Source organism: Akebia trifoliata, chromosome 5 (genome assembly GCF_017979445.1).
Source record: "Akebia trifoliata isolate Shusen 1 chromosome 5, ASM1797944v1, whole genome shotgun sequence".
NCBI classification, from domain to species: Eukaryota; Viridiplantae; Streptophyta; class Magnoliopsida; order Ranunculales; family Lardizabalaceae; genus Akebia; species Akebia trifoliata.
Genome location: NC_141379.1, coordinates 3,250,439 through 3,487,468, shown reverse-complemented (window position 1 = coordinate 3,487,468; position 237,030 = coordinate 3,250,439). Strand labels below are relative to the sequence as shown.

Genomic DNA, 237,030 nt, shown 5'->3' with positions numbered 1-237,030 from the left:
TTATCATTGTAGCAGAATCACTCGGGAAGATATTGGAAAGAGGGGTGGCGATTGGGCATTTCTCAGGTTTTGCTGCAGGAGCAGGTAATATAACTGTTTCACACCTTCAATTCGCAGATGATATACTAGTCTTCTTAGATGATTCCATTGAGCAAACAAGAAGATTGGGTGGATTGCTTTGTTGTTTCGAAGCAGCGTCAGGCATCCCAGTTAATATGAAGAAAAGCAAGGTGTTTTCGGTTGGCTTGGTTAGATGTGTTCCTTTACTTGCTGCATCGTTGGGGTGGCAAGTGGGTAGTTTGCCTTCCTCCTACTTGGGGATTCCGCTGGGAGCTCCATATAGGAGAGTGGCGATTTGGGATCCGATAATAGAAAGAATTGGAAGAAAGCTCGCAAATTGGCAAGCAAATTACCTTTCTAAGGGGGGTAAGCTGACTTTGATTAAAAGCGTCTTATCGAGCATTCCAGTATACTTTCTTTCAGTACTTTCATTACCTTGTAGCGTGAAACTAAGGTTAGATAAGTTATTCCGGAATTTTCTTTGGCATGACAGGAATGGGGGTAGAAAACATCATCTAGTTAACTGAAACAAGTTTGCTCAGATAAGAAGAAGGATGGCCTCGGGGTTAAGAGGCTCGGAATAATGAACATGGCCTTGAGGGGGAAGTGGTTATGGAGATTCAGATCCGAGGAGAACAGTTTGTGGAGAAAAGTCATTCAAGGAAAATATGGAGTAAGGCGAACGGGGTGGGAAAGTGGTCCAGTTAGACATGCTCATGGTTGTGGGATGTGGAAAGGCATCATGAAAGTCATCCCTACACTCAAATCGAGAATCAAATTCAAAGTAGGGCAAGGGAACAAAGTAAGATTTTGGGAGGATATTTGGTGCAACAATCAACCTCTTATGGAAGTATTCCCTTCCTTGTATTCCATATCCTTAAAAAAAGGGTTCCCAATCGCATCCTTCCGACGAGATGTAGGCAGAAAACGAGCTTGGGACTTTGGGTTTCGAAGAGGTATTGATGGCTTGGAGTTGGTAGAAGTTGGCAGATTAATTGATGTAGCTTCGAGTATCGACCTTCGCTTGGGTAGGGAAGACGAGAGAGCGTGGATGGCAAGCAAAGACGGCAAGTTTTCGGTACGTTCCTTCTACCATTCCTTTTGTAATAATGGTGATAATACATTCCCTTGTGTTCCAATTTGGGGACCAAAGGTGCCAAGCAAAGTTGCTTTCTTCACTTGGACGGCATCGTTAGGAAGGATACAAACGGTGGACTTTTTGATGCGGCGTGGGTGGTATGGGACAAGTTGTTGTGTCTTATGCATGGAAAATGGAGAATCCTCGGATCATCTTCTCCTTCATTGCAAATTTTCTCATGGTATTTGGGCACAATTCTTTAAGTTGTATGGAATCCTAACTTGTCTTCCAAAAATAATAAATGACCTTTTCACGTGTTGGCCGTCAATCGGGTATTCCTTTAGAGGCACAAGGAGACTTCTGTGGAATATTACACCATTCGCAATTTGTTGGGGGGTGTGGCTGGAGAGGAATAGACGCATTTTTGAAGGGAAACAAATGGATTGCACAGACATGTTTGTATCTATTTTAGGTCTTTTGTTTTGTTGGTCTAAAGTTTATAAGGAGTTTAGGGGGTTGTTTTTCGAGGAATTTCTTTACAACTGGGATGGGATTCATTGTATTTCTCATGAGTAGTTCCTTATGTAAGGTTCTGTTAGGTTGGTCATTTCGACCGATCTAGTTTTGTTTTCATGAATATAATGATACTTATCAAAAAAAAAAAAATTATTCAATCAACATTCCTGATATGACAAGTTTGGGAATCATAGATCTATACGCATCGGGATATAAACCTGCACTTCCCCATTAAAATGTGTATCCCGAGACATACATATCTATGGTTCACAAACTTGTCATGTCAGAAAAGTTGATTGAGTGTGCCACATAGGGTAGTCCGATTATCAAGGACTCAAATTTTAATTTTATCAACCTGGGAGGAGAAAATCACTTTGGATAGGAAAATAGGTTTTAAAGAAAATATGCAATCTTACAATGGAAAGTTGCATTTTTTTTCTTGAAAATCAATTTTTGGGTCTATTTTTCATCAATAATCACACAGACCTTAAAAATAAGAAATGAGAAGCAAAATGAGAGAAGACTGAGGTCAAGGAGTATAAAAACATGTTAAATACTCATCAAAACCAAGAGGGGTGTTTCTAAAGAGAGACTCTGTATCCACACCAACTTTTGCTAAGACTAGCCCATTTCATATATGAAAATATCACCAACTAGAACGCATCTTGGAGTGCTCTTAGTAAAAGCTGGTGTCGCAATAGAAGTTCTCTTTCTAAATCTCCCTCATACTCGTCACCTATTATTTAAATTTTATTTATTATTTCTCATTTATAGATCTTCAAACGAGAAAGAGAGAATCTACCCATCAAAAAGCTCTCTCTCATTCTTTTGTTTTTTCTCCAAACTACTCATCATAAGGCCTCTTGCCATGCTTTTCTTCAACAATCAAACATTTCTTGAGATTAAAAGCAAAAGAGAAGAGAATGAGAATGAGAAAGAGATACAATAGATTACTGCTCTTAGTTTATCTTCTTTCACTTGTTTTGGAGTTGAAGTTGCTCTTTGTATCAGCCAAGACAACAGAATCTTCGCATTCAGAAGAAATTTCAGTAAATATATGGCAAAATAACAACAATTGCTCTACCACCAACAACAGCTTCAACTACAGAAGATTCAGCAAACATGGTTTTAGAAGAAATGGTGATGCTTATGCTTGTGAACAGAAGAGAAGAACACCTATTGGCGCAAACCCACTTCATAATCGATGAGTTTTTAAAGAATTTCAACCTCTCCATGATTGAATTTTGAGTGGGTACATTTGTTTCTGTTGAGTGTTCTTACGCCTAGTTATTTACGTGGTGAAAGAAGTGCTTGTGAGTTCTTTTTAAGTCTTTTTGATGCTTTGATATTTGATATTAATGCTCGTTTGATTTGTTATAGATGAACCTAACAACTCATCCTGATTGAATTTGATTGTAATAATTTTCAGCTTATATGTTGTTCTTTTAGTTTTCCATATGGACTTGGTTGTGGTCCAATACAAAAATACAAACATCGATATGATTTTGCAATAGTTCGATTATTAATTGGTAGTTTAATAAATAATAACGTACAAGATGAAGATTCTAAAAAAATTGAAAAATGATTTAAAAGAATGTTTATTGTATCAGGGAAAACGGATATGGTCTTACTTATTACAATAGAAAATAGGGATATTTACGAAAAAGTGATCACTATTGACGGATTTAAGATTTCGACTCATTGTTCATTTTAATTACTAAAACATGAATGATAACGAATTCGGGGGTTTTTTAAATGACTATTTCGAGGTTTAAAGTGAGAATTTTAAAATCGTTGAATTCATTATCATTCTGTATTATTTTTTAACAAAAACATGATCGTTCGCGTTTTTGATAATTAAAATGAACAATTAGGGGGAATCGTAAATAACTCATTTTCAACTCATGATACAGTAATTCACACTAGAAAATATAGTTTTAGACGAAATTGAATAGAAGAATAAACATTTGTTCAATCAACCCTAAATTTTTTAAATAATGATTTTATAATAAGAACAGTGCAAACGTTGGTCTGTATGGGAATTTATTGGGTGGATTTGGGAGTTGTGATTCAATTATGGGCCATATTGTTGGTTAATCCACCCGACCCAACTCCCATTTCTCATTGCATGCCAAGTGGCACTCTTTCTTGGTGTTGTGTACAAAAAAATCATACTGATCGACAATATCCAGCCATTGGATTTTGTAAGTTTTACAATGGGTTTAGAATCCATAGGTAGGCTAGTTCGTACAACCCTCTAGAAATCAAAATCGGGCTTACATCCGTCCGATTCTTATCCGTTTGCGTTTCACCAGATAAAATCTAATTTGATATGCAAAATCTAAATAAATTTCGTATAATTAAATAAAATAGATTATATAATTTCTCATATTGGATCCCTATTAGATTGACTTGAGGTTGATCCAGATCTGTTATCGTATCGGATCTTAATCTCGATTAAGATCCAAAGTTATCGAATTGGAACGAACTGTATTTCGGGTCTGATCCAATCTTTGACAGCTATAATTCTTGCTACAGTTATCCTTAACATGGAGTCTGAAAAAGATTAGGCCTCGTGATTCGTGTCTATGATTGATTGATAGATTATGTACTATTTAGTTTGGTAGTAAGAAGAAAGCGACAAGAAAGAAACAATATAAAAGAGTCTCTTTTTCCACTTGAAGACAAAAGTTTGCAAACTGTATTTTTCAGAGCATAATATAATCACAGAGCAGCTCTCTTTTACTGTTCAATTAAGTGCAAAGATACCTCTGTTGCCTCTGTACTTAAAGAAACAAAATGATTCCCTCCCAAAATTTGTTTTGTTAGAAACAAAAATCAATGTTAGAGGCTGAAGTTGAGGGTATTTCGGTCAATTTATTTTATTAGTCAAAGGGTACAACAAGGTGTAAACAAATAAAAAATAAAAAACAAAAATTTGAAAGAGAGCTTCTATTGCCACACCAACTTTTATTAAGAGAACCCAAAGACTTGTGCATATTAATTAGGGTTTCTCTTTGTAAAAATTGGTGTGGCAATCGAATCTCTCAAATTGAAAACATAGATATCTCTAATGTTCACCAAAACTTGGAGGGGGAATGTTTTAATCACGGATGATTAAATTATGTGTTAACATATATAATAAGAATATGGAAGGCAAGGCAACTATGCAAGATGGTCAATGTGAATTGTCCATAACATTGATTCATCCAAATATTTCAGCAAAATTATATGAAAACTCAATCAAACCAGCTCAGTTTCGTGTTTTTGAGAGAAATGATCAGTTGTCCAAAGTCGCTTGAACAACGAGTTCAACTTAGGCCGATAGCTTTGATTTTGAAGTCGTAGGTCCTATATCTTGCTCTGGTTTTGCCAACTTAGAGAGAGTTTTGTATTGTCAAATTGAGTTATGTATGAGTTGATCAAACCAATATTTGGTGATTCAATTTTTTGTAGCCTGGTATAAAAATAAGATTTTCTAATATTCACTGATCCATCCAACAATGGGTATATATAATTATAGTTATCTAAAAAAGTTTGTTTGATTTATAGTCCATAGTCTATGGACTAGACAACCCCAGATACGACTCCGTCCACAATTTACAAGGATACCCAGCTATCAAATTTTTTTTTTTTTTGACTCATCTGATAAGATGGCTTGGGTGGAGGATGACACAAAATCATATAAAGGGTTTGAAAATCATGGTTTTGAAACTTGGCCTAGATCGAGATGTCTTAGAATAGTCATTCCTATCTCAAAGGCTATGGGGGTGGTGTCAAATTTGTGATGGGCAAAATACATCAGTTAAATTAATGAAAACTTGGTTTTGTTTCTTTTATGTAAAATAATTATTAGGGACTAACTAATTGCACACCACCAACTACTAATTGCACTCCATTAATTATAAAAAAAAATTACCTTTTGGATGATTGCACTCAAAATTTAAATAATAATATTGCACTCCATTATTTTATTTTTTCTCTTCTTCAATCATATTCACATAAATTATTGTTGATTCAATGATTTTTGTAAGAAATACTTGGTTATATAACAAGCATGTTTTCAATGTACTCAAGTAGAGAAGACGAAGTCAGAAGAAGGTGAATAACCATACTAGTGGTATGCAATTAGTCGGTAAAATAATATATATTTTTAGTGATTTAAATTATTTTTATTTATTACAAATATTATTTTGTGTTTGAGCAACTACCAATCTACATTATAATAATAATTAAAAGAGTTGTAATTACTTAAAGATAAATCTATATAATAAAACATAATTGTTAGATTCACAGTTGCTATGATTATAGGGATAAATACCTCATCCATCCTTTTTGTGTAGACCCTACTTTATTGCATTATCTGTTCACTCTTTCAATACCAAAGATTTTTTAATAACACCCCTCCAATTTTATTAAATTTTCATTTTTACTCTCTTAACCCTCAAAGAAGATGAGACAACTCTTTTTATAATAAAACAAAAATGTGTACTCCACTCAACTACAATTTTGTGGGATATAAAAATTAAGACAAATGAGTAGAGTACACACAACTCCATTTTATTGCATTTCTTCTTACCCCGTTTAAATTTATCATCTTTTCTCTCCACCCTCGCTTTTTGAATAATACCCTTAGTGATCTCACTCTATTTAAACCCCACAAAACTATAAGATTAAAGTTGAACTATAATTTCGTGGATATAAAAAGAGTGGTGGCCTCACAATCCATTTTATTGTCTTTTCTCTCTTCTCACCCTTCTTTTCAATAATATCCTTCTAATTTTACTATCTTTCCTCTTTTACCCTTTTACAAGTAAAATCTAGTGCACAATCCGAAAGATATAAAAAGTTTGACTTATTCGATTTTTGATGAGACGACCCAATGTAAACATGATTTTAAAACTCGATTTCGCTTCTCGTCTCGTCCATGCCAAATACCAAGTCTTCTCGGACGAGTTTTCCGATACGTTCCAAAATTTGAAAAATGAACGTAAGGTCTTAAATCTTGTTTGAAAAATTGACTTGTTTGTCTCGTCCATGCTTGATACCGAGACGATTTGAGTGATATGACTCAGTCTCGGACAAGTTTTGAAACCATGGTAAGTTGGGGACAGACGAGATACTGGGTTTGAAAACCATGGTTACAGCCTCTCCAATTAGCTTTCACAGAAGCGCAGAGAAGTAAAAGAGAAATGATGAAACAAGAACGTGATGAGAGAAAGCAAAAGAGATGAAAAAGGGGATTGATTCAAAACTCTAGAAAACGGAACAGAAGAATGTGACAGAATCTATCTTGGTGTTGGTTTTGGTTATGGTAGAAGAACAAAGACAAAGAGTTGCAGCACATAAATGGGCCTTTTTTCTTGTTTTCGTTTAGACTTAGGCCTTGGGGTACGTAAAACAGTTCATCTGTCTTCCATTTCCATGTTTTGTTCTTCTCAATCTCAATCTCGGATACACTTTGTTTTTGTTTTTGTTCTTTTGTTGTTTTTAATTTTAAAAGTTGATTCGTTATCTACGTTGATGCTGACATAGCAACTGGCCAACAGATATAGTAATGGGTCGGGTCAACCCGACGAACACAACCAGACCAAGTAGTTATTTAATCAACCAACCACCAGTGGGTTCATATGGAGCTTTAGTGCTCCTAAACTTCATTTATAGAGCCAATACTTCTGAAAGAATTGTAAGAATTGGAAAGCTTCGAACTTCAAACAATTTCTAGAGGGTTTATTACACCTCAAATAATTTTCGGGCTTTTTTACTCAATTTCTGCTTGTTCTCGATAAGTTGACCACCATTACAACATGTAATAGTTGGCAAAATCATGTAAACCTAAGTGGGAAAGCTATATGCACACATAAACACACACACACACACACACACACACATTCTTACACATTCTTACGATTACAAGATTCATTTGAATATGAAATCCAATACCCAAGGCTTCGATACATTTGAGACTCTAATCTTGCAAGAAATAAATACTGTGACTTCTGTCTTTTTCAATAAAATCATGATGTAGTAAATCAACAAAGTCCAAGGTGATGTCTGTTTCCCCTTCCAGTTTACCTACTACAGTACCAGTGTGAATATGATCTCCCCCAAACATACGTAACGCTTTAGCTAGTACACAGATATGGATACCATGATTCTTCTGTCTATCAGTAACTGCATGCATTAATGGTGGATGTGAAAACACACACACACACACACACTCAGAAAAATCATGAACATTGAATTTTACATTTATTTTTACACTGATATGCACCTTTAATCCTATATGCTCGAAAAAAAAATATCCAAAGGACCGGCCTTTCTACCTTGATATATCTGAATAACCAAAAGATCGTATGATAGCCCATATATAATACAGATGCCAATCATCGCGGGGCTACTACAGCTCTTTCAACCAGTAAGACTCGCATGGGGGTTATTTTTATTGGTATATTGGTTAATTTCCAAATCTACCCATCTGAGATCACCTGGGATAGAACGAGCTGTAAGAGGCCGTGGCAATTGACGGAGAAGAAGAGGCATTGAGCGGTTGGTGTGAGTCTTCACACTTGTCATTGAGTTCCATGGTCTTCTCGTCGATAAAAGGTGGATTAGTGGGAACGGGGAGTTGTTCATCCTTATTTAAAAGCAGATGCAAGGCCTTCGACATTGATGGTCGTAGCGATGGGACCTCTTGTGCACATAGAAGTCCCACGTGCACCACCCTCAAAATCTCCTCCTTAATGTTGTTGTTATGATAGTTACACAACATTAAACTTGGGTCGAAAAGTTCCTCCACTGTCCCCACTTCGAAATGCCTCCAAGCCTGTCTCACCCATTTTTTACGTTAAATTAGAGCATTATGGGATGAATGGAAAGACAATCAAAACTAAGCACACCGAAAAAAACTAAACATAAGCCCAATAGGAATATAATAAAAGAAGTTGATTGAGATGGTTTGGTTACGTATAACAAATACAAATGATGTTACAAGTGTGAGAAGAACTTTGGTGCAGGGCATTGTAAATGATGTCGATGAAATATAAGTGTAGAATTTACATCTGTTAAGAGACTGTCCGAGTAATTAGAGGTTTTGTTCCTGTTGTTCTGCCTCCCGGCTACAATCTCTATCAAAAGTACCCCAAAGCTGTACACATCTGCCTTTTCTGTTAGCTGACCGTGGGCTAGATATTCGGGAGCCATATATCCACTGTAAATTAAATAAATAAAAAACCATATAGTCATCATCAACATAGTCCATTATATACACACATCAGAGCTAAACACCTTCATGTAGATAGATTAGTCGTGGGCAGTTCTTGTCTAGGGGCATAAATATGTTATACGTGCGTGTGTGTGCACATAGAACAAATGTTTGTGGAGAAAGTAATTTATCATCCCCCTAAGAGGTTGCATAGTTGCATGAGGCTGTCTATGGAAGATGAATCACAAGGATGTTAAAGTTAGGAGTAGTTATAGAGATCAAATCATTCTAACCACGGAAGTTCACTTTACGACTATTCTAAAGGTATACATACTTACAGTGTTCCTGCAATTACAGTGCTGATGTGGCTTTTATCATCTTGGAAAGACCTTGCCAACCCAAAATCAGAAATTTTAGCTCGAAACTTTGAATCCAATAGGATGTTACTAGATTTTATATCTCTATGAATGATTCTGATCTTTGAGTTCTCGTGCAGGTAGACCAAACCTTCTGTTGTGCCAATAATTATCTCAAATCTCTTCTCCCAGTTCAGTACTCTTCTTTTGTTTGGATCTATTGTAATTATGATAAAAAATTGAAAAGTCTCATTAGTCCTTCCATGCAAGAAACATTAATAATATTTTTTATTTACTTAAGAATCTAGCATAATAAGTAGACTCAGAGATGGGAAACGATAATCGTCCTTGTAGACTAGTTGAAGTTGGAGGAAACAAGTGAAATTATAAAAATTACCGAAGAGGAAGCGATCGAGACTCTTATTTGGGAGGAACTCATAGACCAGAAGGCTTTCTGGACCCGAACAGCTGCAACCAAGCAACCTAACAAGATTCTTGTGCTCTACACTGCTTATCATGTTAATTTCATTGTAGAAATCTGCAGCTCTATGTCTGTTGTTAGAGAATAGCCTCTTCACCGCAACCTCCCTTCCGTCCACCAAAACTCCCTATGTTGAAAGGTTAGGAATTCAACTCAGATGACACTAATATATGATAATAAAAGAGAGACCCAAATTTTGAATGTTATAAGTTTTGGAAACTTAAGGTGAAACACAAAAAATTCTGACTTTCACATGTTAGAACTAAGTTACCTTATAAACTGTCCCGAATCCTCCTTGCCCAAGCTTCTTGGCATCGTCAAAAGATGCAGTAGCCTTTTCAAGTGTTGAGTACTTGAAGTGCAGATTACTGTTAAAAAGGGTCTTCGCCATTTTCTTTGAATCACTTGAACCTTGCAAAGCAGAAAATAATGAAAAAATATTTTAGAGATTGTCATCCATGTTTTACATATAATTATGTTCCCCATTTTCATTAAAACTATCCATTACTGAAAGCTTGAAAACTCTTGGACAATGGCCTTTTCTTTTCTTCTTTTTCTCACATCAGGGGAATAATAATGCCATTTTTAAGTATTCAAACATCACATAACCCGTAACTTTAAAGCTTAGAAATCTATAGCTTAGAAGTAAGGGTTTATTTACTGGAAGCTATATACCTCTTCTTTTCTTTTGTATTTTTCTATTCTTCCAAATATAGACTCCAATAGCTGTCCCAACCACCACAACAGCCACGGAACTCACAATTGCGATGATCATCACTATTATGCTCGCTGAAACCCATTATTGCAAATCCATAATCAGCCATATGAAGTAAAGTTGTGGATATCCAAAACATTTGATAACGAATCATAATGGGTTGGAAGTCACTAAACAATGTGTGATGTGGTAATTGAGTTGCATTACATTACATTTTGTACGTCTACTGCACTGCTCTTCATTCAGGAAATTTTGATCTGAATACCTCATGAAGCACCCCGTGTTCAAAGCTCGTCCTTCCGACCATGGCAAGCATCCCATAACTGAGGCTGATGCATTCTCCAAGCACGCTTTACAAGAGCTAGCATTCAAAATTTTCCAACAATCTGCCAACACATAAGCCGACTCATTTGCCGACCCCGACACCAGCACTTTGGCTCGTGCATAGCCTCTGTTGCCTGGTGCCGCCGCAACAACATCCAACAAAGCTCGCCTTGCCGATTCCTGAAACCTTGGACTCTTTCGGGTTGCATTCCCACATAAGGCCTTATCGTCAGGTCCCGTAAATTCTTGAAAAAAGCTATAATTCTCCGCGCGCATGAAGCAACCGTCAAGGAAGATTCGACCTCCATTAAATGGGAAGCATTGGGGGAGGACAGTACGTGCCTCGGCATAGCATAGTACACAGTCAAGCAATGAGAGGTCTCCATAACATTGGGCAAAGCCATAGTTTCTGTTGGGTCCAGAACCAACAATGGCCTGTCCAGAACCAACGGTTCGCATCTGATCACTGATGTTTTCCATCGTAGCAACGAAGTTGGGGACGAAGATAGTGGAATTTTGCTCTAGTTGGTTTCCACACTTGATTTCAACTGTTTCGGCTCTTGCCTCACCTAATGTTGTTTCTACCAGTATGGATAAGATTAGAAGGAAGAGAAGACAGAGATGTATGAGTGTTTTCTTCATGCTTGATGATTTGTAGGCGTTATGCAATCTGGGTCTTGGATGGTAAGCCTGCTTGAGATAGAATTGGGCAGAGAGCACAGATATCATACACTAATACTGTATTCTAACATGGAAAAAATAATAATAGAAAAAAATTAGATTAAGGAATTATGGACACTATAAGGTTATGTTAATTCTAAATTTCTTATATAATCAATTTTTTATTATGATAGCTTTTGTTTGCTTATTTCCAATTTTTGAAGTCTATCATGCATACATTGGAGGGGATGCTAGAGTTGTAATTAACATTAAACAATAGTGTCATGCATACATGTGAGAGGATGATAGAGTTGTAATTAACATTAGACAATAGTGACGAACGATGGAGTTCTTAGTGACAAACGTTAAATATGTGTATGCTAGAGTCAACTTCTGAGGGAATTTTCATATTTAAAAGAAAACATGTTTTGCCTTAAGATGTCACATATATTCCAAGTTAAGAAATCCTAAAAATTGTATTGTATTTTCACAATTCTCATTCATAAAGAATTTTCACTACCCACCCCCTCTCACCCCCAATAGATGTAAGTAATTTTGTCGAATTATATAATCTTCGTAATTTATCAATCTTGATCGGTCAAAGGATCTTTTTTCACACGACAATTAGAATCAATTAGTTAAAAAGTAAAATCATCCAACAGGTGATGGTGTAATACAGACATTTAGATGGTCTGGAACCTGCATGATTGATGGGATCCAGGGCAAAAGAAATGTTTGACTTTTTTCATCTTTCTTAAGTCAACCTTTTGGATGTTGTGAAATCTTGTGAGCCGTTCATGATGAAGATTTTGGGTATGTGGCCTATCAACAGTTGGACAACCGACATTCTTCTCTGTCAAATCTAGTGGTCGTGGTGACAGTTAGTCAAACAGCATCAAATGGGAGTCCAAAAAAAAAAAAAGTCCCAAAGCAGATCAATGAGACGTCATTTCCTAATGACACGTGGACAGTTAGAAGATTGTGAAAATGTCAGATAACTAAAAATAGAGTAGGGTTATAGCCTTGCTAACTTAATAAGATTCCAAAAACATCCCACAAACATGATCCGATCCTGTGCCACATGGATGTACAGACAATTCTGTGAATTTTTCTTTAAGAAACAACAACTTTAAAAAAGATTATTTTTCATCATTAAAATTGAGTGTTATGTGAGAGTTTAATAACCGCTCATTTTCAAAATCTTGGACCAAAGTCCAAAAAAAATTACTTTATTTTATCTAAATTTTCCATGAGATCTAGAGAGCTATAGTGTTGGGTTGTAAATTTAGTAATCACTTTGAGTTGAATGACCCTTACTAAGATTTGAAATATTACTAAGCTAGTAAATAAAATATTTCTCTTGAAATATTAAAATTATTAGAAAGATGGAAGATATTATTTGAGAGTTTCTATTGCAACATCAACTTTTACTAAGAACACCCCAATATCTATTCCAATTCTTTGGTGATTACTATGAATTGAGGAGCTCTTAGCAAAAGTGACAATAGAATCTCTCTATTTTAAGAAGAAAAATTTATGAAAATATAATTTATATTTATTTAATTATTTTTCTTTTATGTAAGTTTTTTTTTTTCAAACAAATACATTGTGTCTTTGAATTTTGGTATATCACATCCAATATATGGACTGTACCACATAATTTCACTATAATTATTTTATTTCAGACATGTTCAAGTGCGCCAATATCAATTGTGATTATTTTAAGTGTGGACCAATATAATTATTTTGGAGAGATTCTATCGCCACTCTAACTTTTTATTAAGAGCACACCAATTCATATGTAAGAATAACACACTTTTGGTGTGCTCTCAGTAAAAGTTGGTGTGGCAATAGAAGCTCACGTATTTTATCAACATCGAACATCTTACTGAAATGCAAAGGAAAATATGGTTTCCTAGAGATCAGTGCAGTTTTTACATTATCTTACGATTCCCTAGGAATAACTAATAAGCATTAAATGTCCATAAATAGAAATTTGTGTAATTAAAGGAATAACAATTACGAAATACAAATATGGAAACAAATTTTATTAAAAAAGAAAAATAATCAATTAAATTATTCCAAAAGATAAAAGGTTTTGATTCACTCCCGTAAAAGAATTACTAAATTAACTATTAAGAATTTAAGATCTCTCTTCAATCGAAGATCACAAATCTTTTCCTATCTATCAAATCCATAGCTGTAATGTCTTTTTTCTTCAAATTTAATCATAAAAATAAAGCTAAAAATCGAAAGGAATCCTACGTATATAGAAGATTAAAAATCACATTTGAAAACTTAATTATCGAATTCTCGTAAAAAGTTCGAACTAGATCGGATAATACTTGCCTGTTTCGACTCTAAATCAGAGATCCTCAAGCACTGCCTACAGTTTACCTCTCTTCTTCATCAAAAGCTGAAATTTTTGCTGTTTAAAAGATGAAATCTCTTGAAAGTAACTGTAAATTATTCAAAATCAAATCAAATAGAGAGAGACACAGAGAGAGAGAGAGAGAGAGGTCGTTGGGACGAAAGGTTTCTAGAAACGAAATAGAAGTCTAATGGAACTCTCATAGTTAACATATATGGCAAGGAAGTTAACGAGTTTACTGTTGTACCCTTCATTTAAGTGGATAATTACATTGCTGTATACATTAAGTCAGTTCGTGGCAATGGGTGTAGTTGAGTGGGCACATGCGATAGGTATATGTTTGTAATTACTATGAAAGTGGGAGACATTTAATTTAAGTGATGGACTATACTGTTCGCACCAATTCTGAGTGCGACTTTGTTGACGGGCATATTGTTGACACATATTGACCGCGCAATCCTATTGTTGGAAGATTGCTTGAAATTTTTTTTATGGCAGTCCCCCATCTTAATTTGTTTTATGATTCTTATATTTTTTATTAATTAAATAGAAATTCAAATACAGTTGTTTTTCATTAAATAGCAAAACACTTGTCTTACTAATGTGATAAGATTTTAATCCTTACTAAGGGTCATTTTACTCACACAGATAATCACATCACCAGTCAAACACTACCACAGCCCTCTAAGTTTCATTGAAAACTCAGGTCAAAAAAATAAAATTCAAGAAATAATTTTTTTTTTTTTTGAGCTTGATCCAAGTTTTTTAAAATTGATGGCTACTGAACTTTCAAATTACTCCCAAACTTAAAATTAAAATATAACGGTGAAAAATAACTATTTTTTTAGAATTTGTATTTTCAAAGTTCATATATTTTTGTCCACTACAATATTGAAGCATCCGATCATGTTTTTTGGATGCCACAAGGTAAGTTCAAAGTTACTGGGACACAATAAAGTATTTTAGAGAAGCACTTTTCCTACTAACTTAGTAAAATTTGAAATCTTACTAAGGCTTGTTGAAGTCAAATGAATTACCAAATTGGCAAATCCAATACCAAGATTTTCGATTATGCCAAAAAAGTAATTTATGTAAAACAAATTATGTTTTTTTGAATGAAAATGATTTCCTTGAAAATTTAGATTAAAAAAATGAAAAAAATAATAATAATAAATGAAAAATATTTTTCTAATTAACCTGCAAAAATAAAAGGAGGTGTTTCTACTTTTTTCTATGAGAGACATTTTAAGAAAAGTGTTATTAACACCCTAACTTTTGCTTATTACACCCCAATTAAAATAAAGAAAACAATGGAATGGTTGAGAATAAGCAAAAGTTGAGGTGCTAATAGAAAGTTACATTTTTTTTTCTTTCTTTTTGTTTTGGATTTAGGATTTTATATGAACCTTTTTTTAATAGTAAAATATTACTAAAATTATTTAAATGAATGCTATAATATTTTATTATGTTGATATTTTAATTTGAGACAAATCCTAGTAATAAAGAAAATAGGTGAATGATTGAGAATAAGTAAAAGTTGGAGGGCCAATAGAAACTCTCATTTTTTTTTCTTAGATACTTTTGTTTTAGGTTTAAGATTTTATATGAATCTTTTTTTTAGTTGTAAAAAAATACTGAAATTGTTTGAATGAGTGGTATAGTATTTTATTATATTAAGATTGTAATTAGAGGCAAGCCTTTGTTATAAATAAAGAAAATAGGTGAATGATTGAGAATAAGTAAAAGTTGGGGTGTTAATAGAAACTCTTATTTATTTATTTTTAGATTATTTTGTTATAAGTTTAAGATTTTATATGAATCTTTTTTAATTCTAAAAAGTTACTAAAATTGTTTGAATGACTGCTATAATATTTTATTATGATGAGATTGTAATTTGAGACAAACCTTAGTAATATTTGAAAAGTGCATTTTGATCTTTAATTGGGGTGTGATAATTAATTTAAGTAATTGGGATGTAATAAGTAAAAATTGAAGTGTCAATAGCCCCTCTCTTAAAATATCGCTCATAGTAAAAAGTTGAAACACCTCCTTTAATTTTTGCAGGTTAATTAGAAAAAAAATTTTCATTCATTATTATTATTTTTATCTGAATTTTTCGAGAAAATAATTTTCATTCAAAAAAATATAATTTTTTTTTCATAAATTTTTTTTTTCAGGATCAAAAACCTTAGTTTTGGATTGTCACTTGGGTAATCCATTTGAGCTTAATGATCCTTAATAAAATTTCAAATCTTACTAAGTTAGTAGGAAAAATGCTTCTCTAAAATATTTTATTGTTTTCGTTTAACCTTGAACTCACCTTGTGGCATCCAAAAACATGATTAGATGTTTCAATATTGTTGAGGACAAAAGTATATGAACTTTAGAAAAATAAATCCTCAAAATAATTATTTTACACCATTGTATTCCAATATTAAGTTTGGAAGTTATTTAGAAGTTCGGTAATTTTCAAAAACTTACATCAAGCTCAAAAAAAATTATTTCTTGAATTTTATTTTTTTGACCTGAGACTTTCGATGTAATTTAGAGAGGGTTGTAGTAGTATTGGACTGGTGATGTGATTATCCATATGAGTAAAAAGACCCTTAGTAAGGATTAAAATCTTATTATGTTAGTAAGACAAGTGTTTTGCTATTTCAATTGAAAATGTCAGTGTTTGGATTTGAATTTAATTAATAAAGAGTACAAGGATTGTGAGTAAAATTAAGATGGAGGGACTATTGCAAAAATATTCCAAGCAATCCTCCAACAGGATTGCGTGGTCACTATGCATCAATAATATGCCCTGTCAACAAAATGGCACTCACCAATTCTTGGTAGGCTTTCTCCATTATTTGAATGAGTTTTTTTTTTTTTTTTTTGACTTCTAAAGTCAACTTAAAAACTCCATTAAAATACAATTTGCCCGACTATATAGAACTTTGGGAAGATTACTTAAAGACCTTGTGGGAGGGTGTTTTTTTTTTTTTATTCTTTATAATAATCCTTAAGTTAAAATTTTCTTTTCTTAATAGTCCATGATCTTCTTCATATAGTTAGGTTTTCCAACAGGGATTGCAATCATTTTTTATAATGTTTTTATCGTGAACAACTAATGGAGAATAATATACTCTTAATTTTGAATATTTAGATTTTTTTTTTTATATTTATTTTGATGATTTATTAAAAAAAATGAAAAGTGAAGTTGAGATTCTAAATTTTTTTAATTGTTACGTCGATTTGTAACCATGATATATGCATTTTGGATATTCTAAGGAGATTTACACAAATCGAAGTGAAAAAATGATAAAATGAAAATAAAAACAAAAATCTTGGATCACATTTGTAGTGTCAGGTTCACTAATTATTATCATCTAGTTCAATATATTTATTGTCGAACTCATCACTTAGTATCGAGTTCACCATTTTTTATTATCTACTTCAACATTTTTATTATCAAGTTCGGCAACTTTTTATGAAAATATTGCCGAGCTAATGTTGCCAAACTTGACAATAATTAAATATGTAATAAAAGCGTCTAGTTAGTCATAATTGTCATCGAATTCAAAATATTAATATTATTGAACTCAAGGATATAAGTTATATTATTGTTGAACTTGACGCTTTTAAGTCATGTTTAATTACTTTCAGGTTTGACAATATTTTCATATAAAAAAAAGTCAAACTCGATAATAAAAAGTGATGAGCTCAACAATAAAAATGTTGAACTAGATAATAATAAGTGGTGAATTAGACAATAAAAATGCTGATTTTTTATTTATTTATTTTTTTCATTTTCTTCGATCTCAATATTGGTAAAAATCCTCAAATACCCAAAATCCATGTATCATAGTTGCGAAATAGACATTCTAATCAAAAGCTACGGTATAATTAATAAAAAAAAAAAAGAAGTAGAATCTCAACTTTGTTATTCATTTTTTAAATAAATAGTCGAGATAAATTTAAAAAAATACATCTAAATGTTCAAAATTAAGAATATATCATTCTTCGTTTCTCATTCACGATAAAAAATCATCGGAAATAATTATATTTGACGTTGATAAACCTAATTATGTGAAGAAGAAAAGAAAATGATAGTTTGGATATTTCAAAAGTATTTTCACATGAGATATGAGTTTTAGGGAGTATTAAGAAAAGTAAAACTTACTAAATGGACTATTAAGATACCATCCAAAACTTAGAGATAGAAACTATTTAGAAAGAAATCCGGTGGATCGCTTTAAGTAATTTCATAGGATATAACTTTGAATTTGAAGTGGGGAAATTAATAACATTTTGATTTAGAAGTTGGGATGTAAGTTAATATATAATACTACATAAATCATCATCGAAAACTTCACACGTCATGTACCTTCACATGTCTGATGTCATTATTCAAACTGGGGGGATTTTATTTTATAATATATTATGTATTAATGTGTCACAACAGGTGGAATGGATCTCAAAAAAACCTTTTAAAAAGGGAGAATTATAGTGTCAGGCATGTCTTATATTAGCAAGCCTGACCAATGGTTTTGAGCTTGTCGAGATCATTAAAACAGTGAGATCTTCATCATAACGAGGCTTTTAATTGGAAGAAGAACGGAAAAAGCTAAGGAGGGTAGAAGTGTAGGTTTCCCAGAAATCAGTTTTCAGGAATCACTAGGAGTATATCTTCCCATCACAGCCCTTTGTTGGAAACAAAATTTTTTCTATATGAAATGCCCATCCTAATTCATATTTATTATGTCTGATAGTATAAAAATGAGTTGAACTATAATCTCGGAAAATATCAGCTAACTTAGTTGGTAGATCATGCAGAGTTTTTTGTTTTTTTTTTCTTTAGCGGGTCGCATGTGCCATCCTACGCGGCACGTGTACAACATTAAACAATCACCTTTTAATGGAAGGGCATATAAACAAGGCGGAGTGAGGATTTTGCTCATGTGAAGGCAACCAAGAGTAGAAAAAAATTTGTGGGAACAATTAAGAATGAAAAAAATAGTTGTGGGGGCAAATGAGAGTGGAAATTTTTTTTTGTGGGGGCAATAGTGACTGATTGCTTTATCTGTCGTTAAAACCTGTCACAATAACACATTAATCCATAGAATTTGAAAACTCTTGTGGGGAAAATGTTCCCACAGCCCTTACTCTAAATCTGCCCTTGCATATAAAGTTTCGAAGGCATGACCTGGGAAGCAAACCCAAGATTCTGAGGAGTTAATATAATGGATTTTGACTAAAAACTCACATTCATTTGAGTTACTAGGCTCATTAAAAATAGGTTTATCTAGATGATTTAATTGTCGACTTTGTATCTCTTCTTGTAAATGACTGATTTTGGATGTGATGTGAATTTTTTGTCATATCTACATGATGGAAACACCAAAATTTTGAAGGTGTAAGCAACTTATTTGTTGCAACAAGTTATAGGTAATATATTTGTGAAGTCAGTGTGTTGAGACCATCCGTCGGGGTGGATTTACAATGGGGACAATTGCCCCCACAATAACTTTCAAAGTTTATAAAGAATTATGAGCTATTGCGACAGTTGATAGTGGCGAATAAAAAGATTTGTCACTATCGTCCTCATAAAAAAATCCACTCCTTTTTGTCCTACAATTTTTTTTCCACATTTAATTGCCCCCATATGGGAAAAGTGCTGACTCCATCCCTAACCGTACGTCTTGTTTCAAAACTTGCTTTCACTTGAGTTATTGATCACATTAAAAACAAGGTTTTATATCTGGCAACACCAAAATCTTGGATTGAATAATAACGTGTATTTATATTTATGGATTAAATAAAGATCATTTGTCCTACCTCCAATTGGCCCAATTCACTTCACACATTGATTAATAAAGATATTTCCATGCCAACATGTTTTTAATAGCATGACAATTGGAGGGACTTTAAAAAAAAAGAGGAGGAAGGATGCAGTTATACGATTACAACGATAATCTAATTGCAGAACCTTCAATTTTTTCCTCAATCTGATGGAATTGGTTTTTTTCTTTTTTTCTTTAAGTAGGGTTAGAAATCAAAGAACTTTTTTTTTTTTTTTTTTTTGGGGGGAGGTTTTTTTTTTTTTTGTGGTGGGGGGGGGGGGGGGGGGGGGGGGGGAGGGGGAGAGATGAAAAGAGGGTGGTGCCATTATTAAAAATAAAATTGAACAATTTACACCCCAAACATCATACATAGTTTTATGAAGAAAAACACTAGCCCTCTCCATCAGATGCTAAGGATTCTCAAGAAAAATGTATCTATAGGAATTTTTTTCCCCTCTTTTCTTAATCGTATGTTCGATGGAAAACCTCAACCATGGATTCAAGCTAAACAAGTTGATGTGGTAATATAAGCTCTCGAAAGAAATTATTGGAGCGTGGCGCATGCCAAGCCTAGCAAATGCGGCTTCAATCGACATGTCTTGTATTCCTATGATGCCATAAAAGGCCATGCTATTAAAGCTGGATATATGCATCATATGGTACTCTCATTATGATTTTTATTACAACCTGAAATCATATTCTGTTCAAAGTACATATTAAATGTCAATCATGTTTATAATGTAATGTTTCTCAATCTAATAATCCTCCTTTGTTTCTTTACTTTTTCTAAATATTTCAATAAATATGATATTCTATAAGTGCTTTTGTAAAATTTACATTCCTAATTATGCTTTTAATTATGAGAACTTCTATTGGCACACTAATTTTTTATTTGCAACACACCAATTCATGAAATAACATAACACAACCCAATATGGTTGAAAAGGCACCACATGTCTCTTTCTATTAGAAATGTTTTTGAAACTCTGAAATCTGAGGGGCGGGGGAAGAAATGGGTACCCCTCTAAAATAATTAATAAATAAATAAATAGGGTTGTAAGAGCATCTCCAACACAGAACTCTTTACCCATATCCATAAATTTGTCTTTTAGATATTGTGGGAAGTAATTATGGTTATCCATGTGATATGCACTCCAATCTTGTTACCCTTAAATTGTTTACTTCAATTTAGAGTTAAAATTTTCTGAATTTAACATTTTTTTTAAAACATAACTGCCTGAATTTTTTCCCCTCCAAAAAGGATGGATTACCATGTGGGAGTACCTTTTTTTTTTTTTATCGAAAATGTCTAGACCCAAAAAATAGTGAGAGATGAGTCTTGCGTTGGAGTTGAAATTTTTTGACTCCATTACCCATATCAACAGTTGGGAGCTGATTGGTAGAGAGAAAGGTAATGCGTTGGAGTTTCTCTAATGGTTTAAAATAAAGCATGGCTATCTATGTCTTGTGTAAGCTTTGATTTGGAAGATAGGTGTTTTATAAGTAGAAAAATGGAGTGATTACTTATGGAATAATTATTGAAGGGTAATTGATACTTCTACCATCACTAGGGTTGTTGAAGGATTGAATTATACCTAAAATCCTCTTCATTCTGATTTGATAACTTAGGATTGGATCAAGTATTTGGATTTTGATAAAGATACAATCCCATTTGTTTACATATAAGCCTGGTTTTAAAATTCAGTTCCGTGTCTCTCTCGTCCATGCCAGATAACCAAGTCGTCTCAGACGAGTTTTCCGATACGTTTAAGACTTCTCGTTCAAAAAAATGAAAAATGAACATGGAGTTTTATATCTCGTCCAAAAATTTGACTTGTCTGTTCATCTCGTCCATGCTAGATGCCAAGATGACTCGAGCAATACCTCTCGATCTTTTGACGAGTTTTGAAACCATGCATATAAGAGGCTTATTTATATTTTTGTGTGTTAAATTGGATTTGATTTGATCCAATCCGGATCCTATCCAATGTTATCAGATTGGATTGGGATCATAATATTGAGATCCATTGAAAAAACCCAAAAATTGTTTCATTTATGGGTCTGATCCTGTTCTAATTGGATCGGACTCTGATCGACTCCCATCCATGCAAACCCGATCCATCGACAGCCCTAATTTTCATGTCTTGGATCCTTGCTACCTACAAAAGACCATTAAAGCAGGGGGCATCATATGGTACTCTGGATATGATTTTGTCGAGAACCTCAAATCATATTCTTGTCTAAAGTACATTCTAAATCTTAATCTTTTTTCTCACTTTAACACTTCTGTTTATTATTATTTTTCTTTTTCTAACAATTTCTAAAAACATAATCTTTTATAAAGTAAAAAAAAAAAAAGAAGGCATAATCATGTCCACATTTAATTATAGAGTAATAATTAAAGAGGGTAATTTACTCTTTTATTATTGATAATTACGAAAGTAAATGATTGCAGGGAGTTGCTTTGGGGGAAATGGAGAGATTAAGAATATTTCTTTGAAAATTGAATTTTGATGTTTGATCTTAATTAAGAAAGTATCATTAGAAGGGAGAAAAATCATTTCCATAGGAGGTGGGGGTGAGAAAACATATTCTCATCCAAGGTAAAAATTGATATGGATAAAAAAAAAAAGAATTTTCAAGGAAAATGTCCAAACATGCACCTGAGATTTGCAATTTTCAAGAAAAATAAATTTGCATCCATTTTCGATGCATAATCCTAGACTTTCAAATAAAAATTTATGAGATAAATCTTGGGTGAATTCCCAAATAATTATCAAAGTTTTCAAAAATGTCGAAAATATTGCCTGTGTTGACACAACTACCACATAATGTTGACAAAATGTTATCAAATTGTCAACATTACATGGTAATTTTGTTAACATTAACAATATTTTTGAAATACTGGAAACTTTTGTAATTATTTGAGAATTTACTTATAAATCTTAAGTCTTTCCTAAAATAGGGTTAGGGCATCTAGTTATATGCACTCATCATTTGTGCTCACTGCACCCACCTAAAAGCACATTTAGAGGTGAGATGCATAGAAGAAAGTGAGTGCACTGAGGATGAAAGTGGGTGCAAATAGAGTAGAACTCGAGAACTCAACCTAACTTGATTGAGTTGAACTCAAGAACTCAACTGGATCAATGATCACTCGACTCAACTTCCTAGTTTAGATATATATAATTTTTTAAAGACAATATTTTAAAGGAATATGCTAAAGTAACATTGAAATTGTGGGGGACATTTCTAACGTGGATGTATGTTAAAACCATAGAGGCTTCTCACTTGTAACTCGATGAAAAACATCGATGGTTTTGACACACATCCACGTCAGAAATGTCCCCCACGATGTCAATTTCAATGTTGCTCCAGCATGACTCTATTTTAAAACTCATTGACACAACTTGATACTTAAACAAGTCAACTTGAATCGATTGGATTTTGAAAATAACTGAGTTACAGACTATTCTTAATATTTTTACAACAAATAAAAAGTAAATATCATCATTTATTTTAAATATTTATAAATTAAATTAAGAGTCATGATGATTTGACTCCCTTTTTGTATGCTCCCCTTCATAGAATCGTAGATCCTTTGCTTTGAATACACAAGTAAAAAGATTTATGATCTTATGAACTATTAGTTTAAGGAGCATACAAAAAAGGGAGTTAGATTATCATTAGTCTTTAATTAATTTGTATTTGATTCATTAGAGTTGAGAGTACTCGCAATTATCCCTCACCAGGTAATGGATTCAATTCATATTAAATTAATATTTTATTAAAAATTATGAAAATATGCTTTAGATAAATCAATTAATGTATTTAAAAATAATTTAATTATATTTAAAATATATATTTTTTCTTTTAAAATTCTTTTAACAAATACTAAAGAAGTCATAGTTTCGCACACATCCAAAAAAATAACTCACAATTTCAAGGAGTCCTTACCTTAATAACACATGCATAATTATACTATGAGCCATGTTACACGAGTGGCTTTTTGCTGACAGACTCTTCAGTGCCTGTCACGTCAAGCATGCAAGGGTAGTTTTGTAACTAGCAAGAGTAATTTTGTAAATTAGGGATGTCATGCAATACACACAGTTTCATGTGATTTGTGGAGCCCAAATCTTTAAAAGTAAAAAAAAAAAATTGGTGTTACACTGACTTCAACATCACACTATTGACATTATGTGCACAGAGCCGAAGTTGTTTTTCACTTATATCTCTAGGAAAAGCATATATGGTTCTATGCACATCCTTGGTTAGTGCGGTATTGTAGCAAGTTAGTTTAGCATTTTTTTTTAGAATTGTGATAATTTGATTTTTTTTTTTTTTTTTTTTCGATTTTTAACTAAGTCATTTTCTAGATGGCACACACCCCGGTGTATTTAATCTCCAATTTAAAATGTATCAAGTAGACATCATATGTTGCGTGACACCATCATGATCAAGCTTTAAAAATAAATAAATAAATAAAAACCCAACATTATACATGAGTGGGCCTAAAAAGTGCATCTCATAATAACATGCAAAAAGGGGAAGGAATATGAGAGGTGAGTTGCAACTTGCATTCGATCTAGATATATCTCTTCTTGTCTTATTTATGAATGATATCTAAGATGATGAGAATTTTTTTTTTTTTTGTTTTTGGGTTAACAAATCAATTGAAGATCTTGGTGATGGTATCTCCTCTCGTTCATTGAACAACTCCGAGAAACAACTAATTAATCATCTCGGTCTCCTCGGGCCATTTTTAAAAGAGAAATCCTTTCCTTATCATAATAGTGAGGAAAATCGCCTTACTAACTCTCATCCATGGTTAAAAGATCCCGAGATGTATAAGATTTTGATGTTTGTTATGAATCTCGACATGTTTTTGACAGTGGACGAGACTTAAGTAAGAACTCCTTTTACAAAAAAAAAAAAAATTTTACTCCTCCTCCACTGCAAGGCTAGTCTAGTCGGCCTCTTTGTAAAATCATGGTTGTAAACCTACTCTTAGGTAGAGACAGAGAAGGTTTCTTGTAATGATGTTTACACTTTCATGGTTTAACGACAGCCAAGACAACCTCATATACGCGCCAAAGAGTGTTTTAGGTATTAAATTTTATTCAAAAACGTCGGCTTAAGTAAAGCAGATGCACTCCACTGTATTTCAAAGTAAACTCTTTCTATTTGTCTGTTTGTAGCCTACGTACTGTACAAGAATTATGGATGAACCCTTGATCTCAAGGAAAAAAAAAACAATAATAAAGTAAACTTCTTCCATTAAAATAAAAACTTAATCATCAAGAAACAAAGATAGATGGTTACATTTAAATTATAAATTATGTTGCTTATGAAAAGTGTGATAGAATTTTTGTTGAAAATTGATCCACCTAAATATTTGTCAAAAGAGGACAACTTCATATTGTACAAAACAAATGATATTTTTTAATATTTCTCTAGAGTGGATTTCAATTCATTGCTCCTCTTTATCTAATTATTGAATCAAGATCCAGAACGAACAGTGTCCCATTCCTATGGCTTAGGAATTGTGTTTACGTGACATATTTTGATAGGAATTTAAGACACATTGACTCTTAATTAAGTTTTTTTTTTTCTAATGACACCCAGCCCATCACATTTATTCTCTAATAAACACGTGTCACGTAAACACCTTTTTTTATTATACGAATAAAACACCATTTTGGATCACGACACGTAATTATTTTAATAGTATACATATGTGAACCTAAATAATTGCTTTACTTGCGAAGTTAAAATCAGCCTTCGTTATGTTGCATTTTCTTCCACTATGGGAGGATTTTGAGAGAGCTTTCTTTTCAAAGCATTATAAGTCAAATGGAGAAGTGAGAAAGTAATCATATGTAGTGTGTGTTAGGTCATAATTAATAATCATAAATCGACCTCTTGATTGTAGTAAGTGGGCCCACCCCCTCACTAGGCGCTACTTACTTGGTCAAGGCCTGTATAGTCTTCCACCCAACCCCATCACCACCACCGCCACCCCACACCACCAACATTCATCATGACTATTGGTGCAGATGTGTGCTTCAAAAGATTGATACATCAATCCCCTAAACTGCCACGTAACATAGATATACTTGGGCTATTGACTAATGGTTTAAATCAAATCATGATTGAACATGTGTCAAATTGTTCGGTCAGATCAAGGTATTACATTTACCAAAAATCTTAAAATATGCATTCAATTTTTAAAAAAATATTTTTGTTTATATTTAGTCCAACAGTAAATTCTAAACTAATTATAAAAGTTTTTGGTATTTATGAAATGCTGCTAATGTTGATAAAGTCATCACAAAATATTGACAATTTGATAATAATTTGTCAACAATAGATAGTAGTTATGTCAGCACATGTAGCACTTTCGGTATTTTTGAAAAGTTCAATAATTATTTGAGCATTTACCCTTAGTCGAATCGATTTTATTATAAAATCTTGCTAAGTCTAGTCGGTTCATTAGGTTAGTTTGATTTTAAAGATATTGCTAATGATCCATCAAATTTTTAATTTGAAAAATGCTAAATGACTTGAAACAACATTGAAAGTAGCACACTAAGAGTATGCTTGAGTATGTAGAGAGCCTTAAATGTTTTTTCTCGAAATATGAGTGTTATACACTTAAGGAAAATGATCGATTGTTCTCTACACATGATCAATAACACTTCAAGTGTTATTTGAATCTAATAAAAGAGTTGTTCTAAACTGACTTTCTTTGATACATTGCGGTCAACATTGTGATGATGTGGCAGTGTAGAAAGAACCATTTTTCAAGTATATTGCAATATAAGAAATTTTTTTTTATGATTCTAAGCATATCGCGATGTAAATACAATATCGAAGGAAGTCAATTCAGCATTTTCCCTAATAAAATTCAGGTCCATTACAGATTGTGAAACCCTTTCGTTACAAGCATTGAACTTCCACGTAATTCCCAAACTTAAAAATGAAATTTAATGGTGAAAATTTTAATAGTGAAAAATTCTATTAATTTTTTTTTTCAAAATTAATAGATTTTGTCCACTACAACTTTGAAACATGAGATCATGTTTTGGATGCTAAGAGGTGAGCCCAAGGACAACTAGGGGGACTCTTAAAGATAAGAAAACGGATAAGTCGATCTATAAATATACATAGAGACTGTCCCACATCAATTAAGGATTCAAGATTTCTGTGGGTTAAATATATGTTAGGTCACTCTACTTGATATTAATTGATTTTAGGTTAAAATCTGACATGATATCAAAATCCATGGGTCATTTGTCGTTTGTATGCATGTTTGTTCACGTGTCAGATCTTTATTATGTTTCAGTTCAACTTCGAAGAATGGTGAATGTTAAGTCTCACATCGATTAATAACTCAGAATTTTTGTGGGTTAAACATCTGGTCGACCACTCCATTTTGATGCGAATTGATTTTAGGTTGGTTGGAATCTTACAGAGAGTTCTTAAATCTCTTACCATCAAAGTAAAATGGCCAACTTCACAGCAAAGATCAGCGTCGGCTCGACCGAAAGGTCTTTTTTGTTGTAAAAATAAACGTATGAACGGATCACCCGGCGCATGTTAGCCTATGATGGGAACACCTCATTAAATGCGCCTACCTCTCTACCTGTAAAAGATTCTCTCTCTACCTCTCCTCTCTGTTCTAACAACAGAAGACGTTTAAATAACAGAAAGTCAAAATTTTAGATTTTCATTCACACGTCTTCACAAACCAAATCTTCTCCTAACTTAGAAATTAAAAAATCTAAAAATTTCGAAAAAAAATCTAAAAATTTGAGAAACAGAGAGACCTATCTCTTTCTCTCTCTCCAAATCTCAAGAAGAAGAAACCCATTCATCTGTATTACAATCTACTTCTCTCTCCCTCAAGAAAACACCCAAAAAACCACAAACCCATAAAGAAAATCAAGAGCTTTAATAAACCCAATTTGAAATTCAATGTCTTTCTTCCTCCCAAACTCCAACTCTCACACATGGGTTTTCTTCTTTTTCTTCAATTTCACCTTTTTTTTCTCTCACACCTTCTCTGACCCAAGAATCTCTGAAGCTCACCTCCATTGTGGCACTGTCCAATCTCCCAGCAACCAATTCATCCCAACTTTTGTCAAAGAAATGGAAGAAATCGTCCAACTTGTCGATAAACAAGGTTGGGGAACCTATTCTTATGGTTCCAATCCAACCATATATAGCTTAGCTCAATGTATGAATGACCTCTCACATACAGATTGTCTACTCTGTTTCACCCAAAGCCGCACGAAGATTCCTCGCTGCATTCCCTATGTTTCAGCTCGAATATATCTCGATGGGTGCTTCCTTCGATACGACAATTACAGCTTTTACGAAGAGTCCATCGACAATAATCTTGATACGGTGGTGTGTAATTCATCGACTGTTAGCGTTCCCAAGGAGAATTATACGAGATTGGAGTTTGAGAATAAGTTCAATGAGGTGATCATGAAAGTTACGGAGACTGCAGTGAGTAATGGAGGGTTCGGCGTGGCCGAGATGAGAGGAGTAACTAGTGTGTATGCATTGGCGCAGTGTTGGAAGACTGTGAACGAGACAGGATGTAAAATGTGTTTGGAGAAGGCCGCGAAGGGCGTAAAAGGGTGTTTGCCAGGAAGGGAAGGGAGAAGTTTGAATGCTGGATGTTATTTAAGGTATTCCGTTGAGAAATTCTATAGTGAAGGAGAAGAAAAGATCGGTAATGGAGGTAATTAGTCTTCTTTTTTTTATTTAATTTCAAAATTCAGGACTTTACGAATTGGTGTTTTTTCTGTATGTTTGTTGTTGATGTTGTATGCTTTTTTGTGTTAGTTCTATTGCTTTGATGATGATTGTGTTTGTAGTAAGTTTCTTGTATTTCATCGATTCTTTCTTTCTTCACGTTTTTTCTTAATTGGGTCTATATCAATTCTTGGATTTGGTGGCAATGGCATTAGCAATAATTTACGGGTTTTGTTCTTCGTTTTTTGTCTCTTAGGGTTCTCTAAAAAAGGATTGAGTATAGCAATCTCTATAGCAGGGGTCGCCTTTTTGATGTTATCTTTGTTCGGGATTTGGGTTGGCTACAAAAGACTATCAAAGATCAATGAAGGTACAATTCCAATAATTACAATGCAATTTTCTTTCGTGGTAAATCTCATCAATTGATGTTTCTGAATTCTGATATGGATATCTTCTCTTTCGTGTTTTAGAACGTAATAATCTTGCTCGGCTTTCATCCTCTATAAGTAAGTCTAGTTTGAATTTCAAATACGAAACCCTCGAGAAGGCAACGCAATTTTTTGACTCCTCGAGGAAATTAGGCCAAGGAGGAGCTGGTTCAGTATACAAGGCAAGACTTAACCTCAACTTCTTATTTTCTTACATTTCCTTTCTTTCTTGTCCTTCTTTGTTACTAAGAGTATGAACTAAACTTGGGTTTCAGGGGACTCTCCCCAATGGGAAGGATGTTGCCGTGAAGAGATTGTTTTTCAACACTAGACAATGGGTCGACGAGTTCTTCAATGAGGTAAACTTGATTAGTGGGATTAAGCACAAAAACCTCGTAAAGCTTTTGGGTTGTAGCATTGAAGGTCCAGAAAGCCTACTAGTTTATGAGTATGTCGCCAACAAAAGCCTCAATCAAGTACTCTTTGGTAGGTCCTCAATAAACCCAATATTGTAAAATTTCTTTGATACTAACTCGTCAAGATTCTAATATATTTTATAGTTTCTACCATCAATATTTTGCAAAAATGGTAATTAATTGTTCGTTGAATGCAGATAAGAACACAACCCAATTTCTAAACTGGCAACAACGGTTTGACATCATCGTTGGAACAGCTGAGGGGTTAGCGTTTCTTCATGGAGGTACTCAAACAAGAATAATCCATAGAGACATAAAATGCAGCAACATTCTCCTCGATGAGAATTTGACTGCGAAGATAGCCGATTTTGGACTTGCTCGATGTTTTGCAGCCGATAAATCCCATATTAGCACTGGAATCGCGGGAACTCTGTAAGAAAAAGTTCATTTTATTTTTCTAGATACATGAAGATTACATTATTTTCAGCATTTGCGCTGAACCTCTTTGAGAACAATAGGTTTCAAAGAAAATGATTAGTAATATATAAATAACCCGGAAATTTCTAACTAGAAATTCAAGAGATTAAAATACCTCAATTTATTAGGATAATATGATTTTCCTCCAATTTTATCCAAGAACAACAGTGAGAAGTGTGAAATTGTAAACAAAAAACGGAGAACTTTTGTGGGGCTAAAGATTCACACACACACGTATCGTAAGACATGTCGGCTTATTGGGCCCTGAAGATAATTTTGCTCTTATGGTGTTTACAACACTTTATTTGTATTTTGGCTAGACTTGTTGTCTTTTTGTTGATAATGTATTTTTGGTGTAGGGGGTACATGGCTCCCGAATATCTTGTTCGAGGGCAACTAACAGATAAAGCAGACGTTTATAGTTTCGGGGTGTTGGTTCTTGAGATTATATGTGGTAGGAAGAATACTGTCTTTGTGCAAGATTTGGGTTCGGTCCTACAAACAGTAAGTTTTTTCCCTCCTAATGTGTCAAATGTTTTTTAGTTCGTGCAGCCTGATAACAAATTTTTTTCTCATTTCAGGTTTGGAAACACTACAAATCAAACTCATTGCCCGAATCTGTTGACCCATTCTTGATGGGAAATTTTCCAGTTACCGAGGTATCGAACGTCCTCCAAATTGGGCTTTTATGCACACAGGCGTCGGTTTCATTAAGACCATATATGGTTGAAGTGGTGCAAATGTTAACCGATAAAGATTGCAAGATTCCTTTGCCAATGCAACCTCCATTTCTAAATGCTAGCGTAATGGACCCAAATACCACCACCATGTCTTTTGTTACAGCTTCATCAGCATCAAACGGACCTATAGACACCTCCACCAAGTCTTACAGTTTTTCTAGTTCAGCATCAAATAGTTCGTCGAAGCATCCATACCAAGATAAAGTATAGATCAAATACTCAAAACAATCCATTATTTAATTTATCGTTGTTAGTATACATACTTTTCAGATCCAAATATAGGATTGTATCTCTCCAGTTGGAGCGATCAATGGGTCTGTAAGGATCTAGCAGACCTCGTTGTATTTATCATCAACTTTTCATCTTCAACCTTGTAAGTTACAATCAGTTTGGAGTTTCTATAGAAGCTAGTGAAAATGAGGTGAGGATAGCTGCACATATATGGTAGAAGATAGATTTTTTTTTTTTGAGTAGTGGTGGTGGTGAGTTGGTGGTGTTATATTCTCCTTCTTAGATATATAATTCCAAGTGCCATGTTTTGTTCTCTTTGTCCCTGATTTCTTCTTTTGAATCCTATATAAATTTACTGCTCATTGATTTGAGTGGGTAGTTGGGACTACAACTTGTTCTATGAACCCATTAATGGAGTTGTGTATTTGCTTTTGTGACTTTGATTGCCTATTGAACTACTAGCCACAAACATTTCTTATTGATGCTTTCCTCTATGTGTATGGACCACATACTATAAATATTTTTAAATTAAAAAATATATGTGGTGATGGTGAGGGTGAGGGTGAGGGTGGCGGTGATGGTAGGAATTATTTGGAACACATCCAAAAACTTGGGGTCGGCTCGATGAATTTTGTTCCTTTATTTCATTATGTCTATACCTTAGTCCTCTGTTAATCCAAGTGTGTTCATATCGGCTTTCGTTACGTCAACCCACATTATTTTTAGTCTTCTCCTCGTTCATTTAGAACCTTCAATTAACACATTAATTCGTTCTAACCATGGTTGAAATTGAACTTTCACAATTAACTTTCCCTTAGTTTATAGGGTCGTGCTGGAGTGACCTCAAGATTGGATCTCGTATAGCATATCTTGACGTGAAAGTGGATAAGAATCATAGATGCTTTTCACTCGTATCTCGAAGAAAATGTCTATGGTTCCCATACACTTTCATGTCAAGTGGGGGATGTGAGGTTCAATCTTGAGGTCACTTCAGCATTATTTTTGTTTATATCTTATATATTAAGGCTATCCATATTTTCTCATAAATGTGTTCATTTCTAATTTTATTTTTCTTAATTTTTCATTCACTCATCGTAACAAACTCATATCTACCGTTTAATCTAGGGAAAATTGATGCTTTAATTTATTATAAAAAGTAATATTAAAAGAAGCCTAGAACGCTGGACAGTCCAGCTGTCTAAAAAAATGCTAGATGATTCAACGTGTTAACTCGTTTTTGATAATTTTTAAATGAATAATACTTTTTTTAATAATTAATTAAAACATCATCTTTGTTTTTAGTTTTGATAATTTTACCTTTAACCTATGAACATATTCATTAATTGTCCAAAAATAAACACAGTTAGCCTAACAACCATCATTATGAAATAAAAATCGCAGTGGTGACTCAGATAATTTGGGATAAGTTGTAATGAATGATGATTACGATGTCGATGGGGACTCACTTGGCTATTTAAAGGCTACATGATTGGCAGTTTGGGACCAAACAAAGGTAACCATGTCCTACAATAATCAGTGATGCCACATGGTGGCATAAACCTACTAAAAGAAAGTTTTTTCTTAATTTTTATTATTTTTTTTCTTTTCCTTCTATTAGCAGCCCAACTAATTGTTGGGCTGTCGGGACCTTTAATAGGTGATATGACTTTTTAGGTATGAATGGTAATAATCTGACTACCCCATGTGGCATGGTCAGTCGATTATTCTGACGTGACAAACTTGAAATCATAAATTTGTGCTCCTCGATATACTCAATTGCATTTTCACATTAAAAAAAATTGTATCCCAAAGGACGTGTATATTGAGGAGTACAAATGAAGAGTTTCGAACTTGTCATATCAGATAGTCGATTGAGTTTGTTGCGTGGGATAATCAGATTATTATGACTCTTTAGGTATTTGGGACCAAACTGGCTCTTAGTTTGCATCCATTAAAATTGAAAGGTGAAATAATAGAAAGGCTAATAAAAGGAAGAGAGACAAATAATAATAATAATACTGAAACGATCTCAGGTTGGAATCTCATATCACACTTCTTGACGTGAAAGTGTATGGGAACCATGAATATTTATCGAGATGAGTGAAAAAGCATCTATGGTTCCTATCTACTTTCACGTCAAAAAGTGCGATATGAGGTTCCAATTTGAAGTCACTCCAGCATGACTCAAAAAAAAAAAGTCTGATTTGAAAAATGCTAGAATGACTCTAAAATTCACTCCATTTCACACTTTACTTATCTCGATGAAATGCATCTACGATTCTTTACACACATCCACATCAACAAAGTGTGAAAGGGAGTTACTTTTAAAGTCACTCAAGCACGACTCATCCAAGTTTGATGCGAGCTCATCGCATCATAAGCTATGTAAAGTGCACATATATCGACATACCATCAGTGACAACATCTTTTGGTGGACCTATACATAAACATTCAACTTGGTGGGTGAATTAAATTAGAATCTTAAACATAGATTTGGTGGGGTTTTTTTTTTTTTTTCCTCTCAAACTTGAAGTTAATATTAGATCTTTTTGCTTGAGGAAAGAGATTAGGTTTAATGTTATTTCCAAAGAGTGTTTAACACCATCAATTAAAATTTGGAAAATGCTGAAGTAATATTAAAATTGACATTGATTCTCACATTACATACATGGATGTATGAATGAAACATATTTCATCAAGATATGACTGAAAAGCATTTATGATTATGTGTGTACTTCTACGTCAGCAATGTGAGAATCAATGTCAATTTTAATGTTATTCCACGACTCTTTAAATTTAAAATCATTATTTTTAAAATGTTACATTAATATTAATATATATATAACAAAAAAAAAATTCATAAAAAGAACCAAATTGTTTAAAAATTATGCATGGAACCATTTTTAATCGTTAAACGGCCAAAATTTTCTCTCTCCAATTAAGATCTCACGATCTTAATTATGATCAAGATTAAAATCTCACGATCTTGATCAAATATGCAATCATGATCGCGATCGTGATCAAGATCTTGATCTTGATCAACGTGATCTTGATCAACGTGATCTTGATCAACGTGATCTTGATCAAGATCATGATCGTTGGTTAGTAAATTATTAAACCCTTAACCAAATTTTGATCAAGATCGTGATCGTTGGTTAGTGGATTAGTAACCAAATTTTTTAAAACCAAATATCGTGGTCATTGATCAAGAATTTTTTTTTTAATTCTCTCCTCTCACGCATGCATTTTTAGTAATAAAAATTTTGAGAGAGAAAATTTCGACCCTTAATTTTCTCTCCAATCAAGATCTCATGATCACGATCGTGATTGCATATTTGATCAAGATCGTGATTGCATATTTGATCAAGATCTTGATCTTAATCAACGTGATCTCGATCAAGATCATGATTAATCGTGAGATCTTAATCTTGATCATGATTAAGATCGTAAGATCTTGATTGGAGAGAGAAAATTTTGACCGTTTAACGGCCGAAAATGGTTCCCATCCATAATTTTTAAACAATTTGATTTTTTTTATGAATTAAATTTATTTTATTTTTTAATAATTTCCCCTTTGTAAAACAATTATAACAGCAAAATTGGCTCTATGCCATGATGTGATATATAACAACCAACATAAATGGTAGGGGTACTCCAATTATTATAAAGACCATCAACCATAATTATGCCACTATAAAAGCTTTATTAACTGATGAAGTTCAAAACTGCAGCATGTGCCCTTACTTCTGCCATTTATGAGACCATCTGTCAAGAAAGTTAATACAGGATTTCATAAAATCCCGATCGACCAATCCCACGATGCCTAATATGGGAAGTCTTCGACCAATCCCACGATGCCTAATATGGGAAGTCTTGTAAATTAGAGATGGCCCTCGTATCACATGGCTTCGTGTGATTGGTCGATCTAGGATTTGTGAAATCCCCGGATAGACTTTCCTGAGAGCAAATTTTTCATATATCATTCTTAAAGCCACGTGGCAAACTATTATTGGTTTTCAGTAGTATTTGGCGCCTGACAGAGTATACTAATACAAAGGTTTTGTTCACGCTGACGATGTGCAAAGGGACCTCAAAGAAGTCTATGCAACTTGCTATTTTCGTAAAGCATCGTTTAAAATTAGCTATAGTATGAGTATTTATTCATACTTAATTTAGTCCAAAGGGTTTGCAACTCAATTCTTTGTAGAACAATAGCTTATTTAAGCAATTTAACTCAATGCAGTACAAACATCAAAATTTTTGATTATAAGTCCCAAAAAAAAAAAAGCTGCAAGAATATAAAGCAAATTTACATATGGTTTACAGGAGGAATACAACCTAAATTGCCAGTTTAAATTGTAAAAATGTTTTATAGAGAGGGAGAAAAGAAGTTGTGATTAACTATTCAAATGGAGATATGAGCCAACCTTGGTGGGGTGAGGGGGCAGGTTTCTTAGGTTCGATAATCAATTACCCATATAATGTGATCCCTTAATGACACATACACTATAGTTGCTCGTTGTAGCTTGGGATGTACAAAAATGAGCTAACCCCGATAAGAGAACTCGCCAATTCAAGACATGGAAAAAAAAAAAAAAAGAAGATGGTGAGATGGTGACGGGTCAAATGAACCAAGTATTATGTAATTAGTATAAAGATTCCTCTAGAAAAAATGGTTCATCGGGGCTCAATCAAGCTTTCAGAGAGATTATTTCCAGAAGATTGGGTGTTGGATTCTGGTTGGGAATTGTACGTGTTGAATTAATGAGCTATCTAATGCTAGAATTGAGAAATGGTGGCTGTGTTGGTTGAGGGATGTCAGCGTTACAAGTGAGTATTTTCACCACCATTGACATTGATGGACGTGATTCTGTAGAGGCTTGTGCACAAAGAAGCCCAATTTGGAGTACACGTGATGCCTCCTCTTCTTGAATCCTACCCTCTAGAGTTTGATCAACAACTTCACATAATTTACCTGATCCATAGTGGTTCCAAACCTGAAAACGAGTTATATTGTTAAAGAGGCTAAGTTTAAATGATAAATAAACATAAATAAACAGAATGTTAGTTACCATCTGAAGAATAGAGAATGAATCCTGATAGAAGGAAGTGTTCTTCCTTCCCGCGACAACTTCGATTACGAGTATGCCAAAACTATAAACGTCAGCTTTCTCAGTCAATTTGCCACGAACAATATACTCAGGAGCCATGTAACCTCTGCAAAATGTGATTTTATCATAGATGAATTTGGACAATTTAATATAAAATTTGACTCGTTAAGGCACTTATAAGTCTACAGATCCTAGCCAATATAAAAGGAATGAAGTGTTTCACACAATGAATCTAGAAACCAAGACCAGTGGATTATACCTATGTTCTAATTATTAAAAAATAAATTCAAATATGAATTGTTTTACCATGACTTGAATTGAGAAGAGCACAAAGGAAAAAATATAATAAAAATAAAGAAAAGTTTATCATTTGCGTCAAAATAGGAGAATGTATATGACCAATCCACCCATGTCTGTATTGTGCACATGAAACTGAAACAAAAACTAATCTAGGCTTGTCATGGTCGCAATCCAACTCTAGGTTTTGAGTTTGCTCCTGATGTAGTACAAGTTGCAGAAGAATTCATGGCATGTGGGCCCACGTACCCGGATGGGTGACGGAGTCAGAATCATCCGCCGAAAGTTTTGTTTTATTAATAACTTTAGTTATAGAACCAGAATCACACACCGTTGATTCTATTGATTCTATCTTACTTTTAAGGTTAAGTAGTTTATATTTCCATGCTTAGTTCATTTTTACTATTTTTAGTATTTTTTGCGATATTTGGTTATTTTCAGTGTTTTACTAAGGATTATAATTTTTTCTATAAAAGGGTTGTAACTGCAATGCAGAAATCATCTTCAGTTTAATAACATTTCTCTTTGAGAGTCTTTTCTGGTGAATTCCAGTCTTATTGTTTCACGTTGCGTCACCTCCCATCTAGGATTTAGGTAAAAAAGCAAATGAAAATAAAAAATTTTAATTTAAAAAAAGAATAAAAAAGGTGCAAACTTACAACGTTCCTGCTATGGCAGTGCTGATGTGAGACTTATCTTCCGGGAACAGTCTAGCAAGCCGAAAATCAGCAATCTTTGCCATAAAATTCTCATCAAGAAGTACATTGCTTAATTTGATGTCTCTGTGTATAATCCTCAACTTCGATTCCTCATGAAGATAGACCAAGCCCTCTGCTGTCCCCACAATGATGTTGTATCTCACCTCCCAGCTCAATTGTCGATCATTATTTCTATCTGTATAAGATTAAAGATAAATATTCACAAAAATGTCGGGAGAAAGTTATTAAATATGGGTTGACATGGAAGAGAATGTAACCGAAAAGGTGGTCCTGAAGACTTTGGTTTGGCACAAATTCGTAAACAAGAAGGCTTTCAGGACCTGTAATGCTGCAACCAAGCAGCTTTACTAGATTTTTGTGATGGACATCACTTATCAGATTAACTTTATTAAAGAACTGATCAACCCATTGCCTTGTAGTAAAGAACAACCTCTTCACAGCAACAATCTTCCCATTTGGCAAAATTCCCTATTCAAACATAAAATCTATACTTAATTAAAACCATAAACTTATATATTATCTTGTTCATTATGAAGAGATTGAAATGGTGAGTTGGAAATTACTTTGTACACGGAACCAGATCCTCCTTGACCGAGCTTATTGGAATTGTGAAAGTAATTTGTGGCTTTTTCGAGTGTTTCGTATCTGAAGTTGAGTTCAGAATTTTTAACAACGGCTGCCAAAGCACCAAGTCGTTTCCTCTCTGAAAGTAGATGTCAAGATAAACGATGTGATTTCAAACTTTATAGTATAGAATGGAAATTTGAATCAAAGAAATTCACCTTCCCTTCTCCTTGCAAGTTTTTTCTTCCCGAAGAAAACACCGGCTGCAATAATCATCAGTAATGCCAAAGCAGAAGAAATCACAGCCAGGATAATGGCTAAGTGATGACCTCCTAATCAACAATAACACGTGATTTATCAACAAATTTTATGTATAATTTGTCAAGAATCAAAATGCTCAGTAGCCTAAATTCTAGTTGAAAAAATAAAAAATCATGATAGGAAAGTTGGAGTATAATTCAATGTCAACATTCAAAAATATGGTAAAAGAAACATGAAATGGAAAATTTTGGGCTATATTTGCCCATCCTTAATCAAAATCCCACAAAAAATATTTGTTCCAAATTTCAACCTCGAAGACCATAGAAATATTATAACAGAGAGGCTCATCTCAAGCTCTAGAAGTCCTATATTTCTAGATATCTAAGTTCTTCAGATTATTAAAAATTAGAGGAATACCATAGCATCATCATCAAAGCCTTATCCCAAAATTTTGGATCAACAAAACTATTCTTGTTCCTCCATTCAATTCTGTCTAAACCCATATTTCAGTTGATTCATGTGTGCTCGTATCCGCTCTCATTGCCTCATACCTCAGAATTCAATAGCATCAAAGAGAAGAAATACTAATTTTCCCGGAAATTTCAAATAAAGACGCAATAAATTCTATAACTAACGTGGTTGTTAAAAAATATAAAAGGATCAATATAGCATCATCATCATCAAACATAAAACACATAAACATCGAAGAAAACAAAGGATTCAACGAAACACAACTCACCTTTATGTCCACCACCTGCACCGCTCGCTGAATTATTATAAAATCTATATGGAGAATACCTCAAATAACACCCCGCATTTAATACCCGCCCTTCCTCCTTCGGGAGACATGAACTAATATTCGATACCGCATTCTCCAAACACCTTGCACGAGAACTCTCATTAACAACTTCCCAACACTGGGCCAATCCGTAAACGGTTGTGTTCCCTCGGATCACTGATCCCACAAAGAATCCATCATTCTTTGGTGCTTCGACACTCAAATTCCTCACTAACTCGACAGCATTAGTCCTAAATGCCTTCTGATCGTCATTGAAAGCTCTGTTCCCACAAACTGTCCTATCGCTAGGATTCAAAATTTCATGGAAAAATTCATAATCATCGTATCTTAGATAGCACCCATCAAAGTAATTCCTCCCACCTCGAATTCCTCTTTGAAATGGTAAGCATCTGAGGATTTGGGTCTTACATTGAGCGAAGCATTGATCGCAATTGGTTTGCGATAAGTCTTTCATGCACTCTCCGAATGCGTAAACTGTGTTGTTTCCAGACCTATTTACAGTTCTAGCAAATCTTTGGGAGGAAATTTGACGGGTAATGATATCCATGGCGGCTAAGAAGTTGGCGACGAAGGTCTGTCTCATTGTGGCAGTTCTGCTGGTGCATATGAGAGCTGCTTGTGTAGCTCTTGGGTCTGAAAGAGAAGTTCTTGGGTCTGAAAGAGAAGGGCTTATGATGAACAATAAGAAGAAGAAGAAAAGGAAGAGAATACTAAAAGAGGGAGACATTGAAGGAATAACAAAGCTATTGTAGTGGTGTTTTTAAAAATGTGTTTTTGGGTCTTGGGTTTGTAAGAGATTTGAAGAAAAGCAATAAGAGAGGGAGAGAAGGCTAGTCGATTATTCGTGGGGGATGGGGGTGGGGATTGAAGGCACCACAGTGTTGTTTTTAAAAATGTTTTTTTGGGTCTTGGGAATGTAAGAGATTTGAATAAAAACAAGGAGAGAGGGAGAGAAGGCTAGCTGATCATTGGTGGGGTCTGAAAGCAAGGAGATTGAAGGAATAACAAAGCAACAGTGGTGTTTTTAGAAATTGTTTTTTGGGCCTTGGGTCTGTAAGAGATTCTAAGAAAAGCAAGGAGAGGGAGATGGAGCTAAATGGTTCTTAAGGGGTCTGAAAGCAAGTAAAGATAGAATGATAGATGGATGGATAAATAGATAGATTTGTAAAGATATTCTAAAGCTTTGTGAGGTTTTGAGTCCGAACGGGATTGAAGGAAGAACAGATATAGGAAGAGAGAGGTCTCTAGAAAAAGAAGAGCAGAGAGAGAGAGAGTTTCCAAGGCTTTAATAAGGTTTTGGGCACCAAAGAGACTGGAAGTACAGAAACTATAGAAAAAGAAAGATCTCTTTGAAGTTAGAAACTTTTAAGACCTTTGAAGTCTTTAGTGTTGGCTGTTGGGCCATTAAATTTCAGATTTGTTCTTGGTTTAATTTTCTATTTTTCATTTTTTTTAGGTGGTCAGGGTGGGTTAGAAAATCTAATAGAAGAAAGAAAAAGAAGTCATAAAGTAAAGTGGATGCTTTATTAAACTCGGTATCTCGTCTTGTTCGCCTCCAATACTAAGTTGATTCGGATGAAACATCTATTCTCGTTCGACATTGAGACAATGATTTTTAACAATTTAAAATTTTTGAAAAAATTCATAAATAATTCCTATTAAAAAATGAATTCAAAAAATATATAATTAAAAAAATTCAATTTGGGGGGTGAAAGAATAGAGGATTGAAGCTTTAACTCGTTTGTCTCGGTTAACTCGGACGAAATTTTCAAAATCTCGTCCAATACATCCCGTTTAACTCATGAGTTAATCATTTTCTGCATCGTCTTGTTTGTATCGCCCGAGATATTGGAAACTATCATCTGAGATGACTCGTTTATCTCACGATACGCAATCGTCTCAAAACACTTTGTGAGTTGATCTCGTTCAGCTCCGATACCGAGTTAACTCGGGTGATACGACTCAATCTCGGACGAATTAAAAAACCATGCTTGGGAGTCTATCCAATATCCAATTTTCAAAGTCAACATTTTTAAAGAGCACCAACTAGTTGCATTTCACTAGTTATACCCATCCTATAAAATACATTTTTCTTTTTTTCTTTTTTTCTTTTTTGATTTTTGTTTTTGTAAAATTCATTTTTTTCATGGTTTTCTGCTCATATTCTTTTCGTATTATTTGTTAGAGTTGTGATAATCTAACTACCCTACATGACAAACTCAATCGACTACCTGACATGACAAGTTCAAAAATCATAGATTTGTGCTCCTTGGTATACACGGTTCCTTCAGGATACACTTTTTTTAAAGGGGAAGTGCAATTATATATACCGAGGAGCACAGATCTACAGTTTCAAACTTGTCACGTCAGGGTAGTTGATTGAGTTTGCCAAGTGGAGTTGTCAGACTATCACAATTCTATTTGTTATGATCAATTATAAGTACCTTCTCTCGTCATTATGATATAAAATACAATCGATAAAAGAAAAAAAGAACTCTTCTTTCTTTTAATGATGAGATAAAGAAGCGAAAAAAGAGAGGCAATATTGTAATTAATTTTAGGATTTTTTTCAATTAAGAAAAGAAGAAAAAAAAAGATAATGATTGTAGACACCCAAAATTGAACTGATCACGTCCGAATAAGTATCAAGAGATGTGATTACTTAAAGAAAAGGTAGGGAATTAAGGGGTCTCACGTTAGTATTTTAAAGTCATAATCATCATAATTCATATGTTTATGGTTTAATTAATGATTAAATTTGTGACATGGAGAATGTGAGAAGGAATAAAATTATATGGAGAGTGACTTTGAAGTTCTTTGAAGATATTGTTTTTAATGCTCAACACATTAAAGTGCGTTACACCTATATTTTCAAACTAATGACATGCCCCCTTAGATAAAATGTAAGAAAAAAAATCCTTGATTTTCTTTTGTAAAACTAGTCATCTTCAACTTATAGGGTAATAATTGTTTATACTACTCTTTAATCTTAAGAATTTATCTTATTCAAATTTCAAAAAATATTTTATCATCTCTCTTGCATTTTGAAGATTCTATCCATTACACCCTTCACACTAGGGGTGCAATTTGGTTTGGTTTGCGGCCACATTGAAACCAAAGTGACATAGGTCAGTTCTATTAAATAAGAATTAGAACTAAATTGAAATACCAATAGAACCAAACTAAACCAAATTAAATTGAACTAAGGTTGGATTGGATCGGTTCTATGGGTTGCCAATATCCTATTAATCTTGTTGGAAAGAGTGCATTTTTAATGCAAAAAAAATAATAATAATAAATTGTTCATCCATCCATAAAAAAGTCATTAATCTTTGTCCTCGCCCTTAAAATAATTCATAATAACTTAATACATTTATATGTGTTTATTATATAAGGGTTAGATTCTCGGTTTGGTTCAGGTTTATACAAGTCTTGAACTGAGAATTGAATCAAATTGATCGGTTATCAATTTTCTTAACCCAAAATTGAATCGCAACTAGTTTCAAACCAAACCAAACTAGTTCAAAACTATTGATTTGGTTTGATTCTCTGTTTGAACCAAATCAAATTGCCCCTATTCTTTAAATCCCAAAAACAATATAAGACTTCTGAAGCATATTATAGAACTTTGGGTAAAAAATTCAAGAGTTTTTCTAAAGGAGTAAGATAAACTTGAAAAGGTTGGATTGAAAATGAGGTTCAATAAATTAAAATATAATTTATCACAGAAGTTGAAGTGCTTTAAGACAACTGTTTTTGAGAAAAAATTAGGTTTTTTTTTTTTTTCCTTACAGATGAAGACAAGGGCATGGAGTTTTATATTCTCATTAATTTGAGATATAAGGATATCTCAAATCTTAATGTCATAAATTCAAAAAATTAGGTCGTGACGCGTGTCAGGTAGAGGAGATGGTTTCTTTGTTTCTTTGAAGTGGAGAGGCCCACTTCTAAGTTTTTTCCAATTATAGATATTGAAGAAGTCAATGTTCACTGCTAGAGGAACTTAAATGCCAAGAAACTAATTTGATCCTCTTCATGGTGCGACAAACCATATTCAAAATATCAGTATTGGAGGGACCTGCCATGGCTGCCACTTGATATGTAAGATTTCTTCTTTTTATGTCACTTTAGTCTCTATATTTGGGTTTAATTTACATTTGAATCTGGATATGGTGACCCAAGAAAGGATATGAAATCCTAACCATTAAAACATAAAATTTATCACTTTTGAACATCTAGAAACTAATTCGATCCCCCTCGATGTGTGACAATCAATATTCAATAATAGTATGGAGACCCACCACACTTTTTTTTTTTTTTTTTTTTGAGATTTCATTTTATATCATTTTTGTTCCTATCTCTAAGTCTTATATTGACTCTGGATCCAATGATTTGTGAAAATATGTATCTCGAGGATATGTCACATTCGCCTAGGAAAATGTCCAATTCCAAACATTGGATTTCTTACACATTTTGTTATTTTAAAGAAAGTATTTTAAAAAATATATATTCTTATATGTTACATTATTATTTTAAATACATTAGTGAATATATTCAAGGATTCTTTTATAATTCAAAATATTTATTAAGAAACTGAAAACCCTTTACTTAGGGAGTTAGGTGGGAGAATATTTTTCTGTCAAGAAGGAAAAATTATTTTCCCCTTAAATCATACAAGAAAAAAATATTTTGCGAACTACGTTTTCATTATATAAAAAATAAAAATAAAAAAATCATTTCCACCCACAATCTTACATATCCTAAATGTTATAATTGTTATTTTAAATATCTTTTATGAGCAGTAAGAGATTGGCAAACATTTAAAAAAAAATATATCATTATCTCATAACCATTTTTTCTAAAAATTAATTTTCCCAAAAAGATGTTGTCTTCAACAGGAGAACGTCCCCTGTTGAAGAGTGTCCTGCTTAGATGAGGTTAACTGCCCTCTACAATAATTAGGCCCAAGCCAGGCCACAAGTAAGAGCTTGTTTTACACCACGATTTTAAGACTCGTTTAGATAATCGACCAGACTTGGTTCGATGATCCAGATTAATTTATCTGGTTAAACTCTAGGAATAATTATTAATTAAACTCAAAATTTTATCATTTGATTAATAATTAGTAGTATAGGAATGAATATTTTATTAAAAATATATTTCTTCAACCTTAATTAGCATCACAACAATTTTGATATTTCGAAAAGAGTCCAGATCTTATGCACTCAGTGTGGAGAATTGAAATTCTCCTCCCACACCTCAATACATACCACGTCTCCTTTTAGGCATTAATTCCTTGGATTGTGGTTTACGTGGGAGGAGGGTTTCATTCCTCCACCCAGGGTGCACACAATCTAGATTTTACCTAAGTCCGGATCTTATACACCCAGGGTGGAGGAATGAAGTTCTCCTCTTACACCCCAATACATGCCACATAAGCCACAATCTTAAAAATTAAAGCCTAAAATATTTCCTTGGGTTATAGTTTACGTGGCATGTAGAGTCCTTATCATATGCACCCGGGGTGGAGGTTTGAAGTCCTCCTCCCATACCTCAACACATGTCACTTAAGTCATAATCTATGGAAAATTTTAAAAAGAGATATATTAGGCATTAATTCATTGGATTGTGGCTTATGTGTCATGACATGTGTTGAGGTATGGGAGGACTTCAATCCTCCATCATGCGTGCATGTGATCTGGGCTCATTGTGGCCTATGTGGTGTGTATTGAGGTGTGGGAGAAGTATTTCAATCCTCCACTAAGGCTTACAATGGGTCGGATAATATCAACTTACTCAAGTTATTTGGGTATGAGTATAGTTTTTTTTAAAACCGTTTTTGGGTAAATTTATTTGTAATTATTTTTACCCGAATATTTTTAGTGTTGGATACTAATATGTGGTTTATCCAATATGAATATCTGTTTATCAAAGTTTAGCATGATAAATTCACAATAAAATATATGTATAACCCAAAATTAAGATTTATCCATCATTTTTACAATGAGGTATGTATATATTCGACTAGGATATCCGCTTGAAAGTTGGGTACAAGTCAGATATGGACATCCTTTTAAAAAGTGGATGAATTGTCGGATAAGGATATCCTTAGCATAAATGGGTAAAAAACTAGATATAGATAACCAGATATAGAGTTGGATAAGGATATCGAAATAACTTCATCCAACCCACACCCGATCCATTGCCAATCCTATCCTCCATCCTAAGTGTACACGATCGGCAAACTTTTTTTGTATCTACAATTGTAGAATGACCAAAACAATTTTACTTTTTGGCAGTGAAAGATACATTACAAAAGATAATACTAGAGTAATATTAAAATGTACATTGTTTGTACATTCTAATGTGGCGGTGCACACATAACCATAGATGATTTTCATCAAGATACATGTGAAAAGAATCTATGGTTATGCGTTCACCACCACATCAGAATGTACAAACCAATGTGCATTTCAATGTTACTCCATCACGACTTAATTACAAATGCATTTTAATTGCGTTTTGGTATCTCGAATATTTACCAAAGCATAAAGGGGAGTCCAATCACTCAAAAATAAATTGAGGGGGTGAGTGGGATGGGAGCATCAGATCGAAGGGGCATATCTCGTGTAGACTAATAGAAAACAACCTAAATACTCTCATTTCAACTTATAATTAAAAAAAAAACATTTTTTTTCCTTAATAAATTATCTTCAGGCACTTTAACAATCTCTATGAAAAACTAATTTTAATCTATTTAACTATATCTCAAACTATCATTTTGAACATTGCCTTAATCTCTTGTATAAAATCTATAAAATCCTAAAATTTTCTGTCTAAGATCTTATTATCTTCTACTTTCAAAAATATTATCTTGTTCCTTAAAGTTAAAGATTAAAGTAGATTAAACTTAAGGTTAAAAAGTGAGATAACAATTTTTACCCAAGAGGTTGAAGATGACTGATTATGGGAAGAAATCAAATTCGAAGATTTATCGTTTCAAGTTAAAAAAGGTAATGAGTTTATTTACATTTGTCTAGTAGACAAGACTTAGATTGAGGGAGCGAGCATGTAGGCATTTTGGTGAATATTTGAGATTGGTTATGTTTTTAAGCTAATGGCATTGCCCCTTAACTTGGGTATTCTATTATCAACTAATGAGAATTGATATAAATGCCACTTTCTTCAACTTTTAACCAAAAATCCTTGAATTTTCTTTTCAAAACCATTCGTCTTCAAGCTCTTTAACCTTACCATTAATTATAGTTTGCCCCTTCTAACCACAATGAGAAGGATGCCAAAGGTAGGGCTAGTGATTGGATTGAAGTTATAACAAATTAGCCCTATGTCCTTTTCAGGGAGAGCTAATGTTTGTTGGGTATTTTGATTTGACATTGCTTCACAACCAAAAAAAAAAAAAAAATGCGAGCTACATCTAAGCCAAGCTTGGAGATGGAAGTTTTTTTTTTGTCTCTCAACAGTGAAGTAAGACCAAGCTCATGAGTTTATTATTCTAGGTTGGAACAAGTTGATAAGATCCCATTTTTTGCGCCCCCATCCCCTTCCTATGTGATGACATGGGGCATAAAAAGAAAAGAGAGGGATGGGGTTTCTCTCGCGTGTCCCGTCTACAAGAAAATCTTGGCTCTGCCACTAGTACAAATCCACTTCCGTTGCCTTCATCTAAGTTCTTATGGGTCTTCCTCTCGTTGTTATGATAAAACCATGAGTTTTTATTTTTATTTTAAACTTAGTTGAGTAGGATTGGAAAGCAATCTATTTTTTTTTTCTTTTATCTTTGTAGATTAGGATATAGTAAGGCAACCATGGACATGCCTGACTTAGAGTTGTGGATAATCTAAGGCACCTTAGCATGATGTACAGCTCCAGTTCGAATGGAATTTGAAATCAAACTTATCCTCAAGAAGATAGATGGGGAGATTCAGGTGAGATCCAATGTATATCCAAATTTTTATTCGCTTGTGGGATCTGAGTTGTTCATGGTAAGAAACTAAAATGATTGTGTAATATGGAACATCTTTTCTTATTTTTGAGAACTTTTGTTGTTATACTAACATTTACTTATAATATAAAAAAACTCATTAAAATATAACATCTCTTTCTTCATGTATTTTGAAATTTCAAGAGAGAAAGCATAAAATTAGTAGAGCAATGAGAAAGAAATAAAGAAAGGCCACGAGAGCATAGTTTTAAAAATTGTCCGAGATGGCATGTTGATTCAATATGACTTGTCCGACATTTTGGAAATATTGTACGGGTTAGTAAAATCCAATAGCGTCAATCGGGTTTTTGTATTTGTAATAAAAATAATTAATTATTTGAATATAAATATATATGGGTTGGGTTCCGTAGAAGAACTTCTAGATAGAGTATTTTGTCCCCTATATGGGCTAAAAGTTTTGAAATGGCCTGATCTTCTGTGAGGATATCATCCTCACAAAAAATCAGTCAATTCCAAAACTTTTGAGTCATATAAGACAAAATGAGTTAGAAGTTTTGGAATGGGCTGATTTTTGGTGAGGATGATCTCTTCCTCCTGTTAAATTCCAGGTTGTTGGTAATTGAACATCGTTCTAGGAAATTCTTTTGGGTACTAACCTATTTGACTTATAAATATTATTTTGTAATAAAAGGGTTTCTCCTTCTAAAGATGGTTTTGTTAAAGCTCCTAGGTTTATCGTTGTTGTCATTGTTTTATAGATAATTCTAAAAACTAATGGTTGTGATCCTGGTATCATGTTGTACCCTGAAGTTTGGATGTTTAGACTCAAAACTTTCATTATTCCTGGGTCTGTTAGGACTACTATGAAATTGGGAAAACTGTCAAAATAGATGGGTCCATCACAAAGACTTGATTCAACTAATCCTAACAAAGAATCTGAGAAATTTAAATGTCTTTTGTCTCTTAAGCATAATAATACTGAGGCTTTTAGGCCTATTCTTGTTAAAGGCGTGATTCCTAATTGTATTAATCATATTTGTAAAAACTTGTGTTTCTGTTGATGTTTTAAAATTGACTCTTTTGAAAATAATTCTATTGTTTGGTGTTCTGTAACTAGATGGATTGTTTGTTCACAAATTTTTATTGTATAATCTGTTTTTGTAAGAAAATTTCCTTTTTTGTATATGTTCTTGATAGGAACCATGGGTATATTCCAATTATGTAGGCTAGATTCTACATCTACTATTGAATTTTCTACCATGTTTAAGACGTCTGGATTTTCTGGATCTGAGCTATATTTTCCAAAGATTAATTTGATCAAAGAATTCATTTTAAACTTATATGTTAGATTTTCCGGACTGTCAACGATTTATTGCCGAAAATCGGCTCAACTGGCCTTAAAAGAGGGATACGCGACTTTTGGTCAGGCGAAAATCTTTCAAATAAGTTTATAAATTTTTTCTTTAATTAAATTTGTCCAAAGAGATATGGCTCTGATACCAATCTACTAAGGATCTTAACTTTTAAACAGATTAAGAGAATCTAAAGCCTACTTTATCTGCTTCAGGTAAAAATTTAAACCAGGGGTTCCTTTCTTTAAATCTTAATTGTGAAATCTTGAAAAATTCTTCTCTTATTTCTGTTAATCTTTGATGGTTTTCCCAATATTCTTCATCTCTAAGCTTATTTTGTCTTGAATAAGATATTTCTTTGAAAATTAAATCAAAAAAATATAATCTAAGTAATTAATATCTTTCATCTATGTTAAAATTATAATGAGACATATCATAACATAAGTAAGAAACTTTAAGTAAAGAGATTACAATAACAAACTTGTATTACAGAAATTGACTAATATTACAAAAGTTGACGTATAGAAAAGTTTGAAAATTACTTAAACAGTTCTTTTCTTTTCTTTACAGGGATGGCTTGTGAACAAAGATGGATTGGATATTGGATGAGAAGAAGGTTCAAAAGTTTTGGAAAGGATTGGAAGCGGTTTTTTGAAGTGGTTTTGGGATTAGGAGAGATTTTAGAAGATTAGGAGGGCTCTGTTGATTATTTTCGGATGCTTCTTCTTGAAGTCTTCCTTTTTTTTTAAAGAAGACGGATTTGAAATGAAATTTTGAAGTCCGAACAGGTCAGGATAGGTGGATTGTAATTTATGGATTGGATCTTTCGAGAAAAGATAAGATAAGTATTACCGCTGGCTTGAATTATTGAAGGCTGTTCTTTTGCTCTTTGGATTGGATAAGTATGGACTGGTTGATTGAAGATAATGAGACAGCTGACTTGATTTATATGGGAATTATCTTCAAAAGAAAAGAACTATAGGGAACTTTCGAGAGAGGGAGAGAGAAAGAGAAAAAGAAAAGACAAAAAACAAAAGAATCTCTAACAGCACATAGACCTGCCTTTGGGTGGTTTCCCACTAAAGATTCTTTTGAGAACATATACAGTATTTTATAATAATTTACAGCATTCTGGATTCTTCTTGACTTGACTTGTTTCTTCTTGACTTGATATCCTTGACTTGATTTAATTCTTCTTGACTTGATTTCCTTGACTTGATTTAAATGTTAGGGTAATGACATGGAGGAAGTATTCCTTCACAATCATCTTCATTTAGAGGGGTGAAATCCTCTAAATTCTTTGGTTCTTCTTCTTCACCAACTTGAGATAGGGCTTCAAGTAGATGTTTGCGCATCTCTGCCTTAGTTGTTGCTCCTGCTAATTTTGACTGGATTTGCAATTTGGATAAAGGAAATTCTGAAGAACTTGGTGCAAAAATTCTTGACTGTTGAGGGTGACTGTGTAGCCATGCAGTAACACCTGTTTTGGTAGCTTTGTCGAAGCGTAAGTTTGCCCACCATTTTACTTTGAATTTTCTTGCTAGAGTAGGAATGTGATGAAATTGTAAAATGGATCCTATGCAATATTCCTAGCAAGAAATCCAGGCTAGGGAAAATTGTGCAAAGAAAATTAATAGGTTTGGAGTCTGAGTGAGATATTCTGGGGTCATGAAATTCTGGATGAAATACTGAAAACCTTTTGGACTGGTGCAGGAAGAATAGCTGGTATTGGTCCATACAGGTTCCACCATTCAACAAACCAGTTTGGAAATTGTATTTTTATTTGGTCATTGAACAAGAAAAATCATGAATGGTTATATTGGTCATTTTGGAAAGTAAAGGTGTTGAACCATGCTTTCTGGTAATCCCAATAATTGTAGTATTGAGGATTGAATGGTTGAGATAATCTTTTCATGGTATTAGGATTTTGTCCCCAAGTGGTTAGAGTGAGAATTTTTAAAATTTGGCATTTGGAATGGGAAATTCTATTGGGATTATTCTTGTCTGGAGTATGAGTTATAAGAGTAGAATCTGAGTCTACTAGTATAAACTTATAAAACTTTTGGGTTTTTGTTGAAATTGATGAGATAAATTGCTTTGGTTTTATGAAAACTGACTGGGCAAAGATTTTTGGACATGATTTTTCTAACTCAGGTTCTACTGTCATAATTGACATTAAGTTAGGTTTGTAAATATACTGTGGTCTTAAAGAGAAAATGGGAGTAGGCTCTGGTTCTGTTTGATTTTGAGAAGAAGAAACTGTTACGGTTTGGGAATAGGATTTTATTGGACTGGTAATGCCTAGGACTTGGAACTTGTTTGAAAGATTACTTGGTGAACCAAATTGTAATGGGTTGACTGGAATTACTTTAAGAAATGGGGGTGCCATAGCATAAGAACTCTTGAACTTGGGTTTTAAAGGATTATCACTCATCTTTTTTACCTTGTAAGAACTCTCTAGTAAAAAAATCTGGTATACAGTTAGCTTCACCTTTTATATATTCTATTTTAAAATAAAAAATAGATAATATAGCTTGCCATCTAGCAAAAATATGTTTTGAAGCAATATTTTTTACATCCTTTCTAAAATAAATTTTGCTGATTTACAATCTATTCTTAATAGAAATTCTTGATTTAATAAATCTTCTTGGAATTTTGAGATACATAAAACAATAGACAAAATTTCCTTTTTGACTGTTGAATATTTTTGTTGTGTGGGGTTCCAGTCACCAGATGTATATCTGATTAATTGTTCTTGATTTTCTTTTTCTTGTTTTAGTATTCCTCCATATCCTAAGTCACTTGCATCAGTTTCAACAATTTTTGATAATTTGGGATCTGGAATGTTTAAATAAGGTATTTCTTGTAATCTTAGTTTTAGTTGTTTAACTGCTTCTATATGTTTGTCTGTCCATTTTGGAGCTTTTTTTCTTAATCTCTGGAACAATGGTTTAACTATTATGTGGAGATTTTGATAGAAATCTTTTATATAATTGAGGCTACCTAGGAATCTTTGTAATTGTTTTTTATCTTTTATTTGATCTGGAAATTTATTTGCAAATTGTAATGATCTATTTATAGGAATTATTGTTCCATTTTTAATATTGTGTCCTAGGAATCTTATTTGAGTCTGGAATAAAATAATTTTTGGGGTTGAAACAACTAAGCCATTAAATTTAATTATTTTTTCATTAAATTCTGGTTCATAAGGAAGACTGATTTCATGTTTTTTCCTATGCTAGAAAGCATTAGGCAAATTAGAGCAAACTTCTTTTTCTAAGTTTTCTTTAAACTTTTGAATTTTCACTTTTAGTCTGGGATCACTTAATTGTTCTTCTATTCTTAAAAAATTCATTTCTTGTTTCAGAAATTTTAACTGTTTTTCTTTTCTGGTTACTAAGTTAATTGTGTTTGTTATTGCTTTATTATTTTTATTATGTCTAATTCCTTTTCTTGAGGTTCTTGTATGAATCTAAATTGTACTTCTTGATCTAACAATTTGCATTTTATACCTGTCGAATCTACTGTGAAAAGTTGTATTAATGCTAAGAACGGTGTTCCTAAAATAACAAACTTTGTTAGGTTTTTTACCAATATAAAATGGGTATTTATACAAATTCCTTGGTTACAAACATGGACATTTGAGAGTTTATATTTTATTTTTAAACTTAATCCATCTGCAGTAGATACTCCTTCTGTAGTTTTCTCAAAATATTTGGTTGGGATTATACCTTCTTGTATACAGTTTAAAAGTTAAGATCCTGAGTAGATTGGTTTTAGAGTCATATCTCTTTGGACAAATTTAATTAAAGAAAAAATTTATAAACTTATTTGAAAGATTTTCGCCTGACCAAAAGTCGCGTATCCCTCTTTTAAGGCCAGTTGAGCCGATTTTCGGGAATAAATCGTTGACAGTCCGGAAAATCTAACATATAAGTTTAAAATGAATTCTTTGATCAAATTAGTCTCTGGAAAATGTAGCTCAGATCCAGAAAACCCAGACGTCTTAAACATTGGGGGGGGGGGGGGAAGACAATTGAGAGAGTGCCATATTATCAAAATAGTTAAATCTAAATTTGAAAGTTTTGTGACCAGCTATTTTCAAAGCCTCTAATCAAGTCCATTTAATTATGTTTTTTTATGTTTATCTTTTCAAATTTGATCTAAATGATGAATGTTAGAGACCTGATGTGTTATTTTATTTCTGACATGGTGATATTTCAACCATTTATTAAGCACTACATGGTACTACAGGAAATAACTACCATCACCTCTCATTTCTTAACACATTGGTGGTTATATTCTTTCATTTATCATATGCCCCTTGACATTTTTATGAATATTAGAGACGTCTCTATGTGTTCGCAAACTAATGACATACCACCCCTTGACGTTTGTCTTTTCTTATAGACTAATGAAAAAGTTTATCTAAATAACATCATGATGAGTTGAACGTCAACAATTCGTCTGAGTCACCTATTTGATACATTGCACATAAGCTTTAAATATCAAAATAATAGAAAAAAAAAAATAATGTGAGTCCAAATATCGAGTGGTGTTAAGTAGGTAACAGTGTAAACGGGAGAGTTGGGGTGCTCAACACCTTTTTCTGAATCACAATTGACCCTTCAAACTCAAATCTCTATCTAATTTAAGTAGCCCACCAATCAAGATAAACTAATTTAAAAATCTCAAATTAAATACCACCACAACCATCATCACTATCATCATCATCAACATCACTATAACCATCATCATCATGTTGTTGTCATCATCATTATTACCATCATCATCTGGTTCATCAGATCGACATATCATAAATTTATACCCAATATGCCATATATGTCAAGAATTTTTAGGAATATGTCATTGCATTTCGTTTGTGACAATTTCAAGCAATAACCCATTTATTGAGAAATCGAAGTTTTTGATTGAAAGTTCGAAAGTGCTTTTGAGAATGATTTGGTTGTCACATCATCTGTGAACTAAAAAAATTGAACTCTTCATATAAAAAATAATTGTAGTATGTGGATATGATTTTGATCAAGATTTGCCAAAATAGAAAAACTATGAGGATACATATTTAAATGATGTGTGCGCATGTATTAAATTGTTGTCCTGAAGCAACCAAAACCACGAGTTATATTTCTATAACTATGTTTAGTCCCACATCGACTAAGGTTTATTATCTTATCTCCCCAACCTTCTACAAATTAAGCTCCTCTTTAGTCTAAATGAGACTATCATAGTTAATCCCTTCCAAGTTTGATTAATTTCTAAAAGCCCTTGAGGCGTTAGAAAAATATCAAACAACTCAAGTTTTTTTGAGTTTAAGACCCTTTAGTCTTTAGGAATTCTTAAAATCCTCCCTAGATTTTAAGAAAGTTCTTAAATATCCTTTTTATCCTTTTTACCCTTTTAAGCACCGTAACCCTTACGAAATTTCTAAAACCTCATCCGTATTTTAGGAAAGTATTGAAATACCATTTTAGCTCCCTCAAAACCCCTAATCCTTGGGGAATTCTATCCGGATTATGCTCAAGAAAACGTCGAAGTTCAACTCACAGGAAGTAGACCAAAAGTATCGAGGTTTTGTCAAAATCTAGATTCTTGCAGGTAAGATTTACTAGACTTGAATATTTTTCGATTATAGAATTTTATTTTAGCTTTTATTTTAATATATACCTAAGATCCAAATCCTTGTTTATGCTATTGTTACGATCGAGAGAGAGAGCGAGAGACATAGTTTAAAGATTAAGGGTTAGTAGATAGGCAACGGTGCAAGCAAGTGAGTTAGGGTGCCTAACATCTTTTTCAATTCACAATCAAATCCCCAAACTTGAATCTCTTATTTGAGGCCAGCTTGAAGCCACTTGAAAAAGCAACGATTTTAATATAGAGACCAATTTGAGTGACCATTCATGAAATGCAATGAATCCAATGAATCTATCAATCTATGCTTAACTTTTACATTCCCCTCCCTGCTTGGATAACATTTGAGATGTACCCTAAGTATCCAAATAGAAGGCATGCCCATTTGACATTTGTTTCTTCATAATAGACTAATGACAAGTGACCAAATGCCCTAACCTTCAACCTATAACCAAAAAATGGTTTCTTTTTCTCACTCAAATTAGACATATTTAACCTATTTTTTTACACTATCATTCAATTGAACCTTCAAATACTTTCATATCAATTTAGCTCGATGAACTTGATTTGTTTTTAGAGTGGTGAATCACGAACTTGAATTTGAAATAGTGAACCTTTGAAACGAGGGAAACCAATTGAATTCAACCTTTGGCCTAAAACCTTCGACTAAAGTTGTTTCAGTCACTTTTTAATACGAGTGAGAAGTCTTTATGGTTTTGTGCACACCAATTTGTGAAACGATGTCAATTTCAATGTTACTCCTACATGATTCAATATTAAATATAAAAGTAGGGATATTTATGTTGACAAAATTTTTGGTGTCTAACCACTTCTACTCTGCGTTTTCTCATTATAATAGTACAAATGTAAGATAAATAGTTGAGTTGTGCTGAAGTAACATTGAAATTGGCATTGTTTCCGACATTGGTATGCATAGGACCATAGATGCCTCTCACTCTTATCTCGATGAAAAACATATATGATTCCGTACGCACATTCACTATACCATGTGAAATGAAGTTAATTTCAATGTTACTTCTAAATTTTTCTAAATAATTTTATTTTTCAGACAGGGTGCCTTTCCCAAGTGTACATATTTTATATTTAAAATTAAATACCAAAAACCCCTCTGCTTTTAAAACAATTTGATCTCTCAAATCCCTAATTTAAGGGGTAAAATATTTCTGACTTAGTCAAAACTCACCAGAACCCCGCTGGCTCCGAACCTTGCCGGCTCCGAACCTTGCCGAAACTAATTCTACGAGCCAAATGTCCGCTTATCCGAACCTATAACAGGTACGGAAAAATTAAATTATACAGCTGTCAATGGCATAATACAGCTGTCATCCATTATTATAGGGATTTGATCTGTATATGATATATAAACCTCTTTTTTCACTGAACTTTTATTTTTGTTGGAGCTCTTTTTCTTATTTTTTTATTTTCACTTTGAAATTCTCAATCACTTTTGGGTTAAAAAGGTATAAGTTCTCCCTTCAAATCTGTTTTGTAAAAGGTTGAAAGATCTTGAATTCTATCTGTTCTTCGATGAATTAAGTCCAATTCTATCAATGAGTATTTCTTCTATTACTGATTCTCTAACCATTCTTGAACAGTTTTAAGGATTTATGTTTTTTAGCTTTTGGTTTAGGGTTTAGTTTGGAATCAGATTCATTGATCTGATTTCATTGATTTCCAATCCCTTTCTCCTGATGGAAATCTCCCAAATTCTGCTAAGTAATGCATGCAGATACTCAAATCTTTTAGGGTTTGTTTTGTTTTCTTGTGAAGTGTTTTAAAAATAAAAAATATGTTTTGAGGTGAAGTGGGTTCCTGTTTTGTAGTTCATTACTGGCATGTTTGAGCTGGTATGTTGTGTAACTAATTAGAGTGGTTGAATATTGCTTGCTCATGGATGAGATTGAATTTACTTATTTATTTATTTAATTGGTTGAGTTGAGTCAATCTGAAGCTTCCTTTGGGAATTTCAGGAAGAGTTTTGATTTTAAAGCTGAAATGTGAACATCTATTTTGAGTGATTTGAATCTTGGCTATTTTGCATTCTGTAGATGAGATACCCACTTTTTAGTTCTGAATGATACCCACATTGTGCTTTGTAATTTGCCCGAGTGAATACATTTTTAATTTCATGAGACACATACCATGCATTTCTAGCACTGTTTGTGTTTGCATGTTATACATTGTACACAAGAAAGTAACTGAAGCTCACGAACACTCATTTTGGTATTGTACTAAACACTTTTTGTTTGTGCAACATTCTCCTCATGGGGACAGCATTGAGGACTGCATGACTCTTGTTTGATTTAAGTGATTTGTTAGTCATGAAGATTTATCTTTCATCACTAAATAGATATAGAACATAGAAAATATTATTTTGTGGTGTCAGCATTGCTAATTTACTGCTACTTATGTGAAGCTTATGGAAAATCCTTTAGTCATTCTTATCTGTTGTAGTTGCACTATTTCTGTTTGGACTACCTTTTTGGGTCCCTTGGGCACCGATTGGGTCCATCCTGAATCTGTTTTCTCTCTTTGAATGTTGGTTCTCTTCAGCCTTTAGATCCCGCTAGAGAATTCTATAGTCTGCTTTCATTTGCTGCTTTTTGGGACATATTGAAAGAGAAGAACAAGCATGTTTTGGATGGAAAGGATCTCTTGGATGGTGAAACCATCATAAGCATCTTATGCCTAATTTTCTTTTGGTGTAAATTTTTCAGAGAGTTTAATTGGTGGGAGTTGCTGTTGTTGGGATGATACCGGTGCTTTGTTGTTTGATTGTTGCTTTATCTTTCTTTCCCATTAAGATGTCAGGATCTCATGATTGTATCCCTCAATACACAGAGTCACTATACACCTGCTTTTTAAAGCTTAGAAGATTGTGATTTTGGTTTCTTGCTCTTGTGGACTCTTTATTGATCGCTTATTTAAAACCATTAATTTTGTTTCATGTACAGTGCTTGAGATGAGGTTCCCCGACATTGTAGATTTATGTAGTGATGATGAGGTTGGAGAGGAAGGCGTGAGTTTGGTTAAGCAGGAGCTGGATTTCAACCCAAGTACTAATCAAAGAAAAAAACATTATAAAGCTGAACAACAGGTCCAGCAGCAGAAATCCAGAATCCGTAGTATAAGACAAGACTCTGAGCAGAATGGTGGTTCAAATGCTCTAAATACTGTTCGAAGTAGTACTAATGGTGTATTGGGACAAGGGAGTTATGCGGTTAATGGGTCTAGCTATGCTTCAACATTGCCTGCAGCACCAATATTTCGCCAATTCTGGAAAGCTGGAGAATATGATGATGCACAAGCTTCCAAAGTCTTACTTCAAAGTATTAACACTTAACAATGATGAATTACATGTATTTGGTGTTCTGCTTGTCATGTTGACCTGGATTCTTGTGTTGTTGTATCGAATTGGAATCCCAAAAAGATACCCATTGCACCATGTGCCCAAGTCATAGTGTCTTAATTCCTTGGGTGGGCAAGGCCCCATGAAATAGGATTAATGACAGAGATAAAGAGAACTAAGGAAGCTATAGCAGAGACAATATCCTTATGTACTTATTTATTTATATTTCTGATTTTATCGATGGCATTGATTTGTGAATGCTGCTTTTTTTTTTTGGGTTCCAGGTGGGCAAAATCATTTACGTGTTCATCCCAAGTTTCTTCACTCAAATGCTACTTCGCATAAGTGGGCTTTTGGTGGTGCGTACAATTAATTTATAAACCCCTCACTATATTGCATTTCTATTTATTAAGATCCCTGCAGGATTTCACTCTCTGTTGTATTGCTTCTAATGGTTACTACAATCTCTTAACCGTGTCTTTTTTGTTGCCTCTATTTTCAGCCATAGCAGAGCTGCTTGACAATGCATTCGATGAGGTAGTTTCCTACTTATTTTTGTTTTACGTATCCTTTTTTGGTTTTCTATGTCATCGCTCAAGCATGATTCTACCTTTGAGAAAATATAAAGTGTAATGTTTATTTTATGTTACTCAGGCAATTTTTAACTCTACATGAAGTCATAGCTACTCATTGAATGGGCTGTAAGGACCATCTCACAACAGTGCATTGGTTTTAATGGTTTATTGTAGTACTTTTGTGATGAAATTAGCCCTACTAGCATAAAGGCCTATAGCATGAAAATCTAATAATATCAGCTCGATTAAGCTTAGTGCATCTCGTAATTAATGGATTAATAAACTCCTTGTTACAATCCCCAAAGGGGTTTTCTGTGCTGGTCAAATAGTCACAGGTGGGTACTATTTGTTGGCCTCCAAAATTGGCAACTAGGATTTCTTAAGTTTGGGTTTCTATTTTAAGGTTAATTTGACAATAGGTGTCCATAATTTAGAATCATATTAGTAGGTTTCTGTTTTAGAAAATAGTTGCTTGTTGACTTAGTCCTAAAATCAAACATTTCAAACAAACAAACAAAAAATCCCTAAAATCTATGAGTGCTTAAGCTATTGGAAGTTCGTTATTTATTTATTTATTTATTTTTAATCAGAAGAGTGAGTCATGTAAGAAGAGAATGCTGCTTCACATACCCCTATCTAATGTAGGACAACCTAGGTTTCATCGATTCTAGGTTTGTTCTACGTTAGGGAGGGTGCAGGAAAGACTAATTAGGTTGTGAAGAAGAAAGAAAAATTATAGAAGGGATTTGAAGAAAAGGTTTCATGCCCAAAAGGTTTTATGGGCATTGTGAAAGGTTTCATAAGGCTAATTGGATATGTGAAATGTGAAGTTTTGCAATTGGGTGTTGTAATTAGTCTAGGTTAAGGGTAGGAATTGATTTGAAATAGAAAATAATAAAACAAATAGAAAATTACCTTGAAATCACACCAATGGTTCTTGTTATTATGTTGAGACGACCTCACACCATATCCAATCACTAGAGAAATCTTAAGGAGAGAGCTATATTTTTTTATTTATTCCATAAATTGTTTAAAGTCAATTACAATAGCTGTATATATATAGAGATTCAAAATCATAATCCTAACATGATTAAACATGGATGCTTTTGACTTTGATATGCAAATTTCGTGTAAAACTAATACCATATAAATATTTTGACTTTAACTTTCTTAAAACACATCGAATTTGCAAAATCTTGGGCTAGTTGCATAGAAAATTGAACAGCCTTTCAAATGACACAAAAACCTACTAAATACGACAACTTTTGAGTCCTCAAAATAAATCCTAAATAAAAATTACTTGAATGGTACCTAGAATCAAATCATTCCTAAAATAACAAAAAAATAAAATAAAAATTGAAATTAACCTAAAACTAATCTTAACAAAATGAAAGTGCCAAAAAGATAAATTTGGACCCAAGCAAGAGACAACATAAATAGTTACAAAATTTCCATTGGAGCCAGTGATTAACGACATAATTCACGTCTCGCGTTATTCTCATTTGGTTGGATAAATCTCATCCTCGAGTTTTGAAATGCTCAAGGATGATTATAACAATCTGTGGCTCATCTCTTTTCATTTAGATTTGTACCGTGTCCTAATTCTGTGTAGAATTGTAAACTTCAAATTGTGGTCTTCTATCCTAGTAAAGCCTTCAGTGCACCAATCAATGATTTGGGCACGTTCAACAAAGGTTGATTACAATCCTAGTTAGAAGGAATATACGTGAAGTCCCAAATTATGTGGATTGAGATAGTGAAAATGGACATGACACTTTCAATAACAAAAGATGTGGCTTTGAAGAGAATTGAATGGAGAAACAAGATTCGTTTAGCCAATCCCAAATCTTTGGTATAAGGTTTCATTGATGATAATGACATGTTTTCTTGTGCTATAGATACAAAATGGAGCTACCTTTGTCATGATAGATAAAACCTCAAGTCCTCGAGATGGAAGTCCAGCTTTGCTAATTCAAGGTACTGTTTTTTTTTCCTCTTGATCTATTTTGATTTGTTGATTTGATGTTGGGCACTTGCTCAATGCACTTAGTGCCACCTAATTTTTTTATTTGAATATTTGTGCACCTAAAATTGGTTCTTGCTAATAAAAAGATGATGGAGGCGGAATGGACCCAGAAGCAATACGACGTTGCATGAGCTTTGGCTTTTCATATAAGAAATCAAAATCTGCCATTGGGCAGTGTATGTATCCTTTACTTTTTTCATTGCACCTTCTTATTTTTTTTGCTTTAGCTTTCCTTTCCTTCTTTTATATTAATTGGCTTGCTTGTAGCCTTTCAGATGGAAATGGTTTCAAGACAAGCACTATGAGACTCGGGGCAGATGTTATTGTCTTCACCCGTCACATCAAGAAGAGGTTTGATTTTGATAATGAGATCCCTCTTTATGACGTTTAATTGCAATTTTAATCTTGGTTTTTAAGCATGTGATGCGTAAGTTCGATCTCTTGAGATGTTGGTAGGGTGCAATCCCATGAGTACTAAATGTATTTGAAGATGATAAAGTGGTGGCCCTTGCATATGACATAAGGTGTTGTGAAAGCCAATGATTGATCTCGTAGATCTATGTGATCAAATGAATGAACTTATTAAAGGGTAGCCCAGTGTTACTTTTGCAAATTCTAAAACCCAACCTTAAGCGCTCTTATTCTTTTAACCCAATACCTTTGCCTCCTCTTTAGGACTATTTAGCACATGTGTTTGAGCTTGATCCAAGACTTGTTAGTTGTAAATGCAATCTTTTGCATTTACCTCGAGGTCCCAATCCCAATCTAAATGCCACACACAAATCACACCAATAACACAAAAGAATAAAGAAACAAGAGATTTTTTACATGGTTCGACAGAGGTCCCTATATCCATGGGATTGGGAAGTCATTCCACTATAAACCGTATTCCAATATTACATGATTGCATTCAATCCTTTGGCTTCTCACGTTCCATCTCTCTTTCCTTCTAGATCTCTCTTTGCTTATCTTTTTCCCTCCTATTTTACAATGACTTTTAACCCTTTAAATAAATAAAATCCCTACATCTAGAATATGAAGCATTATCCTAATTAGATTACAATTGCCATATTCATCCTTATCCAAATATAGTAATTATCCAAAAGAAAGAATCCTCTCATATTAAGATTCTTTACTAATTAGATAAGATCTCATCAATTCAATGCCATGTGTATATCTCTGGATACGCGCTAATTGATGCGACATGAACGATCCAAATGAGAGTGGATTTTATCCCTCCACAATAACCCCATCTCAAAGGTGGAGATTGATGTATCGATATTTTCCTTTGAGAACTCCACAACTTCTTTCTTGAATGTGCACCATCCCTAATTTTTGAACGAAATCTAATATTGATTATTGAGCTCCCGAACTTATTTTGTTCCGTATTTAGCTCAAATCTACGCTTCCATTTGGTTTGGATCGGTTTCTTAAAAGTCAAGCTTGGTTCCCTAAAATGAAACAAGACTTTCCATCTAATAAACTAACCAACTTGGGGGTCGGGCTTGGTTCTTTGGGAGGAACCAAGTCTTTCCATTTCCATCTCATGCACCGATCAACGAAGCAGTTGGTCTTGGTTCCTTCTTCCATTTCCATCTTATGCACCGATTTACAAAGATATCATATTTCCATTTTATGCATTGACCAATAAAGAGGTTGGATTTTCATTTTATGCACTGACTGACAAATATGTGGATTTCCATTCACCGACCAATAAAGAGGTTGGATTTTCATTTTATGCACTTACCAACAAAGAGGTCGGTTTTTTATTCATTGACCAACAAATAGGTTGAGCTTGGTTCCTTGGGAGGAACCTACTCTTTCCATTTTACGTAATGACCGATCAACAAAGAGGTCAGATTTGAACTTAGCCCCCATGCTTAACTATTGTTGGGCCGACTCAACAAAACAAATTGGATTACATGGGATCCCTATTATGGGCATGAACTAAGTCCCCGAACTATTAATTTGCTCGACACAACACATTGTTTAACTCAGTTGAGTCAACAATTACAAAACTCAAGTCAGCACCCTTGTGTGCCATCTTATGTGTTATCTCACAACGGCCATGTTGAGAGCTAGGGTCCGTATCCCTTTTGTTTGTTCTTCACCTTGAAGAACATGTGTTGTCCTTCTAATCAGATCACCAGAAATCATGATCTTTCCACTGAAAAAAAGAATCGATCTTTCCAATCTTTATCTTGCCAATCAATAATCTGAGAATAGATCGTGATTTGTCCCTTGGCAAAACAAGATAAAAAACCCTAAATCCACGAAGGGTTGACTTTGGGGGTGGCTGTCAATTACTGTGTGGTTTCTCATGGTTCTTTGTCCTTTCCTTTTCCCTCCCCTTTTAAAATGGTTTTTAGCCTTTTTAGGTAGATAAAAATCCTAAACCTAAAATATGAAACCTCATCCTAATTAGATTACAATTGCCATATCCAAATAAAATAATTATTCAAAAGGGTAGAACCCTCCCATATTAGGATTTTTTTTCTTGATTAGATGTGATCCCATCCCATCAATGCCATGTGTATGCCTTCAGATACGCGTTGATTGGTGTGATATGAGCGGTTCAGATGAGAGTAGATTTAATCCCTCCACATTAGTCTTTGGCGATGGGACATTTTTTTTTTCTTTCTTTCCTCTTTTTTTGTTTGAGTAGTAATAATGAGATTGGATTCCCAAAAATGAGGCACTAACTAACACTCCCCAACTTACATATCTAGCTGGCATCACAGGTTTCTTTTCCCCTGCAAGTTTTTAAGTGGGGTTATTCTCATGTTTCCCAAACTCCTCTGTTACCCTTCATTGATTTATTTGTTAACCTCAAGTTTTACAAGGAAATTAGAATGAGAAATGAGGAAACATACAGAAGTGTTTTGAAAGTGTTATTATTTTATCACTTGAATTTGAATTAAGATTAAACTTTCATGAAAATATGGTTCTTCCGCTTCATTCTGGTAATTCATGAGTTTTCTTGACTTTGATCTTTGAAAATAAACTAGATGAGAATATTGGTTTTTGTTACAAGTGCTGGGAATTCTCCCTTTTTAGGGCATAAAATGAATGGGATTTTATCTGAAATTAGTTTTAATGGATTTGGATCCTTGGAGTGGATCCGAACGAAAGGCTGGTCAAATGTGGTTTGATGCCCCTTGACCCGATTTGGATATGGATTTATCCCTAGATCCCCTAGATCCGAATAATATATTTGCTTTGAAAATTATATTTTTAGATTTCTCAAAATATTCCTTTTATAGTACTTTTCTTTTACATGATTTTTATAACATGAAAGGGTTCTAATGGAAAAATAGGGGCACGAAAATGCCAAAAAAAGAAACAAGAAAAAAGAAAAAGGTTTAAATGATTCATTAAAAACCCAACCCAATACAAATAATATAATTCGGATCTGGTCCAGTCAGATTCAGTTTCAGTGAACACAATCCGGGTTGGATTGATAAGGATCCTGCTAAAAAATCCGGAACTGAAAATGGATAGGTCTACATTCGACTAGGATCCAACCCATTTTATGCCCTATTTTTTCCCACTAGGTTTCTTTCTTTTTTAATCTTTTATTCGTTCGATATGTTATTTTAAACATATTTTAGGAAATGTAGATGACCATCTCTAACTTGCCAACCGGAAAATGCAAGCTAATCTTTCTTTATATTGATAAATAATTTAATACTTTTATCCAGATACTGAATTTTTTTTATCATGTACCATTGCCTAATTAAGCTTGAGGTATCCTCATCAGTGGTCTTTTTTTGTGCTCAGGACATTAACTCAAAGTGTTGGTCTCCTATCTTATACCTTTTTGAGACAAACAGGTCATGCCAGAATTGTAGTACCAATGGTGAGTTTGGCATTGGAGCAACCTATTACTTTATCTTATCTTTATGCTAGTTCATACGGTCAGAAAGACCAAATTGAATAGAGTTTCTATAAGAAAGTATAGATCAATAGATGTATATCTATCCAGATAAGACTCACCGAATGCCAGGTCCTGAAGGGCACTAAGTGTTGTGATATTCGGGCAATAAGTGTCGTGATATTCTGTTTCATAGACTGTAATTGCTGGGTATAATATGCAGACTGGAAGTTTACCTTTTACTAACCTCAAAATTTCCTGCCTGGATTGAAAATGTTTTACTTAGACACTCACTATAAGGTCTTTTATGGAGCATAGGTGGATTATGAGTTCGATACAACAATGGGAAAGTTGAGAGCATGCAACAGTGGGGCGCATTTTTCATCAAATCTCTCTATGATCCTACAGTGGTCCCCATATAGAACGGAAGCTGAGCTTCTGAAGCAAGTAAGCATGTGAAACTTTCTTGGTTTAGGCAGGTTTATATTTTATTAATCTGAATCAATCAAACTATTTATACTTAATTTAAAAACATAAATAAAAAATTACTATTAGATTTCAATTTCTGTGTGGCATGTTAGACCAGATCCCAATGCTCTCTTAAATTGTATGTGTTTAATTGATATATTGGATTGCTTTACCATGTCAGACTCCTCTTTGAAGATGGATACGTATTGGTTGATGCTTCTCTTATTGAATGTAAATTAGATGATACAACTTGTATTCAATGCATGCTGGACAACATGAGGTGGATACTTAGGTTGAAATAAGAAAGTAGATGAAGTTATGAAATTTAGAAGATAGCTTGGAATCCATGTTTAAATTTTAAAGGCTCTATCTTTACAATCACACACTTCATTCTCTTGATGCTATTTGAACATATTCTTTTGGAGGGCAATTTTGATTCTGTTACTTTTAGGGCTTGACCATGCAACGTGAGGTTTTATTTTTAATGGCTCTCGATTTATTGATTCGTTTGAATCCTTTCCCTAATTCTTATTCAAGCTTCAATTTACACTCTTTTGGATAATATGGGCAGTTCGATGACATCGGAAATCATGGCACCAAAGTTATTATTTACAATCTCTGGTTCAATGATGACGGGGATTTGGAGCTCGATTTTGAATCTGATGCTAAGGTTAGTGTTTATCACATGCTGTAATGTTTATTAATTAATTATTATTATTATTATTTGTTTTTTTTTTTTTTTTTTTTTTTTTTTTGGGGGGGGGGGGGAGGATTAGCTCTTGCTTTTTCTCTTCTCTATCTTTTCCCTTGTCTTTTGCAGTTTGTTTAATGGCATGAGTAATTGTGAGTCGTGACTCACTGGTTGCAGGATATTCTGATTCATGGGGCCCCACAAAAAATTCAAACAACTCATCATCCTAAGATGATAAGCCAACAACATATCGCTAACAGGCTCCACTATTCTCTTCGTGTAAGTTTGGTATTTATTTATGACTTTGAGCTAACAAAGGAAGTGCATACCTGCTAAATTTAGTTCTTGTTGAAACGCCATAGGTATACTCATCCATTTTGTACCTGAGGGTACCGGAGCATTTCAGAATCATATTGCGTGGACAAGTTGTTGAGCATCATAATATTGCTAATGATCTCAAATTTCGTGAATTCATCCTATATAAACCTCATATTGGTGGAAATACGGAGGTTTGTGTCAGATTTGTCTTATTCTTGGTTGCCAATTGTACCATTATCTTTTGAAAATAGTTCTTGGAAACTATCGACGTAAGTTATACTATGCTCATTCTCATGTGATATGCAATGTCCAATGTTCTTGATAACGTGTGCAGATTTATTTTCTTTGTTGGTATTTACTCTAACCCATGGTTTAAGAAAATTGTACAATCCAATTGTTTTTGGTGTTTTTTTTTTTTTTTGGGTGGTTTCCTTGCAGGGTGGCTGCTTTGGCCTCTCCTTTTTGTATTTTTTTTTTTTTTTTCCGTATTTAATAAAATTTTCACTTATCAAAGTAGAAAGAACATGATTTTTTAAAAGGTGATTAAGAGTTGACTTTATTGAAACACTTTATCTTGCATCAATTTGGCATATTAAAAAAATGATGTATAGATCACAATACCTTTGTGCATGTTATTTGTGGATGTAGCATTAATTGATGGGACTAGAGAGGGAATCAACGTAAAACTAAAATTATGAAAAGAAATTTTGGAGGTCCAAGGGCTTTATAATAAGTAGAACCAAGACCGAGTCTTTGGAGTGTAGACTTAGTACTGACTCTGTGTTGTTTGCTCTCCTGTTTTTTGGTTTCTTTGAGGACTCCTTGAATAAAATTTTGGTTATAAAAAAAAAAGATGTTGCCCATGAGTCAAAGCTGGATGGTATAGAGTGCTATTTGATAAATGCCATACCAATCAAATTAAAAGGGGAATTTTATAAACCAGATAAACAAGATTTATTTAGCCAAAATGTGTTTGCCAATCAAAATCGTGTTTTTTCCCACATATAAGAAATAAAAATAGAAAATCCCATGAATTACAAAATGTGATTACAAGTTTGCAACTCTGTGTGCATGCTATACATGTCCAATCAGAATTTATGCTTATGTTGATGTGAATATGGCATGGATATCCTATAATGCCGACCCAACATTCTCATCTGTTCACTATGTCTTTCTTGCCGGTTTAACCTGTTCAGGCTGCAGTTATTACGACTATAGGGTTCTTGAGGGATGCTCCACATGTGAATATCCATGGGTTCAGTGTCTACCACAGGAACCGTCTTATACTGGTAAGACTTTTTTTTATTGCCATGAACAATTACATAATTTGTATTTTTTTGGGTGGAAGGGTATATTTTATTACTGCAGAGTTGTCTACATTATTGTTCTCTATTTACCATACTAGTGACAATCCTTCCTTTTTTCGGTCCCCACTATGCTGAGAAGTATAAACGTGGTCTCATATGATAGAGAAAGTGGATTGCCTTTCTTGCTTGGTTATTGATATTTCACAGAACCAATAACTCAATGTCATGCGCTGCCCAGTTTTATTTTAGGGTCTAAATCATTTTTCCTGATGCCTCAATGGTTTTATCCTTTTGCTCTCTTCCCACAGGGAAGATCACCTTTCGCATTGACATGGTTGGTCTAGTTTTGTCCAAAATGGTTTGACTTTTTGTCCATGAACATTATCAGCAAAACCCCCCTTTTTATCCCCCCTCCCCTATCATCTGGAAAGAGTGTCTTTTTTCCATTTTCCTCAATGTAGCGGCAATCATATTTTTGCCCCATCACAAGATTATTTTTTTGTACTGGTGATTTACTCCAATTTTTCACCTTAAGAATAGAGGAGGGACAAAAAATAAAAAACAGTAATTTGTCTTCTAATCATTTATTTTTTGGTAAGTTCAGTGTTTTCTCCTTTCAATACAGAAGTGTTTTGGGTAAAGAAAGAGTTTCCATGCTTTGCAATCTAATTGATGGTGCGTGCCATTTTCTACAGATGTCTTGTCACGCATAACTTAATTTCTATTAGCATTTGCTATTTTCTAAAGTTGTCTGGCACTTAATAGTATATGTAACAGAAGTGGGTCATGTCGTACACTAAGTGCATCGGGCTATTGTAGTGATCGGATTCGAGTTCTTATACTTGAAAATTGAAATTATGCATATAGGCTTTAAAATAATTTAGGAATGTTGTGGGTATAACTGTTTTCTTCTTCTAACTATATGGTACAAATGTGGTTTAGTTCAATCCGTACCATTTTGGAGGGGATTTGTTTCATAGTATTCATAAGCCATCTTTTTTAGATCTTTCAAACCCACACAACTAAGTGGATCAGCCTATTGTATCATAATGTCAGCTTCAAGTTCTTATACTTGAAAATTGAACATATGGGTGTAGGCACTGAAATAATTTTAGGAATGTTGTCCATATGATTTTATTCTTCTAACAACTAAATGGGTATAAATGTGGTTTAGTTCACTTCAGTCTACCATTTTGGAGAGGATTTATTCCATAGGATTCAGAACATCTTCTCTTTTAATCTTTCAAACCTATCAAACAGTGTCGCCACCCATAAGTTTGTAGTATTTCTCTGTCCCACAAATTTGTAACAATGTTCTTTTGTTCTATACTTCTATTTTTAACAACATTAACACATTTCTTACATCTTTCTTTCTAGCCATTCTGGCGTGTTGTTAGTCAGACCAACAGCAATGGAAGGGGTGTGTCTGGTGAGAAACCTCTTGAAAAAAATTTGTTGTTACGTGTACAAGCCATACATGTATTCTGCTTTCTGAATGATCTAATGGTGCTTTGTTAGGCGTACTGGAGGCTAATTTCATTGAGCCTACTCACAATAAGCAAGATTTTGAGAAAACTACTCTTTTTCAAAAACTCGAAGCCCGTTTGAAGGACATGACTATGGAGTACTGGTAAAAGATATTTATAATTCTTTCAAGCACATTTATACCATTTTGTACTTGGCTCATGCTAGGTGGAATCTTAAATATGAGGTTCTGTTTTCCTGTTCAATCTCAATTCTTTTGGAATACACATATATATATTTTGTTTCTTCGTGTTTTTGTAGGGATTTTCATTGCGGATTGATTGGATATCACCAAGTTAAAAAGTCTTCTAGAGCATATAGTGGTCTTCAACCTGTCACGATGAATCCCAGTTCCCCTTCCATTGATAGTCCAAGAGGAAGAAGTCCGGGGGAATCCTTTAGCAAACATCGAACCAACTCTCAACCAGGTCAGTATTTAAAATGAATATACTGTGAGTGGAAATAGTAATATATCTTACTTATATGTTGCTTACAATACCCAAACAGGACCACCTATAAAGAGGAAGGGAAATGGTCATATGGCAGAACCCAGACAGGTGAAGAGACAAGCAGGATCAGGCACAAATGCAACTGATAATAAGCACAATTTGGAAACACAGGTCTGAAATCAGTATACTCAATGTTGCCCACAATTATTATATTTGCTGTTTTAAAATTTTAGTGGGGGCTAAGCATTATATTTATAATATTAGATATGCTGATAGGCATTTGGTTGGATAATTATTTAGCTATCTTGTTTATATCTGAAAATATAATATGTTGTGTTATCTGCGCCTTTCTCGATTTATTGTGACCATACATGTGATGGGAGTTGAGCATTGATACCCACGTAGCTAAGTCTCCCGGGGATACTTAATTGCTTTTGTATCAATGTTCTCATGCTTCGTTGGATTGAGTTGCCAGTTTAGAATTTGTAAGTGTTATCGATTTATTGTGACCATACATGTGATGGGAGTTGAACATTGATACCCACGTGGCTAAGTCTCCTGGGGATACTAATTGCTTTATTATCAATGTTCTCATGCTTCATTGGATCGAGTTGGCAGTTTAGAATTTGTAAGTGTTCTGAGTGCTGACATTTATGGATCCTGACACTTGTATTAGTCCAAACTCCAAAGTATTTGTACGGAAATTTTAGTATGTAGATTGGTTTAAAATATCCGAGCAAATACTTCAGCCAGTTTCCATATTTTTTAATAGCTCAGTTGACTATATTTGGTGCTCATTATGGTTTCTTATACTTATATTATATTTATTTCCTATTTTTGATTCTATGGGGCATGGATACACCACCAACAGTCGCACTGTTGACTGTACCATCGGTGAGGGCTTGACCATACCCAATTCCAGGGTAAAATAGGCCCTTGAAAGTGTTAAATCTGAGCATTCCCACCTTGACTTCTAGAAAAATCAGTCAGGAAACCTGTGTACGGTCTTCTCTATTTTCTTTAGAAATGTTATTTAACTGCTATAGAGGAAATCTTTGTCACTAACTCTTGTCATGTCTTTCACTAACTCTGGTCACATTTTATTGGTAGCCTGCTAATGGTACTGACAAGCGGTCGCAAGATCAGGAGGCCATAAGCCTAATCCAAGAAAAGAAGAAGCTCCAAGCACAGTGAGTGTACAATAGTTTTTCCTCATTAAGATAATTAATTAAGTTCTTCCTTGTAACAAATTGTTGGGATTGGACTATAATGGGACATGAAAAGTGTGAATTTTAAGGTTCTATTCCGAAAAATACTTTTTACCTGCATATAAAAGAGCAGTTGAAACCACAAACAATCAATGTGATCGGCTCTTGAGAGAGAATTAACCGCATGGTTTTTGTTCTTGGTTTTTTGGTTTCATCTTTTTCACTGAGGAATATGAATGGTCTTGCCGATGATTTCTAAAACCATGATCGGCTGAGCCAGGCTACATGAATACTGATGAGACATTGAACTTGATTAACATGAGCCCACTTATTAGCTGTCTGTTCTTGGGAAAATCCTCATTGCTTGGATTCTTGTCCATTTTCAGGTGTTTGGAGTATGAGAAGAGTGAAGAGGAACTTAATCTCAAGGTACTTTATTTCATCTTTACCATAGTAGCACAGTAAATTGAATTTGAGCCCAAAACTCAATTGATTGATGTAATGTAATGTATAGCAATCATGGGTGTGGGTTCAATCCCAGCACACCCACCAAAAAATTAGAGAAGTAGTACATAAAGGCATTACTGGTGGTTTGTGAACCTGATGAAGCCATATAATTCGTCTATAGGATAATTTACTGTCCCCATCAACCCCATATGGTGCTGCAAGGCTGACAATTTTTCTCGAAATAGAATAAAGGCTAACGAAATGAGCCACTAAGGGTAATAATGGATCACTTTAGGCCTGCGGCCTCAGCAAATTTGTGTAGAGAACCTAATCTATCCCAAGAGAGGAGTTCTGGAGTGTTAACTCCAGAAAACTCTTGTGCATCTATAATTATTACATGTGTTTATTCTTCTATCCTTGAAGAAAATCACAACTTTCATTTCATTGGGCAGGTTCAGCAACTTAGAATGGAACTAATGGAGGTCCGGCATGAGTATTCGAGGTTGTTGGCTGAATCAAAATTAATGGACGATATTAAGGATGAAAAAATGTAAATATGGGTATGTTTAATTTGGTTCAAATTTTTTCATTTGTAACATATAGGGTTAAGTTTTGCCCAGAGCAGTGTATGTAGAAAAGAAATCATCACCCCCTTTTGGAGGGGTGAGATACACAAATGGATACCATGGCCAAGCCTTGTGGGTTCCTAGGCTTCCATATATTTTTGCCTTCATGTAAATGAGAAAAGAGAAGAAATACAAAGTGTTCCTTTTATCTGGATTTGGGGTGCTCTCTTCAAAGCAACTCTATTAATTAAATCCAACTAACAATAACTTTAGTTGTAGTCTGAATCTTCCTTTGTCTTTTTGAAGTAGTTGTTGTTAGTGTTAAATCTTCAAAATATGCCTTGGATTATTAGACAAGAGAAGAAGGCATGTCCAAGGGAGATTAGAAGATGATGCCAACAGCCCAAAATGCAAAGAAGAATCACAGTAAAATCAGAAAATCTATGGCCTTCTGGAATCAATATTTGGGAGAAATTATTTAATTTCGAATAAACTGAGGAATGGGATTTAGCAGGAGAAGTGAACGATGAAAGATGTTCCCTTCTTTTCTTTTTTTTCACAGCATGGAGGGATATAGGATAAAAGGTCAATTTTTTGAATGGATTCTTTTGCTACAAAATGGTATATTTTCCCCTCATTTTACTACTCTAGTCGTTTTCTGAAGCTGCAACCCATATCTCTTCAATGAAGTAGCAGGTTCGTACTTCGTTTTGGATTGAGGTGAATATGGAATGAACTGATCCAATTGATATCCTATCAGGTCGGATCATCATCTTTTATTTTCTCGTCACAATCACGAATCTGATATTTATTAAATTCCAATATCTCACTTAAAATCCAATATGATAACAATTATTTATATCTTTGTTCAAATATATTAAAGGTGCAACTATTCCAAGTCCAATGGCCGATCATCTTACCATACTTGCCAAGAAGATTAATGAGCCAAACAAAAATGCCCATCAACCATTCCATTAAGCAAACTAAATTCAAAATAATTTCCATACCATTGTGATATCTTGTAAAGAAAATTACATAAGGGAGAAACAATAAAATACAGTTCTGAGAAACAAAACAATATGAGATGCAGATAGTAAAGGAAAAGTCCAACTGCCATAGAATTACAGACCTCAGATGGGGATTTTTTTCTTCCAATTCCTAAGACATGCGGCAGTCAGAAAAATGGGTGTTTGCTAGCTCTGTCTCACTAAGCTCTACCTTTCGAAAACAAGTTTTCTAGCTTTCACTCGCAAAAGCTCTACCTTAGAAAACAACTCCTGGAGGAACCTATGACTCATTTGGGATTCATGCCCATTTTGCTCGCCTGAGGCCCCCCACAACAACATCACAACTAAATGAGATTAGCCCTCTTTAAAAACCTGATTGTTCTGCAATAAAATGGCCATATTGACTCCACGTAATCCAGGTACTTCTCCACTGCCCACTCTTCCAACTCTTTCAGTTTCCTCTTTGACAGCTCCTTGTAGTCCAACTTCTTAAAACGGACAACAGGTTGCCAGAAAAAGAATTGCAAGTCTTCTTTAAGCTTTCCTTGAGCCACATAATTGCAGGTCGATAGAAAGTAGGTGGGCAAGCTCTTCAGGATATTCACGGTTTGTTTGAAGCTGAAGACGTATAGAGCGCAGAGTGCCCGGAACATTTTGATATAGAGAGCAATAATCAGTGGGCCAAACATCCACAAAGGGGTCAACTCCTTTGAGACTTCAGCCCCATACACCACACTGACTGCAAGGTACAAAGGAATACTGCAAAAGTGACATGTCAAATGCATATACTATGTATACATCACAAAGAAATTCTATAACATTAATAGAAAAGCCAAATCTACAATATAATTAAATCACCATACAATGTGTGTGAGTTTTTTTTTTTTTTTTTTGATAAATTTATTGCAAGAAAGAACACTGTACAACAGTCGGTCAAGATGACTAACCAGAAAAAATAACAAACACACGTAACCCCTGCACAAGGAAGCCCATCTAAATACAAAGTCCAAAAAAAAAATACACCTCTAAACTCGGGACAAAGCTTGCACCAATGGAAAAGCAACCCAAGAATATCTAACAAAATATCCAACAGGCCTGAAAAAGGGAAAGAGAGTGGACCAAAGAAAAGCGGAGAGCTCACAATGAAGTAAGATGTGGTCCACCAATTCAGCAGTTGAATCGCAAAGGAAGCAATGATTTAGAGCCACAAAACCCCTAATGATAAGGAGGTCTAAAGTAGGAGTCTGCTGAGGGAAGCCAGCCAAACAAAGAAGCGCACTTTTGAAGGAACCATTGAACCCCAGCCGGCGGATAGTCGGTCATGGGTTGGTACTAATTCGGGTCTTTTTAATGTGGAATCTTTTTATACTCTTCTTGACACCGTTGAGGAATATTCTTTTCCCGTTGCTTCGGTTTGGTCTTCATCCATACCTTCAAAAGTGCTTTCTTTCTTTGGGTGGTGGCCCTGAATAAGTTTCTCACGATTGACCATCTTAGATTGAGGGGAGTGGTTATTGCAGTGTTCTGCTCATTAGGTGTGGCTCATCTTTTTCTGATGGTGAGTCTGTCAATCATCTTTTTCTCCATTGTGGGGTGGCTCATTAGGTTTGGTCCTTTTTCCTCTCGATGTTCAATTTCTATTGGTGTAATCCCTTTTCGATTCATTGTTTACTCATTTGTTTGTCAACAAGGAGAGGATTCTTTGGAATTTTATCTCACCGGCCATCTGTTGGGGTTTATGGAAAGAGAGAAATGCACAGATCTTTTAAGGGAAGGATCAATCAATGCAAGAGATCATCTTTAACATTGTGAGCTTATTGTTTTATTGGTGCAAGCAGTTTCATGAGTTTAGGGGTTTTCGTTTTGAGGATTTCTTATTTAGATGGGATCTTGTAAGCAGATTGTGACGGGTCTGTTGTGGGTTCTGAACGATGGTGCTTATTGTTTTTTTTTGTTCTTTTTTATTGTTCTTTTTTCTGGCTTTTCTTTTGTTGCTGTTTTTGCTTTCCTTTGTTCCTCCTGTGGACTTCTTGTCCTCTTCTAATAAAATTCTTGGTTATCAATAAAAAAAGAAAAATAAACAAAGGGAGTTGGAGAGGCCGCAAAGCTAAGGTGAAAGAGCTAACAGAGAAGATATCATGTATTGAAGTGTTTTATCTTTCATATTTAAGTTCATGCTTTATATGATATTCATTTAGGCAAACTTGAAAAAAAACAGACAAACAATTTCTTAATATTCTAATTTTTCAAGTATAGTTTGGTAGAATAAGCAGAAGGTAATGATGCATATGATTGATGATTCACACCCAAAAAATGTTTAAGAATCACACTAATTCCCATGTATCACTAACATTTATGTAGAGTACCAAAAACAAAATACTCATTTTGCAAGATTTAAAATTGTTCAGGAAAAGGGAAAAAGAAGGAAACTCTAAGGCCTTCATAAGTTATGCAGCCAGATTAGGAAAAGTAAAATATATGCCATGGTGGAAAATGTCACACTTACAATATGAGTGGTGGAATCTTTATCATCGCATCCAGTCCCAGAAAATAGCACCAGGCCACCTTCAATATATTAACCCCTTCCTGTTTACGATTCCCGCTTTGACTTTGTGAGATTTCAGTCAAGGGTGGGCCTTCCGCAAAAATCCCATCTGGAGCTGATTTGAAGGCTGCGTCTGCAACAGCATTAACCATTTCTTGAATAATTTCTGAATGGCTGGAGATCCTGCTATAGTCTTTTCTGTTCCTTCTGAACTATTGGACAGTGAAGCATCCTGTATATCTGGAGATTCAGCTATAGTTTTTTCATCATCATGGGAAACGTAAGAGAGTTTCTTAGAGTTCTTGGGGAACTTGGATACATTTGATCTGCCTCCCGATTCCTCATTCTGGGCACTTCCTTTGAACGCTGAGATTTTCAAACGTTTCACCTCTTGTCGGAGAATAGGTTGCGCCCTTGTGCTGTGGAAATGTATGGCCTATGTTACTCATTTATGTAAAATAAGAACAGAAAGGGTAAGGTTTAAATTCCTTTATTTGATCTTATTATATCCATTTTAAGGGTTTATTTTCTTTTCATGTAAGTTAAACCTTGAATTCAAAGAGTTTTCTTTTGAGTATTTTCTTTTTGGATGGGAGGTTGTGTTTTGTAATAGTGTTGAGCAGGTCTTGTTAACTTGCTTGGGGGGCGGGCCGTTTTGCCTTCTCTCTCTTTCCTCTATCGGTTGGTGGCCTTGACCTTTGTATCCTTCTTTTTTGTTTCAGTAAAATTTTAACTTAACCCAAAAAAAAAAAAAAAGAGAATTGACTTTAAGGACAACAATGATGTCCGAAAGACCCGTCTTGCCTTGAAAAATCCTACCACTCCTCTTAAAATCAAATTGCAAAAGGAGAAAAGCCCTTAGAAGAGAAATAGTAGGAATATTAGCTTCAAAAGGATTCTTCAAAAATCCTACAATTCTTTCTTTTGATAAGTAAAGCTTGTATGTCTTATATTTTTGCCACTATTAAGGTATAGTTTCTCTTAGCCTTGTATAGCTTTTTATATTGGGCTTTTCCCCTTACAAGTAAAATTATCAGCTTTAGCTATCTTTTTTTTTTTTTTCCTTCAGATCGATTGAGATATTGAATGCCTAATGCCCCAACCAAGTCATTGACAGCTTCCTAAGTTCTACAGAATTATTACCAAAATTTTCCAGCCAGTTGACCACCCATATTGAACTTCTAAATCTTATCTTTTTAGCAAAATCCTAATGATACCTAGAGACACAAGTCACACAACTTCAGTCACAAACTAATCTCAACTTGGATTGGCAAGAAAATTGCAAAAAAGAAAACATACAATTATATGAAAGCATATATCTCACCTAAGATGGAATCGACGATTCAAGAAAGTACTTCTATCAGATCTCCCAACCAACCGACGAACAACAAATGTATTCAATTTCACTTGTTTAGCCCATGAAAGAGGTCTCAAGGGAAATGTTGCATATGAACCCTGCAATATTCCACAATCAAAATATTATTAAAAGAAAAGTAAAGTCAGCAAGAATTAGTGAATTTGGAGCAAAGATCAAGGTAAATAACTCCAAATTGTAATCCGAAACAAGACATCTAGCCAAGAAGCTACCAAATACATGGTCTTGCAGATTCAAATACTTTTGATCCCTCAATATACTCTAATTTTTTGTATGATCCCAACAAGCTCATATTTTCCATAGGAACATTAAAGAACCAAAGAAAATATCAAGTCATGGTTTCCTTAAATACCTGTGTCTGGTGGGCTATCAATGCCATTGTTACCAACTCAAGCACCCATTCATTTACTCCGCAACGGCTACTATAAGAAACATCAAGAATCAATAAATTGCTTCTCTTTCCCACAAAATAGATTAAGAAAGAATAACATGCTAAGGTTCAGGATATAAGGATTAATAAATAAATAAATAAATGGAGGCGGCAAAAGATCAATATTTTACCAACAAAAAAAAAAAAACCCTAATTTCTGACATAAAGATTCAAGTCAACCAATGCTAATGCTGCAAAACAAGAACAATTCAGAAAAAACTACATAACTACCTCTCCAGAATTCAAAAAATACAAATCCAAAACTAAGGGATCAAAGACACGAAACAAAAAGGATCAGACATCAGAATAAAAGGTATTAATTCTTAAAGTAATCAATCACCACAGAAAACAAACTAAACCCTAATTCTGACCCACTAAAGAAAACCAAAAAACCCAACAAATGCCCAGAAAGTTTTCCCTTATCTAACAAGAAAAACTCTAAAAACTGCAAAAACCCAAACGGTTGTTTCATAAAAAACACTGAACAACGCAATAAAATCCATCAAAGAAACAGAATTTCGATCTAAGAAGCTGAAAGAAACAATATTTATAGATATGAGAAGTAAAAATACCTAAGAAAATGCTAACAACCCAGAGAAGAATTCGAAACAAAACATCAAAAAAAGCAAGAGTTAAAATCAAATTCTAGCAATTTCAACCATAAAAATTTCAGAAAAAATCCCAAATAAAGATACTCACCCGTGCCCCTGTTGTCAGGTCTTCGGAATTAATACAAATAAAGAAGAACCACGAACTGCTTTCTCTCTCTTGCAGAAAGAATGAATTTTTGAGCATTTAAAATGGCTCAACCAAACGCAGAACAAGGGGTGTCTTAGAGAGAGAATTTAGGGTTTTGAAGAGAACCTTTTGTTTTGCGTCCTTCAACAATGGATAAACCAGAAAGAAAGGCTTGACGGTTTAAACCAGAAAGCATTTTTTACAAAATGTAAATGTGTGTAATATCAACTCTGGAATCTGGAGTGCCACCCTAAATCTTTTCTGTGTACAAGACGGGAGTTTAAAAGGGGAAGTTTTTTTATATATGTTTTTTGATGACTTTTGGGGGCTTCATTCCCAATAATACCCATGTTGTTCATCAATGCATTACCATTCATTTGGTGGGCCAATGTAGTAGACCTAGCATGATCGGGCAAAACCTATTGTGAGGGTTGGCTCAATGGCAAAATTTGGGAAAGGGGTTCCCTCTGTCTGGTCTGGTGTTCTTAATTAGATGACCTCCTACTTTACTCTATTGCACATTGAAAAACTTTCGTAGAGTATGTGCGTGTGACCATAGAGAATAGTCCCATCCTAAAAGGAGTGGGGATATTTGTGATATCTGAAGAAAGGAGGAAAAGGAAGGGGGGGAATATACAGAAGTGATTTTTCATGGATCAAATAGACTTTCAAAGTTGAACATAACTTTCACTTAGGTCGAATAGACTCTCAGAGCTAGACACATTTTTTGTTATAAACAAACTAGTCGATTTAAATGCAACTTTTGCAAGGACCAAACAAACTCTAGAGCTAGTAACTTTTTTTTTTGCTTCAAACTTAGTTTTGGGGCTAGACACAACTTTTGATTAAGTAAAATAGTCTTTCAAGACATGATGCAACTTTTGATCAAATCAAACAAACTTTCGAGACTAGAAGCAACTTTTTCATGGGACGAACAAATTTTTGGAGCTGGATGCATTTTTCATTACAAACCAACTTCCAAGGCTAGATGCAATTTTCAATTCGGTCGAATTAGTGGACCATAAAATAAAAGCTAGAACGATTGCATCATGAGACAACTCCCAAGGAAGAATCACTTAAATCATGTTGCTCCATTTCACTCCATTAATTCTCTTATTAAAAATAATTTAGGTATATCTACTTCCATTAGTTCGTTACGGATTGTTTTGGATCTTCTTCTTGTTCTTTTAACCATATTAATCAATGACTTCCTGTAGACACCCCATTTTTGCATCCGCCTGATTAATCAAGTCGTCAACCCGATCGCAAAGGTTCCCAATGATGGATGTCTATTCCAATGCTTTATTTTGTTACCATATATGTTTCAGAAATCCGGATGAGGTATCTCGAACTGACAAAACTTAGAAACCACGCTACGCTAGGAAAATACGACCCCAGAAACATAGAAATCATCATCTTGCAAACCGAAAAGAAGCTTCACGATAAAAATCACTAAAAATGATTAAATTCCAAATACCCCTAACCTCAAAACAACTTAGAGCCTACATTACGCTTAGGAAAATCCGTTCAAACACATAAAACAACAAATCGAAACCAAGTAAACACTTCGCCAATTTTCACAAATTTGACAAAATTACGAAAATACCCCTCATAAAGTTCACGATCATTTCATACAAAAAACTTCATAAATGACAAAAACCAACATTCCATTGAATTCCTTACGAAAAACTGATTCCAAAACATCCTGGAACATTGAAAAATGACTTAAAACGTAAAAAATCCTCTCCGAGGGCAAAACGGTAATTTCACAATTTTCATAATTAAAAAATTCGAAATTAATAAATAAAACATTAAATAATTAAAGTGAAACATTAATGAAATTAATTAAAAAGTTGAACCTGAAAAATCGATTAATTGGACTCTCAGGCAAAATTGTTGAGGGTTCGTGGGATATTTCTTTAAGGACCCCCCATTTGGGGTCCAAAGAATTAAAGATATAATAGAAGGGGGTTCTCCAAAAATTAAAGTAAATCAAGCAAGACTGAAATCAAGGTATTAAAGTCAATCAAGTGAGACTGAAGTCAAAATTAAAGTCAATCAAGCAAGACTGAAGTCAAGGTACTAATCGAGTCAATCTCATAAGACCAAGGTCAAAACCCTAATCTAAATTAATCAAGTCAATCTCATAAGACTAAGGTCAAAACCCTATCCAAACCCTAATCTAAAACTAATCAAGTCAATTTCATAAGACTAAAGTCAAAACCCTAAAACCCTAAAGACTAAGTCAAAACTCTAAGAAACCCTAAAACGAAAAACACTAACAAACCTAAATCAACTCTAAATGCTTAAAATTTTTATAAATAGGAGCCTCCACACCCTATTTTTCGTAAAGAAAAAACCCTAGAAAAAGTAGGTGAAGAAGCCTCCACAACCCCTCCAAAACCCTAATTTTGAAGCTCCAACTCCTTCCCTAACACCCTTACTCCTATTTTAGCCTAAAAACACTCAAAAACCTCCTAAAAACATCCCAAAAATCCACCACAAATTCAAAGCATTCAGATCCAAGAAGGAGACACCTTGCCTCGGAGATCAGAAATCAGATCCGGAGATAAAACGAAGCAAGGAGTACGGTACAAGGAACTGTTTTTCAGATCTGAGGGAATAGTGCTTTTGCAGATCGAAGGTAAGGTTTTTTATTATTTTTTTAATCTAGGTTTTATCATTAGCAATGTAGATCTATTTGGGATAAGTAGAGACCGGCATTTGCCGGGCGGGGTTGGTGCCTAACACCTTCCAACCCCGTAACATGATCCCCGGATTCAGATTTCTATAGTAGAGTAGTTCTTTTTATCCATTGTAGGGTCAATTTGGTTCCTAGACCGTAATAACTAGGTGGCGACTCCCAAACCTCAAGGGTCAAAAGCGGATCCGCGCACCCCGCGGATCGAGGGCGCTTTCACTTCCATATTTCATATTTGAGAGATTGACAAGAGTTTACACGGACCATTAGTTTGTTGCAATTTATTCCTTTATCGAGGCGTGGAGATTAATACTGATGATGCATGACTGTTTTGAAACAAAGAGAGTTATTTATCTTGGAGGTTCATTGCATTTAAAGTAATTAGTTTGCGGCTATTTATTCTTTTATCAAGGCGTGGAGAATAATATTGATGACGCATGAATATTTTGGAACAAAGAGAGTTATTTATCTTGGAGGTTCATTGCATTTAAAGTAATTAGTTTGCAGCTATTTATTCTTTTATCAAGGTGCGGAGAATAATATCGATGACGCATGAATATTTTGGAACAAAGAAAGTTATTTATCTTGGAGGTTCATTGCATTTAAAGTAATTATTTTAGAAGTGTAATCCTTCAAAATATTTTTTTATAGTGCTTTAAGAGGCTAGTTGCCTCGCCCCTGCTAGTCGAGCATATGGTCCAGAACCCCCGGCATAAAAAAATTATTCCTTCAAAAAGATAGAATAAGTGTCAATATGTCCAAGATCATATTACTTGGGGAATTTTCATAATAAGTATTCCTGCTTAATTTGAAACTAGGGCAACACCCCATCATATGCAAGATTAGCTCTTCATCTGTTGACCAAAAGTCGGTGTTGTTAATTTATAGAAATCTGATTTTATTTAGAATTCTTGGATGATTCATATATAAACCTTAATAGGGTATGTATAGAGATTACATTAACCAAGATATGAAAATATCCTAATATAAATATTCTAATTTATAATACTTCATAATGTAGAATATCATAATTGATATTGGTACATAAATATATGCTCCATCACTACCTTCCTTTAGTGATGAGATACATTTATAATGATACAATGTATATCATGCGTTATAATATGACACATCATATTCTCTTATACCCTCCACAATTGCATGATCTTTTGAAGAAAAAGTATGCAATTGACTTCTCTAAATAATTTATTTGGATCTTATTAAGTGACATGCTATTATTAGATCATCTAAAATTCAATTGTGTTGTCTAGTGGTTACTGCCTGTGTATAAAGTCCATCACTGTCGCATCCCAATCTTTTTTAAGTCTGTCGGAGCGAGTAGTTTACGAGACTAGCTCTATCATGATCTTCTCCCAAGAGCATACAAATTAGGATTGTGCAATTTAAATGAAAGAACTCTCATTGAAGATATTTTAGATAAGATAAAAAATGAGATCGTAAGAGATGAATGTATAGTGTGGGAGATTTGTAGGGATAAAGAAGGAGGCGTGGTTTTATATAAGAAAACTAGAATAATAATAAAGTTAAAAAAAAAAAAAAAATAGGTTGATGATGGCAGTGACACCATCACCGAAGAACGGTGCACCAAGATCAATGTGCTCAAAGGAGCTTGAGCTTTGATACCATGTAGAATCCCATGAGCCTAACTCATCTTCACAAAATCGCCATGTAAGGTAAGGATTGCCCCAAGTTTATATATAGTCCAAGGTCATGATACTCAGGCAATGTGGAACTATCACTCACACTCCCCCTCACATGTAACGTGTCTCCTAGATCCCTATAGTTACTCGCTTTAATACCATGTAGAAATCTGCTTTTATTGAGAATTCTTGGATGATTCATACATGAACCTTAATAGGGTATTTATAGAGATTACATCCACCTAGATATGAAAATATCCTAATATAAATATTCTAATTTATTAATACTTCATAATGTAGTATATCTTAATTGATATTACTACATCTAGTATTCTCCATCACTTTGATGAGATGCATTTTTTTTTAAAGGTCAACATTGATAATGTATCTCATGCATCATGATATGATTTTTAATAAACAAATGAGTTTAATTAATTATTAGACAAGGTAAAATATATAAAATATCATTATTACTAAACTAGAAGGTGGCATACTCACATCTATTGAAAGGGCTTATTTGTAATTTAAAATATTGATTAAAGGGTTTTTGTAGATTAGATGGTAAAAATGATATCTTAGTAATTTTGAAAACTAAACGATGTGATTTAAGGGTGTTGTAGGTTGTAATTTTCTGGGTGTTGGACTAAAATGTCTCTATTTATATTATATTTAAATATAAAACTTGAGGGCATTTATGATCATTCAAATTTGGTGTTGAACCGCTTCTATTCTGCCTTCTCTCATTATAACAGTAAAGATTCTCATGATCCAATGTTCTCTCTCTATTGATCTTTGCTTCTCTCTCTTGTGCAAACTCATAGACTCGCAATCTCACACAATTAATGGTTAACATTAAGATGATTGTTCACATTTTTATAATTTTATTTCTTAATATTTTTCAATGACAACTTAATTTGAATTGAAATACATTAAAATCAAGGACTTTCTTTGGATGAACAATAGCATTATCAAAGAGCTTATTTTTTTTTTTTTTCTTCTTAAGCCAATGTTTAGGATCTCATATGCAAAGCATCCAAGCTAGGAAAAAAAAAAGTCAAAATTAAAATTATTATTGTCCCATTAGATATGAAGTATCGTAATAAGATGTACTATGATACATCAAATCAGCTTTAAGATTAGATTGAATAATTGTGGATTAGGATTATATATTATTCTATTTTCTTTTCTTTTTTTGATAACGGGGGTGTCCAGACTTACATCTGACTAAGGGGACCAAATGAGCCAGGGCTGTAGTCAAGACATGTGGGTTCCTCTCCCGAGCACGTACAATGCCCGCACATCACACGCACCAGGTAAGTGAGGGAGAGTGCTTATGGGTGGCCCTGAGGAAATATTGCTCATAATGGATATCAAACACAATCTACAGACTCTCACCGCTTATTGGATCCAAAATTTCCCTTGAGTCACCCCCTCGAGGTTATTGTATCTTATTCAAAATATGATAAGATTTGTGACGTTGAATATGTGGTTGAGATGATTAGGAGATGCATACAACAATAGCAAAGTTGGTCTTTATTCAAGTGATTGATGTGAGTAATGGAGATGGTAATCCGATGCACATGAGATATTCGATGAAATTCCCATGTGAAGGATTGAGATATGGGTGTAAGTCCAAGCCCACAAGTAGGGATCCGTCATTGGTGACGACATCACCAATAGAAGATCATCTTACCACAATCTCTTCACTCAAGACTAGAATCGACAATTAAAGCATCTAATGCCACATCAATCGAGGAATATACGACAGAAGGAATTGTTCTATTTCCAAACTTCACCTTCAACAAGCGTAGGTTTATTTTAATAATCTTTTTCCTCCCTAACCATATGCCTCTCTCTCTCTCTCATTTTTAGTAATTTTTGGGATGGGCTTCATTAAGTCCAAACCTTACCCATCTAATAGTCTGGCATGGGCCGGATCAAATTAAAATATCACAGTCTAGCCCTGACTTAGCCCACAAGCATTCAAGCACATTTATCGGCCAGACAACATCTTTACTATTATAATGAGAGAAGGCGGAGTAGAAGTGGTTCGACACCAAAATTTGAGTGGCTATAAATACCCCCACTTTTTATATTTAAATTTAATATAATTAAGGTCATTTTGATCAAAAACCAAGAAAATTGCAATATACTACGATACTAGAATTACATTGTCAAAATTACAAAAATATTATTTTTCTATGTAATCTTCAAAATTACAGTCCTTATGATATATGTTCATTTGCACGTGCCACATTCTACTATTTATAATATGGGTTATCGGGTTGGGTCACCCGACGCACTTAGCACCCAAATCTAATCCTGATCCCAAAAATGAATTGGGCCTATTCCAATTGCTAAAAGGCCTTGTAACACTACCAAACCGGATTCACAGCAGGCCGGGCCAAAATCCAGCCTATTAACAGCCCTACTAGGACAATGCCGTAACATTTTTCTGCCATTATGGACTTCAAGTCTTTCTTATAACCATTGGGCCTAACGTGCGGCGTTTGAATGGTTAGAAAGCCAAATTCTCTTCCTCCATGGACAAAAGTACTCAAAGTCAAATCTAACAACTAGAAATCACTAACCAGGTCAACTTTTTTAATTTATAGATACTTTTGAAGAGTGTGCCATGTTGGGCATAAAATGGGTCTGACTTGATAAGAAATTGGAGTGATCCAAAAATCAAATTTAGCGGGTTTGGTTCTTGGAGTAGATCACAATAAATAAATAAATAATGGGCTGAATGTGGATTTATGTTTTCCTGATCTGACTCGAATCCGAACATATATTGCTTTAAAAATTATATTTTTAAGTTTTTCAAAATATCTATTTACTACTTTTCAACCACATGGATTCTTATAAAATGAGATAGTATTAATAATGGTATATAAGAGTACTATTATAAGTTTGCAAAGAAGTTGAAAAAAAGATAAAAATATAAAAAATTATGATCTAAATAGGGTTATACTGAAATCCGACCCATTTTAAGCCCTAACCATGTAGAGCTATTTTTTCGTATAACTTAATGAACCCTTATAGAGGGATTTCTTTTTAAACAACCCCTAATTTTTTCACGATAACTAGATAGCTCATTTAGTAAATATTTTTCTTTTTTAATTACCACTCACCCCCTTTTCAATTGATGAGATCGATGATTCAAATTATCAAAATAAATGTTTATATCAAAAGTTATACCATGTTCAAGTTCAAGGTTGGTACGACATCGATAGTGTAGAGTTTGCTACGATCAAGGGCGGATTTACAGTGGGACTAATGAGGACATTTGTTCCCGTAGAATTTTCAAAGTCTATAAGAGATTATGGGTTATTGTGATATATAATAATGGTAGATAAAAAAAAATCTGTCGTTATTACCCCCATATAAAAGTATTAAAAAAAAAACATCCTTTTTTGCCCCTGACAAGAAATTGTCCACTCTTAAGTTTTTCCCAACAAAAAAATTTCCACTCTTAAGTTGGCCCCACGTAGCAAAATCCTGGCTCCGCCCCGGACTACGATATAGTAATTGGTTGAAACAATGTAACCATATGATTGGAGATATCATCACAATTGTTATATTTCTTAAGATATGTAATATCCCTTCAAGCCTACTTTTATTTGGACATAATAACACCTTGGATCCATCAAATTGAAAAAGAATCGTAAATTTGAATGAGGACATCTGATATGATTGCTTCTCTTATTATATACAAATTAGCTATGGAGGTCTGGCCCCGATGCGTTTTAATACAATAAAAATTAATGTTAAATTAGAGAGGGTTCAAACAAAATTATCAAATTAGTGTGGTTAAATTGCAAAAGTTAGGTTCCCTTACAAGGAATAAATATCTTATAAATAAAGAGATCTAACATTTGCACATCAAATGCTAAAATAGTTTTTGGAAGAATAATTTTAGTACATATTATATTAATGTTTTTTTTTTTTTTTTGTTTTCAAACTAAGCTAAAGAAAGTAAGCGAAATCAAAATTTAGGACCCAAGTCTAACAAACTTTACAACTGCAACAGCCATTTGATTGTCTTTTCCTGGTCTTCTAGATAGAAAGTTTGACTACCAAATGGGTCGAGGGATTCGGATCAAATCTTTGAACCGGATTGATATTCATTGGATCAGGCTCTGTCAAATTGGATTCTTATCAGATATTGATATTGATTTAATAACAACTAGACTTCTCTAGACTTCACCTTGAAACGGGATTAAGGTGGTAAAAGTGAAAAAAAAAAAGTTGGAAGAGTATTATTAAAATTTGAGATTAAAAGGGTAAGAGATGAAAAATAATAAAATGAGTTAAAGGTGTTAGAGAGGAAATATAGCAAAATAAGAGGGGAGAAAAGGAAAGGTAATAAAGTAGGTCTTTTAAAATCTGTAATTAGATGAGATGTTCTCCTTAACAAAATTATAGCAAAGTGGGTCTACAGTTGTGTTTTATTTTATAGACTAGAGTTCGTCTATACTTGCGATACAAACATCCTCTTTAGGGGTTAAAGGGATAAAAGAGAAAAAATAATAAAATTATAGGAGTATTTTAAAAAAATCTTTAAATTTGAAGTGGTATAAGATGAAGGTCGATTCCGATCCACCAACAAGCATAATTGAGTAAGAGTTGCGTTTGGATTTGAAAACCTAAACTTTCATTACCAACATCGAAAGGAACCTTCATTTGCCAACATCAAGGCCCCCAAAATTATGAGAGCATATGCATGTCTACATCACATTTTAAGTCTTAGATTTCACGTAATCAAATATCAAGAAATAATGCACACACACACACACACACACACACACACACACAAAATTTTGAAGTGACCGGCAGCCCACGTCAAAGTTTTGGAGGAACCAAAGAACCTTCCTTTCACATAATATGTGGTCCCTCTATGTTTCGGTGAATATTTGAGATACTTCTATGTTTTCAAATTGGTGGCATGTACCTTGATCTTGCGAGCTGGTCATTTCAAAGACGGATTCTTCTTGTTTAGCTAGGCAAGTGTGATTATAAGGTAACCCCAAGGGGGTGGCTCAATGGCAATTTCGGATCCAATAAGTAATGAGTCTATAGGTGGTGAATTCGATACCTAGTATGAGCAGTATTTCATCGGGCCACCTGCGAGGATGCACCCTCACTTACCCGGTGCGTGTGATGTGCAGGAGTTGCACATCCTTAGGGGAAGGATGTCATAAAAATTAAAAAATTAAAAAATTAAAAAATTTAAAAATTTAAAAATTTAAAAATTAAAAAATTAAAAAATTAAAAAAAAATAAAAATAAAAATAAAAAGTGTGATTATAAGGTGAAGAATAAATTTGAAAATATGCTCTCTTGACTTCGATCTTCTCTTATAAATTAAAGAAAAATGATATAAATACCCCTCTTCAATTTCTAGCCAAAACCCCTTTCTTTTTTCTTTCCTAAACTAGTCATCATCAAGTCCTTCAACTACTTTGGTAAATTATTTTTTACCTCATCTCCAATCTATCGTTTTAGAGAATCCTTGATCATTTTATCCAAAATTTCATCGTTTTTTAATTCTATAAAAATCATATCATGATCGTGAGGCTTGAAGGTTGAAGTAGATAAAATAATAGGTTGAAGTCAAATGATCAATTTTTTTTTTTATCTACAAGGTTGAAAATGGATGGTTTTGGGAAGAAAAAAGAAGGGGTTTATGGTAAAGTTTGAATACTAAAGTATTTAGGTAATTTTCATAAGTCTATTACAAAAGATCAAGGTCAAGGGGAGCAAGTAATCGGTTTGATAACATGAAGATATCTCAAATATTCACCAAAATGTGGAGGGTATGTCTAAATCACCCTATTAATAAATAATAATAATAATAATACAAAAAAAAAAAAAACACCTAACATTCATCTCAATCAAATAAAAGAACTTATAAGAACCTGTTGATAAGATTCTAATTAATTTATTTCTATGTTAATTTTTTTAATAAATGTAATCAATAACCTAGTTGACCTGTAACTCTTAAATAATAATAATAATAATAAACTCCTGTGTGAGTGGCTCAAAGGCAATTTCTAATCCAATAAGTGGTGAGACTCTATAGGTTGTGTGTTCGATACCCAATATGAATAATATTTCCTCGGTGCCACCCATGAGGGCGTTACCTCACTTACCTGGTATTGTGATGTGCAGGCATTGCACCTCCTAGGAGAGGGTCCCATATGCCTTGGTTTTGGCCCTAACTCATCTAGTCCCCCTAATTGGACGTAAGTCCCGACAACACCTGTTAACAAATAATAATAATAGTCATCCCCCCAATTTATAGTTTGAGAGGAGAGTTTGTCTCAATCAATATAGATGGTTTTGATAATTAAAACTTCTTTTAAACATTTTGTCTCTTCTCACTATGTCGAGCTTGAATCAATATTATATTTGTGCCTAATATTTTGTTGGCATGATTACATTGACAATCCATCCGCTTAGAAGCACCCTCCACTGGGTATATACTCCCCCTAATTTTAGGGTGACAATTTTAACTCAAATACCTAAATAATTTCATCTTTGTATAATCTATATTTTAAGTGGTGCGATTATAATCTTGATTTTTGACCAAAATAGTGAAAGGTTTTCTTCATCGCTTGAGGGTATAGGCTATCTTGTTAAATCACATAAATTTTGTCACGTTTTCTTTTCTTTTGATTTAAATACATGTAAATCAATCGTTTAAAATCGAGTTAAATGATTTGTCTGGTCCGATACAAATTGACTAGTTTGAAACAACTCAATCTTATCCTTGGACTAGAAGAGATGAAACATCAAATCGAGTTTTGAAATCATGCTTGCTAAAGAGAGTTAGGACTTGTAAATCCCTCTATATAATATTTTATCTCTAATCCTCTTTATTCTCTTTTATTTTACTTTATTTTTTATATTTTTCTCACATCTTTTTGTTTGTTCGAGTACTTCACTTGAATTAAGTTATAATGCAATTTTACATGTTTCATTTAGATGAAATATTTGATTATTTTTTATTTTTTAATCTTAAAATTTTAAAAAGATCTTTTTCCATTTTTACCCTCGTAACCCAAGAGAGGATGATGTGGTGTAGGTGAATTCTAATTTAACTAAATATCTCATATCAATCCTTGTCATACTTCTATGAGAATCTTTGACTCATGTCTTTAATAGCCAATCATGGGTAAAAGAAATAAATAATAATAGAAGAAAGAGAATTTTCTCAAAAAGACTCGTACTGGGGTGACACAGGATTTACTGCAATTCTCACAATTTTGACGTGGACATGCATACATAATCATAGATGATTTTTTACTCGTATCACAAGAAGACACATCTATGGTTATGTTCACATCCCATGTCAAATTTGTGAGAATCCCAATAAATACTTTATGTCATTTCAGCATTTTCCTCTCAAAAGGATTTATACAAAAAAAAATATATATATCTAACTTAACTAGTAACCAAATTGTCAAATTAAAACTTTAACAACTCATTTAAAAACAATATAATTAAATCTGATTATAACTTTAGAGGGATGATTTGACGGACATCTTAGAAACTTAATGAGAAACCCATGTTTCTCGTTTGTTGGATTTATAGAAAACACCGGCTGAAACATGGGTTTCTCATTCGATTTTTAAGATGCCCGTCGAACCGTCCCCAGTCGAACCGTCCCCTAACTTTACATCCAACTCTTGAAACACGTCCTCTAAAAGTTCTAAGCCTGATTTAAAAAAATACGTGGCAAAAGCAAATTTTGCCACCTCAATTTGGGGCTATTTATAAGTATTATATAAAAATCTCGTCAGCTATTACGAACTCTACGCCAAAATCCAAAATAACTACAAAAAGCAAGTAACAAGCAGTGTTTTTGGCCTTTAATATAAAAAAGGCAGTGAGCCACATAATTAAATTCCCGTTCCAGTCCTCTTCTTCACCTTCCAACACTTTCAAAACAATTCCAATTCAATTCAATTTTAATTCGCAGGAATTCGAATTAGCCTTGATCGAGCATTGAAATTCTCGTAGGAGGAGCTAATCGGATCGACCATACCAAATTTATTATAACTTGTATATAGTCCATATGGACAGATCCCTAAGAACAGAAACCATGTTCTCTCTTCCAGTCGATTCAGACCACAAGGCGACCGAATTACGCTTATTCTCAACGACAAAACCTCACATGCGAGCGTTCCATCTCGCTTGGGTCTCCCTCTTCTCGTGCTTCTTCTCCACTTTTTCCATTCCTCCCCTTATACCCGTCATCCGCGACAACCTCAACCTCACCAACACGGACATAGGAAATGCTGGAATTGCATCATTTGTTGGGTCCATCTTCTCTCGTCTAGCAATGGGCCCGGCATGTGACCTTCTCGGGCCTCGTCTCGCTTCATCAGCACTATCACTTCTAACCGCACCTATCATTTTCGCTACCTCCCTTGCCTCATCAGCCAAATACTTCATCCTCCTAAGATTCCTTATTGGATTCTCGTTAGCCAATTTTGTGTCAAATCAATTTTGGATTAGCTCGATGTTTTCGGGCAACACTGTAGGCCTGGCTAATGGGATTGCGGCTGGATGGGCAAATGTTGGTAGTGGTGTCACACAATTCCTCATGCCACTCATCTATTCCCTAATTACTTACCTCGGAATTCCATCATTCACTGCGTGGCGTGTCGCATTTATTGTGCCCGCGACACTCCAAGCCTTAACTGCGCTTATGGTGTTGGCTTACGGGCAAGACTTACCCGATGGAAACTATGAGCGGAACCAAAGATCTGGGCACAAATCTAAAGATAACTTGTTCAACATTCTTTTTAATGGGTTGAAGAATTATAGAGGTTGGATTTTGGGATTGTCATATGGGTATTGTTTCGGGGTCGAATTAACATAGATAACATAATTGCCGAATATTTCTACGATCGATTCAATCTAAATATTGATACTGCGGGAATCATAGCAGCGAGCTTCGGTTTGGCAAATTTAGTGTCTAGACCAACTGGTGGGGTAATATCTGATGCAATGGCAAAGAGGTTTGGAATGAGGGGAAGGTTATGGAGTTTATGGGTTATACAAACAGTGGCCGGGTTAGTTTGTGTACTACTCGGACGAGTCAACTCACTCTATGCTTCTATTATTGTGTTGTGTGGGTTCTCTTTGTTTGTTCAAGCTGCTTCAGGCCTTACATTTGGGGTGGTTCCTTTCGTCTCCAAAAGGTGAGATTTTATTTCACATTTTCCATTATCAAAGTGTGTCAATTTCAATTTGGGTAGGCTCATTTTGCTTTCAATTCTGGTACTGGAAATGGTGGAGCCAGAATTGGGATAATTAATTTTGTTCCAGTTGGGTATTCAAAGACGACGTAAAATAAGAGATTCAAAATCCTAAAAATTGAATGAAAATAGTTGTATAATTTTTCTCTTTTTTTGAACGTCTCAATTTTTTGTCTTTTTTTTTTTTCCTCTTTCAACCTCATTTCTTTCGATCTAAGACGTTTTATGAAATTTTATGTGACCTACTTCACATTTCGATGACTCATGTTTGAAATTTAATTTTAATTTTATCTTCAATTTGGTTAGTTTGTTTTAAATTTTGTTGATTTTGACAAAGCTTGTTGAAACATGTTTACAGGTCACTTGGGGTGATATATGGGATGACTGGGAGTGGTGGGGCTTTGGGTGCAGTTGTAACCCAATTGTTATTTTTTTCAGGCTCAAGATTCTCAAATGAAGTAGGAATCTCTCTTATGGGTCTCATGGTGCTTCTATGCACTCTCCCTCTCACTTTGATATATTTTCCTCAATGGGGTGGAATGTTTTGTGGTCCCTCAATCGATTCGAGCGGCTACGACGAAGATTACTATTTGCTTGGATGAAGATTCTAATAAAAAGAAGAATGAATTAAAAATGCTTATAATCGATCGTATCTAAGATTATATTTAAATGTGGAGTTCAAGATGTATAATTGATTCAATTTATATACTTAATTTCAGATCATTCTCATTGGTATAAAATTTAAGCATGATTTGTACACATTAAGGGGCTGTTTGCAACTACATATATGTAATTGATTATAAGGGATGATAATAGTGTTAGTTGTGTAGTCAATTTTTCTTTAAAAATAAAAATCAGATTGTTTCAGAAGAAATAAAAAAAAGGAATTTATATTTAAAAAAAATCAATTTGGTGTTGAAATAAAAATGAATTTTTATTATTTGAAATATAGTCTAAGGATTTCATTTATGTAAACTTGATTGTTGATTTCTTATATTTGGATTCATTTTCATCATCTCAAATAAGGAGTGATTTAGAACCCCCTCCCCCACGTTTTGGTTAATATTAGAGATACCCATGTATCAATATACCCTTCTTGACCTAACTCTTCTATGAGAGAGTAACATAAATGACTTAAATACCCTCATCTTCTCTGAAATCAGTATCAACCAAGTTTTTTTTTACCATATCTTCTTCAACTTTTAAACCTCAAAGACATTATAGGAATTTTGGAGAAGTACAATGTTCCATGTTAAGCCAAAGAATAATGATTTTCTAACGCCCCCATCATAGAATTGTAGATCATTTGCGTCGGGATACGTAGAATCAAAAAAAAAATGTATCCCAAGGCAAATGATCTACAGTTCTGTGATGGGGGTGTAGGGGGGCATATGTCAAAGGGGGCGTCAGATTATTACAACTCTAACCCAAAACAAATGATCTAATTCATCTTGGATAAAACATTTTACCCTCATGTTTAACATCAAGAATTTACCTATTTCAATCTACAAATCTTAAGATCGAGATGGGATTTTTGAGATATAGAAGATAATAATATTTTGGGTAAAAAAAAAGAAGCAAGAGACTTCCATAAGAGGTTAAGATGAGATTGAGAATAATAGACTTGTAAGTAAAAAATAGTAATTGAAAATCTTGAAGATGATGGAAGATGATGGAAGATGAAAGTGTTTAGGTCATTTGTGTTACTCTCTCAAGGAAGACCTAGGTCAAGGGGGGAGGCATGTCTTTAATTTTAAAAGGGGTATCTCTAATATTGACCAAAAAAGTGGAGGGGTATGTCAAAATCACCCAATTATTAAAGTTAGAGCAATCTATGGGTGGGCTCATGCCTTGTTAGTTGACCCCTTTTGCAACACAAATGAGATGGACTGCTCCAAGTCCTAAACCGGTTCAGATTGGATCAAAATAAGGGGCTAGATATTTATACTCAGAGTGTGGGCCCAAAAAAAAAATAGTGGGCCCAAAAATCCAGGATATTTAGCCAGCACAACAAGGGCAAAATATCTCAGGCCTGAGGATATGTGGACCAAAAAGTTGCCACATGACCCTTTTTTTTGGGACAATGACAGGAGAGACCTGTTTTTTGAAAATGTCTACCAAAACATCCCCTCCACAAAAAACTTGGACTCTTTAATATCAGTCTAAGAAGAATTTTTTAAACAAAAATATCTTTTTCACGACTTTTGAAGTTTAAAATGTGTTTGTGTGAGAGGGTACCCCCTCAACCTTTTTGGTGAATATTTGAGGTACCTCTATGTTTTAAAATTAATTACACACGCCTTGACTGTGGTCATCTCTTGTAGGTTTACTGAAAAACCAAACTCAACCGAGTTGACTCAACAAACCAATATCTTTAAATTGCTATGAACTCTATTGGATTTCACTATGACTTGACCCAGACTCGATGGAACCAGCTTACCAATTCAATTAGGCCGAATTAAAAAAAAAAAAAAAAAAGCACTGAGTTAGTCAAAAACTTGACCGAGTTATTATATATATAAATAATTTTTTTTATAGCGAAAAAAGAGATGTTAATGCCACACCAATTCTTATGTAAATCACCAATTCTGGGTGGCATTAGCAAAAGTTGATGTGGCAATAGCAGTTCTCTTTTCAAAAATATATACCGAAATACCACCTCAACAAGAACTTGAACTCTTTATTACTAAATTTAACTTTATTAAATAATATCAGTTTAAGAAGAGTTTTATTTTTTAAAATGTCTTAACTATCCTTTTCACAACTTCAAAATATCTCAGTTCTCACCATATGTGGATCGGAGTTGCCACGATTTTTTTACATTTTTATTTTTTCAAACCTATTTTTAAAAAATATGTATCCAAAAATCTCCTCCACAAGAACTTTGGACTCTTTAATACTAACTTTAAGAATTTTTTAAACAAAAATATCTTAATTATCCTTTTCACGACTTCAAAATTTTAAATTTTAAAATGTGTTTGGTGAATGTAGAGACCATGGTTATCTCTCGTAAGTTAATAATAATTTAAAAAAAAACATGTTTTTTCTTTCAAAATTTATTATTTTCAACCCAAATAATTTATGACGATAACTACAACAATGATGATGGAGATAAAAATAAAGATGATCATCATCAAATTGATTTGATGTATACATATTAGATTTATTAAAACATGTACCAATATTTTTAAATATTTAAAACAAAATTTTAGAACTCAAATTGAATGTCCATTGAATTGAATCAACTCGATAACTTGCAAGTCGACCCAAATGAGTCGTATAAAATTATATTAAATTATTGATTATTTCAATAATAATAATAATACTAAAACATTTTTTTTTTCACATATATTAATAATCAAATTGGTTAAGTTTTGAGCTTACTTGACCATATTGACTAAAAAAGTTGATTTCACAGAGTTTTGGCCAAGTTGCCATCAAATTCAACCGAGTTGACTCAACAAATCAAATTCTATAAATTGGTATGAGACCGATGAAACTAGATAGTCAACTCGATCCACTGTTAAAACTAGCTCAACTAATCAAAAGTCTGTTAAAGTAGCCTTGGAGTAGACTCCTCCTTCATTAAATAAACAACTTGTGTACAAGGAACAAGGGAAAGTAATCCGATTGGGAGGGAGCGTTTAAATCCAAGTGTAGTTGCAGGATCTGAAAGAGAGTAAAAGGTCGATCAACGCTCTGCAAATCGATTGTTTACACTCTTCTCTATTGGATTTTGTTATGAATTGGCCTCAAACTTGATGGAACCAACTTGCCATTTCAATTAGGTCGAGTTAACAAAAAAAAAATGCATCGAATTAGGTTAGAAACTTGATCAAGTTATTATATATATATATATATATATTAATATTTTTATAGAAAATAAAAAAAATTATTTATTTTAAAAATATTTAAATAATTATAAATTAATATAATTTTATTTGAGTGGACTCACGAGTTTTTGGGTTGCTTTAGCTTTTAAAGTTTTTAAAAGGTTATTTCAGATAGACTAATATAAATTAAAGTTTTTAAAAGGTTATTTCAAATGGTCCTTAGTAGATTAATATTTTATTAAATGGAACATATTTAAGGTATTATTTATTTTGAATATGATCTATGTGAGCCTAACCATTAAAATCCATTTAAGTCGACCATTTTCCTTAGTATATAAAAGAAGACTTTAGGTCAAGGGGGTATTTCATCAATTTCAAAACACAAGAAGTATCTAAAATATTTACTAAATTATTGAGGGGCATGTTAAAAATCATCACAAAATTAGACTGGTCCTTTCACACACCCGGGCGGGTCATCGGTTGAACCAGATGAATCAGTTGGGCCAATTGATTTTAAAAAATCGATTTTGTCGATTGATGTGACCTGTAGAAGTTACCGGGTCGGGTCTGATCTGACTGGTTGATCCGGTCCAATTTATAATATAAAAAAAACACTGTTCTTAGCTATTTTTAAAATAATTTTTTTTAAAAAAGACAGGTGTTATTATAATTACAATTGTTAAAACTTGACTCGGACGTCTATCAAGTCAGTCAACTCAGATGAGTCAAATAAAAACATATTAATTTTATAAATATTTAAAAAAACAGTTTTTAGGCTGCAATTAGCACCCCAACTTTCATTGATTACACTCCAATTAAAATAAAAAATAAGTCAATGATTGAGAAAACAAGCAAAGTTGGGGTGTAAAGAGAAATTCTCTCTCTAGATTTTGCTACATTTAGAATTTTATACTATTCTAATCCTAATTGTAAAAAATTGTTGTAGTTGTTTTATAATCCTTTATAATATCAAAGTAATAACTTGAAAGATCAATCTGTTGGAGAAGGGGAGAGATATGAATATAGAGAGTCACAAGGCTTAACTGGGGGTAAGATACACCCGAGCGCCATGCGGGTGGAAATAATTAAATTTGTGACCATGCGAACCTGGCATTGTGATATCATGTTAACCAACCAACTACTCCAAAAGACCGATCCGTTGTAGAAGAGGAGAATAATGAATATAAGAGGGTCACGGGATTTAACTCGGGTGGAGGAAAATATACACTCAACACAAATTGGTGGATTTGATTTGATTTTTTATTACTCAAATCAGACCAAGATGGTTAGGCTTATGTGATCTTCACACAGTTTTTCTTACAAGAGAAGCTTGCATCAAACTCATCTTCTAAATTTAGTTACTTTAGAACTTCTTAGAACAATAATCCCTTACTAACTTGGTAAGATTTCAAATCTTTCTAGCAGTCGTTAGGGATGTATATGGATTACCACAAGCACCACAGCTTTCTAGATTTCATGACAATCTCATATTCAAAAAATAAATAAGAATCGTGATAATCTGAAACCACAGATCTATGCCTTTAGTATACACGATTTCTTGAGATACACTATTTTTTTATGGGAAAGTGCAATTGTGTATATCAAGGAGCACAGATCTACGACTCTCGAACTTGTCACGTCAAGGTAGTCGATTGAGTTTGCCACATGGGGTAGTCAGATTATTATGATTCAAAAAATAAATAGACATATTTTTTGAGTTTTATCCAACGTGTTGAAAATAGATGGCCACCCAACTCCCAAATTTAAAATTAAAATTTAACGATGAAAATTAATCTTTTTTTTCAAAGTTTTTAAAATTTTGTCCTCTAAATCTTTGTGGCATCTGATAATGTTTTTGGACGCCAAAATGTGAGCTCAAGACACTTAGTAAAAATTGAAATCTTACTAAGTTAGTCAGGCTAGCCTGACTCTAAAAAAATGCTATAATCAAGGTGAGCCTCAAAAACTATAACCCTTTGTTTGAAAGATCTCAGAAACTAACCTTCCATGTTTATGATCTGTTATTAAAGAACGGTTACCTAGAACTAACTTTAAAAAAAAAATGGTGGATCTCAATTTTATCAAAATTATATAAAACCAAGAACTCTTCTTGAGGTAAGGTCCCTTCTCTGTTCCAATGGTTTGGAAATCAGAGAAGCCTTGAGTGAGAAAGGAAGAGAAAAGCAATAAAGAAAGAAAAAAAGAATCAAACAATGGGTTTTCAGCAATACTTTCCTTTCTCATTGGTCTTTATGGCAATCACCACCATGTATCTCTCGACCAATGCGAGCGCGACACGAGTAAATGCGGTGGCATTGTGCAAGCAAACCGACTACCCAGCCCTATGCAATTCAATTCTGAAACCCGTGCGTGGTGGCGCCGCACATGCAACCAAATCAACAATAGAGGCCACTATCCTCTATGCCAATCAAGCTAAGTCATTGGCTAACAAGCTCATCGCGTTTCAGCACGGCTTAAAAAAGTCTAACCTTGAGGTGTGTCGGGATAACTATGATGACGCGATAGCTAATCTCGTGACATCGCTGAAGAACCTCAAGCACAAGTCTGGGCCCGACTTGAAGATCAACCTCTCTGCTGTCATCTCCGATATCGTCGCTTGTGATGATTGCTTCAATGGAGGGGCCTCCCCTTTTACTAAGATTAATACACTCTTGCGTCGACTAGCCAGCAATAGCTTGGCATTGGCATATGAACTTAAAATCTAAGTTTTTGGAAATTTGGAATAAAGTTATTGTTGTTAATGAAGCTTGTATTAATCAAGAGGGCTCCTGATATTTAGTTGGTGTGCTAGACTAGTTGATAATTCCTCCATGAAAAGCCAAGAGAGAATTGGTTGTTTTATTTGGTCATGAGGTTCTTGTTTGTATGTAATTGTTCAAGGGCACATTTTTTTGTGCCCTAGCAATTCACAACCAAAATTCTTCTTTCTAACTATATTTAATTTGGTAACCCCATCTCTAAGTTTATATATTGAGAAAATTTCGAATACGTGCACAACTTTTGTAAATATTCCAAATCTAGTACACTAATTCATTTTAATTCTCAAAATATGTTTTTGAGAGAGATAACAGGTAGTTATTATAATTTTAAAGTGACAATCTCGTTGTTAAATTACCGCGTAGGTAATTTTTAAAGACAAATCTCCTTTATTTTTTAACGATGAGATCGTTGATTATAAAAGTGACGATCTCTCTGGAAAACATGTTTTATGAATTAAAATGAACGTGAATATGAATTTGCCATATTTAATTGGTAATTTACCTTATATATTTATTTATGTATCATCCTCAAAGCTTTATCCCAAAAATTTAGGGTTGGCTAAATGAATCTTAGTCCTCCATTCAACTTTCTTCAAAGTACACCTTCTCTTAATACCCTAGGATGAACAAAATGAAATATGTGATCAACATTAATGTTAGGGGTGTTGTGATTCAAACCTCCTCATTTATCTCGGTCTGGGACTGTCAATGTAGTGTAAAGAGGCCATTGCAGGATATAATTGTTTAAGAATCGTAACAATTTAAACCCAATAAGATGAAGAAATATGATTTAAGTTCATCGAGGATTACACCCAATTCCTACAAGTTTAATATCCAATCTACATGATTTTTTTTGGGTCAAATAGACTTCAAAGATTTGATTACCTGATCGACATTTAGAACTTGTATGAACTAAGAAAAACAAAATATCAAGAAATAGATAGAGAGGATTTATATATATACACATTATGATCAAGATGAATGATCTGATTTTGCGACTATTCCACTTAAAAAGATGCGTTGTGAGATGTCTAGTATTCTTATTGGGCTTGGACTTCAAGAGGTAAGGTAAGTATCAAAGGGGACATTTCCTGATGCGGAGTAGGCTCGGCCCAAAGGGGGCTTAATTGTATGATTGATGGAGTATTTGGCAATCCAACATCACAACTTTCTAAATTTTAAGGAAGAAATCAGATTGAAAAATAATTAGAATTCACTTTTCAAAATAAAAAATTAGAATTCAGTTTATTATAAATTTTTTTGGACTTGATCTAAGTTGTTGAAAAATGGATAGACACTCAATGGTTAGAACCCATCAAAATTAAGTGCACTCTATCTCACTGAAGAAGATAAGGATGATAGTAGAAAGTCACTTATAATCTTAGTTAATTATTATAAATATTTCCCATCATAAATTACAAATATTCCAAAATAACTCTATCAAAAATTAAAAATTAAAAATTAAAAAAGCCACTGTTTGGATTAATTGATCCAAAATTTCTATAAAATACCTAAAAATGAATAGAAAAACACTTTCTTTATTAAAGAAAGTATCTCGACTGCTCATCCATGTGGCATCCTATGATGGGGTGCCACACATATATTCACAAAATTTTAAAGAACTTAAAAAAAAAAAAAATACCAATTTGACAATCCATGTGTGACCTTAGTAAGATTTGAATAATTGGAAATAACCTCACTTAAAATTCTATCCTCTACCAAGAATAATCAAATCAAATAAATAAGAGAGATCGAATATACAACCACGACATAGAGATTTACATGATTTCTTCGAGGTTAAGGTATGTTCAAGGGTTTGGTACGAGCAATATCAGTGTATCTAGAACTAAAACTTCTTGTATTTAGAGTTCTTGTCGCTTTCGACTAGGATTCTAGTGTAGATAGATTTGATATTGGGATTATCTTATCCCCAAGTCATATTTCATATTAAAAGAAAGATTATTATTAAAAAAAATGAATCGACTATGATAAAACTTTACACTCTTGGCACTACGTATATGTCAACTTCAGCTCTTCTCACAATTACAATTCAATTCAACTTCTTAATTATTCATGTTGGCCTTAATTATATATACAAATGGACCACCCTCAATTTGATATAGAAATATTATTGTCGAACCATAAATCAGTTTGATACATGTCACATTGAGATACAAGATGATAAATTAGAATCTCTAACGCATCGTTCAGAGTTGAGCCCGACGCTTGATCTTTAATCTTTTAAAGTCAAACAAACAATCATCAAGCTTACCAACCTTTAACTAATCTTGAAAATGTTGATAGAATTGCTGCTCACTCTTGACAGTACCACTACGCGAAAATAGGAAAATTCGAATTTTAGAAATTAAAATTGTTTATGTTCCCCGCATTCGACGGTTTTGAGCCATTGAATTTTTCATCATCCATTAATTTGATGGTTTTGATCTATTGAAAAAAAAAAAAAATTTGACAATGAAAAATTCGACGCTTTGGTCCATTGAATTTTATGAAATTAAATAGTCTTGGGCCGTCGAACATGGACTTTTTTCACATTGTGTACAAGATTGTACCACCAATCTTGAGGTCTTGATATCAAATCCCCCTTTAAGAGTCACTCTCAAGGATTTATCCCATAAATTACATGGTGGGTATAGGAGGAGGGATTGCATGTACCCCGAAGATTAGTTTGGGCGTTCTAAAAGGTCTGGGTACCTCGATTTAAAAAAATGCAACAATATAACCCATGAAAAATCATTGGCATGATACAAGGTTAAAACCACATAATCACAGTAATGAGAAGTTATGATTCTAAAATCTAATAAACGATTGAGGAAAACTGGTCAAAAGAGGGAATAAGAATTATGCCTAATGCACATTATTATGTGTAAATTATCAATTAAAATAAAGATCAAAATAAGTAAAAACCTTGGCAAATAAGGATCAATCCACAGAGACAACGTTGATCTAGTAATTTTTGACTTAAAAACGACCACGGTTCAAAGTATTAGAGAAAACTGAAATAAAACTAATCTAAGATAAACAAAAATAGGAATCACAATGTAAAAAAATTAAATCAGTCAAATCCACTACAACAAGTCATCTTATTAACTTATTTGTTCACATATTATCTCAATTTAATCAACAAAATTAATGTTATTGGATCAAAAGATGAATTTTATTAATCTTAATATTGAATTTAAATTCTGTGATGCTATTTAATAAGATGAAATCAAAAGATTAAGTATCAAATATTTAACAAAGCATAGTTTAACTTTTATTTATTTAAAATTAAACTATCAAAATCACGAGAATAAATATTTTATCTAATGATCACTACTTAATAAATTTGTATCACAATAGAACATTGAAACATGATTAGAAACAAATAAAATTATCTACGATAATCTTGCTCAAGTTTCATCGACCTTTTTAATGGAGGTCTAATTACAAATCATTGCAAGAATAATAAAACAAATCATAAAAATAAAAAGAGAAAATATTGAGAAGAAAGTAATGATTATTTTATTAATCTTAGTTTAAAACTGGTAGAAAACTCCTTCTATTTATAAAACTTGAAAAAAAAGTAAACCTAAAAATTGAAAAGTAGAAAAAGAAGATAAGGAGATGATGATCTTAGAAGAGACCAGATTAGGGTTTCTTTAGGATTCGAAACACTTTCGTATTTTACAAGGACTCTAAACCCTAACTTGTTACGTTACAAATCATGTCGCTTTAACAATGCATGGATCTTGAGGCAATATCTACCAACATCACCGTGTTTCCTGAAGGGTTTTCGGCACAACGATTCATGTGGGCCAAATAGGTTTGGATTTTGGTCCGTAGTCTTGTCTTGGGTCTTGGATTGCAATGTACCTTTTCATTTGTCCTGCTTCATCCTTTTGGATCTCGCAACTTTGACCTATCATTAATAAATAATCAAAATTAGGCCAAAATATCATAATTTATTTGAAATCAATAATAAACATGGATTATAAAATGAATTATGTCTATTTAGGGGATTTAGTGTATAATTAAGTTATAATGTCTTTGTAAATAGGACCCTAAAAATGATTTTCTAATCCCTTATTACACACTTAGCGACTTGGGCATCATGGGTGTGTTTTTATAGATACAACCCCAATGCTCGAAAATCTCTGATTGAGATAGGAGTGTAAGTTAACAGAAATAGCATTACAAATTGCAAAGCAAAGTGTGGATTTCTTCCTCTATGATTATTCTAACTAGAATTATAAGATTTTTATTCTAATTCCAATTCATCGACATCTTTATAAGGACATTTGTAGCTTTTGCAATCAAATTGATTTGATTTATGGTGCACAAGCCACAGATGCAAACCTCTGTCTACTATATTACAACTTTGGGTCAAATGGGTGAGATTTTAGAATATCCACTCAAATGACCTTTTTTTTTGGGCAAAAATAAATAGAATGGTTTTGACATCCTTCTGAGTCTTGGAAAATATTTGAGAGATTGACCTATGTTTTCAAATAAATAACATATTAATCGTCTATACAAGACTAACAAAAAATAACCTAAATACACTTATTTTCAATTTTCAACCAAAAATTTGATTATATATATATTTTTCTCTTGCTGAACTTCTTCAATTTATTGTCGCCACCCTCCTACCAAAATTGATTGGAGGTGAATGCATTGATTTCTATTGGTCTCTAAAATAAGATTGAGGTCAAGGGATATGTCACCAATTTGAAAATACAAAAATTCTCAAACATTCATCGAAATCCATAGCAATATGTATAAATCATCAAAATATTTATAATAGGTTTCTAAGAAATTATATATGATGATGGTAGAACATGTGCGCTTGTTTTTAATGTTTTTTTTTTTTAAATAGAGGAATCCAAGTTTCTTAGAACATTCAATTAATCCTTAGAGCACATGCAATCCCTTCCTCCCATGTGCACCAAGTAATTTTAGGGATAAATCTCTAAGGGTGATCTCTAAGAGGATTCAAACTCAAGAACTCTGCTTTCTAAGTTGTAATCTTAGCTATCTCACCAATCCTTAGGATTTAGCTTGTTTAGAAAAAATAAAGAAAAGAACAATGATTTTCTGATGCCCCCATCACAAAATCGTAGATTATTTTATTGGGATACGCAAAATCGCAAATCTTTTAATGGTGTATCGTAAGGTAAATGACCTACGGTTCTATAATGGGGGAGTAGGGGGTGTATGTTAAGGGGGGTGTCAGATTATCACGACTCAAAAAAAAAAAAAAAAAAATCAAATCAAATCTTTTGCAATCGAAGCATCTAGACCTCTTAGAGCACCCAACCAATCCTTGGGCACGTGCAAAATCTCCCCCCCCCCCCCCCCAAAGTGACTTTTGGGATAAATTCTTGAGTTTGGCTTATGAGAGTGATTCGGACTCAAGACCATAGCTTAGTTGTAGTGTGGTCTTGGTTATAATTCAAATTCAAGTATAAAATGGTTCATGGATAAAGAATCAAAAAATTCTATGAAAATACCAATCGTATCTCACCATCCTTTTCGATTTAGCTTGTTTAATAAATTTGTCATTCCATTGTGTTGGTGGCCGATTGAGTTCTAATACGCTCTACACGCTTCCTTACTAAAGGGGGAGGGATCGCTTCCATGATGGCGGTGTCTCTCTCACCCTAATACGTTTATTTCCGATTTGCCAAGCAAATAATATTATAATACTCATTTTGTTTCTTTCCTCTTGTACCTTTTGCGAAGCTAGGATTGTTCTCCCTAAAAATTAAAAAGGGGTTTGGTGGCTAATATCTTTAAGGGTATTTTAAATATACTCCTCCACGTTTTGGTGAGTATGAGATGCCCCTTATATTTTTTAAAAGATGATATACCCCCTTTGAGCTAGCCTTTTCAGACATGACTAAATAAAATATCCTGAATGACCTCATCTCCAACTTATATTAAAAAAATTCTCTCTCTCTCTCTCTCATACACACACATATGCAATCTTAGATTCTATCTACTTAAACATTCAAACCTCAATGGAAGATATGATTTTTGAGAAAATAGAAAAATCATGGGACTTTTACAAAAGGTTACGACGAGGTTGAACACTATAGATAAAAGATTTTTTATAAGATTGAACAAATTGAAAGAAATTTACTAATTAAAAATGATGGATTTTAGGAGAAAAAATAAAAGATTTTTTTAAGAAAATTGTTATTGACACTCCTACTTTTACTTATTATAGTCCAATTTAAAATAAAGAAGATAAATGAATTGTTGAAAATAACTAAAAATTGGGGGTGTCAATAAATACTCTCTTTCTCTCTTGGCTAGAATTTTATATTTTGGGTTTAAGAATTTATATGAACCAAAACAACTATTGAACCAGTTCGAATGAGTGTTATAATGTTGAGATTGTAAATTAAGTCAAACCACTGTAATGTTTGAAAATGGTGTTTTAATCTTTAAATGGGTTTGATAAATAATTTAAAAAATTGGGGTGTAATAAGTAAAGTCGGGTGCTAAAAGCAGGTCTCTTTTCAACTAGACATTAAAGATGGGTTGTTTAAGGCATCTTCATGTGTATATAAGAGAAGACCTAGGTCAAGGGCATGTTGCAAGCCTCAAATGTTCACTCAGGTGTGGTCGGTTTTGTCTTTTCGAGTTGCGATCTGATACGGTATCCCATTCCTAAGCATAAGAACGTTGTCTACGTGGCACGTTTTGATGGAAGAATACATGCACGGCTTAGTTAGGAGCCCAAGGTGTTTTAAAATCCAACCCAAACGTGCCTCATAGACACTGTTCCAACGGGACACCGTATCGGATCTCGAGTCTTGTCTAAAATCATTCTATTATAATATTATAAAAGATACCTTTCGTTATCAACAACTTACGTGGTGGATATCTAAAGGAATAAGTAACCTGGGCAGTCATGCAGACATCGCATGCTATTGGTGCGTCCATATTGTTTGGTGAAACGCTGACGTGGATTCACTAATCACGTGCATTAGTAAGTATTGTACACAACTCCTTTGTGCACGTAGCACCGTGCCCATCCACTTGTGTCGCCTTTCTTTAATGAAACTGCGATCTTGTCACGTGGGTGAAACTGCTTGGAGTCAATGAGCAAACATGAGGTGTTGGACAAAAACATCAATCTCCAAGAGTCAAGTTTAGCACGTGCTGAAATTCTTGATTTCTACTAGTTGATGAACTTTTGATCACAATCATTGATTGATCAAAAAATTATTGATTGATAAATTTTAGCCATTGGATTCAAATATTTTTCAACATGAATTGGAATTATGGGTAAAATATATTGGCTTCGAAAGATTTTAGATGATAACTGCTTTAATTCAATGGTCAGAAATCATTAATTTGAAGGTAATTTTCAACATAGAGTAAATTGAAATATTTCTTTGATCAAAACATTGTGCCAGATGGCAATATTTGGTGTGATATATATGGGGGATTGGAATTCGTGATCAACACCTCATAATCTTGTAAAAGTTAGACTTACATATATATTTTTCTAATGATAGAAAGAGAATAGTTTACTTTGGATCGTTTAAAATTACATAGAGAAGTGCTAGGCCCACGATATAAATATTACATAGAGACTCTTAAAAATATATTCTAATTTCAGTGTATAAAGTAAAGGTTTTGTCTTCATTATATAAGATATATCTATTAAAAGATCACAAAATCTAAACAATTTATTTATAAAAATATCATTATAGGATGAAAAGTAAAATCCTTTTTTTATTACTTAAAGGATTTTGATTTTGATTTTGAATTTTTTTTTATATTATAAACATAACACGATGTGATTATCGTGTCTCCCATTAAAAAATTTAAGAGATAATTTCTTTTAAAGAAATATGGGGTAAACTCATGTATAATGAATTTTTTTTAGTAAGTTAGACTTGAACTCATGATCTCAAAGTTGTTTTGCAATGTGTCAAACCAACTGAGCTATGGGTCTTAATTCAACTCATACGTAATTGTTGTGGCCTTCTATGAAACGTTTGTAACACGCAATGAACATTGGATGCAATAGATGACCATGGTGGTGGGTTACCTGTGGTAGTCCTCCCCGAGATTAGTCATGCTGCACGCAAGTTGGCCCGGACACTAGGTTAGCAAAAAAAAACATTGGATGCAACAGATCTAACAACGATTGTAAATAAAATCAAGATAATGCCCAATCACAAAATTTGATGCCTTTGTTAAACACTATTAGAAAAAGATCAATTATAAATGCATAATAATGATTTGGAAATGTTAGGAAATTTAAATGAAATTGTAATAAATAAGGCATTTTGATGAATTTATCTAATGTATAAGTATGTTCTCAAAGGACCATGTTATTACCACACCATTATATTATAATTTTACTCCAAACTTACATGATAATAACTAGACATCATACTTTATAACAGCATACCATAAGTCAAAATATTATTATTTTTAACATTATATAAACACACCATTTATTTAAGATTTGAATAAGAGTCGTGATAATCTAACTATCCCATGTGGCAAACTCAATCGACTACCTGACGTGACAAGTTCAGGAATCATAGATCTATCCTCTTCAAGATACACGATTTTCTCAAAATACATTTTTATGAGGAAGTATAGTCGTGTATCTCAAGTAGCACAAATCTATAATTTTTGAACTTGTCACGTCAAGGTAATCGCTTGAATTTGCCATGTGGGATAGTCAAATTATCAGTATCCTTTGAATAATTTTAAATGATCCCTCTAATTTTTAGTGAAAATATAGATACCCACGCACGATTTCAAACTAATGATATATCCTTGAACTCCAATATTGTCATCTTTATGAGAGGCCAATGTGAAATATCTTAACTTCCTTATTTCAGCCTCTCTCAAAAGCCTTCAACTTTTTTTTCTCAAAAACAGATTAACTTCAACTTATACAATAAAATTACCTTTGTCTCAAGTCTAAATATTTCATCTCTCTTCAACCATCAAACTCATGGTTTTTAAACTCGTCCAAAACCGAGACGTATTGTCCTAGTTAACTTGGTATCCGAGTTGAACGAGACCAACTCACAAACTCATTTTTTTGACAGAGTTTTACATCTCACGTTTAATTTTTTGAATTGTCTCACGAGATGTCTCAAATGTATCGAAAAACTCGACCGAGACAACTCGGTATCGAAGCTAAACGAGACGAGACGAGATACCAAGTTTAAAAATCATGATCAAACCCAAGATTAAGATAATATTGAAGATATTTACAAAAATGTGACCAATTTTTGATGAATTTACGATTCAAGCTCTCTATTCATTTTAATTATTAAAATGTGAACGATAACTATATCAAAGATTTTAAAGTGACAATTTCGCAAGTTTCACACTTTTGATTAGATCATCATCATACAAACTAGCGAGATTATCACTTTGGAGGTGGGGGGACCAACGAATTTGTCTTTTTAAATCTACAATTTTGCCACTCAAAAAATCTATGATTTCGCACGATCATGTTTTGATAATTAAAATGAATAATTAGTCAAAATTATAAATCCGTCAAATTCAGTTCACAAAATCGTACCTTGCCCATAATATTATGAGAGTCGTTGAAGACAAAAATATAAAATGAAAAATCAAAATTTCTATTTTTATTTTAGCAAATAAGTTGAACACCACGCGTCGAAGACAAACTAGAAGAAGAGGCTAAGGTCGGGCACAACTGATTTTTTATTTTTTATTATATGTGACATTTTGTCTCTTTCTCTCTCCCCCCCCCCCCCCCCCCTCATGAAAAGCCAAAGCTGAAGGTATGCCATCAATTTGAGAACTCAGAGATATATTTAATTTCACCAGAATAGAGCTTCCCTAACTTTTTAGTAAAAATATCTAAAATGGACGGACGATATGTTTCTTGCAGAGTGGTGTGTATATCAACAGAGAAGGGCAATTTTGATAATTTTGGAAAATGACAGGGGTACTTAAGTGTTTCTATTTGAAATATCATGATATTCACGGACCCCACGCCATGTGTCTTCTATTTATTCAGCAATGACCACGTGACAACTTCATATTTCCGAGGTTATCTCCACGTGTCCGGTATTTCAGATAGCCACGTGGAAAGATAATAGAAATAAAGCGCGGCAAACGCTTCATTGGTTTTCCGATTCCCAATCTCCCGATATAAACCAAAATAGGAGAAACTATATAAAAGTTGGAACTTCTTCTACTACTTTAGATCCCTTTCTCCATCCTTGAGAACAAGGACAAAGACAAAAGCAGAAAAATAAAAATCTTGAAGAATTCGATTTGTTTAAATTTTTCAGGAAATCGAATTGAGGTATTTTAAACACTTTTCAGGTTTATTCGTCATTCGAACGCTTAAATTGATATATTTATCAGATTTTTTTTATTTTTTTTTCGTTTTTTGCTTTTGAATTTGAGTTCAGAAATTTAGGATTTTGTTGAAGATTTAAGATGCAATTTCGATTTTTTATCTGATCTGAACGAGAAGTTTGATCAACTGAAGTGGAAATATTGAGGTATATATATTATCAGATTTTTGAAGTCTTTTTATTTTTATTTTTTGGCATTCGAGTTCAGAAATTTAGGATTTTGTTTAAGATTTTAGATGCAATTTCGATTTTTTATCTGATCTGATGGAGAAGTTTGATCAACTGAATTGGAAATGCTGACGTTTTCGGTGTTTAGATTGATGTAGTTTGAGCTAGGAATGTGAGATCTTCGAATGTTTAGTTAAATTTATGACCTTTTTTTTTCCCCCAAGTTTTCTGCAATCTGATTATTGTATTTTGTAAGATTTTAGCAGTTATTGATCAAGGAACATGAGTAATACTCTAGGGCATAGCTTACTCCAAAAATCTCTGTACCGATCGCCTGTTCTAGAGCATCGAAGTAGGGCTAATTCTGCAGTTTCTGGAAATTCTTTGTTCCAAACCTCACCGACAATCCAAGCAGCTCTACAGTTAAAGAAACCATTAACTATCACAAAGTTCCGGGATACGAAGAAATTGAAACTGTCCAAGGGAGCTCGCCGTATGGTTTCGATTGTTCCCCGTGCCATATTAACTACAGATCCTGCGTCCGGGGTAATTTCTTTTTCATATTGTATGAGTTTTTATTATTATTATAAATCATTCTTAATTTCAAATTGTAGTTTTTTTAGAAGAAATTATGTACAAATAGTATTAGATGTATTGGTGAAGGTTGATTTAGATCATCTAACCGGTCATGGAGTGGAACCGATCCTGTCTTTCTTGCTACTATGTTGTCGTGGATAATGCGGCTCTGTTCTAGATTTTTTTAATTAAATGTACTAAACATACTTTTTGTCATTTTTTTCTTTCGAGAAGTGGCCTAGTTCTATTGGAGAAGGAACATAAAGAGGAAAGAACAAGGAAAAACATTCCCTGTTATTACAGGTTTTGGGGGTGTGTTACTGAATTATTAATAATTAATTTTGAAAAAGATACCCTAGTGCATTAACTTATAGAGGCTTATAGCATTGATACAACCATATGATAGAATCAACTTGTTTAATTGTATAGGACCTGGGTGCTGGAGCAGTGGTTCAGCACCCTGGGTTGCTCCCCAGAGGCGTGAGATTGAGTTCCTTACTCCCTCTCCCTCCACACGCACACGCACACGCACACGATTACAACCACCATGCCAATTTGTGGCGAGTTGGTGTATCTGTATGGAGTAGGAACACCCTACATCATAAAAAAATGATATCCTTCATATAAAGTTGATTATCCAAGTGTTCTGAATGGAGCTTGAATGTTGTTCGAAGACTTGTTTCCCTACACTTCATTAATCTACTCTTAAAAATAATTATGTCGTTCCATTGCATAAACAAAACCATACATCTCTTAGCGGTATTTAAGGTGTGTGGTTTGGTTCTTTGGGGTTTCTGTCATTGGATTTGAATACAAAGGATCCCATCATATTTGTTGTTTCTTTCAAAAGATCTCTTTTGCGATCCATTTTCGGATAACTGAGAAAAAAATTCCTAGTGGATTTCTTCCAGAGCACCTGAGAATATTATTTTATCTTTTCTTCCTTATTTTACTGTTCAGTTCCCCTTAACATATGTTTCTTCCCTTGTTCAGTTCCCCTTAACATAGTGCTTTGCTAATTAGTATCTGTTTCTGAGCTCCATGATGTAACAATTACGAGCTGAACCCAGCTTGATGTCTTAAAACAATTAGTAAAAGTTGACTCCTATTGATGTCAGAAGACAGTTTGACAAAATTGCTTTAAATGTGTACTCATGGCCATTTTTTGTCTTAAATCAGCTTGCGGGGAAGTATAATCTTGGTGGAAATTCTGAATTACTGGTAATTATTTTCCTATAAGTATAAATAATTATTTCCCGTTGAAAATGATTTGACCAATTTACTTGCACCATATGTCATCCCTGCAACTTAACAGATAGATGTTAGTGCTCCTTCTTCGGGGGCTCTCCAGCAAATAGATATTCAAGTTACGAATAGCAGTGACTCTCTGATTCTTCACTGGGGTGGCATTCGTGATAGACAAAAGTGAGTCCATTAATGTGTTTAAGGTTTTACTTTATTATTATTTTCTTAAGTCTCTTTCCTTCACTCATTTTTCCAATGTCTTATTATTATTATTTTTCTTGGGCTTCTTTAGGAACTGGGTACTTCCTTCCCGTCGGCCTGATGGAACAAAAACACACATGAACCAGGCTCTTAGAAGTCCCTTTCAGAAAGTAAGTTTCTTGAGTAATTCTATATCTTTATAGGCATTCTTTCCAATTGGTTTTATTGATGAGTATTTTCTTTTAATTCTTTTAAATCAAGAAATGAATCATTTGTTTTCTTGTAGTCTGGTTCCAATTCCATCTTGAAGATAGAGATTGATGACCCAAAAATACAAGCCATTGAGTTTCTTTTACATGACGAGGCCCATAATAAATGGTTAGTAGTCTCTGGTTTTTATTGGACTTGGTCTGGTACGTCATTGATCAACATTTATTGAAAAATCTCAACTTCACTTGTTATATTGGTAGGATCAAAGATAATGGGAAGAACTTCCGTGTTCAGTTCTCATGGAAAGAGAAGCTGAGTTCAAATGTTTCAGTTCCTGAAGATCTTGTACAGATTCAAGCATATTTGAGGTGGGAAAGAAAGGGTAAACAAATGTATACTCCAGAGCAAGAAAAGGCAAGTGGATATTTTTGTCTACAATAAAATTTTTATATGAATTATATTTCCATTTATCTGACTTTTAGAGTTCATTATTACAATTTACAATTTGTCTCCATCATAATTACTATGGACGGTGCATTTTGGGTACCCCACTGCATGGGATAAAGGTCTACATGTGTGCTTAGTGAGGTCAAAATGTCACATGATTAGCATGTGGGCCAATCAAGCCAAACTCTGTGGCACATTATGAAAGGTTAACTTCTTAAGTCCTTTTCACAAATAAATAAATCCGTGTGTACATCAAAATCTCCCTTGAACTAGCATCAACTCCTCTATTGATATGCTCCCTCCCTCGCATTCTATTTCCCCCATCCACTCTTTCTATCTCATTGATACAAGAGCGACTGAAAAAGTTCACTTGGTTTGAGTGGAAATTGCAGCCACTTCACTCCACATTTCAACTTACGTGTATGCATATGTGCACACAATGTCATAATCCTATGCATTTTGTCTATTCCATTGGAGAGGTGACTCTTTTTTTTCATACAAAGACAAGGAACACAAAAAGCACTGAGATGACCCAGCCACACAGTGAAGTGTGAGAGCAAGAATTACCTCATGATAATGACTTAGAGGCAACAAAACTTATTCCCAATTAGCGACGGCCTACAGGTTGGGAGGTGCAAGAACCTCTATAAAATGTCATTCTCTATTTTGTTCAAACTGACATGCTAATCCACATGTTCTTGCACTGCATGTCTAAAACTCACAACCTCATCGCCATTATGTGTGCCAATTACTAGGGATGAAATTGTTGAATAGTGGAGCATCAACGTCATCTGGTTACCTTCGGAACATTGTAAGCCGCTAGAAAAAAGTGAAGGGCATTTGTCGCTACCAATGGCTTGTCAGACATGGATGAAGGAATACAAGGCATTAAGTTGCATTAAGGCATATCTTCAATGAAAAATATGCAAATGTTGAATTTGAGTTGTCAAAAGACCTATCAATTTCTGTGCATGTCGACCCACTGCCTGATGATAGGTATTATATTAGTCACATGGTTGCACATGACCCTTGAGCAGAGTCAACATACATGTGAAAAAAGAAAGTGTCCAACAAGACTTGAAACCCGCTGTCACTATACTACATAACACACCATTGTTCATTCCTTTTTCTTTTTTAGAATGACAAATGGGGCTTTTCATGCGAGAAAAGATGCAAAGCATTGACATCTCTGCACATGCTGACCCACCCCAATGTGCATTTATCTATGCTTCATCAAGTATTTCTAATAGGCACTAACAATGTCATGATACCATTACCTTCATTAAGCAGGCATTCATCAACAACGATGTTTCCTTAGATCCCACACCATTAGAAATCTTGGACTCAATTGGAACTCCATGTCAAAAGAAAACAAACTGCATAAAATGCCACATGAATGTTAGGTGGCCACTGAAGTGTTACATAAATTGCCAAATGTGAGAATGGAGCCATTCCATGTGGCACATTATGAGGGTTCCATTTATGACATCTAATATTATGTGTATGGTCATACATGTCTTCATATCACCAAGCATGATGGTGTGTACACCCCAATGAATTGGTCACATGGCATGCAACTAAGGAAGTTACACATGCAATGTACTGTGGCCCCAACCCACCTAGTACATTACCAGGCGAACCTGATCAATCTATGGGGCTACAAGTACCCAACGTCAACATAAGACCCGTTTCACTACTAGTGATGATGCGCATCCAACTCAAGTTGATTTTATTGAAGCATGCACTTGGTATTTTCATGCATTTTTTTTCTTTTTTCTTGTAAGTTAGTATTTTCATGTAAATTAGGCTGAAAATGGTTGGTTTGTGTTGTAAAGCTTTTTGTTCTCTCAACTTTATACCCAGAAGTCTTGGCAAAATTAACGAATGAAAATATGGCATTCATATGTAAAAAATTGTAATGTTTAAATATATCATTCCTTAAGTTATGCATAAAAATCTGATGATTTTCTTGTTAGAAAATTAGAAAAATAAAAATAAAAATAAATCAGTTACTTGTGAGACATCAATTTCTTGCGATCAATTCTAAAAACCTAGGATAAAATTTTTGTAATATTTTTTTAAAAAAATCTGGAATATTAGTGCAATTTGCAACTAGAATTTGGAGGCCAATCTAGGATTTGTGGTAGAACTTGTTTGATGGAAACTCTCGTGAATTGTCCATTCTTTCTTTGAAGAAAGATGGGAGCCAATTCATGTTGACAAACCATTTACCTCAAAAGACCATTCTAATGGGGAAGGCACATGAATATAAGAGGGTCACTGGTTGAACTGGGGCACAATATGTGAGCACGTGATACCCGGGAGCGGAGGTGGATAATATAACACTCAACACTCCCCCTCATCCATAAGAGTGGAAAATTCCCTCGAGGAGACTCGAACCCATGACCTACATGAGCCTAGCGCTCTGATACTATGTTGATAACCATTTACCCCAAAAGACCGATTTGATGGGGAAGGCGCAACTATGAATATAAGAGGGTCACGAGTCGGACTGGGGCATGATACGTGAGCACATGATACCCCGGAGCTGAGGTGTAATACAACACTCAACAATTCAAGCTTTTCATGTCCTAGGGTATAACATCTGATTTTTTTATAGGTTCAGCAAGAAGCTGTTCTTCATGCCTTCAAAAGAAGATTGACTTGGCAGTTCTGTTTTTTGTGGTTTTCTACTTCTGTTTGTTGATATACTTTCAAACATTATATAGGTGGAATATGAGGCAGCTCGGACAGAACTATTGGAGGAAGTAGCAAGGGGCATTTCCATAGAAGACCTTCGAAAAAAGATCACAAAAAGTGAGGTTAAAAGTAGAACACAGGAGGCCAGTCCTCCTGAAGGCAAGAGCAAGATACCTGATGATCTTGTACAGATACAGGCTTATATACGATGGGAGAAAGCAGGGAAACCCAACTATGGCCCTGATCAACAACTTGTAGAGTTCACACCTCCTTCTGCCTTAATTTTATATTCTTGTTTTCTTGCAATTGTTAATGTTTGAGCAAATGTGGATTAGTGTACTACTCTTTGAATAATTTTTAAGATGGGTCCTCAGTTCTCACTCACATTCTGATATTGAATCTTGACTTGTGTGTGTTTCATTAACAGAAGGAGTTTGAGGAAGCTAGAAAAGAGCTGCAAGTTGAATTAGATAAGGGTTCTTCTCTTGATGCGATACGTAAGAAAATTATCAAAGGAGAGATCCAAACTAAAGTTGCCAAGCAACTACAGAAGAAAAGATATTTTACCGCTGAAAAGATTCAGCGCAAGAAAAGGGACTTTATGCAGCTGCTCAATAAATATGCTGATGTTACTGTGGAAGAAAAATATTCTATCACTCCAAAAGCCCCAACAGAAGTTGAGCTTTTCTGCAAGGCTAAGGAAGAGCAGGATGGTGGTCACATTTTAAATAAGAAAATCTTTAAGCTTGGTGATAAGGAACTTCTAGTTAGTATTCCTGTGTTTGTGATGTGTTTTACTAAATGAAAATATTACATTTGGGATTCTTCTTCTAACTCATTTGTTTCCTTCTACAATTCAAGGCACTCGTAACCAAGCCTCCTGGCAAGACAAAAGTTTTTCTGGCTACAGATTTCAATGGGCCACTTACCCTTCATTGGGCTCTATCAAAAATCGCTGGAGAGTGGCTGGTAAGATTTAACATCAGTTAATCACTGGAAATGCCTTATGATGATGGTAGTCTTATTTTAATCTACAAATTATTTTGTGGATAACGGATTTTTGAATGGGTCATTATTGTTTTCTTTTTCAACCACTTATAATTGCATTTTGTGTTCTCAATTTTTTTACAAGTGGTGTGTGATTTTTGCAGGCACCACCTCCAGGTGTATTGCCCAAGGGATCAGTTTCACTGGACAAGGCTAGTGAAACACAATTTGCAGAAAGCCATTCTAGTGATTCTCCTAACCAGGTACCCCTGTCAACTTTGATCTGTTTCTGTATGCCTTAATGGTACTGAGAGCCAATATGTTTCTCAGTTTTTTCCAATAATTGATAGAACTATAATTATCGAGTGAAAATAATTTTCACATTCTCATTTTATGTTTCAGGTGCGATCTTTAGAAATAGAGATTGGAGAAGACAATTATGTAGGGATGCCGTTTGTCCTTCGTTCTGGTGGAAATTGGATAAAAAATAGTGGATCTGACTTTTATGTTGAATTTAGCGTCAAATCTAAGAAGCTCCGAAAGGTTGCTCCCTGTTTTAATTTTCAAATTAGGATTTTTCTTAGAATTTTATCTAGGTTGCCATTTTTTTATTATTTAAATTTTATAGATTTTACTAACTACAACCTCTTTCCATAAAAGGATGCTGGTGGTGGCGAAGGTACTGCAAAATCTTTATTGGACAAAATAGCAGATATGGAAAGTGAGGCTCAGAAGTCCTTTATGCATAGGTCAGTAATTTCTTGTAAATTGATCAGTTGAGCTTCTTAACATAAAGAAAACTTTTGATTAGTTTATTTTAGAGGATTCTTTTGATAGATTGATTGTTGGTCTCCAAGGCTCCTAAGTGGTACATGTGCGAAATATTTAGTGTTGTTTTATACATAAATACTAGGTGGTTCAGAGCTTCTTTGGACATAATTCCGTAAGTCCCTCTCTATTTACTGGCCTTTCCTGTCCAAAATGTTGCACTTTATAAAACGTCAATGTTGTTCCTTGATACAATCACATGGTATGCATTGATGACTTGAATGAAACCACAGTTATCTAAATTTGATTGGGCCCTGACATGAGTGGAAGCAAGGAAATTCAACTTTTATCAAGTTGGTTCCATTCCTATGGGTTATATATTAATCAATTTATTGAAGCTAAGTAATTAGTGATTGTATCAAGTGACACTACTCTAAAAAAAGTAATAATCAAAGCATTGTTGTATTGCTTTGAAATATCTTCATGATGATCCCTGCTTCGATAAAATTTGGCTTTCTTTTAAAATCTACTCTTCTGGTTGCATTTAACATCTTCATTCATAACTTGTCCCAACTATTTAGTGTTGGTTACATGTATCCTGTTTTGGCTGTTCCATCCTAGCTTCACTGTTTGATTGGCTTAATGGGGTGTGGATTCCCCCCTACGTTTCGATCAACCATTCAATACTAACCTTCCTTTTACTCCTATCCAGGGACTTATCATTTGTTTATGCATACCCATTCAAATTATGTTTCATTTATAATCTTTTGATGTTTGCAGCAGAGATGGACCCACTATAATAGTCTGTTTGCATACTACGTAGCTCAGGGGTGGTTTCTTGGGGCACTTAAAAAGTTTTAATTGAATCGCGCCACTTGGAAGCAATCGTAGCCTCATCTTTCCTGAAAAGCACCCTATTTATACAACTTTCCCCACTTACTGTGAAGAATGTTGATTCTTACAGCCATTTGCTTTTAATTAATCTGGCAGGGCAAGTAGGAAATTTGTACTAGTTGATTTTTTCTTTTTCTTATATAAATATATATATAGTTATAAGTTGTACTTTTCTCTACTCAATATAAGGTCTAACATCTGACTGATGTTCGAAAGTGGCTTCCTATTTCTACACGAATTTCTTGTTTTAATTGTCATCTCCTATGCTTGTTTTTATACAAGGAATGGAAGACTTTAATTCTGTGGATTGTTCTTGAAATAGTATTCCACTTTCTGTTTGTAGATTTAACATTGCAGCGGACTTGATAGAGTGGGCCACAAACAATGGAGAATTAGGTCTTGCAGGGATTCTTGTGTGGATGAGGTTTATGGCCACAAGGCAGCTCATATGGAATAAGAACTACAATGTGAAGCCACGGTACATCCCTTATGAGATACTTTATTCAAGCAACTGGGGTGTCAGCTTTTTTTTCTTACTTGATTCAAGTGACTGAGATGCCAGTTTTCTTTTCTTTCTTTTTTTGGAGGTTTTTGATGTAAAATTCTCTCTCGTAATGAGTAATCACATTGAACCTCTAAGTGGCTCTTATATTGAACGGTTGAAGCTGTTTCCAATTCTCAAACGTCTATTGCTTTATAAAAACAGATTTTGGTCTTGTTTCCATTTGTTTTTTGTTTAGAAACGGGCTGTAAGCTCCTGTAAAGATATGTGCTGTCAATTTTTAATTTCTGAAGGAGATCTTTATCCTCCTATTATTGCAGTGAGATCAGTAGAGCTCAGGACAGACTGACTGACTCACTTCAAAATATATACAAAAGTCACCCTCAGCACCGAGAAATTTTGCGGATGATAATGTCTACTGTTGGTCGTGGAGGTGAAGGGGATGTAGGACAGCGTATCCGGGATGAAATCTTGGTTATCCAGGTAGATATTGGATCTCTATATAGGATTTTTTGTCTTAGTCATTCATTATGGAAATGATCGTTTAAACTACATGAAAAATTATTCCACATCTGCAGAGAAATAATGATTGCAAGGGTGGCATAATGGAGGAATGGCATCAGAAACTGCATAATAACACTAGTCCTGATGATGTTATAATCTGCCAGGTATTTGACATGCAAAAATTTGGGCAGACTTCTTCAGTTTCATTTTCAGAATTGATCTCACAAAGGGTTTTCTTGCAGGCACTTATTGATTATATTAAAAGTGACTTTGATGTCAGTGTTTATTGGAATACTCTGAACTCAAATGGCATCACGAAAGAACGCCTTTTAAGTTATGATCGTGCCATTCATTCTGAACCACATTTTAGGAGAGATCAGAAGGATGGTCTTTTGCGTGATCTTGGGAAGTACATGAGAACTTTAAAGGTTGGCTTGAAAAACCTTCGTAGCCAAATTATTTTTTCTGTGCAATAGTTTTGCAATATATTTCTGTATGACTTGAAGATTGCAAAGTTGTCTAGAACATTTGAAGATTTTTCAATGAAAAAAGTTGAAATTGAGGGTTTTCCTATTACTTTTGTAAAGTTAAGTGTTTGCTTCGTACAGATAGTAGAGGAGCTTCATTGGGTGCATGGTATATTATCATTGATTGAGACTTCATTCTTTAATTTTTGAATTCCAGAGTCATGTTTAATGACAACCAAATAAAGTGTGCACATCTTATGGTGATCAATTTGGTTTGCTTAATCTTCAGTACATAATTTATAAAAGATGAAGTAAAAAAGGATGTAGAAAAAGAAGCTGTATGGTCTGATGACATCAGAAATGATGTGGCATGTGCTCATGAAAGTGAACTACGAAGAGCTTGATAAAATGAACAGAAGCCCTCTAGTCTTGCCCAAAACAGATTATATGTTATGCCTTTTAGCATCATAAAAGACAAGAACACCCTCAACATATGGCCAAAGGGACTGATACATCTCTCTCTCTCTCTCTCTCTCTCTCTATTTAAAACTATGTTAGGAAAAAAACATTCCAATTATAACTCTGTTCATGCTCTTCTCATGTGGACTTATTTGTCAATAATTTTTGCCTCCCATTCCATGCCTTGTGGAGTGCATCACATGATCCTACTTAAAGTTTTCTGGTGTTTTATTCTACAGGCAGTTCATTCAGGTGCTGATCTTGAGTCTGCAGTTGCAATTTGCATGGGTTACAAGGCCGAGGTAATGGCATTGGGCTAGAGCCCCCTTGAAAAGCAATGACGTGGTCTTAATATTTGATGAAACTTTTAATTTCCTTCAGGGTCAGGGCTTCATGGTTGGGGTGAAGATAAATCCCATATCAGGATTGCCATCTGGATTTCCGGTAACACATTTCATCATTACTCTTTCTTAATATCCACATAGTAGTCACCAGAATGATCCAGTATGCTAAACACTGTTGGCTGTATTTCTTGCTGAATCATACAAACAGGAACTGCTGCAGTTTGTTGTAGATCATATTGAAGATAAGAATGTAGAACCTCTTCTTGAAGTGAGTGAGATAGTGATATGGGCATTTGATCATCTAATTTCATTTATACTCTGGCCTTCAAATTTTATCTATATTGAATTCTTAAATGTAGGGTTTGCTTGAGGCTCGTGAGGAGCTTCGACCTTTACTTCTTAAGTCTCATGATCGTCTCAAGGATCTCTTATTTTTGGACATTGCCCTTGATTCCACTGTTAGAACAGTCATTGAGAGGGGATTTGAGGAGCTGAAGAGTGCCGGACCAGAGGTATATCCTGTTGTTGGCACGTTTGATTTATTTTTCCAACTAGTAATCCCCCCGCCCCCCTTTTTTTATGATATGCTGTCTCATTTATGTAATTGGTTTCAGTTGATTTCAGTTTTATATATTGAAACTTATAAATCTTCATCCAATCTATTTGTTTCTCTTGCAGAAAGTTATGTACTTCATCACACTAGTTCTTGAAAATCTCTCTCTTTCATCAGACGATAATGAGGATCTCATCTACTGCTTAAAGGTAAATAATGGATCGAGTACATTGACTAGATACGTACATATTCATTAGAAATTGAAATGTTCATTAGGCAACTTATTTCAGAGAAGAATTCATATAGATTTTACTAGAAATACTGTAACAAACTGAGACTGTTTCTCCAATACTTGGCAACAGAAGAGGTGGTTGTTCTCTTCTATACTTGTTAAATTGGAAGTTAAGTTCCAATTTTCGAATAACACATCATTATAATTCCATCCATGTGCTTCATGTGAAATAAATATATGATCTGCTTCCAGGAGGCTGGAACTGGATTTGGAGCCATCTGAAAAAAAAAAAAAAAATGCATCATCATTATCAAGACCTTATCCCAAAAAGTTTGGGGTCTTGAATGGATCATCTTCCTCCCTTCTGGTCTATGCCTTTTGTTAATTCATATATGTTCATATCCACTTATTGGTGATGCTAAATGAAAGGTACTATATGAAAGATGTGGATCACTATTATATTGAAGGCATCAGCTAGCTAAGTTAACAAAGTTTGTGAGTGTTGATATTACAATGTGGGTTCAAAACCCGTTTTAACCTCTTTCCTATAAAAAAAAAAAAAAAAAAAAATGAACATCTCATCTTATGCTTAGTTTAAAGATTAGTCTTTGAGATGCTGTTTGCTCTTCTACTTTTTCTGAGATCCAAGGGGAGGAAAGGAAAATAAAGTTTGCTGGAGTGCTAATAATTTTGAACAATGTGCTACATTTCAAGGTGCTTTGATCACACTCTAATGTCTCTTGAGAATACTGCAATCTTTCATAACTACTTATCTAAAATTGCCATATTGGATTCTTGACATTGGTGATGGAAGCTGGCATTCAAGAAAGTAGACATGAAATAGATTGGCAGACTTGATAAAATGTTTTCACCGAGTGTGATTCTTCCAACCATATTCTTCCGTAGAGGCGAGTTTCCAACTGTACCTAGATAGACTTCAGTTGAAATCTAGCCCCTGAAGAAAGCCTGTGAGTTGAAGGGAACTTACCCACCTTGCAGCCAGTCTGACACCAAATCAGATGTGTTTTAACTTTCTTTTGAAACTTAGTTTTGGTAAGATCATTTTGTACTTTGACAGACCAAAATCTCATGAATTGTGCTGGAATGGCTGATCAAACTCATGGTTTTGACTTTCCACCCTTTTTCTTTTTGAGTTGTTTATCATTATATTGTATCTATTGACTCTGAATAATTAATTTTGGATCTGCAGTTGTTCCGTAGCTATTATATTCATGGAGCATCACTGAAATATTACTTGTCCTTTTCTGTTTCTTTCTTTTTAGATTGAGAATGGAGTATTCCAATCTTCACATCACATCTAATACTTTATATTGTTTATGAAGGGTTGGAATCATGCCCTAAACATGTCAAAGAGTAGAGATGAAAACTGGGCATTATATGCAAAATCGGTGCTTGACAGGACACGGCTTGCTCTTGCAAGCAAGGCAGAGCATTACCTGCAGGTTCTGCAGCCGTCTGCTGACTACCTTGGATCACTGCTTGGAGTTGATCAATCAGCTGTATGTATTGGATTGCACTGAGAAGTTGGAACATTTTCTTTTTTGTTATGTAGCTTATAGCTCCCTTGGATTCTGCACTTATAAGCGCCCTAATGCAGGTAAATATATTCACTGAAGAAATTATACGTGCTGGATCAGCTGCATCCTTGTCATTACTTCTTAATCGACTCGATCCTGTTCTTCGGAAGACAGCCAACCTTGGAAGGTAGATTGAATATATAATTTCCACCTAATCTGAAACCCCTTAATAATTTGACTTTATTGGTTTATAATTAATTAAACTCCAAACAGGATTGTAGTGTATTTTCTTGAATTATACGACATTGATTGACATTCTTGTGTAATCTTGGCAACAGTTGGCAGGTAATCTGCCCAGTTGAAGCTGTTGGATATGTTGTAGTTGTAGATGAATTGCTTGCTGTTCAGAATAAATCTTATGGGCAGCCAACTATTTTAGTGGCAAAAAGTGTAAAAGGAGAAGAAGAGATTCCAGATGGTGCAGTTGCTGTGCTGACACCTGACATGCCAGATGTTCTATCTCACGTTTCTGTGAGAGCAAGAAATAGCAAGGTAATCATTATTCAGAGTGGTGATCTTAGAATTTAACTAGTGTTTCCTCTATTTTTTATGGATGGAATTTTCAAATGGGTTACATTGAGTTGTGATGTTCAAATTCAACCGTCTCTGCCTGGCAGGTCTGCTTTGCTACGTGCTTTGACCCCAACATTCTGGCTGACCTCAAAAAAAAAGAAGGGAAATTATTGAGCCTAAAACCTACTTCTGCAGATGTTGTTTATAGGTAACCCTATTTCTAGTTTAAAGGTGTCTGAAATGTGTACCCATTATAATCTGTGATTCCCATGATAAATTGAATTTTGAATTTTTTTCATTACAACTTTTGGTCAATTTGATGCGTTCCTGTATATTTTCTGTCACATACAGATGCTTTTTGTGCATTTACGTTTTCTAAACTACAAGAATTAGAACTTATTTTTTCTCCTTTTTTTCCTTAACCCCAGTGAGGTCAAGGACATTGAATTGTCAGGTGCAAGTGCAACTAATTCGAGCAATGGTTCTTTGCCATCTGTTACTTTGGTCAGAAAGCAGTTTTGCGGTAGATATGCTATATCATCTGAGGAGTTCACCAATGAAATGGTTAGGCTTGAAAAACAGATTTATTGTTTATCTGAGGGGATTATTCTATTGCTTATATTCTTTAGTGACATGGTTGCTTAGATTTTGCGAGTATTGAAAGTCATATCTGATAGGAGTGGATATCTATTTTATTTTTCGAACAATTGTCCTAATTTTCCATTTTAATTCTATGTAATCCGTGTGGTTCTACCGTCCTAGGTTGGAGCTAAATCTCGCAACATTTCATACCTGAAAGGCAAAGTACCATCCTGGGTTGGAATTCCAACATCAGTCGCCCTGCCATTTGGTGTTTTTGAGAAGGTTCTTTCAGATAACTCCAATAAGGTTTGTCTCCTCTTATGATTTATAACATCATTCATCCATTATTCAATGTGAATCAATGTCATCATCATGCAACATGTTATCCCAAATATTGGTTACATGATGAAAAAATAGAAAAACTATTGAGGTTGGCAATGTGAATCTTATTTCACCATTCAACTCTATCTAGTCAAGGCATTTATGTTTAGATATATAATAAATTAATTTAAATAATTGTTACAAATGTCTCAACTCCTCTGTGACACTTGTCACTTTTCTAAGATTTTGTTTGGTCAGACAACACATGCCGATCCACTTTAGAAAAATCTTCACTTTATTCAAGTATTCTTTTAGCTATTATTTATATGATTTTAGTGTATGTCAGCCAAACCGAATATTTTTTCCATGTTTCGTAAACATGAGCTAAAGTATTAAAAATTATGTCACCTTTCTCTGTTTTAGTAGTCATCATGGCCATCTACTTGGGTCGGCTACATGAATCCTGTTCGTCCTGATGAACATAAGAATCTACATCTGTTGATAGGTGTAACTTATCCTAACAAACTACAATACTTAGATACAACAAGGATACAGGAGTTAAACATTCAATGTTTTGTTCAAAACTCAAAGTTTGGGGGTCAATATTTCGTTCCAGTCTCGGCTGAAACGGGAATGTTCCACCGAAACAGTCTGAAACGGCCCAAAACTTTGAACCATGCACTTGGATTACGGAACCCATTTTGTAGTATCTTGGTAGTATAGTTGACAAGTTTTATGGCACATATGCAAGTATGAAACTCATATAACAATACATTTTGTTTTTTATGTGCCTTATTTGCAGGCAGTAGCTGACACATTAAAATCCCTGAAGAAAAAGTTAGGAGGAGGAGAGTTCAGTGCACTTGGTGAGATCCGCAAGACAGTCTTGCAGCTTGCAGCACCACCTCAGTTGGTATAGCCATTCTACTTGTAGGATTGTATATTAAGCACATGCTTTACAATATTTGGTATGCAAAGCATTTCTTTTAACTTGATCAACATTTAACTATGGAAATCGCCTGGACAGGCTTTGCAAGATTGCAAGTATGATGGCATGAACTGAAGTTTAAGAGTTCAATTGGTCACTCAAATACTATAATATGAATGAAAGTGTGCTAACAGTACAAAACCAGAAAGAGATAATGCAATTTTTTTTCCGCACAATGTTAGAAATGATTTAAAGAACTGGTGGATTTGAGCCCATAACTCTATTTTGGTTGATGCGATGCAGTGGAACCATGAAACCATGTGTTTGAATCCCAAAAAAAAATAGACGTAAAGATTTGCTATTTTGTGTTTTGTGCAACAATTATGCATAGCCCTTTTACCAAAGAAAATGAAACATGATTTTAGGCCAGTTTTGCTTGCATGATCTTGGTACTTGAAATGATGGTGTGTCATCTGGATCTCATATCCTTGGATTGCCTCGTATAAAGGTCTATTTATTGCGAGCTGCTATGGGCACCCCAACTTTTACTTATTACACCACAATTTCTTAATTTATTTATCACACCTTAGTTTAAATTCAAAACACACCATTCAAACATTACAAAAATTCGGTTGAAGTTCTTGCCTCAACATTACAAAGGATTATAACACATTCAAACAGCTTCAGCAGTTGTTCACAATTAGGGTTAGGCCCATATAAAATCCCAAATCTAACAAATTGAAAACTAAAAGAAAATTAAAATGAGAGTTTCTATTGGCATCCGACTTTCACGTATTCTCAACTATCGACCTTTTATTTTTATTTTTATTCTAATTGGGGTGTAATACGTAAAAGTTGGAATGCCAATAAAAGCTCTCTATTTATTTCATAGAATGGTCCATTTTGAAATAAGGTGGCATCTGATGGGAAAGACTTGTTTTCAGGTGGAAGAATTGAAGAACAAGATGAAAAGTTCAGGAATGCCATGGCCTGGTGATGAAGGAGATAGGCGATGGCAACAAGCATGGATGGCAATAAAGAAGGTAAGTCTTGTGATAGCATTACATAGTCCTCTTAGAAGAAACATATATGGGTTAAGAGTTCTATCCCTTCCTATCTATGTTAATCTAAGGACACATTTGATACTTATTATCTTTGTCATTCCTCATAGATGTTGAGAATATGTATTTATCCTTTTATGCCTAGAGTCGAGAATCAGTCTATGGTTACCTTGCCCCATCTGAAATACCTATTTCCTGCTTCCACTTTTCTTACATTTGTTAGATACTCCAATTGTCAAGATACTTTTACGAATGTTAGTATTAGTTATCGATCATATTGAAAGAATGCATATCCTATTGACTGATACAGGTGGAAATCATGTGATGTATGTAACAGCTGAATATTGATCATGCATGGCAAAAAGAATTATAGTCTTGCTTGTTTTTTTGGTGTGATCTTTACTCTCCCTTTCAATTTCTGCCCACCAAAAAAAATCTTCCAAGAGTTCCTTGTTCATCTATGTTGAGCCCTAATAATTTCATCCAATGTTCTCGTGTACCACTGGATAATTCTGTCTTTTCCTTATACTTGTGGATTAATGATCCCACAGCTTGAAGCACTTTATTGATCTCTTTAATTCCAGGTTTGGGCTTCAAAGTGGAATGAGAGAGCATACTTCAGCACACAAAAAGTGAAATTAGATCATGATTATCTCTGCATGGCTGTTCTAGTTCAAGAAGTAATAAATGCCGATTACGCATTTGTCATCCACACCACTAACCCATCGTCTGGAGATTCATCTGAGATATATACTGAGGTATCATCCTTTTTTACTTTGTGCCAGTTTGATGAGCCATTGCTTTGTTCAGATTTCTATTTTTTATGTTATTGGACACATTTTTATGTGTCTCGTTCTATGTATAGGTGGTGAAAGGACTAGGAGAAACTCTAGTTGGAGCTTATCCAGGTCGTGCTTTGAGCTTTGTTTGCAAGAAAAGCGATCTTAATTCCCCCAAGGTATTTATATACAATGGCAATTGGTGTAGTCTTGCAGTTGTATATTAATCATTTAATTGTTCATCATCTGTGCTCGCATGTTTGGCTCTTTTGCAGGTATTGGGTTACCCAAGCAAACCCATTGGCCTTTTCATAAGACGATCAATTATTTTCCGATCCGACTCCAATGGTGAAGATCTTGAAGGTTATGCAGGAGCAGGGCTTTATGATAGGTAAATTTTAAAGATTGTTTTACACCGTCCATGCCAAAGGCTTTCACTACATTTTATTTAATGCTTTATATAATAAATATTCATCTATTGAGCAATGAATCCTCCAAGACTTTAATATTTGTTGTCATTAGGTCTATTTGATTCCCTAAATCAGATGATTGTAAATTTGAGAACCCTCGTACTAAAATGATTTCTAGTAATGGCCACATGTCACAAACCCACCCTCTTGAGATCAAAAGATTACTATTTCATAAAGTTTTGTAAAAGTGCATTACATGCTTTAGTTTCACACTATACTTCACTAAGATTCTTGTTTTACCCTAGCGGATCATGTCAAACTCAATGCAATTTAACCGATCTTCACTAAGCTTCTTGTTTTACCCTAACGGATCATGTCAAACTCAATGTAGGTATTTTCCTATAATCCGTTATTTCATTAAACCTTGTGGTAACATCTTTTTTTTTTTCTTTCTTATTATGATAGTGTGCCAATGGATGAAGAAGAGAAGGTTGTGCTTGATTACTTGAGTGATCCCTTGATCATAGACGGCAAGTTCCGCCAATCAATTCTCTCAAGCATTGCAAGTGCTGGAAAAGCAATTGAGGATCTCTATGGAGGATCTCCACAAGACATTGAAGGTGTGGTAAGGGATGGTAAGATCTTTGTTGTGCAGACAAGACCCCAGATGTGATCCTGATTCTCCACGTCACAGTTATATATAAAGCGAATAATTGTCAAAAGTGAGGATAGTAAAACGGGCGGAAATAATGAGAACAACTGTAGCAGTAACATGAGGTATTTATGTCAGAATGTTGGTTAATTACAACTACCATAATATGTGATTTTTTTAAAATCTAATCACAAAATGGGAACTGATGTAATTACAGTTATTTATGTCTCTGATAGTATAGGAATGGTAATGTCCTCTTTTGGCAAAGAGGATAAAGGAAGACCGGAAACAACACATCTTTGATTAATTTTAAAATTGAATTTGTAGAAAGGAGGAAGGACTGGGATTGTGGTTTTAAAACTCGTTTTGACTTCTCGTTCATGCCCCATGAGCAAGACCAAGTTGTCTTGGCCGAGATATCCGATTAATTTGAGTAAAAAGAAATGCCTTAGAATTAGCACAAACCAGGTCTTAGAGATGACTTGTCAACTCATATTTGTTGGTGGACGATACAGAGACAACTTGGACGAGATTTAAAACCATGGCTGGGATTTCTTTCAAATACATCTGTCTACTCGTTTCTAATTCAAATCCCTAAAGCCTTCTTTATACCCTGCTTTCTATTGGAAATGTCAGAAAGTAAATCAACCAGTTTAATTAATAATATCAGATAATATTAGGGTGTGTTAATTGGATCTTTGATGTTGAGCCGGCAAAGGTAGGGTTGTAGCTCGAAAATTTTCAACCCATTAAATCTGGGTTGGACTAGGGACCTAGAAATGCTCAACATGGTTAGACCCGTTAGTATATTCTAGATGTATCTTATATGTCAAAAGATAACATAAAAATGGGTTTAGTTTGTTGACCATCGTGTTTTGTTCGATATAAGTTAGAAATTTCGAACTGAACTGATATTTGGTAAGATCATTCTATCCAATTTTTTTTTTCTAAACCACTTTTGATGGGGTTAGAAATTTCAGAATGAACTGAATTTTGGTAGAATGATCTCAACATAGAGATTATCTTCACCAAAAATTAATTTATTTTGAAATTTCTAACCCTTATTTTTCAAACACATTGACTATATTGTTGGTTGGTCATCCTATACCCATAAGAATATTATGGATAACAAGTTTACCATAAAAAATGATCAAATTAATTTTTATTTTATTTTATAGAACTTCAAATGAGCCCAAGCCTCTCCTGAATTCATTAGGGCTAGGCCTAGGCATAACCAACTAAGACTTGATATGTGGTAGGGCTACGTTAGGGTTCATTGTGCCCGCCATTGACCTAGCCCTCCCTATTCTTGAGTCTTGATCTTCGTTCTAAGTTTAATTTTGATTCGGAATGTTTCAACATAATTATTCGATTTCAGCTAACACCTGAATAAAACATTTAAATTGGTCACATTTTATTCATGAAAAATGGGTTGGACTGATATTGAATATAACAAAATCATTCCATTACATTGAATAAATAACTTGTGTTAGAATTGAGAAATTCTGTGGTTCGAAATTTTGTATTATCTTATTTAAGATACTAGTACATAGTTTTAGAATTAATTGAGTTGACTCAAGTCAATTTGATTTTGAGATGACTTAGCCCCATGGTTTTAAAAATCATTTTGACATCTAGTCTCATTCATGAACGAGACCGAATCATCTGATTTATTCAAGACGTCTTGTTCAAGAATGAGACGATGAACTGACTTTTGAGAAACACATCAGGTTTGAGATGACTTATTTATCCATCTCAATGATAGACGATATCGAGACAAATCATACAAGTTGACTCAGTCTCGGACAAGATTTAAAACCATGCTTGGCCGAGATAGCTCAAGAATGCACCGGTCAGGTTAGAAACTTAATAAAGTTATTTGGTTATATATTAATATTTTTTGTGAAATATAAAAGATAAATATTTTTATTTATTTTAAAATTATAAAATTATTTTTGAATATTTATAAAATTGATGTATTTATATTTGATTCACCTTGTGAGTTTTTTGAGTTGAGTCAATTTGTTAGTCATTCGGGTCAACTTTTATAATGTTCACACGGTCATGCTATTTATATAAGTCCCCATCACAAAACCGTAGATGACGTGCCTTGGGATACGTAAAACCTTATATCTTTTTCTTGTGTATCCCGAGACAAGATCTACGATTTTGTGATAGGGCATACGTCAGAGGGGAACGTCAAATTATGATGACTCTTTACAAAATTGAATTAATAGATGCTCGATCACAAAATATATCATTAAAAATGAATATTTAAATTAAACAAAATAATTTTATGAGTCGTGCTGGAGTGACCTCAAGATTGGACCTCATATTGCATTTTTTGACGTGAAAGTGGATAGAAACCATAGATGCTTTTTTCTCATATCTCAAGAAAAACATAATGGTTCGCATAGACTTTCACGTTAGGGTGTGTGATGTGAGGTCACTTCAACATTATTTAAAATTTTATTTATATGGAAAGAAAATCAAAATTAACTCAGCCAAAATTTTAAAATATCGGCTGAAGCCCTCATCGAAAACATTTTCTCTAATTAAAATCTTGTAGTCTCACTGAAATATCTCCAAAGGGTGATATAACCAGGCCTTATATTTTACAAACGTAGGCACATTAAAGAGGTTAGAATGAACTTAATCCACCTGTCTATATTAAAAATGTCTACCCATATTAGATTCTAAATATCTAACCCCCAAGACAAAAACATCAAGATCAGCAAAAGCTCTCACTTGCTTCAGGTGGAATAATTCAAACAAATATCTCCCTTGGCCACTACAACAGCCTTCAAGATACCTCGAGATGCGCATTTCATAGGTGTGAGATGCTTGAATAATTGATAACTTGTCCCACCAGTACCAAAAAAAAATGTGATCTTTCTCTAATTTGCAAGGAAGTTTGAATGATCGTTTCTTCACCATTTTCAAACAACAAAAAAGAAAAAAAGAAAAAATATATATATAATTAAGAAGAATGTCAATCTCTACAAGTTCAATTCAACCATTTTCAATACCAAAATCTAGCCAAGCTCATCAATATTTCCATCCAAACAAGCCCATTTCAAGGTAATAAACATCTCTAGCTTAAATTTATGTTAATGGGTGCTAATTTTTTTATTTTTGTTGTTGAAGTTCTTGTAGTTTAAAGCTTCAAATTCAATAACTTTAACTCAATTTCAAGCTAAATTGATTTCTTTTTGCGTTTATGCTAATGGTTGAAAAAGAAACTCAATAAATTCATACCAAGTGAACTCCATGGGTGATCAATTTTTTATAAAGTTCTTGTAGTTTTAAGCTTGAAATTCAATAAATCTCACTAATAGATTAATGAAGCTTAACTCAATTTCAAGGTAAATTGATTTCTGTTTGTGTTTCTGCTAATGGGTGCTAAAGAAACTCAATAAATTCATACCAAGTGAGCTACAATTCATTAAATGGTCGCATTAACAGCTCTTTTTCTCATGTTCTATTTAAAAGGAGACCAATATCTACAGTGATCAGGTGTTCTAAAAGAACAGGTGAAAGTGTGAGAACAGAGGATTACTATGAATTGCTTGGAGTTTCTGTTGATTCAAATCCACAAACAATCAAAGAAGCTTACAGAAAATTACAGAAGAAATATCACCCAGATATTGCAGGCCAAAAGGTCAGTTTTTGAATGTTTTTATCTGTCTTGTTATATATTTGCTTCTGTAGTATATCTTTGTGTTTTTTCTTACTATCTCAATTCACGTCATTTTAATATTCATTTTAAGGGGTTTTCTTCGGTCAACCCCACGCGAGCAAAAAGGAGTTTGTCTCATTTTAATGGGGTTTTTTTTTTTTTTCAAATTTTTGGCTTGCTTTGATATCCTTGTTTCAGGGTCATGAGTATACTTTAAAGCTGAATGAAGCCTATGGAGTGTTGATGAAAGAGGAGCTAAGAAGACAATATGATGCTTCTATTGGCAAAATGAGAGGAGAGTTTGGGAAGGATTTCTCTGGCTTAGGTTACAGTTCATGGAAGGGACCCTTCAGATCCCAAGCTCTTTTTGTTGATGAAACCGCATGCATAGGTCATTCTTTTGTCCATCATATCAAGATTCCCAATTTTTCGTGACATATGGAGATCTTATCCCCAAAATTTGGTGTTCGTTGAACGAATCTTGTTCCTCTATTCAATTATGTGAAAAACTATAGCTTTTGTCGATTCAACTTGGCGGGCTTTCAATCCCGAGTGTTCTTTCTCCAATCCTTACCACAAACTCGATCCTTGTCAAGTTCGAAGGAGAGAGGTGCAATATTTCAATATGAGGGCAAACTACTTTTAAAACTACTTTCTGCTATTTAAAAGTTATTCTCTTAAAATTATTTTTTTCCTAGTAGTTTTTTAAAATGAATCCAAACAAGCTTTTTAACTTTTATAAGTTTATAAGAAAACAAAAATAAAAAAATTATGTGTATCCAAACGGGCTCTAATTGTAGTAAGTCTTCGTTTTCAAGAATGCACTTATTTTAATTTTATCTTTCTTAATTTTACCACTCATTTATCTAGATGGATTGTTCGACTCAAACCTTTTTCTAGTTCATTCTAGATTTTTTTTTGTGTGGGACATTTTGGCATTTTATTCAAACCACTTCGACTTATAACCTTGACCTCTTAGGACTACTTTCGACCTTAAACCATCCAACATGAGGCCCATCAATGGAGGATCCAAGCAAACGGACAACTTGCTACATAGGAGTTATTGCCGAAAAACTGCACACAAGCAATATACATAGAAAACAACAATTTCTAGTAACAACTCTGAAATTGATTGCAGGCTGCAGAGAATGTGTGCACCATGCCAAGAACACATTCATGATGGATGAAGCTCTTGGATGTGCACGAGTCAAAGTTCAATACGGTGATGATGACAGAAATCTAGAGGTAAAAAGAGCAAACTCAAAGATCTTAGCCTTCCAATTGCAAGCCATGATCCTACTGTTAAATTTACTCATTACCAACACGTAAGAAAATAATGGGAGGGGTGACTGTTTGGTAGGTATCAGTCGATTCTTGTCCCGTGAACTGCATTCATTGGGTGGATAAGGAAGAGTTGCCGGTACTTGAATTCCTTGTACGCCCTAAACCAAAAGAAGCTTACGGTGTGTTTGGAGGAGGGTGGGAAAGACCCTCAAATGTTTTCATGGCAGCCAAGTTCTTCAACAAGCAACTAAACCAGCAAGATCATCGTAACAAGGACAAAAAAGGTAACTACCCTCTCTAATTATCAATTAAATGTGAGTATTAAACACTTCAATAAACAAAAAACACGACTTTAGATAGAATTTAATGGAGAAACAATATTCATTCAGCCAACCCCAGATAGATAGGATATGGTGGATCCTGTTGTTCTTTGCGGAGTCTGATGGTACTGGTCAATAAGGAAGTACTGCTAATCAAGTCACGCATCCCATCAGTCAATAAGAAAAATTTTCAAGGGTATTTTCGTAATTTTACTGATAATATGTAAAATCCTAGTTAGGTTTTCTTGAGAGTACACATATTCCGTAAAAGGGTGTAATTTGTAACTGTGAATTTTCTCTTCATAGTGGAATCGGTGCGATCCATGGACGTACCTCAATCGTAAAAAATCTCTGTATTTTGTGTGTGATTGCATCTTTATTTATTGTTCTTGGATCGATTTCTCTATAAATCCCACCCCCAATTAACTTATACAATGTTTAAAGCTATACCGTTTAGTTAAAGTTTGTTATAATCATCAAGTGAGCTCAGATTCTCAAGATTTTTGGCTAGTTTTCATGTTACTGACATGTTAATATTAATGTTGGTTTGATTGCAGTAAGAGTGACAGTTGAAGAAGAGACCCCAGCCCAAGCCCAGGCTAGAGCTAGTGCAAGTGTGAAGTTACAGATGGAGAAATTCTCAAGAATTTGGTCTTGGATGAGAGAGATCTTTGGCTCCAACAGATAAAGCAGGGGATTAACATACAATCAATATAAGGGATGGCTTTTACAATGTCACTCATTATTTCAAGGCCACAAAAATACTACATTTGTAAAATATACTAGAAGAACAATAAAAGATATAAAAAATAAGTTTAAAGAAATTCATATCTTTTATGTTACATCTGTAATGCCAAGTGTACCAACATATGTGCACATGATGTTCAAAACTATGAGTCATTAGTAGGTGTAAATGGTCTCGAGTTTGACTTTGAATATTTTTTAGTAAACCCTAACCAAAATTTGTACAAGAAATTTCGAGGTAATAACCCTTAAACAACACACATCAAACACTGCTTAAAGATGAATAACAAGATTGCAAAACGACCCCAGAAACTTAAATAGGACATTTTTTTTTATTTTACTTGATTCAAACATTTATTATACAATGGACAATGTTAATATATACCCTTAATAGGGCTAACATCCCTCCTTTGTGAGCCCAGAAATATTCATCCATACTTCATTTACGCGTCCGTCAAGGTGAAATGACGCATTGTACTGAGCAATCGAGTAGGCTACGGTTGTTGAGTTTCCTGTGTGCAATCTACCTAAACTGGTTACTAGACCTTCTACTTGATTGTTGATAGTGTTATCCTCGGCAAACCCAGAAAACTTCCTAACTGCTACACAATGACGATTCCACTTGCCCAACTGCAAATTCAACTCGGGAAGGGGACGGGGAGGGTTTCCCTGGAATTTTGTGGACACATAGAGCCTCACGTAAAATTCTGATTTATGTGTCTCGGGGTTGATGCTTGTTAAGATAGGAGAAGTCTTTGTAATTTCAGAAGAATTAACATTAGCACCATGTATGTATTGGTACAACCTGAGGGGAGCAATATACTTGGTAAGTATCAATAAGGACAATCTGAGAATCTATATACATATATATATATATAATATATATATATATATATATATATATATATATAATATATATATATATATCAGGTTTTAAGAATTGTAGCAAAACTTTTATGATTTCAAAGAGATTAAAAATTACAAATAAACATCACTGGGATGGTTAATTCGCCATGGGCATACAACTCAGAGCAGCAACCATGGCCACCTCAAAGGTGTTGTAGCACAATCCGTCAAAGCAAGTATTTGAACAAAAACTGCCGTTCCATATGATCCCCATCATAACTCAAACAAATTCATAGGAAATCTTACTTAGCAATGTCTCGATGAAAGAAATTTCCCTAAAGATTATGTTGTATACAACATATTCTAAGTAGAACCTTACTTTGGACCAACAGATAAGATCGTTAACAAGAATATTACATGTGTATGTGCATGCGCGTGGGGGGTTGGGTGTGGGTGTGGGTGTGGTCAATGGATCAACCTAATGATGGTGATAAAACATCTATTAAGAAAGATTGAGATGTTAAAGAGTAAAGATACCATTTTCCCCGCTTGATGCTCAAAAAACATAACATCCAATACATGTTCTAAGTGTTGTGTAAATGTCTTGTATTTTGTTGCTCTACACAAAGCTGCAAGGGGTACGAAAAGGGCAATCATGTAATATTTTCTTAAGGGTTTTCTATTTTTTTTCTTTTTGGTGGTGGGGGGTTCTTATTTGAGGGAGACTTATATGTTTTAGTAACTCCCGGTTCTATAAATAGAGATTTCTAGGGCTGTAAAACGTATGAGAAAATAGTGATTGCTCTTAGTCTGTTTTGTGGATGTAAGCACAAAGCCAAACCACATAAATCCTTGTGTTTTGTGCGATTTTGTCTCTTTGCTATTTCAATTTTTTCACACTAAGACACCTACCCAACCTATCATAACTTCCCAACATCAATCGTAAATATAATCCTTTTTTTTTATCTTTTGTATTAAACTATAGCACCATCATACCTTTGATATAAGTTGTTTGAGGAGTTTAAGGGTTCTTCAAAGACTTACTACTCAGATGGGATTCAGATTGTGAGTCAGAGGGCTAATTTAGTGTACTTCCTTCAAAGTGATGGTCATCCCGACCATCGCTAATTATCACAAATACATCTTGTATCTTTAAAAAAAAAACTAGTAAGAAGAGCATAAATGAATAAGCATAAATTTATAAATGGGTAGTACAAGCTAGAAATTTTCAAATCCTAGTCAAAACTGTTGGTTTATGGCCCTAACTTGAGTTTTTTTGGTGTATCTTTTAGATGGGGGTGTGGGGGTCGGTAGGCTCAATTAGAGGCGTCCGTACAACTTCTGGGAGCATTTTTGTAATTAAAAAATGCATGTTTTATCTTAGGATGTCATATATATTCCAAGTTTAGAAACTCTAAAAAGTATTGTATTTTTTTCAATTTTCATCAATAAAGAATTATCATTGCTCTTATGGACGTAGGCAATTTTGCCGAACCACATAAATCTCTTGTATTCTTTGTTTCCTCCATTTTAATCTTCGTAATTTATCAATCTTAATCTGTCATTAGGAGTGTTTCCACAACAAAAATAAAGGGTAATAATTGGACTTTCAAAGAATCCAAGTTAAAAAAAAATATATGTTTTAATTGGGCATTCAAATCCTAAAAAACTCAAAACCAACTAGCACTATTAGTTCCTCAATCACAAGAAATGCATAAATTTCCAATTTCACAGATGCCATTCGGCCATTCCTCCGATCCAAACAAGCTGCACAGATAATCTGTGATTAAACTGAGCCAATATTTAATTTATTCTTCAAACCTAACAAATTAAAGGCTCCATATTTCCAATTCCAGAAAAAAAAAATTCTAAATAAACATGAAATCTTTAATAATTAAGTTCAAACTATATTATCATGCTAAAATTCCAATAAAAAGAAATATACTCTGAAAAATCTCTTTTTTTAATCCTCCAAACCCAACAAGAGCTCCACACATTTGAACTCCATTATTGAATTTCATGAGAATTCAAAATAAATTAAATTTATTCTTCAATTATATGAAAAAATGAAAAATTACTTGAAGGACCCTGGTGGAGGGATTTCTTTTTAATTAGTCCGTGAATTTTGGGTGATTGCTTGATAGTCCATTTAGTAAAACTTTCTTTTCTTAATGGTCCCTCAACCACAGCTCAGGTTATAATATTTTTGAAATACCTAAACTACCATTTTTTTCATCTTTTTCACATACTTAGGTTTTCCAACCGTGATTCCAATCATTTCCGACGATTTTTATTGTGACAAATGAAAATGATATACTTCTAATTTTAAGTATTTACATATTTTTAAATCTATTTCGACGATTTAAAATAAAAAATGAAGAATGAAACCAAGATTCAAAATAAAAAAATAATATTATAATGTCGAGCTCACCAATTTTTATTATTGAGTTCGACAATTTAAAAAAAAAATGTTGAACCTAATAATAAAAAATGGTGACGTTGACGCTGGTAAAATCCACCCGTTTTGATTTTTCTAATTTTCCGACTAAACTACATGGAAAGATGGACTAAATCTTTGATATAACAACTTGTGTAGATGATTTCAAACAAAAAAAATCATCCTTGATCGATTTTCATCTAAAAAGGAAATTAAAAAATTGAAAGAACAAAAAATAATAACTCTTTACATACATCTTCAAAATGCTTGAAAACCTTTGAAAATGACTTCTTCTTCCTCTCATATCCTTTCCATCGGAATGGAGTCTCTAAAACTTGACTAGGATGCCGGAAATCCAAATACGAAATTGGTGAGTTCGAATGATAAGGGCAGTTTTGACATTTCAAACGTAAGAGATGTGTGGAGTGAGGCTCAGGGACTTATTAGAAATAAAAGTTTTACTAAATGAACTATTAAGCGAAGCCTTAAAAATTAGGGATTAACTAGAAAAAAATCCCTCCGTCAGGGTCCTTTAAATAATTTTCCAAAAAAAACAAACTACACATTCTCAAAGAGAATCGAAACTACTTCTTATCGTACTAAGCCAATAATCAGAGCAAATTTATATCATTTCCAGTTTAAAGAGAGAATTAAACCAAAGTTCTTCATTAAATTCCCACAAAAAAAAAAAAAAAAGCCCATTAAAGAAAAAATCGCTTAACATGTAAAAAAAAAAAAATACCGGTGAAATCCTTGTTTTGTGGCCTTTTCGAACGAATTTTCTCGAACAGGAGCTATCATCCATGAAGATTCCTTGTAGAGTCTAATCTCGAAATCAGATTCAGAGTGAAGAACTGTGAATTGTGGTGATTCAATTCCATTGCAGAAGACTAGTGCGCAAAAGATGCAGAGAGTTGAGAGCAACAACTTCAGCTTCTCCATCTTCAACTTCGTTACAAAGAGAAGAACGAACGAGTGTCCTTGTCACATCTCAAGCTTAAATAAGTGGAGAAAAAAGATTTTAAATTTGGGTGATTTCATTCATACCCCTTCATATTTTGGTGAATATTTAACATACACCACTTGATCTTGGTCTTCTCTAATACACTAGTAAAATGACCTAAACACCCTCCATCATTAGCTAGACGAACCTTGAAATTTTTTTTTGTCATCTTCAAGGTTCTTATAGATGTAAGAATTGGCTCTACACTTTTCTTCTCTCCTAGCTCGGACAGACCTGCAAATCAGCCCACTTCGACGATCAAATTAGACAAAACTGATCAGTGTAATTTAGTGTTTTTGAGAGAAGAAGATATCGAACCTTTTTTACTCATAGTCTTCCTCCTTTTATAGGCGTTAAACTTAATCGTTTTCTGTGCCATCCTTTGAGGTGACTTAGGGCAGTTAGCTCACTCCCTGACATGTCAGCTACAGGAGTTGTTGCAACTGTCCTGCCACTTCTAAAAAAAATAGAGTTAATCTGACATGATGTGGGTTGTTAGGACTGTCCATCATTGGCACATCTGTCAGATCCGTCTTCCCGACCTACACTGCAGTTGCCCGGACTACTTCATTAGTCGATGGCTTAGTTCTGAGCTAGATATCCGTGCATCCGTCGAGATTAATAAATCGAGCAAAAGTCGCAGTTTGTCCGAGCTTAAAATCATTAATTCTGACCTTTATTTGAGTCACGTGTCTGTGCTTAAGAATTTCCCCCACAGTTCTCTAGAGGAAGAAGGCTAGATTGCATAGAATAAAAATAATTTACCATAGAAATTGACAGATTTTTTATAGAAAAATCAAGATTTGTAGCTAAAAATTGGAAAAGAGGGTATTTAAGTTATTTTATATTAGTCTATGGAGAAGAGGAAGGTCAAGGGGCATGTCATCAGTTTTAAAATATAAGGATTTCTTAAATATTCACTAATACGTGAAAAGTATCTCTAAATCACCCTTAAAAGCGGTCAAGGGGCATGTCATCTATTTTGTACTTTTAAAAGTTTCTTTCTCCCGAAAACTACTTTCTACTTTTGATGGTGCACCAAACAATAGTTTTTGTAGAAAAATAAAATTATAAAATTGGGTTTATAATCATTTTTGTGACCGACTCCAATTTGGGAAAATGCATAACTGTTTAAGTAATTTCCCTAAAATATTAACTGCATAATTTTCTCACGTTTTTTACATGATTGGGTACACTTTGAAACTGACTCGGACTGAGTTGATGAATGGACTCGACATTTTGTGACTTGACATGACGAGTTAGTCCCATAGAGCTCGATGGAGTCATCTTTGAGACGAGTTATAAAATTAAGTTCGGCTTAATTCGTCAAATGAATTTGATACTTAAAAAAGTTGGGTTTGTGCCCAAATTCTTAGAATAAAGGTTTGCAAGGCCAAAGGACACTTTAATTTCATCCAAAAATTAATTTTTAATTAAATGAGGCAGACAAGAGAATTTGAATTTAGATTATGTTTCCCTTAATATTAGTACAAGTGGTTCCTTTTTTCGTAAGTGCAACTGAGTGAACTAAATGAGAAAGTATACAATACATTCTGCCTTCACTTAAAAATCCTCTTCGTAGTATTAATTTCTGATATGGCCCACTTAATGGCTGGCCACAAAATGATCCACGGCTCAAATTTGATCATAGATGAGCAACCAAACATATTGTGTAGATTCTCATCCAACTTATTGTATTTTGCCTTCTAGAAGGAGACTAAAGAATAAAGGTCAAATTGATCAAAAAGACCTATTAGTGGTCGTACAAATGGAATAAATGCTTCTATGATGTACTAAATTAATTTATCTTTAATTAGTGGGAAATAATTGATCTTAGACTAACTACTTGAAATAATTATTTCTATATTTGAGTGAAAATTGAGGAGTGGGATCCGATTGGGTTCACATTGACCCGGCCGTACATATAGGTCTAAAATGGATCCCAGTTTAATTGGATTGTATTCAAGAACACCAATTTGAAATCCCAAAATGCAAAGGGTTTTGGATATTTTCTTAATTATATTACAAGTTTTGGATTTTTGATCATCTACCTAATATTCAAGATACCTATACTAGGGTTGTCAATGGATCCAGTTCGCATCGGTACCAATCTATCAGACTCGAAATTCTATCTTCTCTGATAACTTCAAATCTAGATCGATGTTATGGATTCCGTGAAGGATCCGATCTGATATCTTATTGGATAAGATCTGGATCAATTATGTCCCAATTCCAATAAGGACCCGATTCGATAATATGTTAGAAAGTATATAAATTATATTATATATATGTTGAGATGTATAAAGTTTATTTAGATTTTATATATAAAATCGGGTTTGTCCCGATTCTCACCCATTAATTCGATAAGGGTCCGATTCGATTCTTATCAGATCAATCCCAGATTGGATCTGATTCTTATTGGATTAGTACTAAATCAACCACGATCCGATCTAGACCTGATCAATTAAAAATCTAGTTCCATAATTGATCAGAAAAACCTTTCCATCAGATTATTATCGGATATGATTTTCATAGGACCTCTATCATCCGACCAATCTTTTGCCATTGAAATTTGTTTCACAATATATATAAAAAGAGTAAAATTTAATAAAGATGGGATACATCATATTTTGATACTTGATGAAACACAAACTAACCACGTGTCCATGTAAAATTACAGACAAGTAATTCATGTTGTTAGATCATGGCGCATGCATATTGGACCCATTTTGTTGCTAGACATCTAACTGTGAAACAATGATTGGATATCGATAAATCTATTTCAAAATATAACATTGTTTTACCTAATAAGATAAGATGCTTTGCTTTCATAAAAAGTTTTCCACCTAAACCAAACTGTCCAAGGGATGATACAACCACATACCACAAGAGAGCCTCTATTTCCACATCAGCTTTTAACTTACAGCACCCTAAGATGCACACTTATATCTTGGATTTCTATAAAAACAAGAAAATTATTTTTCAAAAAATGTTTGTCATCATTTAATATGTTGCACATTGAAAAAATATCTGAAATAGATCTGATTTTCAGTTTTGTGGATGGGGAAATTGTGAGAGTGAGAAAATCATTTTTCTTGTGATTGCGAAAATGTACATGTTTGCACTTGAAAATAACAAATTTTTAAGGAAAATAATTTTCCAACCAATTTTTTCTCACAATTCATACAAACCCTAAGTCAAAAGTTGAGTCTGGTCCAAGTCAAACTCAAGTTATACTGAGTCAGATCAAGTCATGATCGAATCAGGCCGATCCCAATCAATGAGTGCTTGGAAGCCGAACCCCCCAAACCATGATCATGAGTTTATAACCACCGTTGCAGGTAGTATTTATGTTAGGTTGATTCTTTCTTTATTTTAATCAAGAAGAAACGTAATCACACTTTTTTATTTGCTTCAATTAGACACTTTGTGAGCATTTTTCTCTCATCAAGCAACCTTCCGACAACCACATGTTACTTCCAACATTTAATTTTGGTGACTTGGCTACCTTTTCTTACCAAAGGTTGAATATAAGGATTTTACCCAAAACTTGAAGATGGCTGAATTTATGACAATAAATCAAGCAAGGAAGGGCATTTAGATAATTTTGGATTAGTCAATAAGAGAAGACCGAAGTCAGGGATCATCAGTTTGATAAAAAAAAGAACTTAACTTTTTGGGGCCGTAGGATTGTGCTACGTGTAGGTTTGTGGTAGAATCAGTGAGATTCAACGACCAACGGATCGTGACAAAGTGTCCGTCTATGAATGACTTGCAACTCGTAAAAAGGACAAGAAACGGGTAATTTCGTTATTTTTCAATAAGGTAGGGTTAGTTAGTTCCATTGGACCAATTATTAGTTATAAATAAGGTTTGATCCCGTGCAGCACGCATGTATATAAAGAATTAAGTTCGTCGTAGATACATCAGCAGTCTCTTCGAAGTCCACGCGACTCTCGAAATTTCTGCAAATCAGATTGTTTCATAAGCTTCTTATGATCTCCTCCTTCAATCGACTCTGTTTTGAAGCTGTTCATGTGATTTCAGCTGGTAAATCCGTGAAAAATCACGGATTTCTAGCTCTTCGTTCCCAAATTAAGCTAATTTATACGTTTTTAGATTTCTAGTTTCATCTGCAACCACAAATCGAAGATCTAGAGTTATTTTTCCTCTGAAAATCGGCGGTTCGGAGCGAGAAAATTTGTGTGAAGTTCGTCGATTCAATGTCTTTAGCAAAGACGATGAGATCCTTAGCTTAAAGCCTTCAGTGTGAACTTTGCTTGAAATTGAAGTCTTTAACATGAAATGCAACTTTCATTTTCATCAAATTTCATGTTTTTGCTGAAATTTTAGTGGTTCTGGGAAGAAAATCAACTAAAGTGAAGATTGCACATTCGAGCTGTAGTAGAATTTCGGTTCGAAAGTGTTGTTGGAGATGATCGAGCATTTTAACTGAACTGTGAAGTAATGAAGCGGAGGAGCACTCAACAGAAATCTAACTGTAGATGGAAGAGAAAGCTTTTTGTGGTGATTTTGTTGAGCTTTTGTTTTGGAAGTTTAATATTGATGCAGACACAGTACAGTGGAATCAATTTGTTTATGACATTGCCTCCTCCTTTTGTTCAAAGACCTAAGATAGCGTTTCTTTTTATAGCAAGAAATCGACTTCCTTTGGATATCGTTTGGGATGCATTTTTTAAGGTAATTTCTTCTCCTCGAATGTTATTTCAATAGTATTTGTGTGAAATTGTTTCAATTGATGTCTAAGCTTACACTGATCATGATTTATAGGGCTGAAACTTCAGGTGTATTTAGAAAATTTTAGAATTGATATTTGTTTGTTTTTCAACCTCGTTAACTCTAGAACATTTTTTTCTAATTGTTAGTTATCAGATCATTTGCTAAAGTCTTATGCATTCTACTGTTCATGGATTCTAATGTCATCGGCAACCTCATGAGTCTCACTGCCTGATCCGATAATGTGGCCAGCTGTCGGCATTCCTTTTTCTCTGATCTTGGGAAGAAAATTATTAAATTTTGACATATTTCTATGAAACATTTATTTCCACAAGGTGTCACATGAAATTTAACTGGCATTGTATTTTGCATGTATAAATTTGATATAAATCATTATTCAATTTGTGAAATGTTTCGATGAGTAATGAAATTTGATTGAAATGGTTTTTTATTTTTTTTTGAAAAATTATTCAAAAAATATTGATAAAAATTATAAATTTCTTGTAGAAAGGACTTATAAATTACACAAGTAATAATAGCATTCACTAATAAAAATTGCACATAATATTCTTTCATTAATATAAATGAATCATGATTAGTTTGGTATTCCATCATCTTATTTTGATGTACTCTAAAAGCATCTCCAATGGCGTCTCAAATGTTGGAGATGGTCTGGGCATATTAATACATTCATATAAGCACACATACAATCATCTATGTTTTAATTAATTAGATACTTTTGTAATTTATTCATACGTATTTAAAAAATAATAATATAATGGCACATGAATGCAATACTTAATAGTTTCTTCATTTCAGAAAATGTTGTACATATTAAGATGTATGTAGTTAACGTGACATAATTATTCTTATTTCCATATAAGTACTATTGTTTTTCATTGTTGGACTCTCAAATACTTAGGCACATGCGTAACAGAATGTTGTGGATCTTCATTTCCACTTCATATATTTGTTTATTGTATTTTGATGACTTAATGAGTGAGTTCTAAGGCATATTTGATCATTTACTGTAGTTTCAATGAGAATTTTCTCAATATTTTTGTCATTCCACAACATTTTCATCATTCCCAAAAATTAAATTAATTAAATTAATTTCCACACTGATCAAAATATTTCCATTTCCAGACTGAACAAAATAGATATTGAAATCAAAATTTAATACCTTGCTTGAGAGTGTTAAAACCTACCACTTTTTCATTTTTCAAATTCAAGTTCTGAAAATGGGTTGTTACTTTCTGCTCTTTTCAAAGTAGTTACTTTACCCATATTTTGTGCTAACAATAGCACATTTAGTTTGTCTACCATATACTGTATATTGATGCAGAAACAAATTGAAGTGAACTGGCACTTCAAATGGTAAAAATTTACTATTTGAACCATTTCTCTCCCTCGTGTTTCCTCTCATTAGCCTTTAGCATTTCCCAAGTCTATGACTACTGACCATCATTCTGAGTTGAAAATCCATCAATTTATCCTAGATTTCTAGGCCTTTGAGGGTTAATGTATCTCCTGTACTTCTTATTTTTCTTTTCAGGGTTAACTTATGTTTTATTCTGGGAACATATCTATACTTTCATTTTCACTTCTACTGGTATATCTAAATAGGGTTTGATCCCAATTTTATGTATTTTTTGACGGAGTCGCAGTTAGTGCTTAATAATGTGAAATGAGGTTTTGAGCCCAGGTCAGTGGTTTAACACTCACAAACATTCCTAATTTAGTTTTATTTCTTATTGTTCGTCTGATCTCAGAAATTAAGAAAGTGTGTACCATGGCTTTATTTTTAAAGTGTATGAAGTTCAGGGGTGAAGTATAAATATGATATTGATTTCCTTTTGTTATAAAACAGCAAATCCCACTACCCATGTTTGAACAATCAACCGAGAATTATGTGTGTGTGTGTGTGTGTGTGTAATTGTCTTAAACAAATCTTGTGGTATTTGAGCTTATTATGAATTTGCTCTCCCTTCAGGGTTAATCTGTTTAACAGATTATTTTTTTCTTTTTCACAAAGTTTATGCTGTACCAGTTGGATGCCTTGTGTTCCCTTTAGATTTTTTTTTTTCCAAGTTAATTCCCAATTAATTTTCTAAGTGATGATGAAAACAAAGTGGTTTGGTTGATTACTATCCTGAATTCCAAAACAGAGGTTTCTTATGGAATATGGATTTCTTTCATATTTACATTAAAGAATCAATGTTATTTATTTTATTTTTTTGCAGGAAGAGAAGGAACACAGATTTTCAATTTTTATTCATTCTAGGCCTGGGTTTCTGTTCAACAAGGCAACCACAAAATCTGCCTATTTTTATGACCGACAGCTTAGTGATAGTATACAGGTGTGCAGTTCTTCCACTGTAACATGTTTGAACTTGAAACATGACTAGTATTTATTAAGTAACTACATGCAGTTTCTTCCATATCTTCTCTTGGTGTCTACATGTAACTAGAATTGACCTCATGTTTTTGTATTTATTAGGTAATTACTGAGTACTGACAAGACTATTATTTATTGTAATGATCTGACACTGGCAAGACTAGTTTTTATTGCAATGACCCGAGGCATCTCTATTTCTACAATACTGAAGGAAATTGGGAAGTTTTCTCAGATGTTATGGTGCTCATTTCCAAACAATGGCTATAATATAAATTAGATTTTTTGAAGAATCTTGTGTCCCATTAGGAGAATATTAACAATAATTGGCTTTAATAATATGGACCATCTTTTAAATTATTCTGAGAATGAAATATTCAAGATGTTGTGATATCCTACATTCCCGTAATGATATGGAAACTTCTGCACGTGCACATTCTTCTTGTTAGTCCACTACATGGCATTTGAGGACTCACTTTCAAGTACAGCCTTCACTAAGTCGAGACATTGGTGATTTTACCCCATGAAAAGAGGAAGTGAACTGGCTTTATTAGAATCACCTTCAACTACAATGTCATGCTTTAGATATTGTTGACATAAATCTATATTAATTTATTTTTTAACTGCAGAAATAAGATTGCATCTTACCTCTATATCATAGGCAAATATACATATATTTTAATTAAACCGGCCTTACATCTTATCATAACAACGTATTCATGCTTTCACATTGGCTCAATAATTTATAGTTTACTTGCATTTCAATTCCAGGTAGATTGGGGACAGGCAAGTATGATTCAAGCGGAGCATATTTTGCTAACACATGCACTTAAAGATTCTTATAATGAGAGATTTGTCTTTTTATCAGACAGGTAAGCTTTAATCATAATAAGGGCAGGCAGAGATCGTTTGACATCATGCATGTATCAATACACATTCTGTTCTATTTGATTTTTTTTACTCTATTTGTCTGGCTTCTTTTTTCATAAGCCATATTGTATTGATCAAGCGATGCATATTCATTAATGGAGAGAAGAGTGTTAAAATTTTGTTAGCCCTTGCTCAGTAATTAACTAAGTTCATAATTGTTTGAATATGCATTTGACATATTTTTCTACCCAATATATGTTTGTGTCTTGTGGTAAAACAACTCTTTCACTGGTTTCGTAGGCAGTTAAGACTATGTAGTGTGTACGATCGCTGATAAATTGTTGAGTCAGGTAAAATCATTAGCTTGTGATTGTAAGCTACTGACTTTTGAGCATGTACATGATAATCAGAGTTGGTGACGAATTCAAAGTTTCTCCATCATTGAGATTTTGCAAGCCAACCATCCAACTTAAAAATCTCCATATGCTTAGCTTCTGATCTTTGTGTCTCAACTGTGATACGCTATTGGTTACATTATTGTGTGAATAGATCACCAAAATGAGGTTATGAAAACAGAAATAGGAGATGCAATTATCTACTGAGGCCCTGTATGGTTGGAATACTTCTTTAAAAATTTTTCTTTGAAAAGTGTAGTGTTCTGTGGTAATGTAGAAATATATCCAGAAACGTTTTTTACCCAAAAAAAAACTATTTGGTTAACATTTTGTTGAAAAATGTTCCAGAAAAAATAACTCTGGGTGTTACTATGGAGCCTAATATGAAAAGTTGGAAGTAAAAATAGAAGATATTTCATAAAAAAATTGCAAATCATTTTCTAACGTTTATTGCAATGGAGCAGCACGAAGTTAAAAACTACTTAAAAAATCTATTGAACAGTGAACTTTTAAATCATGTTCTTCTAGGATTGCTGGATTCCCATATATAAGCGTTTAAGCTTGCTTGTTCTATTTTGTGAATTTCTTTGGCAGTACTTAATGTTCTATATCGTGGTATTAAATAAAAAGATTAGAACTTACAAATCCACTACTGAATTAATTGCTGACATTTAAACATCATTAAATGAATTCTGTTTTGGACACCTATTCCTTTGTATCACAAAGATAGCCAAACCAAGTGGAAACTAATTTGTTTAAGTAATATATCTTCATGTGATTCAAGATATTAATTAGTGATGAATATACCCAAAACTACCTGCTCTCCTCTTTGGACATGTCAGTGAGACATTTGATGTATTGATTTTCTTTGATATTATTGTGGTTGACATTTGGTAGTAAAATCTGATTCATGAGTTAAAAAAGCTAAATTCATTCTGTTTAATCTCATTGCAGCTGCATACCTCTATACAACTTCAGCTACACGTATGATTATATATTTTCAACATCAACTAGTTTTGTAGACAGGTGGGTGAGATGATCATTTTTTCTTCATGGATGAAATATGTTGATTATTAATCTGTCTTGCATCAGTTTTTTTCTGTACATAATAACTAGTTTTTTGATGGGCAAAAACTTCTCATATTTGTAGGCTGGTTACATGACATTTTTTAATAGAACATTAGAACCTCACGCAATGAAAGAATACTTGATACAATAACATCAAGTAGAATATTATGTAAAAGAAAATAAAAATGTCAGGTAGTATATTGTTGTAGTATGTGGCTCATATTGAGTGGAACACGTACATAGAGAAAGCAGGCAGATGTCAGAGTGGAGAGAGGGGAGTGTTGCATTCCTCACTCTGCTCGGAACGCATAACGTACCGAATGGAACGGAGTGGAACGACGTTAAATCTGTAACCCTAATTTGACATATAGTGAAAATTCAGCTCCTCGCTCTTGTGGATGTAGGCACACTGCCGAACCACGTTAAATCTGTGTGTTTTTATTTCTTTCTTGTTTTTCTCTTTTCGTATTATTCATCATAATTGGCGTGCGTTGCACAACATATATCAGTTAGCTAAATATGTCATCCCTTTAACAGTTCAAACATGTGTATTTTCAGCTCCGATCTTTTTTAAATACTTGTATGGAGAGGGCAATATTTTTTAATAACAAAGTTGAATTCATATTCCACCAGATGAAACTATAAAGAAAATAAAAATTGTATAAAAACCAATCAGAAAAGGTTCTGTTTACCGAACCTAAATGCATGAAATGGAATGGCTGCTGGTAAGCATCTGTTCTCTGAAGTCAAAAAGACAGAGTAATGCAGTATTGATTTGGTTGGTCTGTCATCTGAGGTTTGTTTGTCCTCCAATCTTCAGTTTTTTTTTTTTTGCTATCTAATAAGTGTGATAAAAACACAATGTTATGATATAAGTGTACAGGGTGTCAAAATTTCATGATTCAGGGTCTGTCATTTGTTAGGGTTTATTAGCTGCTTTTAACAATATTCTCATTTATAATAGTATTTATTTAGTTTAAACTGAAGGACCATATATCTGATTCTGTTTATCTTTGCTAATTTTTTTGGTGAATGAATCGAATAAGAACGTGTTTTAGTGTTACATTGACTTCTTTCCTTCCTGGCCTTGCCTTGCCTTGCCAGTTAGCCCCTCTGTCTTGTCTGTTTGTATTATAACCTTATAAGTAAGTAGGAGCTGTAGGCAGTTTTATTTCTGTTTTTTCCATATCATTGGTCAGATTAGGGTCAAATACTATCATCATGGAGCAGAGTTGCTTCAGTTGAGCTCCTCGGCCCTAAGAGTGGTCTGGATAGTTGGTTTTTGGGTGTCTAAGCATACTGCAGACCTAGTTAGGGACCTTGTTCATTCCTTAGTGGTCTCTGTTTTCTTTTCTCTGTATAATTTTTCTATACTGTAAATTATTTTTGTAAGAATACTGAAATTGTATTCGTGAAATATGAAATCCTTGGATGTCCATGACATGGTCACCAGGTTCTAATAGCATCTTGTCATATAATGCTGGAAGCAGCTTTGCAGATACAAAAGAGGGTCGCTACAATCCCAAAATGGCTCCTGTTGTTCCTGTGCATAATTGGAGAAAAGGATCTCAGGTACAGCTTCATTATTTTGTGGTTTTGAAGGCTGCCTGAGCTAATTGGAAACACTTCAAACTTTCGTCTATCGTATATTACTGGGGCATAAAGTTTGTTTATAATCTTACCTTTTGCTGCCTTTTCTGGTAGTGGGCTGTTTTAACCAGAAAGCATGCTGAGGTTGTAGTGCAAGATGATACGGTTTTCCCTGTCTTTCAGCAGCATTGCAAGGTTAGTTAACTTAAAAATATGTTGGTGAATATTGTTTATCCAAGAGATTGCAATTTATTTACATGCTTTATGATGAGCTTTGTGATCAAGCTGACTGCGGTTTAGTATCATGTAATGTGATGATAGCTTATTTGAGCATATTTGATTATACTGACATTTCAAGTTCGTAATGATATAGAGATAAATAAAACCCAATCCCCAAGTAGAAAGGAAACAAGATCTCACACTTAATCGGAGAAAATTGGGTGTGATTGGCAATCCAATAGCAGATCCTACCCAATCCAAGCTGAAACTAGCTTGAACAGCTATCTTTGTATCTCATCTTCTTTGGGTTTCTGAATTTGAGCAAAGAATCACACACAATGCATTCAAAGTTTCATTCCGTTTTAGAATGTTTGGTGGAACATTTTGGTTTCTGCCAAGACTGGAACAAAACATCGACCCCAAAACATTGAATGTTTCCACTTGTCTCAGAATCTCTTGAAACGTTTTGGTCGAGATAGTCTTGGTTTATCTCCAGACCGAGACATTGCATAGATTCAGGATTTTAAACCTTGGTCAGTGCTACACCCTGCACACACATGGACTTTTTTCCTTTTTAGTTTATTGGGAACTTCAAGAAGTTCAGCTAAATTCTAACTCTGAGGCAAAGGACACAAGATTTTCACCACTGTTGAGTCAACAATGCAACTGGATATCAATTATAAACAGTTGACAGAAAAGCCAATTTTTGGGTTTTGTTATGGATATTGTTCTGATACCCTTATCCCATTCTGTGCAATTTGTAGCCATCTGATGTCATTCTATTGTCAATTATGCAGAGGAGATCACTACCTGAGTTTTGGCGGGATCGTCCTCTTGTGAGTATTATTCTTTACTGCTTCAACCTAGGGGTGCACATGGTTCGGATTGGTTCGGATTTTGACAAAATTGGAACCGAACCAAGCATGATTGGTTCTACAAATTTGGAACCGAACCAATCCAAACCAACTTTGGTTTGGATTGGTTCGGATCGGATCTCGGTTCTCATACTTATTATTTTCAATACTAAAATTAAAATAGTTAAAACTTAAAACTAAGCAAAATAAATATTAAACAAAGCATCACACATAACACATAGCATGCTTAAACAAAACATCAACATACTTATTATTTCAACATAAACAAAGCATCACACATAACACAAAAATAACAAACCCTTAGTCCAATCTTACATCGGTCTACCTATACACCAAAAATTACTGGAATTTATTTAAAAAAATGAAAATTCCATGAATATTTCAAGTGGGGGAGTGATCGATAAAGAAATTCTTATAATTCAAAGATTTGTAATTAATGAAAAGAGAAAGAAAATAAATATTAGAATCATATTCAAATATGAGTGTGATACAAAACACTTATAAAATGAAATAGAAAGGAAGCTCAAATTCATTAGGAGAAAATCATTCTTTTTTGAAATCTATTGTTAAAGCATATAAAAATTAGTACAAAATATATATATTGGAATAGATACTTTGGATTAGTTCGGTTCTCGGATTGGTTCGGTTATACTATACCCCTAATCTGGGACCGAATCAAATCAATCGGATTTTTTTTTTTTACAATCCGCACCCGAACCAAGCCATGCTCAATCCGAACCAATCCAATCCAAAAGGCTTCGGATTGGTTCGGTTCTCGGATTTACCCAATCCAGTGTGCACCCCTACTTCAACCAATATAATCTTGTAATTACAACGTTACATTTGAATTAAAGTACTTCATATGAATGCTATAATAGGAAAGTTAAAATAACTATTACTACAGGTTTCAAATATATTACATATGTTAAGCGCACAAATATCATGGAGCTGAAATTGGTTTCGAGGTACAATTACAACTCCATATCCTCATCCATTTTTTGTGCAGCCCGTAGATGCATCCAAGGAACACAACTGTATACCGGATGAGCATTATGTTCAGACCTTGCTGGCCGTAAGTCAGTCCTCTGCTTCTCGAGCCTTAAATTGTTGTTGTCTGCTTGGATGATTTACAGCCATGTTTCATTGGATAAGATACAACCATATATAAATATCAAAACCCCTTTCATTTTTTTTTATATTTCTAATCTTCTCTATATTTTCCATCCAGCAAAAAGGACTTGAAGGGGAAATCACTCGAAGAACCTTGACGCATACTTCATGGGATCTTTCAGCCTCCAAAGATCGTGAACGGCGTGGATGGCATCCTATGACTTACAAGTTTTCAGATGCTACTCCCGAGCTAATCCAGTCGATAAAGGTATGCATACTTCTTCTATTGGCTTTCAAACCATCCTTTGAGTAACTACATGTCGATTGTGATTCTCATCCCATTTTATGCATAAAAAATGTACATGTTCTCAAAGTTTCTCATAACTTTCCAAAACCTTTATATAGGTATGTACCAAGGGCACAGCTATTAGAATTTCTGTCATACTGGACACATAGGTACACCAACACACAGTCTATCGTGTTTACTCTTTATTTTAATGATTTTTACTAAAAATGACTTTGAAAAGAGGGTTGATGAATTAATCCATTTTCCATACAACTAATTAGTTTAACCATGATACGGAATTAGAAATCTACTTTGAGTTATATGATTTCTATATAAAAGTTCTTTTACTAATCATTTTTAATATTTAAATTTAAAATAGTGAGATAATTATAGGTGATATCATGTTTGTGTTTTGGGCTTGTCATAGGCATCATGTCAGACATCTCATATATCCATGTTGTTCAATGACTCATTTCCACATGTCCTCATTACATAGCTCCAAAGCGTAGCTAATGTACTGGAATTTTCAAACATAAACCTTTGTGCTGGTAGAAGATACATTTGCAGTGTTGAGGTCTACTTTTTCAAAGGGGAGGAAGTGTAGACTGTATTATTGAAATTGTTTGTCATGATATTTGGTTTGAGAGGCTGACTCGATGAGCTGATAAACATCATAAGATAAAAGAATACTCTCTGAATGTGTAGGGAATAGATAATGTGTATTACGAAACTGAATACCGGAGAGAATGGTGCACTAGCAAAGGAAAACCGGCCCCATGTTTCCTCTTTGCAAGGAAATTTACTCGTCCTGCAGCTATCCGGCTCCTTAACACGGTAAAGTCTTTAATTCTTACTTGATAAAAGAAAATGGAAATACCTTTAATTTTTTGTTATTCTAGGGAGAAAATAAGGGTGCCAGTCCAGAACATGTACCAATAGGTTTCTCATGATTCAAAATTTTATACCGTCTGGGAATGTTTTAGCAGAAAATTCTGATTTTGGTCAAAATTGGAATGAAACATCGGATGTTTAAAAAATGTTTCAGAATGTTTTGGTTGATACAGTTTTCATATGTTTGTTTGTTTGTTTGTTGACTGGCCATTGTGCAGCCTGTTAGGGGAGAGCTCTCAACGAAGGACCGAGCAATTTCTTACTAACACGAGGTAAATGATTGTTGTTTCACGCAAGAAAAAAAAAATCACTAGGGATGATATAGTCCACGGGAATTAAAAAAGAAAAAAATCTAACTCTCAAGTAAAACAGTTGAGAGATGTAAGCTAAAGGGAATGATGGTAATGAGGTGAGGTGTTCTCATTCCCATATAATATACAGAGAGAAAAGAATAATTCCTCGTATATTCGTGTGATCTGTCAAATCTTATATTTTCCGTTATAGATAAATGATAGTGTCATACACTGAACCTTGAATTGATATGTTGGGGAATTTGAAAATTGAAAAAAAATAAAAGGGAATTCCCCGATTTTCGAGGGATCGGAAGATCATTATATCAATTTTTGGGTTATCATACTTCTCGAGTAGAGTTTAAAGCAACGTTTTATAGCACATCTAAGATCGAGACAACGCGTCCGATACATCTCATATCATCCACCAAGGAATTGGATAGGCAAGTTAAACGTATTGGACAAAATTTAAAATCATGGCTCACTTGTCTCATTGTTGAACAAGATGACTCAAATGTATTGGAAAACTCGTTGTTAATGGATGAAAAGTCAAAATGAGTTTTAAAACCATGGTTTAAAAGGATTTCTTTGAAGACTAAGTATTTAGAAGGGAGTTGATAGGTTAGGACCTGACGTCCTTGTACTGTTTGTATCATTTTTTTTAATACATTCTACACTTACAAAAAAAAATAACGACATTAGATGAGTGAATCTAAGTCAAATCCAAACTCATTCAAGTTCAAGCTTGGATCGTGTGCTACACATTGACAAGGCAAGATTTGTACAACACATCAGCTGGGTAATACATTCAAGTAAATATTGTTTTTCTTATAGATAAATAAAAAAAAACATTTTGCCTATTGATGTAGGATACTTATATGAGGAAGACCGGAATTTTCTATCTGGGTTGACTCAATCAAATCTAATCTAATCAATTTGGATTTGATCAATCTAATTCGAGTTGACCCATTAAATTCATACTCGATTCAATTCTGATTTTAGTCCTATGTGTTTATTTTAATTTTAAAAATTGTTAGATTAGTTTCTATGTCAATTTTAAGAAATTTCAATTTTATCTCATTTCTAATTTATTTTTAGATTTTTATTCTTTAAATTATAATTTAAAATGCTTAAAATGTCTAAATTGAGTTATAATAAATTTAGATAATTACTATTATATTATAGATAGATTAGAAAAGTTATCTTTTAATATTTTAAAATATTTTTAAATTATTATAATGAAATTATCTACACAAGGAGTTTCAAAAACAAAATTAAAATATATCAATTCAATTATCTTTTTTCTTTTAATTATTTCTTAGCTTTATACTTTATTTTCTTTTAAGTTATTGCTTGTTTATCAATTGAATCTATTAATTCATACGCTTTCATTACGTTATCGTCCATTCAATTAGTATCGTTCTATCTAACTCCAAATCCAAACCAAAACAAACATCCACAACCAACCTAGATCCAAACCCTAAAAAAAACAAAAGAAACAAAAAAAACCACATCCATCACGACACCATTTTTCTATCTACTATGATAACATTAACAAAGTTAGGTTCCACCCGACTGCTGATCAATCACTTGATAGTTTTAAGCTTTTGGTTGATAGGCTACCTCTTTGACGGAATGGGATGCCACTTAGATGATGATGAAAAAACTTGCCCATATCCGATTTATTTGGGTCGGATGATACCTGTCTCATCCGACCCATTGCTAGCCCTACGAAAGATGAACTACTCTTTTCTACTGCACAAAATAATGCAACTTTGCCCACGCACATTACTGTGCAATTTTAGGATGATGGCCAATCAACAAGATCTGGGGGCTACAGTCAATGCATATTTCACTCTCCAGTGCCAAATTTTCTTTAGCTCCGGTCCAATATGTAGTAAATCAAGGGAAAGTCAATTAAAATGCTTGGTTGTATGCAATTTAGACGAAAGCAATCCAGTTAAAATGGACAGTCGTACTGTAGTTTCCAATGGTCCAATAGAGGAAGACTCAGAACGACGTGGATTGAATTAGTGAAGACACAAGAATTAATGGGCTTTAAGTAGTGTTGAATGAAATAATACTAATCATTTAGCCAACTTTAAATGTTGGAGGTATGGGGCTTTGAGCGATGATACTGGAGTTCTTGGAAGTTATCATGTCAAAAGTACATTTTACTGTGCTTGGAAGAGACAAATAAATGAATTTTTTTTGTCCCTTCGATTAATTCAACACATTTAGTGGATATTACAGTTATGCAGCCTACCGCAACATGCCCGATTGTCATGGATGTTTGAGAAACGATTCTGTGTCTTTGAAATCCGCTGGGAGTGTAGTTTCTGTAAAATATTCCTTCCGTACCGTGTCTGCAGTGCAAAATCTCACCTTCAACAGAGAAAATGTCAATAAGATTAAAACAATGCACTTTTAGCAGATGGCTTACAGACCATTATAGAAATCGCGCCTAAGATCCAGACCTAAGGGAGGAAGACGTATTGCTATGCTTTTAAACCATATCATGAATGACAGTCATAGAAACATAAGAACAATAGCGATCGATTTAATTTTGAGGCAATTGTATCTCTAAATCCTCGCTACCGGTGTATTTGGGGTAGGCAATCAACAAATCTAAACCATCTAAAAAACGGGGCCCATATAAGAAACCATCTCTTGGATGCTTTAAGAAAAAGTGTAATGATATCTATCATTCGGGAGTGCACTTTCTGGCTTTGTTGAACAACTATACGTCTCTTTTCTGTGACCAATAATAATGTATGACGGATAAAATGTTGTCAAAATATAAACTACACTGTAAAGAAAATATGAAAAATGTGGGAGCATAAATGGAAACTTACCAAAGAAGCGTACGATTTTAATAAGGGTTTCACAAGTTGCCAAAGTGGCTTGAACACAAAGGGAGCATCAACAAAGAGGACCTGGCCCAACCGCCTCGGATAGTAATAATAGAATACATCGAACTGCCAAAAATAGAATAAGAAATCAATAACACAAATTCCATAATGCATGACTGGCAGTAACTACTACACTCTTTATATCCCTACTTGCAATATCAGTACTTTAGGGATAATCTATCAAAGAAAGTGGAGATCAACATATTATCAATAGAAATTACCAAAAATTTTAAAAACTCAATATCAGCATTCTCTGCACCGAATCCTCGGAGATCAAATATTCCAAGTATTTCTTCTTTCCCAACTGGTAGTCTACTCAATGACTTCTCGATCAAAAAAACACAAAGCTTCTCATTCTCGATGGGATCCTGCTTCTACAGCCACATTGTTATAGGCACGTCAATAAAGTTGTGTGAGAAGAAGAAATGTGACAGTTTACAAAACTCAAACAAGGCAGATAAATTAGAAAAACTTTCATGAACTTAGACTACACCTCCTCCCCACAATTTAAGTACTGCAAGGATTTTGATTGAGTTATTGCAAACTAATCTCTACGCTTTTTAACCACAAGGGATTGGCCTAGTGGCAAGCCGAGCCTTGATAAGCTCCTCAGGAAAGGTAGGTCAAGTGTTTGAAACCCCACAAAGCACTGAATTCCTTGAGGCCAATCTCCAAGGTCTGGTTGACCCTCAACTCAACCAGTTGCACGTAGGAATTTCCAAGGGGGCAGTGCGTGTGACCATGGGATTAGTCTCATCTGAAGGATGGGGATACCCATGATAAGCAAAAAAAAATCTCTATGCTGTAGGTGATAGATTGAATTAATAATTCAATGGGTGTATTATGGCCGTTTCTTACAAGAGTAGACCAACAGATTTGCCCAAATAAGTATGTGTGGGTAAATTTAAATTTAGGACTTACAGATGGAAAATGTTTGGATGCCACCACTATGAGTACCGGTCTTCCATTGACATCAAGAGAATCATGCACATAAGCTTTTCCAGTTCCAGCTATGCTTTCCACAGCCTCCTCCGACAATTCTGACACACCAAATTCTTGACGCCATTTCTAATAAGGATAAAAATGAGAGCTACAAAATAGACAAATTTTTTACATGCATCCTCAATTTTTCATTTTGTTTTTTTAAACAAAAAGGTTTGAAGGAAAAAAATTCACAGAAGACCATTCATTAAGGAATAATTAGTGAAGATGAAGATAACCTTTAAAAGTTAAATTGACAAAATGAAAATTACTTGAGAAGCCAAAATAAAAGGTATTTTATTTTCTTTCTTGAAAGAAAAGACAATTATATGAAAATATTTTAAGAAATTCGTATAAACTTCTGTTTTTCTTCTAGGAAGCAAGAATTTTATGACCATGGATACAATAGCTTTACTCAATTTCGTTATAGTATCTTCAACATCAAACTTTCGATCCTTCAAAAACCAGAGGATCATATCTTCATCATCTCTTCCATTTCTGCCTACAGGGAGATGGTGATAATCTCTATCGAGCTTCTCTTTTACTTCCTTTACTACCTATGGAGTTTGAAAAAATAAACCATAAGGATCTCCACAAGAGAATTATGTCAATTCAATTGATGATACTAAGAAAAAACCTTCAAACACAAGTAAACATGATACAAGTACATTTTTGATGTACAACTTCAGAAAAATAAAAAAAGACCCCACCCCTTCTAAGTTTTAAGAATTATTTTATTTTATTTTTTTGACTGGTAAGCCTGTTTTTAATGAGTTCAGTAACTCGGTGCTGGCACGATTCCAAGATTTGAACCCAAGCACCTTCAGAGGGAGGGGTGAAACACGAAGACTTCCCAGGAGGTCACTCATCCTAATACTACTCTCACCCAAGCACACTTAACTACAAAATTTTGATGGGACTAGAACACAAGGACTTCCCAGGAAGCCCAGGAAGTCACTCATCCTAGTACTATTCTCTCCAAGCACGCTTAACTGCAGAGTTTTGATGGGATCTGGTGCATTAGAACTAGTATGATCGCACCACCCTCTAAAAATGATTTGAACAAGCTAATTATCAACAACATAACCATAACCATTATCATCAAAACAAGTCAATATTCTCGTGCATAACATTGTCAAAGTGGAATTCATTTTTGATCGCTCTCTAGTGGTGGGAATGTCGTAAATATAGGTCGGCTTGGCCTTAGAAAGCAAGACCATACTTGAGAACAATCGACGACTATAAATATCAATTTGATGTGTCGTCTTTCCATTTTATATTATGAGCTCGAGTTCTTACATATATTGCATTTATGTAATTATGGGAGACATCTCTCAATTGAGCATTGCATTGGGTTTTACTAAAATGGCATTCAAACAAACCGACCTTTCTTCTTACATTTGCACAATAGTTTGGATCCTAATAATCCAAACGCAGGAGAGTTTAAAATAAATAATGAAACATTATGAATACTCTTACTTAAATTCTCCAAAATTTTCAATCAAACCAGTAAAAAAAATTCAAAATTTCAAGTACGACTAAAGTATACATTTACACTCCTCCGATAACAGATTTATCTAGAAACACTAAAATCACTTAAAAAAAAAAAAAAAACAGAATTCAGATCAATGCCTCCAACTACACGTCTCAAGACCTAAAAAAAAAAAAAAAAAAAAAATTAAAACTCGATATAACCTCTAAAAGATTCAGAAAAACAAATTTCCACTGAAAATCGAGTCCTTAAAACATGAAATTATTATAAATAGAAAAGAAGATTATGCAGAACGTAGAAGCGCAGATTTGTTCATGTTTAAGAGCCCTAAATACCTTACGCAAATCAAACGGTTGTAGAATCTGATTCTGAGTGGAGATTTTGCAGATTCGATGAGATTTGTTGGTGCGTATGGGAGAGAAGAATGAGCGGCAAATTGGTTGACAGACGCGGAGAGCCATGGCTTCCTTTCCATTTGCGCGGTTACTGATTTTCTATCTATACTATTTAAGGCGTACGTTAGTATTAATGCTTTAACACTAACTTACGCTGCCTGCTGTGGTACGGTGGCACTCTTGTCGTGTCTAGTCTAGTCACTAGTGCGCGTCAAAGAAAGAAAAAGTAAGAAATAAATATAAGAGCTGCTATTGTCCCCCTGACTTTTACTTATTACACCTCAATTTCTTTCTTAAAATATTTATTTCACTTTAATTAAGAGAGCGACTATTGCCATATCAATTTCTACTAATTCCACACCATTTCAAATATTAATCGCTGAGCATTTTATACATTTGGTGTGGTGTTATCAAAAGTTGGTGAGGCAATATCAACTCTCTTAATTAAAGATTGAGACACCCCATACAACATTACAAAGCATTTTTAACACATTCAAACTGCTTCAAAATTTGTTTTCAATTAGGATTAGGTAGTAGAAAATCCTAAATCTAAAATAATAATAATAATCTAGAGAGAGATTTTCTATTGGCACCCCAACTTTTACTTATTCTCAATTATTGATTTATTTATTTTTATTTTAATTGATATGTAACAAGTAAAAGTTGGGGTGTTTGATTAGCCTTACAAAGTTACTAAGGTTTTCCCCCTTACTAAGGGTCCTTGGGCCCACCTTGTGACATCCAAAAACATGATCCCATGCTTTAGGGTTGTAGAGGATAAAATTCTATGAATTTTAAAAAATAATTCAAAAAAATTAATTTTTAACCATCCAATTTTATTTTAAATTTTGGAGTTAGGTGTAAGTTCCGTAGCCATCCATTTTAAAAATCTTGAATCAAGTCAGAGAAAATTATTTTTTATCTAAGTTTTTCCAAGATATCTAGAGGACTATGATGTTAGATGGTTAATGTGGTTATCCATTTGAGCAAAATTACCCTTTTAGGGCTAAAATCTTTACTAAGTTAGTATAGAAGTTGTTTCTCTTTACTTATTATTATTATTATTATTATTATTTTTCAAATTTAACCTTACTATATTCTGTTAAATTCTCATGTGTCCAATTGGTTAGTTTAAATGAAATACCTACTATTTGACTGGATCAGAGACTGATCTTTTAATGGAAATTTTTTTAATCAACCCTGACTGATTTCTTTCTAAACACCCTTTAAAATTTTCACATAACATGATAACACATTAAATAAACATTTTTATTTCTTAACTCCGCTCAACTTGACTACCGCTTTTCAATATGTGAGATTGATGATTTATCATTGAGATCAATCTTTGTTCCAATTATCGATATTAACCTTTTACAACCATTGATATAATGATTGTAAATCGTCAATCTCAACATTTAAAAGAATCATTGAGATCAACACTTTGAATTTGTGATTTTGTCAGGTGAGAGAGCACTAAGAAAGAAATATTTTACTAACCGAGTTGTTAAGATACCACCCAAAACTCAAGTCGCATTTAGAAAGAAGCCCCTACCGCAGGGTCTATTATTAAGTCATTTTTCCTATTTATTTTATTTTTCCCCACTCATATATAATCATATCCATAGTTTTAAAACTAGTTGAGTTTATTCCAAATTTGACCAAATTGATTAACCTAAGAAACCGAATAGAACCAACTAGTATTAGAAACAATTCGGCACTTGCAGGCATTGGATTCTCTGAGATATAACATATTTACAGTTGTTCTAGTATACGTTACACTATGTATAATTAATGCACTTGCCTATTTCTAATCATTTTTCTTTATATGATTGGCATTGGAATTTCCGAGATAAAACGTATTTATAGTAGTTCTAGTATGCATTACACTATGTATCATTAATGCAATTATCTATTTCTAATCATTTTTCTTTATATGATTGGGAGAATCTTACAATTGTTCCAGTATGCGTTTAGGGCTGGTAATGATCCAATTTTTATCCAGAATCCAATCTGAAAAAAAATTTGGATCTGGATTTGAAATATAAGATTTTGGATTTGATTCGAATACAGTTTACAAATCCAAATACATTTTTGAATCGATTTCAAATCAACCTTACTTCAATGCAATAAAATCTGCACTGAATATTTTTATATATGAGACTCATTTCTTGTCTCCCTCTTTGTTAAATTATTTATAATAAAAAAAACTCTACCGAATCTTCCCCAAACAACGAAAATTCATGGCTGTCAACTTCTCCACCGAACTTCCAATGATGATGGATGTTGCTCAACCTTTCTCTCTCTCTCCCCCAGGTACTCTCTCTTACAGATTTAGATGGTTCAACCAACTAACTTGACTTTTTGGATATTTATTATGTATGAAGTATTAACAATATTCTTTTTGAACAATAGGGATAGGAGGCAGCGTTTGAACAAACAAACAAAAAAGAGGAAAAGGAATCTCATTTTTTTACCTATTCTAGGTATACTCTTTACCTTACCCATCTACAAAAAAAAGGGGGGTGTAGACACCTCATTTTTGCACTTATCTGATTAATCAATTTGTCAACCCGATTTGATTAGTCAACCCGATTACGACAATTCTCAATGATGGATGAGTATTTTAAAATTTTATTTGTTACTAGATGTGTTTTCAAACTTAGATGAGATATTTCAAGTAAGTAAACTCTAAAAATTACGTTCGTTAGGAAAATATGACTAAAAACATAGAAATCATCATTTTAAGACCAAAAAAAAAGTTTTATGAGAAAAATCATTAAAAAATTATTAAATTACCAAAATACCCCTGACATCAGAACACCCTAGTGGCTACTTAATTGCTTACAAAAATCTTTTCGAATACATAAAATAACAAACTAAAATCAAATAAATTGTTTAGCAAATTTCTCCAAAAATCAATAAAATTATCAAAATGCCCTCATAGGGTCCATGATCATTTCACACCAAAAACCTATAAGTGACACAAACCAATATTCACATTGAATTCCTTACGAAAAAACTGATTCCAAAATATTCAAAAGCGTCAAAAAACAACTGCTCAACGCAAAAGTTTTCTTTGAAGGCAAAATGATAATTTTTCAACTCTAAAATTCAAAATTTTGAAATTAATAATTAAAAATTAATTAACGTAAAGTAAAATATTAATTAATTAAATGAAATTTTTTAAACAAATAAAATTAATTAATTAAACCCACAGGCCAAATTTTAAGTGGTGGCTCATTTACTTAAGTGGCGCCCACTTGATATTTGATAAATAATCATCCACCTGGGGCCTCAAAGAATTCAAAATAATTTAATAAAAAACCCTCCATTGGGAGGTTCTCTAAAATTTTAAAATTCATTCTACGTAAATAAAAAATTCAAAATTTAAAATAAAACTTAATTAAAATATTATCCAAATCACTTAGTAGATTAGTTAGAGATAAACTTTATTTCTAAGAGATCTAATCATACCTTATCACAAAGTTCTTTAAAAAAAAAAAAAACCTTCACTACTTAATTTCGTAGGTCAAGAAAATTTTTAGAAAATCAAGGTCGAAAACTTTCCAAAATTTTGCCAAAACCCTAAATCTAGAGTCTCAAGTCTATATCTAACCTTTAAACTTTAGTTTCAATTTAAAAACACTCAAAATCTCTTAAAAACACCTAAAAAAGATAATAAAACATCCAGATATAGGAGAATAAAGTTTCATCTCGAAAATCGAAAGCAAATCTAGTAACAAAGATAAAGCAATAGGATTTATACAAGAAATGCTCATCGCCAATTTCTGAGGGAACTGATCGTTAGGATCATTCAGGTAAGATAAATGGTAACTTCTATTTTATTTTTTTAGGCCATTTTTGCAATTTAAATATTTGGAAAGAGTAGAGACCGATTTTCGCCGAACAAGATTGATGCCTAACACCTTCCAATCTCGTAACTTGATCTCCGTACCCACAATCTTTTCATAGTTTGATATTACTTATCTGTTTAGAGTTATTATTGGTTTTTAGACCATAAAACTAAGTAGCGATTCCCAAAAAAAATAAAAGTAGATCCGCACCCATGGATTGATGGCACTTTTAGGCGGGAGATCTCTGGACACCCAACTGGATAAGTATTATCATGATCTAGACTATTAATGAACAACAAACATCTCAAGTGAATCTACAAGTGGCTCTATCGCAACCCCACCCTGAAGTGGAACCACCACAACAAGTCCCCATGATGGGATCTGATATGACTCGTCACCCAAATGAGATTAGCAACCTCGTAATGGAATTACAAAACGAAGAAAATAACCCTTTGCCCGACGAGCCTTACCGCTTATAGTAGACCATTGAGCTTTTGGAAGATAAATGGGGCACTCCATAGCACTGGGTGACCAAGTATGCGATCATATCTGTGTAGATTTCCCAACAACACCAATAAGAAGTAAAACACAAATAATAGTTATGTATTAATTTCGCCCTATAAGCAGGGCCCCCACCCAATAACATGTTCCCACCAAAAGCATAAGCCCGTATTTCTTCTAGAGAATCTTCTAATTGTTCTAGAGCAATTAGAAAAAGATTCTTTATCCCGAAAGAATTTTGTTTATATGTTGGATATCTATCCAGAAGTTTTCGCAACTCAATCATGTATGATGGAATCATCAAAGATTCCATGAGTGCTTTAAGGCGTTCCCAAGATATCTAAGAACCAAACTCAAGAAATGGGTAATCGACATAACCTACGACAGGATGTTAAAAATTGATTGATTGAGGTATCTAAACCCTGGATTTCAAGATGGCAAGTTTGGATATATTTTGTGGTCTCATTGTCCATATGGTTTTATTGATCTTCGTTTTCTTCCTCTGGGTTTGTAAGGTAGGGCATTACTTCTTCTTGTCTCGTCCTCGATCAATCAAGGTATCTAAACCCTGTTTCAATTCTTTCTTGGTTCGTCCAATTTTTATCTTCTCAATCTTGTTACCGAAATTCCCAAACCCTTAAATTCTTCGATTAACAGAGATTCCAAAACCCTAATTTCTCAATTGATTTCCTATTGTATCAGATCAGATAGATTTTGGGTTAAAGGAAAAATTAATTAGATCGGATTTGATTCAAATCTTTACAGATCCAATTCGATCTAGATCTAGATCAATCATAAGGTAAAATTTTCGGATCGACAATGGTTCAATACTGATCTGATTCAGAACCGATCCATTGCAAACCCTATATGTGTTATAATGTGCATCATTAATGCACTTGTCTGTTTGTAATCATTTTTCCTTATAAGATTGGCATAAGATTCTCTGAGATACAAAATCTTTACAGGTTTTCCAGTGTGCGTTGCACTGTGTATCATCAATGCACTTGTCGGTTTCTAATATTTTCCTTATAAGATTTGCATTGGAATTGTCAATGCACTTGTCGGTTTCTAATATTTTAATATTTTGCTTATAAGATTCGCATTGGAATCATCAATGCACTTGTCGGTTTCTAGTCATTTTCCTAATAAGATTTGTGTATTTACAGTTTTTCCAGTACGCATTACATTGTGTATCATCAATGCCCTTGTCTGTTTCTAGTCATTTTTCCTTATAAGACATGGGGGTCCTCTAGTTTAACCTTATGTTTTTTCGACTCTTCGGTGTAGAATATCATTGGTGCCATGAAAGGTGATAAGAAACCTTGGAGGCTCTTCCAACAGAGCCAATTGAGCAGTATAGATTTACGGGTTTGTCTCGAAGGTATTCTAGGAATGGGTGGAATCGGAAATAAAAACTTGGTCCGCGGGGAAATAAGGCGCTGAAATAATGGTACATCATTTTTATTTCAATTCAATTTTCTTCCATTTTCTTTCTCTGTGTCAATGATCTCTTTATGATCTTTGCTTTGATTTCCCTTTCTAAATATTTTTCTAATTGATTTGTATTTCTTTCAGTTACATTCCCCAATCTTATTCTACTATATACAAAGCCAAGTCTTCTGTTATTGTTAACAATAATAGAATATAAGTGAGTAACACTTCCACATTTCAATTTTCTTCTTTTAATTTTATTGAATTATCATGAAAGCTTTCTTTGTTTTTTTTGTTTTTTTTTGTTTTTTTAAATGGTATTTGATTCTAACTTGATTCATCATACAGTGAGGTCAGGGACCTTGGGAATCAGAAAGAAGTGCGACAATGTTGAAGGAAGAACAAGTTGTGGTCATAGAGAGGAGGTTAGGCAAATTTGAGGCAGGAAGTGTAGCAAAGGTAGAGCTGAAAAGGCAACAAAATATGTTAATTATAAACCTAGTTTATTGTGGTTCTCCACCAGTTTGTTAGAATTTTTTTTGTTGGTACAAAAGAAAATACATGAGATTATGTTACAATTATTGTTCTGCAAAGATTTTGATTTAGAGCTCACTCTCACTCTTGGCATTTCATTGACAAGCAAAAGAAAAATGTCTAAAACATTATCTTTTAATGTTTCTTGGATTAGACTTGCTTCAGATCAGATCTGGGCTCCATCCATATATCCTCCTAGATCCAAATTATATAATGCTCTGAAAATTATAATGGTATAGAAATTAATGAACATGTATAGAAGAAAAAATGTTGAACGATTCATAATTATTAGACCCAATCCGAGCCAAATCAAGCAATTCGGTCAGGTTGGATACTGATTTAGTGAATCCAAATAATTTGGATATGGTTTATCTAGTAGGATCCGAGTCGGATTTGGATCCAATCATATAAATTTTTATCTAAATATGGATATACTCAGATCTGGACCGAATTCAACTCATTTGAAGCCCTAATACAAAATATCCAACACCATTAAAAAATAATTTTCGTAAGAATTTAATATACCCTCATCTTAATAAGGGACTAGTCGATTAAATTGACAAAATCAGAAACCAATTAATTGGTAATGTATCAATTAATCACAAAATATTGTAACAGTTTTTACCCTTCAACCTCAATTTTATTTTCTTCCACATTCAAATTTCAAGAACAAGATCGGACCGTTAGGGAGATTAAAGATGAGATATGAAAGAAGGAGAAAGAGGGTTTCTAAGGCATCCTGACTCCCATCTTTTTGAAACAAATACGTCACTTATTAACAAGGAACGAACTTGGGTCATCAAGAATTTTAGTCAAACTCCAGCTTATCACCTTTTAGTTGCATGTCTTCCTTTTCAGCAATTAAATTATTCGCAGAAGTAGACTACAGTGATAGGGGGAAGATAATCTTTGTTCAAGAGGCATCAATGCGACTCCTGAATGAATGAATGAATGACTTCACATAACATGAAGCGGCCAGTCCAAAACATAAGTCACTGAAAGACATGAAAGCATGCATGTACAAGGAAAACACAAATTCATTACATGAAAAGTACACACACAAACATCAGGAAATTATTCTGTCGTGGCAAAAGCCAAATGCAACACTCCTTCAAAATACTTCTCAGCAGCAGCAAGTTGCCTTCTTTTATCCTCAATAGCCAAAGCCGCCAAAGCTTTATCCTGCACATGAAAGACATTCGTTCTCTGAGTTCAAGTTGTCCTAAAAATGTATCAAGTGCATACCACGACTGTGGTCTAATGAGTTTAGGCATTACAGGAGGCAAGTCTTGGAAGCTTCTCAAGGTGTCTAATATGCGCTTTGTTTTCTTCTCCAACTCCTTTCTATGGTCAGCCATTTCAACTAGCACACCGTGGCTAATATATGAGGAGTAGCCCACACAATTTAGTATAGCCTGAACCTAAAATTACAACTATTAGTACTTATAAGCAAATTTTAGATAAACAGAAACATGCGAGGATTACAAATACAAGTTGCTCACATCTATACCTTAACCCAACTTTTGGGGCTGGCAATATTAATTCATTTTGCTACCCAATTAATCAACAAAACTCGAAGTGGTAAAAAAAAATAGCAAAAAAGTCTTCATAACAATTTGCACTAAAACACAAAAGCATTAGCCATAAGTAGTTGGGAAGTTTAGTAGATTTGAGTATCTAAATTATGTCATGTCTTTGTCTTCTTCCAGGTTCAGTGCTTTCCCTACATTGTAGTCATCCACTGTTAAAAAAAAACCAAAAAAAAAAGGCAAGCTAGAGTTTGGAGAGAGGGGGTGGGGTGGTAGGATACTGATGTAGGACATCTACATCTTTAAGTAGTTTTCTAATTGTATTGGATTTTATTTCTATTTTAATTTTATTAGGCTTTATATTTCATAGTTATGTTAGGAGTATAATTTCTTGTAAGTTTCTAATTTGTTTTAAATTTGTTTTTATTATTTAAACTATAATTAAAAATGTTTAGAAGTCTTTAATTTAAGTTTTAATAGGATTAGAAAATTAGTATTATGTTATAAATAAGTTATAAATGTTAATTTTTAGTAGGATTCTAAATTGTTATAATGAAGTTATTTATATAAAAAGTTCAAAATTCAAAAATTAAATAATAATTAATTAATCAATTCAATTATCCTTTATCTTTTAATTACTTTTTAGTTTTATGTTATATTTTCTTTCAAATTATTACTTGTTTATTAATTGAATCTATTGATTTAGAGTGTTTCATTGAACATAACTTATTGAATCTATTAATTCCCACATTTTTGATACGTCAAGTGGTATCAGAGTTTTTGCTATGATCCACACTCATAGCTGGTGAAAGAGAATTCATCACTAAAATTGAATTGGGAGCCTAATACAAGAAGTTTGAAAAATGTGAACATCTCAGTTGTACTATTTGCAATTTATTACCAGTATAATATGTTGATCTTTTAACTCGATATAGTCTTTTGCAAACTACATGCAAAGTGCAAATTAATAATAGATAGTGGAAGTTCGAAAAATATAATTTCAAGCTACATGGTTGATGCACTCAAATTACCCTTTACGCAACACTTTACACTTTATTCTATAGGTTCGATAGACAATTAATACAAGAAGAATGTAACAAGACAATGCTCCATTTCTTTTAGTATTGGGCAATATAAGGATGATGTTATTTGTGACATCATCCCAATAAGAGCATGTCATATCTTATTGGAAAGGCCTTGGCTTCATAATACTGATGTCACCTACCAAGGCAAAACCAACACTTATTCTTTCATGCATAATGGTGTTAAATTGATCATACACCCTTCCTATACCAAGCCCAAGGTTGTCCAACCAATCAATGAGAAAATAATTTCTACCAACATCAATAGGGACTTAAAGGAAACAAGCCAAGTCATTGTTGTGGTAATACAATCTTCTAACCAAAACCCTTCTATTCAAGTTTCTCATAAAGTGGAACCCATCCTTGAAGAATTTTCTTATGTTCTTCATTTGGAATTATCAAATTCATTGTCTCCCATGAAGAATATACTTATCCTTACTAAGTTAGTAAGGATTTCCCCCTTACTAATGGTCCTTGGGCCCACCTTATGACATCCAAAAACATGATCTCATGCTTTAGGGTTGTATAGGACAAAATTCTATGAACTTGAACAAAAAAAGGTCAAAAAAGGTAATTTTTCACCATTGAATTTTACTTTAAATTTTGAAGTTAGGCATGAGTTAGGTAGCCATCCATTTAAAAAACCTTGGATTGAGGCAGAGGAAATTATTTTTTATCTAAGTTTTTCCAAGAAATCTAGAGGGGGCTATGGTGTTAGATGGTTAATGTGGTTATCCATTTGAGCAAAACTACCCCGAGTAAGGCTTAAAATCTTTACTAAGTTATCATGGAAGTTGCTTCTCTTTACTTGTTATTATTATTTTATTCAAATTTAAACTTACTTTATTCAGTTAAATTCTCATGTCTCCAATTGGTTAGTTGAGAAATGAAAGTGGGACGTACCTACTATATGACTGGATCAGAGACTGATCTTTTAATGGAAAAATTATTTAATCAACCCTAACTGATTTCTTTATAAACACCCCTTAAAATTTTCACATAACTTGAAATTTTTCACACGTTAAATAAACTTTTTTATTTCTTAACTCCCCTCAACCCGACTTCTGCTTTTCAATATGTGAGATTTGATGATTTAGTGAGATCAATCTTTTTTCCAATTATTGATATTAACCTTTTACAACCATTGATATAATGATTGTAAATCGTCAATCTCAACATTTAAAAGAATCATCAAGATCAACAATTTGAATTAGCGATTTTGTTAGGGTGAGAGAGCATTAAGAAAGAAATATTTTACAAATCGAGTTGTTAAGATATATACCATCCCAAAACTCAAGGTGCATTTAGAAAGATGCCCCTACTGCAAGGTCTATTAAGTGATTTTCCCTATTTATTTTATTTTTTCCCCGCTCAAATATAATCATATCCATAGTTTTAAAACTAGTTGAGCTGATTCAAAATTCGACCGAATTGATTAATCTAAGAAACTGAATAGAACCAACAAGTGTTTGAAACAATTCGGCGCTTGCATGCACTTATTATTGGCATTGGATTCTCTGAGATATAACGTATTTACAATTGTTCTAGTATGCGTTACATTGTGTATCACCAATGCACTTGTCTGTGTCTAATCATTTTTCTTTATAAGATTGGCATTGGAATCTCTGAGATATAACGTATTTATAGTGGTTCCAGTATGTGTTACACTATGTATCATTAATGCACTTATCTATTTGTAATCATTTTTGTTTGTACGATTGGGAGAATCTTACAATTGTTCCAATATGCGTTTAGGACTGAAAATGATCCGATTTTTATCCAGAATCCGATCCGAAAAATATTTGGATCTGGATTTGAAATATAAGTTTTTGGATTTGATTCGAATAGAGTTTACAGATTCAAATACATTTTCGAATCAGTTTCAAATCAACCTTACTTCAATCCGATAAAATCCGCACTGAATATTTTTATAAATGAGACTTATTTCTTGTCTCCCTCTTTGTTAAATTATATATAATAATAATAAAAATAAATAATTCTACCGAATCTTCCCTAGACAACAAAAATTCTTGGCTGTCAACTTCTCAACTGAACTTCCAACGATGATGGATGTTGTTCTCTCTCTATCTCTTCCACCCCCCCCCCCCCCCCCCTCCCCCCTCCCCTCACCTCCCCTCCCCTCGTACTCTCTCTTAAAGATTTAGATGGTTCAACCAACTAACTTACCTTTTGGGATATGTATTATGTATGAAGTATTAACATTCTTTTTGAACGATAGGGATAGGAGGCAGCGTCTGAACAAACAAAAAAGAAGAGGAAAAAGAATCTCATTTTTTTTTTTCTTTACCTAGAATAGGTATACTCTTTACCTTACCCATCTACAAAAAAATAGGGGGGATATCTCTAGACACCCAACTGGATAAGTATTATCATGATCTAGACTATTAACGAACAACAAGCATCTCCAGCGAATCCACAAGCGGCTCCAGCGCAGCCCCACCCTGAAGTGGAACCACCGCAACAGGTCCCCATGACGGGATCTGATATGACTCGTTACCAAAATGAGATTGGCGACCTCGTAATGGAATTGCGAAACGAAGAAAATAGCCCTTTGCCCGACGAGCCTTACCGCTTACAGCGGACCATTGAGCTTTTGGAAGATAAATGGGGCACTCCATAGCATTGGGTGACCAAGTATGCGATCCTATCTATGCAGATTTCCTATCAGCACCAATAAAAAGTAAAATACAAATAATAGTTATGTATTGATTTCGCCCCATAAGCGGGACCACCACCCAATAGCATGTTCTCGCCAAAAGCATATACCCATATTTCTTCTAGAAAATCTCCTAGTTGTTCAAGAGAAACTAGAAAGAAATTCTTTAACCCGAAAGAATTCTTTTTAGATGCAGGATATCTATCCAGAAGTTTTCGCAACTCAATCATGTATGATGGAATTATCAAAGATTCCATGAGTGCTTTAGGGTGTCCCCAAGATATCTAAGAACCAAACTCAAGAAATGGGTAATCAACATAACCTACGACAGAACGTTAGAAATTGATCGATTGAGGTACCTAAACCATGGATTTCAAGATGGCGAGTTTGGAGAGATTTTTTGGTCTCATTGTCCTTATGGTTCTATTGATCTTCGTTTTCTTTCTCTGGGTTTGTATGGTAGGGCATTACTGTTACCATATACAATTTGGGACTCTAATATTAGCTCTACATATTATCTTGCCATGTATATATGCTGATTATTAGGAATCAGTTAGATTCCGTGTATAGCATATACTTCCGTGTATAGATGGAATGGAAGCAAGAAAATTAAAAAGTTGCGGAAGTCAGAAGGCAACGCTTCCAAAAGGTTCTCTTTAAACGTTCTGATTTCTCTACTATTTTGACATGGTATTAGAGTAGGCTCGAATACTTGCCTGTTTTAATTTTTTTTTCTTCATTCGGGGTGTTTATGTGGTGATTTCAACGCTGTCTGTGGTTGTTTTTTGGTTTGGTTATTTCTGTCAGCAACCTCTGTTGCATTTTTCAGTTCTGTTCTGGAAGTCTGAGTTGGCTTTGATTTTTTCTATTTGTTGTTGGTGCCCTTTGTCATGTTTCCTGCTCTGGGATATTATTTTCGGAGCCTCTATTGTTGATTTCTGGTTGGTTGTGGCTTTTAGAAATCTCTATTGAAAGTTTTTGGTTTCGGGTCAACAAGTTTTTCTCATTATAATTTTCTGGTGGGATATTCTCTTTGTCTCTTAGTTGCATCATATCATCGGATAAGTTGGAATTGTTCCATATTAAGTTTACTGGTAAAAATTATTTTGCTTGGGAGTTTCAATTTAAATTATTTGTTAAAGGAAAAGAATTGTGGGGTCATATTGATAAGAGTGCTCCTGCACCTCAAGGTGTTGAGGCTTTCTCTAAGTGGGAAATTAGGGATGCTTGGGTTATGACTTGGATCCTTAGCTCGGTTGAGCCTCATCTTGTTCTCAATTTGAGGCCTTATAAAACTGTTGCTGCTATGTGAAATTATCTTAACACAATTTACAATCAAGACAACTCCGCTAGGCAATTTCAATTGGAGTATGAGATGGCTAATTTCACACAAGGAAGTCTCTCAATTGAAGAATATTTTTCTGGTTTTCAAACTTTTTGGGCTGATTATTCTAACATTGTTTATGCTAATGTTCCCGCTGCAGCTCTCTCTGATATCCAAGCAATGCATGCAACCAGCAAGAGCGATCAATTCTTGATGAAGTTATGACCCGACTTTGACATTGCACGGTCTAATATGATGAATCGTCATCCTGTACCATCTCTGGATGCTTGTTTGAGTGAACTTCTTTGTGAGGAGCAATGTATCTCAACTCAAGCTACCATGGAAAATCGGACTAATGTTAGTGCACCTGTTTCTATGGTTTATGTAGCACAGAGGAGGAATAAGGGTAGAGACATGTGTGTTGTCCAGTGTTTTAGTTGTAAAGCTTTTGGTCATATTGCTCGGGATTGTCTCAAGAAGTTCTGTAACTACTGCAAAAAACATGGTCATATCATCTCTGCTTGTCCCATTCGACTTGAAAGGAAGCAGAGTACTGCTTATCATGCCTCCACTAGTGCCTTTAGTTCTGTTGCATTGCTTGCTGCCTCACCGGTTGTTCCTATTCTTGCTCCTACAACCTTGGCAAACCCAAACACACTCATTCCTGAAATGGTACCAAAAATGAACATTTCTACATTTTCTACTTTTGGGCTCTCAGGTAAGCATAAAGTTTCTTATAAACCATGGTATTTTGACTCTGGAGCCTCTAACCATATGACCAATATTGTTGTTTCTTTTTCCAATGTCAGAAATTATGATGGAAATCTGAAAATTAACACCGTTGATGGCAGTTCTCTGCTTATCAGTGATGTTGGTGATCTCTCCTCTTCCTTAACTAATGTTTTTGTGTCTCCTGGCTTCTCTACAAATCTTATTTCTGTTGGTCAATTGGTTGATAATAATTGTAATGTCCATTTCTCCTATTTTGGTTGTGTTGTACAGGATCAAGTGTCAAGGAAGATGTTCGTGAAGGGGCCTAAAGTGGGACGACTCTTTCCTTTTCATGTCTCTCCTTCCACTATTATTCCTAGTTTTCCTTTACTTTCCTTTGCATGTAATGTTGTTGGTTCTAAAAATAAGATCTGGCATAGACATCTAGGCCACCCAAACTCCGAAGTACTTCGTACTTTGTTTAATTTTGGATTATTGGGAAATAAAACATGTTCTTTTCTTGATCTTTCTTTTGATTGTACATCATGCAAACTTGGCAAAAGTAAAGTTCTACATTTTCCTCATCATGCATCTCGTGCCTCACAATGTTTTGATATTATTTATAGTGATGTTTGGGAGATTGAACCTATTGTTTCTTAAGCGCATTACAAGTACTTTGTTAACTTTCATTGATGACTTTAATCGCTTTACTTGGGTTTACTTCCTCTAGGCTAAAATCGAAGTTTTTTAGTCTTTAAGCGTTTTCTTGCACTTATTAAGACTCAATTCTCTAACAGCATCAAGGTCTTGCATTCTAATTCTGGCGATGAATACATGTCTAATAAGATTCAAAACTTTCTTCAAAGCAAAGGAATCATCTCTCAGCATTCTTGTCCTTCGACACCATAGCAAAACGGTGTTGCTGAGAGGAAAAATTGCCACCTTCTTGATGTGGTAAGAACTCTTTTACTTGAATCATTTGTTCCCCCTCATTTTTGGTGTAAAACACTTTCTACTGCAGTTCATTTGATCAATTGCTTACCCTCTTCTACGTTAAATCATGTTTCTCCTTTTTTTTTAAAGTTGTTTAGTTATTCTCCTTTATATTATGATCTTTATACATTTGGTTGTGTTTGTTTTGTGCATCTCCCTACTCATGAACGACATAAACTTACTGCTTAGTTTGTTAAGTGTATTTTTTTCTGTTATGCTATCCCTCAAAAAGGTTATGTTTGTTATGATCCAAATGCTCGTCGTATACGGGTTTATCGGAATGTGATTTTATTTGAAAATCAATATTTCTTTTCATCTCATGTTGAGCTGCCATCTGCATCTTTATTTCTTCTGCCTAGTTTTTTTGATTCCCCAACAATTGTGGGAAGGTTCAAGCTTAGTTTTGTGTATGAAAGACGTAGTCAACATGAGTCTGATCCTATTTCCACTGTGCCCCTTTTTCGATCTTGACCTAGCGCCTGATCCTGCTCCTGCTTCCACTACTCTTCGTCGGTCTACTCGTCCTTCTCGACCCCTTAATTGGTATGATTTCTTCTATCATGTCTCTGTTGTCGCTACCTTATCCACTATTTCCATTCCCTCTTGCTACAAGCAGGTCATGAAACATAAGTGTTGGCAAAATGCAATGCAAGTAGAACTTCAAGCACTTGAGGAGCATCATACTTGGGATATTGTTCCTTGTCCTCCTACAGTCAAACCTATTGGGATTAAATAAAACTTCGTTCTGATGGCTCTTTGGATCTGTTCAAAGCTCACCTTATAGCTTTGGGTAACAAGCAGGAATATGAGATTGATTATGAGGAGACATTTGCTCCTATTGCCAAAATGACCACGGTTAAAACCATCTTAGCTATTGTCGCTTCACAGTCGTGGCATCTATATCAGATGGATGTGAAGAATGTCTTTCTTCATGATGATCTCCAATAAGAGATTTTCATGAAGTTTCCCTTTGGTATGACTATTTCTTCTCCTCATGATGTTTGTAAGCTAAGGCATTCTCTGTATGGGCACAAGTAGGTGCCCCGGGCTTGGTTTGAGAAGTTTTGTAGTACACTTTTTTCATTCAATTTTACACAAAGTCAGTATGATTCTTCTCTCTTCTTCCACACGCCTGCATCAGGTATACGCCTACATCGGGTATAGTCCTTCTCTTGGTTTATGTGGATGATATTATCATTACTGGTACTGACTGTGGTTTGATTACTAAACTTCAGCAGCTGTTATATACAACTTTCCATATGAAAGATCTTGGCCAGCTCACATTCTTTTTAGGATTGGAAGTTCATTATCGAGTCCATGGTATTTTCGTGAACCAGCATAAGTATATTCAAGATCTTATCACTTGGGCTGGTGTGGAGGACACTTCTTCTGTTGATACTTCTATGGAGGTAAATGTTAAATACAGGAAAGATGAAGAGGACCTTCTGGATGTTCCTATTCTCAATCAGCACATGGTTGGAAGTCTTATCTACTTGACTACTACTCAACCTGATATCTCCTATGCTGTTCATCAGGTCAGTCAGTTTATATTTTCTCCTTGACATTTCTATCTTGCTGCAGTTCACCGCATCATCCACTATCTTCGAAGTTCACTTACTCGTGGGTTATTCTTTTTACTAGCTTCTCTATTCAACTTGTTGCCTATAATGATGATGATTGGGCTGGGTGTCCGGATACATGTTGTTTTACTACAGGTTGGTGTATGTTTTTAGGTGATGCCTTAATTTCTTGGAGATGTAAGAAACAAGATCGTGTTTCTAAATCCTCTTATGAGGCCTAGTATCATGCCATGTCTATTGCTTGTTCTGAAATTGTATGGCTATGCAGTCTTCTTGAGGAGCTTGTGTTTCCTCAGACTACTTATACACCTCTTCATACTGATAACAACTATTCAGATTGCCACCAATCCCGTTTTCCATGAACGCACCAAGCACATTGAAGTTGATTGTCATTCTATTCAAGATACCTTGGAAAGTCGGGTGATATCTCTTCCTCACATTTCTTCTGATCTTCAAGTGGCTGATGTCTTCACCAAAGCTATGACTCGACAGCGGCATCAATTTCTTGTTGGCAAATTGTTGCTGGTTGACTTACCAGCATCAATTTGGGGGGGATGTTACCGTATACAACTTTAGGAGTTTATACAATTTAGGACTCTACTATTAGCTGTACATATTATCTTGCCATGTATATATGTTGAATATTAGGAATCAGTTAGATTCTGTGTATAGTATGTACTTCTGTGTATAGATGAAATTGAAGGAAGAAAATTAAAAGGCTGCGGAAGTCAGAGGGCAACGCTTCCAAAAAGTTCTCTTGAAACGTTCTGGTTTCTCTAGTATTTTGGCTATTACTTCTTGTCTCGTCCTCGATCAATAAAGGTATCTAAACCTTGTTTCAATTCTTTTTTGGTTTGTCCAATTTTTATCGTCTCAGTCTTGTTATCGAAATTCCCAAAACCTTAAATTCTTCGATCAACCGAGATTTCCAAACCCTAATTTCTCAACTGATTTCCTATTGTATCGGATCGAATAGATTTTGAGTCAAAGGAAAAATTAATCGAATCGGATTTGATTTAAATCTTTTCTAATCCGATTCGATCTAGATCTAGATCAATCATAAGGTAAAATTTTCGGATCGACAATGGTTTGATACTGAACTGATCCATTGCCAGCCCTATATGCGTTACAATGTGTATAATTAATGCACTTGTCTGTTTGTAATAATTTTTCCTTATAAGATTGGCATCAGATTCTCTGAGATATAACATTTTTACAGGTTTTCCAGTGTGCGTTATACTGTGTATCATCAATGCATTTGTCGGTTTCTAATATTTTCCTTTTAAGATTAGCATTGGACTTATCAATGCAATTGTCGGTTTCTAATATTTTAATATTTTCCTTATAAGCTTCACATTGGAATCATCAATGCACTTGTTGGTTTCTAATCATTTTCCTAATAAGATTCATGTATTTACAGTTGTTCCAGTATGCGTTACACTGTATATCATCAATGCCCTTGTCTGTTTCTAGTCATTTTTCCTTATAAGACATGGGGTCCTCTAGTTGGACCTTATCTTTTTTCGACTCTTCGGTGTAGATTATTGTTGGTGCCATGAAAGGTGATAAGAAACCTTGGAGGCTCTTCAATCAGAGCCATTTGAGCAGTATAGATTTACAGGTTTGTCTCGATGGTATTCTAGGAATGGGTGGAATCGGAAATAAAAACTTGGTTCGAGGGGAAATAAGGGGCTGAAATAATGGTACATCATTTTTATTTCAATTCACTTTTCTTTCATTTTCCTTCTCTGTGTCAATGATCTCTTTATGATATTTGCTTTGATTCCCCTTTCTAAATATTTTTCTAATTGATTTGTACTTCTTTCAGTTACAATCCCCAGTCATATTCCACTATATACAAAGCCAAGTCTTCTGTTATTGTTAACAATAACAGATTATTAGTGAGTAACACTTCCGTATTTGAATTTTACTTCTTTTAATTTTATTGAATTATCATGAAAGCTTTCTTTGTTTTTCTTTTTTTTATAACTGGTATTTGATTCTAACTTGATTCATCATACAGTGAGGTCAGGGACCTTAGGAGTCAGAGAGAAGTGTGCCAATGTTGAAGGAAGAACATGTTGTGGTCATAGAGAGGAGGTTAGGCAAGTTTGAGGCAGGAAGTGTAGCAAAGGTAGAGCTGAAAAGGCAACAAAATATGTTAATTATAAACCTAGTTTATTGTGGTTCTCCACCAGTTTGTTATATTTTTTTTTTGTTGGTTCAAAAGAAAATACATGAGATTATGTTACAATTATGTGTTGTGCAAAGATTTTGATTCACTCTTGGCATTTCATTGACAAGCAAAAGAAAAATGTCTAAAACATTATCTTTTACTGTTTCTTGGATTAGACTTGCTTCAGATCAGATCTGTTTTGGAAGTCTGTTTAAATTGAAAGGCATTTCACTTAGGATAGAAAATAGGGCATAAAATAGATGAATTTTATTCGAAATCTGAGTGATCCGAAATCCGAATATAATGGATCTGGGCCCTTGGAGTATATGGTTGAAATGTCGAATACAGTTTGATGTTCCACGATCCTAGTCAGATCTGGGCTCCGTCCAAATTATATAATGCTCTGAAAATTATAATGGTATAGAAATTAATGAACAAGTATAAAAGAAAAAATGTTGAACGATCTAGAATTATCAAGACCCAATCCGAACCAAATGAAGCAATTCGGTCAGGTTGGATCCAGATTAAGTGAATCAAAATAATTCGGATATGGTTTATCTAGTAGGATCCAAGTTGGATTCGGATCCAATCAAATATTTTTTTATCTAAATATGGATATACTCAGATCTGGACCGAATCCAACTCGTTTTAAGTCCTAATAAAAAATATCCAACACCATTAAAAAATAATTTTCTTAAGAATTGAATATACCCTCATCCAAATAAGGGACTAGCTGATTAAATTGACAAAATAAAAAACCAATTAATTGGTGAAGTATCAATTAACCACAAAATATGGTAACATTTTTCACCCTTCAATTAACCTCAATTTTCTTTTCTTCCACATTCAAATTTCAAGAACAAGAACAGATCTTTTGGGAGATTAAAGATGAAGAGATATGAAAGAAGAAGAAAGATGGTTTCTAAGGCCTCCTGACTCCCATCTTTTTGAAAGAAATACTTCATCTATTAACAAGGAACGAACTTGGGTCATCAAACTCCAGCTTATCATCTTTTAGTTTCATTTCTTCCTTTTCAGCAATGAAATTATTCGCAGATGTAGACTACAGTGATAGGAGGGGAAGATAATCTTTATTCAAGAGTGACTACAAAAATGCATTAGTCAATCATCAAAGTAAGAGCTCGGAGTGCAATCGTGTCAAGTTGTTGCCAAAACACTTGACAGATTTCCAACTCACACTGTGTGCGTGTGTGCATGTTCATTTGTCCTATAGTTAGTGACCAAGAGGAATCAATGCGACTCCTGAATGAATGAATGAATGACTTCACATAACACAAAGCCGCCACTCCAAAACATAAGTCTCTGAAAGACATGAAAGCATGCATGTACAAGGAATACGCAAATTCATTAATGAAAAGTACACACACACACACACACACACACCAGGAAATTATTCTGTCGTGGCAAGAGCCAAATGCAACACTCCTTCAAAATACTTCTCAGCAGCAGCAAGTTGCCTTCTTTTATCCTCAATAGCCAAAGCCGCCAAAGCTTTATCCTGCACATGAAAGACATTCGTTCTCTGAGTTCAAGTTGTCCTAAAAATGTATCAAGTGCATACCACGACTGTGGTCTAATGAGTTTAGGCATTACAGGACGCAAGTCTTGGTAGCTTCTTAAGGTGTCTAATATGGGCTTTGTTTTCTTCTCCAACTCCTTTCTATGCTCAGCCATTTCAACTAGCACAATCTGAGGAGTAGCCCACACGATTTAGTAAAATTACAACTATTAGTACTTATAAGCAAATTTTAGATAAACAGAAAGATGTGTGGATTACAAATACAAGTTGCTCACATCTATACCTTAACCCAACTTTTGGGGCTGGCAATATTAATTCCATTTTGCTACCCAATCAACCAACAAAACTCAAAGTGGGAAAAAAAATAGTAAAAAAGTCTTCATAACAATTTCCTCTAAAACACAAAAGCATTAGCCATAACTAGTTGTGAAGTTTAGTGGATTTGAGTATCTAAATTATGTCATGTCTATGTCTTTTTCCGAGGGTCAGTGCCTTCCCTACATTGTAGTCATCCACTGTTGAAAAGAAAAAAGACAAGCTAGAGTTTGGAGAGAGGGGGAGGGGTGGTACGATACTGATGTGGGACATTTACATCTCTAAGTAGTTTTCTAATTCTATTAGATTTTATTTATATTTCTAGTTTTAGTAGTATTTCTATTTCATAGTTATTTTAGGAGTACAATTCCTTATTAGGCATAAGTTTGGCGTAATATTTCAATTTCAATTTCATTGAATTTTACTTTAAATTTTGGAGTTATGTGTAAGTTCGGTAGCCATCCATTTTAAAAACCTCGGATCGAGCTAGAGGAAATTATTTTGGAGTTAGATGGAAGTTGTTTCTCTTTACTTACTATTAATTTATTTTTTTTATTTTTTTTTTTTTCAAATTTAACCTTCCTATATTCAGTTAACTTCTCATGTGTCCGATTGGTTAGTTTAGAAATGAAAGTGGGACGTACCTACTATTTGACTGGATCAGAGACTGTTCTTTTAATGGAAAATTTATTTAATCAACCTTGACTGATTTCTTTCTAAACACCCCTTAAAATTTTCAGATAATATGATAACACATTAAATAAACCCTTTTTATTTCTATACCCCCTCTACCCGACTACCTCTTCTCAATGTGTGATATTGATGATTTATCATTGAGATCAATCTTTGTTCCAATTCTTGATATTAACCTTTTTACAACCATTGATATAATGATTGTAAATCATCAATCTCAACATTTAAAAGAATCATCGAGATTAACAATTTGAATTTGCGATTTTGTCAGGGTGAGAGAGCATTAAGAAAGAAATATTTTACTAACCGAGTTGTTAAGATATCACCTCAAAACTCAAGGTGCATTTAGAAAGATGCCCCTACTGCAGGGTCTATTAAGTAATTTTCCCTATTTATTTTATTTTTCCCCGCTCAAACATAATCATATCCATAGTTTTAAAACTAGTTGAGCTGATTCAAAATTCGACCGAATTGACTAACCTAAGAAACTGGATAGAACCAACAAGTATTAGAAACAATTCGGCGCTTGCATGCACTTATTATTGGCATTGGATTCTCTGAGATATAACGTATTTACAGTTGTTCTAGTATGCGTTACACTGTGTATCATTAATGCACTTGCCTATTTCTAATAATTTTCCTTTATATGATTGAGAAAATCTTTTATTTGTTCCAGTATGTTTAGGGCTGATAATAATGATCCGATTTTTATTTGGAATCTGATCCGAAAATAATTTGGATCTGGATTTGAAATATAAGTTTTTAGATTTGATTCGAATAGACTTTACGGATCCAAATACATTTTCGAATTGGTTTCAAATCAATATGATAAAATCCGTTCCAAATATTTTTATATATGAGACCCGTTTCTTGTCTCCCTCTTTCACCCCATAAGCGGGACCATCACCCAATAGCATGTTCCCGCCAAAAGCATAACCCTGTATTTCTACTAGAGAATCTCCTAATTGTTCTAGAGCAACTAGAAAAAGATTCTTTAACTTGAAAGAATTCTATTTAGACGTAGGATATCTATCCAGAAGTTTTCAAACCTCAATCATGTATGATGGAATCATCAAAGATTCCATGAGTGCTTTAAGGCGTCTCCAAGATATATAAGAACCAACGACAGAATGTTAGAAATCGATCGATTGAGGTATCTAAACCCAGGATTTCAAGATGGAGAGTTTGGAAAGATTTTTTGGTCTCATTTATCCTTATGGTTCTATTGATCTTCCTTTTCTTCCTTTGGGTTTGTAAGCTAAGGTGTTATTTCTTCTTGTCTTGTCCTCGATCAATCAAGGTATCTAAACTAGGGGTGCAACTTGGTCTGGTTCAAATCGAGAACCGAACCAAACCGATAGCTTTGGGGTGGTTTGTTTGGTTTGGAACAAGTTGCGGTTCGGTTCCGGGTTATGAAAATGGAGAACCAATCAATTCGGTTCGGTTCTCGGATCAAGCTTGTATAGAACCGAACCAAACCAAACCGAGAATTGAACCCCTATGTAATAAATAAATATATATGTATATAATAATTATTATGAATTATTTTAAGAGTTAGTACATAGATTAGTGATTTTTTATGGATAAACTAATGGTTTTTTATGGATAGATTTGTGATTTATTATATGAAATTTTATGTTTATTTATTTATTAAAAAATATTACTTATAATTTATAAAATATTTGCAATCCATAGAACTGAACTGAACCAAATTGACTTTAATTTGGTTTGGTTCCAATGGAATTTGGTTCTGGTTCTGGTTCTGGTTCTTATTTAGTGGAACCGACCTATATCGATTCGGTTCCAATTTGACCTCAAACCGAAGTGAACTGAACCAAGTTGCACCCCTAATCTAAACCCTGTTTCAATTCTTTCTTGGTTCATCCATTTTTTATCGTCTCAATCTTTTTACCGAAATTTCCAAACCCTTAAATTCTTTAATCAACCGAGATTCCCAAACCCTAATTTCTCAACTGATTTCCTCTTGTATCGGATCGGATAGATTTTGGATTGAAGGAAAAATTAATCGGATCGAATTTCATCCAGTCTAGATCTAGATCAATCATAAGGTAAAATTTTCGGATCGACAATGGTTACATATTGATTTGATACCGAACTGATCCATTGCCAACCTTATATGCGTTACAATGTGTATCATTAATGCACTTGTCTGTTTGTAATCATTTTTCCTTATAAGACTGGCATCAGATTCTCTGAGATATAACATCTTTACAGGTTTTACAGTGTGCGTTACACTGTGTATCATCAATGCACTTGTCGGTTTCTAATATTTTAATATTTTCCTTATAAGATTCGCATTGGAATCATCGATGCACTTGTCGGTTTCTAATATTTTAATATTTTCCTTATAAGATTCGCATTGGAATCATCAATGCACTTGTCGGTTTCTAATATTTTCCTAATAAGATTCGTGTATTTACAGTTTTTCCAATACGCGTCACACTGTGTATCATCAATGCCCTTGTTTGTTTCTAGTCATTTTTCCTTATAAGATATGAGGGTCCTCTAGTTTAACCTTATGTTTTTTCGACTCTTCTGTGTAGAATATTGTTGGTGCCATGAAAGGTGATAAGAAAACTTGGAGGCTCTTCCATCAGAGCCATTTGAGCAGTATAGATTTACGGGTTTGTCTCGATGGTATTCTAGGAATGGGTGGAATCGGAAATAAAAACTTGGTCAAAGGGGAAGTTACTGGCTGAAATAATGGTACATCATTTTTATTTCAATTCAATTTTCTTCCATTTTCCTTCTTTATGTCAATGATCTCTTTATGATCTTTGCTTTGATTTCCGTTTCTAAATATTTTTCTAATTGATTTGTACTTCTTTCAGTTACATTCCCCAATCTTATTCCCCTATATACAAAGCCAAGTCTTCTGTTATTGTTAATAATAACAGAATATTAGTGAGTAACACTTCCATCTTTGAATTTTACTTCTTTTAATTTTATTGAATTATCATGAAAGCTTTCTTTGTTTTTCTTTTTTTTTTAACTGGTATTTGATTCTAACTTGATTCATCATACAGTGAGGTCAGGGACCTTAGGAGTCAGAGAGAAGTGTGCCAATGTTGAAGGAAGAACATGTTGTGGTCATAGAGAGGAGGTTAGGCAAGTTTGAGGCAGGAAGTGTAGCAAAGGTAGAGCTGAAAAGGCAACAAAATATGTTAATTATAAACCTAGTTTATTGTGGTTCTCCACCAGTTTGTTAGATTTTTTTTTTTTTTTGGTTGGTTTAAAAGAAAATACATGTGATTATGTTACAATTATGTGTTGTGCAAAGATTTTGATTTAGAGATCTTTTACTGTTTCTTGGATTAGACTTGAAAGGCATTTCACTTTGTATATAAAATAGGGCATAAAATGGATGAATTTTATTCGAAATCTGAGTGATCCGAAATCCAAATATAGTGGATCTGGGCCCTTGGAGTATATGGTCGAAATGTTGAATACAGTTTGATGTTCCACAATCCAAGTCAGATCTGGGCTCCATCCATATATCCGCCTAGATCCAGAGTATACAATGCTCTGAAAATTATAATGGTATAGAAATTAATGAATAAGTATAGAAGCAAAAATGTTGAATGATTCGGAATTATTAGAACCAATCCAAGCCAAATCAAGCAATTCGGTCAGGTTGGATCCAGATTAAGTGAATTAAAATAATACGGATATGATTTATCTAGTAGGATCCGAATTGGATTCGAATCCAATCAAAAAAAATTTATATCTAAATATGGATATACTCAGATCTGGACCGAATCCAACTCATTTTAAGCACTAATACAAAATATCCAACACCATTAAAAATTAATTTTCTTAAGAATTTAATATACCCTCATCCGAATAAGGGACTAGCCAATTAAATTGAGAAAATAAGAAACCAATGAATTGGTCATGTTTCAATTAATCACAAAATATGGTAACATTTTAAACCCTTCAACCTCAATTTTATTTTCTTCCACATTCAAATTTCAAGAACAAGATCGGATCTTTTGGGAGACTAAAGATGAGATATGAAAGCAGGAGAAAGATGGTTTCTAAGGCATCGTGACTCCCATCTTTTTGAAAGAAATACTTCACTTATTAACAAGGAATGAACTTGGGTCATCAAACTCCAGCTTATCACCTTTTAGTTTCATTTCTTCCTTTTCAGCAATTAAATTATTCGCGGGCGTAGACTACAGTGATAGGGGGGAAGATAATCTTTATTCAAGAGTGACCACAAAAATGCATTAGTCAATCATCAAAGTAAGAGCTCGGAGTGCAATCGTTTCAAGGTGTTGCCAAACACTTGACAGGTTTCCAACTCACACCATGTGCATGCATGCAGGCGTGTTCATGTGTCCTATAGCTAGTGATCAAGAGGGATCAATGCGACGCCTGAATGAATGAATGAATGACTTCACATAACACAAAGCCGCCACTCCAAAACATAAGTCACTGAAAGACATGAAAGCATGCATGTACAAGGAAAACGTGAATTCATTACATGAAAAGTACACACACACACACACCAGGAAATTATTCTGTCGTGGCAAGAGCCAAATGCAACACTTCTTCAAAATACTTCTCAGCAGCAGCAAGTTGCCTTCTTTTATCCTCAATAGCCAAGGCCGCCAAAGCTTTATCCTGCACACGAAAGACATTCGTTCTCTGAGTTCAAGCTGTCCTAAAAATGTATCAAGTGCATACCACGACTGTGGTCTAATGAGTTTAGGCATTACAGGAGGCAAGTCTTGGTAGCTTCTCAAGGTGTCTAATATGGGCTTTGTTTTCTTCTCCAACTCCTTTCTATGCTCAGCCATTTCAACTAACACACCGTGGCTAATATCTGAGGAGTAGCCCACACGATTTAGTATAGCCTGCACCCCAAAATTACAACTATTAGTACTTATAAGCAAATTTTAGATAAACAGAAACATGCGAGGATTACCAACACAAGTTGCTCACATCTATACCTTAACCCAACTTTTGGGGCTGGCAATATTAATTCCATTTTGCTACCCAATCAACCAAGAAAACTCGAAGTGGTAAAAAAAATAGCAAAAAAGTCTTCATAACAATTTGCACTAAAACACAAGCATTAGCCATAACTAGTTGTGAAGTTTAGTGGATTTGAGTATCCAAATTATGTCATGTCTATGTCTTTTTCTGGGGGTCGGTGCTTTCGCTACACTGTAGCCATCCACCATTGCAAAAAATAAAAAAAAAGACAAGCTAGAGTTTGGAGAGAGGGGGTGGTAGGATACTCAAGAGACAATGCTCAACTACTACACTAGAGAAGGGACAAGAAAGCATCCACTTGAGGCTCTCTTCATCCCCTTGGCATTGCCCTGTTCACCTCACAACTCCCATGTCAACAACTCATTCACATCATGGGCTCATAGCTCAGTTGGTTGACTTGGGGTCATGGCTTCAAGTCCAGCTTACCTATCCAAACCAAAAAGTTATTCATATCATCATGCCAACAATAGCTGCAATACCGCCACTAATCCTCGTATCTGATCCTTGCATGCTTACAATACCAAAACCATATGATCTACAATCCATTATCAATGGACACATAATTCACAATTAAATCCAAATTTGGGTATCCTACTGTAACATAATGTGACAATACTAACTGCAGTTTTTCTAATCAAATATTGAAATGTGTTATTCCTTTTGATAAGGTACGACAGAAATGACTAGTGAGGGCTTCTCAAGGTTGATCTAGACATGGTTTCAAACAAGGCATATCAAATTTTCTTGCATTTCACCTTTTGTTTTAAGTCACAGTTTTCTAAAGCTCAAATCAGTTGAATCTAAATCTTATTAGTTAGGCCTCTTCTTATGAACTATGTGTGCTAATGAGACAAAAGGGGAAAATAAATAACCGAGAAAACAAAGCAGCACCTTATAATTAGAATACTGTTGCAAGTATTGCCGCTCTTTTGATAGCATAATTGCCAAGTTTGTCTTCCAGTGAAGCATTTGGGCCTCACAATTAGCTACATCATCTTCCAACTGAGCAAGGGTTCTGCAAGTAAAAAGGAAAATTTTATTTTACTATTTCTATCATTTCTTGAAAGAAATACCATATCTACCCTTGAAAAATTAGTGTAAAAGTTGAAGTTAGGCAAGCAACTGAAGATCACAAGAATTTAAAGAGAAATTCCATATGCAAATCAACCTTTTCAAATATGTCAGTTGAGCGATTGCCTTGCGAGTGTAATCCAACAACACCTTGGATTCCTTTTGTACTTTGGCCCTCTTCTCCTCTACTCCAGTCTTCGTCAAAGAAATATCTCCCATTGCTACAAGATAACTAAATCCATTTACCCAGTAAGATAAGATTATCTTCTTCTATACTTAAATTTGAAAAGCAGTATTTGGTGTGTGTGGGTGGGTGAGTGGGTTGGGGGGAGGGGGGATTTAACTCACCTACTCATCTCAGTATCTCTTATATTCAGTAAATTTGCCACATTTGCAAGGACTTGAACAGATGCAACCGCATTCTGTGGTAAACTCTCTTGGGCCAATCCTACATTTTCAAGTATCTCTCTGATTCTTGCAGCTGAATGAAGAAGAAAAGATTTCATTATTGGGTTAAGAGACTGAAGGTTTGAAGATAACATGTATCAATATAAATACAGATAAAGAAAGACCAACCTTGCGAACGGTACTCCATTGCCTTTTGGCGAAAATCAGATGCAACAATACCGGCTGCCTGAGTTTTTGCTTGAGAGATAGTGGCAAGAGCATGTAAATGTGCGACACTTCGAGGTGTATATTCAAACTCTGGGACATCTTTCCCTGCAGCCTCAAATTGAGAAACAAGCCAAGCTTTTACTTCTGCAATGTGAGCAGTATCGAAACCACCCTTTCCTTCAGATACAGGAGGATCGACAGAGGAAATAAGATCACTCATCCTTTAATTTTTTTTGTTTGTTTCAAGGCTGCGTGATGAGAAATGAATTTTATGAGACAACACGATTCAAAAAGTGTTTTCAATTTTTATTTTTTTATAAACATAAAGTGTCTTCAAAATTTTCAATTACATTTTAACAAATAGCAACAATATACAAGTAAATCATTTATGCAGAACTTATTACAAATTCCAAAGGTCAGGACCCGCCATTCAAAGGGTTGGACCAAGGGGATCTATCAAAAATAAAAATTAACTGATCAAATGATCAGAAATTAGCATCACCTAACTTACTGCATAAATGTTGTTCGGATTGGTATTTTTCAACCAGATTCATGTGAAAGGTGTCTGTTTCTTTTTTTGTGATCCATCATGTTTTTTTTCCAATGAGTAAGCTAGACTTGAACCCACAACCTCTAAGTTGTTTTGCAATATGTCAAACCAACTTAGCTATGGGTCTAACTCCTTCAATCCATCATGCTATAAAAGAAATAAGCAGAAGCCGTTATATAGCCAAAAGTACTGTCTAAATTTGCAAGTTTTGATGACCTAACAAAACAGTGAAATTCTCTCTCATCACCCGATACCCACTCACAAAGCAACCCCATTGCTACTGTTAACCAACAAACTACTCCAGAAGACCAATCTATCGGAGAGGAGGAGAACTATGAATATAAGAGGGGTCACAAGGCTGAACTGGGGTAGGACACACCCGAGAGTGGAGGAAAATATACACTTAGCACTCACCCTCACCCATAAGGGTGGAAAGAATCAGACCCGTGACCCATACAAACCTAGCGCTCTGATACCATTTAACCAAACAACTCCTCCAAAAGACCGATCTGTTGGAGAGGGGGAGAACTATGAATACAAGAGGTTCACGGGGCTTAACTGGGGTATGACACACCAGAGAGTGGAGGAAAATATACAAGACCCCATCATCATTAACTCCGTTGCTGCCAACAAACCCATAATCATCGCCAAAATAGCCATCATCTCCACAATGATCAAATCCATAACCACCAATAGCACTACAACTAAACTGTGTTTCATTTGAATTCAACAGAGTGGATAACTATGTTGTAGTCCCCATTGGCAGAAATCATTTTACCATTTAATAGTGCCAAATTGGTATTTTGAGAAGCTCGGAGAACTCTTGAAATATATCTGAAGCTTACTTAAATAGAGGTGAAGGAAAGACACCAACAATTGAAGCAAAATTAACTATTGGGCGGGCTAGGATTCTTGTAGAAGCTATTAGTATAATTTCGTTAATCAACCTACATTTTGATTGTAGCTCATTTAGAACCCTAGTGAAGCAAAGATGGATATTATTTTTAAAAAGATACTATAATGAAGAAATCCCTAAAAGTTCAGATCTATGGATTCCAAATCCAAAGAACTAAAAGTGCAGTGTTTAGGTAAAATCTAGATTAACTTATCGGATATCCGATAATATCCAATTCGAATAATAGATCATATGGATGCAAGGGAATATTCATCCACAATTTAGTGAGGTTTATCTTAAGTCCTACTGTAGACCATCATATTTTGTTCTGAACTTGGTTATTGTAAACACAATGACCTGAAAATAAAAGATTCCAACATAATGAAATAGAGATTCCTTGCATCCATTATTCTCTCACATAATTCATCAAACACATTGGAATATGGATGCAACACAAGAATCAAGCTCAATGATTGCAATTTTAACTCATGAGCCTTACAAATTTGAATTAGAGAGAGAGAGAGAACTACTAAAATCAGAAAAAATCTATCCTAAACCATCCAAACTTACACAAAAATACAACTTTTTAAATTTCAAAAAAATTAAGTAATAAAAAATTGAAAAAGATTACTGTATTTCATTCCAACATGTTAATTTGATTTCAAAAATCGTAGTAGAAAGTAGAAACCCTAGATTTTAAAATTCTCTCCATGAATGAGAATGAACTTATACAGAAATCAAACCCTAAGTAGAAAACCAAATCAATCTCCAAAATGAGGCATCGAAATCTTATAACGATGAGGTTCAATCGATCCTCACCATTCCTAAAATCAAAATCCTATACACACAGACCTCTAGAGAGAGATTGCATACCTTGAAGCAACGAAGACGTCGCACCTTTGAGAGCTCTTCGATGTTCGACTTCGTGGGGTCGACTGTCTCCATGAAGAGAATTCCTATTCTTACGTCATCTGTTTTTTTTGGTTTGAATGCGGATCCTATGCACCAGGGTGGAGGAATGAAACTCTCTTCCTTCGCCTAAATACATGCCACGTAAGTTATAATCTCAGAAATTAAAGTTTGAAATATCTTCTTTTTAAAATTTCCTTGAATCGTAGATTACGTAGCATATATTGAGATGTGGGATGAGAGTTTCATTTCTCCACCTAGACTGCACACGATCTGAAGTCTTTTTAATTTTTATTTTACTTTGGGTGCTACTAGTAAAAGTTGGTGTGCCAATAGTAGTTTTCAGGTAACTCAATAGATTGCATCAATTATTTCAATTCCTCAAATAATTTTCGTTAGAATTAAAGCAAACCATGTCCTTGAGATGAATTGCAAATGCCTACTCATCTCATTAGTGGGTCTCGGACCAGATTTAAAACCATGAGTCATTTTGTTATCGTACATACTACTGGGGGTGTCAACAGGTACCCAATTATCTGATTACCTGATGTACCCAGAATTGATTAATCAATTTTGGATTCACTATGAGAAAATCGATTAATTTTTGGATTGGTTATGGGTAGTCATTTTAATGACCCATTAAGAGTCGGGTCTCCCCCGGGTATACATTGGATAAAAGGGTAAATAAGGTTTTTTTTTTTAATTATTAGAGAGGATGTTTATATTTATCATTTCGTATAATTATTATAAAGAGATACTTCAATATTCAAAATCTTTCACAAAGTTTAAATGATACAAACAAATAGAAGAGTCTGACTAACTTTACTAAGTTAGTAAGGTTTTCATCCTTACCAAGGGTCCTTGGACTCACCTTGTGATGTCAAAAAACATGATCTGATGATTTAGAATTGTAGAAGGCAAAATTCTATAAACTTTGAAAAAAAAAAAAACCTTCAAAAGTGTTTTTCACCGTTGAATTTTTAAAAAGTTGGGTGGAAGTTCAATAGTCGTCCACTCTCAAAACCTTGGATCAAGCCCTCGAAAATCGTTTTTTGAATTTATTAGATAGTTGTGGTGTTGAATTTCTAATGTAGTAATCCATTTGAGCAAAATGACCCTTAGTAATTAAGTCAAATTAATTTCTTTTTAATCTTAATAGGTACATGAATGGGTATCGAGTATTTGTTGGGTTGATTCTAATTGCAAGGGTCTCATATCGGAAAATGAAACCGATATTTAAGTTCAGGTCTGATTCTAGTTATACATGGAACCAACCCAAACTTAGCCCATTGACACCTTTACATACTGCATCTAAGCGGCCTAGGGGTGCAACTTGGTCCTGTTCAAATGGAGAACTGAACCAAATTAATAGTTTTGGGGTGGTTTGGTTCAGTTTGGAACAAGTTACAGTTTGGTTTTGGATTACGAAAATGGAGAACCGATCAATTTGGTTCGATTCTCGGATCAAGTTTGTATAGAACCAAACCAAGCCAAGAATCGTACCCCCCATGCAATATATATATTATTGTGAATTATTTTAGGAGTTAGGACATAGATTAGTGATTTTTTATGGATAAACTAATGACATTTTATGGTTAGATTTGTGATTTATTGTATAAAATTTTATGTTTGTTTTTTTCATTAAAAAATATTACAAAAAATTTATAGAATATTGGCAATCCATAGAGCCAAACCGACTTTAATTCGATTTGGGTTGGTTTGGTTCCAATGGAATTTGATTCGGTTCTGATTCTAATTTCATGGAACCGACTTATGTCGGTTTGATTCCAATTTGAGAACCAAGTTGCACCCCTATTTGCACCATCTCACTAGAGAAATGAGATTACTCAAATGATATTTTGGAAATCTTACTAAAATGCAGATGAATCAACCAGAATTTCATACTTTTATTAGAATAATTATTTTTCTAATTTAAATATTTGTTATTAAAATAAAATTAATAATCTTGTGAATAATGATCTTATAATTTATCTTATTTTATTAAAAAAGTTTAATTATTTATATATAAATATATTTTGATAAATAATTGTAAACCAAGCTAAATGTTTTATATCCTCCGAGACGAGATGACTCGTTGGAGATAACCCGGGATGGGCTTGGTCCATCACTGTTAGTGAGCTTTGCTAGGCCCATTTATCCCCAACTTCTAAGGGTGTGTTTGGAAGCGGCAGTTGGTTATCGTACGATGACTCCAACTCTAATTGAAATAGAAAACTAAATAATGAATTCATTTTGGGAGTTACTATCAATTTTCAAAACTCTAACTCCTGTTAACTCCACCTTCCAAATGTGTCCTTAAGTTCATCCAATTCAAAGTGGATAGTGGTGTAAGTTTTTGGTCCTTTATGTCTTAATGATTATTCATAAATGGCGTAATTGTGTATTTTGTGCTTCAGTTAAGAGAGAAAATAAAAAAAATTACTAATCAATTAAACATTATCCAAATTTTAATTAGAAAATGAGTCGGTCAAATGACGGAGCTTAAAATGGGTTGGGTTTGGGCCGAATAGAAGTATGTCCATATCCAAAATTTTATTCGGATATGGATCCATACCCAAGTCCATCCAGAACATATATATATATATATATATATATATATAAGCTAAAACCATATTGGAACCATTTTTCTTTCATTAAACCTGTATCCGACCCGACCAAATTACTTGATTTAAGTCAGCCAGGTCGGACGTATACTTTTGAATCGTTCAACATTATTTTGCTATATTTATTTTTTAATTGTTATACTATTCTATTTTACTATTATAATTCCTATAAAATATAAGACTTCATGTTATATTAAGTAGTAGAAAACAAATATTTTGAAAAACATAAAAAATATAATTTTCAAAGTAATATATTATTTGGATATAGGCGACTATAGGAATGGAACCATATCCAACTTGGGTCAGGGGAGATCAACCCATATTTTTATTTGGGTATACTCCAAATTAAGGTAAAAACCCCTTAGATTCAGATCACTCGGATTTCAAATAAGATCCGACCCATTTTGTGCCCTATCAAATGATAGCATCAGGGAAAATAGTGCAAGTTGAGGGTTCTTAGAAGAGTACCCAAATTGTGATATTAAGGTATATAAAACTTAAATACACATTTTGATAAATTTGATGGGTGGATTCGGATTAATGTTGTCAGTCCATATAAGTAAAATAAGATAATTAGAGGTGATAATTTTCACAACATTTACAGTCGATTAGAGAATGAGGAGAGATTAGAATACAAGGATAGAAACGTAGAGAGAATTATTTACATATCTGATGAGTAACATGGTCATCTTAATGATCAAAATCTAGGATATAATCAATTACTCGAGGGGTAAGGGGTGTTGGGTTAGGGAGGGTGGAGGGAAATTAATGGCCTTGGGGCTTCTTATTATAGAGTAAATATTATAATATATTTGAAAATAGTGGGTCAATTCTCTGAAGTTTAGGGATCATGGTTTTGAAACTTGGTTTCACATCTTGTCTTGTTCATGCTAGATACCGAGTTGTTTTGGATGAGTTTTCTGATATGTTTGAAACGCCTCATTCAACAATGAGAAAAATGAACTTGGGGTTTTAAATTTTGTCTCATACATTGACTTGTCCGTCTGTCTCATCAATACTTGATACCGAGACAACTTGGACGAATTTTGAAACCATGCCAGGGACGTGATTGTCGGACTCTGATTCCCATCAACAAATCATTTGTGTATCTTTTCTTCTCTTCTTCCCCTATTCTATTTTATATATTTATTTGATTAATTTGGATTACATCGAAGTTATGAACAAGTATTTGTTAGGAAAATCTAAAAATTAAAATAAAATAAATGGAAATGTCCTTAATCCCCCCAAAGTAAACATGATTGGCATGATGGTGGTATGATGACGGTCCCAAGCATGCCAAACACAACCAAATAAATAGGTTTTTTTTTTTTTTACAACAAAAATCAAACCCTTTTTTAAAAGCATGAGTGGGGGCAAATCTCTTCTCCACTTGAAGGGGGATGGTCAAAGGCAAGTTTCCATTTTTACTCATTTTGCACCTCTGTTGAAATTCACCCAACTCCATTTGATTAAGAAAGCTAAGCTTGTCTCACCATTTTCATGCCTTGAAGCCCTTTTACCACTCCTTATGTCTCCCTTTTAAAAACATCTAATAACGAACTCCACTAGAGTAGTTTAGTTTATTCATTCTTTTAGGGACAATCTTCAAAAGTGGCTAGCTCGCTCTCTCTCTCTTGATAGGTGGCCAGCTTTCTCTTCTTCTCCATTGGACAAACCTAGAGAGAGCTAATTATCAAATAAAACTTATTTAAGTGATCCACTTAAAGTTGTACGTGTATTAGTACGTGGGAAAATTGGTGAGAAAATGATTTTTCCTAGAAATACAATTTGCAAGTATATTTGATTGTGCATCTTCACTAGGAAAATCATTTTTCCAAGAAATAGATTTTCTGATTTTCCTATCTTGACAAGAAAATATTTGATTAACCCCCCTAGAAAAATGGTTTTTTTCGTAAGGCTAGAAAAATCCTGACGTTTTTCTCTCAAGAAAACTTCAACCCAAAAATTAGAAACCCAACTCTTTTTTACATTTTTTGAGTTGCAATTAAACAACTGCAAACAATTTATAATGAAACCCATTTCTCTGGACCATTTTTTAAAGAAATTGATTTTATCAAGAATATATATATATATTCTTTTTTTTTTTTTTAAAATTATGTACACTCAGAAAGTTTTCCATGACATAATATGTGACACCCATCATCCAAGGTCTACCTATTACTTAGTCTACAATGATTCGATTATCTTTTTTTTATGGGAGTCTTAAGTGGAATTCTCTATTATATTATTCCACTAACTACATCATATATTGTGTAAATGTCTTGTATTTTGTTGCATCATATAGAGTTGTGAGGGATTTCTGTTTTGAGGAATTTTATATATTTTGATAACTCTCGATTTTACAAATAGAGATCTTTAGGAGACTGTAAGACTCATGAGAAAATAATTATTGTTCTTGCTCTATTCGATGGACGTACTTCATTTTTTAACACCATATAGGTGCCAAAAGTAGATTGTTATAGTTAATTTTCCAAGGTAAAGGCTTTTAAATGTATTCTTGGAGGACCAGCAATGTAAAAGCATCTTTGATACAAAGATAGCTTATTTTTAATATTCTCTAAGTGGGATTATATACTCTTATACCAAAACAAGTTTAATTTACATTGAAAACCATTTGAACTTTAACTTAAATCTCTTTTAGTTTCCATAAGTTTGGAATATTTTCTAATTTTCTTGTTGATTTAAATATCCATCAAATCCAATGCCATAAATCCTTCATTGCTTGAGGCCTTTAACTTTTTCAGAGTTAGAGAAAAGCACCTAAAAGGTTACGCTTGACTCACCTTATTTGGGCACTTAATCATTACCAATGAGGAATCCCTCTCTCTCCCCTCTCAACATGTCACATTAACGTGCTTTATAAGGCTCAGTATGGCTTTGCCCCATAGAATCAAAATAAACAAATCAAACGGTGGAGCCCACATAATCTACAAAAAGAATTAAATTGACAAAACTTGAGGCTGTTTGATTTGAGCATGAGAGAATGTATCATTATTTTATTTATTTATTAATTATTATTTTTTACTTTGAGAGGTCGTACGTACTATCCAATCTGACACGTATACACAGTTAAATAGTCATCTTTTTTTATGAAGGAATATGTAGAGATTCGAAGTCATGACATGAGGAGCAAACTACATCGTAATGGAACAAACTCATAGGTAAAAAATTAGGTTTCTGTTACACTAACGAGAAATGATCAAATTCAAATCAAGATCACCCATCAGTAACTTTTTGTTGGTAAGTCCACAATTAGATGAGCCAAACATTCCTGAAGTCAGTCCATAGAGGAAGAGTAAGGTTCATGACATTGGTCTTCCCTTTTTCCTTCTTAAAATTATCAACAAAATTAAAATAAGAAATATATTTGTGATCTTACACTTTCTATGAAATCTTCTTAAAAAAAAAAAAAAATCTTAAAAAGGAATTTCAGTATTTTAGAATTTTCACAGTAATACAAATTTGATTTTTTTGAATTTAAGCTTCCATTCAAGGCCTTAGTGGTCCTCTTCAGCTGTAACATGGATCAGCTTTGAAAAAAATTTGATAATGATTTCCATTTTCACATCCAAGAAGATTAATTCTTCCATAAGTATAACTGCATTCGTCAAATATTTGTTTAGAGGATATTTGTTTAGAGGTTTCTCTAAAGAACCACCCTTTAAAAGTAAAAGAGTAAGAATCTCATCTCATTAAAGTTAAGATCAACCAACCATCCAATCTCCAAAGTACGATCTTATGAGAATTTATCGACCAACTATTTTCTCCAATTCCTCAGTAATTAACAAAACCAATTCGAATGAAGTAAAATAATAGACATTTTAGTCATTGTGAATTATAAACTGATTGCCAATAAGTTATGTGGAAAATCTGGGAATTATTCAAACTAATCATCTGATCTACTAAATATAAACCCCTTTGTTAGAAAAAAAAAAAAAAAAAATCCTCATAAGTTGCACCCTTCGAAAGCAAGCATGGCATGGCAGCCTTTCTAAATACTTTATATTATTATTATAATTATTATTATTATTACATTTTCCTTGTTTTATGGGGTTAGAATATTTTCTCCAACCAAACTTTACTTTGCAAAGGTCCAGCTATTGAGATGTCGTAATCTCTTTGCTTTTTAGATTGAGATGAAGTGACTCCCTATGGGGGTGATACTTTCCTTTTATTTGGTGCATGGGCTAGGTTTTGTGAGAAGGATTAAAAAGGGGGATTAATATTGCCACATCGATTTTTACTGACGTCATACCAACTATGATTTACATAAGAATTGGTGTTTCATTAGTAAAAGTTGGTGTGGCAATAACAGCTATCTTAAAATTAAGATAAATATAAAAAAAAAGATTGAAGGGATTGATGTCGAAGACATCATAATCCCATAACCCTAGAAAGAGAATTAGGGAGTTGGCCTCCAACCTCGGTGTTTCCACAAAGAGTATAGTATATCTAAAGTAACATTAAAATGTGCATTGACTGTACATTATGATGTAGTGGTGCACACATAACCATAGATGCTTTTCATCGAGATTCGAGTGAAACTATCTAAGGGTATGTTTGTAAATTAAAAATGTTAATAAACGTGGATTTGTATAAATAATACTCATCTTTTTATAATATAAAATGTGTGAGCAAGAAAGAATCGCACTATTCTAGGGTTTGTGTGTATCGATTGACTTCTGGTCATAGCTAAACATTGATCGATTGATTTGCTGATGTTCGAGCCGTGGAGGTGTCGATTTGGGATCACAGGTTTGAAACGGATTTTGAGAATAAATTGACGGTGGGTGCTTCTTCCAAACAAACAAAACCCTATATGTAGAATGATTATGATCGTCCCTCTCAAGTACGTATGTTACTGTGACATTAATAAGATTGACAAACCAATGACCTCTATATAGAATGGATGGTACATGAAATTCAGAGGCCGACACGTGCCAACATTCCCAAGTGTACATATTATGACCATGACAGCATGCAATAAATCTAGGAATACCTTCCCTACAAAAAAGAGTAGGGATTAGAACAAATTAGAGGACCCAACTAAAGATATTTGAAGTTGATTTAATTGAAATTAATCCCAATGATTTTACCATACCATCACAATACGTAGCTAACTTATTAGTTGATTAGGTTTTTTGATTCAAATTTAATTGTAATTTTCATTTTTAATTTTGATTTAACTTGTTTAATAGTAAGGTTACTTTTATTTATAAAATAATGGTTTTGATCATATAAATTTGAAATGAGGTATGTTAAATACCATACCACAAGAGGATTATGAGCTAAGGAGGCATCATCTATTGGCCATCTTTTTAATTTTGCAGATTAAAGAAAAAAAAATGGCCTGAATGCTTTTTGTATTCAACCTCAAACTACAAACTCATAATTTTTCTCATCTTCAAGCTATTCAATCCCCATTATAAATTACCTTCAACCTATTATATTCAACTTATTGAAGAGAACCCATGAATTTTCTACTCAAAAATCTATTTTTTCTAAAATATACATATTTTTTATTCATGAGGTTTGAAGGTTATAAGAGATAGGATCTTAAAATTGAAATGTGGATATTAATTTAGAGTCATGATTTTCTAACGCCCCTACATATGCTCCGTGGCATAACATGTGCATTTGTGTATCCCGAGAAAATCTATGATTCTAGCACATGTTATATCTGGGAGCATATGTCAGAGGGGGGTGTCAGAAAATCATTATTCATTTATTTATATCGTTAAGGTGGAAGGTGAATGGTTTTTGAAAGAAAAAATAAATAAAAACTTTTGAATGGAGATTGAAGATGAGGGTGTTTTAAGTCATTTCTGTAAGACTGAAGTCAAGGGGTATGTTATCGGTTTAAAAAGATTGAGGGGTATGTCAAATATTCACCAAAACTTTGAGGGGGTATGTCTAAATCACCTAAAGAAAAGTTTAGAATTAGAACTCGAAATACACAAGACTTCATCATGCTTACGCACATGCGCGTGTTTGCCCACATGCATGTTCAAATGCAAGCGCGTGGGCCGACAGGCTCTCTACGTAAGGAGTTTGCAAGGACCATGTACTCGCATGAAAGCATCATTCATTCAAAATTTAAAACATGTGCATATATCAGGTAGTTCCGGAAGTTACTTTCCTAACCAACACCCTATTTCCATTGCATGCCACGTGGGTTTCAAAAATGTATTCCAATTTTATCTTTTCTAATATTTTCACTAATACATATTTATTATGTCTAATTTATTAACATTATGTTTCATGACCACCGAACATTCAATTCCATTAAACATAACTAATCTTATTATTATCTTATAAAAATTTTCTTTTAACTTGATTGATATGTGTTTCTCACGTAGTACTTCAGAAGTGCGTCGCCACTTTAAACATTCAATTTTGATTCGATTTGCAACATCTCCTTATCTTCAGGGATAATATATCCGAGACAACGAGAGGGATCGCCTTTAATAAATGTCCCATACCCCCTGCATTTAATCATTCAAGAAGAAATTTGGATTTGGATTGGGATTGAGAGGAAAACATGGGATTTTTAGTTGTCGAAAAGTGTAATATGATCATTGCAAAGTGGCCCGCAAAATGGTCAACCTTGACTTGACTACTTCAGCACTGTTGCATCTGCATCACATTAATAGAGAAATTATTAAAAATAAATAAATATAGAGTAATCAAAGTGGGTAATCTATCTTTACTAATTTAAACCAAATAATAATAGTAGCTGACGCATGGGGAACATATAGGGAAGTGAGAAAGAGAAGTCTCAAAGCAAACTACTTTGGAGAAACCCATAATGAATCAAGTATAATTCTTCTTTCTGTCTGCCTTCCTTCTGTACCAAAGCAAAGCAAAGAATAACAGACAATCTGAACTCTTTGGCTGTATAAAATTGGCACATTAGCTAAAGTGTCATCAGTCTTTGTATTGGAGACTGGAAACAACCCAACTCCCCTCTCTTTTTTCCCACCAGAAAACTAAAAATCCAATTTTTATTTTTATTTTTAAAAACCTGAGTCTCTTTAGATCTCAGCCAACTATTTATTTCCCCAAACCCACATGGAAAGAAACAATAAAAAATAACTCCCATTTGAGTCTTTTTTAATTAACCCAAGCCTGAAAGTTGTGTCAGAAACAAAACCAAGGTATTTGAAGAACTGTGTGTGTGTGTGTGTGTGGTGTGTGTGAGAGAGAGAGAGAGAGAGAGAGAGAGAGAGAGAGAGAGGTTGTTATTTGTGAGTTTTAAAGCTTTGGAAATGGTGAAAGAGTGAATTGGGTTATATTTGAATTCTTATTCTGTCTGGACTCTACATGGATTTTGTGGGAGATTTGTTGTTTCCATGGACAAAAACTAGGAATATATACAGAAGAAGACAATACAAATGTATACAAATACAAAGAAATTCTTCCAAAATGGCTTCTAGTTGTTGCAATATCTCCCCAATCATTCCCATTTTTCTTCTTCTTCTTCTTCTTATTGTTTCTTCTCTTAGACCCGTAGTCTCGATATCGATTGCATCCGAAGCCGACAAACGAGTTCAATCAAATCAAACTTTCCAACCCATGGAAGAGTTGCAAAAGCTAAAGAGGATAAGAGCTCATCTAAGGAAGATCAACAAGCCTTCTATCAAGACAATTCAGGTATTTTCTTTAACATTTGATTCCATTTTTTGTTTTTTGTTTTGGTTCTGTTTTGGGTTTAATTAATAAAGGTTTTTGTTTGCTGTTATTAGAGTCCTGATGGTGATTTGATAGATTGTGTTCCATCTCATCAACAACCAGCCTTTGATCATCCTCAATTACAAGGACAGAGACCATTGGTATTTGAATTTGAATCAAATTGATTATTTTTTTGAGCTATACAAATGAGTTTTAAGAGTTTAACATTGAACAATTTTATTATTTGTTCTCTTTGTAGGATCCACCGGAGAGACCGAATGGCGATGACAAGAAGGAAATCGTGTCGGATGGCTTTCAATTATGGGCAATCTCTGGTGAATCATGTCCCGAGGGAACAATTCCGATTAGAAGAACGAAAGAAGAAGATATTCTAAGAGCTAACTCTCTTCGGAGATTCGGAAGAAAATTTAAAAGACCCATAAGACGCGATTCTTCAAGCAATGATCACGAGGTTAGTATAAATGAACAAAGAACAAATAAGTTTTGATTCAGTCCTGATTTTTTTATTTTTATTTTTATTTTTATTTTTATTTTTATTTTTATTTTTATTTTTATGTTTGTTTAGTTCTGCTTTGAAATTGCACATATGAAAAGTTCAATGTGTATTACATTGATAAAAACTCTTATACATGTAAAAAAAAAAAAAATAAAAACCCAAATTAGCAATTTTCAGGCAAAAATGATGAAACACAAAAACTACAAAACAAGAACAGAGAGAGTCAGAATGTCATCATTTCCTTAGAACCAAAACAAGAAGTTTTGGTAGATTGGTCATCTTAAATTCATTTATGTAACATTAAGTTCATTACTATTTATGCCAATTCCAAACTTTCATATATTGTTTTCACTCTTTAATTACATGCTTTGTTGCCTTTTCTAATTAAACTAAGCCTTTCATATCTTAAAGCTAGACATTTATAGAAAAAAAAAATTAAAAATAAAAGAAGATTAGAAATATTTACTATTTATAATTTATAATTATAATTTTTATATATTTATTTAGTTTTGGATTACAGCATGCAGTTGGGTATGTAATGGGGGATCAGTATTTTGGAGCAAAAGCAAGCTTGAATGTTTGGGCACCTCGCGTAGTTAATCAGTACGAGTTCAGCTTATCGCAGATATGGGTGATTTCTGGTTCATTTGATGATGATCTTAACACCATTGAAGCTGGTTGGCAGGTCTGTAAACTATTTAATTAGTTAAAATTATTTGGTTTATAGCCCATTTGTTACTTTTAACTAATCTTGTACAATAATAAGGTTCTTTGTTGTTTTCTTCCTTCCAATACAAACAAATAGATAGTTGGATTCAATTATTAAAGAAAATACTTTTTCCTTGTTTAACAAATTATTACAATTTAATTACCTTCTTATTTTTTTCAAAAAAAAAAAAAAAATTCTTTGAAGAATTGGTCCATGGGTTATATATTTTAATTTCAATTATTTTTTTTTCAGGTCAGCCCAGAGCTATATGGGGACAACTATCCTAGGTTCTTTACTTATTGGACAGTAAGTATAGGTTAAAGTTGTGTGTGTGTATGTGTGTTTTGAAGATTATTTTGGCACACCAAGAGTCAAATTTTTTTTTTCAATTCCCCTTATTTCCTACATTAAAGGTTTATACAAAAAGATTAATGAAAATTTACACGAATTTTTGTAAATTTATAGACGGATGCTTATCAAGCTACGGGATGCTACAATTTGCTCTGCTCCGGCTTTATTCAGACTAACAACAAGATAGCGATTGGGGCGGCAATATCCCCAACTTCATCGTACAATAGCGGGCAATTCGACATTAATATATTGGTTTGGAAGGTACATAATTTATATTAAAATCAAATAAATTATGATAAATTAATAGATAATCTAATAAAATAAACACCTAATATTGTATATCTATCTACTCATATAAATATGAGTTGAATTCAAAAGTGGGTAAGGGGTTTCTGCAAAATTAAAAACTATTGGGGTGGTTTTTGCCAATTTTTTTTTAGTAAAGCTGGAAGGTTTGCATCTTTTGACCAACACCACAAGTCTTTGGGAAACATAAATAAAAGAATGTTACCCAAGCAGCTAACGTGCGCTGCTGACGAACAGATGCACGCGTGGTTTTGTTACTTCTGAGTAATAACAGTGATTGTAGTTCACTTAGGGCTCATGTTAAACGCTGCCGCATATAATGTAAATTGGCCAGAATACCCTTATCTAATCTATTGAGTTTGCAAGATTATATATATATTTCTTGATATTTTAAATTTAAATGAAAAAAAAAAAAAAATTAAATTTTTGAGAAATAAATTGCAACATTCTAGCCAATGTGCATTTTATGAGCATTGAGACTCTAAATTATTTTGAGTAATTTTTTTTAAAAATAAAATAGCCCATTAATTGAAATTTGTTATGTTTTTATAGGATCCAAATCATGGAAATTGGTGGCTCGAATTTGGGCCTGGATTACTTGTTGGATACTGGCCTTCGTTCTTATTTAGTCGATTAAGGAATCATGCAAGTATGATACAATTCGGGGGAGAGGTTGTTAATACTCGAGCGTCAGGGTTCCATACATCGACTCAAATGGGTAGTGGTCACTTTGCAAGAGAAGGGTTCGGAAAAGCATCTTATTTTCGAAATTTGCAAGTTGTTGATTGGGATAATAATTTAGTTCCTTTGTCGAATCTTCGAGTTGCAGCAGATCATCCAAGTTGTTATGATATCCAAGGAGGAATTAATCGGGTTTGGGGAAATTATTTTTACTATGGAGGTCCTGGAAGGAACGTTAACTGTCCCTAAAGGAATTGTTGGTACATAGGAGATTTTTTTTTTTTTTTGATGATTTGGGTTTACTCTGAAGATTGTTGATTGGGTTTGGGTTATTCTTAGATTTTTTTTTTTTTTTTTTTCAGTTTCATCTAATCCATTTTTCCTATTTTCTAACAGATGGTCCATTTATTACACCACCTTTTGGGACTTATATGTAAATTTGAGAAAAAGAAATAGTGAATATACTATGGCTTGTGATTTCTATTTTTCTTTTGTGTTTCTTTGTCTTTTTGAAAAAAATAAATAAATTAAAGAAAAAAAAATGAAAAAAAAAGGGAGTATGCATCAACCACCTTACAAAAATGAATGAGCGACTCTTTTTTACTATAAAAAGAGAAAAGAAAGGAAGAAAAGAGGAGATAAGGATTGACTAAGGAAAAAAAAAATTATTCATCGAAAAGTCAATCTGAGATTTCATAGAATTGTTCAACTAAGCACACAAAACGATGTGTGTTAATGACATCCACAATTTACAAAACTACCTTAATTAGGCTTTGTGTGATTGGTCATACAAGATTATGTGAAAATTTTGATTAATATTTTTGAGAGGAAAAAAAAAAAAAAACTACAAAATGATCAAAATGCCCTCACTTAATTTTTAAGGAATGCATGACGTCAGCATAACTTGAAGCCTTAAAATAAACAATAAAATAAATTTTACAAAGCTGTTCTCTAAGCATGGGAAAGAAGATTCCAACTTTGAAAGTACCCCCCTCGTTACAAGACATGTGACGTTTTGAATTTATTTCACACCCCTACATCTTCATCAAAATTTGAAATACCTCATTGGAAATGCCACATGTAATTCAATGAAGAGGATTCCTTCAAAATTTTGAAACGGGTAGCCAATTTCAAAGTTTTATTTTTGGGGTGGGGGAAGAAAATGTTGTTTATTAGGAAAAACCCAATATAACTCATATTTTATTTTGCATTAACTCCTTTATATATGGGGATGCATGTGGGGACAAATATGCATGTTTTAATGAAATATATCTAACAAAAATGAATCTTCCCTCCAAGAAATTAAATTATTATCACTTTGACCCAAATATATACAATATTTTAAAACTCAATCCTCATTAATGCACCTAAGTATTTTTCTCTCCATTCTCACATAGAAATCAAACAACTAATTAAATATTCGACAAATTATGCTTTTTTTTTTTTTTTTTTATAAATTTATTTTTGTCTCTCTCATTTATTTTGCTGTTGAACTCTAAAACAAACTGTCCTTTTCTTGAAGTCCACCTTATCTCTCTCTCCACGCCAACTAATACTTCTTAAAGAATAATACACTTGGACACCATAGAACTTAGATTCTTAGATTATTTACAAGTTATTGACCATTTTTAAAATTTGTTTCAAAGAAGTGAGAGATTATGACTTGGATGCCAAGTCTCTCTTTCAATCAACATATATAGTCAACTCGAACCACGATTTCCAAAATAATAACTTTTGAAGACAAAATGTTCAAGTAAACAAATGGTTTTTATAAAACCATTACTTAAATTATTATTTTAACAAAGTTTGGACCTTCAACTCTCAACTCCAAAGTCTTGGGACAAATAAAATTTCAAAAAGCTCTCATCTGATTTGAGACATGGTTTTTTTTACCTCGAGATCTAATCCTATGTTGTGTAAGTTTAATCCCATATTTTGTGACAAATAAAGGGTAAATTCTCAAATAAGTACTGAAGTTTTCAAAAATACCAAAAGTGTTGTGTGGTGAGACAACTATCATGTAATGTTGACAAAATATTATCAAATTGTCAATATTACGTGATGATTTTGTCAAACTTAACAGTATTTTGAAAATATCGAAAACTTTTATAATTATTTAAAAATTTACCTAAATAAAAAAATGCACTCAAATCCATATATAATTGTTTAGTCTTTATCTATTTAGTCAGAGCATCTACATTCCTTACTTAATCTTGTACTTAAATTTGAAATTTGAGTAAAAATATCAGAAGTGATGCTCCAACCATTGAATTAAATCCATATAAAATTGAGGGAGAGCTAGACTTAGAACCAAATCAACAAAAAATTTGAAATTTACTTAAATTCCAACTGTCATATTTTATTTAAGAAAAACAACTTTTCTAACTTCATTAGATTTCAAAGGGTCATCTCAGTACCTCATTGGCAATCCTATTCTAGAGCCTTCCAGATTTCTTGAAAAACACTCAATTTCAAGAAAATAAGTAAATTGTTTTGGACTTCATCCAAGATAGCGTGTCTACTAGATTTCATGAAAAACCTTCGATTCAAGAAAAAAAAAATATTTTGGACTTCACCAAATTGTTGAATACGTATGGCTACCAAAATTTAAAATTTAAAATTAAAATTCAACGGTAAAAATTAACTTTTTTTCTGAATTTTTTTTTTCAGAGTTCCTAAAATTTTGTCCTCTAAAACAACTTTATGGAATTGGATCGTGTTTTAAAATGCCACAATGTGAGGTTAAGACCCTTGGTAAGATTTGACATCTAACTTAGTAAGGCTAGCCTCAGTTTTTCGGTTGGAGTGCTTCATATCAAATGAAACTTTTACTCAAATTTCTAAACAATAGTTTTAGAAGTCAAGGCCATCACGCACGTATCCACACTTATGAAGGGTTGCAGTTCACACTTGTGTCTCGTTACAAAGAGCTTGAGAAACTAAAACCTAAACATAGATAAATTATCATTCTCAATTCTGATAAGTTTCAATTCCAGATATAAAATCCTTGAAACTAGAAACGATCCCTTAAATACTTTGATAAGATAGACAATTATATTTTATTGGTAAAAAACATAAAAATAATATGTACTCCATTAAATATTTGACTTCAACCGTGACTTATTCAAGCAAATCAAACTTCTAAAAAGAAAACCTTATAAAATTAAGATATGAAATCTTTGGCCTTTGTTGAGATTGATCCAGTTAGGCATAGAAAATACAAATAACTTACAAGCGATGGGTACCCAAATGAGATGCAATTCTTAATGACCTCCTAAGATGGCTACCCAAAATCAAACCAAAAAATAATTAGGTCCACAATGGTAGATACACAATCAAAGAATTAATTTCTGATACATCGAGTTGAGTAACTGGGTACCCATTGACACCCTCGGCATAGATCACTTGAGCTACGATGGCCATACCAAGTATATGTCCATAGTGCCATGGGACAAACATAGTCCAATCATGTAGGATGCCTAAGAGTATAAGGCATGTGAGGATGAACCATGACACATGGGTACCTAGACATGAGTTGACTTGATTGCCACCAAATTGATTGTATTTCCCAATCGTGCCCTGGAGATGACACTTGGTCTCCACCTCCGCCATAAAAACACTTGCAATTTTGACCAAAACCAACATGACATACTTATTAATTTCAGAATGTATCGATCAAGACTCTTGGGGTTTTTCCTGACAAGAATATTGTCTTGAAACAATATTTTAAACCTTCATATTAGCTTCATCACCTCTTCTGACCAAACACCCACCCATCACCACCACTACTATAAAGCCATTATCCCAAAGATTTGAAGTCAGCTAAACAAGCATTCCACTCTATCCAAAGCAAAGTCTTCTGCTATTGAAACTGAACACATGTATGCTTTAATCATCTCTCTTCATGTTCTTTTGGGTCTTCCACCGCTCTTTTAGGACTTTCAATTTGAATATTTCTTCAACAAATATGCCAACTTATTGTAGTGACGTGGTAGGACTTCAAAGCCTTCAAGAAAGTAGAACCTCGTATCCAAAATATCACCTTTTTTACAAAATAGCTGAAGTTTCTAGTAAATCCAATTCAGATAAGAGACCAAAGTTCCCAACAATGGATTCAGTACCAATGTTTGTAACAACATAGTCTATAAATCTAATAAGGTCTTTGGGTTTAGAGACCTTAGAACAAGAACCTTCAGCAAAATCCAAGTCGCTCAAATCAACTCTTGAAGGTTTGATTGTATCAGAAAATTGTTCCCATGGCTCATCTATGATCCCATATGTTCTACCCAAAGCCAAGCACAGGTCCATGAACTCCGTCTCCTTCAAGACTTCTCTGAAATCCAATATAGGGCTAGAATTTTCTCCCAACTCATCTACTGATTTCATGTTCAATGCAAATTTCTTTATAGATGTTAGGTTAGATGTAAGATGGTTAATGTTAGCGGATGAATCCTTGATGAGGTTTTTATAATTTTTACGATTAAAGTACAGTATGATGAAATTGGCAAAGGAGAAGCGCGAGAGGAAGATGAAGAAATCCGAAAAATTCATGCCTGTGATAGATAAAAGAAGGATTAAATTAAAGTTGCCTACCCGTACCTGACACACAGCACAAATGCTGTGTTGGCACGAATGTCTTCATGTACCTCTTTAGTTTAACATATTTTACCTGTGTTGGCTGCAAGATTCCGCTGACAGAGTTCTTCAAAATCATCACATACGTCTCTAATGTCCTCTATATACTCCTTTGCCTCATTGTAATCTTTGACGAGTAATTTCCACTAAAAAACAAAAATAAATAAGAAAAAGTTTAGTTCTACTGCAGTATCCCTCTATTTTGATTTGAAACTGCTTGACTTTACTTACCACCCAAGAAAGATTGTAGGCATTGAACCAATTATGGTTTATGGAAATCGTATCTTCCTGACAAGAGCATAAATTGAGTTGCGACTTTAGCAGGATAAGTAAGCTTAATAGACAGGAACTGAATGAATAAGCATAATTAATATAAAAATAAACGAGTAAGGAGAGTGGATGAGTTTATATTGGGTATGGGGCGAGTCTTAGTTTTTTCCATATTGGTTTGGTTTTTGGGTTGTTTAAGGCCGGCCTTTTAAAATCACCTTTGTTTCTCTTATCACTATGATACTATAAAATTTAATAATTGAAAAAAGATCCACCTGTCAAACATCTCGATCCACCTACACCAAACCCATTGGGCACAAGGGGTTTGGGTTGGGAACCCAACGATAGTTTAGTAAGTGTTGCAAAAGAAATCAAGTAATCAGATGGTTACTAACTGAATCAAACCCTATTGAGAGAAATTGTCCCTTAGTCTTATCTTTTGTCTGTCCATTGTTAGACAAGTTGAGTTGGCAAGTTTTTTTCTATCCAAGTTTTAGACTATGCCAGATCTTTTATAGAATAAAAACATGAAATGGATATACTAACGTCAGGTTGAGAAACATACCATATTATGAACTTGATGATACCATCCACTAGGTACAAAGATAATTTCGTTTTGTTCTTGTGTACATTCCAACCAAACAGCCTGCACATGTGATATGTATGTAAGTAGTATGTAGTGAAGATAATTTTAAAGTAGAAACTACTAAAAGTAATATTTGTATGAATTAATTACCTTATTAAAACCCGGAAACTTTGCTTCGGAAACATACTCGAAAATGTCATAGACAGAGCTTTTCATGTTCCTACACGATTACAGAGGGCTAGGTCAAAGACTGGCATGCCAAGCAACATATATTTTCTTTTGTTGAGATATCTGTATTAATTAAGCATAAATATCAAACATATCAATTCCACACTACAATTGACTACATAATTTCTTAGAAACTTATTTCTAGAAAAATAATTTTCTTCATCTAAAACTTTTCCTATAAAATTTTTCTTTCAAAGTACTCTTTTCAGTTTTGTAGAAACTATCTAAAAGAGTTTCTCAAAAAAATATTCCGCTATTTGGGTGAAATTTTTAATCGAAAACTTCTACAGAAAACTTTAAAGGCTGTAACCATATAGAAAAGAGGGAATAGATGGTAAATCTTCCCACATACAAAGCAGAGAAAATAGACAATGGACCTACCGAAGTTACCTAAAATTGGCACTCAACTTTTTCATTGTTAGTGAACTACTAAACATAAATTGTCCATGTACCATAAACTTGAACATTTTTGGTGTGCATATGGTTGTAACTTGCACCGGAGATCAGGTCCTTTTAAGATAGACTAGAAGGTGGCATATGTGCAGACGCACATGTATCAACAAAGTAAAAAAAATATTGATTATTTATTTTTATTTTTTTTTGAAGATTACATAGTAAAAAAGGATACTTTTGTAATTTTGAAAACTAATCAAGATGATTTTAGGGACGTGGGATTGTAATTTTCTTGATTTTTTACCAAAAGGACTTTGATTATATTAAGTTTAAATGTTAAGGTGGGGGCATTTTTGGAATCTAAATTTTGGTGTCGAACAACTTCTACTCGGCCTTCTCTCATTATAATAGTAAAGATTCCACTAAACTAACACTAGAAATACATCCATACCTATCAAACACAAGGTGACATTGGGAAGGAGATAGAAAATGCCATTGTTTCTTCCCACAGACATTTGCAGACCAGCTATATGACCTGAAAACATCAGCATGAAGAGGAGTCCATGTACCTATGTGACAATAAATATTTCGCATATTTAGTTTCCTATGAACTCAAGACCCATTGAAACGGAGCAAAACTAAATATGGATATCACAAAAAGTTCATCACGTTTAGGCACGGACCTTTTGCTCCCATGTAAACAAAACGATAGTCTGAGCAATATATTTCATTTTTCTCTTGGTAAGTGTCAGGATCCTTATGTATAGAATAACTGTCGAGATATAGGTTGAGCCAATCATCACGAAAAAACAATGGAGTTGTGTATGCTACATATTCTGGGTACTCCTGAGAATGCATTGAAGAAGATGAGAGAACTAGAGAAAATACTTAATAAAACTTCTAACCTCTGTAAACTAGATGCAAATACATGTTAGCATTGTTTTGCCCTGGAAAAGCCGTCTATTACTTCCCAATATTTCCTACTGATATATTTTATTAGAGCTTTGTTCTATTTATTAATTCTTTATGTTTTCCTCGCTTTGTTTATTATGGATAAATTTTTTAGGTTTCATGAGATGAAATCATGGTCTTCAGGTAAAAAAAAGAATATCGAAGTTGAGATTTTGAAAAAATTGGCCATGAAATGCTGGCCAACATGCTTTGGTAAAGAGTCTCATCATGATTTATATAAGTGTAAATTGTATACTATTTAATTTGAAAAGATTCTTCAAAGAAGTCAGGTTTTTTTTTTTAATGTCCAATTACATCAAAAGACTCTAGAGTTTGGTTGTGCATGGTCAATTCCATTTCAGGAGTTCTTTTACGAGATCGACTAGTACTCATAAAGTATGGAATAAGAGCATTACTGGTAATCTACAACTTTCTATCCTCGAAAACATAAGAAAGTCAAGCAATGCAAAATATTATTCTGGAGATCAAGAATCTCTCGATCTGCCTTCCACTGGGAACATGCCCTAACCAAAACAAGATTTTGATCAACCATGCTTTCTAGTCAAATGTTCAAAGTCGAGTGATTGACTAGGTGCAATTCTACTATGGCATGGAACCAATAGAGCATCATATAAAGCTGGACTAAAGTAGGCATAAATAATATGAAAATGGGTACAGTAGAACTAAATTTCTACACATACCTTAACAAAATGCCAATCCTTCAAATATAGCAGATAGTGATCACCGCCCTCACAACTTGAAGAATTACGATACTTCTCGGTGGAATGCTCAGACCACTGGCCAATGAACTCTGAGACAGACATTTCAACTCTTTTCTGATCGGTGAACTCTCTTCTACCACACTCGGCAACCTACAAGCGGAAAAACTATCATAGAAAGCATGGCAATGTTCAATTTAATGATTCTAGAGGGTGGTAGGTACCCCGATATATAGCGAAAAAAGGTCAGAAACATAAGTAAACAAAGAACTCAATCCGTACAATCCTAAGCACTTTATGGATAGACATTTTTCTGACTCTTAAAATAATTCACATTTCCTTCATTATTTATTTATTTATTTATTATTTTCAAATACCACAAATTCAGAGGAGTCACACCAGTTGAACTTTCCGGATTTCGGTGAGCTCGTGGACCACATGTACAGTCGGTATTCAGTGATAAGCTGCATTGTATTTCTCACTCAAAAGAATTCAAATCCATGATTTATGCAACTCTGTTATCTGGGCAAAAGCTAAAAATTTCAAATTTTGACTAGAGGCACAAATTACACAAACCAACATTAATCATTCCAACTCGAAATCACTCTTACCATTACACACTAAAAGCGATAAGCCCAAGAGGGTTTAAAAAAAACCCTAGAAAAACACGACCCATTATCGAGAATTGCAAATTCATGTCAACCAACACTTGAAAAAATTGAAATAATTTTTACCCAGAAAGAGGGAGACGTTTATAGTAACCATTCCAACTAGAAATCACTCTTACCACGACAACATAAGCGACTAGTCGAAAAGGGTTTAAAGAAAACCCTAGAAAAACACAACCCATTATCGAAAATTGCAAATTCACGTCAACCAACACTTGAAAAAATTGAAATAATTTTTACGTTTAAATTGGGGGAATAATTTAATACCTGAACTCTGGATTTCCCGAAATGGGTAGAGAAGAAATGAAGATTTGGGAGTCCATTCTCAGTAACCCAATCTCTGCAAGCCTTCCAATCATCCATCAATCCTGTTAGAACAACGGGTTGGTTATTTTCAAGATATCTTTCCACAAATTCCTTGTAACTCAGTTCTCTTCCATTAACTTTCTCTATTTGCCCTCCAATTTTGAGACCCATCTGTGATTTTTTTTTTCTTCCCCTTGTTATACGTGTGTGATTTTGGTAAAAACTTTAAAGAACAGATAAATTCAACAAGGGTTTTCAAGCACGAATCGACGGAGAAAACCCAAACCCTAGTCTTTATGTTCAACTCTAATTAATGGAGCAGTGATCCCCTGTTGTCGTCGTCATGGAGTGAGAAGTGTTGCACCTATCGTGTCCAAATTTAAGAGGACAGCATATTTTTGTGTCTAACGTCTCACCTCAAATAACGTTCGAGGCTTTCTGTCAAACTTAGAGTTGAGATGTAAGTAAAAAATATAAGGATTTCTTTAAGATCAATATTGGTTTCCTGCGTGTTGGACTACTGGGATAAGTTTTCTAAGGATACATTTTACCTATAAATTACCATAACTACCTTCCCATCTCAACCATTTGTTCCATATAGGCTTTACGGCAGTTCTTGTTGCAACCACCATTTGACATAAGTGCATCTCTATTTTGAATCGACCTTATTAAGTCCTAAACTTTTGATATATACTAATACAATTTTTTTAATGTATAAATGGGACGTAAAACTAAGTCAAATGATCAAAAATCTATTTCCATTGATGCAATCTTTCAAAATCTTAATTTTGAATGTTTTGGAGACATTGTTGGTAGAGATGACACTAGGCATGCCTATCAAAGATTGTAAAGTTTCGGGCCTTTCTGGGTTGTAGTCTGCCTAATCCCTTCCTAACTTCCCAGAAAAAAAAAAAAATCAATTAAAGAAATGAAATATATGAGTTATTGACTTTGTCTTCTACACGAGAGACATGAGTAAAGGGTTAAAACATTTATCTAAAAGTTCGTACGTATATAAAAAAATTGGAGTGCATAAAATGAATTTATTTATTTAATTATTTTTGTTTAAGGTGATGCACTTAGATCAAATGATATGTATAAATAGAGCGATTTGAGCTCTAAATGTAGTTTGAGAATAGTGTTTTCCTATACCATTTTGTATTAAACATGTCGGCAAGATTTTAGTAAATGATTTACAAAAAATAATTTGTTTTAAGGATATTATATGGTAGAATAGTAAATCACCATAAGTTAATGTAAACAAATTTTTTAATTTTCAAATACTTGATTGCCCTTTTTATATTATCCGAACTGGAAAAGCTATTGAATCGGAGAATTCAATTAATAAGTGGCTAAATCTTGAAATTCCTAAAACTTCCTAATAGTGATACAAAATGACATAACACTTGTTCGACGTAACAAGTGACTAATACCATAACTAAGTGATAGATTACTTAACTTGTTGATGAATCAAAGACACTTGACATTTGTTTAATACGTGCATAAAAGATTTCACGAAGTTTGAAAAAAATTGCTTACTAAAATTTGTAAGAGGAATGATATAAGTCATGCAAAACTTGATTTTACGAGAGATTTTCAAAGAATTATAAGAAAAAAAATGAGAAATGTAATTCTATGCGATTTTTACTCTAATAAATCTCATTATTTTACCAAAATTTCTATTAACTTTATTAGAATCTATCATTAGACCTTATTAAGGGATTTTGTACCAAATAAATTATTGTGGATGTTTGATTCCCTAAACCATGATTTTTTTTTGTCAAGTTGTGAGATAATATTTTGTCCGAAATCCAATCCTCTTTTGACATTTGAATATGTGCCTTCAAACATAAGTACAAACACTCTCTAAACATTCTTGAGAACTGTTATTTTTTTTAGGAAAAATATTTTATCGACAATCACATAGTCTTCATTGTGGAGAGATTTTTAGTTATGAACGATGAAGATGAATATGAAGAATATTTCTATTAACAAAAATTATATGTAATGATTTTAAAATTCCAATCCTCTTTTGACATTTGAATATGTGCCTTCAAACATAAGTACAAACACTCTCTAAACATTCTTGAGAACTGTTATTTTTTTTAGGAAAAATATTTTATCGACAATCACATAGTCTTCATTGTGGAGAGATTTTTAGTTATGAACGATGAAGATGAATATGAAGAATATTTCTATTAACAAAAATTATATGTAATGATTTTAAAATTCCAATATATTAGCTTGTCTGCCATCGAGTTGACTTGTTCGAGTCTACTAGTTTTTTTGTGAGTCAACCAATTTGAATTGGTTTAAAATAGTTTATTAATGTACATTTATTTTTTACATAATTAATTATACTATTTTTGTTCTTATTATAAGGTGGACTAGTAGATGCAAAATGTTGTCTTTATATATGTTTAAATCTTTAAAAAAAAAATATTATTTCTTATAAAGATAACATGAAATCTGGTTGACTGGGCCAAACTTTACAAACTAGAGCCCCCTACGCCCCGGTCAAAAAATCGTAGATCATTTGCCTCGGGATACATAAAGTCATAAATCTTTTTCTTATACATCCCGAGGCAAATGATCTACAATTCCGTAATGAGGGGCGTCATATTATCACATCTCATTTTTTATTACATCAATGCATGAATCATCTTGGATCTCAAAAGCTGGCACATCGCGGTCTACACTCCATTATGTTACAACTTGTCATACCCCTATTCCTTCATCCACTTGACATGGGGACCATGGAATGAGCTAATATTTGTTTTATTGGTATTTTGGATTTTTTCCCCCCTTTATTCTCTCTTTTTCTTGATACCAATTGAGGATTGGCTCTTTTTAGATGGATAGATACTTTTAAAGGAAATAAGTTAAGCAAATTAATAAAAAAGAGCTATCTAAGCATGAAATGTGTCCATAAAGGTGAAAAAAATCAGAGATGCATTGGGAGGTTTCTAGCCAAGGAAATAATAATAATAATGATAATAGAAGATATATATATATATGGGTCCCGTTCGGCACCCTAAGTTTTACCACACACTTTAACAAATGCGTTTTGTCTTACATGGGTTAGAAGTTTCGGAATGAGCTGACTTTTGGTGAGGATGATTTCTATGGTGAGGAGATCATCCTCACAAAAAATCAGTTCATTCCAAAACTTCTAACCCCATCAAAATTGATTTACAAAAAATGGACGGTCCACGATTTTTCAACGTGTAAACATGGGGCTAAACATTTCGGAATGGGCTGATTTTTGGGGAGGATGATCTTCTAATCATAGAGATCATCCTCACCAAAAATCAGCTCATTCCAAAACTTCTAACCCATGTAGGACAAAAAACGTTTGTTAAGTGTGTGGTAAAACTTAGGGTGCTGAACATTTCCCTATATATATATAGGGTCCCGTTCGCCACCCTTAGTTTTACCACACACTTTAACAAACACGTTTTGTCTTACATGGGTTAGAAGTTTCGGAATGAGCTGATTTTTGGTGAGGATGATCTCTATGGTGAGGAGATCATCCTCACCAAAAATCAGCTCATTCCAAAACTTCTAACCCCATCAAAATTGATTTACAAAAAATGGACGGTCCACGATTTTTCAACGTGTAAACATGGGGCTAAACATTTCGGAATGGGCTGATTTTTGGGGAGGATGATCTTCTAATCATAGAGATCATCCTCACCAAAAATCAGCTCATTCCAAAACTTCTAACCCATGTAGGACAAAAAACGTTTGTTAAAGTGTGTGGTAAAACTTAGGGTGCTGAACATTTCCCTATATATATATATATAGAACAGCGTTATTACGACCCCCTTTGCGACCCCCTTTGCGACCACACCTTTTTGTCTTATATGGGAAAAAATGTTTGGAATGGGCTGATTTTTTGTGAGGATGATCTCTATGGTGAGGGGATCATCCTCACAAAAAATCAGCCCATTCCAAAACTTCTAGACCGTCCGATTTTTGTTGAAAAATTATAGACCGTCCAATTTTTGTAAATCAATTTTGATGGGGTTAGAAGTTTTGGAATGGGATGATTTTTTGCCAGGATGATCCCCTCACCATAGAGATCATCCTCACAAAAAATCAGCCCATTCCAAACATTTTTGCCCATATAAGACAAAAAGGTGTGTCGCAAAGGGGGTCGCAAAGGGGGTCGTAATAACGTGACCCATATATATATATAGGGAAATGTTCAGCACCCTAAGTTTTACCACACACTTTAACAAACGTTTTTTGTCCTACATGGGTTAGAAGTTTTGGAATGAGCTGATTTTTGGTGAGGATGATCTCTATGATTAGAAGATCATCCTCCCCAAAAATCAGCCCATTCCGAAATGTTTAGCCCCATGTTTACACGTTGAAAAATTGTGGACCGTCCATTTTTTGTAAATCAATTTTGATGGGGTTAGAAGTTTTGGAATGAGCTGATTTTTGGTGAGGATGATCTCCTCACCATAGAGATCATCCTCACCAAAAATCAGCTCATTCCGAAACTTCTAACCCATGTAAGACAAAACGCGTTTGTTAAAGTGTGTGGTAAAACTAAGGGTGGCGAACGGGACCCATATATATATATATATATTTCAAGTACACTAGTCACAATCATTACTATTATAATTTACAAGGAGAAAAGAGTGAGCATTATTTTGGCAAAACCATGTTAGTTAATTTTGAAAGACAAAAAAAATATAAAAAAATGCTCTAAGTGACATTAAATGAATTAACTTGAAATAATGTTAGATAACCAATTTGAACATTTCAAAATAAGTTTTTAAATTAATTATAAAAGTAATTCTAGTATTCTATAAACACTAATTTTGTGACCGATGTGCAAAAGCACATGCCACCAACTAATATTAATAAAGCACATTAAATATTTTTGGGAAAATTGATTATCCCAAAATTCTAAGCCTACCTATTTTGATATCAAAATTAAGCAAATAAGAGCCATAACCATTTGCACATAATATGTTTTTAGGTTTTGGGTTGTTTATAGCCGAAACAAATTGGAACAAAGATTGGAAGAATTCCAAAACATCATGTACATAGCGACATTGACGTCAAATGTGTGCATGTGTGTGTGTGTGTGCGCGCGCGCAAGGGGATTACCCATTGTTACTATTTTAGTATAATAATTGGTACATGATTGACAATCTACTTGAGAGAGACGGGCAAATGGAACATCTCCACTTACAGTTTCAGATGAATTCTGTGCTTAAATATTCAACATTTGGAAGCCAATTTCAATAGTTTAATGGGAATTGGAAAATGATCAGCTCTCGAAGCGACAAATTGTAGGAGTCAGACCAACACCTAGTGGCAAGAAGTTGAAGTTTTAAGAGTATTTCAATTATTTTGTATTAGTCCCCCATAGATAATCGACCAAGGTCAAGAAGGTAATCAGTTTGAAAACCCAAGGGGTGTCTCAAATATTCACTAAAACCAGGAGGGTATGAAAAGTGTTCTTTCTAACAATTTTTCTAAAATGAAATTTCAAACTTTTTAAGAACGAATCCAAAATGCAAAAATTGTAGAAATTTCTTTCAAAGAGATAAAGATCCTTAGATGATGCCCCCCATGTTGCACAAAAGAGAAGTTTATCCTTTACTTCTATCAAGGTTAGGTAGCGTGACGAAGTCCAAGGTAAACTTCGTCCAATGAGAGTTCGACAGGTGAACCATCTATAGTTTATTAACATGGCGAGCTAACCATAAGAACATAACCTCCCTCTTTTTAATGGGGTTAGAATCAGAATATGTACACTAGACTTTAAAGGAGTGATCAGGATATCAAAGGAATAAAAATAAAGATATCTAAGTGTCTTTCAAAGGGACCATAAGAATCCCTTCCCTGACTAGACTCTAACTCATCCAACGCAGGACCCATCCTCATCATTTTTAGGGTCTAAACATTTTTTTTACCAAAAAAAATGTACTACCCATCTTTGTTGGAGGGAAAAAATTTAGGCAATTATGTTAAAAAAAGTTTTAAATCTGAATTGAATTAAAACATTATTAAACAATTTAAGGGTAACACTTAGATAATTTTTTGATGACGGGGTATCCCTGTAGAAATCAGACTGAACTTGTATATGGGCTTTTGCCTAGTCCATAGACTGTGGTCTTGTCCAAGGATCAATCTCGAGGCACGTGCAATGCTCACACATCACATGCATCGGGTAAGTGAGGGTGCACCCTCACGGGTGGCCTTTGAGGAATTAATGCTCATATTGAGTATCAAACTCATAACTTACAGGTATTAACCGGTTATCGGTCCAAAATTGTCATTGATCCAACCCGACCAGGTTAAGGGTAGCACGGTTGGAGTGCATATTACATCAATACCCATAATAGCTGCTCAAGATACTCTAAAGACTTATTTATCGGTATGGGTAAAGGGTGCTGCATTTGGAGATGCGCTTAAGGGTCCATTGGTTGATGGCACACCTTTCAAGACCCCACCAATGGAAATTATTCACAAAAGGGGATTCCTCACATCACTACACTGGAATAGATATTATTGTCCTATTCATTGGGAGCTAAAGCAAATATTGTTGGTTTGATAATATTTATAAATGGGTGTGATTGGAATGAACCAAATGGTCTACTTCAAACCAAGTAGTAAATATTATCCACCTTAGTTTTAGATGGTGGGTCTTAAAAGAGAATAACCAATTTGAGGGGTTTTGATAGACAAACCTCAACCAAGTCTTGTAAGGATCAAAGGCCTTTAAAGATTCCTTGATACCATGTAGGTCGGTTATATAAGTCTTCCCTTGGGGCTTGCCTAAATCAAATTTCATCAAGGTATTTTTTAATCCATCCTTTCAACTTTTTTAGTATTCTTGTGTTATAGAAACTTTTTTCTTCCCATGGCTCCTAACTTGAGTAAAGAAACTCAAGAACTTGTTATTGATCTTGTCGATGGCATCGACAAGATCAAGCCATCTTCGATTACCTTGGAGGGATCTAATCTTGTGGTCAATGGCCATTCGATCCTCTCTGAAGTCCCTTCAAACATTGTAATAACCCCATCCCCCGTAGAGAAAACTACAAATATTAATGGTTGCTTTGTGGGTTTCGACGTTGATGACTCGGAGAGTTGGCACGTGGTACCCCTAGGCAAGCTAAAGGGAATAAGGTTCATGAGCATATTCCGATTCAAAGTATGGTGGACTACACATTGGGTTGGAAACAATGGTAGCGATGTCGAACACGAGACCCAACTAATGATCTTGGACCAATCAGACTCTGGACGACCCTATGTCCTACTTCTCCCCCTCGTTGAAGGGTCTTTTCGTGCTTCTCTCCAACCTGGAGAGGATGATAATTTAGACATTTGTGTGGAAAGCAGTTCCACGCAAGTCACCGCTTCCAGCTTCAGGAGTTGCATGTACGTGCACGTTGGGGATGACCCATATGACCTAATCAAGAATGCCATGAAGGTGGTGAGGATGCATCTAGGAACATTCAAGCTCCTAGAAGAAAAGACCCCTCCAGGTATAGTAGACAAATTCGGTTGGTGCACATGGGATGCATTTTATCTAACGGTTCACCCAGAAGGAGTATGGGAGGGTGTACAAGGTCTAGTTGATGGTGGGTGCCCACCAGGGCTAGTACTTATCGATGATGGGTGGCAATCCATTTGTCACGACGAGGACCCAATAACGGACCAAGAAGGCGTGAATAGGACGTCAGCCGGTGAGCAAATGCCATGTAGACTCATAAAATTCCAAGAGAACTATAAATTTAGGGACTATGAGAGTAAAAATGGGTCCTCAAATAAGGGCATGGGTGCTTTTGTTAAGGACCTAAAGGATGAGTTCAAGAGCATAGATTATGTTTATGTGTGGCATGCATTATGTGGTTATTGGGGTGGTCTAAGGCCCAATGTCCCAGAGATACCCGAATCAAGGGTCATTGCTCCTAAGCTCACACCAGGCCTGAAGATGACCATGGAAGATCTAGCCGTTGATAAGATCGTGAACAATGGTGTTGGATTGGTTCCACCTGAGTTGGTCCACCACATGTATGAAGGGCTACACTCACATCTCGAATCAGTTGGGATTGATGGAGTCAAGGTCGACGTCATCCACGTAAGTAACCGAAACATATGTTCAAGCTACTAATTTTTATTTTATTTTATTTTATTTTTTTAAAAGTGGCTTGCCAATGGATCGGATCCCCTCCAATCTGATAACTTCGAGTCTGGATCAAGGATTTGGGTTTTTAGTAAGGATCCGATTTGATAACCCATTGGATCAATTCTCGAGATCATCGGTTTGGAGTTCAATCTGATCCTTATTGGATTGGTCTAAGAGTGACCCAATCCAATCTATCCATTGACAGCCCTAGATGTCATGGACGCATGGTAGTGCATGGGCTCTCAGTAGAGCCTAGTTGATATCTTCAGTATTAATCCTCGGGATGTGTGCCATTATCTCATGATTTTATAATTAACGGTGTTAACTTAAGGGCCCAACCCCTATCACTATTCTAACACTACTCACGAGTGAACTTGACATGCATGCAATTATAAATGCACTGCTTTAGGCATCCTAGTCTAAGCCATGAATGGATTGGATCGGATTGGATCGGATCCATCAATCCAACAAGATAGGTGACTAGATCAAAGTTTTGGATTTAGATAAAAATCTAGATTCAATTCGATAATTAAAAGTTACTTCTCCAAGGAGAAAATGTATACAATAAAATATATAGACATAGCGGATAATAATGATTTATTATCTAGACCGTATATATATCCAAGCCGATTAAGTGGTATTTTGAGTAAGTCAGTAAATCCAATCCTACCTAACAGTAGGGTAAATCAAGATAGCAACGTCTAACCTGACTCACAGGATAGGACAATGGATAATCTATCAAAGTGGATTACAATATAAACATTTGGAATTATTTTTAAATTTAAGTTTGTTTTCGAGGATAGATGTTTCAAATTGTTGAGGATGATATCCTCACCAAACATGCAAACAAAACCGTCAATAATTATGATTTGAGTAATTTAGACATATCTCTCCGAATATTTGAGATACTCCTACGTTTTGAAATTGTTGACATGCCTCTTGAGATCGATCTTTTCTTATTTACTAATGAATATGACGTAAGTGTCCTTATCTTCAACCTATAACTGGAAATCGTTGATTTTTTTTTTCCGAAAATGAATCATCTTCAATTTAGCTAATCTTTATATAATAAATTACTTTTGATATATTTAACCTCTCTTTCTTTCTTTTTTTATCGATAAATCGATTTATAATGAGACCAGTAACTTGGTGATGGTAGGAATTGAACCTAGGTCTATAACATCATTACCTATAAATTCTTCCAACTTAGCTAGCTCACAACGCCTAAGACCTTCATCCTCAGCTCATCATTTTCAACCACTCCTTAATACCTTCTACAAGTCCTTAATTTTTTTTATTCAAAAGTCCATCATCTTCTAAGATCTTATCTTGTTCCTATGAGACTTGAAGGTTGAACTATGATATCGAATCTAAAGGTTGAAGGGCAGGTTAAAAATTTAGGGGAACTTGGACAACTTAAACACCTAAGCCTTATCATTTTAGGCCCAATCGGACCATATTGTGATTGCTAAACTATTAGAGAAAAAGTTGAAAGCTCCAAAGCACAATATTTATTTTAAATTTGACAGAATCGTAATAATCCGACTTACCCACATGTCATACTCAATCGACACCCCTGATGTGACAAGCTAAGGAACTGTAGATCTGCTCTCCTTGAGATACAAAATTATGATTCCCCCATAAAAGGTGTTGTTTTGTATTCCGAGGAAGTTGATTTATAGTTTTCGAGTCTGTCATGTTAGCGGTGTCGATTGAGTATGCCACGTGGCTAAGTGAGATTATCACAGCTCAATTTGAAAATGGTGAATTATTATTTTTTGGAATTAAAATTTTTTATGAAAGAGGAAAAAAAAAATTACTATTTTATAAAAGAGAAATTTTCCAGATAATTACTGAAGTTTTCTAAAATGCCAAAAGTGTTACTTTTGTTGACAGAACTACCACATACTATTGATAAATCGTTTACAAAGTGTCAACACTATGTCATAGCTCTGTCAATACTTGTAACATTTTCAAAATAATTAAAAAAATGCCTGTAATTATTTGAAAATTTTTTCTTAATAAAAATGATATTTTTAACTACTAACTAAAATTAAAGCGAAAAATAGATTTATTGTTTTTATAAATAGTACAATAAATTTTTTCCCACTTACTTAAATATTTTAAATCCTCATACGATAAATTACCTTTTTTAGAATTAAAATATGAAATAGTCAATTGTTTTGAAAAAAAAATTGATTTTCAAGTGCATGTTTTCATAAATCAATATAAACAGTCTTTCCCAAGAGATTAAAGATAGGGGGGAGGGGTGCCTTTACATTATTTTCATTAGTCTACTAAATATAATTTTTGGTTGAATCATCTATAGTTTTAATATGATTAAATATAAGTTTTGGCTGAATGCAGTTGTTAGAAATGCTGTGTGAGGATTATGGAGGTAGAGTAGAGCTCTCGAAAGCTTATTACAAGGCGATAACCAGTTCGGTGAGGAAACATTTCAAGGGGAACGGTGTTATCGCTAGCATGGAACATTGCAATGATTTCATGTTCCTCGGAACTGAAGCCATCGCACTTGGTCGTGTTGGTATGTCACAATTTATTTTCCCAACATAAATTTTTATAGGAAAATGAAGTTCGAGGCCCTCCATCAAACCAACCAATGAGATGGAAAAAATGGATCCTTAGATAACTTGTATTGATTTCAATTCCAAAGAACCCAAAATTATTCTTTAAGAAATCTATATTTTTTCTTCTCATCTCAGCCTTGTATTTGATAAAGAGTCTCAAATGTTGTTTCATGTGAGAAAAGCCCACAATCATACATGTATAGATTATCATTTTATATAGAATAATGATTTTCTGAAACCCTATCACAGAGCCGTAGATCATTTGCCTCAGGATATATAGAAATCATAAATCTTTTTCTTATGTATCCTGAGATGATCTACGGTGCTATGATGGGGGCATATGTCTTGGGGGGCGGGGGAAGGCGTCAGATTATCACGACTCTTTTATCTAAGGATTTGTTTGGAAACTTAAAAATTGGTTTTCGAGAACTTTAAATTTTGCAAAAAAACTTCTATTCTACTAAGTGCTTTTTTTGTTGTTGTTGTTTTACATGCTATTACCACAGTTGACCTTTTGAAATGACTAAACTATCCCTACTAATTTTCTATGATTTGCTAATGCCCACAGGAGATGATTTCTGGTGCACCGATCCCTCAGGTGATCCGAATGGCACATTTTGGCTACAAGGATGTCATATGGTGCATTGCGCGTACAATAGTTTGTGGATGGGAAACTTCATACATCCTGATTGGGATATGTTTCAATCGACTCACCCTTGTGCACTATTCCACGCTGCATCAAGGGCGATTTCAGGAGGTCCAATTTATGTGAGCGACTCCGTCGGACAGCATAACTTTGTACTGCTTAAGAGTATGGTGTTGCCCGATGGGTCAATCTTACGATGTGAGTACTATGCGCTTCCCACTAGAGACTGCCTCTTTGAAGACCCATTGCATGATGGAAAGACTATGCTCAAGATATGGAACCTAAATAAGGTATAATGTCTCGATCAATAGATCTTGTTTTCGTTAAATAAGAAAATCATAATAATCTAAAAATTAAAAAAGAAAAAGAAATGATCTTCAAATGTTCTACAAACAGTTAAATAAGGAATATAATTGGTTCAAACAATCCTAATAGGAGTAGATTTAAGGAACTAGGAACTAGTACATTTATACAATTTTTCCAAAAATTATGTCTTAATTTAATTCAAATATATGATCATATTTTCTCTCATCATCTCAATCCTATTTTTTTTTTTTCGTAATTTAAAATATAACTACGAATATTTTTAATATAACATAGAAAAATAATATTTTATAATTTTAAAAAACTAATCAACGTGATTATATGGATTGTAAGATTATAATTTTTATATAAAAAAGAAGAATGAAAGTGACCTTAATAATAGTAAGGTTAAATATAAATGTGGGGTCTTCCAAATTTGGTGTCGACCAACTCTTACTCCGCCAAGCAGGGTCCCCGACTAACATATCCCTAGCCCGCCCCGACCTAATAACTAAATGGGCCCAAATAACACTAACCAAATCCAACGTGTCATCTGGGCCAGAATATGGCCCATTGACATCCCTAAATTCCTACCCTTCAAATCATGGTCCCCAAAGAAACATGTAAAGATATTACAAATTTTCATTAGTTAATTACATATTTCCTTTTTTTTTTTTCTTCTAAATTTGATTTCCCCTTTGAACAGTATACTGGAGTTCTTGGAGCATTCAACTGTCAAGGAGGAGGATGGTGTCGCGAAACAAGAAGAAACAAATGTGCTTCTGAATTCTCGAATGTCGTAACATCCACGACAAATCCAAAAAACATAGAGTGGAAAAAAGGGAAAAATCCAATTTCCATTGATGGAGTAGAAATATTTGCAGTGTACATGTTCCAAGCAAAGAAGCTAGTGATCCTAAAACCATCAGAAAACATCGAAATTTCATTGGAGCCATTTACATTCGAGCTTTTAACGGTTTCCCCCGTGAAAATCTTATCGAAGAAATCAATTCAATTTGCTCCTATTGGATTAGTGAATATGCTCAACACTGGTGGTGCAATTCAATCGCTCACCATCGATGATGATTCGATTAAAGTCGTGGTTAAAGGAACTGGAGAGATGAGGTTGTTCGCATCGGAGAAACCTAAAACTTGTCAAATTGATGGAGAAGAAGTCGAATTTGTGTACGATGAAAATTTGGTCACCATTGAAGTTGTGTGGCCAAGTTCTTCAAATTTATCCATAATTGAGTACCTGTTTTAGAAATGTCTAATGGACTTAATTATCCATATATGTATATAAATAATTCAATATAGTATGGCATTTCTTCTTGCTTTATTATGTAAAAGAGTGTTCTATAAGAGTAAATTCTTCTATGTGTTCTCTTCCAATTCTGATTTCAATAATGCCGAAGTGACTTCAAGGTTAGACATCAAATCACACACCCTGGGGTGAAAGTGTATGAGAATCATGTAACTTTCCTCGAGATATGAGGAAAACATCTATAATTCCTATTTATTTTCACGTCAAGAAGTGCAATATGAGATCCAATCTTGAGGTCACTCCAGCACGACTCTTTTTTATTTTGAACCAAACCAAGCCAAGTTGCACTCGTAGTGGAAAGTGTCAGGTAACCAAACATGACCTAAGTTATTCTTTGTTATGGAAACTTGTTAAATTTTGAGAGCTACTGCTGGCACCCCAATTTTACTTATGACACCACAATTTCCTAAATCATTTATCACAATCCATTTAAAGAGTAAAACACACTCTTCAAACATTACAAAGGTTTGACTCAAATTAATGATCTCAACATAACAAAACATTATAACACTTCTTCGTACAATTTCAATAGTGATTAGTCTCATATAAAATTGTAAATCTAAATAATATTAGAAATCTAATTTTTTTTAAAGGAGAGTTTCTATTGACACCCCAATTTTTACTTATTCTCAATCATTCACTTATATTTTTATTAAAATATTTCCTAAAACGTGTACAACTTATGTTAAAATTTCAATTTTAGTATTCTGTTCATTTTAATTCTCAAATAATGCTTTTCCAATGAATTCGTGACTTCCATACTTAACAAATTAGTAAATAAATTATCATTATTATCGTTGATGTGATAAAATCGTTGATATTTTATATAAAATATGTTTTTGAAATAAAAATGGAAAGTGTATTGGATTCAAAATTTCAGTATATTCAATAGGGGTGCAAGTTAATTCGGTTCAAACCGAGAACCGAACCAAACTGTGTGTTTTGGATTGGTTTGGTTCGGTTTTTATTGAGTACGATTCGATTTTGGGTTTTAAAAATGAAAAACCGATAGGTTTGGTTCGATTCTCGGTTCAGACTTAATAAAAAACCGAACCAACCCGAAAATCGAATCAATAATTTTTTTAAATATAATATAAGTTTTTTTTTTGTTTTTTTTTTCATTTAAAAAACCCTCACTACCCTCTCTCTCTGTCTATGTCGTCTCTCACAACTGCGGGCTGTGGGTTGCGAGTTGTGAGCTGCGGGCTGCAGGTTGCTGGCTGCACTTAACTCCGTCGGACGGCCGGTCGGTCTCTCTCTCTCTCTCTCTCTCTCTCTCTCGCTCTCTTGTGACTGTGGGCGTGCGGCTAGTGCTAGCGGCTGTGAGCTTTCTCAACTTCGACGGCCGACAGGTCGCCTCTTCGTCTCTTTCTCTCTCTCTCTCTCAATCATGGCCCAACCTTCGAGCTAGATCTCTCCTCCTCTGACAGATGAACTCGACATCGTCATTCTAACCATCAGGAACCTCGACTTCTTGGAGCAGTGGAGTCCTTTCTTCCAACCGTACCACATGATCATCGTTTAAGATGGAGATCCAACTAGAACGATCTGAGTCCCTGACAGGTTTGATTATGAGTTGTATAGCCGAGACGATGTGAATCGGATCTTAGGACCTAATGCCAATTGCATCTCCTTCAAGGATTCGGCTTGTCGCAGCTTCGGATTTCTTATTTCGAAGAAGAAGTATATTTTCAGTTTTTCACCATTGACGACGATTGCTTCGTCAGTTGACTCTTTAAATAGCGAATTTTAATTTTTTTAACTTATTTTGAATCAGTTTAGTTCAATCGAGTCAACCAATTTGAGATTTCTAGCCGTGATTTATGGTTTAGGGTACAAGAGGCAGAATTTTTTCTATTATTTTTCCCCTTTCTTCAATTGATTATCTCCATCTGCAATTGCTAACAAATTTTTTCTATTATTTTTCCCCTTTCTTCAATTGATTATCTCCATCTGCAATTGCTAACGAAGGCATTTTCCATTATTTTACTGATTAATTGTGTTTTTTTTTTCAACCCATGGAACCGAACCGAACCAAATCGAATTAAGGTCGATTTGGGTTGATTCGGTCCTAGATCAAATCGGTTCGGTTCTGATTCTTATATCATGAAACCGACCTTAGTCGATTCGGTTCTGATTTTGCTCTAACCCAAACCAACCCGAACCAAGTTGCACCCCTAATATTCAGGGCACGAAATGGAAATAAATCATTCTTTATTTTTAATTGGGGTGTGATAAGTAAAAGTTTGGGTACCAATAAATCTATGTACTTTATATTCCAAAAGAAATCGACTTCTCTACGAAGAAAACTCAAGTCGGTCTCTGGAAGATCCTCAAACCTGTCAATTTCAAGATTTCATCGATCTCTGAATCGAATTTCAGGGGGAAAAGGAACAAGATTGAAGAATTCTATATGAATTATTCGCAGTTTATGGACAAGCAGATAATGGGTCTTTCGGGATCTCAAAACAACGATTTCTTCGACATTGGCGGTGGAAAGAAAGAAATCAAAGAAGAGATTCTTCCCAGCTACGGTTTCCAACCAATTCGATCTGTCGGAGATTCGCAGTTGGTAAATATCGATGGGAGCAATGTTGGTGGAACCAGAGTTTGGAAGTCGGCCGATTCCAACTCCAATTCAACGAATCTTGGAGTAAGTTTTGCAATTTTTAGTTTTTTGGATGTGATTTTTTGATTTTTTGATTTTTTAGGGATGGTTTTAGTTGGGTTTTGGAGGAGTAAGTTATTAGGTAATTTTTTTTTTTCGGCCGATTCCAACTCCAATTCAACTGATCTTAGGTAAGTTCTGTAATTTTTTATTGCATGTGAAAAAAAATTGATTTTTAGGGATTTTTGTTAGATGATTTATTGGGTTTTGGAGGAGTAAGTTATTAGGCATTTTTATGTTTTTCAAGATTGTTTTGTGAGTAATTATTAGACTCTGCTGGTTTTAGGGAAGATTTTTAATTTAAATTTACGAGAAATTGTTGATTAGTGAGGTAGTCTATCTATTTCTGGTTACATTTTATCCTCAATGTGGCGCACTGATTTGTAGAATATAGAGAATTATAAAGAATGATCTAATCTCACCCCTTTGAACCTTTTTTTTAAAAATAATTTCCATGGATATGATTTGTTTGTTTCTCGACATTTTAAGCTTAGGGGGGGCATTGCCCCTAAGATTCTAAATTGTTGGTTAAAGTTGAGGTGTGCTTCTTAAATGATGCGCGACTGAAGCATCCCAATAAAAAAGAAAAAGAGACATTGATTACAGTGGAGGGGGTAGATTTGTTTATTTGAGGACTCTTCAATTAGTGATAGATATAAGATACAATTGAATGGAGGATTAGGATTTGTTCATCCAACCCCATATTTGTTAGGATGATGCTTGGTGATAATTATGATTTAATTTCTAAAAATGGATACTCTTTCTAAAATAAGTTTAAGAAAAAAAAAATGATGATGACTGAGTGAATGTTTCTGGTTTGGTCATGTACAGTGAAGACCAATAATATCATCAATAAGAATGAACACTTTGGTGCAAGTTGAGGGCTCTAAAAGGGCAAGAGGATGACGAAAATGATATGGATGAAGGTTGTAAATGAATATTAGAAGTCCATTTGGATAGAAAGTAGAAAGTAGCTAGGAAGAAAGTAGTTTTGGAAGAAAGTAATTTTTCAAAGTAGAAAGTAGTTTCCTTTTGCTTTTTAAAAAGTAAGGATTTTTTACTCTTAAAAAGTAGTTTTCTAAAATGAATCCAAACAGACTTTTTAACTTTTTAACTTTCAAAAGTCAAAAAGTTCCTTTTTTGTGTGTATCCAAACGGGCTCTAAATATGCATCGAGTGTAGTTATGGTTCATGATACAATTGAATGGCTACATAAAATTCATGTTGCCACCACCCCCGGTAATTGGGATTAGGTGTAACAATGAGGAGGAAAGTGTGTACAATGTTATGAAACTTGCACTTTCTAAAATGGCCATTCGGATGTTCACCCGGTTTTGTTCTTTCTCCCCATTCTCTTAATAGTTCCTTTTTCGTCGGTTTTACCGAAATTTTTTCCCCTTGGGAAGAAAGTTGGGTCATTTAGCCTAGACTGCCTGAATTATTTTGTGAATATTCTACTGACTTGTTCCTTCGTACCTTTTTTTACCTTTTAATGGATCTGAATACGCTTTTATGATGATGGTTATATCCATGGTTGAATGTTTCATACCGTCTCGGCTCAAACCAGAATGAGACATAGGTCCCTAAACATTCCATGTTTCACAAGTGTCTCAGTCGAAACAATGTTGGCTTTTCTCCTGAATCAGACAATGCCTCACTACAAAATTTTAATCCTGCTCATAGCCTTATATTTTGATCACAAATGATTAGATTAACCATATCTTTTTCTGGACTATATATTGTGGTCTATACAATATCTATTGGTTTACTGATTTGTAAGTGTTTTGAGGGAAGATGGTGATTTTATTGTTATATTTCTCCCCCAATTAACTGCTATTGATGAACTGTTAACTTCTTGTTGGTGCTTTCACGTCCATACAGACTTATGGGTCTCTAGATTCCAGTACATCTGCAAATGTCACTCAGGAGAAAGATTGTCGCACCTACGATTCAGTGACGATGTCTGAGATTGATCAAACAATGAAGAAGCACACTGATACTCTTCTATGTGCGTTGGAATGTGTCAGTGCACGATTATCACAGCTGGAGAGCAGAACTCGGTACCTTGAGAGTTCTGTGGACGATGTTAAGATATCTATCGGAAATGATCATGGTAACACTGATGGAAAATTGAGACAGCTGGAGAATATTCTACGAGAGGTATCTTTCACTTCTACAATTTTTTTTTTAACTGCTGGAGGGCTACACCAAAAAGCATGTCTCATCTTCTCCTTCTGAGGTCAATTCAGGGAAGTATTGGATTCTATTATCCGGCTTATTCTATTGAATTGAAATTGACAAAGAATAAATAATTGAAATACTGGGGGGAGGAATAAACAGCAATGTTCCTATCATTTGTGAATATTCATGTTACGTTTGTAACATGAATATATGCATCTTTGAGGTGCATTATATCATATGGCATCTATATTAACACATAAAGGGTAGCAGGGTTCTTGACTATTATATGAAACTGAAGGTCTCTCTCCCCAAAAGATGTCCTTGTCAAAATGTAACAATCATTAAATTCTCGAGGATTTAAAGTTCATATAAGATATTTTAGAGTATATATGGGGGTTTGAAAAACATTTGAACTCTGATACATCTAAAGAACTCTTGTCCACAAGTTTCTTACATGTGGTGCTTCCTAAATTTTCTCTTTTTTACACCAATGCATGTTTTTTTTCCTATTTAGAAGATAATAGACACTTTTTAGCAATTACCTTTTTTTTCTTCAAGATTAGTCAAATTCACGTAAATTTTGATCCAATAGTCTCTTTGCAGCAAAACCAATCCTTTAGAAAGCCCTTGAAAGATTGTTCCAGTGAACATTACGATTTGCTCTCTCTTATAGAAATAGAAAAGAGTTAATAATGAGTATTACTGGAAAGATCTTTCAATAGCTTTACAATGGATAAAATTTTTTCTTTATAATTAGTCCAAAAGCACTTGACTTTTGGTCCTTTAGTCACTTTGTAGCAAAAATGGATCCGTTAGAAAGCTCTTGAGATATCTTTCCAGTGATATTCATTGCTAACTATTTTCTTATTTCTGTTATAAAAATCAAAATTTTCCTAATTATGAAATTGATATTTGCTTCTTGTTTAGAATTCCTACATCACATTTCTAAAAGTTCTTTTTTATGAATGATGAGTGATAAAAAAGTAGTAAAGCTCTTTTCAGTGCACATTTACTGAAGAAGGTAAGTTTTTTAAACTTGTCTAGCCCCCCAATTTCTTTTAATTTCAGTTAGTCACCTTGCTACATCTAATGAATGCCGACGACAATGGAAAATTGCCAATTTATTCAATTTTATATGTTTGAAGTATACATATTGGCTAATAGTTGGAGGAAGAAGTTTATAGCATTCTGTGTGCTTGAGCATGGTATGTGCTTTTGGAATAATTCCTTTTCGGGAGCAAAGAAGACAAAAATCCTGGGTTCAATTTTTCTTTCAAGTGAGTGGATGCAAGAGTTTTGGATTGTGGCAATACTTTGGCAATCTCATTTGTAGGCATTTTTAATAAGAGAAATGCTCAATTGATTTTTGTATGTAGTCAGTAGGCTGCTATACGTGTTATTCTCTACCCATCTTGCTTGATTATGCCGATGTGCTCAATTATTGTTGATGAATCCCTTGTAGGTACAAACAGGTGTGCAGTTTCTACGAGACAAACAAGAAATAGCGGAGGCTCAGCTTCAGCTTGCAAAGCTGCAACGACCCTCCTCCAAAGGACAACACCAATCAGAAAACCAGAAGAGTACCGAGCAGACAGATTCTGCTCCTCAGCAATCTTACCAACCACTTATGCCTCCTGCTGCTCTCCCACAACCATCTCAACCACTTCCAGCTCTCCCTCTTGGTGCATCACCACTGCAACAAAGTACACCTCCATTGCCGTTTCCTTCTCAACTACCCGAGAACCAGATCCCCTCAATCCAACAGCGAGACCCTTACTTTCCACAACCCAATCAACACTATCAATCAGCCCCTCAGCTTCCTCAGTACTCTCAACCAACCCATCAACCTCAACAGCATCCACGTGTCGGTCCTGTTAATCCACCTCCACAACCCCAATTACCATTAAGTCATCATCTCGAAGAAACGTCTTATATGCCACCTCAGAACTACCCCCCAAGCAACCGTCAACCGCCTGCAATGTCTCAGCCAACTAGTGGTCCCCCACCCTCCCAACAATTCTATGGTGCTCCTCCCAATCCCAACATGTATGAGCCTTTGTTAAGTAGAGCCAGCTCAGGTTTTTCCTCTGGGTACAGCTCATCGTCTGGGCCTAACTTTAGTGATTCCTATCCATACGGAAGCTCAACGATGAAATTACCTCACGTTTCCTCATCTTCAGCTCCAAGTGGTGGTGGAAGCAGTTACCCACGTCTCCCAACGGCTCAGATATTACCACATGCATTGCCAACTGCCAGCAATGATGTTGGTGGATCAAGTTCTGGTGGGTCTGGGAACAAGGTCCCGATTGATGATGTGATTGATAAGGTGGCTTTGATGGGGTTCTCAAGGGACCAGGTGAGGGCTACAGTGAGGAAACTGACGGAGAATGGTCAATCGGTTGACTTGAATGTGGTGCTCGATAAACTGATGAACAATAGAGAAGTTCAGCAGCCTCAGAAAGGTTGGTTCAGTCGGTAATGCGTTTGGTATCCTTCATTTGTTTTATACAAAGCTATGGACTCGCTGTTTCTTGAACTTTCTATCTTTGTTGGTAAACCCTTTATTCGGATACAAATAAGGTTTTTCCCCCCCTTCAATCGCTGTTTTTTGTTGGTAGTCTTAATTGCAATAATTGCGGTTTTGGAATCTCATGTTACGCTTGTCTGTAATTAAACTTTATTTTTCTGATTCCTTAGTATTTTTCTGAAGCACAGTTTCAGAGCTGTAATACCCATTAAATTTGTTGATAAACACAATGATATTGACAAGTTTTTCAGTGAAACATAAATCCATTACCCTCAAACATTCAGCAATAACCTGTGTTCTGAAATTCATTAATAGTGAAAATAGTACATTAGTGTTCTCATGCAGGCACTTCCTATGGTTCAAATCTTTGTTCTGTTTTGGGATCTTTTGAGTAGGGCCTAAAATGGATTGGGTTTTATCCGAAATATAAAATCCAAGTGATAAGAATCTGATTTTAGCAGATTTGGTTCTTTCAAGTATGTCCGAATTAAACAATAGTTCTGATATGGGTTGATGTCCATCCAAGTCAGATACGGATCCATCCCTATATCCACTAGGATCAGAATGATATATCATTATGAAAGTTATATTTTTATATTTTTATATTTTTTAAGATATATTTCTTCAATCACTGCAGTGGCCTTTCCCTTCAAAAAGGGAGAGGTGAAATAGTCATGACTGGTTTGAAATTAATTGACCTGAATCAATTAATTTGATTGGATCGGATCGGATTTGGGTTTAGTGAAAGCAAAATGGTTTGGATACGGTTTTAGCTAGTAGGATTCTATTCGGATCTGGATCCGAATAAAAATTCAGACATGGATATACTTGTATCTGTCCTGAATCGGACCTGTTTTAAGCCTTATAGTTATAGGGGAACTTTTGGTTCTGATTGAGGCCATAATGAAATATTGACCCTGAAACATTTTGGTTTTTAAAATATTTTTGTTTCTTTAGAATATTTTTGAAGTTCTCTCTTGCAATGTTTGTCTCGACTGAAACATTGTCTGGAGAAGATCTAAACCTTGGTGTTGTCAAATTGTTATCTACATTGCGGATGGCCAGCGAGTCTCTCATGATTAAATAGATCATCTAGATCAAATATGACTAATTACCATTTGATTCCTAGACTTCTGCCATACCTGTTTTGCTCTATTTGTCCAAAAGATGGAAACAAACCGGATGCCTACACTACTGCAATGTCACTGGGCCATAGAAGTCTCTTGGTTTATTCTATTTTATGTAAGGCCTATGCATTTCATTTGCAAGGAACAAGAGGAATTGTTTAGAGGGCAATTCGCTGTCTTTAATTTGGCTAGGCAAGCGATGATTAGTAGTTAGTGTGAAGGTGGGTTCAATGAGCACTGAACCTAGGTCCTTCACATGCCTTACCAACTTAGCTAAGTTGAATCAAGCACCAATGGTTAGTGGCTGCCACGGTACAGACCCGGTTCGATAACCATCTAAGGGTTGGTAAGATGGCCAAAACTATACCTTATGAAACAACGGTCTTGAGTTTGAATCCTCCCCTAGAGGCCACCCTCAGGGATTTATCCCAAAATTACCTAGTGTGCGTGGGGGGTGGGTGGTGGTGGTGGGAAGGGACTCCACGTGCCCCAAGGATTAATCTGAGTGCTTTAAGACGTCCGGATACTTGGTTCCAAAAATAAGAATAAAAAAAAAAAACCTTATCTAAAGTGGCACTCTCTAGAAATGTGCAAATTCTCCTCCGAACTTTTGAAAAGAAAAAAAAAACTATCTGGTCTAACTTCATTAATTCGTTATAAATTACCCCTTTAACTAGGTCCAGTGAAACTATTTTTCCTTCAAAAGGAAATAATCCGGGGAATTCCCAATTATGCTCATGAATTAATAGTACAAATGATGAATATGAACTTAAAAAAAAAAAAATCCAAATTCAACTTTATCAGCTTTGTTTGAGATTATATGTGTTTACGTGAATCCCATAAAATTACCAACTTGAGAAATAAAAATTCCTACACTCAGAAACATTTTGATAAATCAAATAGAAGGTGATTCAGCTGTGAGTGAGGGATAATTATTGGCCTTTAAAGAAATAATAGTGTCTCCTACTAAAGAACATCACATGTATCTTCATTTAGAGCATGTGCAATGCATGTGAAACTGTATTTAGACATGCTTGGCAACATTGGCTAAGGAGAGACAACATACAATAAATATTTCTATTTGATTCTAGTTTAAGAAATTAACCAAAGGGTTTTTATACATTCACACTTAGGTGGACACTTAAAGCGTCCAATGCTAATAAGATACTAACATCTGGGAAGAATCACATGTTATTTTGATCACTAATGGTTGCTGTGGTTGGATGTGTATAGATGTGTGATGGGATTCCCTAGGGCAACTAACCTGGACTGGACGACCCTGATTTTTTTATTTTTGCTCTCAATGCTCAACAGAAACTTGGGATCCACCAATCACATGATCCCACGTGTACTGAATGGCATCTCTAATTTACAAAACTACCCTTATGAGACTTGATGTGGCACGTTAGCAAAAAAAAAATCACTCGACAACTCTAATCCCTAGGCAATATTTGGGAGAATTAATGAAACGTGAGAATTTTAAAAAAGATTTCCAAATTTACAAGATATAGTTCACTGAACATCTATAAATGAGACTGATGTGAAGCATTGTTGAGGGAACAAAGAGAGCTTTCAGTGGTTTGTTTCTCTTCTTCTTTGTAATTCCTACTGTTTCTGGAAAAAAAGAGATTTTAAGGTTAAAAGTGAAAATGTGTGGTTTAGAGACACCGGCGCATGTTAGTAAACACACTTCTTCTACTTTTGTTGTGGAAGCAAAACAAAACTGCGTAGTGAAGAAGCTCTCCTCAGACTCAGTTATAAATCTTGACCAGTAAGTCAAATCTAGTTTCGATTGGGTACTTCATGATCCACTGTTTTATGTGTACCCACAAGTTCTTTTTGTTATTTTTCTTATATAACTATACACTTAAAACTGATGATGTAATTATGGGAAACAATTTCAGTGGTGATCCGATGATGTTCGAGGAGTATTGGAAAAGAATGGACGACAAATGTACGATCGTGATCAAGGGATCTCAATCTTTGAGCTATTTTTCTGATATAAAAAACTTTTGCTGGTTTCTAGAGCCTGAATTTACCCAAGAGATTCGAAAATTGCACAATTTGGTAGGAAATGCTGTAACCGAGGATCGCTATATTGTGGTGGGGACAGGATCAACGCAACTCTACCAGGCTGCACTTTATGCTCTCTCACCTACGGATGCACCTGATCCTGATCCCATCAGTGTGGTATCCGCAGTTCCTTACTATTCGGTCAGTCCCATTTCATGTCAACCTTCAAATATATATATATATAGGGAAATGTTCAGCACCCTAAGTTTTACCACACATTTTAACAAACGTTTTTTGTCCTACATGGGTTAGAAGTTTTGGAATGAGCTGATTTTTGGTGAGGATGATCTCTATGATTAGAAGATCATCCTTCCCAAAAATCAGCCCATTCCGAAATGTTTAGCCCCATGTTTACACGTTGAAAAATCGTGGACCGTCCATTTTTTGTAAATCAATTTTGATGGGGTTAGAAGTTTTGGAATGAGCTGATTTTTGGTGAGGATGATCTCCTCACCATAGAGATCATCCTCACCAAAAATCAGCTCATTCCGAAACTTCTAACCCATGTAAGACAAAACGCATTTGTTAAAGTGTGTGGTAAAACTAAGGGTGGCGAACGGGACCCATATATATATATATATATGAGAGCTTTTATTTGCACCCGCATTAAAAATAAAGAAAATAAGTGAATGTTTAAGAATAAGTAAAAGTTGGGGTGCCAATCGAAGCTCTCTCGATTTTTTATTTATATTTTTGCTAGATTTCTAGTTTTTTAGTTTAGGATTTTATGTGAGCCTAATCATAATTGTTATTGATATTGAAATTGTTTGAACCAATATTATAATGTTGAGATTATAATTTGAGCAAAATCTGTGTAATATTTGAAGAGTTTGTTTTAATCTTTAATTGGGGCGTGAGAAATAATTGAAGAAATTGGGGTGTCATAAGTCAAAGTTGGGGTGCCAATAGCAGCTCTTTTATATAAAAAGTTTTATTTTTTATTTTTAATACTCTCTCTAACGTTAACGTATATGTATGTTATTATGATTTGCAGTCGTACCCAACAATGACCGACTATTTGAAATCACGGCTGTATAAATGGGCTGGTGATGCTAACACCTTCAACCACAAGAACAAATCATACATTGAAGTTGTCACTTCCCCCAACAATCCTGATGGTTCTATTAGGAAACCTGTTGTTAATGGGAGTGATCAGGGTTACTTGATCCATGATCTGGCCTACTATTGGCCCCAATACACACCAATCACATCTCCAGCAGATCATGATATTATGCTATTTACAGTCTCCAAAAGCTCTGGCCATGCAGGAACGCGAATTGGGTAAGCTAAATTCCATTATTTTTTATGATTTCTGTTACATTTAATTAATTAATTAATTAAACTATTAAAATTCAGCTTATATATATAGGGTCGGGATCCCTGGACTCCTAAGGATGACTCATGAAAAAAACACATGATCTCAACTCTTTAAATGCAAAATCCAATGGTTGAGAGATCTCCAAGATTTGTGTTAACAAGATACTCATAAATCTTAACCATTGTATTCTGTGTTTAAATGGTTGGGATTAGGTGTTTTTTTTCATGAGCCATTCTTAGGAGTCAACGGATCCCAACTCATATATATATATATATATATATACACAATTATTTAAAATACTAACACTTGTGACCATTTTATTTATTTATTTTTAATAATTTGAATTTTCAGGTGGGCTATTGTTAAGGATATAGAAGTGGCCAAGAAAATGACTAAATTCATAGAGCTAAACACCATTGGGGTGTCTAAGGATTCGCAGCTTCGCGCAGCTAAAATCCTTAACGTTGTATCCGAGAATTGCCAGTATCGCGGGTCTAGAAGGTTTGAGAATTTCTTCGAATACAGTGAACGAATCATGACTGAGAGATGGGCGCGGTTGAGAATAGTTATCAAAGAGAACAACCACTTTAGCCTTCCAAAGTACCCAATGGAGTTTTGTAACTTTTTTGGAGATTACACTGAGGCACATCCAGCATTTGCATGGTTGAAGTCTAAAGGGGAGATAGAGGACCTTGAGAGCTTTTTTAAGGGCCTTAAGATACTCACAAGGAGTGGGAAGAACTTTGGAGTGGACCCAAAGTATGTTAGGGTGAGCATGCTAGATCGAGAGGAGACATTTAATCATTTTCTAGACAAGTTGTCCTCCATCTAAAAATTGGGCGATGGGTTGCTTTGAGTTGTGGCTATATATTTTGTATGTCCTACTAAATTAAAGTTATAGTTAATAAAATAATTCTCTTTGTTCACACATTTAAATTGCCAATATCTCTAAACAAGTAAAGCAATTTTATTTAGCTATAGAGTTGTGATAATCTAATGCTCTTTTTTTTAGACACCCCCATCATAGAACCATAGATCATTTCCTCCGGATAAAGAATAAAAAGATTTATGGTTCTATGTATCTTGAAGCAAATGATCTCCAGTTCTGTGATGGGGACGTCTAAAAAAAAGAGCGTCAGATCATCATTAGTCTCATTTATATTGTGTCATGAAAAACCCAAGGCTTGATTAATTTTCCTAGTGTAGCTACGCTTTGAATCTCACACTCTCTAATTGTTTTAGATAAATTATGTGATTTTAGTAGTATTTTAATTCTCTACTATTGCTTTGTTATCTCCTAATATGTGGTTACATTCATTATTTGTAAGTATATTAGAAACTAATATTTTTTTTTAAATAAATTAAATTTACATAATAAAACATGGGAAATGTTCAGCAACAAACATTTTGACAAACATTTTGGCAAAACATTTTTGAAAATATGGGTTACAGGTTTTGGAATGGGCTGATTTTTGTTGAGGATGATCTCTACAGGGAATAGATCATCATCACCAAAATCAGCCCATTCCAAAACTTCTAACCCATTAAAAATGGTTTACAAAAAATGGACGGTCAACGATTTTTCAACCTATTAACATGGGGCTAGAAGTTTTGGAATGGGCTGATTTTTGATGAGGATGATCTCCTCACCGTAGAGATCATCCTCACCAAAAATCAGCCCATTCCAAAACCTCTAACCCATGTTTTGAAAAATGTTTTGCCAAAATGTTTGTCAAAATGTTTGTTGCTGAAAGGGACCCATAAAACATATCGGTAAATCCCACTCAGTTACAAAAGTTTTGTAGGGATATAAAGATTGAGACAAAAGAAGAGGTTTCATACGGTCCTAATTTATTGCTTTTCCTTTTATCCTTCCCTCAACTTTATTGTCTTTCCTCCTCTTGATAAATTCTAATTTATATAATAAAACACAACTATGGACCCACTCTCTTTATCGGGAGTGGATCCTCAATAGTTCGTTTCTCCTGAAGTTCTATGTAGTGCGGTTAGACAGTGGAGAAAGTGCCACTTGGTAACAACATATAAATCCCTTCTTTCAATATTTTAAAGTTCATTGGCCGTTTGTTTCCAAAACCCTTGATTAGGCTTAAAATCATTTTTTATTAATATATTTTTTTAAGATTTAATGTAGAACATGATTCATATATCCCCGATGTGTTATTTTAACATGACCTCTCCATTGTGGAAATTAAGATCATTACAGGGAACTTCAGGACAAACGACTATAAAGGATCCGCTCCCCTCTTTATCCCTACTCCCCCATAAATAGGGATTTTGAATTCAATATCCCTACAATAAAACACAAAGGTGGACCCACTTTCTTAATCCCCCCTCCCCCATAAATAGGGGTTAGGATTCAATATCCCTATGAATCTTGAGGATTACTTTTGACTTATTTCCTTTCGTTTTCTCTTTATTCTAAAAAATACCCTTCCAACTCTATTGTCTTTCTTTTACTACTTATTTTTCAATAACACCTCTCCAACGTTATTACCTTTTCTCTTCACCCTCTTAACCTCAAAGACGATGCCCATACTAGAAGGACAGTCAAACTCTAGTGCTTATGAAGATGGAGACAATGAGGAATAATTATATAAGACTTCCATAACAAATATGACATTGAAAGCCATTCATTTCAAAGCATAAGTGCAAATTTAAACAAAGACTTCCATAACAAATGAGGCATAGAGAGTTCAAGAAATAATTATATTAGATAAATGCTTTCATTTTATATTGTTTGCTTTTATTATACTTCTGCACAACAATAACATTATCCAATACAATTTTAACATTATTTCATGCATTTTCTTTTAACCGACATTGGATCCAACATGTTGAGCTATATATATACAATTATTTATAATACTGATACTTGTGGCCATTTTATTTATTTAAAAATAATAATTTGAATGTTTCAAGTGGGCTATTGTTAAAGATATAGAAGTGGCCAAGAAAATGACTAAATTTATAGAGCTAAACACCATTGGGGTGTCTAAGGGTTGAGAATTTCCTCGAATATGGTGAACGAATCATGGCCGAGTGATGGATGCGGTTGAGAATAGTTATCAAAGAGAACAACCTCTTTAGCCTTCCAGAGTACCCAATGGAATTTTGTAACTTTTTTGGAAATTACACTGAAGCACATCCAACACTTGCATGGTTGAAGTCTAAAGGGGGGATAGATGACCTTGAGAGCTTTTTTAAGGGCCTTAAGATACTCACAAGAAGTGGGAAGAACTTTGGGGTGGACCCAAAGTATGTTAGGCTGAGCATGTTATATTGGGAGGAGACATTAAATCATTTTCTAGATAGGGTGTCCTCCATCTAAAAATTGGGCAATGGGGTGGTTTAAGTTGGTTGTATGATTTGTATGTCCTACTCAATTAAAGTGATAGTTAATTAAAGAACTCACTTTGATTACACATTTAAATTGCCAATATCTCTAAACAAGCAAAGCGATTTTATTTATCTATAGAGTCATTATAATCTAATGCTCCTTTTTTTTTTTTTCCTGATGCCTCCTTACGCCCCCATCACCGAACCATAGATTATTTTCCTTGGGATAAATAAGAAAAAGATTTACAATTTTATGTATCCCAAGGTAAATGATTTCGGTTCTGTGATAGGGGCATCTGAAAAAAAAAAAAAAAAAAAAAGAGTGTCAGATCATCATTAGTCTTATTTGTATTGTGCCTTGAAAAACCCAATCATCGCCCTCAAGGTCATAGTTTGACTAATTTTACTAGTGCTGCTACACTTCAAATCCCATACTCTCAAATTGTTTGTGATAAATTATGTGATCTTAGTTGCATTTTAATTTTCTCTACTATTAAATCTTTGTTATCTCCTAATATGTGGTTACACTCACTATATGTAAGTATATTAGAAACTAATATCCGTTTAAAAAATAAATTAAATCTACATAATAAAACATAGCGGTGGATCCCATTCAACTACAAAAGTTTTGAGGGGTATAAAGATTGAAACAAAAGAGTAGTCTCCACACAACCTTAATTTATTGTCTTTCTTATTATCCTCCCCTCAACTTTATTGTCTTTCCTCCCCCGAAAAATTCTAGTATAATTTTTTTTTGTTTTTTTGTTGCTAAGTATGCAGATTGTATTTATGAGGAGATATTACAAGAGGGGAACACCCTTAACTTACAAGGTGAAAAAAGGGAAGAGCAAATCTGTCACGCACAACAAACTTCCTAGATATCAAAGGCAAATTATTGAAATCTGAATACAAGTTTGTAGTGCAATTCATTACAGCAGCTTTAGCTAGAGAATCAGCTTGGTTCAGATTGCTTGTATCCACGACTCCATTGACCAAGGAATAGCAACACCTTGCAAACCGTTAGCTATCAACATGGAGTCAGCTTCAATAATAATCACCCTCTTGCCTTGCACGTTGAAGCATTCCAAAGCATTAAGAATGGCTCTACATTCAGCTGTGTTGTTTGATGCGTGACCAACAAACCAACTACCAGCCTGAATAACCACACCATCATTATTCACCTGCTTGCCCAGGATTACCATTAGCTCTACATTCTAGTCTATATAGTAAAACACAAAGGTGGACCCACTCTCTTAATCCCCCCACCCCCAGAAATAG

At 34.1% G+C, this 237,030-nt stretch overlaps 17 protein-coding genes, 3 long non-coding RNA genes and 1 pseudogene across 37 annotated transcripts; 14 read left to right on the top strand and 7 right to left on the bottom strand.

The window, feature by feature from the left end:
* Positions 1 to 7,403: 7,403 nt before the first annotated feature.
* CRK2 (cysteine-rich RLK (RECEPTOR-like protein kinase) 2) lies at positions 7,404 to 13,931 on the bottom strand. Its single transcript, XM_086442153.1, has 8 exons — positions 13,744 to 13,931; positions 10,623 to 11,424; positions 10,371 to 10,484; positions 9,967 to 10,106; positions 9,612 to 9,822; positions 9,197 to 9,431; positions 8,714 to 8,864; positions 7,404 to 8,480 (listed from the first exon to the last, which is right to left on the bottom strand). Exons 2-8 carry the CDS (start codon positions 11,374 to 11,376, stop codon positions 8,139 to 8,141), a joined length of 1,947 nt encoding a protein of 648 aa, XP_086298279.1. The 5' UTR covers positions 11,377 to 11,424; positions 13,744 to 13,931; the 3' UTR covers positions 7,404 to 8,138.
* Positions 13,932 to 27,185: 13,254 nt separating this feature from the next.
* LOC147401043 (cysteine-rich receptor-like protein kinase 42) lies at positions 27,186 to 30,859 on the top strand. Its single transcript, XM_086442152.1, has 7 exons — positions 27,186 to 28,348; positions 28,619 to 28,732; positions 28,833 to 28,972; positions 29,066 to 29,276; positions 29,404 to 29,638; positions 30,043 to 30,187; positions 30,265 to 30,859. The coding sequence occupies exons 1-7, from the start codon at positions 27,574 to 27,576 to the stop codon at positions 30,631 to 30,633; spliced, it is 1,989 nt and encodes a 662-aa protein (XP_086298278.1). The 5' UTR covers positions 27,186 to 27,573; the 3' UTR covers positions 30,634 to 30,859.
* A 4,040-nt stretch (positions 30,860 to 34,899) lies between these two features.
* Positions 34,900 to 39,672, bottom strand: CRK3 (cysteine-rich RLK (RECEPTOR-like protein kinase) 3). 2 transcript variants are annotated; one of them, XM_086442151.1, is made up of 7 exons: positions 38,346 to 39,672; positions 37,564 to 37,677; positions 37,345 to 37,484; positions 37,102 to 37,249; positions 36,722 to 36,956; positions 35,727 to 35,871; positions 34,900 to 35,651 (listed from the first exon to the last, which is right to left on the bottom strand). In XM_086442151.1, exons 1-7 carry the CDS (start codon positions 39,130 to 39,132, stop codon positions 35,424 to 35,426), a joined length of 1,797 nt encoding a protein of 598 aa, XP_086298277.1. In that variant the 5' UTR covers positions 39,133 to 39,672; the 3' UTR covers positions 34,900 to 35,423. The 2 variants fall into 2 exon arrangements, with proteins under 2 accessions (XP_086298277.1, XP_086298276.1); XM_086442150.1 differs by having other exon boundaries at positions 34,901 to 35,651; positions 37,039 to 37,249.
* A 13,323-nt stretch (positions 39,673 to 52,995) lies between these two features.
* DMS11 (Histidine kinase-, DNA gyrase B-, and HSP90-like ATPase family protein) lies at positions 52,996 to 70,405 on the top strand. Of its 4 annotated transcripts, none has more exons than XM_086442146.1 (20): positions 52,996 to 53,336; positions 56,348 to 56,722; positions 57,027 to 57,101; positions 57,245 to 57,279; positions 59,216 to 59,294; positions 59,430 to 59,519; positions 59,619 to 59,694; positions 63,124 to 63,202; positions 63,536 to 63,664; positions 64,257 to 64,355; positions 64,554 to 64,655; positions 64,739 to 64,885; positions 65,891 to 65,983; positions 67,379 to 67,430; positions 67,520 to 67,631; positions 67,787 to 67,953; positions 68,033 to 68,145; positions 69,085 to 69,164; positions 69,569 to 69,611; positions 70,082 to 70,405. In XM_086442146.1, the coding sequence occupies exons 2-20, from the start codon at positions 56,356 to 56,358 to the stop codon at positions 70,181 to 70,183; spliced, it is 2,040 nt and encodes a 679-aa protein (XP_086298272.1). In that variant the 5' UTR covers positions 52,996 to 53,336; positions 56,348 to 56,355; the 3' UTR covers positions 70,184 to 70,405. The 4 variants fall into 4 exon arrangements, with proteins under 4 accessions (XP_086298272.1, XP_086298271.1, XP_086298270.1 ...); XM_086442145.1 differs by lacking the exon at positions 52,996 to 53,336 and adding an exon at positions 54,750 to 54,853; XM_086442144.1 differs by lacking the exon at positions 52,996 to 53,336 and adding an exon at positions 54,929 to 54,947.
* Positions 70,406 to 71,183: 778 nt separating this feature from the next.
* EMB2759 (embryo defective 2759) lies at positions 71,184 to 76,541 on the bottom strand. Its single transcript, XM_086442147.1, is given in 6 exon segments — positions 71,184 to 71,961; positions 73,709 to 73,859; positions 73,862 to 74,166; positions 75,072 to 75,202; positions 75,475 to 75,544; positions 76,252 to 76,541. Coding segments are annotated over 5 exon segments (1,029 nt in total). The 5' UTR covers positions 75,502 to 75,544; positions 76,252 to 76,541; the 3' UTR covers positions 71,184 to 71,546.
* Positions 76,542 to 88,509: 11,968 nt separating this feature from the next.
* On the top strand, positions 88,510 to 90,646 carry LOC147401039 (high affinity nitrate transporter 2.5-like; annotated as a pseudogene). Its single transcript, XR_015178304.1, has 2 exons — positions 88,510 to 89,866; positions 90,282 to 90,646. The product of XR_015178304.1 is annotated as a high affinity nitrate transporter 2.5-like (transcript).
* A 5,323-nt stretch (positions 90,647 to 95,969) lies between these two features.
* On the top strand, positions 95,970 to 96,482 carry LOC147401038 (uncharacterized). The gene has a single exon (XM_086441667.1). The coding sequence runs from the start codon at positions 95,970 to 95,972 to the stop codon at positions 96,480 to 96,482; it is 513 nt and encodes a 170-aa protein (XP_086297793.1).
* A 10,226-nt stretch (positions 96,483 to 106,708) lies between these two features.
* SEX1 (Pyruvate phosphate dikinase, PEP/pyruvate binding domain-containing protein) lies at positions 106,709 to 125,239 on the top strand. Of its 9 annotated transcripts, none has more exons than XM_086442134.1 (35): positions 106,709 to 106,863; positions 106,973 to 107,065; positions 107,353 to 107,632; positions 108,842 to 108,883; positions 108,978 to 109,087; positions 109,200 to 109,278; positions 109,395 to 109,486; positions 109,579 to 109,732; positions 112,495 to 112,719; positions 112,893 to 113,231; positions 113,327 to 113,434; positions 113,617 to 113,715; positions 113,855 to 113,995; positions 114,113 to 114,201; positions 115,458 to 115,592; positions 115,937 to 116,099; positions 116,195 to 116,284; positions 116,363 to 116,548; positions 117,286 to 117,348; positions 117,428 to 117,490; positions 117,599 to 117,658; positions 117,750 to 117,902; positions 118,069 to 118,152; positions 119,519 to 119,695; positions 119,794 to 119,900; positions 120,052 to 120,265; positions 120,391 to 120,494; positions 120,715 to 120,850; positions 121,049 to 121,174; positions 121,992 to 122,102; positions 123,062 to 123,160; positions 123,763 to 123,936; positions 124,044 to 124,136; positions 124,233 to 124,348; positions 124,833 to 125,239. In XM_086442134.1, the coding sequence occupies exons 3-35, from the start codon at positions 107,369 to 107,371 to the stop codon at positions 125,038 to 125,040; spliced, it is 4,404 nt and encodes a 1,467-aa protein (XP_086298260.1). In that variant the 5' UTR covers positions 106,709 to 106,863; positions 106,973 to 107,065; positions 107,353 to 107,368; the 3' UTR covers positions 125,041 to 125,239. The 9 variants fall into 9 exon arrangements, with proteins under 9 accessions (XP_086298260.1, XP_086298263.1, XP_086298259.1 ...); XM_086442137.1 differs by having other exon boundaries at positions 107,350 to 107,632; XM_086442133.1 differs by having other exon boundaries at positions 107,343 to 107,632.
* Positions 125,240 to 127,912: 2,673 nt separating this feature from the next.
* Positions 127,913 to 131,126, top strand: LOC147401036 (chaperone protein dnaJ C76, chloroplastic-like). The gene is made up of 6 exons (XM_086442148.1): positions 127,913 to 128,100; positions 128,512 to 128,680; positions 128,897 to 129,089; positions 129,837 to 129,943; positions 130,059 to 130,266; positions 130,860 to 131,126. The coding sequence occupies exons 1-6, from the start codon at positions 128,009 to 128,011 to the stop codon at positions 130,988 to 130,990; spliced, it is 900 nt and encodes a 299-aa protein (XP_086298274.1). The 5' UTR covers positions 127,913 to 128,008; the 3' UTR covers positions 130,991 to 131,126.
* Positions 131,127 to 131,261: 135 nt separating this feature from the next.
* LOC147401035 (uncharacterized) lies at positions 131,262 to 135,304 on the bottom strand. The gene is made up of 2 exons (XM_086442149.1): positions 135,072 to 135,304; positions 131,262 to 131,851 (listed from the first exon to the last, which is right to left on the bottom strand). Exons 1-2 carry the CDS (start codon positions 135,269 to 135,271, stop codon positions 131,443 to 131,445), a joined length of 609 nt encoding a protein of 202 aa, XP_086298275.1. The 5' UTR covers positions 135,272 to 135,304; the 3' UTR covers positions 131,262 to 131,442.
* A 3,939-nt stretch (positions 135,305 to 139,243) lies between these two features.
* On the top strand, positions 139,244 to 150,357 carry LOC147401034 (Core-2/I-branching beta-1,6-N-acetylglucosaminyltransferase family protein). Of its 2 annotated transcripts, none has more exons than XM_086442129.1 (11): positions 139,244 to 140,033; positions 142,313 to 142,429; positions 143,236 to 143,336; positions 144,684 to 144,755; positions 146,288 to 146,369; positions 146,502 to 146,582; positions 147,404 to 147,442; positions 148,488 to 148,553; positions 148,710 to 148,859; positions 149,583 to 149,711; positions 149,987 to 150,357. In XM_086442129.1, exons 1-11 carry the CDS (start codon positions 139,800 to 139,802, stop codon positions 150,032 to 150,034), a joined length of 1,119 nt encoding a protein of 372 aa, XP_086298255.1. In that variant the 5' UTR covers positions 139,244 to 139,799; the 3' UTR covers positions 150,035 to 150,357. The 2 variants fall into 2 exon arrangements, with proteins under 2 accessions (XP_086298255.1, XP_086298256.1); XM_086442130.1 differs by having other exon boundaries at positions 139,874 to 140,033; positions 143,214 to 143,336.
* Positions 150,358 to 152,126: 1,769 nt separating this feature from the next.
* LOC147401033 (Sec14p-like phosphatidylinositol transfer family protein) lies at positions 152,127 to 155,937 on the bottom strand. 2 transcript variants are annotated; one of them, XM_086442131.1, is made up of 6 exons: positions 155,784 to 155,937; positions 154,356 to 154,508; positions 153,892 to 154,038; positions 153,192 to 153,344; positions 152,914 to 153,036; positions 152,127 to 152,443 (listed from the first exon to the last, which is right to left on the bottom strand). In XM_086442131.1, exons 1-6 carry the CDS (start codon positions 155,916 to 155,918, stop codon positions 152,342 to 152,344), a joined length of 813 nt encoding a protein of 270 aa, XP_086298257.1. In that variant the 5' UTR covers positions 155,919 to 155,937; the 3' UTR covers positions 152,127 to 152,341. The 2 variants fall into 2 exon arrangements, with proteins under 2 accessions (XP_086298257.1, XP_086298258.1); XM_086442132.1 differs by having other exon boundaries at positions 155,779 to 155,935.
* A 5,429-nt stretch (positions 155,938 to 161,366) lies between these two features.
* Positions 161,367 to 162,236, top strand: LOC147401032 (uncharacterized). Its single transcript, XR_015178197.1, has 3 exons — positions 161,367 to 161,643; positions 161,769 to 161,841; positions 161,973 to 162,236. It is a non-coding gene; the product is annotated as an uncharacterized LOC147401032 (long non-coding RNA).
* A 9,020-nt stretch (positions 162,237 to 171,256) lies between these two features.
* On the top strand, positions 171,257 to 174,324 carry LOC147401031 (uncharacterized). 2 transcript variants are annotated; one of them, XR_015178300.1, is made up of 5 exons: positions 171,262 to 172,009; positions 172,116 to 172,189; positions 172,323 to 173,757; positions 173,883 to 173,955; positions 174,078 to 174,324. It is a non-coding gene; the product is annotated as an uncharacterized LOC147401031 (long non-coding RNA). The 2 variants fall into 2 exon arrangements; XR_015178299.1 differs by having other exon boundaries at positions 171,257 to 172,009; positions 172,116 to 173,757.
* A 1,174-nt stretch (positions 174,325 to 175,498) lies between these two features.
* On the bottom strand, positions 175,499 to 185,966 carry AUG1 (HAUS augmin-like complex subunit). 2 transcript variants are annotated; one of them, XM_086442128.1, is made up of 7 exons: positions 185,808 to 185,966; positions 183,451 to 183,737; positions 183,223 to 183,355; positions 182,972 to 183,106; positions 182,695 to 182,818; positions 181,524 to 181,661; positions 175,499 to 175,749 (listed from the first exon to the last, which is right to left on the bottom strand). In XM_086442128.1, the coding sequence occupies exons 2-7, from the start codon at positions 183,707 to 183,709 to the stop codon at positions 175,642 to 175,644; spliced, it is 897 nt and encodes a 298-aa protein (XP_086298254.1). In that variant the 5' UTR covers positions 183,710 to 183,737; positions 185,808 to 185,966; the 3' UTR covers positions 175,499 to 175,641. The 2 variants fall into 2 exon arrangements, with proteins under 2 accessions (XP_086298254.1, XP_086298253.1); XM_086442127.1 differs by lacking the exon at positions 175,499 to 175,749 and adding an exon at positions 180,989 to 181,428.
* LOC147401030 (uncharacterized) lies at positions 179,263 to 180,065 on the top strand. The gene is made up of 3 exons (XR_015178302.1): positions 179,263 to 179,505; positions 179,631 to 179,703; positions 179,826 to 180,065. It is a non-coding gene; the product is annotated as an uncharacterized LOC147401030 (long non-coding RNA).
* A 9,448-nt stretch (positions 185,967 to 195,414) lies between the features above and the next one.
* Positions 195,415 to 199,198, top strand: LOC147401028 (protein neprosin-like). The gene is made up of 7 exons (XM_086441548.1): positions 195,415 to 196,141; positions 196,234 to 196,320; positions 196,419 to 196,631; positions 197,197 to 197,361; positions 197,638 to 197,691; positions 197,851 to 197,997; positions 198,595 to 199,198. Exons 1-7 carry the CDS (start codon positions 195,812 to 195,814, stop codon positions 198,970 to 198,972), a joined length of 1,374 nt encoding a protein of 457 aa, XP_086297674.1. The 5' UTR covers positions 195,415 to 195,811; the 3' UTR covers positions 198,973 to 199,198.
* Positions 199,199 to 201,866: 2,668 nt separating this feature from the next.
* LOC147401027 (2-oxoglutarate (2OG) and Fe(II)-dependent oxygenase superfamily protein) lies at positions 201,867 to 207,908 on the bottom strand. The gene is made up of 9 exons (XM_086442126.1): positions 207,441 to 207,908; positions 206,488 to 206,658; positions 205,519 to 205,681; positions 205,287 to 205,404; positions 204,365 to 204,434; positions 204,194 to 204,274; positions 203,590 to 203,646; positions 203,393 to 203,504; positions 201,867 to 203,276 (listed from the first exon to the last, which is right to left on the bottom strand). The coding sequence occupies exons 1-9, from the start codon at positions 207,648 to 207,650 to the stop codon at positions 202,771 to 202,773; spliced, it is 1,488 nt and encodes a 495-aa protein (XP_086298252.1). The 5' UTR covers positions 207,651 to 207,908; the 3' UTR covers positions 201,867 to 202,770.
* Positions 207,909 to 214,223: 6,315 nt separating this feature from the next.
* Positions 214,224 to 220,569, top strand: SIP1 (Raffinose synthase family protein). The gene is made up of 4 exons (XM_086442125.1): positions 214,224 to 215,592; positions 218,008 to 218,185; positions 218,797 to 219,164; positions 219,884 to 220,569. Exons 1-4 carry the CDS (start codon positions 214,369 to 214,371, stop codon positions 220,439 to 220,441), a joined length of 2,328 nt encoding a protein of 775 aa, XP_086298251.1. The 5' UTR covers positions 214,224 to 214,368; the 3' UTR covers positions 220,442 to 220,569.
* Positions 220,570 to 222,686: 2,117 nt separating this feature from the next.
* LOC147401025 (uncharacterized) lies at positions 222,687 to 228,042 on the top strand. Its single transcript, XM_086442124.1, has 3 exons — positions 222,687 to 223,154; positions 225,051 to 225,329; positions 226,813 to 228,042. Exons 1-3 carry the CDS (start codon positions 222,915 to 222,917, stop codon positions 227,827 to 227,829), a joined length of 1,536 nt encoding a protein of 511 aa, XP_086298250.1. The 5' UTR covers positions 222,687 to 222,914; the 3' UTR covers positions 227,830 to 228,042.
* A 2,611-nt stretch (positions 228,043 to 230,653) lies between these two features.
* On the top strand, positions 230,654 to 233,265 carry LOC147401024 (L-tryptophan--pyruvate aminotransferase 1-like). Its single transcript, XM_086441666.1, has 4 exons — positions 230,654 to 230,775; positions 230,909 to 231,218; positions 232,072 to 232,358; positions 232,747 to 233,265. The coding sequence occupies exons 1-4, from the start codon at positions 230,654 to 230,656 to the stop codon at positions 233,225 to 233,227; spliced, it is 1,200 nt and encodes a 399-aa protein (XP_086297792.1). The 3' UTR covers positions 233,228 to 233,265.
* Positions 233,266 to 237,030: the final 3,765 nt, after the last annotated feature.

Coding starts and splice junctions, on each gene's coding strand:
- SEX1 (XM_086442134.1), top strand. CDS start 107,369: ATGAGTAATACTCTAGGGCATAGCTTACTCCAAAAATCTCTGTACCGA. Junction 113,996..114,112: donor AATCTAAGAAGCTCCGAAAG/GTTGCTCCCTGT, acceptor TTTCCATAAAAG/GATGCTGGTGGTGGCGAAGG. Junction 120,266..120,390: donor TGAGAGCAAGAAATAGCAAG/GTAATCATTATT, acceptor TCTGCCTGGCAG/GTCTGCTTTGCTACGTGCTT.
- CRK2 (XM_086442153.1), bottom strand. CDS start 11,376: ATGAAGAAAACACTCATACATCTCTGTCTTCTCTTCCTTCTAATCTTA. Junction 10,485..10,622: donor GTGCAGTAGACGTACAAAAT/GTAATGTAATGC, acceptor AATGGGTTTCAG/CGAGCATAATAGTGATGATC. Junction 8,865..9,196: donor ACTGTAATTGCAGGAACACT/GTAAGTATGTAT, acceptor TTTAATTTACAG/TGGATATATGGCTCCCGAAT.
- LOC147401025 (XM_086442124.1), top strand. CDS start 222,915: ATGAATTATTCGCAGTTTATGGACAAGCAGATAATGGGTCTTTCGGGA. Junction 223,155..225,050: donor CCAATTCAACGAATCTTGGA/GTAAGTTTTGCA, acceptor ACGTCCATACAG/ACTTATGGGTCTCTAGATTC. Junction 225,330..226,812: donor TGGAGAATATTCTACGAGAG/GTATCTTTCACT, acceptor AATCCCTTGTAG/GTACAAACAGGTGTGCAGTT.
- LOC147401028 (XM_086441548.1), top strand. CDS start 195,812: ATGGATTTTGTGGGAGATTTGTTGTTTCCATGGACAAAAACTAGGAAT. Junction 197,692..197,850: donor GGTTCTTTACTTATTGGACA/GTAAGTATAGGT, acceptor GTAAATTTATAG/ACGGATGCTTATCAAGCTAC. Junction 197,998..198,594: donor TTAATATATTGGTTTGGAAG/GTACATAATTTA, acceptor ATGTTTTTATAG/GATCCAAATCATGGAAATTG.
- CRK3 (XM_086442150.1), bottom strand. CDS start 39,132: ATGTCTCCCTCTTTTAGTATTCTCTTCCTTTTCTTCTTCTTCTTATTG. Junction 37,678..38,345: donor TGCAGGTGGTGGACATAAAG/GTGAGTTGTGTT, acceptor ATTGTTGATTAG/GAGGTCATCACTTAGCCATT. Junction 35,872..36,721: donor ACTGCCATAGCAGGAACGTT/GTAAGTTTGCAC, acceptor CACATTTTGCAG/AGGTTACATGGCTCCTGAGT.
- LOC147401043 (XM_086442152.1), top strand. CDS start 27,574: ATGTCTTTCTTCCTCCCAAACTCCAACTCTCACACATGGGTTTTCTTC. Junction 28,973..29,065: donor GAGCTGGTTCAGTATACAAG/GCAAGACTTAAC, acceptor CTTGGGTTTCAG/GGGACTCTCCCCAATGGGAA. Junction 29,277..29,403: donor CCTCAATCAAGTACTCTTTG/GTAGGTCCTCAA, acceptor CGTTGAATGCAG/ATAAGAACACAACCCAATTT.
- LOC147401034 (XM_086442129.1), top strand. CDS start 139,800: ATGAAGCGGAGGAGCACTCAACAGAAATCTAACTGTAGATGGAAGAGA. Junction 140,034..142,312: donor TTTGGGATGCATTTTTTAAG/GTAATTTCTTCT, acceptor ATTTTTTTGCAG/GAAGAGAAGGAACACAGATT. Junction 146,583..147,403: donor TCTTTCAGCAGCATTGCAAG/GTTAGTTAACTT, acceptor TCAATTATGCAG/AGGAGATCACTACCTGAGTT.
- LOC147401036 (XM_086442148.1), top strand. CDS start 128,009: ATGTCAATCTCTACAAGTTCAATTCAACCATTTTCAATACCAAAATCT. Junction 128,101..128,511: donor CCAAACAAGCCCATTTCAAG/GTAATAAACATC, acceptor TCTATTTAAAAG/GAGACCAATATCTACAGTGA. Junction 129,090..129,836: donor TGATGAAACCGCATGCATAG/GTCATTCTTTTG, acceptor AATTGATTGCAG/GCTGCAGAGAATGTGTGCAC.
- AUG1 (XM_086442128.1), bottom strand. CDS start 183,709: ATGAGTGATCTTATTTCCTCTGTCGATCCTCCTGTATCTGAAGGAAAG. Junction 183,356..183,450: donor AATGGAGTACCGTTCGCAAG/GTTGGTCTTTCT, acceptor TTCTTCATTCAG/CTGCAAGAATCAGAGAGATA. Junction 183,107..183,222: donor AGAGATACTGAGATGAGTAG/GTGAGTTAAATC, acceptor AAATGGATTTAG/TTATCTTGTAGCAATGGGAG.
- SIP1 (XM_086442125.1), top strand. CDS start 214,369: ATGGCTCCTAACTTGAGTAAAGAAACTCAAGAACTTGTTATTGATCTT. Junction 215,593..218,007: donor TCAAGGTCGACGTCATCCAC/GTAAGTAACCGA, acceptor GGCTGAATGCAG/TTGTTAGAAATGCTGTGTGA. Junction 218,186..218,796: donor CATCGCACTTGGTCGTGTTG/GTATGTCACAAT, acceptor TAATGCCCACAG/GAGATGATTTCTGGTGCACC.
- LOC147401024 (XM_086441666.1), top strand. CDS start 230,654: ATGTGTGGTTTAGAGACACCGGCGCATGTTAGTAAACACACTTCTTCT. Junction 230,776..230,908: donor TCAGTTATAAATCTTGACCA/GTAAGTCAAATC, acceptor AAACAATTTCAG/TGGTGATCCGATGATGTTCG. Junction 231,219..232,071: donor CCGCAGTTCCTTACTATTCG/GTCAGTCCCATT, acceptor TATGATTTGCAG/TCGTACCCAACAATGACCGA.
- LOC147401033 (XM_086442131.1), bottom strand. CDS start 155,918: ATGGAAAGGAAGCCATGGCTCTCCGCGTCTGTCAACCAATTTGCCGCT. Junction 154,039..154,355: donor CGAAATTGAGTAAAGCTATT/GTATCCATGGTC, acceptor TATCCTTATTAG/AAATGGCGTCAAGAATTTGG. Junction 152,444..152,913: donor TAAAATCGTACGCTTCTTTG/GTAAGTTTCCAT, acceptor TCTCTGTTGAAG/GTGAGATTTTGCACTGCAGA.
- LOC147401027 (XM_086442126.1), bottom strand. CDS start 207,650: ATGGGTCTCAAAATTGGAGGGCAAATAGAGAAAGTTAATGGAAGAGAA. Junction 206,659..207,440: donor TCGGGAAATCCAGAGTTCAG/GTATTAAATTAT, acceptor TTCCGCTTGTAG/GTTGCCGAGTGTGGTAGAAG. Junction 203,277..203,392: donor GAATCTTGCAGCCAACACAG/GTAAAATATGTT, acceptor TATCTATCACAG/GCATGAATTTTTCGGATTTC.
- LOC147401038 (XM_086441667.1), top strand. CDS start 95,970: ATGGGTTTTCAGCAATACTTTCCTTTCTCATTGGTCTTTATGGCAATC.
- DMS11 (XM_086442143.1), top strand. CDS start 55,085: ATGGAAATCTCCCAAATTCTGCTAA. Junction 63,203..63,535: donor CCAGAATTGTAGTACCAATG/GTGAGTTTGGCA, acceptor TATGGAGCATAG/GTGGATTATGAGTTCGATAC. Junction 67,954..68,032: donor TCGAACCAACTCTCAACCAG/GTCAGTATTTAA, acceptor ATACCCAAACAG/GACCACCTATAAAGAGGAAG.
- LOC147401035 (XM_086442149.1), bottom strand. CDS start 135,271: ATGGAGAAGCTGAAGTTGTTGCTCTCAACTCTCTGCATCTTTTGCGCA. Junction 131,852..135,071: donor ACAAAACAAGGATTTCACCG/GTATTTTTTTTT, acceptor TGCTCCCCTCAG/GTTGTACCAATACATACATG.